The sequence below is a fragment of the Neolamprologus brichardi genome, chromosome 4 (genome assembly GCF_056152115.1).
Source record: "Neolamprologus brichardi isolate AB-2024 chromosome 4, ASM5615211v1, whole genome shotgun sequence".
Taxonomy (NCBI): domain Eukaryota; kingdom Metazoa; phylum Chordata; class Actinopteri; order Cichliformes; family Cichlidae; genus Neolamprologus; species Neolamprologus brichardi.
In genome coordinates, this window is record NC_142107.1 from 7,284,566 (window position 1) to 7,565,543 (window position 280,978).

A 280,978-nucleotide genomic window follows, 5' to 3' on the forward strand; every position below is an offset into this window, starting at 1 on the left:
GCTTGTTGGTTGACTCCACTTGGGTAGCTCTACAGATGCTGAAAATGTTATTGGAATTATTTTATTGTTGCATTCATTTCTCATTAGTTTTATTGTGTGCAGAGATGCAAGTTCAAATATTGGATTTTGTTGCATAAACAGGAATACCTTTTAGATATTTAAGCCCTCTTCACACGTGTGGTATTTGGAGACTGAATCAATGTTTTAAAGAGTCTGTGCTGACAGTGCTTATAGCCACAAACGGCATAACGTGCGTAATGTACTGTTCTTCATGGTTGTTGCGTCTGAATGAAAGCCTTGAGGAATGTTCACATTAAAACGTTTCCTTTGACTCGGCGCTTTCCCCGCTCCTCATTCGCAAGCTGCAATAGGGAGAATTTCCCTCCTGGATTGTAGATGTGAGCGTAAATTGCAGAGGAAGGTTTTAATGAAGGGAGATGAACATCTCAAAAAGATGCGTGTGAGCGGCAGCACTCTGATGCGTGCCTGTCTGTTAACATACATTCAGGCTTGCGCTGTTTTTAAAGGTGACCTATCCAGACCTGAAGCTGCCAGATCAACAGCAAGGAGGGCGTGTCTTTGTTTACTTTTGCTGTCGTTTTGAATAACGCTGACACAACAGGTGGGCGTTCTCTTGCCGCCGCCATCGATTACAAGGAAATCTAACAATGGAGCTCATTTACTTTCCTTAGCTCTGTTGCTTTCTTGCCGTCCTAATTAATTCAAACAAATGAGCTGTCTGCAGCCACACATTCATTTTGTTTGACAAACTAGAATTATGAATATCCTGGGTACTATTGAGAGTTCCCAGTAGAAATACACTCCATAAGAGCGAGCGGTTAATTTAATGAAACACTAAAGCCATAGTTGACTCCATTTATTTTAATTTTTGTTTTTTATTATATGCCCCCAAATTACTTTCCCTCTGACTAGTGGATGCTAACAAAACACTATGACTAAAGTAAGAGTGGCTCTTACATGTTACAGAAGCAGACATAATTTCTCTGAATTTTTCATGCAGTGCACATGCAGTGTGCAGTACAGACTCATTGCCTTCACATTTAATTTGATCAACCAGCATCATCTCTATGCAGCTGTGTGAACCCGTTTGGTGTAAACTGTTAGACCTCTTTGTCATTCCACAAACGAGATTGTAAGACGATCTAACAAATGTAAGCGCTCCTGTGGTGTTAATTTGAGAACAACATTTGGAAACGCTTGATCTTGTCACACTAGATGATTCTTAATAAGGAATCCTATTGAAGGATGTATTTGTACAAATGGAAATTCCAGTATTCACTGCGCTTTTGTAACATAATGTAAATCATTATTTGGACTATTTATTGTTAATATTTCTGAGACAAGTGTTTTTTCTGTTTAATTTAAGGTGACATCCACGAAAGGAGGAAAAAAAAAAATACTGTTTTCAGTTTGTAAAAGGTGTTTTATTCTGTGTATAAAGATAGTTATAAAAACCTGCCTGTTTTCTTGTATTCACTGTGTGTGTGGGGGGTACACGGCAGTTCATATGCAAGCTTGTACAAAGTTCGGTCTTTGGCCTTGGGCTCGTTTCTGACAGGTTTGTCAGCTTTTCCAGAGATGGATGAGTGGTTTATCCGCAGACTCCACACTGAATTCCTCACTGCTCCCAATAAAAGTACAATCATGCTCCAATCCAGACGACACTTTAAAGTGACAAAGAATATTAGCCGGAAACAAAAACTCGACTGCACGTACGTGTGCTGAAGTGACTCATTTTCAGTGATGTGCTCTGCATACTGCATGGAAAATATGACCCAGAAACATGTCGGGTGCTGCACCATTTTTCAATGAGAAATTGTTGGCAAACGTTGACTTTGTAACCACAGTAGATATTTTAAAGGAGAGTAAGTGACACAGTTGTGGGTAAACATTCTGCCAAACATCAGACATGATCCCTTTACCACAGTTTGGTTTATTTAAGTTGTTCTGTTTGCATCAGGAGTCCCCGAATTATGGAGTTCACAAATTAAACCATCTCTTCTCACCAACCTGCAAAATGTGATACTGCAGGGTTTTGCCAACAATTTTTTGTTGTTGTTTTTGGGTGGGAAGGGTAAAAGTTTCAGACATGACAGACAATATCAACATGTAAATTAGACATTAAACCCACTCCAGATCTGTCCCAGATGTTATAAAACACATTTCCTCCAAAGACTTGCTTATTTCAGGTCCTACACCTCACCAGCTCCAACGTCACTCATCCTTAGGTTTTTGCTCCTTGCGAGCACGCGAGGACATGAGCTTGAAGAAAAGTGCAGGCCAGAGTGTGCGGAGGTAGACGGCAGCGATGGGCAGAGGGCCGGCCAAAACCACGTCTTTACTTCGCTGACGAACAGCCTTTAGGACTTCCCACGCCACGTCCCTGGGGTCCCAGCCCGTAGCTGTAGTTCTGTCCAATACTGAGCGGTAGTTGCAAAGACCAGAGACATGTTGCATCATTGATACAAGAGAGTACAGATAACTTCAATTAATTCAACTTTTAATTATATAGTACCAAATCACAAAAGCAGTTGCCTCAAGGTGCTTTTTAATGTAAAGTAAGAAAGACCCTACAATAACTTATAAATTACTGGGGTTCTGTTGCTTCTTACTTTTATTATTTAGTTATAAAAATCCATTTGGCTTGTAGTCTTTTCCTTATGTAGTCAAAATCAGTAAGAAAACACGAAATCCCAGCTGGCATCAAAGATCCACACACATTCCAACACCACCTTAACAGCTATGAGATTTATCACCTGTTACCAGCTGACTCTTAAAAATGCTGCTTTTGCTACTGGTACTCTTTTGTTTCATCCTCTACCAATCCTCTCACTGCCTCACCTCCATACTTGGATCCATCTCCTGTGACAGCGTTGACCGACAGGTTGGTTCGGATGTACCCGGGGCTGATCACAGTCACTGGGATCCCGTAGCGCTCGATCTCTGCCCGCAAGCAGTCGAAGTAGGCCTGGGTGGCGTGCTTGGAGGCAGCATCTGACCAGCATGAGACAAATCAGAGTCTTGCTTTAGTTACCCTCCTGCTGCTGGCAAACTCGTGTTTGTTTGCATTAATCAAAGACGACTTACAGGCTGACCGGTAAGGAATGGCTATCTTCCCCTGGACGCTGCTAATCACTACAATATGGCCGCTGCGCCGGCGAACCATGGAAGGCAGGAGAGCTGTGGAGAGAGGAAAGAAATGAAAGAGAAAGGGCTAACTCATATTCATGATAATCTTCACCTAAATCTCTACATAAATGACTTATTATCTTCACATTTAGCTCGGCTCTTTCAACCACAAGCCAAAATAAATGAAAACATCCCGTACGCTGAAACCAACAAGATTACACAAACCTTGTGTAAGAGCAACGGGCCCAAAGTAATTTGTCTCCATAACATCCCGCTGAACTGAAATGTGAGTCTCTAGTATATTGCCACGGTAACTGATTCCAGCATTATTAATGAGGATGTCCACTTGTCCATAACATTTCAGGATCTCTTCTGCAGCTCTCTCCACCGTGTCCGTTTTAGCCAGGTCGAAGACAACAGTACAGGGAGTGTGAGTCTGGTGGATAACCAAAGCAAAACAAAACACTAATAGCGACTCTTTACATATGGATCCTTAGAGGGTAAGCTATAGTTCAGACAGACCAGACTTTATTGTGTTACTCCTTTGTGTGTATATACATACCGGTTTCTGTGTGTTTGCTGAACTCGCTGTTAGTTCTTGGACCACCTGCTGCAGGCGAGCTGCGTCACGTCCACACAGCACAAGCCGTGCACCTGCAGCGTGGAAGACCCGCGCACACTCTACAATGCAAAATTCTCATTGTAGATTACTGAGCATAAACCAGGGGTGGGTAATTCATTTTCCCAAGAGGCCACAGGAGAAACTGGGACTGCCGCAGAGAGCCACTCCAGTAAGCTGAACTCAAATCTGCTCAGTATCTCTTTATAAAGTGCTCCTGGTAAGAATTAAAACTGAAATAAGCATAGAAGAAAACTGCTAACATTTTTATCATGATATAATAAACATTCCACAAAACAATTGTGCACAAAATGTCCATATTTGTGCAAAATTTAAAAGACTTATTTTAAAATAAGTGCTATTGCTATTTTTAATTATTTTTTCTTGCTCAGCTACAGGAATCTAGTCCGTCTTGAGTTTCTACAAGTGCATCCAGTGAATCAACAGTGCAACAAACTGAAGTTAACGGTTTTAGTTACAACACCAACAGCATGGGTCACTGACTTGCACAACACCATCTGCTGTACGACTCAGCGGAAAAACCCCCCCACCAATTTCACTTCTGGCTTCATTTCAGTCACTTTATCTTGCATCTGCTTTAAAAGTCCCACATTTTTCCCTGTCAGATTTTGACAGGTGTAAGTTGTTTGCAAACAAACAAACTTTGGTAGTCCCTTTTACTGAGCCTGTGGCTGCTAAACTCTTTTCGTTGTCCCATGTAAAAAATTCATTAACAGGGCTGGGTCATCACATCTCTCATCCACAGCCACCAAGCACTCTTTGATAAACTCCTCAGAGGATGGCTTGTTTGAAATCACAAATCTGGTCTTGCCTGCTCCATCCTCGGATGTGTGAAGCTTAGTGAAAAGTCCTGTTGCTTTTCGCAGATTTGCTAGCAACCGTTTTCCCATTGATCGCACGCAGACCGGTCCGAGACAACCAACGGGCAGTACAATGTCCAGATCTGATAAAGAACTGCAACTACATGTTGGCATCTGCACAACAACACTGAAGCATGAGATTGCACATTATCTAAATAAAAGCCTACTAGCACTAAAGCAGTATGGTTTAGAGAGTTTGCACATGTAAGCTGAAATGAATGAATGGAGGCTGACCTTTCCCGAGTCCAGAGCTGGCCCCAGTTATGACCACCACAACACCTTGGACTGAAGCCCTTTTTCTGAGACGTACAAGTATCCGGTACAACAATACGACTCCCAAACCGGTTAAAACCACCGGTAGCATTCCTCCTCCCATCACACGCTCCATTACTTGGCAATCACCAGCTACCTGCAGGTAAAAAAAAGAAATTACTTACTGTACCTTTAAAGTCCATCTGAATGCAACTACCAGCATGACAACAATAAACACACATACAGCCAAAAAGGGGGAAAATTAAATGGTATTTCGTTGTAATGAGAACAGTAGGAGTTATGGATCTTCCTTTACCTTCTTAACCACTTAAGCCCCACCTGCTAGCAACAACCAATAACTTGATATCACCAGACTTCGGACAACCTTATTAAACAAATGTTAACTAAATATATGCATCACTTAGCACATTAATATTCGCATGGTTAAAAAGTACAGTTCAGTATGCCAGGTGAACACCTTGCACAAGCACACACTGGGTTTAGCAGTAGCTTGTTCTGCGCAGGCAGTGTCAAAATAACGGCTACTGAGGCTAAAGCTAAGAACAGCTAGCATCTCTAGCAAATACTACCAAGTGTTGGTTTGTAGTTCCGTTTTTTACAGGTCTCACCTGAGCTGTCCTGCTGAGCAGAGCAGCAGTAATGTGTCAATGAAGACTAGGTCCTCCTCTTCTTTTAGCTGATCTTCTTCCTTCTGTTTTGTCTTTATTGACGGTTAGAAAAACAGCTTTTGGTCGCTTTAGCGCCACCGTCTGATCTGGAGTGTGCACTTAACAAAATGCGCTCTTTCAAATGATTAACAAAAAAGGAAATAAGCTATTATTTCTCGCAAAACTCATAATTTAATAATTTGCTATATTAATGCTTTACATTTATATTTAGAGGTCTTTTTAAACCAACTAGTGCCTATTTAATCTGCTGCTTATCTTCTTCATCGCTACATGATCCATTAGAAGTGTCCTCTACATCTCATTTCAGTTTTTCTTTTTAATTGTTTAAAAATTCTTAGTTTTAGTTTGCTTTATTTTTATTATTTATTACAAAATGTAGGGTATTTGTCAGGGACATATTCTTCAGAAGTTCAGAATGGAAATTGCATTACAAACACAGGAAGTTGACTCAGAGTCATGCAGACATCCTGAGTGTGAATAAATACAGCTGAGGTCAGAAGTTTACAGCGACTCACTATGGACTTTAATTTCATGATCTCTTTGAATTGTCCTGGGTGAAATGATTGTACAGCATACATTTTTAATGACTTTTTAAAAAAGTCATTTTGGATTTTCTCTAATCCACACAGGGTCAAAAGTATATATAGGACCAAATATATACATACACCCCCAGTAATATTTGGTTAGTTGAAGTGCAACTTACTAAAGTTGCACTTCAACCAGATGCTTTTTGTAGCTATTGATGCTACCACCCTGGTTAACACTGTTACTAAGTTTTAAAGACTCAACATTACTGCCCTGAACTTACCTCTTGTCATTGCGGCCAAACAGGTCAATCTTTGTCTCGTCTGACCATAAAACTCTGATTTATAAATCAAATCAAGGTCATGTGACTTCTGATGTAGATGTGAGTTCCGGCCACATTTGAGACCTATCCAACACATTTCCCAAGGATACCAAGAATACACCGTTGTGTGGATTGTGATCTGGACTTTCAGAATCAAAATAGTTTATTGATCCCTTGGGGCAATTGTGTAGAAAGCATTATTTTTGCAAGAATTAGTTTCCAACCTGTGTGGTGTTGTAAAGAGGGACTATAACTGTTTTGTTTTTTAAAATCATGTCTAATAGGATTCTCTTTTGTTATACTTGTTGATGCAGACAGGTTAAGAAGCAGTTTATTAGATTTAGTAGATTTAATTAAATCTTTCCCTGTAGGTCTTCTATGGGTGGAGCCTCTAACCTGTTTGTGAGTCAGTTTTCAGTGTCGCTGTTTAAATCTTTTCCCGTGGGTGCTGGGTGAGCCCTCATGTAACCCCAATAAATGCAGAAAATCTTTGACTGAAAAACTGCTTCTTAACCTGTCTGCATCTTCAAGTGTGTTATCAGTTTATATTGTTACTAAACTTTTTTCCCTTTAGACTTGGCTCATGTGATCAGGTAGAGGATCATTAGGGGCTCCATTGTCCCTCTTGGGGGAGGGGGGGGGGCAATCCCACAGGGCTTAAATCTGGGATTCTCCACCATTTAACCCTAGAACTGAAGACATTTCTCGGATGAGAGGTGAGACATCTTCAAGCAACTTAAAGATGTCCAGATGCTTTTCTTTCCAAGCTCCTTAGACTACGATGACCTGATTGAGAACCTTCACAGACATCTTAAGTATGCAAACTGCTGTTGGAAGCCACTGGTACCAGTATCAGGTCAGCTGACAAATAATTAGCCTGCTCTGGTCACAGACCACTTGCCTGCTGTCTCCTCATTTCATTTCTAGCCCTTCCAACAAGTTATAGAAATTTAGGTTCAAACTAGCTGAGCAGGTTAAGGGCTATGATTTGGAAATGGTTATTGTTTTTCCAGACACAAGAGCGAAAACACATCAAGGCTGAGTGTGAAAAGTCTGTATGAATAAAAACCTTGCTAACCGACTCTCCCTGACCTTCCAAGCATTTAGGTCTCAGTTGTCTGAGGCATTTTCATCCACTCTGTACAACACTACAAAAAGAACACCACAATTTAGCAAAGCACCACCCTGACATTTGGAAAAACAAGCAATTTTAGGATAACTTCCTTAGGTGCACCAGTGTAATCGCTCATTAACGCAAATATTTAATATCCAAAGACATGGCAGCAACTTTAGGGATGGAGACGTGCTCAAGACAACCTGTTGAAGTTCAAACTGAGCATCAGAATTGGGGAGAAAGGTGATTTACTTACTCTGAACGTGGCATAACTGTTGGTTCCAGATGGTCTGAGTATTTCAGAAACTGCTGATCTATGCAGATTATTCCACATAACCATCTCTAGGGTTTACAGAGAACAGTCTGAAAAGGAGAAATGGCTTGTTGTGGTCAGAGAATGGCCATTCTGCTTCCAACTGATAGGAGGGCATCAGTAACTGAAATAACCACTTGTTACAACCAAGCTATGCAGAAGAGCATCTCTGACTACTAGTTGAAACTTGAAGCAGATGCATTACAGCAGCAGAAGACCACTCTGGTCCGCTAAGAACAGAAAACTGAGGCTAAAGTTCACACAGGTCCAATAAACTGGACAACAGATTGGAGAAATGTTGATGCTATAAATCATGGATTCATCGTGCCCTATATTAACAATTCAGCCTGCTGGTGGTGGTGTAATGGTGTGAGGGTTATTTTTTTTGGACACACTTTGAGGTTTTCTTAGTACCAAGTGAGCATTATCTAAATGCCACAGCTTACCTGCTGTTGAGCATGTCCATCCCTTGAAGCTTTTTCATTTTCTGATGGCTGCTTCCAGCACGACTAACAGTTCATTTCACAAAGCTCAAATCAAATCATCTCAAACTGGTTTCTTAAACATGAGAATAAGTTATTTGTTCTCAAATCACCTCTTCAGTGACTAGATCTCAATCCAATAGAGCACATTTGAGATATGGTGGAGCAGGAGATGCTTTTGATGGAGTGGAACCAACAAATATTCAGCAACTGTGTTATGTTATCAGATCAATATTAGAAACAAACTAAAGAAATTTATATTCTGAAAAGCTTCCAAATTTACTTTTTGTCTCCAGAAAATTTAAGAACAGAGGTACATTATTATTAAACAGTTTAACATAAAATCTCCTTTAACATACTGTCACTTAATATTTAACTGCCTTATGCAGTTACAACTTCTGCTTCACTTCATGTTGTTTTTTTTTTATTATAGGATAAATAGACAGATGGCAAATTTTTAAAAAAAAATGCACACAGCAAGCTACTTTATTAAGTACCACTTATTAAGGTTTTGGGCCACCATGTGCCACCAGAGGAGCCTCAATCCACCTTATACTTGAGTCTCAAGCTCTCTGAAACTCTACAGGTGGGAATACCTTTAGAGTTAATGTTTGCAACATTAACTGTTTCCAAAACAAAAAGTTCCTTTATATGACTTTCTGGTGTGTCAGTTCTGTGTCCGTCCAAAATGTCATTGTTGAAATGTGTTGAAAGGTGGTGACTGCAAAAGGAACAACATACAATCATTTCCATCCTCCTGACGTTATTTGGAAACTGGAAATCTTTCATCAGTAGGACAGTAGGGTGATCACTCACAAAAACTTTGTATTGATTTACAGTGATCGGTATTTCTAAGGAACCCAAACCGTGACAACGCACATAAACTTGGCTTCGTTTTATCTGTTGACTCAAACAGTCTTAATTTTGTCTTTTAATTATTTAATGTAGACACTACTGGTCAAAAGTTTTAGAATACCCCATTTCTTCTAGTTTATTAACTGACAATCAAGCAGTTCAAGTCCACATGAATAGCTTGAAATGGTATAAAGGTAAATGGTGACCTGCCAGAAGTTCTGCAGCAATCAAAGTTGATTAAGACTTGAAAGTTTCTACAGGTGTCCCAACTTTTCTTGATTACTGACAACCTCCCGAGCCTACATAAAAGTAGTGTTGGAACACACTGTGGCATCATACACTTGTGAGCATTATTTAAACAGTATTGCATTAAAGAAAGTAACTTTTTGACCAGAAAAATGGTGAGGAAAAAGGCAATTAACAACAGAAGAGACAAACCATCATAATATAAAAGTGTAGGTTTTTCCTTCAGAGAAATTGTGAAGAAAGGCAATGTATCAGGGATTACAGGCTCTTTTACTATCAAAAGGCACTGAGGGAAACTGACAGGAAGAGGTCTGCAGAACCCAAAGCCACAACAAAATCAGAAGGCAAGACAGACTCAACAGCTAGAGTGATAGGTGGCTCACGGGACCACAGCTTAATAGTAAGCAAGTCTCAGTTTCGACTGTAAAAAGCAGACTTTGAGATACAGGATTGACAGGTCAACTTGCAGCAAGGCAGCCATAGCTTTGACGTCAGAATAAGAAAAAAAAGCCTTCCCTGGGCCATGAAACACCACCAATGGACTACTGAAGACTTTCAAAATTTGAAATCTTCCGTTCATCATTCAGGATTTTTGTATGCCATTGAAAAGGCGAAAAGAAGGTTCCTCAGTGTGTGACATCAAATGTCAAACATGGTAGAGGAAGTGTGATGTTCTGGGGCTGTTTTGTTGGATCCAGGGTGAATGACTAGTACAGATTGAGACTAGTACAGAACCAACAGCTACAACGAGATTCTGAATCAACATGCAGAATCTTGGTATGTACCAAGCTGGTCAGGGGTTCATCCAACAGCAAGATAATGACTCAAAACATACATCCAAGGTATGGCAGACTTACCTTAGGAAAAAAACAGAACAAGATGGTAAGCTTGGGGAAAAAAAAAAAAAAAATAGGGTTGCTGGTTTGTTTTATTTTAAGTTAACTGGTCAGAAGAATAAAGGAAAGCAACACGTAAATGCCACACATTTGTGGGAACTTCTAAAACAGGGTTGGGAAGAACTTTCAGAAGAATATTTGATTTCCATTGTAGAGGAAACTGCCACAAGCTGTTACATCTGCCAAAGGTGGATGCTTTGATGAATCAAAGGTTTAGGAAACATTTTGATTTATAAATGATTTCTGATATTTTCTTTAAAAAAAAAAAATTCAATTGTTTATTTGTTTTCATTCAAGAGTACAATGACACATTATACTGCCTGAATTTCAATAAAAACAGGAAAAGGTGTTCTAAAATTTTTGACCAGTAGTGTACATAATTAGTGTGCTAATTCACACTAGTTTTTGTTTTAAAAAATAAAAAAAAAAAAAAAAAAGAAAAGAAAAAGATATTGATCCCCATTATTAATATGATAAGACCTTACTTGCACTCGTTCAAATCAAACATGAACAAGACACAATCTCAAAGAAGTTGGATCTACTTGCTCCTTCCTGGACATCGTGTTGAATCCATTTAATGTAAAAAGCAAAATAAAATACAGAAAAGTGAGTTTGAAATATCCTAACGTTTAATGAAATTGTGATGTGCTGATCAGCAAGAAAGGGGTACAGTAAAACTACGAGGAAAATAGGGAAAGAACTTGGTACACAAAACATGTCTGTCCATTGTCATTCCAATACACCTCTGTCCGGAGGAACTGCTGCCATACCCTTGTGCGCTAGCTTGTTGTGTGTCAAGGATGGAGAAAGTGGGGGAGAGGGTGCGAGTGTACTACAGAGATAAGTGTGCAGTTGTTGTCACATAGAAGTAAAGGAAATGTAAAAGGGGGAAAAAAACAATTCCTTCTAGTTTTAACTATATCCCTCTGATCAAAGTTCAAAAAAGAGGCACCCACCACATGTGGAGCTGACTGCTGGACTTGATTGTGACTTCTTTTTCTTTACATGGGGGGTGGGTAGGTTCTATTTTTTTGTTTTTTTTTGTTTCGGTTTTCCTTTTTTTTCTGTTGGTTCTTAAGTCCTCTTCAGAGTGCACTCATACCACATAGAGTTCGTAGATCTTCTTGGCGCAATACGCCAGGGCAGCCAGTGCTATCGTATTATGGAGTCTCTTTCTGTGGATGTCATCCCTGCGTACCAATACCACGGGCGTTGAGGAGGTCAGTGTATGCAGGGGCAGCCGCGAGAGTTTTTGGCTGTCGTATTCCACCTGGTACTTGCAGCAGGGGTCAAACTGCCACGAAATCCCATAGAGGGCGGCACAGGCCACGCTGAGGGCGCCAGCGGGCAACGCCACATAGCGCAAGTACTCGACAGGCAGCGAAAGTGGCGTCAGGAGGCAAGCAGCACCTGACAATACGGCTGTCTTGTGCAGGCAGTTGCCAACAGTAATCCAACGGGCCGTCTCGTCTCCGATCCGCGTGGGCTCGATAACAATGTATTTATACTGGGCCTCCAGCGCCTGCTCCAGCTCATACTCAAACTGGTCCTGTGCATTCTCCCCATTGTAGATCTCGTGCACGATGTAGCAGTCTGACGCCGCCATCACACCCCTGTGCAGAAACACAGGAACAGGCAGCCAACAGTGAGTGTAAGAACAGATGACATTAAACACACTTTAATTAAATGAAGACTGTATTTCCCCTTTTCCTGCCTGCTGAAATGTCCACTCTATCACCATCTAACAAACATAAAAGGGAAGCATATTTCTCTAACCAATAACCAGAGGCTCATTCACCCACTTCTAACACCGTTTTAAGTCGATAACAGGAGTGTAAGCGTGGTCATGTCTATATAGCCCGCAACTGTTCTGACTGGTCCATCAAGTATGGTTGATTCTTTCAGTGCTTTTCCAGCTCAGTAACTGAATGCATTTTTGCAGGACTAATAATCAGAAACCTCAATATAAGCACACAAAGGTGGCAGGCAGATTCCTGGAGGGAGATTGCTGAGAGAACATACAGAAAAAACCTTTCGGGACCAATATAATTGCCTTTGAAATCAACTGACCACAGCAAAGGAGGAAAAGAATTCTCAGAACGTAATTTGTTTCTATCATGGCTGCCTTTGCATCTAAAACTCCAGGACACAATTGCACAGAAGGTGTTGGCAACAGCGTTGGCCACCTACATAGGCAACATTGTAAGCTTTACAAAGATTCACTGCAGAACTCTAAATCGGATGTTGGAGTAAGAATGAGAGCGAGACCATGTGGCTAAAAGCAGTCGTATGTGTGGTTACGCTTTTAGAAATTCCACGCAGACAACACAAAATTCACAGACAGCCATGGGAACACCTTTAATCCAATGACATACAACATATAACATAAGATTCAGCAGACCTGCAGCTAACTTTAGCACATTTGTACCCAATGCGATTATCTTTTTCTAGTAATTAATTAGACAGCTGGACAAACTGTTGTCAGAGAAACCGTACTTTTATTCACTGTTTTGGTTAATGTTTTAGTCGGGACTTTTACACTGACGGCACTAAAGTTTCACCACGTTAAACTGACTAATCCTATGACAGTGAGATTAGGTGAGGTGTGCGAAATGTTGTGAATAAATAACAAAATGTTTCAATCAAAAGTGTGGACATTTTTTGTACGTGAAAGTCTTGAATTTATGATTTCAAAAGAAGTTAAAGACCAAAAATAAAAAAAACCACCACCCAACTGTTGTAATTAGGGATCATAACATCATAATGGTGTCCCAACAGCACACAGATCTTAACATGTGTATGACTACATTTAAAAACATAAGACTTGGGGAAGCTGCTGTCCATAAAGTCCCAATTAACCAATGCTAAAAGTACCAAATGGTCACAATATAAGGCCTTCGTTTAGACCAACAAACAAACCTTAAAGCACTAAACACTATGCTTCTCATACCAGAGGTGTGAAGTTTCATGACATATTAAGATACTAGGGAAAATCGACTGAGCCTCACGGAGCAAGGGGAAAGTTGTACTTCAGTTAGGTGCAATAGAAAACTCGCTTGACTGGCAGAAAGTTGGAGGACCGGCCAGCTAAGTTACTGAGCGAGCAGGTCGACAAACGAGGCGGTCAACACTCCGAGCCGAGCCAATACCGTGAGGCACATCGACAGTCAAATACAGCACTGCCGTTTGCCCCAACGAGCGGCAAAACCAAACTTTTCCCAGTCAATCACTTGCTGTGAAATAATCAAAACATCACATGAGCTGCTCGTTAGCGACAGCTAGCCGTGTGCGTTAGCCCGCTAACATGAGCTAACCCTGGGTTAAAAAAATCCAGACTTCTCCCGTTGACATTTAACTCTGAATCCCAAACGGGAAGCACGTTCGGAACCTGACAAGTAGTGTCATCGACCAAACGATACTTCATATTAAAACACGTTCTTTTAATGGCCAAGATGTGGAGTAACTGACCTCTCCCTGCTTACTGGGACACCGCGCCTCCTTCCCAGCGACGCCATGTTGGAGATACAACTGTGATTGCGGTTGACGTAAGACAGCGCCCAGTAATATGGGTATTGTAGTGTGTAAAAAAAATACAGTTTCTGTTCGACTCACCAGTTGAACTCGAATGCGGACTACTATTCCCATGATGCTGTTCGGACAGAGTACCTGCCTTTACGTATTTTATAATGGTACATAGAAGTTGGGGAGGTCAGAGCACATTCTGAAAAGATTTAACAAACTGAATCAAGGTATGTTTATTTAAATTTGGCGAGCCATGAAGTTAGCACAGCAAAACTAAGCAGCAAAAATACCGGCTCCATTTAAATATTTAAACCCATAATAATCCAGACTGACTACATGCATAGTCAGGTCTGTTATAATATATGACACATTGTTCCGTCATCTCGTTTTGTAATAGGATTTATGTGGAGACCTTTGGGTACTCACCCATAATGTGTCCTCGCGTGCTCTGGCTGTGTTCGTGCGCGCTGCCTGTCCGCGTGCTGTAACCTGACGCGCGCTAGCTGTCACAAGTATAATGGCTACGTTCAGGAATGTGAGATGGTTGGGAACAAATGCTGTGCCAGCACGAATCACATCAACCAAGGGTATTGACAGCGGTAGCTTTCCAATGATATTTAAGCCTGGTAATTTTAAGAATTTAGTGAGGAATTGTCTATTCCGAGGACTGTAGGCTATTTAAAGGTGCATTTTGATTTTTTGATTTTTGATTTTTGATTTTAGCTTAAAACACCTGTAGACATGTTAAATAAATTAATGGATTTATCAATTTAAAAGAAGTCAAGAGAAAGAAAGTAGTTCCAGCCACACAGTTTGAGTTATTAGCAAGTACCATGCTTTTTCAGTGTACCAATTACCTTTTTTGAATATATTTTTTTTAAATTAAATGTATTAGGTCAGTGACACCAACACTACCAGGAATAAACCATCAACTTGAAGCTGTGAAACAGGACTTCTCAAACCAGTGGATGTGTCTGCCTTTTACACAGTCCACGAGTTTTAACTTGTTAGCAATGGAGAGCATTTATATCTAATAACTTCAATTTGCCACTGTGTGACAAAGTGGGTGAGAAAACCATTTGTCCATATTCTTAGTTAACATTCTTGTTTTGAGGTAACCATATTTCACATTTAATCTGCAATAGGCAAACATCTACTATCCCGGGTTTGTTTATGTTTTGCACTTTTACAGATTATATAATATAACATCTTGGTTTAAATCAATTCCTACAAGTTTGTTAAGTTAACATGTTATTTATTTCAACTGTTAATTTGTATTGTTTAGAACTTACCTTACCTACCTGTCTTCCAGAAACAAAAGGAGGAAATGTAGTTTTACTTCCTGCTTTATAGCTTCTGGGTTCATCTGAGGTCACAGGAAGAGACCAAGTGCAGAAGGGAAGAACTCGTATAATTTAATAAAGTTGATTTTAGAGGGTTTATGAAGAAGTAGATTTATTGTTATAATATGTATTGATTACACCAGAGTTCATGTTGCCAGTAAAGAGGAGTAGTGGAGGTCTGAATATAATCATGTTCATCGTATCTACCTACTGATTGGAATAGTCCAGAGGAGAAATTGTTTGATTAAGTGGACTATTTAAGCAGAAGAACTCAGGTGTTTCAGAAAAGGGTTTCGGGTCGGTGTAGCTGTGTGCAGTTTGACCTTAATTTCCGTTGATTTAAGTTCAGTTATGTTTATTTGAACTGAGTTAATTATAGAGTTGAGTTTCTTATTTGTTTCTTTGTAAATATTGTTTCGGTCACAAAATGGTGAATAAATCACTTGCTACACTGGACAGCATCAGTCTCCTGCACTTCTTTGACCGCATAAGTCGAGTCCTACCACATTTGGTGGCAGCAGTGGGATTCCAGGCCAATTAAGGAGTGGAGAAGATGTCTACCCGAGCAAAGAGGGGACTTGTTCCAGAATGTGAAGCAGATGATTTACAAGATGGCAGTGACCAACAAGGGGCAATAAGTGGCCATATTGCTGGACAAGAGAATGTGGCTGAATTGTCCAAACTTTTGCAAATGAGGATGCACCATTGGACGAGACTAGCACTCGTTCTAAACCAAAAAAGAGCAAGAGACAGAGAAGACATGAAAAGGTGAAGGGAACAAGAGTAGCTGAACACATTTTAGATCCTTTAAAGACTGAGTCTCTCCCCAGCGCTAGTCAGGTTGCTAGGCTTCAGAAAGAGGATCTAACACTTAAACCATTGTTCTCTAAATGTGTTCCAGAGGCAACTACAGTTGAGGGAAGGCAGGAAGTGTTTGTGGTTAAGGGAGATTTGTTGCATCGTCGTAGCAAGATTGGTGACCAGTTGGTGATCCCCCAGAGTTTGAGATCTACCATTTTGAAAATGAGTCATTCCATTCCCTGGGCAGGACATCTGGGACAATCTAAAACATTTTCTAGAATGATTCCCAGATTTTACTGGCCCCAACAGTTCAGTGATACGGTACAATACTGTAAAGCTTGCCCACAGTGCCAGTTAACAGCTCCAGGCAGGAAATCAGATAGAGCTCCGCTTATCAGTATGCCCATCATTGATACACCCTTTTCACGCATTGCCATGGACATTGTTGGCCCATTAGAACAGAGTAAAGCAGGCCATAAGTACATACTTGTAGTTTGTGACTATGCCACAAAATATCCTGAAGCCTTCCCCCTGAAGAAAATAAAGGCTCGTCAGATTGTTAACTGCCTGATTCAGTTGTTTTCCAGAGTAGGTATCCCAAAAGAAATCATCACAGATCAGGGGACCAATTTCACTTCTAAGATGCTCAAAGAAGTATACAGTTTGTTAGGGATCCAGGGTGTCAAGACCAGTCCCTATCACCCACAGACCGATGGCCTTGTGGAGCGATTTAACAAGACCTTAAAATCAATGCTCAGGAAATTTGTGAATGAAACAGGGTCAGATTGGGACCAATGGCTCCCATTTTTGTTATTTCCCTACCGAGAGGTTCCACAAAGTTCTACTGGGTTTTCACCATTCCAGCTACTTTATGGGCATCCTGTCAGAGGTCCAATGGATGTTCTGAAAGAAGCTTGGGAGGGTTCGATGTCAGAGCAGAGGTTTAGTGAACTCTCATATGTCCTCAAAATGAGAGACAAGCTCGAACATTTCCAAGAGCTTGCTAATAACAATCTGGCCCATGCGCAACAGCAGCAGAAACAAAGATATGATAAAGTGTCAAGAAGAAGAGTCTTCCGTGAGGGACAGAAAGTTCTTCTACTGTTGCCAACTTCTGAGACCAGTCTTCTTGCAAAGTGGCAGGGGCCATATGAAATCACAAAGAAGACAGGCCCAGTCACATATGAGCTTCATTTACCAGACCGTCGAAAGAATCATCAAGTGTTCCACGTCAATCTTTTGAAAGAGTGGACTGACCAGCCATGGGACTCAATATCCATGTGGGCATGTACAGTTGTGGATGAGGAAGAGCCTCAGGAGCAGTACTTCCCTTCTTCAGCTGTCAAAACTGTGTTTCCAGACTTAGACCATTTGCCTTTGGAAAGACGTCAGGAGGTGCAATCACTTATGACTAAAGAACTTTTCAGTCTAAAGCCAGGTCGTACACACCTCATTGAACACAAAATCACTTTGCATTCTCCAGACCAACGGCCAATTAGAGATACCACTTGCCGTATCCCAGCTAAGCTATTGCCTGAGTTGAAAAGTGAGCTGGAGGAGATGCTGGCTGCAGGAATCATTGAGCCATCACACAGTGAGTGGTGTAGCCCTGTTGTGCTTGTACCAAAGAAAGATGATCCTAAGCTTAGATTTTGTGTAAACTTTTCTAAGTTAAATTCTGTGTCTGCTTTTGATCCTTATCCAATGCCGAGGGTTGATGAACTAATTGATCGTTTGGGAAATGCTAAATTTCTGACTACCCTTGACCTCTGTAAAGGTTATTGGCAGGTTCCCTTGACAGACTCATCTAAGGACTTAACAACATTCAGAGTGCCAAGTGGACTGTTTAGATTCACAGTGATGCCCTTTGGTTTGCATGGAGCACCAGCTACATTCCAAAGGTTGGTGGATCGAGTGTTGAAGGGTGCAGAACAATATGCAGCTGCCTACATTGATGACATTGTTGTTTATAGTGGTACATGGGAAGATCATCTGAAACATCTTGCTGATGTGTTTCGACGTATCACCAATGCTGGACTTGTCATAAATGCCAAGAAATGTCACATCGCCAAGCCCGAGGTGCAGTACCTGGGTTATGTAATAGGGGGTGGAGGCATTCGCCCTCAGGTTGGAAAAGTGGATGCAGTTGCTGCAGCACTCTTGCCAAACACAAAGAAAAGGTTGAGATCATTTTTGGGATTAGTGGGTTGGTACCGTCGACTAATTCCAAATTTTTCATCAAGAGCAGCTTTATTGACTGACATGACAAGAAAATCTAGTCCTTCAAAGGTCAGGTGGACGAAAGATGCTGAGAATGCATTTAATGATTTGAAAGACTGTTTGTGTCAGAAACCTGTTTTGCAGTGTCCAGATTTTAACCTTCCCTTCACAGTACAAACAGATGCCTCTGAGGTGGGTCTGGGAGCTGTTTTACTGCAAGGAGAGGAAGGGCAGCAGTTGCCTGTTCAGTACATCAGTCGAAAACGTTTTCCAAGGGAAGTGAGGTATTCGACCATTGAAAAGGAGGCATTGGCAATTAAATGGGCTCTAGACACCTTACGATATTATCTTGTTGGGAAAGAGTTTGTTCTTGAGACTGATCATCGTGCTTTGCAATGGATTCATAATATGAAAGACACTAATGCCAGGATAACAAGATGGTATTTATCTCTCCAGCCTTTTCGTTTCCAGGTCCAGTATAGACCCGGACATAAGAATGTCATTGCTGATTTCCTGTCCCGTGACTCAGAGGAGTAACGGTCTTAAGGGGGGGGGGAGTGTGACAAAGTGGGTGAGAAAACCATTTGTCCATATTCTTAGTTAACATTCTTGTTTTGAGGTAACCATATTTCACATTTAATCTGCAATAGGCAAACATCTACTATCCCGGGTTTGTTTATGTTTTGCACTTTTACAGATTATATAATATAACATCTTGGTTTAAATCAATCCCTACAAGTTTGTTAAGTTAACATGTTATTTATTTCAACTGTTAATTTGTATTGTTTAGAACTTACCTTACCTACCTGTCTTCCAGAAACAAAAGGAGGAAATGTAGTTTTACTTCCTGCTTTATAGCTTCTGGGTTCATCTGAGGTCACAGGAAGAGACCAAGTGCAGAAGGGAAGAACTCGTATAATTTAATAAAGTTGATTTTAGAGGGTTTATGAAGAAGTAGATTTATTGTTATAATATGTATTGATTACACCAGAGTTCATGTTGCCAGTAAAGAGGAGTAGTGGAGGTCTGAATATAATCATGTTCATCGTATCTACCTACTGATTGGAATAGTCCAGAGGAGAAATTGTTTGATTAAGTGGACTATTTAAGCAGAAGAACTCAGGTGTTTCAGAAAAGGGTTTCGGGTCGGTGTAGCTGTGTGCAGTTTGACCTTAATTTCCGTTGATTTAAGTTCAGTTATGTTTATTTGAACTGAGTTAATTATAGAGTTGAGTTTCTTATTTGTTTCTTTGTAAATATTGTTTCGGTCACAAAATGGTGAATAAATCACTTGCTACACTGGACAGCATCAGTCTCCTGCACTTCTTTGACCGCATAAGTCGAGTCCTACCACACACTGGATGGCGCCAATACATACATATATACGTACAGATATTTGTCATCAGTAATCTATAACATGAATCCACTCCATCACTAGCTGTGACGTGTGGGACTGATAAAGATATTCAGTGGAGGGTAAAAATTCCACCTTTTCTTTAATTTTAAGTCTTACACTATTACTTTTACACTGTTCATCTACATGTTAGAAGATCAAGTATTTAAAAAAATACAGCAGTCCTCATTCTGTATTTTGAAACTATTCTGCTACCTCGATTTTCTACATTTACTCTAATTGAATAATAAGCGAAAGCCCATACCATTAACCCTCTGGTTTGCCAGTGTAAAAAATAGTTTAGCTTAAGTGAAGGAGTTTGCATGCTGAAACTATTAACAGCACAAGACGAACTGCATTGTAGATAATTATTATCAGTGTATGACCACCGTAGTGATGACTGCACAGTGGTTATAAAAAGTATATTGTACAATGATCACATGTTTTCTCCATAAATAATCACAAATGTTCCTCTGCTCCTGCCAACGTACATAAAGCATTAGTCATCTGATGTGTATTTGATTTATTTATGCATTTATTGACAGCAAGTACAGAAAAAAAAGTCCAAATCACAAAACAGTGTAATACGGATTGGATTTTAATGCCTCTGTGAGAGCCACTCGCTCAAATGAAACATTTGCTTCCTTCCAAGGAAACACGCAAATTTAGACAAAACACATACACAGAATGAAATAATAACTCGAATACCTTGGCCTATCCTTAGGTGTGTTGCACCCAAAGGGAAGTTTAACAAAAGGGAAATTCCTGCAATTAACTCAAGATGAGCTCAGCAGAAAGAATCTGCACTGTCCTGCCAGAGTGTGCCGAGTTACCTGAGGTATCTTTTTCTCCTCAACACTTAAGATTGTCAACAGCAAAACCTCCTGAAGAGTACAAAAAAACAAGGGGTGGATGGGGGGGATATTTTACTTTTTAACAGAGATCTTTATCATTTTGATATCAGCTGGGCAGAGAAGCCTTGTGGGCAAGAGGAAATATGGATCAAATAACAAAACAGCCACAGCCACCCAGTGCAATTCCTCAATGACAGGACAATGGGCCGTCTGACACCACATAAATGTGAATGCCCTGAAAAGAACAGTGCTGTTTTTGTTGCTGGTTCGAACAGAGACATCTATACATACACACACTGATGTGTCACACCACACCAGGACCCCGTTTATCAGCAGTGTCTGTAACATTTAATGTACGATGGAAACAGCAAGAGTTATCTTGAGGCTCAGTCAGATATCGTCACTGTTTTCTACACCTTTGATCGCTCTGTGAATTGGTATATGACTGTTTGTTATGTGGAGGAGGAATGAAAGTAGATGGAGTGATGTTTAAAACAAGGCTCTCTGAGGAGGAATATTGGTAAAATTCAGATTCGGCTTTCCCACTTTGTCACTTACAAAACAAATTTATATTTGTGTTGTTTTTTTAAGCCCAAAAAGGCTTTTTTTAAGCCTTTTTGCATACACAACCTTCTACACTAGCATATCAGTTCTAAGAAACAGAATTTCTAAAAACTTGAGAAGAAGGGGTTAAATTGAATTATTTGCAAAGAATAAGAAAAAAAATGAAAAAGAGAGGTTGCAATTTACATAAAACAAAAAAGACACGAGTATTTGAGCATCAGTGGAGTCATCAAGGACAAAAACATCAGGGGTGGTCACCTCGTAGTGCTGCTCATGACCAGTGAGTCCAGTTGAGGACAGAAATCTGCAACACACTGTAACATTTGACTCAAATCTGCTCTGTCAGTGTTGGGTCCTGGAAGTTTCTGTCTGAGGTAACAGGCTTCACCTTTGGTTGCTTTGTTTGTACAAGTCGTGATAGGCTGATTCCCCTCCTGCCTGTGGCGAGTGTGTATCCTCATGTTTATGCAGAGAGCTGTCTTATCAGTCGATCAAAGCGGTCAACTCACAGGCGTCTATGGTCCGAGATTCAGCTATTTCTCTGGATTCAGTCACTGTTGTGTTTAACCATGCCTAGAAGATCCTTTGTCGCGTGTTCTCCTGTAACTCCAAAGCATGCCGCCACGCAGTATTTCTCTCCTTGGAGTCCATTTTGCCACCTTCCTTCGCTGCCATGCAGGATCATTGATAAATATGTTCAAAGTATTGAGGCTGAGGATTCTCTTTCACGAATTTCTGAATGTACCAGCAGGTCAGGTGAGCTTTCAGGTCCTCTTCCACCACAAAATCCATGGCTGCCTGCAATGACATGGTGCATAACAGCTCACATCAAAATAATCTGGCCTTTCCTAGGACAATAATTTAAGTGGAAACATATTCGATTCTCACTGTACCAGCTTCATATACCGGCCACTTTGTATGGTACACTTTTTTAGCTGCTCATAAATGCAAATATCTAATCAGCTAATCACATGGCAGAACCTCAAAAAGGAATGTAAACATGATCAAGGAAACCTCCTGAAATTCAAACCGTGCATGAGAATAGAGGAGAAAGGTTGATTTAAGAGACTTGGAATGTTCCTGGTGTCATATTAGCTGATGTGAGATTTTCAAAAACAAGCTGATCTACAGGGATTTTCCAACACAGCCATCTTATGGGTTTACAGAGAATGGCAATAATCTAAGAGAAACTGGCTTGTGAGGAGAATGCACAGACTGTTTTAAGCTGATTAGAAGACAATAGTTACAACTTAGATAACCAGTAATTAAAACTCAAGTATGAAGAAGACCGTCTCAGAATTAAGACCATGTCAAACCTTGAAGGAGAAGCGCTACAGCAGCAGAAGACCCCACTACGTGCCACTCCTATCAGATAAGAACAGGAAACTGATGCTACTATTTGCACAGGCTCACAAAATTGGACAACAGAAGATTAGTAAAACATTGATGGTCTGATGAGAGTCTTAAGCTCTGATGTGACATTCAGAAGGTAGGGTCAGAATTTAGTGTAAACAATATGAAAGGACGGCTCCACCCTGCTTTACGTCAACAATTCAGCCTGATGGTGGTTTAATGGTGTGGAGGATATTTTCTCTGCACACTTTTGGCACCTTAATACCAACTGAGCATTGCCAGAGCCTACCTAAGCATTGTTTCGTGAACAAACGCAAAATCTGGGTTTAAAAAATTACTTTGGCAAGGTGTTTGGCGATTCCTCTCCCTCTGTAAGCATCTGGAACTTCGGTGTGCTGCAGGTCCACCGTCTTTTTCCCAACATACTCGTACAGAAGAACCGCACGATCATGGGATCCTAAGAGCAAACACAAATATTATCTCTGGCAGAGGTTGGTCTTCACCTCAACTATTGCTAGGATTTACTAATTATGGGAAAAATATGACCCCCCCCCCCAAAAAAAACAAACAAACAAACAAACAAACCAAAAAACAAACAAAGAACAGAAACCACAGAAGCCTGCCACCCTGCTTGTGCACACTACAAGTTTCATCCCACAATTACTTCAACGTTTCAGCATTTTAAAGCTGACTCTAAGCGCCCCAGTTACATTATTAAGGTGTGGTAGCAGATTTAATTTGCATGTAGCGCTGCAACATGGCTGCTGAGAAAGACGAGGCACGAGAGGCCAGGTGCAGGCATGCCCTTGTGGAGGAAGGGTCGTGTTGCTGGGTGAAGAAAAGATAAAGATCTCCATTCAGCACAACAATGGCATCCACCATTTTCCTCTTAACAGCTGACCCACAACTGACCAGGACAAACACGACTACTGACACACTTAAAACAGTAATATTAGTGTGTCGTAAAGGATTAATATCTACTAAAACGAAGAAGACTGTGTAAAACTTTAAAATATGTTTAAAGCACTTGAACTGAACGCTTGAAAGGAAGTAGCACAGCACATTTGGAGGCCTGGCAGATAAAATGGTTACTCTGGAAAACTGAAATGGTGTTTGAATCTTAATATAACCGTCGGGGAAGGTATTTTGCTACAAATGAGTTTTACTTGGAAGATTAATACTGGAATTTGTGTATTTGGGATTGTGTGCTTTTCAAATTTGTGTGCTTGGTTTGAGGTCTGGAGGCCAAATACTTTGGTCTCACCTAAAAGAAAGAAAAGTAAAGCACCAGTAATGGTGGTAAAGTCAGAAGACAGGCTCCGTCTATATGTGAGCAGCCATCTGTGTCTGAAATGGCAGCTGTAGGTATCAATAAAGGAGCGACGACGACGTTAGCAAGAGCGAAAGCTAACACTAGCATCAGCTGGCACGCTAATGTTTACATGTTGAACTCACCATTCAGCCTTATGACAAACTGCCGACGTTTCTTATCGTGTTCCACCAGGATTGGAGAGTTGTTTGCATCAAAGGCATTAGTCTGTGCCGCCTGTGCCATAGTAGCGCCGTTAAAAAGTCACAACAATGACTGCTACGCTACCCTACGGGATTGCTAACCAGAAATGGCTACAAAAGCAAAACACTTCATCCAACGAAATCAGCTGTGAGGTCACGTGACGCGCGGCCAATCGCAGGCGTCGTCTTTAGAGAGGCGAAAACAGAGCGGCTTTGTAAGATAACTCCCCTCGAGATCATAAACTCTAAACGCCTGCTGAGAAACGATAAAACCAACCGTCTGACTCCGAACGCAAACGTTTCACATGCTGCATTCACGTGACGTGGGATCATAAACAATTATGTCCGTTAAAGACCTTTTCTGCTCATTTTGTATTTTTTTACAATCCCTGTGAATTATTATATCTTTGCTACTTTTTTTCTTTATTATTATTTTAAAATAAAGTTTAAGAGAATTGAAATGTAAGTTTTGTTGTTTAATTCTGGTAGGAATAGGTATAGTATAAAGTCTCTAAATACAATTGCTATAAAATATATTGATTTGTTCATCCGTCAATTTAAACTGATAAATGATCGGCCCTGTCCCTAACATCTTCATCTGTCACACCAGCCCTCTGCATGTCCTCATTCATGGATGAGGTCTCTGAGGTATTTTCTTTTCCTCCTGCCTGTCAGCCCCATTTGCACTATCCCTCCTCTGCACATGTCCAAAACAGCTCAGCCTTGCCTCTCTAACTTTGTGTCCAAACCACTCGGCCTGAGCCGTCTCTCTCATATACTCATTTCTAATCCTGTTCATCTTGTCCCTCCGAGTCAGTGCCAACATCTCTAAACCACACATCATAGCTACACTAATACCTTAAATCACCCCTGACACTTGTCTTCACCCACTCCGCCTTGGCCTGCACTCTCTTCTTCACCTTTCTTATGCACTGTCTATTGCTTTGGATGCCTGGTCACAGGTATTTAAGCTCATCCACCTTTACCACCTCTGCTCCCTCCAGCTTCACTATTACACCTGTCTACCTATCAGTCACACACGCATTCTGTCTTGCTTCTACTGACTTTCATTTCTCTTCTCTCCAGTGCAGAGAAAATAGGTTTGTAAAAGTGTGTTGGAATTGCATATTCAATATCATATATATATATATATTATACTGTTGTGGTTGTAGCTCCTAAACTTGATTGGAACAGCCTTTCTCAGGTCAGCTGCATCTGTGATTTGTGTTAAACAGCTGCTGAAATTCTAAAGTGTGCATGTAAGAGCTTGTGTTTCACAATCTGTTTGTACACTCATCCTAAATGTGTGATTTTATGCAAACTGTGAAGCGCGAGCTGTTTTTAAAAAAGTCCCGTACAAATAAAGATATTATTATTATAATTGTATCACAGTTACACCTTTCCCCCTGTACGACTAATTTATGGCACTTTAGCTTTCATTTCATGGTGTGATATTTTAAAATATGTTTATTAACAGATATAGAATTTGTCTTTAAGAGGGAAATGGCACATTTGCACACAAGAAGGGATTTTTATCCAGACACGTGTTTGTGTCTGAGAAATTGCTCTTGATAGCTCAGGTCAGGTCACAGCTCAGGGATTCGCAGTGGCAGGCGCGTCTTCAGCACATCAAGCGTACAGTCAGCGGACAATAACCTAGGACACAAACTGAGTTTGTGTGTTTTTCTCCACTATACCCTTGTGCCCATGTGAGAGGAATACTTGACAGACATCAGGAGTAGGCTATAAGGACAATGTAAGTCAATACATTAACTTCACTAAAATGACTGTGTAGTAATCCAGTTAAGCTGTTGACCTAATCCTGCAAAACTCTAATGGAGTTTGCCAACTCGCTGTGGGATTACGTGTGCGTGTGATGTGTTTCTCTGGGACTCTGTGGTACAGACCTGTATGTGATTTGCTCTCTCTCTCTCTCTCGTGATCTTGCCAGAGTAAAACAGAGCTCACATCTACCAGACAGATCACAATGTGAGCCAAAAGTTCTTGCGTTTCGTTAGTCTCTGTCAGGGTGTTAACCTTGGATGACTGAAAATGATGTCCAAGAAGCCAAGGTAGGTACCTATTTACTTATTTATTACATTAAAACAAGTCGATATGAAGACAGGTATAAACTAAATGTACCTTATACAACAGTTCTTCTAATTTTTGGCTTTTTTTCTCAGTTAAAGTAAAAACTTTAGCAGATTGTTACATCGTTAGGCTTGTTAACCTCATAGTCTTTCATGAATCAAACCTAGTTTGATGTTTGCTGTTTACTTGGCATGTGAGCCTCATCGTTATGTTTTCATGAATAAAAGTATCTGCGCAGGTTATCATTTTGACCAGCAGCAGTCATCACTGGCTGTGTGCTGTTGGGTTTATTTCACAAGCTCTCTTATAAGTAAAATATAATATCAATGCAGCTGTTGTGAAACTAGTAATATGAAAAAGAAAGGTAGTATCTTTATCTTTGTAACCAAATAAAACAATAACATTAAATAAGTGTTTCGGGAAAGTTCAGGTTGTCTGTTGCCAGGATTTATGTGAAGCTGCCTTAATCTTATCTATCGCAGGTGGCAGGAGACCCCGATGAACACTAAGACCAACAATCCCACACAGAAGAAAGGGGGAAAGGTAAGTGCAGGTTTAAAACTCTCAGTAAGATCATTTAGTGTAGCTTTTATAGATGTAATTACGGGGATTATTATATGTTAAAATATGTTTACAGATTATAATAAAGTTATTTTCAAACATCTAAATATTGTAATTTAGGTTTGACAGGACACTGGTCTCATCCTTTTTAAACCCTTCCTAACATACCTTAGATCAGGGGTAGCAAGCCTTAGGCCTGGAGGCTAGAAGTATCCCGGCAAATACTCGAATCCAGTCCACTGGATGTTTTTGGAAAATGTAAAGGAGCACATAAATTAATGACATTGCAGAAAAGGTCCTGTTTTTTCACTATCTACAATAGAATTTTTTAAAAATGTGTTCACAGTAAAATAAATAAATCTAATAAGAAATTTTCTGTGAATTACCAAAATGTTTTGTTTTAAAATTACAGGGTTGTCTTGACAACAAGCTAGCAGAATGTTTTCTGTAATTTTAACATTTATTTCTTACAATTTAAGCCCAAAGAGTCGTGCTAACAGATGTATTTCATTAACTACAGCAACATTTCTTTATCATGTAAAAAAACGAGCCGTTCTGTTGCAAGTGCACCTCTTTTTTGTTCTATTTAGATAACTCGGGGATTAAATGTGCAGTTTAACTACTTTACACTGATGGAAAGGGGTGTTTCACTGGGAGGTGTGGGCTGTATGTGGGCCACAATGTAAAATGAGTTTGACATTAAACCGCACTGCCAAGCTTTTAGTGAAAAAATGTGCTGTGTTATGCTCACAAACAAAACAAAACAAGTATTTCCTTTTATGATTTGTATTGATCATCCGCGGCAGATACGCATTACAGTTGAAACAGCACCCCTTTCTTTAGTCTCAGACTGTGTAACCACGGACAGTTCCCTCAGACTGAGTGCATGTTTTTTGTTTTTTGTGAGATTTTCACGCATTTGATTTTGATTTACGTAGCCATTAATGGCTAAAGATCAACATGGTGCAGTTAAAACCTGCACATATCGCCAAGTCAGGACTTAGTCGAGCATCTTCTAATTGATTTCTCTCCACAGCCGCAGATTCATTACCTCTGCAGTTAGTGAGGGTGCATCTACTGAGACTGGAATAGATTTGCTGGCTCTCCGAGTGTGCACAAGCGCTCAAGTGTGATTAAGTTTACAGCTTGTGTGTGTGTGTGTGTGTTCATGGTTGCAGTGTCGTCAGATGGTTCTTAAGCAAATTAAGAGCTCCGATCAGGATTAAATGGTGCTCTTCATTGTGTGTGTCAAAGACGGGAAGCTAGGATGGGAGGGTGAACATGAGATATAAGTGAAAAACATGCAGAACTTCATCATTTTGTGATTGAGTTCTCCTCACACAACCACCGAGGCTTCGTTTTCTCTCTCTATCACTTACGTAGGACCTCACATCACTACCAGCACCTGGAGGGAAGCAGGCCGGCAGCAGTGTGTCTAAAGCCGGTGTCAGCAGCGGACGGAGCAGCAGCCTGGGCAGAGGCAGCAACTTGACTGCAGCTGTTAGTAAAGTTGGCGGGAGTTTGAAAAGAGGCAGCCTCAGCCACCCGGGCTCTGCTGGCCACCCGATTGCCAGACAAGCATCCCACACAGCCAGAGCAGGTCCCCGCCTCTGCAGCAGCCGAAGCTTTTCATCCCTCCACACCACCTCCCTCTCTGCTGTTCCCTTCATGAGAAGCAGCCGCTCTCTCAACAGGCTCGACCAGAAATCTGCCGGAGAAGGTAACTCCACGCATGTTTCATCTTTGTGTCTAGTTTTCTAGTTTTAAAATAAATATTCAGACTATCCATTAAGGCTAACTTCCTAAATAATTCTCTTAATCTAAAGATGAAGAAGTTGCTGATTTAGAAAGAAAATAATGATAAATACACTGAAAAGGACTCACAGATTGTTTTTTATCTTCACTGCTGCCTTTATGTCAGAGTCAGACGGTGCATTAGGGAAGTCACAAGCTAAGAAAGGACAAGCCTCTGGGAAGAAGACTCTGAACTCTAGTCGGTTGTCTTCCTCTTTGGAGAAAATCAGGTTTGGTTAAATTTGTTTAAAACGCTTCTTCTCTGAAATGCTGCTGTTTTTCTAATGAAAAATAAATGTTACATATGGTCTGCAGTCAGTATGTTCCTGTTTTGTCCATCTGCTTTTATGTTTTTAATCAGAGGTAGCAAAGAGCCATGCCATGGAAATAATGCTGACAGAATGAAAACAAGCAGCTCCCCGCATCTAGCAGAGCCTTCCTCCTCTTTGGTTTCCACCAGTGCACAACACCATCACTGCATCAAAGCAAAGAAACTGGTACTGTTAATTTTAAGATCTTATTTATGTATATATGACAGTTTTCTGTTTAAATCTTAACACACTCATGCTGCAGCTGATGAACTACAGACCATTCTGTAAATATCTTATGATAGTGGGTTGAAAATCACTCCACATAAAGGCAAACCCAAGAATTTAAATATCCATATTTATATATTTAGACAGTAGGAATGGTCCTGCCTGGAGTTATTCAGGTTATTAAATCTGTGCCACAGGCATCTGTCATTGGCTTTGTACTATTCACTATTTTTGAGAAAGGACAACACCTTTATTACACTACAACTCCTATTACTGCCCTTAAATGTGGGCGATCGTGGCTCAAGAGTTTGCAGTTCGTCTTGTAATCGGAAGGTTGCTGGGACCTTGCTCCGACAGTCTCGGTCGTTGTGTCCTTGGACCATTTACCACTTAAATGAGCAGTTACTGCATAAAACAAAACTGACAATAAAGGGCAGGCATTAGTGCATGGGCTGGGTAGAAAGAATCCAGCTTGTTATTTGCTTCCTTCTTGATTTTTTTAAATACATTTGTAATACTTTTATGTTTCAGATCATTAAACAAATTTTAATATTAGTCAAAGATAAGTCGAGGAAATATGAAATGCAGTTTTTAAGTGATGATCTTTTATTTCGAGGAAAACATGTTTGATATTAAACATTAAAGTGTGACAAACATGCAAAAACCCAAATTTATTACAGCCCTGTAAGTTTTCAAGAAAAATAACAAAGTCATCCAACATTTTAAGTAAAGATACTGGTGACACTGCAGTGGGAAACCGTTTTAAGCCAAAAAATCCTTAAAGGTTTGGTGATAAAAACTGTGTCCACTTTCACAGACCACAGACGGGGTGTACACGCTGTGTGCAATGACTGCTGGGATGAAACGGAACTGGGTCCACGCAGTGTTCAAGAACGTGCGGCCCAGTTTTACACATGACAACACAAGGTAGACTTTTTTAAAAGATAAGTGCTGCATCATTGTAATGCTGCATTATATTAATATATATTCTAGTGGGTATGGGATGATTTTTGGAAGGTTTATGATAGTCTAAATGCTTATAAGCAAGCTCAGTAGATGAATTTACTTAAATTGTACTCACAGCTCTCGTTCAGAGCCGGAGACTCAGCAGCTGCAAGAACATGGAATCAGCAACCAGAGAGAAGTTTCACATCAGCAGCAGGAAAAAGAGGACTCCAAAGTGCAGGTAGAAAGAGTGCAGAGCTCAGTCAATGGAAACGCTCCATTGTCTCTTCTCCCTGGCTCACCTGGTGCTCCAGCTCCTACCGATTCTCCATCCCAGGTGGAGGAGGAGGGCACAGCTGCTCACCAATGCTTGTTTCTTAGTGGAACCACACAAACTGGTGAGCCATTAAACGAACTCAGACTTAGGTAACTTATTCAATGATCTGTTGTGAAATCTAAAATCATATCTAGTTATACTGACACATGCCATAAATATGAATCTAACAGAATATATGTTAACATATTATATATATACTTTAAAAAAACAAACAAACACGTGGTCTTCTGTGCAAAGGGTGGGAAGAATGCCAAAGTCTCAGCTCAGTGGTGCTGCCAAAGGACGTGGTGAATGACAGTTTGAATATACAGACTGCAAGTGAACATCAGACTAAACAGAGTCTCCAGAGGGAAGACCAGCAGGTAAACAGCACCTGTGATTGCACAAAAGTTGAGGAAACTCTGGCATGTGAGCAGCAAACTGGGCAACTTGTCAAAGAGGTGAGATTGTATTTGCATTTCCACCACAAGAACAAGAACATACATGATATATATTCTTATGCATCAAACCAAAAAGCAGAGTCCAACTTATATAGGTACAAAAGTCTGATCTTTGGTCTGCATTTTTAGGAAACATCAATACAGATATCTGTAATCTACTAAAGAAAAATCGAATGAATCAGTCGAATAAATGAATCCAGTTTATTACTCTTTTTTTATCAGCTGGAACAAACTCAGAGGGAACTGTCTCGACTCCAGCAGCTAAACAGGAATCTGCAGGACGAGCTGCAAAGAGAGAAAGAGATCCATTCAAGGGACTGCTTTGGCGCACAGGTATAATGCATGAGACTCCTTAAGTCTTCTATTTAAATCTAGATGATATCAATTTTCTCCCAGAATCCACACGAGAGTCAGCTCACCACAGCTGACTCCATGCACAGGGACAGACTGTTGAATATAACAATAATTCCAAACTGTAACAAGAGCAAGAGTAGAGCTTCACTGTCTGCTTTCAAGGCAACAACCCAGCAAGACTAACCCACTGCTGCTTCCTTATGAAGCTGCCCAAAGAAGCTCATCAGAGCAGGTGCGTGATTGTCACCAGATGTGTGAGCCTGAAGGCGGGAATTGCCTCTGGTCCCAACAATGCGGAATGCGGAAATCCAACACACACACACACACACACGCATGCATGCTCCCACACACACACACAAAGAAAGAGGGAGAATGGAGACAGACATGGGTACATGACCCGGGACACAACTGGGTTACAGGATATTGAAGGGAAGCACAAAAGATGAAACTAAACTCACAGAAACCAGAAGTCCAGAACAAAACTCAAAATCTGACCGTGACATATATCTAGTCCGATGGCAGACTTTCCTTCAGAAAGCATATTGAGCACTTGAAAAAAGGGAAGGTTAGGCTGAGTTTGAAATAGGGCCTGTCTTTATGTATCTGTTAAGAAAACACATGTACAAGCTGCTTTTTTAAATGTGCTTGATTACAGTCAAATAATTTACATGCAGGCAGCGTCTTCTGTAAAATATGTCAATCCAAACGTGCTGAGCTGTGTGCTGTGCTGACTGTTCATGAATAATGCAACAGCTGAAAGTAGCTTTTTACTTGTTGACTTCCTTTCATACTGGTGTGGAGTCTTTGGCAGGTCTCCTGTGAAAAAAAGTTTAAGTTAAGTAAAGATTAAATTAAAATAAATAAACAAATAATAAATAACTAAATAAATAGTGATTTCCCTCTTTGTTGGAACAAAACCAGGGAAGTTTAGCAGTTAACCATCAGCCATGAACACTGATAAATGCCATGATAGTATCAATTAGCAAGGGCATTGTTGGCTAATAGTGATATTCAGTTCATATTCCGGTGCATCCTTAAATGTTGAGCAAATTTCCAAGTTAAAATGCTTTAAAGCAGCAGATTCCATCCATGAAATGTTAACTTTTCTTTTAAGCCATCAGGAAGTATAATATAATATAATGTAAAGTTTTCTCCTAATCAAAACTTTTTGTCTTGTAGAATAACACCAACTCGTCTTCACAGCAATCTTTGGCTCTACAGCGACTGCAGAAGATAAATCAGGACCTTCGCTTTGAGCTGGAAGCACAAAAGAGAAGTCAGGAGGAAGCCAGAGAGGCAGAACTACGGCGAAGAGTAGATCTCTTAGCCCAGCAAGCTCAGCTGCTGGTTACGGGTGACGCCACGGCACTCGCACAAGCCCATATCGAGCAAGATCGCCAGAGGTTTGAGGAGCGGCAGGTGGAGTGGGAGCGCTGTGTGGCCTTGCTGAAGTCCCAGCTGAACATCAGCGAGGAGCAGAGGAAGGAGTCCGAGTCTCGCTTGACACAGCTTCAGCAGGAATTAGATAGCTACCAAAACCTTCAGCTGGAGGCTGAGAAGCTGCGGAAAAATCTTGATGAGGTGTCAGCAAAGCTTCATAACTATGAAGAGACTCAGGCTCAAAAAGATGCTCGGCTACAGAAGCACCTCACGCTTCTTCAAGCAAGTCAGGAGAGGGAGCGACGGAGCTTGATGGCAAGCCTGGCACAGGCTGAGCAGCATTCACAAGACCTCCAGGAGAAACTGGACAGGTCTGAGCAGCAGGTGGAGAGTCTCACTAAGACCCAGACATGGACGAGAGAAATCGAGGTGGCACAACGGCAGCTTCAGGAAGAGCTGGCACGTACAATATCTGCCATACAGCGACTCCAGGACGAAAGAGAGCAACTTGATCGTCGCTGCCTTGAGCTGCAGGATCAGTTAGCAGAGGCAGACAAGGAGGTGGGCAAGCTGCAGGAGCGCTTGAAAACAGAAGAAACACACTACTACAACCTGGAGCACACATATGAGAGAGTCTGTGAGGAACTGCAGGTGGCACTGGGAAAACTGCAGCAAAGGGAGTCTGATACACAGGACATAAGAGAAGGATATGAGAGACAACTCGATAGGAAGGAGCAAGAGCTGAGTGAAGTTTTGCTAAAGATGGAAGTCTTGGGTAACAGCTTGGAGGAGACGGAAGTGAAACTGAATGAGGTGCTGAGAGCATGCACCTGTGCCTCTTCTCAGCTGCAGGATAACTCAGCAGAGACTATTCAGCATAACAAGAGGCAACAGCAAGCAACACAGCATATCACTGTGGAAAAGGATATAGACAGTTACCAGTTGTCTAACAGGTCCAATATTGCAGATGTCAGCCTGATGAATTCTAAAGAACCTGCAGAAAATGGCACACAATCACTGGATGAATCATATCAGTACCTCATCACTGCAGGAGATGACCCAGAGCGCTTTATGTCTGTAATCCAGCTGCTTGAAACCAAGCTTTATGTAACGGAGGAGAAGTTAAGAGACATCACACAAAGGCTGGAGGAACACCAGAGTCACATCAGCTGCCGGGACCCCCAGCTTTGCTCCCAGCTGACCCAGAGTCGAGCGACTACCCAGCACCTCAGTCTACTTCTTCACAATCAGGCCAAGAAGAGCCAGTGCTTTGCCCAAGAGACAGAGAATCGCTGCAGGATGCTAGTCGGCAGGTTTCAGGTGGCTCAGAACATCATACAGGCCTGCAGAGAGAGACTTCAAGCTAGTCCCCTCGATATTCCAGACTTGGAGAAACAGCTGGCTACTGTCGCTGCCTGTCTTCAGCAAGGAGAGAAAGATGCAGTGAAACACCAGCATGAATCATATAATGTCAGCAAAGGAGAGGGCAAGATCCTCAATGAAGAGAAATCAGCCGGGGCTAAGAGTAACATGAGTAAACCGACTAATACTTGGTCCTCTTTGGATGAGGGGGGAAGTGTTGAGAGGTGCTTAATGATGGAAATATTCGTAGTAGAAAAAATCGTGTCTGTCCTTCAGAGCCAACATGGTCAGATAATCTCAATATCAAGAAACGATGAGGGGGATGTGGCACAAAGGTACAAAAACATAATCACTCGAAGAATAGCGTTAAAAGCACAAGAAAGGATGCGATCTGAGAGGACAGGGTGTGACAACAATGAACTTTTAGAAAGTTTAATCTGTACAGTTTGTGCTGAAGAGGAGCTAATTTATGCTGCCTTAAAAATTCATCAACAATACGAGGGTGTGACTCCAGTAAACAGCAAAGACGCTGAGGATCGAATGACGGGTCTGGCAGATATCAGCCCCTCGGAGTTGGCTTCTTATGAGGAGAGACTGCAGGAAGATGCCAGGTTCTTGGAAGAACCAGAAGAAGAGGACCAATCAGATGACAAAAAAATGGAGGGAAAGAAAAAGCCAGACTGGTTAGAGAGACTAATATCCCGGCTGCAGAGAAGGGCTACATTTTTACACCAGCTCTGCCTGGTGAACTCTGGTGACAGCAGACCTGTCGGTGGTGATGGCATGGAGCATAGAGGGAAGGAAGCTGCTGCCTTTGACTTAAAATGTATGCTGGACCAGGCAAAGTTAATTTATTTGTCAGAGCGGATGTACATGGATTTAAAGCAGGAGTTTCAAATTGACGTGAACAAACTGGAAGAGCAGCGCAACGATGTAATAGAGGAGCAGGAGGCCTTAAATGACACAATAAGCCAGCTTCAAGAAGACAACGGCACGCTGAGAAAAGAACTGGAGCTGGCTGAAAAGAAGATAATATCAGTAGAGACCGGGAACCAGAAACTCCTAGAAGACATACAGAAGATTGAGGATTATCATGCAGAACGAGTGGAAAAACTGGAAGGCGAGTTTCAGGAGAAGATAAAGGAACTGCAGCAGATCCACGAAGAGGAGATGAAGCACTTACATGGCTACTACACCAAGGCCTGTGTTTCCAGAGAGAAACAGAGCAAATCCCGCACAGAGGCACCTCTTTTCATCCCAAATACATCTTGTCTACCAGAGCAGAGTGTGATGGAGCGGGAAACAGAGGAGGACTTTGGGATCCAAATGAATTACAAGAAAGATCTGGAAAACATTCAGGTAACCAAGACTTTGCATCACGTGAGATAATTTGTCTTAAAGTATGTATTTTTAAAAATCATTTTACAAATTTATTTTTCTCTATCAAGTTCAAATTCTACTTTCATCACTTTATTCATTACTTTACTTACTAGAAGCCTTAAATCAATTAGGGTTACATCAGGATTAGCAAGGCTACAATGTAACTATGGAACAAACACTATTCCTAAAAGTAAAAATACAATCACTCAATCAGCCACAACTGTAAAACCACCTGCTTGATATTGTGCAGGTTTCCCTCCTCCTGGGAAATCAGCACTGACTTCTGCCTTCCCCTAGCCAGAGCCTCAATTCATGCTTACCTATTAGAAATGCTGTTACTGATACTGATTTTACCTGTTGCTGGTTTCAGTATTATGGCTGCTGGTGTAGATTTCACTACTATTTACATATATAATAATCAGCCACTTTGTTAGTACCCCAGGCTGGTACAGAGTTGGGCATGCTTTTGCCTTCAGACCTGCCTTATATCATGGCACAGATTCACAGTGATGTAAATTTAGTCCCTATTGATGTGATAGCATCACACATTTCCTGCAGATTTGTCGGCTTTACATCCATGACACGAATCTCCTGCTTCACCAAATCCCAAAGGTGCTCTGCTGGATTGAGATGTGGCGATTGTGGAGGCCATTTGAGTACAGTTAACTCATTGTTATGTTTAAGAAAGCCGTTTTGAGTGTATATAGACTATACCAAGCACAAAAGTTATTTTTGGCTGCTCTCATATTCACAAAGGTCGTCGCAGCAGCTACCTCCCCCTCCTCACACACCACCCGATAGATTTGGGTATCCTCCTAAAATTGAACCTAAATGTGAAAACCGTGACACCACAGAGCCACTCATATCGCACAACAACTACCTTTAAATATCATTATAGGCTTCCTGTGAACAGGAGTTGACTGCTGTGGAGGAAATGCACAGGCATCTGATAGAAGACTTGCAGCAGCAGCATCAGAAGGAGGTGGCTGAACTTCTGAAGGAGAAAGAGCAGCTCCTGCAGGAGGAGACAGCCGCGACAATGGCAGGCAAGCAAGAAAACATGGAACATAAATGCACTGTTGTCAAAACATTTTTATTGCTAAGTTGTGTTTAATACGAGGACATTTGTGGGAAAATCACTGTGCAGTTACTCTTCACAGGGCATTCGTTCAGTAATAAATCACAAATCCAGTAATAAATCGCCAAATCACAACAAAAGTCGCCTTGAGGCGACTTTTGTTGTGATTTGGCGCTATATAAATAAAATTGAATTGAATTGAATTGAATTGAATTAATAATACATTTGATTAATTAGTTATAAGAATGTTATATTACAGTTATGATTTCACCAAGGCAGTACTGAAAGTAAGTTCTGCTTCTCGACAGCTATTGTGGCAATGAGGAGAGCTCACAAGCTGGAGCTAGAGAAAAGCAGACAGTCCCAGCGCATCATGGAAAGTGATGACGTCACGCAGCTCCACGGCGAATACGAGTGAGTGAGCTGAGAGGTGTTGTACTGTATTTGTACTTGTTACCTGTACTTCATATCGTGAGCAGGTAACAGTGTTAATGGTATGAAATGTTTCTAGAACTGCAGGTTAGTTAGTGCTATTTTTTTTCTCTCTGTGTGCAACATCATTTTCATTTAAAAAGATTGTAAATCTGTGGGATGCATATATACAGATGTGAAAGTTACAAAAATAACAGCCTTTTTCGTTGCTGTTTTAACTTTTCATTTATTCATGAGGCAGACTGACTAAAATGCATGTATGATATATACAAACACACATATAAGGCTTTTTGTTGAATGACTCATCTCTCAGTTTCCCTTTGGGGCTTCCTGTGCAGATCCATTAATGTTGTTTGCATGAATATTTGGTGGTATAATCTGTCAAAAGACATACTTTTGTCTTATTTTGAGTTTGATAAGGCTTTAATAGGCTGCACCAGAATAAAGTCTGAACTGGGATGGCAGTTTTAATTAAAAATGACATTAATGAGAGTGATCATCATTGGAAATCTATTAAACACAGATGGCAAATGACAAATACACATTCTTTTATAATAGCTGTTTTAAAACACAATCTTTACTTGCAATAAGATTCATGAATTAATAAACCAGCGCAGATCATGGAGGAAGAGACAACTGCTTGCTTTCCCGTTCGTCATCATCTGTGCTTTGCTTTGTCATCAAAGGAAGGAGATCCAGTTATTGCAGAAGGAGCTGGAGATGCTGTCGGTTCAGCACACCGAGAAATGCCTGGAAAACTCTCAGCTCAGAGAGGAACTGCAAGATGAGAGAAAATCAATGATGCAGTGCCAAAAAGAAAACCAGGAACTCAAAAAGAAACAGGTAGACAGACTTTTCACTGAGCTTATATCAGCATCTCAGGAGAGACGCACAGAGAGGGAGTGCTCCCTGCTGTCCATACAACGGAGTCCAGAAAATACAGCTCCTGTATGTTTAATTATTCCAAACAGGCATCAGCAACAGCAATAGTCCAGTTCCTTATCTGCTCATCTCATTTATATTTAATATAGTTAGTTATATAGTTAAGTAAGACGGAAATTATAGACTGTGTGTGTGTGTTGATACGATTAATCTATGTTACAGGTGATTCTGAGGGCGAGGGAGGCAGAAATTCAGTTTCTCAGACAGGAATCTCATTCTCTCAGAGAAGAGTTGAAGATTGCTCAGATGGTAGTAATTTTAATTTTTTATTATTATTTTTTTACTTTGTTAGACTAGACTTTTGTTATATGTCAACTTTTATGTCATGCTTTATATTTACTTATTTACTGGAATTAGTGGATAAATATAACAGCAAAACCCCCCACAAAACCCCCCCAAAAAAACAAGTAATCCACATCAACCACGTTTAATTTACAATTTAACTTAATATCCTGTATGTAGTAATATATATAACCTAATCCGAAGTGTGTGTGTGTGTGTGTGTGTGTCACACAGGACAAAATATATGCTGAGAATAGGCTCAAGACCCCCTATACAAACAGCCAAGGTGAACCCCATCAACATGTCAATAGGCTTGGTGAAGATTTTAAGTTCTCCACCTGGTCTCCAAGAAGAGTCACTGCAGGGCCGAGCCACGGTGAGACACGTTTCACAATGGGAACACCATAAAATTAAATAATCTAAAGTGTGTGACATTCATACAAAGTGTGCTGCCTCAGTGTGAAGCCTGATGTCATTTATCAGCACATGGGTAATAAAGTTAAACTCTGTTTTGTCTTTCCTCTTTCCCCCCCTCAGATGACTCTGAGGGAAAGACAAACACTGCTACTTTTCCAAAGAAATCATCCCTCGTGCGACAAATAAGAGCAGGTAGATCGAAGGTAAGAGCTGATGCGTCTTCAGTTTGACCAGAAAGCAAAAGTATCCATTTTTAAAATCTTTAAAAAGTAGATTCTACTGTTGCAATCTTGTCTACAAACACTTTAAAAAAGCGCACTTACAGATTCCTCTTATTAATTCCATAGAAATGAAGAAGGTAAGTAGCAGTCAGAAGCTGCTAATCAAATGCACTTGATTAATTGATCATCAGCAAGAGTGAGCAACTCCATGTAATCAGAATTTGTCTCAGTTTGCTGGTCTGCAGGATTCAGGTGCGTTATAGCACAATGCCACAATCTTCCCAGGAGCGGACGTCCAGCATGGACTCCTGGCAGCGCAGTGTAGGTTTGCAAAGATGTATCTAAACAAACCACAAGACTTCTGGGACACCAAAATTGAGATGTTTGGCCGTAATGCAGAGCACCAGAAAACCAAACAGAGCATATAATCGTAAACACCTCATACCAACTGCCAGCACGGTGAAGGAGGGATGAGTTTGGCATCTTGCACTCATTGATTCTACCATGAACTATTCTAAGGTGAAATGTAAGGCCGTCTCTCTGGCAACTAATGTTTGGCTCAAACTGGGTCCCATAACTGGACAATGATCCGAGGTACAGCAGGAGATCCAAACCTCAACTTGGTCAAAGAGCCGTGGAGACAAATTAAGAAAAAGCTGTGCATAAAAAATACTCCCCTTCAAAAAACCTCAATGAACTGAGGCAATGTTGTAGAGAAGAGTGGGCTAAAATTGCTCCACAACGACGTGAGAGACTGATAAAGTCATGACACTGATTACTTCAAGTTATTGCCGCTAAAGATGGTTCAAGTAGTTAAATGAAGAGGTGTAGTCAGGGTTTTTTTTATAGGGGTGCACTTTCTTTATCACATGACTACAACTTTTGCCCTCTATCATGACAAAAGACATTTAACAGATAAGATTTATTATTGAAATCATTTTTGTGCATCTCTTCATTCCTCAGAGTTTAAAGGAGGGCCTTTCTGTCCAAGAAAGGATGAAGCTGTTCGAGTCATTCTGATCCAGAGAAGATGACCAGCTGACATCTGCACTTCAGAGCTTTTCAGAAATCTGTCTTATTATAACCTTTTTGTGTGTTGAATGATCAGAACAGGACACTAGAGGGCGCAACAAACACAGGTCATTTTACACATGCATTCAGTGCATTACACAGAGGTTTTGTAACTTATAAACAAACTGTATTTTTATTGAAACACAGCTCACATAAGGGTTTTTGATCACTTGTATTTGACATTATAGGCCACATAACGCAACATTTACCCTTCCAGCAGAGGAAATACATTCCTGAAAGAGAAGAGATGCTACTGTACTTTTATTACCTTCATATTTATTCGAAACAGCTGCTTTATGACTTGAAATAAATGAGCTTTCAAGTAAAACAAGGTTGGTCAAAAATAATGTGGATCTCTGTTTTCTTATTTTTTAAGCAACCATTAACTAAAGTCAGTGTTTCTGTGCTTGTTTTGATTTTTCCTACAAACAAAACAACACTGACTGGATTTCACACAATGTACACAATCTTACACTTTCAGGAAGAAAAAAGGGCTTTAAAATCATAATTACCCTCCAAAAGGAAGAAAAACAGTTTAGAATAGGGTAATATCATTTAACATAATCTCTGGTAATGAAAGGAGGAAAGGGAAGCATGGTTTCCTTGTATGATCTGTTAAACAGTACACCAAAGCACAGTGTTTACACCTTACTATAATTTGTTGCTTATATATTGCTTAGATCTTATGTGTCTCCTTGTCTATCTGACTTACCTCTTGTGACAACGACACATTATCTATTTTTGAGTGTTGCTGTGTTATGACAGCTGAACTAAAACTATTAGTCACTTATAATCAGTGAATTTGTTGATTTTATCAGTGATTTATTAAATTGTTTGATCAATCAGAAAAAAAAATGATGATGATGGCCTTAAACAGACAAATTAAAACAAGTGGAGAGCAATAACAATTTACTTATATTTAACTGATGTAAAGTACAACCCAATTTTTTTTATTTAAAAAGAAATGAAGCCTCAATGAGCCTAAATGAGCCTCAGCTCAGAGAAGACTGCAGTGTTTCTGCATCATGTACAAATATGGCCTCTTCTTTGCATGATTTCAATGACAAAATCAAACCTGGTTTTTTTTTTATAGAGTGCTCTCGAAATCCAAAGCATCTAATATTGATTTTCAGCCTTGTCCTTTATGTACAGAGATTTCTCCAGATTCTCTGAATATTTTCATGATATGTGCTGTACTGATGATGACACATTCAAAGTCACTGTAATCTTACATTGAGACACATTATTCCATATATAATGTTCCATAATTTATAGATGTATGTTTTTTTGCAGTTTAATGAAACTCTGCCTCTCTTAAGACGGTCTTTTTTATACCCAATCACTAATTTAACCTAATGATCCTCAAACTTCCTCATACTGCTGAATTTTTTTTTACCACCACTTAATTTTCCAGCCGATTTTCCCAGTCCTGTCACAACATTTTAGAGACGTGTTATTACCATCGAATTAAAAATTACCCACTTAAACATTTAAACTTCTAATGTTTTTATGAGATTTCATTGCATTATGTTTTTATTTACGTTCTTACACACAGTGTCCAAACCTAAACAGAAACCATTACAGGCGTCTGACCTCAGCATGTAAAATGTGACTCTAGTGATCTTATAATGTTACCTGGAAACTGCCCCTTGAGGACAAATGAAGCAAAAAAATAAAGTTAACTGAACTCATTTTACATTGAGGCCCACATACAGACCACTTTAAACTTAAGTGGACTGGATGAGTGAAATTCCACTTCCTATCAGTGAAAAGACATTTAACTACATATTCAATAAATTATGATGTCCTAATATAAGGCAAGGCAAGGCAAGGCAATTTTATTTGTATAGCACACTTTCAGCACAAGGCAATTCAAGGTGCTTATAATATAAGATAAAGAAGTATAATTTCAACAGCATGTCTCAGTTTTTCCACATGATAAATGTTTGAAACACAGAAAACACTCTGGTAGCTCAATGGCCAGACTCTTCCATATTTATAAAACAAAGTTTTAGTTGATTGATGTTTTTTTTTTTCTAAGCAAAATTTAGTATACAGTGAAAAAAAGGAACTTTTCTGTCATTTAATTGTTTATCTGTTGATTAACTATTTCGATGTAGTGTGAATGACTGAGGGGAAGCTAAGTATCAGGAGGAAAAGCTGTAAAACTTGTAAAAATAAATTTAAAAGTCCAAAAATTTATGCCCTCCTTTATATTTTCAAATTGAAGTCTTTGCTGGGCTACCTCTGCCGGGCATCTGCTATAAGTCTGGATCAGGCAACATAGCATACATTACTCCAGAACAAAAAAAAATCTTTCCAAAGCATAAAAAAGTTGACTAGATTTTATGTTTATGCAGAAATGTTCATTTAACTACTCACAGGACATCCCGTGCGTAGATATAGCCGAGCTGTCAGGGTGACAGGATGAAGCCAGGGTGTCTGGTCACCAAAAACCTGCTGCTGCACAGCTCAGGATCAAACTGTGTGTCTCTTCCAAGGTAGAAACAGTCTTCTAATTACTTCTAAAATAACTGTCTTACTAAACAGACTTGGTTCATATTACTCAAACACAGCTCAGATACCTCCCGAAGATATATGTATGCCAAAATGTATTTATTAATTAATTAGTGTAATCAGCAGAGCATTTATAAGTGCTTTTTAAAACATGTTTTTAAGCTTTATTTTTGGGAAACACTGACCCACATCTCCAGAGATCAAATGTCTGTCTATGTCACAGCTCTCAGTGCTTTTGCAGAGCACATAACTTTGAAGGTACCCTGTTCTTTGGAGTCGCATTTCCAAAAAGGAACATCGCACCTCATTAAAACCCAACACCCATCTTTCCTTCCCAGCCTGTGAAACTCCAGTCATGGTAGTTGACACTTTGACATACCAAAGCTGATTCTTTGTGTTATGCATCATGGATGTAATTTGTAAGCTGGTGTGTGAAAATCTATGTTCGTTTTATTTTTGGACACAAAGTAAGATTTTGTATCCTAAAGTGACAAATATGCTGTCTTACTGAAAAGTTAAGTATTTTCTGCAAATCTCATGCGGCATTTTAGCAAGTGCTGTTGGCAAAACTGATGGAATTGAATGCAGAAAAGTACCATCAGTTAAACATTAACTGAATTTCTTTGTAATTTAAGCATTTTATTCCAGATCTTAATGCCCCATTTCTTTTTGTATCAGCAGGGTGACAGAGTTCCTGGTATATATATATATTTTTTTGAGTTTATATTGCTGCATTAATTAAAGCTCGTAAAGTAGATAATTCACGACAGTTCTCTAAATACTTCTACATCTACTCAGTTTTCTTCTTTCGGCTGCCAAAGCAGATGATCTCCATGTTCTCCATCATTGTGGTCATCCTCTTTTCCTCCTGCTCTTTTCCTCTCCACGTGTCCAAACCACCTCGGCTTTGCCCCTCGAACTTTGTCTCCAGGGCTGAACCTGAGCTGTCCCTCTGATGCATTCATTCCTAATCTTCTCCATCCTCATCATTCAGAACAGTTACTAGACACCCAGTGTCAACCAAGAACTGAATTTAAATACAAAACCTGTTTAGAAATCATTCTTCATGGCAATAAAACCATTACCATGTACTTTTTAAAATGATCCTCTCTTTAAATAACTATGTAAAATGTATTCAAATTGCTACATCAGAGTAATAGTGACTGGAAAACATAAAGTTTCCTCACTGTATTTGTGTGTATGTGTTTTCATGTGCACCTGCAGGGTTTGTTCTTAGTCCTGCCCCACAAACTCACCAGGCCCTCATGACTGATCAGCAACTGGTGAAGAAACACCAGTACACAGGTGCACCTGCTCGAGCTGTAAAAATAAGTGGCCCATTTAGCCATGCAAAGATCAATTACCGCAACTGGCTCAGAGACCTGCACAGTCCGCTTCTCCAGTGATACACTCCAGTGCTGCTGATGGGACCACGGCTTTGATTATTTGTGCGACAGGAGCCCAAGTTTGTGTTCTCAAATCGGCACAGAGCTGCGCAAACTTCATTCCCACTTTGATTTGAACCACACTGTTATAAAATCAGGTCTAGAGGCGTGTGACCTACATGCAACTTAACTCAAACTCGTCAGTGTTTCCATGACAATGGAAAAATCCTTCGTTGTTCACCTGAGAATATCAGCCTTGGGACCAGAGATGGTGATGCGGCTGATGGGTGTTTGTGCTGTAAGGAAAATATACCAAGAACAAACTAAACAAGTTTGGTTCATGAGATCTGTTTGTGATCTGACAGACCAGACCGTGGTTTATTTATTTATTTATTTTATATCTAATGACTGATGGAAATGATGTGATTTTAAAAAAGTCCACACTCTTTCATTATTCACTTGTATAAGGCAGAATAAGGGAAACAAAGATTTAATTAGGCTTTTGACTGAGTACAGTAAAGAGTGACCTGGATTCAACCTCCAGTGTGGAGCTATCATTGCCTCTATGTGTTACTGGAACTGAGAGTGCTTTATTATTATGTTCATTATGCAGGTCTGAAGCACATTCACTAACTGGAACAGGGAGGTTGGAGAACAGCTACTTTCATGCATCATGCATCTTGTGTATGTTCAGCTTTTTGTTTCTGTCGATTGGGTGAACAACGCCTCTCTTCCCCACTCACGAACAGTTTGTGTTGGCTGCCAACAGATATTTTGTACTGCATCTCATCCTTCATGTTTGTTCTCTCTCTTCCTTGATCACTGCTGCATGAAACAAGCTTGTCTTGGAGCTTTGCAAAGTTTACACCCTAACTACTCTGACTTTGTTTCTCCCTGCTGTTTTTAACAAGGAGCACATTACAAGCTACCACCAGTACAGCAGTATAGAGTATTGCTGGGTTATTGCTGCGTAACAGCAGTAATAGTTTTGTTTAACGGAGCTTTGAGTAAAAACCGTGTGCCCGTGTGCCAGGGATAACCACAACATGGTGAAACACCTGAAATGAAAGCGTAGTGTGCTGATCAGCAATGAGCTGAGAATCTTAAAGGTGATCAAACACTTGTATGTTTATCAGTGCAGTCGAGCCTGGCCCACTTTATCCTGCTGCAGAGAAGGGCCCTTTAAATAACTCGCTGGGTATGAAGTATAGGCCGGGCACTGGACACACTTTGTCCTGATAGCACACTCCACATCCCCATCTGGGGCCGCCATCCCCTAACTGAACCCATAACCTATTTACAGGTCTGACATCATAGTAAGACTTCACAGTGTACATGTACAGTAATAATTAAGAGCACTTAGAGAGCTAAGATCTGTAGTGCTTGTGTTTGTCTGTAGTCTGGCCAATTCTTCATGAATGTTGTTGGTTTGGGTTTTTTTTGTGTGCATCATCTTGTATGCGAGGCAGTGAATCACATGCAAGATGCTTGCACCCAAAACAGATCCAGTGGGACTAACACTCACAAAGGTCAAATAGTATTTCCTATTATATTTAGAAAACTGATACCGAAGCCATCTCGCCTTCGCTTCCTTGCAGGCCATCATAGTGGCTTGTTGCACGTAAACTTTCCACGGATCCCGCTGCTCTGTGACGTTCTCCAGTGAGCCTGGGTTAGGCTAGCAGTGGAAAGATAATCCTGTTTTTGTCTTGTTTGAGAATTGCAAAGTGCTGGACAGCTACACACAGCTTGTAGATAACCCATGTTCAGTCCAACCATGCAATTTTTAACACACACACACACGTAAATTGTGTTTAAATACATTACAATCACAATATTTGTAATTTTTTTTTATATACTTGTACAAGTGCAAGTTTACCCCTGTGTTGCATCATCTTCCCTTTCAGTAGCAGTCTGCAAATTTTGTAGAACTTGGAGGAGCAGCTGCTGCGGTTTTGGAAGCCAAATGTTTTGCAGTTCTTGCATGTTATAAGATTTTAGCTGCCCAGCAGAGACGGGCTTCCTTTGCTCTGTTTTCTTTCATAATCTCTAAATGTTTTCACTTGCTCACTTCTGTGGACTACAGGCAGACTGCTGAGCCTTTCCCCCCAAAGAGCCACACTTTGTAATATGTGAAAATTCCAGTTTAGCAAATAAGTGAGGCCTTACCTGAAAAGATACCCTCTGGAAGCCAGCATATGTTGCTCTAAGATTTGCATATATTCAGTAATTAGACGTTCACATAGGTGCAGGCTATCACTGCCTTGGGCACTAATGCACCCCTCATAACATGCTGGCTTTTAACCTATAACCTCCACAGACTCTCCTCCTACAGAGGATGCAGCGACCAGAATTATCAGAATTTCAGATTTTCATTAGTCAGACCATAAGAGGTCATCCAGTCATAAAAGTCAGTGCTGCTTTTCAGGTTTCTCTGATTCTTTTAATGGCACAGAAAATATAGCACAATGAAACCCCCAATTTCCAGAAGTTGATTGATATTTTTTTAAAGCCATCCAAATCATCTAAACCATTTGTCAGTCTGAACATCAGATATTCTTTTTTTGAACTATAAATATACCTTAAATGATTTGAAGACCAGTCTATTTTTATTTAGAACTTAGACAGTCAATTGAATTTTTTTCTAGCTATGTTTATGCAAGCATGGTTGTGCTGTGGTTAGCAGTCCTGGCTTTGCTGGTTCAAAGCCAGTCTGTGTGGCATCTGCGTGATCTCCCGGTGTCTGCGTGGGTTCACCCCAGTTACTCCAGTTTTCTCCCACAATCACAACACCAGTCGTGTGAAGGCATTTTATACTGTAAGATAACAACCTTGCAAACTCACATGACTCATCAAGCAGCATTTCAAAATGCTGCTTTGTCTAATCATGGTTACACACCTTTAAAAACATTGATATTCCTGTTAGCATTAGCGGTTTGAGTTCAGTTGCTAAGTAATGAATGAATCACCCAAACACACTGAATTCAAATGGTAACTATTGTAAGAAATTCGCAACAGAGTCTCATTTCAACTTTGTAGGCATGCTGATACCATCCATAGGTATAACTGCTTTAAGCTTCAAGTGCAACCTTTAACAACTTCTCAGTGGCCTTGCAATGTACAAGACGCTGACAGACGTCCTCATTCACTCAGGCATGCACACAAAATTCAGAAACTGCCTACATGGTCTCTTCAAAGTCCAGCATATTCAACAAGAGCTGCTCTACTTTCTCACAGAGTAAAAATGGAGACCACCCACTCTGTGATCTGCTAGATTCTAGTTAGAAAATAGGGTATACATATGAAGTATAATCTATATTTGGAAATAAGAAGTTTACTTATGCAGAAGCAGTGTGGTGTGTTCTTTAGGCGATTCTGCCAAAGTATAATCAAATACATTGTCATAAAAAAAACACAACCCAAAGAAATCAGTGTGTCCCCCATCAGTCTGTGGTACACAACAGCCCTGAATAAACCAGTCGGTTCTTTCAACGCCACTGATGATCACCTGACTGTCAACACTTTGTAGGGGAAGCGCATGTAGTCTCCAAATGCCAAGTATCTACAGTGACACTGTGGAAGGGAGGGGGAGGACTGGAGCTGAGCAGTGAGCAATAGTTCACTAGATGTGGGATACAGAGTGGGATCTGCAGCAGAACCAGATCAGATAGCAGATATACTCAGAAAGTGTGAGACACGTGGAAGAAGAGAGACTGTCGACTCTCCCAAGACTCTAAAATAAGCTGTGAAGAATTGACTTTTTTGATTGGACTGGACTCAACAGGCCACGTGACCACTACATTCATTTGATTTGGGATGGCTGTCATCAAGGTGCCGTTCTGTTTTTGAAGATCACAATTACAACTTCCCTGCTTCACGAAAACCATTTTGTTATTTCTGGTCTGTTCCCGATCAACTGGATATCAATCCGGGGTTGACCCTGGAGTATTTTAGAGCACGAGTGATTGCTCTCCTCATTCAGTGGAGAAAGAGATGAAGATACTCTGTGGCTATTTACTTTTCTACCTCAGGAGGATAGAAGAAGAGAAGAACTGAAGGAAGCCAAACATGAAGCAGCTTGGCTAAAAAGCTTGGAGATTTGGAAGAAAAAGAAAGTTGGAAATCAGCGTTTTCTTGCGAATAAGGTAAGCCGCTTGCCTCTTGCCAGTTTCTGCTGTGATAAATGCCAGCAGATAAAAGGACTCATCGCTGCTCCTGAGTTAAGATCACAGCCCAGCAGGCAGAGTGTGGCTCCCGAGAGAGCCAAGGAGCAGTCGCACAAATAATTAGATATTAATATCCTTGGACACTCAACATCCTGCTTCCTAGCAACTAGACCTTCGAGAAACACTCACTCACAGGGGAAAAATGGTCAGATTTGTTATTATAAGTGTCATCCTTGATCCTGAACTTTAAGCTCTAACAAATACATCCCTTCTTGACTTCTGTGTGGTCTGTTATATGTACTGGGTATTAATGTCTAACTATCCATGGTGTGGTCAGCTTCTATTTTTAACTTTTGTTTTTTAATGCATCTTTTAGACCCTTGTCCTATTTATCACCTGACTAGCCTCCTGTAATGTTCTCAGACATACCAAAGAGAGTCCAAACAACATAATGCATGATAAAAATATCTGAAAGTAAGCAGGACACAGCTTGTGCAAACCTGTAGTTGAGGTGTTTTCCACTGAATCTCTCCTGTTTCCAGGGCAGTGATGTGACTGCCCTGTTTAAGGGCTCTTTGAATTCAGATTATTTAAGGTACATCAGACCAGAACGCAGCCACATCATTCAATTCAGTGGAAACCAAAAAATAAAATAAAATAAGTAATAATAATAATAATAATAATAATAATAATAATAATAATAATAATAATATTTCCTAGATGTTTCTAGAAGTCTCTTTACTCAACAATTTGGGCACTTACGTGGGCAGTTATTTTAAAGCAATACCTTAAAATAACTTTACCTTCAGTAGTCACCAGGACATTGGAAAAGCACAATCAAATGCATAATCATCATTTCAATTTAAAGTTAGCTGACTCTGACAGCAAAAAGAGATTTAAAAACATCTTTTACCTCCGTGGAATTTATATTCCTAACATCATCTTTTACGTCACATAAGTTTGCATTCAGGGTACCGTTTTCCTCTGATCATGGCTCACACAACACAGTAACACATTTTTGTATATTAACGTGAAAAACGAAACAGTCACCAAGTCAGCAAGATGATGTTAGCATTTAGCTCCAAGCCCTGCCTTGCATAGCCGAGTCTTGAGTTTAATAAAATTGTGCTGGTGGTATAGTCTTAAAATTACATCATGATATGGCAAGAATATTTACAATAACAGTATTTCTGACAATAGAAAAACATGATGGTTGCGGCCTTCTTTTCCAATGAGCTACTTTTGATAGATTTAGGCAGCAGCAGTAGCATTATATAGTGTACTAGTAGTAAAACATCATAAATCAAATGTAAGCATAAAAGTAGCCTAGGTGGTGTTTCCCCATGAAATTTAAAGTAAAGGTGTAAAATAACTGTTTAACACTTTGTCGCACAAGAATGAAAAATATTTTCTACCTGGGATGTTGAATCTTGGGTCGAGGTTTTTGACCAGCTGCCTAAACTCCTGCTTTTCCATTGTGTCACTGTTTGCTCTTCCTGTCACATGGAAAGCAGCTAGCATTGCTGGGTTGAGTTGTTTGTTTACATTTGGGTCGCACGTCACCAGCTGCTAGAATCTCGTCCTTCACAACCTGGTTGCACTCGACAGCACATTTTTTAGCATCGAGTGGTGAAACGAGTTTGTTATTTCCATCTTGACTAAAAACAATTTTCTTTTTCTGCTTACTTTACAAAGCACAGACACGTCCGGGCTTGTTGCATTGTTGTTCACACTGGGGAGTGTAAACTAATGACACAGCTATAACAATAATGTCGCAATGTAACATTTTAATATCACGTAAAACCTTACACCAGTATTATTGCAAACAATTCGATGTGACATAGACCTAATCGCAGGTGCAGCTACGTTTTAGCCACATGTAAAAGAAGCGCAGAGGCTTTTACCTTTTCAGTGTCCTCTCAAAACATGCATTTTAATAGGTGTTTTTTTATACACGTATATATTGTTGTGTTTTTTAGCCTTTACAGGACAGTAGGCAAAAGATAAGAAAACTAGAACAAAGAAAATGTGGTTAACAGTGTCGGAGCAAATTCAAACCCAGGCCTCAACATTAGCTTTACTGTATATGAGTTACCTGCTCTAACCAGTAACCTATTTCAGATACCTCAGAACTTGAAGTTAAAACTCAGGAGTGACGTCACTCACGAGTTAGCACGTTCCAGAAAAAGTGAGGGAAAACAGGATTTGTTTTGGTTTTTAGCTAAGCCATTCAGTTATCACTAGCAATACAGTATAATACTTATTTTTTGTGCAGACATTCATGGATAAAGCCTGATCAGTGCTCTTTGTATGGCTTATTTAGTGAGTGCAAAATGCACAACAGTAGCAGAAGAGATGCTACTGGCTACGTTCAGTGCCGCCATCTTGGCTTGCTAATTCGGGGTATGTTGGTCTGTTCCGACTGTCCGAGTGGGAAATCCGAGTTGAGGAGGTGTTCCATAAAAAAATTACATCTGGGAACTCAGAATTTCCGACTTCTAAATAATTGAGGAACTACACCATGTTGGCCATTATTAAAAACAAGATGTCAGCTGCAGATTTGGCCAGAGCGTGCGCGCCCTGTTTCAAAACAACAGAGAATTTTTAAAAAAAATCTACCAGTCTGCAGATTTTCATGCTCTCTTCAGGTTTTTTTTAACTAATCAAACAAAACTTTGCACAAATGTTTTCAAACATACAGCAATTATTCATATCTATCTATCTTCTATTATAATCATTCCACTATAAATCCTTACTTTGTATATATTATGTTCATTTTATCATCCCCCTGTGAATGCTGTGTTGTGTTCTCCATTTCCGTTTGGTTCAAGTGTCCAGTTAAATGTACATCGCCCGAACGTAAATTAACAGTCACCAAAATTTGTGTCCACAGCAGAATTTCGTTTAAGTCAGCACCAAATATGGAATGAAAACTCTCTACAGTTATTATATTTTGGGAAAAACATTTCAAAAAACGAGGTTTGGGTAGATCATTCCAACACATTTACTCATTTTGTTGAAAATAAATTTTTATATGCACCTTTGCATGCATATTGTGCAACTGAAGGTGTAATACATTTAAGAAAATAAGAGAGCAAAGATTATTTTTAACACTGAATCACAGTAGGTTGAAGGGTTTTTCGTTGGTTGGGAAGGAGGTGCAACGTCATACAAAAGCTTTGTAAAACTTTGCTTTGAAAATCTACTTTCTGCATGCTGTAAAACATTATTACTTAGTACAACACATGTGAAAAAAGGGTTTACTCCACATAAAGTGCACCTTTTTCAGAAAGAAAAATCCCATTAAGTGCCTGAAGTGATGCCATTGATTTCTGCCATCAAACCATTTCTATCTCCATGACACCCGCTGTTCTGCCCCATCTTTTTCAGCCCATATTACTTTTCAGTTCAGCCTCACAAGGGAATCACACAGCCTCATCACTGTACTCCAGTGACTCTAATAGTTTTGCCAGCTGGAAGAAACAGAAGACACGTCACATAAAATGGCAGGGCATTGGATTAGCTGGCTATTTCTGTACCTTGTTGAACAGTGAAACATTCATTGTATATGCCGCAGAATTTCTGACATAAGAGGTGGAACGAAAGCAAAGCAGAGTTGTTGTTTTTTCAATCGGATGCCATTAAAAATCTTTTATCTATTAAATGTCTGTTTTATTTTACTTCAGCAACATATAAGCAACTTAAAAAAAAAAACCCTGAAGATGATCATTTTAGCTACGTGGAGAGCTGAACCGAAATCAGCAGTGACACATTTATAAGTGTAGATGTGCTTTGGTGGAGAAAGAAATGTAATATCTGTAATGTGGATGGCAGAAGACATCAAAATGAATAGAGAAAAATTAATTCAATCATGCCAAAGGTACTTCAGGAAGGGGAAATTGAAGTAGAAAAGAGCATCATTTTCACTGGGCTTGACTAATGAATCTGATACACAATGCTGATAACCATGTGACCTTCTGATGCTGTATGATTATCTCAATCTTTGCTTAAATGAAGGTAAATACAATTCTCTTTGTTTACCTATTATTTGATGTTGTGTATTAATATTCTGCCTGTGTTTCCTTTACAGCGACCTTCACAGTGCTGGGCACTTCCATTGAGCCTGGTCAGTTTTGTATGAGCCAGGCTGATAGCGTGAAGCCCTGTGGCTGTGCACCACTGAGGCATGAGTGTGGGAAGAGCCCACCACCACCACCACAGCTTCTTGTCCTGTGAAGAAGAAGGCTTTAGACTGAGCACTATGCCTGCTGTGGGCAGTTTTGGCAATGGAAAGATCCACACACGACGCAAACAGCACAGCCGGTTTGTCGGCAAGTCCGGCCAATGCAACATCCATTTCTCAAACATGGATGAGAAGTCACAGCGGTACATATCTGACATTTTCACTACTTGCGTGGACATCCGCTGGCGATACATGTTCCTGCTGTTCAGCTTTGCGTTTGTGGTGTCCTGGTTAATGTTTGGCTTTGCGTTCTGGGTCATTGGCCTGCTCCACGGTGACATGGACAATCAAGGAAGGGACGAGAGTTTTGTTCCTTGTGTCATGAACGTTCACACCTTTGTGGCTGCCTTCCTGTTCTCCGTTGAGACCCAAACAACCATTGGGTACGGAGCTCGCTTTGTCACAGAGGAATGCCCAGCAGCTGTCTTCATGGTGGTCTTTCAGTCTATTATGGGGTGCATCATTGATGCCTTTATGATTGGCGCCATCATGGCAAAGATGGCAAGGCCCAAAAAGCGTGCAGAGACGCTACTTTTCAGCCACAATGCAGTAATCGCTATGCGCGATGGGAAGCTGTGCCTCATGTTCAGATGTGCAAACCTAAGGAAGAGCCACATCGTGGAAGCTCACGTGAGAGCCCAGCTGGTGAAGCCCCGCTACACAGAGGAAGGCGAGTACATCCCCCTGGATCAGATCGACATGAACGTCGGATACGACAAAGGCACGGACCGCCTGTTTCTGGTTGCCCCACTCACCGTCATACACGAAATTGATGAAGAAAGTCCACTCTTTGGCATCAGCAAACAAGATCTCGAAGCAGCCGACTTTGAGATAGTAATTGTACTTGAAGGGCTGGTGGAGGCCACAGCCATGACGACGCAAGCACGCAGCTCGTACCTGCCCTCGGAGATCCTGTGGGGTCACCGCTTTGAGCCCGTCATTTTCGAGGAGAAGAACCAGTACCGGATAGATTACGCCTACTTTCACAAAACATTCGAAGTACCATCCACCCCCAGGTGCAGCGCCAAAGACATGGAGGAGAGAAAATTCCCAACATCTGGCGCCAACTCTTTCTGCTATGAGAATGAGCTGGCCTTCATCAGCAGGGATGAGGAGGACGAGGGAGACATGGAGAAAGAGCAGGACAGAGAGTGTCCATCTGAGTTAGTGAATGAGTCGTCATTCACCAAACACGAAACGCCCTCTCGTAGAGAATCTGAGATTTAACCTTTGATGCTTGTTTTGAGCATCGCCACATGAAGTGACCTATGACTGTCATCCTGCTGATATGAGGACACCGCTGAGGCAGGTGGAGGACCAGCAGTACAGAGTAGTGAAGCTCGTCCGTGGACGTTTCAGGCTCTCCAGAGATGACCACTGAGTTTTATGAAAAACAGCTGTCATGTTACAATTGCAGAAGTTCCTAGTAATAAAATGCATGACAATAGCATAGTTTTGTATAAATATTTTGAGAAATGTTTCCCAGTCATGGCGGGACTATCTGTAGGTTCCTCAAATTTGCAGCGACGTGTGCAGTGAACTTGACTGAACTTGAAGTTATTGTTTAGGAAACTAAACCTGGAGAATACTTCTCCGAGCTCAACTGATAAAAACTCAAGTGCAAATCAAAAGTGGATGAGAGACAGATTTTCATTCTAAGCAAACTTAACACTTCTTTGAATGACAACAATATTACATGCTCTTCATTAAACACCGTTAGCGACCGACTTGGCTGGTTGGCACAAATGCAGTTATGAGCGCAAGAAAAGGTCGAGTTATACATATTTCTATCACAAAGGGGAAACAAATGATGTCACATCATTTGTAAGTTTTGTATATAGCAGGGAAAACTATTTATCTCTGTTTATTTCAGCCAGTGACAAATGTTGGATCTTAAATTTACATTTGAATTACTTGCAGTTTACTAGAAAATCAGTGGCATTACGAGTAGGAGTGAGACAAATTATGAATAAGGCAATATCTTGTATAGCTCTCCTGTACAGCTTGTTACATTGCTGGAAATTATGATAATCTTGGAGCTCCAAACTGATTCCCCTGCTAGTTTGATTTACCCGCGACACCAAGTCATGACACTTCATAATGTGTATTAAATTAAATTTATTGCAAGAAGCTTACACAGAGAAAGCGGTGCTAGACAGCAGGGGAACGCAAATGAGTGGGATAATTAAATGAATTTAGAAATGTTTATAAAATCGATTATTCTTGTTATGTACTATATATTACAATATTGACAAATAGAAACAAACTAGCACCACATTACAGTGAATAAACACATGATTCCTTTTCCCTTTTTGGTTGTTTTCCTTTTTGCACAGAACTGTTTTACCATGTATTAAGTATTCCAAGTATGCTGTAACCTGATATCACTTGTTTTTATTGCTAATATACCACTGAAGAACTAGTTTGCTCACTTCTGTTGGTAACTATTACTATCATTGTCAAACTTTCCACTGGTACTGCACACATTATGCAGTTTACTCTCATAATAGAAGCTCCAAACGAAGGCTCCTTAATTAGAGACAGTTCCTGATAAACAGGATCAGCTTTTCCAGGTTGGGACTATCGGATTTGTCTGGCTAATGATTTTATCTGCTCTGCCTAGCTGCTTAATCAAGGTATTGTTAGTTTCGCGATCTGGCTGAAAAGGCTGTGTCCAGCTGGCTTTTTGAAGTCTTTAAAACAAGAAAAGGGTTCTTAAATATAGAAATTATTGTGACTATCATGATACAAAGACTAAGGCTAATAGCCTCAAGCCCAAAACGTGCACTCTCACAAGTTGCAGAACCAGTGCATAAAACCTTCTAATAAAGAAAGTGCATTGATTTTGTACATAAATAGGTATTTGTAACACACAAATTCTAGGGTCTGAGCAAAAGCCATCTATGAGAAAAAAGATCACTTCAGGGAATTATTAGACAAACACTTAAATCAGAAGGAAACAATCCTAGCTACAGTATTTTGTGCTTAAAAGTTGGGGGTGGGAGGGACAGAGTCCAACTTGCAAAATGGATACAAAACACAGTCCTGAATGCTTGAAAAGAAGGCAACTGGACTCCTCTAAGCTCCTGAGAACGTTTTGCCTATCACCCAAGAAGCTTCTTCAGTTTTAAAACAAGTGGTATCTAACCCCTAGTATGACTGTGCCCTTGGGAGTGGTCCTGTGGGTTGTATTAATCACGTGACAAGAGCCAAGGTGTGAAAAAAGGCATGAAACTTCATCTCCCGCTATCATGTGAGCTGCCTTGATAAATGCTCAAAGATGAATCAGTTCATCTGGAAGTTTTCACTTGGCATCTCATAACTCATCCAAGTGAATTCTCATTTCTTACCTGACTGCAGATTTCTCAGACTTTATAAACGAATAATTTTCATAATCACCAAATGTAGCTCCATTGTCACGACCACTGATCACTGGCCATGAGTGTAAATTTAAAGAGAGTTGATTGTTGATAGGACAAACATCTTCACAAACCTTAAAAAAATCCAGTTGCCTTCTTTTTAAGCATTCAAGATCATGACCTGGATTACTGACACGCAGTTCAAAGCCAGCTGGATTCAGCGGTTATCCTGCTAGATCAACGACCACCCCATCCTCAGCAAGTCAGAGAAACCGATACGCAGCATTGTTTGCTATGTGGAGTATAAGTAGACTAGAGTGGAAGCACAATCAAATATACCTGCCTTCAACTAACCCAACAAAAGCACAGTCGTTGCCTCGTAGCAATTGTAAGAACACACAGACCCACAAATCCACTCCAAAATCAGTGCCGATGCCCCACAACAACTGTGGAGGTAGATTATAGTGCAGAACAGCCCATGTCCCCTATCACAGATTTCACTCCTCCATATAACTATGATAAGAAAAAGTAGAAGTTTTTTTGTTGAGGAAACGTGGCTTAGCTTATAAACTACGACCAAGACAGAGATTATATTTTTATTAGTGGGCCTTTTGTATCCTCCACCGATTAAAAATGCAGAGAAAAGGCTTTTACAATCAGTATTACAGTAAATGTTGCAGCTATAGCTTGGCTGGTGATGAAACTAGACCATGGAAAATGAACCACAGATATGCTAACATGCTAACATTAGCTTACAATGGATTTGATCTGAGCACGTCCTTTATTATCTACTGCTAAACCAGTGACTCCACAAAAAAGAGAATTTCTTTGGATGTTTAAACCCTGTAATAATGGAAAGTAAGCATGTTTGCTAGGTTTATCTAGATAACTTCACCTGGTGTTACTACCAAGGTCAGCAATGTTTCAGACATGCTTTGCTCACTTACAGCCCCTGAGCTACGATTGTACATTTCGCAGTTTGAGTCACAACTCTCATTGGAAATAAATCTGTCCGTTCCTCTCAGAGGCAACAGACTATGAAAATAAAAATAAAACCGCCCACTTTTCTCCTTATAAATGTTATCCTGCAAATCAAAATGTCAACTTGAGCTGTGTGGATGTGAAAAAATATATTTAGAAATAAGCAAAGACTAATAAGATCTAACGACTCACTGTTAAAAAAAAAACAAAACAAAAAAAACTTGAAAGTTAATTTTGGAGGGACTCATTGGCAACAGAAGAGTCTAATTAAAGTCATCTGAAATGAAGCACTGTGCCATATGTGACCCATGGGACACAGAGTGGGCTAATACTGTGGCACATCTGAGCCCTTTATGAGGACAAATCCAAAAGGGGATGCCTGACACAACAACTATGTTTATATAAAGTCTGTTGATTCACAGAGTCTCAGATCAGAGGGGATTTTCAGAAGATATGTCATATTTCTTTCTGCAAAACAGGTATTTAGAGTGAAATCAGAACATTTTAACATTCACAATCAGTGCAAGCTAATCAAATCTTGTGCAAGATTCCTTGAACTGTTTATTCATTGAGATTAATGAATGTGAAAAAAAGCTAAGCAAAGCAAAGTGACCCTGAGCGTCCTAGTTTTACTCTGACCTGCTCATCTGGTGGAAGACGACATGCAGGGCTAAAAAAAAGACATGATAACATCCACTGAACAGATGCACTTTATTAATTTTTGTTCTGCTATTTAATCTCTTTTTAACAGTCTGATGCTTTTCCTGAGGAGGGAATATTGTCTTAATCTTCCTTTTCGTCGTAATAAGAATAATAGGTCAGACTGTGTTTTATCTCAGGAGAGACAAATTAGTTTCCCCTCCATATTCATCAACTAAAAACTCCATGTGGGTTAACTTAGGCGCCTAACTGCCATTTCAGCACATTTCAACACATTTTTATATCTCTATATATTGCTGACACTGAAACTATCAGAATAGGTTTGCTCTAGAAAACAAATGTTGGTTCAAATGCATCAAAGAGTTTTTCCATGTAAAACAGCAAAACGTTTAATACATCTGTCAGTGTATTGTAAATACATTTTTTGCTTCTGATCTGTCAGGCTGAATGCTCATAATTATAGACAGAGAGATATATACACTCACTAGCCAGCTGCCCAGCTCTCTTAATCAAATGTCTCATCAGCCAATCACATTGCAGCCACTGGGGAAGAAAAGTGATTTGAATGACTTTGAACATAGCACGGTTGTTGATGCTGGTATGAGTCTTTCAGAAACTGCTCATCTACTGAGATCCCACACAACAGAAGAAAATATTCAATGAGTTCCCTGAAAAAACGCTCTATTGATGGCAGCGGTCAGAAGAGAATGGCCAGACTGCTTCAAGGAAAGCATCATATAATCATTTGTTACATCCAAAGTATGCAGAAGAGCATCTCCAAATGCAAAACACGTGAAATCTTATAGCAGATGGGCTACAGCAACACAACGCCAGACTAGGTGCTGCTCCTGTCAGCTAAGAACAGGAAACTGAGGCTACAGATTGCACAGACTCACCACAATTAGACAGTGGAAGATTGGAAAAAGGTTATCTGGTCTTGTAATGTCAGAATCTGGCATGAACAGGATGAAAGCATGGATCCATCCTGCCTTGTTTGAACCATTCAATCAGGTGTTGATGGTCTAATGTTTCAGGTGATCTTCTGGTGGCAGGTGAACACATTGTGTAGGCTACCTAATAAAATGGGGGGTGAGTGTAAGTTGGCACACGGTTTTATAAAAGTAAGGGATCGGAATTTTTAGTGTCTTGAGAAATAAATAAACTGGAAATACTCTTTTTGCCTAAAGGATTGAAATGACATCTAATGAACTGAACATCTCTGACCTCATTTTGCTCTTTTCCACTAAATGCATTTGAAGCCACACTTTTTTTGTTTCCTTGCAGAGTTTTGTTTGTTGTGCGAGACAACACCTTAAAAGTGGGAGATGCACTAACAAAAAGAAGAAAAAAGAAAGACTCCTCCTCTCATTACCACAATAAAATCTGTCTGATAAAGCCAAGCTTTCCTTCTTTTCTGCCCTTTGTGGTAGTCAGACACTAAAGACATGAATAATCCTACAATAAGCATCTGATGAGTGCGTATGGTGTAGCGTGACTGAGGAAAGTAAGTGAGCCGTTTGATAAGCAGAAAGGAATGGACTTTGATTTATGGCTGTGATTTGGTTTGAGGGTATCTGGTTGGGGTCAGAGGTTTCTTCTTTCGCTCTTATGCAACCAATCAGTCACGTCTTTGCATACACACACGCAAGACTTGGCAGTTCTTTTGGATTTCGCTGCCCTGTAACCTTGAGCACTTGTAGAGGGATCACATGCACATATATTCACACCACAGAAATCTAATGTGGAGCCTTCGTCACTGTTCCTGCTGTTGTTTAACAGGTTATTAACAGGTTATTTTCACTTTCACAGTCACAGAAAGTCTCCACTGATAGGAAACACTCCAAATGTGCTGGTGGTACCTCTGTCTAATCGTAATTCTACCCAGATCTAGTTTTACTCAATTACCAGCTAATGTGACCTGGCATATCAGGAGTCAAAGTGAGGCTGTGAGAAATATTAAACTCGTGGCAAACTGTTCTGTATTTAATTACATTTGACTTTCATGCTATTAGTGCCAAATGAAAGCACAATCTCTTACTTTTATCCGTCTGTATCCTCTGAGATGTGCTGTGTGTGATGAAAGGAGCACTGAGAATAAACCTGGGATCCTTCCCACCCACTCTGCACTGTTGTGGAGGATGAGAAGCCGTTGAGGGTCAGTCTTCAAACATGCAGAGTGGGTTGCTGACAGGCAAATTCAGCCTTAATTGGACCAGCTCTATTCTTTACCTCAGCTCCTAGAAGGAGGTGGAGTGTGGAAAAAAGAAAATAACATGACGCAGCACTAACAGCTGCATTTCCGTTCCTCAAGCAATAACTCCGGACATTTTAGACCTAGATTATATTCTATAAAGTCACGCATAGAGTTCAATTTGCTGAACTTACAAAACGCTGCAAACTCATTGTTTCTGTTTTGGTCAAGAAACAAACAAACAAAAGAAAACTTAACCCCAAAAGATGACACACTCTCTCTGTGCAAGAACATATATGGCATGGGTGCTACTTAACACTTTGCTTCCTGTTCCTGCATGTTCTATCTGTTGTTAAAATGCAACACATTGTTTTTAAAAAAAGGTTAAATGTTACCAGACAGTATTTGGAACACATTTAAAAAAGGCAAAAAAACCCAGAAGGATTGCTAATTTTGCTAATAAGCCAAAAAGTGCCAAAAAGTCAAACCACTGCCACGGCTGCTATACCCCCTTACAAAATGCCCAGTGTAGATGAGTTAGTGAAACAACTAGTCTTATGGTGTCTTGTGATCAGTGTTGGGACTAATGCGTTATTAAGTAACGCGTTACAGTAACTACGTTATTATTGTGGTAACGCGCACGGTAACTAGTTATTATGCCAAAACCAGGAACGCGTTACTCGTTACTGGGATTTAGATAGGCTCGTTATTCGTTACTTCGTGTGGTGGCTATCGCGGAGCTTCCACAGATTCAATAACATTAGCAAGTGGTGGAAGCCAGCAGGTGGATGAAGGAAAAGGGAGGCAAGAGGAGAGACCCGAAGCGGCCGCTGGTCCGAGAGTGTCAGGTGAACTGAACTTCAGGTAAGAAGTTATAACCTGCAGTCCATCTGGGTCAGATATGAACCAAGTTTAGGTGGAGTTTATTTTCGTTATGCTGACTTTTTCGTACTGCGTGCTAGCTAGCATGACGGAGTTTCTATACAGCTGGGTGGGTGCTATGTTACTGATGTTGAACTTTATTTTGTTCATAAGGTTAATTATTAGAGTTGCCAACCGTCCTGTAAAAAACGGAATTCGTATTCAGAGAAAATATCACGCGTTTTATATAGAGCTGAAAAGGAACACAGTTTGTCCCGGACTTCAGCTACAATGTAAAAGACACAAAGTTGGAGTTATTCTGTGTCTTTGCTGCACAGCTGCCTCTTCTCCTCTCATTCTCTCACCCTCCCTCTCCTGTTTCTACTTCAATCATGAAACTGATCAATGATCAGCTGATCGGCTTTTCTCTCTTGTTTATTTATCGCCCACTTTGCGCCAGAAAGAGGAAACCAGCGGATGTCACGGTAAACAACAGCAGCACTTTTAAGCTTGACCAGCTGTTGTTAGAATTTATTTAATATTAATTAAGTATCAGCTGATGTTTGCTGGAGCCACAGCTGTAAACCTGCTGGTCATGATATCGGTTTGAATATGTGGTGAGAGGGAAACATGAAGATGAAACCAGGAGATGACAGCTGGTAACTGTGCAGGGGCGGGTCTAGCAAAGTGTTGCCAGGGTTCCATGTAGGGCATTAAAAGGGAAAGGGGGGCACAAGGAAATACTTTTCTTATTCTCATTTAAAATGTCTCACTTTTAAAAAAATAATTATCTGAGTCTTACAACAAACGATTGATAGATTGATACATATATACCATCAGAACAGTGTACATCACTGTCACAACAGTGTTTATTTTCATTCAAAGGCTTTATGATTTTTCCTATAATGGTGGGCCGGTCTCTAGTCAAAATGCCCGGGACGATTTTTTTTGTCCCAGTCCAGCCCTGTATGCAGCTCATCTGCAGTCTGGTGTTGCCTACATCTTCCTATTCAGAAGGCAGAATTTCCGAGTTCTGAGTACAATCGAAAGCACCACGACTGCAGTTTTTGTTTGTTTGTGTTGGATGTAAAAAGCAGGCTAGGATAGAATCAGGCGTGGGATTTCTCTCGTGGAAATGTGCACATTATTTTTTCCTTTCTATTGGCAGGTGGCACAGTGCACTTGTGGCAAGTAAGCAAGCTAGAAGACTGGCAATCTTGCTGGGTATCCAGTTACGGAAGCAACACATTAACAAGAGAATTCTGAGTAAAACCAAAGTTACTTTCCCTAGTAACTAGTTACTCTGAAAGTAACGAGTAACTTGAAGTAACTGAGTTACTTTTGATAGAAGTAACTAGTAATGTAACTAAGTTACTAATTTAAAGTAACTTACCCAACACTGCTTGTGATACAACATACCCCCTCTATACTGCTCGAGGGTGTAACCATCGATATCTTTGCATCTGTCCATTGCCAACTATTACATCTTGCACAAATCCAGCTGACTTGTCCAGCTTTCTGCACACTCTGTTCAACGTCCGTATACTCGTCACCACACCGTGTCTATGTGCTAAATAGTATTTTGAGTTTAATCTCAAAATGGACAAATTTTTAAAAAAAAAAATCTTCTATGTGTCTCTAATGCTCCTTCATAAAATGTGGCCCTTTTAGAGAAGACAAAAATAGACGCAGCACTGTTGTTGCCTCCTCATTTCAGTTTAGTGGAGCTGAAAATGTTTAGGACAGGTTCAATAACAAAAACAGCCTGGAGCTTAATGTTGCTCCCATGTCGCTAATCATCGCTTCAGCAAAACCTTAAAAGTTGATTTGAGGTCTCTGCATTTAGATCCTAGTTCAGCTTGATATAAATCCTAGTTAGCCAACATTCATGTCCTAATAATCAGGCTTTGGGTAATGAGTCTTCACGTTGATAACGAAACCATTAAAGCTCTCGCTGGCCTTCCAGTGTCACTTCTAACCAAGACTGAACATGTCACGGAAACCACTGCAGCGTCTTTTTGCTATTATTATATTATATTGCAGCTTTTCCTTCCATTAACAGCAACACCGAGCAGCTAAGGCGGCGTCATGCTATTCTTTTGAGGGGTGTGACCAGCTCAAAGGTTAGAGTAGTGCACTCGTGAACGTAACATAGCTGGTAAGAAAAACACCACCCTGTCTGGGAAAGACTGTGGGAGGAAATCAGGGCGTTTTTGACTGCAGTGTAAACTATGATCAAATTCTAATAGAGGCTGTGCTAAAGAAGCCTGCTTGGATATCATTATGTAATAAAGAAAAGGGGGAAAAATCTAAGAAAAAATGAATTACTCGAGAAATGTGACTGTACACAACAGGCGCGACCACACTGACCTGTCGGGAAACTCAAGCTACAGTTTGCACAGGCTCACCAAAATTGGGCAACAAAAGTTTTCCAAAGTTTGGAAAAATGTCACCTGGTCTGATGAGTTTTGTAAGAATTTAAGTAGCGTGAAAGCAGGGACCCATTCTGCCATCTTCTAATGGCTGCTTCCAGTAAGATTTATCACAAACCTCAAATCAACTCAAACTGGTTTTGGTGAGTTCACAGTCACCAGATCTCAATCCAGCAGAGCATCTTTAGCATGTGATGGAACAAGAGAGTCACATCATGGACGTGCAGACAACAAATCTGCAGCAGCTGTGTGATGCTGTCATGTTAACATGACATAGACCAAATTTTTGAGGCAAGTTTCCAGCACAAAAGCATTTAAATGGGCAGCACGGTGGTTAGCACTGTTGCCGCACAGCAAGAAGGTCCTGAGTTCAATGCCACCATCAGGTCTTTCTGTGTGGAGTTTGCATGTTCTCCCAGTGTTTGCGTGGGTTCTCCGGCTTCCTCCCACTGTCCAAAGACATGCAGTTTGTGGGGATAGGTTAATTGATGAATCCAAATTGCCCATAGGTGTGAAAGTGAGCGCGGATGGTGGTCTGTCTCTGTGTGTTGGCCCTGTGACAGACTGGGATAGGCTCCAGCACCCCCCGCGACCCTGAAAAGGATAAGCAGAAGCGAATGGAAATGTTTAAACCAGTCTTTATCAAAACATGATTATAATCAATAAAATTTTATACTGTCTGTGAATAAAAGCTTCTTTTTTTTTAATTCAGGCAACCAAACAAGTTATGCTGAGAGCTAACAGAGGTCCAACCTAACCCTGTAACCAAGTCTCGACCCTAAAACATTTCTTGTTGCTAAAATGAAGACAAAAACTGTTGTTGCATGATTCAGCAAACATGCCCAGCAGGTTTAAACACAGCTGAACCACATTCACACATTAGAAATATCCTGTCTCAGAGTGACGCTGAAAAACTAGTTCATGCATTTATTACTTCCAGGCTGGACTACTGCAATTCATTATTATCAGGATGTCCAAAAAACTCACTGAAAAGCCTTCAGTTAATCCAAAATGCTGCAGCAAGAGTACTGACAGGGACTAGAAAGAGAGAGCATATTTCTCCTATATCGGCTTCCCTTCATTGGCTCCCTGTTAAATCCAGAATTGAATTCAAAATCCTGCTCCTCACATACAAGGTCTTAAATAATCAGGCCCCATCTTATCTTAATGACCTTGTAGTACCATATCACCCTATTAGAGCACTTCGCTCTCGCTCTGCAGGCCTACTTGTTGTTCCTAGAGTATTTAAAAGTAGAATGGGAGGGAGAGCCTTCAGTTTTCAGGCCCCTCTTCTGTGGAACCAGCTTCCAGTTTGGATTCGGGAGACAGACACTATCTCTACTTTTAAGATTAGGCTTAAAACTTTCCTTTTTGCTAAAGCATATAGTTAGGGCTGGACCAGGTGACCATGAATCCTCCCTTAGTTATGCTGCAATAGATGTAGGCTGCCGGGGGATTCCCATGATGCATTGAGTTTTTCCTTTCCAGTCATCTTTCTCGCTCTCTATGTATTAACAGACCTCTCTGTGTTGAATCATATCTGTTATTAACCTCTGTCTCTCTTCCACAGCATGTCTTTTATCCTGTCTTCCTTCTCTCACCCCAACCGGTCGCAGCAGATGGCCGCCCCTCCCTGAGCCTGGTTCTGCCGGAGGTTTCTTCCTGTTAAAAGGGAGTTTTTCCTTCCCACTGTCGCCAAAGTGCTTGCTCATAGGGGGTCATATGATTGTTGGGCTTTTCTCTGTATCTATGAAGCGCCTTGAGGCGACTTTTGTTGTGATTTGGCGCTATATAAATAAAATTGAATTGAAATTGAATTGAATTGAATTCAGCATTAAGTGTTAACACACAGCCAAGGTTTGTATCAGCGAAACATACTACGGTTTTCAGTCTGGTCATCTGTGTCTGTCTCGCAGAGGTAACTTTGCTCATGGAGATGTTTACCCTCCAGCTGAGCACATCACTCAGTAGTACTTGCTGCTCCAGCCTCGATTCCTGCAGACATACAGTATTTGATTACAGCACGGAGCTGATTGGATTACAGGAGGCACTGACTCAAATACCGACAGCAAACATGGAGCAACTGGAGCGCTTCCTTCTGGGAATGAACGAGCAGAGGGACACCGACTGCTCAGTGCACACTGAGGTCAGGCTGGCTGAGACCTGCTGAAAGGCTCTAAAGTCGAACGCTGTCACCATCCAACAGCTATGAAACAATATTCCCATTAATCTCATTTGATGCACATGGTTGTTTGGTTATGTTAAAAAAAAAAAACAGTTTTTCTTAACCTGAAAAATTTGACCTGCAGTATTGACTCTTTTTTGAATGAGTATTTGGGTGAGTTTTATACACTGTGTGCACCCACCGTTTAATGTAAACGTTACTTATCCTCATGTTAGTTAGTAGTTCATTTGGTTGGCCTCTGCTTTTAAAGAAACTTCACCCTCAGCCTCCACCTTTGCTCAAATCAGGGAGGATGGGTGCAGCACACATGTAACTGAAGAAAACAAAGAAAAACAATCATGAACGCTACTAAATTATCCCTCAACCCATATAAACCAATCATCTAGAATACAGTGCAGTGTGATTTTGTGTATTAAAACAAATTTAACAAAAATTAATCATCAATCCATTCTCTTATGCTTATCTGGGTCGTGGGGGCAGGGGGGGCTAACCCAGCTATCACGGGGCGAGAGCCAGGGTACACCATGGACAGGTCGCCAGCTCGTCACAAAGCTAACACAGAGAGGCAGACAACCATTCCTACTCTTTAATTAACCTGACCCCACTAACTGTGGGAGGAAGCCAGAGTACCCGTGAGACAACATGCGAGCATGCATGTGGATCAAGACTTTTTCACATTGCTGAGCATCAAACTGTTAATGAGGCAGCTCAGCAAAATCCTGTAGTTGGGTTTGTAGTTTGTTTTCAGTGTGTTATATCTCATAAACAATACAACAGACTTTGACTCTTTGATGAGGAACTTCTTTGCTGCCCTCCTGTGGCTTCTTAATCTTTCTACACACAGGGATGCTGTTTGTACTGTGCAGTCATGTTGTGTAAAATATAATTGTAAGTGACTGACTCGATGTGAGACATTGAGGAGACTTTCCTAAAAGTACAATAAAACATAGTTTTAAATGAATGAATTTTCTGCATTAGTATTTTTTTTTTTTTTACCAAACTATAAATGGTCCCATTTAGGGAAAATTACCAGGACATTTTCCTCTTTTTAACTTAACTGATATTTTTTTTGTTTTGCAGTGAATCCAAAGCAGTTATTTACTTTTGTCAGCAATCGTGTTGTTTAAAAAATAAAATAAAATCTTCTCTGCAGCATCTGTGTTGGTTTAACAAGCACATGAATACACGAGCAAGTAGCACAAAACAAAGGAGGCGGTTTTATTATTAAATACATTTTATTACATTAATGACAATGTTGACTGACAGTGGAACATCACAGGTGTTTTAGTCACACCTGCACAACAGAGCCATGCGTTTTTGCGAGTCCTCTCCTGAATCCTGTTCATCTGCGTGTGTTTATGTATTGTTCGTTTGTATTTCTATAATTATTCGATCTGACCAGACACAGACAGCCACACATTCAACCTCCTGCCTGACACACCCCCTCAACCCACTCCCTCCCTGAGCCCAGCCCTCTGCAGAGTCCCTCCTCAGCCCCAGTTGCACTGGTCTTCATCTGTAGTGGTCATAATCTCTGTGACCAGCCCGGTGCCGATGGTCCTGTTTCCGTCTCTCAGAGTGAACCTCTGGCCTTTCTCCAGAACCATCGGCTGGCGGAGAGTGAGCGTCAATGAGGTGTCCTCACCTGGCATCACCATTTCCTAAAGGAAAGCAAAAAGAGCAAGAAAACCATCAGTTTCATCTGAAATCAGTGTTTATAAATGCAGAAAGCAGTAAATGAGAGGCAACAGCAGCTTTAATCACCACTCAATGCTTCAAACAACACCTGAAAGGTTTAAGATGTCTTCACATGACATACAGCACTTACAACTACACACACAGACACACACCTTGTCAGCAGGTAAAGTGACCCTGCAGGCCATGTCCCAGGTGAGAGAAAACATGACGGGCATGAAGTTGGTGACAAACGGCTTGTGTCTGCCTCCCTCCTCCTTACTCAGTACATAGACCTGTAACACAGACACACACAGCAGAGTTCCAGTTATATATAAACACGTACTACTGCTTATAAAACTGTGATAACTGTAGAAAACTCATCAATAATTTTTTTTAATCTCAATAAAAGGTGGTGCTATTCCTGATCTGTCCACTGAGTGTCACGCTGCCCCAATTTAAATAATTAAAACCCTCTGTAGTCAAACTCTGTGGCTCTCACACCTGAGCTCTGACTTTCTGGTGAGGCATGATGCACCCCGGCTTGCACATCACCATCCCTCTCCTCATGTCCTCTCTCTTCAGGCCTCGGACCAGAGCGCCCAGGTTATCTCCTGCCTCTGCCCGGTCCAGAGACTTGTGGAACATCTCAATACCTGCACGCAAGAAAAATAAAAACAAAAATTAACTAAGCTGGAAGACAAATGAAGGGGATGCACACTTCAAGATACATTTCATTTGCAAGCTGTCATGTTTTATCCACGATTTCATATCTTAACATCATAGGAGGTTCCTCACCTGTCACTACAGACTTGAAGCTGCGGTTGTGACCCACAAACTCACAGTCGTCTCCTTTCTTGATGACGCCCCTCTCCAGAGTGCCCGTCACAACCGTACCCCTGCCTGCAACACAAGCAGAAACCTTCAGACTCAAAGTACACAACACTTTCGCTCTCAGGTCAGAAACAGAGTCGGAGATCTGCAATCTTCTTACTGTTAATTGGTAAAATCACTAATAAGTTGTGCTACTGACGCTCCAAAGCTGTGACTGCATCATGAAAAAATTAACTTTGAAGACGTCCTTGGTGGGATATGAAAAACAAAAACACCGTACAAATGTTTCTTTGTAGCTTTGCTGGAAGCTGCACTGTTCAGTACAGCAAAGCTCTGCAACATGTGACAAAACTGCACAATACATCACTGGAGCATCGATCTCTATGGCAAAGTTGATACCCAGATTTTCAAGCTCAGGTTCTTTTGACTCATTTTACTGTTTGCATATTCATTTCTTTTATAAATTTCTTTGAATCTTTATTTGTACTTTGCCTAAAATATTTAGAATTGTTGTGCATGATGACAGTCTGACAACGTAACGGAGCCAAGGATGGTTAAAAATTCAGCCTTATTTTTTAAAAGAGTCAATCTTGATTTGGATGTTTCGATTTTTGGGGTCTGCATCCTGGTTTAAAAACAGTTTATCGTTTTCTTTTGTTTTTCCATTTGCCTACAACTTTACATGATGCAACCAATGGAAATCAAGAGAAATCACCATTATTTCTACCCAACTAGCTTCAGACTGACAATATCAGATAGCGTTTTCTCCTACCTGGGATTGAATAAACCCCTTCAATGGGCAGAAGGAAAGGTTTTTCCAGCTCTCTTTTGGGCAGAGGAACGTAAGAGTCCACAATCTCCAGCAGTTTCATCACTGCATTCACGCCCAGCTCAGGAGCTTTGTTCTGAAGTAGAGGGGGGAAAATCGAATTAAAACACATCACATTCTAGTTTGAAACTTGTTCTCCACCACTGAGGAAAATAAAATAAATCAAAATACAAACTTGCCTGAGGTCACCTCAAAATCTTGACTTGACAGCTTTAAAATTCAAATTATTTTCTCAGAAGCTGAATATTTGAGATTACCTAAAATTTTGACTTCCGGATGTCAAGATTAAATTGCTCTGAAATTTCATTGACTGACAAAGTGTTTCTCTTCACCTCCAGAGCACAGAGTGCAGAGCCAATCACAACAGGTGTGTTCTCGCCGTCGTAGCCAAACTCCGTGAGCAGCTCGCGGATCTCGATCTCCACCAGCTCCAGCATCTCCTTGTCCTCCACGGCGTCCGCCTTGTTTATGAAAACCACCACGTGCTCTACGCCGATCTGCCGGGCCAACAGCAGGTGCTCACGTGTCTGAGGCATCTGGCCGTCAGTGGCTGCCACCACCAGAATGCAGCCGTCCATCTGAGCTGTGCCTGTGATCATGTTCTGAAAAAGAAAAGCAGACACATTTCTAATAGGATCAAACAAACAGGCGGGATTACAACCTGCTAACATCAGGCTGCATCCAGGTAAAAGAAAAGGAAAAAAAAAAGAAAAAAGAATACCTTGACATAGTCAGCGTGTCCAGGGCAGTCTGTGTGAGCATAATGTCTGTTGGCTGTGGTGTATTCTACATGCGAGGCGTTGATGGTAATTCCTCTGGCTTTCTCCTCTGGAGCATTGTCAATGTCCTCATACTTCTTGTAGCGGGCACCACCAGCATCAGCGAGCACTGGGGAGGATCGAATATAGTGATAGAAATTCACTTTACAAAATTCACTAAGCAAAGTTATTACACACATTAACACCAGACTGTGTCCAGACCGGTGTGACAGCAGCAGCTTGAGTGGGTCTACCTTTTGTGATGGCTGCCGTCAGGGTGGTTTTGCCATGATCGACGTGGCCGATCGTCCCGATGTTTACGTGGGGCTTGTCTCTGCTGTATGTTTTCTTCGCCTCCGCAGCGAAGGTTCGCCGGCTCAGAGGCACAGCACACTGCGTGACAAAGAAGAACCCAATAATTTAACCACTGCAAAAAATCCGTGCTTCACAGCGTGCAGCATGCCGTTTCATGCAACTACTTACCAATTTGAAGGAGCTGTGCAGGAGGCTTGGTGAAGAAAGCTGAAGGGCTGAGAAGAGGGAATCAAAAAGTTGGACAAACTTACATAAAGAGTGACTATTTGGTGCCACAACACAATAATTAAAACATTGCCAAACATATTTAAACTATCTATCTTTTTAAAATGCGGAAATATGTATTCATTCTGTGTCAGTAAACATTTAGGTGTCCATGCCATGATTTCCCTTTCAATCAGTGGAGGCGTGCCCTCACATAGATGAGATTAGCACTGACTGCCACACACATTTTTCCCCAAAATCTCAGCCAGCATGTCTGCACAGCTCCGGATGTATTGCACTCGCACCGGCCGTGATGCTTCTGTGCCATATAGAGCGCTAATAAAAAGAGTTTTGCATAAACCAGGCAGGTTATATCATGCTAACAGCTGCAGCTAACATTAATCCATTTTGATGACTTTAGATCCAAAAAGGACGGCGTCACCTCTCTTTAAAGACTACCTATATCAACAGTATGTTTCCCTTCGTTTCTGGTTACCAGGTGCTGATTTTAGAAATCATTCTTCATCCTCGGTTAGTCTTATTGTTAGCTAACCGTCACTGGTAACGTGACCTTGCTCTGCTGTCGGAAGACACAGCATCACATTTTATTTTCATATTCTTGTACTTCTAAATGTCCGAATAATGTTTGATTTTATGTATAAATCAATAAAGTTGGTGTAAATCAATTAGCTGTCAGAAATGCAAGCAGAGTCACATAGTTTAAATGAATTAAACAATATTTACCGGACAAACACGCACGCAGCCCCACAAGCGCCGCCATCTTTCCTGGCTTGACAAACCAAAGACGATCGGAATTCAAGAAAATAATCCCCCAGCCCCAACGATGTCGTTCCTTTACGTACATGCACATGCGCATGTTTAAGCAAAACAGTAACTATTAATATAACTACTACTAATACTACTATTGTATGTTATTATATTAGACTAAGCAAAAGACTAAAACCCATTTAAAGAAAGTATGAGTTATGTAGCTATTATGATAAAAATACGAGAGCAATCCCAAGTAGCCTGAACTTAATGTTTGTTAATAATATGTTTTCTGATATCTAAAAGGCAAATATTATTTTTTACATTCATTATTAAGGTGTGTGTATTTTATAACAGATACATAAATAATACCAAACATATCGCAATCGATATGCCTTTCATAGTTTCTTCTGACACGTTTCTTCTGGGATTTGCATATATTTATTTTGATGTAATTAATTCTCTTTGTAAATTGTGCGTACCAGCGTTACTGGATTACCGTAACTATACTAGTATAAGAAAAATTGGGTCTATGAATTTTTAAATATTGAGGTAATACTGTCAGTCAGATGTTCAGCATTATAATTTTGAAAGGCTGACTTTAAAGCAAAAAAATGGAAAGTCTAAAATGACGTTGATTTGATAGCAAAGAGTATCCAAAAATTACTTTGCTTGCCCGTTTGGTTTACTTTTTACGGTAAAACATGGCGCCCCCCTTGCCACTCGTGAGATGAAGAGCTAGCTAGAACGTTCCAGCACTTTCACGTTTCTGTGTTTATAGAGGGAGAGAGCTGTATCTGAGCTCAGAGAGAAACTTTGTGTGTTACCTTTACGTTGTTTTGGAGTCGGTTTAAAGGTAAGTGGGCAATAATAACCGTTGTTATAAGAGGCTAGCAGCAGGTTTTGCATTATTAGCAGAGCTGTATGTTTGTAGTAAAGTATGATCCTGGTATATAAACTGTGGGGCTTTACCTGGTACCACTGCTAGTACTCTTAAATTAATTTGAGGTTATTTTGAAATCTTCCTTTAGTTGTCTTGTTGATTTTTTTTTTCTTTTCTCCACTTTCCCCACCCTTTAGCTGTTAACACCATGTCAGAAGACAGGCAGACCAGGAGACATCCCCAGAACCTCCAAGGGGTCCTTCAGCTCGCAGTGGAGGCTGGATCCGCTGCAGAGGGTCCTGCCCCTCCTGAACCCATGTCAGAAGAGGTACATACTTGTTCCCTAAGCAGGATCAGGCCAGATGACCACACAAACCGTTGGGTGTCGACTTTGTAGCTCACACCAGGACACACAAGCTTGAAGTATAGCTTCATAATGTGGCTTTGACAGAACTGAGGCTTAAATAAGTAGAATGAGCAACTAGTCAACTAAAAGCCTCATTTGCATGGGGATATAAAAATAACATAGTAGAGTAGGTCCAAAAATGATAGCAACAACAATAATAAATGCTTTTGTTTTTACAGTAGCATCTAGTAACATGTGTTGCTCCGCTTTGCAAAACATCCCACCATAAACTATTGATATATCACATTTTCATAGTTTTCAGAGTGCTTTGAGAGACAAAAGTATAATACTGCATTCAAACAGAAAGCCGGACATTGTGGCCAGAAATGAACAGGACAAAACTGGATCACAGAAAACTTTTAATTTAAGTAGTGAACAAGGTATAGAAATTATATCAATCAGAACTGCTGGCAGCCCCCCACCCCACTCAGTCCTCAGTATTTTGGTAGGAAGGGGATATCTTTGACAACACTTAATAAGTAATAAGTAAATAGATAAGTAAATAAATGGCATTGCCATTAATGATGTTCTCTTTTTTAGAGTTAAACTCTTAGCTTGATCTATCACAAATGTTTTTATTCAGTTGTCAGCCAATAACTGATACTACTTCGGGGCTCGATATCTTAAACCTACAGTGCTATGTATACTGCTAATTTGCTGTAGATAGTTTTTCAGGCATGCTTCTTCTTCTTGTGTCCTCCCTTTCTGCAGTTTCCTCAAATTCAGGAAACTTTGCACACCATGCAGCTCTCTGGGAATGACCATGTTGGCCCTAAAACACTGTTTCAGACTATTCAGTCTTTGACATTTTTTTAAATTTCAATTCAAGAAATTGTAACAATGTTTAAAGATAAAATGTTAAACTGTTTTTTGCTAAGTTTTCTGTTTTGTGTAGACACAGCAATGGCCTTGTCTCTTAAGTTTGATGCCTTTGTTGTGCTTGAATGTCAAGTGGTTCAACAGACAAACAAAGAAGCATTCTTCTAACAATGGTCAGGTAGAAGGACTGGACTCAAAGTCACTTTTTTAAAAAAGAAGCCAATGTTGAAAGAAAAACCTTGAAAGACCTTTGGAAATCCTGGAGAGTTATTGCTCAACAATTGCTTAAAAATTCAAAGAAAGTCTTTCTTGGAAGTCAAATATAAAGAAATGAGGAGTGACTCAAGACTTTTGTACAGTAATATATAATTGCACATCACTTGAAATCTCATGTGTCTGAGTAAAACACTGATGTCCACATCCTTTTTTTTTTTTTCTTAATGCGTGTTTGGAGGTATCACATCAGAGAATTTGAATTCAGCATGACAAACTGCTTCAGGCTCTTTTTTTGTGCCTTTCTTCCAGAGGAAAACATGGCTGAGAGAAGCTCTTACAGAACTGTGCAAAGGGCAGATGGATGAAGTGGAGCAGATGAAGCAGTGCTTGGCTGTTCTGTGCAAAGAAGGAAGTGAAAGGGAGAGGGGTGGAGAGGAAGAGAGGGAAGACGATGATGAGGACGATGAGCGGGAAACGGCCTTTGAGATGCTGTCCGAGCTGTGTGAGAATCTGGACAATGCCAGAGGTAATAAATGGTATTAGAGCAGAGGGCACGCTAAAGACAGCATGTGTTCACTGTACGCTCACTGCATCCTGTCCTCTGCAGACCTGATGACCCTTGGTGGGCTGGAGTTGTGCGTCTCCCAGTATCTTAATCATGCCCAAAGTGGGTTGAGGTGGCGTGCTGCCCAGCTCATTGCCTCCTGTGCCCAGAACATGCCACAGCTGCAGTTCCACTTGCTTAGCATCGGGGCGCTGCCGAAGCTGCTGCAGCTGACAGATTCTGACCCAAACCCCACCGTCAGGGTGAAAGCTCTTTACGCTGTCTCATGTGAGTAGAGCCATAACGCACGCATGCTTCAAAACTGAGCTTCATGACAACAAGTCTGCAACCAATTGCTGCACATCAGTCATTTCACATACATGATCCAGAACCTCGGATTGTCCATGTCACAGTCTGCGAATTTTAGTGCGGTCAACAGTTGGTTCCCATAGTTGATGTTTTAGATGGACAGGCTATTCAACAGCTATTTTTAGCGGCCAGCCTCCCAACTGTGTCACCCGTGTTTATGATATTGTTATATCTCATGTTTCCTCTCAATTCAACTTTAAGCCTAAATTATCTGTTGCTTTCTTCTTTAGTGCCAAATGACACATGGCACAGTCTTTTTGTCCCAGCTCTGTGCTTCACAACACTCAACAAAACTGTGTCCTGTCGTAATCATAGGTCTGGTTCGAGAGCAGGAGGCAGGTCTCCAGGCCTTCCTGTCCCACGATGGATTCTCAGTGCTGATGCGAGGCATGCAGTCAGAGAACGAGAAGCTCAGAACCAAGTCGGCTTTCCTGTTGCTCAATCTGCTGATGTCACATCCCGAACAGAAAGGTATGGATGGGAAGGACATTCAGACAGGATAGCGCTGTAAACCTGCACCAGTACCAGTAGGTTTACTTTGACAATACAACACTTTGTAGCCTTTTATTAAGACACAACATGGTTTAATAATGTCTCTAAAAGCTTATAGAGACACCTTTTCTGTGGAAAATGAATATGTTTTATTTGCAGCTTTGCTCTTCCTCCTTAATTAGTCGCCAATATGGCAAGTTCTGCAGTTAAAGGGTAAAATAACATAAAAAGTTTTTAAACGATTTTTTAACAATTAAATCTCGTGTTAAAACTTTTATACTTTCTCCCTTTTAGTTTTATCCTTGCAGTATGTGTGTTTCTCACTGATCTTGCTACCTTTGTCTGGGAAAAACTATTTTATTCTTAACTACACATACATAGTAGACCATAACAAGAAGAACCACAGCAGATTTTTTACTTTGGATATTTAATTGGTTTACTCTTTAAACATCTATCTAAAGTTTTTGCAAGCTTTCCTTAAAACATGGCTTGATATACATAAACTCAGGTATATTCCTGATTATTTCCCCCCCGCAGACACACTTGTCGCCATGGGTATGGTACAGCAGCTGGTATCAGTTCTCCGTACACCGCATTCACCCGTCCATGAACATGTGCTTGGTGCCCTTTGCTGGTAAGAAACATTCATTATGATACTGAAAATCTGACATTATTTCATGGATGGTATTAGTAACTGTACCCGTCCTTGTTTTCTGATGGTGGTGTAGTCTGGTCGAAGACTTTCCACAAGGGCTCAATGACTGCAGGAATCCTGCTCTGGGCCTGGAGGAATTACTCAGACAGAGATCCAAAGAGCTCCAAGGCAAAGAAGAAAGTCAGGTAATTCATGTGCCTGAGACTCAGATCATAAAACTGGATAGAAATGTTGTGATTATGCTATAAAATTTCATTTCAGTCATGAAATGTGTTTTTTCCATGTAAAACTAGAGGTGATTGTGGTTAAAGGCTAACTAGTTGTAAACAATAAAGAGATATATAACTGATTTTTTATTTTTTTAAGTTTAAAAGACTGAAAATTTAAAAAATAAGCTGAATCTTCCATTTCTGCCTCTTAAAGTCACATGTTTGTTTCCAACAGGAAGAACTTGATTTCTGTGAGCGACTCAGGGTTATGTGTTTCTCCAGGCAGCAGTCAGATGACACTGGGATGGATCGTTGATTTTCTTTTTTTTTTCTTTGCTTGTTGTTGTGTTTTTTACCCTGACATGTTTTGGCATCAGTATGAAAAGATAACAGAACATTGATGAGCTGGGACATGTTTTTTGTTGTTGTTGTTGTTGTTGTTTGGTCTGTTAAGACAGTTGCACGTGATCCAGTACCTGGATTTCACTGTGTAAATAATTGTACTGTATATTGTAATGTATAAAACAACTATTTCAGTCCAATGTTTGCCATTCTTAATATCTTAACTGTCATCCCAAGCATCTCCATTAAAGGTAGTATGTATAGTACTCTATTTTAATTGGCAGAACACAAATGCTGACTTTAGTTAAATCTATTTTATTTTATTATAGTATGCTTTAGTTTTTCAGTTCCTGTCTCTTTTCAGTTTTTCTTGAAACAAAACTCCCAGTTGTTGACATAATATTTATTACTGTTAATAAAACATGGGATTACGTGTATAAACATACAGTATAATGAGCAGTTCACATCATGCCACCATATGCACAATCTACATGTAAACATGGATGTCAAAGAAAATATTTTGATCATTAAATCACAGAATATAAATATTATAAACTGAAGTTTACTGAATGTTTTTCCATTTCATTTGGAAATAAATTCTTTCATTTTTAGAACATTGCAAATTGAATGTATTTCCCTTTCTTTGTTTCTTTTTTTTTTTTTTTAACCACTTGCAGCAAATATTTATGGAAATGGAGAGCTAATGTAGTACAAGCTTTTGGAGTACAACAGGGATACTGGTTAGGACCTCTTCCACTTTGAAAACTCATCCGTGTCCTCTACTGCTTGCATGTCACCCACAGCGATTAGAAGCTGTGCCAGATAATAGGTCACCATTACAACAGTAGTACCGTGCTGCATTGGTGCCACCACCTTAAAAACTTGCAGAGACAGCGTTGCGTCAGATACCATGAAGCTCAGACTTCCCAAAAGTGTTGCTATGTTGCCAGTTCTAGCTGCTAATAGACCCATTAGAGTAATTAAGACAAAGTAGACTCCAACAGCTGGAGTTAGCACTTCAGAGTTTGGGTCCTTTTGCAGAAATGGAAATAGAAATGTGTAATAACCTCCTCCAACCATAAACAGGATCAGATAGAGAAAACGGCTCCAGCAGGAAGAGGAGTTTTTTGTGTAACGACTGGACAGGAAGGAAACTGAGTACAACAGATGAGCCACAGCAAATGCACCCATTCCTGAAACAGATATTGAGGACATAATGGGCATGTGATTTGCAATTTATGAATCCTGGAGTGTTAAATTTACTCTCTGAAAGTAACTATTACAAATACTTCGTACAATAATGAGGCATGTGCAAGCAATAGACCTTTCATAAAAGAAAAAAAATGCTCAATTTTTTTGAACTCATCCACCACCAGCGCTTACCATGCAGGAAAAGCTCAGGCCACACCAGGCAGCAGTCACCAACAGCAGAGAAGACCAGTCCTCCCACCACACCTAGGACACTCTGACCTCCATTCCAGCTCAGCACCACTGCAGCCAATATGAGTACTGGTGCAGATTTGACACCTGCAAACATGATGGACGGGGGCGAAGCAGGAGTCCAAAGGTAGAAGTACAGAGCTGCAGACAAAAAGAAAGGCAAGAGAGACAGAAAGAGAGCACAGGACTGATAGAAATGGACAAAAAGAAAGAAAAGGGAGAGATGCATCAAGTTTTTGTACAGAAGTAGATTCGAGTTATGATTTCAAACATCTCCTTTCCACCTGGTTTCACTAAGCAAAGTGCTGCTAGAAATAAAGAAATACTGGCTGTAAATAGAGGTGAACTGTACCTTATTTCTCCTCTGCCGCCTGTGATAGGCGTGAGTCTCAAGGATGTCCATCTTCTCTCAAACAGCACTGCTGAGACTTCTCAGAAGGATAAAAGTGTCCTGACTCCTTTGTTTCTTCTGTCTTTACTGTCTTGTTTGCCAGCGATCCTCAGCTCCAACGATCCTCAGCTCCTGTACCCCTCGCCTTGAACCTCTGTCGTGTCTTTCAATCTGCCTGTGTTTCATGTCGATGAACTTTAGACCGATCCTCACGGTCTGATTGCGCTCTGATAATCAATTCGCTCCCTGTTTTGAGTTCTGCTGGTCAAATTGCTCACCCTTGACCTCACCAGCAGGATTACGTTGGTGACATCAGCACAGAAGGAGCAAAGTTGAACTGTGCAGGTGTAATCACTGTGAAATGTAAACGTTAATATCAGGAAACTGACTAAACCTGATGATTGTTGTTGTTGAGACTTTTTATGTCTCAATGTTTCATAAAACAAATGTGTAAAATTTTACAGGAAAGGATTGGATTCTTTGATAAACAGCTGTAAATTTGTTATAACAATACTGTTTTTTTTTTTTGTGGCAACTATTCCAAGAAATGTGGATGGTTATGAAAAACACGCTATGCCAAAGCCCCATCCAGTTTCCAGTGCTTCACATTTAAAGGAAAGGAAAGGGCTCGTTTGCTCATAAATACTGATGAATATGACACATTTCTTTTGTTTGTGATCAAAGAAAGTATGAAACACATTCTAACATAGAAGAAGAATAAAATGCTTTGTATGTTGAATGATGTTCAGTGCTCGTCTTGACTGGATTTTGTTTCGAAAATTTCAAACAATTACATTTTTTGTACATAATATTTCTGAAGCTGAGATTTAAGTTCAAGCAGATGGAGGAGGAGCCCTGCGTGTAATAATTTCACAGAACTGCAACAATGATTAACTACAGGCTACTCTGAGTCAAACTTTGTGCTTTGCCTGAACACAGTTCTTGCAGCTCTGGGCTGGTTATTGAAATTCAAGGTGTGGGACAACGCTGGAGGGGGTGTAAGTTTACTGGGTGTATAGAGTAATAAATGCAGTAACTGTACAAGAAGGGGCTGATATCAGGTAGGGCTTAAGGTCAATATAGCCATGTATATGTGTGCATGTGTATTGGTTTGCTTTGCGACTGCACTCTGGGCTTTTATCTGCTTTGTTTGCTTCCTTTGTACAGCTATGGCGACCGATTCTTCCTCTTTAAGGATTGGAGTCGTAGGATTTGGACATCTAGGTTGGAATTCCCCTTTTAAATCCCAGGCAAACACTCTTTAAATTGCTGTATATTATTTCCTGACAGCATGTGCATGTGTGTGCAATTTAGGTCAGTACCTAGTGGAGAGGATCCATAAAGATGGACCTGCCCTCGGTTTGACTCTGGGTTTTGTCTGGAACAGGAATTCTGGCAAGCTCAGTGGTTTAGTCCCCTCTGAACTCATACTTGGGGATCTATCGTCCTTTGCAGAAAGGTGCAAACACGTGCATAAGCATTAAAAACCCACGTGCACACAGCATGATTGTTCTGTGCACATGTGTTTTTATGTATTAAATCAGGAACGCTATAAACATGTGCTGTATTTATCTTCGGGAATTTCCCTTCTGAACTTTGAGGAATAATAATTGTGTGTTTTGCAGGCGATGCGATGTGATCATTGAGGTGTGCCATCCTCAAATAGTTAAAGAATTTGGGCTCCAGTTTCTGTCTCAGTCTCATTTCATGGTGAGCTACTTCTGATTTTGCTATTTCAGTGAAACAGCTGGTACATTTCTTTGTTGTTGTTGTTTTTTTTATAGATTCTTCCAGTGTTATATTTTATTTATAGTACTTGATAGATTTTATTTTAACTGACTGATACAGTTTGATTTAAATTGGTCATTTTTATGATTTCATACCATTAAATCATTATCAGACTGAACCACTGATACGAGGCAGAATGGGTCCATCCTTTCATGTTGTTTACAACAAAATTGGACCCTACCATCTGAATGTCCCAGCAGAAATCAAACCTCATCTGACCAGGCAGCATCTTCTTTTGACTAATTTTGGTGAATATGTTCAAACTGTGGCCTCAGTTTCCTGTTCTTAGTTGACAGGATGTGGTCTTCCGCAGCTGTAGCCTGTCTGCTTCAAAGCTGTGCATTGAGAGATGCTCTTCTGCATATCTTGGTTTTAACGAGAGGTCAGTTGAGGTACTGTTGCCTAAGGTACTGTGAGCGTACATAAAATGGACAGAATATCATGTCATTCAACTGTAAACAATCACCATCTCGGTCCAGCTGAAGGTTCTTAAATGTTCTCCTCCTTGGAGAAAAGTCCTGCACTGTCCTCTTCACTGACCCCTCAAAAGTATTTGACTGTTAAGCACAACTCTTTCTCACAAACTACTCATTCCTCACATAGAGAAACAAACTGTTAATGTTAATCATAACTTTTACTCAACCATCAGAAATAGGATGGCAGAGAGAGCATCTGGCTATTTAAATTGGCTATTTGCTTTGCAAATAAGGAAAATGTTCATTTCTATACTTCAATGTTCACTTTTTTGCAGACAATAGTCTTTTATATGCTTCAGGATTAACCCCAGCAAAGTCTTACTTCACCCTCATCTGTTTTTGATACTTTCCAATTAACACTTCTCAGTCACAGACTGGTTTTAAATGCATAAAAGACCAAGCACACGGTATCTCCACTGCAGCTGTGACTATGAAGCATTCTGCAAATCACATTTTAAATATATCTCCACATTAACGTTTGCAGAATCTCACATGTACACGGGCGTTTGATAGCATTTGCTTTGTAGATTTAAATTCAATAACAGGTTCAAAATTCAGTGTCGACAGAAGGTCATCCTAACCCACAAACTCTTGAGAAGTCAACGACACTTCATCATTTGTTTTGCACCTTAGTTTTTCATTTTTTTTCCTTCTCTAGGTGGGCTCTCCATCTGCCCTTGCTGATCCTAATCTGAACCAGAAGTTGAGTCAGGCTGCTCAGAAGTATGGCAGGACTCTCTACGTCCCCAGTGGTGCATTATGGGGAGGCCAGGACATCCAGAGGCTGAATGACAGTGGGAAAATAAAGGTAAAACAAGGATAGTCCACAGTGTTTAAAACCATGGAAATTAACATATAAGTGATTTAATGTTGCTTTTTCCTTTCATGGTTTATTTTTAGGCTTTGTTCATCAGAATGTCCAAGCATCCCTCCTGCTTTCGGCTGACAGGAGACGTCCTCACTGACTGGACGGAGGGAGAAGGCAGGCGTGTTTTGTTCAGAGGCTCCGTTGCAGAGTTGTGCCCACTCGCTCCTAACAATGTGAACACCATGGCGGCAGCAGCAGTGGCAGCAGGGACACTGGGCTTCACTGGTGTCCAGGGAGAGATTGTGTCAGATACAGCGTGAGTGCTTCTAAAAGTCGGATTGTTTGTTTGAAACCTTTTACATCCTGCCTGCATCTTCCAGCCTCATGTACCTTCATGCCGCAGGTTAAGAGACTACCATGTGGTGGAAGTGGAGGTGACTGGGCCTGATGGTTTCTCAGTACACACAGTGAGGAGGAATCCAGCCAAACTCGGGGCTGTTACTGGCAGCGCAACTTACAGCTCTTTCTGGAATAGTTTACTCAGTAAGTCCTAAATGACTGCCAAACACTTTCTCAGTGATTCTGATGTAAAGCACTCTGTGTCACCCTTTTAAGGTATCTATCATGTCAACATAAACACCTCCAAATTGTACTTAAGCACAGCAAACTCCTTAAAGTAGTTATAAACAGGGATGAAATGCTCAGAGCTACTTTTAGACCTGGTGCAGTGGGCCTTGTGTTCCTCGTGTGCAGGACAACGCCTGACCTCATGTGTGCAGAGCGTGCAGGCAGTTCCTGGATGATGAAAGCGGTGGTGATTTAATTTGCTGTAATTTTAAATTCAGGTTCCAAATGATTAATGGCTGGTTTCCGGTGACCGTTGTTGAATCATTTCGCTCTCACTCAATTACTCATATCAATATCTTATGTGTGGTTTAAGTGTTTTATTAATTTTTGCCATAATGCACACACACACACAGACACAACACTATTACAGTGGTGAGTGCTCATATTAAAGTATAAAACTGTAAAACTAAGTTTTACAGGTTTTTCTACAGCTTTTTATGAATCTAGTAAATGCACATATATTTATATATTCATCTCCAGCACATGCACCATGAGAATAAAGGATTTCAAACCCATGATGACACCTGCTTTCGTTTCCAAGGGGAAAAGAAAGAAAGAAAACTGGCTCATAAATGGCTTTAAAGGAAGTTTCTCTCAGTTTATGAACTTGGGAGCTGCACCGAGGCCAAACATAAGATAAATGGGGATTGTATTATGTGTGATAGCATAATAGGTCCTCTTTGAGTGTGGAGTACGATGTGTATCAGTATGTTTTTCATGTGAAGACTCAGATTTTTACGTTTTTGTTTTTTTCAGTTTGCAAAGGTCACGGGGGCAGAGTTTACCTGTGCTGAAACAGCCAAGCACTTTGGAGGATTACCTACAACGGAAGAAGAGGATTCACTGCAACATTTAAGCTGATCTGAATGATTTATGAAGGAGATGCTGTGTAGATAAGATCAGTATGTTACAAAGAAGCAAATCTTTGGATATATTTGTTCCAATAAACTGCACAAACACAATGAAAGAAGAGCCCGTTACTGTTTATAAAACACCAAACAGGTGTATATAGATATTTCAATTTTATTATATGTTCATCTGGTGCAAGATTGTGAGAAATGGAGTGATAGTGACAGTATACGGCTGGCAAAACCATTTCCTTTTTTCCAAAACAAATACTCAAGACATACAGTAGCTTGTTTTTCAGCCCTTTCTCTCTGTCAGGTCGTCTACCTGTAAACACAGTTTCCATCTTAGGACACAGTACCCTTTCCCCTCTGTCTCCACCTCTTTTCATTTCACAAATAAATACTTGCTGAAACAGGCGAACCAAGGAATAATCTCCACACACACAAGCGCGCACAAACACAGCAGGAGTACAGTGGACACACTGTGATACTGTAAGGCACAGAAACAAAATGAGAACACACTCACACACAAGCCGACACTATTTTCAGAACGAGAGCGTTTTCAGCATTATCAGTGTGTGCTCTTCATTTTGTTTCTATTTTGAGAGGTTATGCAAAAAACAAGGCGCGTGAAAGAAAAGAAAAGAAAAAAAAATGCTACAAAAAGGTAGAAAGTCAAGTGTGAAGCACTGTATGGTTGTCACATCATGTGGGGCACGAGTGAAAAACGACAGAAAGAACAGATGCTCTTTCTGGCTCTTAATGCATAATATTGCTATGTGGGCTTTTTCACAGGAAACTTCCTGTTTTGAACTTGTAGAGATGGTAAGCTGATAAAAAAAAGGAGAGATAAGCTGTTCTCCCAGCCCCGACCTACGTTTGAATCAAGTATAAAATCCGACCCCACAGTTTGCTGTTAATATTAATGATCCTCTGTTAGATCCACGTTACTCACTGTTAGTATTCTACAAAAATCCAGCAATCCTGATTCGTTTTCGCCTGTGTTGATCTGTCAGTTAACCTTTTTAAGTTGCTGCATTTACTCCACAAAGCAAACTACTGGTCACACTGCTGGTGTAACTGAAACAATACCAAAATATATCAAACTGACAGATACTGTTTTTAAAAATTCTGAGGTACGCACAGGTTGGGAAGACACTGACAGTAATGCATTTTGTCACAACATGCCAATATTAAATTCGTCACACGCGTTCACGCAGCCACAGTCGTCTACACGGACAACTTGAACCACAGATAAGAGTTTCACTAGTGAGGTTTAGCAGTAGTGCGTCGGTCTCAGTTTTTCTCGCTCATCACCTCGTCGCCATTCCCGTTGGCCCCGATGAGGGCGATGGACTTGTTTTTCATAGGCAGCGTGTAGGGCTGGCGGATGTTCACCTTGTCCTTTTCGGCCTCCAGGTCCTCGTCGTAGCGCTCGTCATCTTCGTTGTCTTCAGCCTCGCTGTGGTGCGGGGAGGAGTGGCGGGACAGGGCTGGAGATGGTGGCACTGAGGCTGGTCGGGGGTAACGGAAACCGGCGGTCTGAGGACAGGAGTGAAAGCATTAAAAACATAAACAGGAAGAGGAAGCTTCAAAAAAAAAAAAAAAGAATTTAAAAAAAATCACATTTGTTTTAAATACTGTGTCTATTAAAAAAAAAATACAAGTTAACTTACTTGGGCTGTCTCCTGAGGTTCATATATGAAGGTGTCAGGGAAGGCTTTAGCCAGGGCCATGTGGCGGGCAGCTATATAATACTAATGCAGAAAAGAAGGAGAAATTAAAAATAAATACATAAAAAACTGTTGTAAAGCTTTTATCTGTGAGACTCGTTGTTGCAAATAGTAGAGAAATACACAAGAAACTCCAAAGAAGGAGTTTCTTTCAATAACTAAAGAACTTTAAGTAAAATATAGAGCAAGGATCTCAAACTGATGTTAGACGGTGGGCAACACACAGCCCACTGAAACTCTCCTGTCTGTCAGTCTAAAGAACTTTAAATACACATTTAACTCCTGAGACATAAGAAAGAGAAGTGCAATTTCAACAATACATCTCGTGATAAAGAAAAGCCTGTCAGCACGTCTCTTTGGATTAAACCATAAGATATAAATGTGTAAAATCACAGAAAAAGTTCTGTTCATTCATTGTGTAGACTGTTCAGTTTTGTTTTTTTAAATGTGAACCAAACGTAAAAGCATACATTTCTATAGTAGATAGTTCCTTTTTTTTCTCCTTTTGTCATTTAATTGTTTATTTATTACTCAATTACTTTTGTAGTATGAATGGCCACGGGGAGGACTTTAACAGCAGGAAAAGCTCAAAAATGTATGCCCCCCTTCACATTTTCCAAACCTGCCAAAAAGGCTGAACTGGAGCCTTTGGCAGGCCGATTCTGGACCGTGGGCCTTATGTTTGACATCCCTGATCAAGAAGGAAAACAACAAAGACAATGAAGGCCGAGGGGGTCCAGAGATGTGCAATAGGTTTTGTAATGTTACCCTGCCGAGGTATTTCCAGTCCAAGAGATCGCTCAGACGCTCAGTGCGGTTCCTCTGGATGATACGTTGGCGGCGGCTCTGCTTGCAAAACTGGAACAGGAAGGAAGTGAGCTGGTTACATGACTCGTCCACTCCCCGACATCTGCGGTCCAGGATGTAGATACCTGCAAAGCGAAAAAGCAGCAGTTTTTCCTGATTATCTTAAAAAGAGGACTTCTTTTGAAAAACAGTAGAATTTAGAAGATAAGGCATGAAGGTGCACCATATGCCGTTGGGTCTGCTATGTGTTCCTCCATGAAACAGCCAAAACCTGACAGGTTAGTGGAGATTGATGGAATTCCCATGACAGTGCACTCAGCTGATAAACAGGAAAACAATGATTAGTACTTTTATATTAATACACACATAGATGCACCTTGTCAGCATGAATGAATCATACCAGGTGTGTAGCCCCAGGGCTCATAGTAAGAGGGAAAGACGCCAAGGTGGCAACCTCTTACAAACTCCTCGTAGTCCATTGGAAGAAGAGGAGAGGTGGATGAAAGGAACTCGGGATGGAAGATAATCTAACAGGTGAAGAAGAAATTCAGTGTTACAGACAGATAGGGCACACTGCCAGAACCAGCAGCATGAGGGGTAATTCAGATAAAATTACAGAATCATGCTCACATAAACACTTTTTTCTTTCAGGTGTGACTATGATACCTCACAAACTAAAAAAAATAAATAAATAAAAATAAATTAACAACTGAAATCCCAGAAAGCGGTCACCTCCTGTCACGTGACCTACCTTGACCCGGTCAGCAGAGCTGTTGAAAAGGCCGATGCGGCGAACACAGTTGAGGATGGGGTCGCTGCTGTCCTCCAGCATGTTGTGAGTGCAGATCGGAGGTTGGCACTGTCTCTGAGTGGCAAAGATGGCGCGCTTCATGATAGTGAAATCCTCTTTGTCCAGCATCTTCGACACATCTGGCAGCTGCCCACTGAAGAAAAAGCTCGAGTTAACGTTAAAACAAAACTCACAGCACAAAAAACAAAAAATCTAATAATTATCAGGTTTGAATTTAATAAAACCAATAAGATTTCAACATTTTTACAAATTCAGGTATATCCAAGTTTAATGGACACCTTTATTGGGGACTATTTATTAGGAGATATTTGTTGTAATAAGCTGGGTGTCTAATACTTATCTTTTTACATCTTACAGTTTTTAAGAGGCAGGATTAAAAAGGGGTCGACTTACACCAGAAGTGACTCATAAAGTTTCTTTCCAAAGCGCTCCTTCACAGTCTGAGCAGTATCCCTGCCAGGGACAAAAAAATTTTAAAAAAATAAAATAAAAATTCAAATCCATCACTCCCTTAAGTTCAAAATGAATGAATCTGTAAAGAACCTCACCAGAGCTGCTTCCTGACTGCTTGGCCCTTCAAGGTCTCCACATTGAAGTTGTTCGTCCGAGCTGGCATGATGAAGAATGCGATCACTGTCACGTCACTGTGGTTGACCTTTGATGGACCATACAGACACTGGAGTTAGATTTTGTTTTATCTTTTTAAAAAAAAAACACCTAGGATTGACCTTTCTCCTTCCACATCTGTGAACACATGTGCACATCTGTGAACACATGTGCACATCTGTGAACACATGTGCACATCTGTGAACACATGTGCACATCTGTGAACACATGTGCACATCTGTGAACACATGTGCACATCTGTGAACACATGTGCACATCTGTGAACACAGCCACACATACGTACTCTCAGTAGATAATTGAGTCTGGCTAAAGCCTCCAAGAAGATGTCGGCTCCTTTGTTGGAGAATTCGTACCTCCCAGCGATGAAGAGGAACAAACACTTGTCCAGGTTGAAGTCGAGGTGTCTGATGGTCAGATGGTCACCAACATACAATTAAAAAAAAAAAAAATACACAACTTGATTTGTCACTTCGCCTTTCTGGCTAAATTCATGAACTTTTAAGCACTTTACACACGCTGTGACGTGCGGACTAACCCATAGAAGTGTCCCCTGACAAACTCCTGAATCCGACTCTTGCTCTGAGCGTGGAGGTTTTGAAACTCGTGCATAGCTGAGAACTTCTTCACGTTGAGCCCGTTGGGAGTCACGATATCTGTGGAAGCACGAGAGGCAAAGCATAAGCATGCAGCAGAGAAAATGTGATGATTTGATAGTCAGGCAGATTAAAAATCTCCAAAGCATAATTAATACTCGATATGTATAGTTCAGGCTGAAGTAGTTTTAAAAGAGTGAGTAATTTAAAGTGGAAAAAAATATTACTATGTAATACTTTTAAAGTGTTTTTTGGGAAGCTGTTACTTTTTTCTTCTTAAGATAAAATGAGTCATGATTTTTAAGGATTTTCTAAGAGTTAATTTAAAATAATACGACACTGAAAGCATTATATTATATATATTATATTTTACATATTCAGACTTCTATATTCAGAGTATTGCAGGGGGAGCTGGAGGCATGCTGCCGTCTTACACACACCAATTCACTGCTACACACCTGGTTTCCTCTTGAGCAGGTGTTCTGCCTCAATGGCAGTAATTTGAGACACTGTGGTGAAGACGTGGGCACAGTGTGCCGCTGCACGCTCTATACAGTAGCGATGGTAGATTTGTCGATCGCCCGCTTCCTTGTCTACATTGAACTGAACACAGACAGACCACAGAGAGTCTATAATGTAGTCAGCTATTTTTTGAAATAGTTCATATTTGTATTCATATAAATCCCACATTCAAAGCCAACAACTGCTTGATGGCATCTTTATTTATTTATTGAACTGATACTTAATAAAAAAAAGCAGGTACATACCTCTGCTAGGTTGTTATAGAAGTCCACGTTTCCAGCACACAGGTAGCGCCCCAGGAGTGTAGCATGTGTGGTGAAGATAGTTGCCACTGGAAGCTGTCTCTGTCTACACAACACCAGCCCCAGCCCTGCCAGCCACTCATGGAAATGGGCCACAATGTGCGCAGGCTGCTCACACTGGGCTGCAAACTGTGATTTGAAAGGAAAGAAAAGGTTCAGATTAGTTTAATATGCTGCTTTAAAGAGCCCTTTAAACTGCTGGAGGACCTACAGATAATCCATCTTTATGTTTTATGCCCGTTCTCATCAGCTGTGTAGTATTAAGTCTGAGCTGCTGACCTCTCCCAGAAGCCAAGCGGTCAGGAAACCAAACAGCACCGCATCGTTGGCCTCACGGTCAAACCATGGCACGCCAATGGAACAAAGCTCCCACAGCTCGCTCTTCCAGGAGTCTAAAGACCAGGCGGTGAACGCGATATCAATGAGCACAACGTAGGGACTGCCTTCAATAAGCCAGCGGCCAAAGTAGACCTGTAAGAAAACAGACAAGGGTGAAAAGGAGAAAAAAAACTGGTTAGTCCTTCTCTCTCTAACATAACGTAAGTGAATAACATCTATGTCTTTACAAAAATGTATTCCAATCTAAGATAGCCTGGATTGAGTATTTCTCGTTGTTACAATTGCAATTCATGCTGCTTAAAATGCAACTAAACTGGAATAGTTTAATACACTAATGCCAAAACTAATGATCTAAAATTTGTACCAGCAATGAGTAAACCTTTAAAAACACATCATCTGGTAATCAAATCACCATCTTCAATTCTTAAAATGACATTGAGCTTCTTACATTCCTTCAGCCTTATTTAGGCTGCACAGATCCATGAACAGGCAAATTATTCCCCTCCTCCCACTTTCCACTGCTGGCACCCTGCCCCCCACACCACTTGTGCATCTGTAAGCAACCCTGGGCCCCATTCATTCATTCAGTGTCCACAACTACTACCACTACTACTACAGTCTTTAGCAGGTCTGAAAAATTAGTTATTTAACAAAGGTTGCATGAAAGTGTATGAAAAACAAAGACATTGCATGGAAATTATAGGATAACTTTAAATTAGTCAATCAAATGATAATTAACTGTGAGCAGCTCTATAAAAACAGACGTTTTGCCAGTTTTGCTTGTCTGGAACATTCAGGTTTGTGTTAATAATCCCTCAATCGTCCCATGAGTGGAAAAGCAAATTCACCTCAAGGTCAAACTGTTCAATGCGCCATATTTGTTGAAAACCAAACACAGCACGTCAGCACAAATACCTCATACTGACTCTCAAGCACGGCGGTGGAGGACTGATGATGTGGGCTTATTTGCAACCCCAGAACTGGGGCACCTTGCAGTCATGAAGTCCACTATGAACCCGTGTGTATATCAAAGTATTCAGGGGTCAAATGTGAGCCCAAATATCCGATAACTAAAGCTTGGTAGAAAATGGGTCCTGCAACGGGACAATGATTACAAGGACGGCAGGAAATTTGGGGCTGAAAAAGAAAAGAATCAAAGCATTTTATTGGCCCAGTCAGAGTCCAGACCTGAACATGATGGAAATATTCTGGTGGGACATTAACAAAGAGCTGAATGAACTGAGGCAACGGTTTAAAGAAGAGTGGATCAAAATTCCACCACAACCATGATCAGAGACCGGTAATGTCAAACAAAAAACAAAACAATCCCTAAAAGTTACTGCTGCTGTTTCTACAAACTACTGAGTCATAGGGTATACTCTTTCCCCCCACACTGCTTCTGCAAAATAACAGTGACATATGTCATGCACTGTTGTAGAGATGGCACGATACCACTTTTTTATGTCCGATACCGATACCGATATCATAAATTTGGATATCTGCCGATACCGATATGAATCCGATATAGTGTGTTTTTTAATCAATAAAACGTTTTTTTAATATCTTGCTGCATTTTGTATAAGTTTATACTCAAGTTTAAATAAATAACTAAAGCTATTCTGTTATACCTGTATGTAAAAAATACACTGCACTATATTTCATAGTTCAGCAACACTGATCAATCTAATAAACTTAAACCTACTCTATCCTCCCTATTCTGGTATTTTAAAGAGTACTTAGCAGAAATATTAAGCAACCTAACTAATAGGGTTGCAAACTCCCAGCAAAAAAAAAGGGAACCACCCTCCACCTCATGATGCTTAATCGATGTAATCAAATTGAATTTGATGCAGGGGGGGAAATGCACAGAAATAAATTATTTTTCAAGAATAATTAAATAGATTCAACATCTTTCTTCAACAGAACTGCAGACTGCACAGATGGTATCTTCCCAAAGGAAAAAGTAGTATAGCTTACTAGGGTATATTAGACTTAACAGTTACTATATACAGTAATGGACTTCTATATATTTTACATCAGATTAAAACTTTGGGTGTAAGATTCAGATAATTATTTATTAAAAGCTAGACATTTTAAATGAGAATAAGAAAGAAAACTGTCTTTGTGCCCCCTTTTGCCTGTTCATGCCCTATCGGCCCCCCTGGCTACACTTTGCTAGATCCGCCCCTGCACAGTTACCAGCCGTCAGCTGCATAGAAAAAGATCCTAGTCTAGAAAGTAATATTAAATAAATTCTAACAACAGCTTATCAAGCTTAATAGTGCTGCTGTTGTTCAGCCGCTGGTTTCCTCTTTCTGGTGCAAAGTGGGCCAAAAACTAAGAAGAGAGACGGACTCGCGACAGAAAAGCGATCAGCTGATCATTAAGCAGTTTCACGATTGAAGTCGCAGCAGCAGGAGAGAGAGAGAGAGAGAGAGAGAGAGGCAGTCGCTCCATATGTCGGTTGTTAAGCTTAACGTGGGAATGCTTTACAAACATTCAGAGATAAACTTACACACTTGCTTTACTTCTCTCTGGGATAAATTCCTTGGAGATGAAATGCTGGTTTGCTAGCAAGGCTACAAATACACACAGCCGCTCTATCACGTGACCACACCGCTCCAACGTGCTATGGTTATGAGCCGAGTTACGCCGTGTAGCAAGTTTTGTGAGGTGCTTTTTTGATATTTAATGGATCGGATTACATTTTTTATTTCTCTCCGATATCCGATCCAGTAATTTGGGTCAGTATCGGACCGATACCGATACGTAATATCGGATCGGTCCATCTCTACACTGTTGTTCATCAGGTTGTATATAAATAATTTCAGTATTTAGTAAGAATCAATAGATTTTTATTATGTTCTAATACATAAAACCTTAGACGTTTCGTTTGAAAATGAGAAGGTCCTGGGATGATACCTGTAATGCACTGGGAAAAACTAAACAAAACTATCAATACAAACCAAACTTTCAGACACACCGAGTGTTGCTGGGACACCCTTATTAGCAATGTAACATAAGTAATGTTATCTTCAGATGCCTCTGCTGTTAAACCACATGTGCACACAGAAACAAAGAGCAGAGGAGAGGAACTAGTAACATAATATGAAACATGCAAATTCAGTGTTGCTGCAGCCTGCCTTTGCTCTCTCATTGTCCCATCAATTGTGTCTGAAAGTAAACCATACAGGCTTTACTGACCTGGCTGCACTAACCCCTTTAAAAGGGTACCGCTACCAGTCCTAACCTTTTCCCACATCTCCACATTACACTCAGAATGACGCAGCACAAAGCTTTAGAAGTATCACACTCCGTCATCTATTTCTGGAGCGCATTTGTGTGAAAGAGAGAGACAGAGAGACATCGATACAACTTTTAACCTTTGCGGGGGAAATGTCACTGGGTTTTGAGTTGTGGTCAAGGACAGAAGGCTGGGCAGAGTGGGAGTGTGTCAGATGTAAAAGACGAGCGAAAGATGAACTCTAATTGGGCGTTAGAGCGCATATTCACTGCATGCATACACAAATAAACTATTAGTACCTCAGCCACGAGTTGTTAGGATGACTGCCCTTCAGTGGATCGTATAAATTTAACTCAGTGTCTGTGTGTGTGTTTTAGTTTACATATGGTAGTACCTTACACCCACTGGAGTTCATCTTGTCAATGGTCTGCTTGAGTGCGGGGTTTGTGGGCTCGATCAGCTCCACCTGAGTGCGCACGTTGCTCTCCACATAGGGACCCACGAGGAAATAGTTCTCCCCCCATTCCTCTGAGGTCAGACGGGCTTTGGTTTGGATGACGGTGTAGATGCCTCCAACTTCACACATAAAAAGATATAACGTGATTCAACACAAACTACATTTTCTTTTGGCATACAATTTTTTTTTAAATTATCTTCAAAAACCACTTGCCTTTGTTAGCAACCTCCCAGGCTATTTCAAAAAGGACGGCATCCTCCAAATCAAACTCCTCGTCCCATTCCTCCAGTCCTGACAGGGACGTGACAGACAGGCTTCGAGCCAGCGGCATGCTGGGTAAATATAGAAGACACTCCGCTGAGACGGGGACACCTTACAACCACACACACACAGACACAAAATGTAACTGTCATGTGCTGCAGTTATTTCCAAGCAGTTCACATGTACTTGGATACACGTTGCCAGCTTGTTTATTTCTGTCACACACTGATTTTAATCTCCTCATCTTTGATAAAAGCATGTCAAGTTTTTTAATACATCATAAACAAAAGCCACTCTTAATCTTTAAACATCACCAGGTTAACCTCAAGCGGCTCCAATGAGCAATTTCCTCTTAACCAACATCTCCTCACATAGCTATATGAAACCTTTACGCTTTCATTAAACAACACGCCCGGTTGCATCATTCTTACGACATTACACAACTGGAATCCAAACTCAACATATCTCACTTCTTTTCACAGGTCTCATTTCCACACATTTCACCTCTTTCCCTGATATAAGATAAACCTGCAGCTGCTCTCACAGGAACCAAGCGCCTGGGCAAACAAACGCACTAAAGTGTTGAGTAACAGTAGTCTATCTTCAGGTTTCCTTGGGTCACCATCTAATAGAACCACAGGGCTTCTTCTTCACACATGCACAGAAATGCACATCACTTTGACAGAACATTTTATTTCCAAGCACTCCTGCACCTGCATCATTAGTACTGGACATTTAAAGGTCAGTCCTCTACTTTGAGTTCAAAACCGGGTGTTCTGTTCCTGCTTGTAGATCTGATGAAACTTCTGGCACAAATAATAATAATAATAATAATAATAATAATAATAATAATAATAATAATAATAATAATGGATTGGATTTATATAGCACTTTTCAAGGCACCCAAAGCACTTTACAATTCCACTATTCATTTACTCTCACATTCACACACTGGTGGAGGCAAGCTACAGTTGTAGCCACAGTTGCCCTGGGGCAGACTGATAGAAGTGAGGCTGCCATATCCGCCCCTCTGGCCAACACCAGTAGGTGGTAGGTGAAGTGTCTTGCCCAAGGACACAAAGACCAGGACAGAGAGCCCCACACAGTGGGGAGTGGCATGAGAACGGATGAACAGATAAGGACACTGATCAGGTATAAACTTGATCCTGTAGCAAATGTTGCTGATGATGAGCTACTGTAAAAAGTAATCAGCTGATGTTCATGCATACAGACAACGCCTGCAAACCAATAGCCTCTTCCACATGTTACAAAAATCCTGTCTGCGCTTTGATTTTTTTAAATTTAATTTAATTTTTTTTTACTGTAAGGAAGAAGATGATACTCAAATTCCAGCGTGTTGGCGCTGAGCTGCTACTGATAGCACTGAACACAAGGCTGACCCCAGGCACTCACAGACGAAGAAGCCTTCAAGTTGGTGACAAACCAAACACTTAAGCTTTGCATAAATTTGCCTTCTTATTTTTTGGATGTAGCCCCTCGAAGATTCTGTTCTGATTGTGTTTTATAGCGAGTTATGAAAGGTCCTCACTCCACCATCACCATGCTTTACACCGATCCTCAGCGTAAACACCTTACTGCTGAATTAAACTTGGAAATCCACATAGGATTCCCCCAGGCTCTGTGAAGGGGTTCCTATCTGCCTCATTAGGATTTCATTGTAAACCATCATCACCCTCATCATCATCATTAACATCGTGACCTTGCTGACGTCCCTTTTAGTGAATAGAGTGGTTACTGCTCAGCAGGTCCACATTGCTGGGGAAAGGGCACAATGTCCCAAGACAGGCACGTCTTGAGACCCCAGGGAGCAACAACACGCCTGTGTGCGTGTCTATCGTGAGTTTCGGGGCGAACGTGACATGAAGCACCTACTGCATCACTGCTGCGGAAAAACACAGACGCCGCGTCCTGAACCGATGCGCGTACGCTTAGGATGTATTTTATTATCACCGGGCAGGCTGTAATAAAGATGTTCACTTACCCTTCAGTTTTGTCCCAACTTCACGAAGATGAAGCACGCATTGGCAGCTGTCGCAGTCCGTCCATAAAAAGAATAACAGCGCAGAGTGAGAAGGAGAAGGGGGCGGCGGCGTTGGTTAAATGTCAGCGATTCACATTGGCCTGGTGCGGTCGGGTCGTGCGGAGGGACGGGACGCTCATGGCCTGCGATGCAGGAAGGAGGCTGGGTTGGTGAGCTTGGAGTCTCCGCCCACACATTATTCATGAGCTGCACTCCTATTGGCCCCTGGCTTCTCCGTGTCTCCGCCTTTTGCATGAAACACCTCAGGAACTGGGTGTTTTCCACGGCGGGGACGCGCGATTGGATGGGAAGTGGTTAAAGAGCTGCTGTTATTGGTGAATGAATGTTTTAGCCGTACAAAAGAGGGGAGTCACGTACAGCAGGGAGCTTTTTCTAGTTTCCTGTGAGAAGAGGAAGCCAGAGTTATTTATAAGCTTCTCAGAGGGCTATAGTTTTAAAAAATACAGTATGACTAGAGACATTCGTGGACTATCCTACCAATGGAGCTACTTAGAGGTATCAGATTAAAGTAAAACCCTGACCTCTCCATCCCTACAGTGAAGGGATCCAGTGGCTCTGTTATGCTGCGGGCGGATATTTGCTGGCATGTTGTTGGGAGAGGGGTCAGGGCAAACTGACAGAGTTGTTCTGAGTGATCACATTGAACTTACTAAAAAGCGTGTGGTCTTTTCCTGGACAGCAGTGCTCCTCCACAGGGAGTCACTGAATGGTGTGATGAGAATGTGAATCATATGCTATGGCCTCCACTAGATCCCAGCCACCACCGAACCCCTGTGGGAGACACTGGACCAGTGTGACGGTGTTCTCCACCACACTGAAAATGATCTCTGCTGTCAATCTAGAAATGTTGCTGCACACAATCAAGGATCTCAGCTTTCTTTAGGAATGCTGTTTTCCTATGTGTACAATAAGAAACCGTACTATATGTATAGAGTATATTGCAAAAGATTATTGAAAAGTATTAAATCACTGCTATAATTCTTTTGTAACTTCATTTAAAGTAGTAGTGTATTGTAAATGCGAATACAGTAATAATACTGTAAAAAAATTGCATTTAAATGCCAGTATTTTACTCAAGATACAACATAACCTTTTCCCAGCACAAAATCATCAAACCACCAAAATGGAGAAAATATTTTGACTATAATGTTCATATTTTTTTAGCAGAGCTCCGAGGACACTGGAAGAACCAGTACTAAAAGTGTTCTGGTGGCACGTGGTAACCTTACCCTTTACGTTTTTCTTTCATCTGTAGATTAGTACACTTCCTCTTGCCAACTCCAAATTGTGCAAAACAGCTTATCTCCAAACTATATTCTATTGCTCAATAATACATCTGCAGCAGTAATAGTTTAGAAAGTCAAGTCTTGATTTAGTCCAGTCCATCACGTATTCGCTGGATGAGACTGTTGAGTTCAGATACAAGTGCAGACACTTCATCAGCCATTTCCTCCTGCTATGAGGATTTAACAGTTTTTTATCAAAAGTGAAGTCATTTAAAGTGACAACGCATATTATATATTCAGTCTGTGCTTATGACTATATAAGAAAAATAAGGTAATTTATATCCACATATAGGCATGCATTAACTATTTAATACGTGTATAAGCATGCATGAATAAACAATTAACTAATTTGCCAATTCTAACTCAATTACACTACTTAAATGAATGAAGCATGCCAAATATCTATTTATCTGTCTATCTAAAAAAAAACGGGAAAGACGGTTAAAAAAAAAGCAAATTTCCCTCCATTACTACTACGTACTATCCGACGTCATTTTGCCGGGAAAGCACGGTCTTTTTGTTGCACTGGGTTTAGTCGTGTCGCGCGCAACTTCCTCTTTTATGCCGTTAGGTTCCGCCCATTCTGTGACGTGATTGGCCATTGCTTTATTTCTTAGCCTATCTAGACGCAAAATTTCCGCGCGTTCGTCGGTGAAAGTTCGCAAATCAAAGAAGGGTGGCGGGAGCAGTTCTCAGTCCGGTTCTGTTGTGAGGAAGTGCCATTGTTAGGCGTTTAGAAGTTAGAAACGCAGCAGCCACTGATAAGTTTTCGTGGCAGATTTTACGGAAGGATTGCTTCTATAACTGGGTAAGATTAGCCCGAGGGCGCGAGACCTGTATGTGTTTATACCCGCGCGCGCTAGCTTACTGCCTTAGCTCTTACAAAGAAAAGAAAAGTCCCTGTACCTTGTCATGAGGCTTTACTGCTCCATTATTGAGTGCCATATAATTTAATACCTTCCAGTCAAATGTTACATTTGAAAGTACGCCACTGACACGTGGATGAATTATCACAAATGTGAAGGGGACAGACCTGCACTGTTTGGATGTGAGGCTAACTGTGTAGTGTGCTGTGTGGAGCTACAAGGTGTGCAACAGCACTCACAGTAACATGGCAACAGGCTGTGCAGTGGGAAGGTTGTGGATGATTACTACTAGTCCCATGACTAATAAGCACCAGTTTATGTTTTACTGTGTTTTTGACGGTCGGTGTCGAGACTGCACGTGTTCCCTTTTATCCTGTGTTCTGATATCGCTCCTTCTTCTTATTGTAACTTTCTGTACATTCTACCTTTCACTTGTAAATACCCTCCAGTGCAGCTATAATGAGTTATTACTGAAAGCATTGCACTAATTTTATCTGTCACTGGCCTACATATTTACTCATTATATGCTGTGGCTGACTACAGATCAGGAGTAATATAGACTGAGCAAAGAGCCATACTTACAGGATTTTCTCTGCTGAAACAATTTTGGTTCATTTCTGTTGAGAAAATGGTTAGAAGAATATGTTAAATGCTTTATGTTAACTAAAACTCATTTTCCTAACTACACTTTGACCGCATGAGCTTGCACATTTAAGTGCTTAAACATATTACAGACTTTTAACCTCCAAGTTTGTTCCATAGATTTTTACCAAGTTTTCTTTAAATCAGCTTGCAGGCATGGATCATAAACGACACAACGGCAGCCGTCTCATGGGTGGTCCATCCCAGGCCAAACGGGGTAAAGTGATGGGTGAATGGGAGGACAGTCCTTCGCAGTTTGAAGAGGAGTTGTCCATGTTTGAAGAAGCAGATATGGATGCAGAGGAGATGGAGGGGCAGGCGGGACACGATGTTATTCCAGTAGGTGAGTATTAAACTGCAAAGCGCACATTCACAGGTGATGTAAATGTTCTCATCACGCAGGAGGAATTTAATGAGTTATTTAGTGACCTGTAGTAAAGTTACAGATCCCTCAAGCATGATAATTGAATTTCTTCTTCCATCCTGTCAGGTGACCTTTTCTCAGCAGACCTAAACCCTCGCTGGCGACGTCCTCCTGCCCCCTCACTGGACCCATCATCTGATACTTTGGTGTTCCAGCAGATTGATCTGGACTACTATTTGGGTAATTATCAAATATAATGTTTGTCAAAGCTGCTTTTGCTCTAAATTTGAGTCCCAGAAATATCGACCTGGCGAGCTTGTAGCATCATATGAAAACATCCGAGCTGACTTACCGTTATATCAACCTTTCAGAGCATATTCATTGTTGCTCATGAATATTGTGGTGTGTAATTTGGCTTCCAATGGTTTTGTGTCATGCAGGGGAAACGGTAGCGGGCATGCCCGGTCAGTCGCAAGGAAAAGTGCCAATCATTCGGATGTTTGGTGTAACAGACAAGGGCAACAGCGTGTGCTGTCATGTTCACGGCTTTGCCCCTTACTTCTACGTCCCTGCTCCAAATGGTGAGTGCTTGTCATCATGTTGACTTTGCATTTATGTGATATACTACATTTCCTCACTATAAATAGCTTTAAATTAGCTGTTACAGTTGTAACCTCTTCTCTTTATTCTGAGCTGTCTAATTTCTGTTTTTAGGGAGAAAATAATAAAAATGTAATTCATGCTCTAAATCTAATGTTGCCCTCTGGTTGCTTAAATTGAAAAGGGTTCACGTCTGCTCACCTGGTGGAATTTAAAAAGGAGCTGAACTCTGCTGTCCTGAAGGACATGCGCTCCAATAAGGACAATATCTCAGTCACAGTGTTGGCTGTGGACATCACCCGCAAAGAGAGTGAGTACAAGTTTACTGTTAAGTGGGGGGAAAAAAACAAAAAACAGAGAGTCTGTGAAGACAAGCACAAATGCAGATGTGTATTGTGATCAACGTCTTGAACCTTGTTGGATAGCAACATTCAGTAATACATTAACTTTTATACTTTATTACTATGTGTTACAATCTTATACGATTATAAAACAAAATGGTGTTCATTTGAGATGAAAACGTCATTTATCCCTCTTTTTGTTTTTTTGTTTCTTTCTCACAGGCATGTATGGTTACCATGGGAAACGCATTATCGATTTCTTGCGGATAACCATGGCGATGCCTCGTCTCATCGCCCCCGCAAAGAGACTGCTGGAACAGGGCTTTAAGTTTGCCCATTTCCCTGCCAGCAATTACCAATCCTACGAGGCCAACATAGACTTTGAAATCAGGTGTGTGTGCTTAAGAAAAAGGTAAAAAGATAATTTTGAAAACATGGTGGAGAGATGAAAATGACCATTATCTTTTAAAAACACAAAAGGAAGCTGTATCTTTTTTTGAAAATACCAAAAGGAACCGAAGGTTAAACTTATACTCAATGTAGCGTTTTGTTGACGTAATTTTGCTTAACCTTATATGCAAAAACACTGTTGAAATACCAGCATTGTTAAAGTGTTCAAAGGAAGCCATTTATTGTAATTAACGAAGCTATTTGGATAAATGTTGTATGTAGAAAACTGCCAGTAAATTTAAAAAAACAACAACAACATTGTGTCTCTTTAGACTGTGTGTGTGTATGTGCATTCATGCATGTGTATGTGTTGTCAGGTTTATGGTGGACAGCGACGTGGTGGGTTGCTGTTGGATTGAGCTCCCAAAAGGGAAGTACAGAGCGCGCGAAGAGAAGAGCGCGGGTAACACGAGTTCTCAGTCCCCAGGAAAGGTGGGTGTACAATCTCTCACGATGTTACCTTGGTCACTAGTTCAATGTCATGTTCGATCATGCGGTTTTAATGCATTTGTATAGGTAAATGGTGTTTGTGAACTCTGCCACTCCTGTTCTTTTCCTCCAGGCTTCCTTGTGTCAGTATGAGGTGGATGTGGGATGGAATGATCTGATAAGTCACCCTGCAGAGGGAGAGTGGCAGAGGATTGCACCGCTCAGAGTCCTCAGCTTTGACATAGAGTGCGCAGGAAGAAAAGGTGCTTTGTTTGCTCAAGAATTCTCTGGAGTTCTTACTCTGCGTTAGAATAACTGTTAAAAAGTTATTTATGCGCATGACCAAGGCTGGTCTAACTTGATGAAAATCAAATGACTCTGGTGTTGCCTCTTTACTTCCAGGAATCTTCCCAGAGCCGGACAAAGATCCTGTGATTCAAATTGCATCTATGGTGCAGCGTCAGGGTGAAACGGAGCCCTTCATTCGCACAGTCTTCACCCTGCAGTCCTGCGCCAGCATCGTTGGCTCTCAGATACTGTGCTTCACACAAGAGACGAGGTTACTGCAGGTATACACGTGTACACTTAAAGCAGTGAAATGCATACATAGTTTGATATGGTTTCTTTGTTTCCTTTCAAGTCATATTTTTTTGTTTTGTGTCTGTATGAGCAGAGCTGGGCTGAGTTTTTGAGGACTGTTGATCCGGACATTATTACTGGCTACAACATCCAAAACTTTGACTTTCCGTACTTGCTCAACAGGGCAGCTGCTTTGAAGGTTAGATGGAGTTTGATTTATTTTAGTCCACTGACAAAGCCTGAAATATTCTTGAAAGATGAAGCTTCAACATGTATATTGAAGATTTAATGGAAAAACCTAATTGCTCACTCATTCCCGTGTTTATCCACTAGGTGATAAATGTTCTCTCATTTTCAGGTGAATTATTTTCCGTACTTGGGCCGAGTGCGAGGCATCAAATCAGTTTTGAAAGACTTGAATTTTCAGAGCAAGCAGATGGGCCGCAGAGAAAACAAGACCATTAACATGGAGGGCCGTGTTCAGTTCGACCTGCTGCAGGTCAGTACTTTCTCTTTCTGTGCAGGTCAACAAAGACATTATGCGGTACATTTTGTATTTGGGAATGTTGTTAGGGAAAGACTGAGCTTTGAGTTGGTGCCTTTTCTTTCAGGTTCTTCTCAGGGATTATAAGTTGCGCTCATACACATTGAACGCTGTGAGTTTCCACTTTTTGCAAGAGCAGAAGGAGGATGTGCAGCACTCAATCATCACTGATTTGCAGGTAAGATTAAGACAGCCTTGTTGGGGATTTAAAAAAACTATCTAATATTAATTTGTTTTTCCGTTTTTTCCTCTGTCACAGAATGGAAATGAACAGACGCGCCGTCGTTTGGCAGTCTACTGTCTGAAAGACGCCTATCTGCCCCTGCGCCTGCTGCAGAAGCTAATGTGTGTGATTAACTACATGGAGATGGCCAGAGTGACCGGTGTGCCTCTCACGTACCTGCTCTCACGAGGCCAGCAGATCAAAGTAGTCTCTCAGCTGCTGCGACAGGTAACAATGCCGAAGCGAACATGGCTCCTGCATTTGCATACCTGGGATTTGGAAACTGAGTGCGTGTTTATGTTTAGGCCACAAAACAGGATCTGGTAATGCCTGTTGTAAAGACAGAAGGAGGCGAGGACTACACTGGAGCTACTGTCATCGAGCCAGAGAAAGGGTAAATACATCTATGTTTGTGTCAGTCCACTGTTGTCTTCACGTGTTACATGTGCAGCCTTGTCATGTGATTTTCTACCCTGCTCTCTTCTGTGTAGATATTACAGCCTTCCCATTACCACATTGGATTTCTCCTCCTTGTATCCGTCCATCATGATGGCTCACAATCTGTGCTACACCACTCTGCTGCAGAAAGGCTCAGTGGAGAAACTGGGGTAAGCAATTTTCTTTTAGGTGGTCCTGTGGTGTAATAGTTTATGCATTTTCCTAACAAGCAAAACTCAGGATTCAGAGATTCTGAGATTTGCATCCCTTTGGGATTGTCTCAGGACAGAGAGCCAGCGTTAAAAGTCAGCCAAATAAAACATGCAGACAAACAAGCTTAATGTGTTTTGTCTACTTCCGTTGAAAACTACAAAAATTATATTGAACAGTATTCAAAGGGTCATGTGAAACTAACAAAGCAATTGAATTTATAGGTAGGCTTCTTTAGCTAGTTTAATTAAGGCCATTGACCAAGTAAGCAAAGACCAGAACAGTTGTGCACGATGTGAATTCACTTTATTCATGCACTGTTTATATTATATTTGAGTGAAAGCTGAGTCATTAACCGATTGTATGTGTTCAGCCTGGCTCCCGAGGACTTCATCAAGACTCCAACAGGCGATCTCTTTGTGAAGAGTTCTCTAAGAAAGGGACTTCTCCCAGAGATCCTGGAAAACCTGCTGTCTGCCCGAAAGAGGTTTGAATTGTTTAAAATAAATCACAGAAACTGTTTGGACTGGAATGACAATCTTCCAAAAGCTGTAGAAGAAGAGTTGAGTTAGAAATAGTTGATCTATGAGTTTACAACCTGTGTGATCCCACCGTCTGTCTGCAGGGCCAAAGCGGAGCTAAAAAAGGAAACGGACCCCTTCAAAAAGCAGGTGCTGGACGGCCGACAGCTGGCCCTCAAAATCAGCGCGAACTCTGTGTATGGCTTCACGGGGGCCCAAGTGGGCAAACTGCCCTGCCTAGAGATCTCACAGGTCAGCGCTTTAGATCGGATGACTTTTTTTGGACATCAAATGTTCACAATTCAGGATCTGCAACACTGCATTTGTCAGTCTAAACCAGGTTGCCTTCATTAAACTACTTTGCACAGTACTTTGTATTGTGCACAGATGTAAACAGAAAACATCAGAGACAAAAATATGACCTAAGTAATCAAGATCACTACAGATATTTACAGATTAGGGACTTTTTTTAATAAAGAAGTAAAACATAGTGTAGATCTGGATAAAAATTCGATAATTAAAACCATAACTGAAGTTTACAAAGCAAAAAAAATTAGAGTAATCTCTACAATTTACGAGCATATAATGGAGGCAAGAGGGTGTACAACAACATATGTAAAACTGAAGTGGCAGAGAGAGTTGGGAGTGAACATATCTGATGAGGAATGGTCACAAACCTGGAAAATACAGCAGTCAACAACATCATCACGTGCCTGGAGACTGCACTGCTGGAAAAATGTAATTAGATTTTTTATAACACCCAAAATTAAGAACAAACATACCTCATTACCACAACCGTGTTGGAGGGGCTGTGGAGAGGTAAATGTGAATCATTCCCATGTGTTCTGGTTCTGTCCCAAGATTACAAAATCTTGGGAAGATATTCATTTAGTTATAGGTAAAATTCTGGGTTATGCTGTATCTAAGACTTGTACATTATTATACTTTGGTGTCATTACGGGAAATGTGATGAAAGAAGATAGATACATATTGAAAATTATGCTTGCTGCCTGTAAAAAGGCAATTACAAGAAAATGGAACAAGATAGACCCACCATCACAGGACGAATGGATCAAAATTATAGATGAAATACAAACCATGGAACAATTGACCTACAGAATAAGGACTCAGGAAGATCAATACCATAAAAAGTGGGAGAAATGGACTGAGTACATAAACCCAACAGGATAAAGACCAACACATTGATAATGAGAAATGATCAAACTGCAGAAACAAAGAGATCCAACATGTTTTTTGTTTGTTTGTTTGTTTTTTGTTATCCTACTTGTTGTATCTATCTTTTTGTTGTTGTTGTTTTGTTGTTTTCTTGTATAGTGTATAGTGTTTAAAGAAAAACAATAAAAAGAAAATTAAAAAAAAGAAAAGAAAACATCAGAGATGTAGGGCAAAGATTAGTGTTGAAAAAGAAACCACAGAACAGGTGGAGAAAAATGTTACCCTACCCCCCACAAAAATACAAAAACAAAGACTTTCTGTAGGTGATAGCTGAACTGCAGTGATCTCAGTTTCAGGCTGTTTTGTGAGAAGATCTTTTCCCTAAACATCAAAACTTCTGACCTGCAGTGTGGCTGAAATGCTAAATGTTTTTCCAGCATCATTGGTAATTTAGTGATTTAAATGTATTGAAATACTGCATTTTGTCTCATCCAGAGTGTCACTGGTTTTGGAAGACAGATGATTGAGCAAACCAAGCAGCTGGTGGAGTCTAAGTACACACTTTCCAATGGCTACCAGGCTGACGCCAGGGTGAGCCCAGTTATGAAGCAATCTCTTATTCCTTGATGATCTGATGTATCAAAAACACTTGACATGTTATAGGTTTTGTTTTTTCATTTTTATTTTGTCCTGTTCAGGTAATTTATGGAGACACGGACTCTGTCATGGTAAAGCTCGGAGTTGCAACAGTAAAAGAGGCCATGGACATCGGGAGAGAGGCGGCCGAGTGGGTATCATCCCATTTCACACCACCCATCAAACTGGAGTTTGAGAAGGTACCGTTTCAGTCCAGAAATGTCTTCTCCGACTTCTCTACATGTGCACTGCTTAAAACACTTGATCTCGATATTTTTGTCCTGTTAGGACAGATAAGCCATTGTGAAACAGTTTCAGCTGTTTTGGTGCAAATGAAAGTGACAACTGGTGCATGCCAAAGGCAACAACAAGACGGCCCCCAAAAAGAGAAGTGGTTTTTCCAGGTGGTGGTCACGGTCTCTCCTCTTTCCTCCTGACTGGTTTTACAGTCTGTTACACAAAGCACACATAGAAGATTCTGAGCCCAACAGCAGCACTGCCATCTGCTCCTGGTCATGGAGGAACAGGCTTCATTACCATGGTATAACGGTCTGACAGCTTTTACTGTGACCTTTGCATATAGCCCAGCGGCGTGCAGCTTGAGTGGTATTTGCCGGGGAATGACAGAACTGGCAGATCCAAAAACGGCTGAAGAAGCTGAAGTTGCTCCAGCAACATTTATAGTATGAAGAACAACTTCATTCTTTGACCAGTGTGTTTTGGCCTGTAGACTTCATCAGGATCATCAAAAATACATCACAGACAGCACTTCAAAATAGCATGTAGGAAAACTGATTATATACAGTACATCCGGTACGCATGTCCACCAGTTCACTCAAATGCATGACTGTGTGGAAAACTTTCTTTTGATTGAGGGGGAAAAAATGTAAATACCTATTTGCTACCAGTGGAGCAACAGCAAGGATGTGCTGGGTGCAAGGCCAACTGGGGAGCGACCAGTGTAAAAATGTGATGGAATCATGTTTGTCTCATCACATGTCTGTCTTGAAGTTCTTAGTTTTGGTGTGAATGTAGTTTAATAAATAACAGCTGCAGATCTATTTATTTGTTTATCTTTTATATCTTGTAAATATTTGTCTCTACATTTTACGCCCACTTTATTCGCTGCAAATACAATCTAGTCATGCCACGACATGCGCTTCATACTGTTCACGCTGCAAATGTTGCTGGCGCCTCAACGTCGGTGCAGGTGAAATGAACAGACTTGCACCCCTTAAGCTGAAATAATTTTGCATTATGCTGTGATGATTGATAAGTGTTCCCCTTAATTTATTTAAGCAGCCTGTTATGAATCTGGTTAAACACTGTTATGAACTGCAGTCTGACTGTATGACAGAAACATGCAGCTGCAAGGCAGGGTTCTAGTTTTCAAATGGATTAAGATGAGGTGATCTGAAGATCTTGAAAATGTTCAAAAAGCACTATTCCCTAAAAAACTGACTCTGCAAGATAATAAAGTCCCGAACCGTTTTGTAGCCTGCTGTTGTCACTGAAGCAGGAACTGCCCCCCCCAACTCCAACAGGGGGCGCTTATGTTATGGCTTTATTTCATGATACAGGTCTGTGTTGTGAATATAATTGGCCACATAAAAATAAAACAAACACTACAAAGTTCACTTTCATTTATATTCACACTGTGTGTATGTGGGGAGGGGGGGGGGATCATAATCATGTGTTAATAGTTTCTTCAATCACTGATGGAGACGAATATTAAATTGTTGTGATTGAAAAATAGTTTGCATTGAGAGTTTGGTTAATTTGGAATGACCTTCATTATTTTACCTTTGCAGTGGTGCACATCAGATCATTAGAAAGATAATTAGATGGATTGTTTTATACTAACTTTTTTTCTTTTTAAATTGTAACCAAGCAGTACAAACCAGCAAGTAATTTCCAGTATTTACCAGATTCGCGCTGTTCAGCACAGTTCAGGACTGTGTGTCATGTTTCAGTTCAGTTGCCCCATGTTTGGCCTTTTGCTTTCTGTATGTGTCACTGTTCCTCTATCCTGAGTCCTAGTGAAGGTCTAAAGGTGACCGGGGTTTGCAGTCAGGTCCTTTTAGCTTAGACCCGATGCTTTCAAAGAGCTGCTGTATTAATTATGTCTTTGTTAATATTTCACCAGGTGTACTACCCATATCTGCTGATCAATAAGAAGCGCTACGCAGGCCTGTATTTCTCCTCCAGTGCAAGCACGCATGACAAAATGGACTGCAAAGGAATTGAGACCGTCCGCAGAGACAACTGCCCTCTGGTGGCTAACCTCATCAACACCTGTCTGCAGAAAATCCTCATAGACAGGTAAACGCATACTCTGGCTGCACTCAGTTTATTTTGTGGAGTCCAGAAATAAGTCATGATTTCTAAACTTTGGACTTAATTTGCTCAGCTGTGTCTTTGACAGTCTGGTTGATTATGAACCAGAGATGCTGACATGGCTTAAAAACAACAACCAGAGCTGTTGTGATGTTTCTTCAGGGATCCCCAGGGGGCCGTGGAACACGCCAAAGAGGTGATCTCAGACCTGCTCTGCAATCGCATCGACATCAGCCAGCTGGTCATCACCAAGGAGCTAACGCGCACTGCCCAGGAGTACGCTGGCAAGCAGGCGCACGTGGAGCTAGCAGAGAGGTCCGATTGGTTGATAACTGGATACCGAGGTGTCTTACTTCAAATAAGATGTTAGAGAAAAAAACGTTTAAGCCTTTAAATCTGATTTACAGGATGAGAAAAAGAGATGCAGGTAGCGCCCCCAACCTGGGAGACCGAGTCCCGTATGTCATCATCAAAGCTGCAAAGGGAGCAGCGGCATACATGAAGTCAGAGGTGTGTAGGGCGTGTTGATGTTTCATCTGTTCCCTTCTTAGTGGAAACATTCAGCTTTGATAATGATCCCCATACCACATTTCCATTCAGGACCCCATCTACGTGCTGGAGAACAACATTCCTATTGACACACAATACTACCTGGAGCAGCAGCTGTCCAAACCTCTGTTGAGAATATTTGAGCCCATCCTGGGAGAGAGCAAAGCAGAGAGCATCCTGCTCAGTAAGTCAGCACACCTGACCAAGTATTTTAACATGTATGGAAAATACGAGTTTAAAAAAGTTAACTGAAATAAAAATAAGAACTAGACTTCCCAAAAACAGTTATTGTGAACATAATCGTAAGAGGTGTGATGTGTTACTGTGAATCTTATCGTTGCTCTTGAATTTGGTGGTGTGTTTCAGAGGGCGACCACACACGCTGTAAAACTGTGTTAACCTCAAAGGTTGGAGGCCTCATGGCGTTTGCTCAGAAGAGAAGCACCTGTATTGGCTGCAAAGCTGTGCTCAAGACAGATGGTGTGTGTGTGCAATTTCCACCTTCTTTACTTCAGCTGGTGTTTTGGAAAATGACAAAGCTGGAAGTTTAACATGTAATGTGCATCTTTGCAGCGGCCGTGTGTGATTTCTGCAAGAAGAAAGAATCTGAGCTCTACCAAAAAGAGGTGAAGTGGCTATCAGACTGTCGGGAGATAAAAACCAAACCAATAAAATTCAGGTCTGTCTTAGTGCATTGCTAATTAGCACGTTATCGACCACAGATCTTTCACCTGAATGCGCTGGAGGAGCGTTTCTCTCGCTTGTGGACTCAGTGTCAGCGCTGTCAAGGCTCACTCCATGAAGATGTGCTGTGCACCAGGTGTGTATATGAATGACATTATGATCATTTTCATGATAACGGACAACGGTTGATTGGTTTGCAGCAGAATTACAATAACGCTGTACCCGCTGTCTCCTCTGCAGCCGGGATTGTCCGATCTTCTACATGAGGAAAAAGGTTCAGAAAGACCTGGACGACCAGAGCAAGCTGGTGTCTCGTTTCGGATGGTGAGGGAGACGCTAGCTCGCTGCGATCGCTCATGTGCCTAATTTCAGACGACCTTTCACTGTATTTACTCTTTTGTTAAAAAAAAGAAAGAAATGGATATATATGACTATTTTCTGTGTTTTCTAATATGAATAAATGACAATAAGTAGAGTTTTGTAAAATAAAATCAAAAAAGAAATTGTGGTTTTTACTCACTGAACATTTAAAAGGGAATCTCATTAGAAGTGATGAATCAACACACGTCAACAGCATCACATCTACAGTTTCTGAATGACCCTGTTCAGCTGTGTACGTACTTACACACCCGAGTCTTTGACATCAAAGTGCATAATTTCACAGAAATGAAAAGGGGAACTTGATTACCTTCAGCACTTTGTCTCAGTCAAACCTCAAACCACAGCCCTTCCTCCCCACTGATTTTGCACTTCAGAAGAGAAACCCGTAAATATAGCAGCAAGCGGCAACGGGAGAGCAGGTCTGGGGAAACCGCTGGTACAACTTCATGTTCAAAAGCGCTGATAGGTAAAACAATTTTTTACTTTTTTCTTTTCCTTTATTGAGAGCTGACACAATGTTTGGTGAAAAATCAGTCTGATAACTTCTGTGAGGCTTGGTCTGAAGATCACCTGTGCAAGTGCAGGTGACGCTTTCTTAAGGCAGGGCTGCAAAAAAACTTAAACGTTGGAAATTTACATCATAAGCTGCATCCTAATCAGGTACATGCACCTGTTGCCTATCAGTTATTCCCTCTCAAAAGCCTGCAAGTAAAAATTATATAAACAAAACAGACACCATGTAAAAGCTGAAGACTTTTACTCGTTTCTTACAGCAGAGCGCATTACAGATTCACAACGTCTTACTCAGTTAACCTCCTTGATCATATAATAATCATATATGCATTAGGCAGTCAGAGCCCTCTGGTTAAGACAATTAAAAAAGTAAAAATCCTACATGGATGGATTGACTTGTTAGCAGGATGCAACTCCCTTGAAGTTAGTTCACTGAACAGTGACGTAGTTTTTAGTAAATACACAGATGCTGGTTTTTAAATTGTCGGATGTTTGTAGTTCAACAGAAAAATGACCACACCTCACGAGTGTTACTGTGCTCGACATGTTTTGTGTAGTACCACAGCGTTGTTTTCACAAACTACGTGCTGTGGTGGAGTTTGGTGTCACATAAACAGTGTTTGGACACAGTAATGAACTCCTGACAACACTAGGACCGGCAAAATAACTGTGTTAAAAATGGACTTTGGAGTCAAGTGTGAATGTTCACACCAATAACGGCCTTAAAAAAATGACGAGCAGAGGAATCAGATCGTCTGATTTTTCTCTGTTATAAATCAGCGTCTGATATGACGCTGTATTCCTGAGTAGCCTTTAAAGTGGCACTAATTCTAAAATCTGCATTAACCACACAACAGGAAGTGACTAAAGTGCACCTGGGAGTTTAAAACACAGTTTTGAGGTTTGTTAACGGGGAAATCCTACAAGACAACTTTTTTTTTTTCTTTTAGAAAAAAATTTATTCAAAAGTAAATAATGCTGATGTGTTTCAAGCCCCAGAGACTGCACCAACCTATATGTATTTTAAAAAATGCACACAAGGGGAACGATTTTAGAAAAGGTTTTGACTAACTACGTGTCCATGGTAAAGTGGTCTCACAGGAAAAAAATAAAACAACCTCCAAACTCTCCAGCTCATTTAAACAGTTTCCACATGAAGTCAAACACTGACCATTCAGCAAATTTTATATAAAAAAAAAAGTGGAAATGTGCTGAGCACGACAATAACAAATGGAAATGTAACAGCGTAAAGTGCAGTGATGCATTACCGTGAACTCCTGACATCTAAACGGTCAACAGAAGCTAAAAATGACCCACTAAACTCCAATAAAACCACATTTAAAAAGTACACTTGCCCAAACGCTGCTAAATTGACACTGCACATGAATGTATGAATAACAAACCTTGTGAATACACACCATAACTGGAAACTTTCACACCAATAAAAATAGATGTTTTTTTCTTTCCCCGCATGTCTACGTCCTTATGTGGAGGTGTGTGCGATGTCTCCAAGGTGCAGGGGCAGTTGTGGGGATGAGGGGAGGAAGAAACAAGTGCTGTAAGTGATGCTGGCTCTGTGTGTGGTTTGCTATAGTATCATGCAACGTCTCTGAGTGTTCTTCTTGCTCTTCTTGTTGCTGCGGTTGGTCTCCTTGTATCTTCTGATCTCCCGTACTAGAGAATAGAAAGCTTCCTCCACACCCTGCAAAATAGAGAAGAAGCCGATTCGACGTTTTAGGAGGTTTTATTCAGGAACACAAGAATGGATTGATGAGTGCTGTCGACAGGTTACCGTTACCTGTCTGGTTTTGGCGGAGGTCTCTACAAACGGCACGCCGTAGCTCCTCGCCAGCTCCTGCGCCTGCTGCGTCTTCACTGTGCGGGTGCTGAGGTCACTCTTGTTCCCCACGAGCACCATGGGGACGCTGTCACTGTCCTTCACCCTATTGATCTGCTCTCTGAGGAGAACACACGAGACAGTGCACGTTGCAAACGCTGGTCGATCAGTTCAGACTGACGATATTATTCAGCAGGCCAGACTGAAGACCTGTGGTTTTTTTTAGTTTTATCATTTGCAGACGGAATAATTTAGTTGGTGTTGCAACACTCGCTGGGTTCTGTGTGTTACACTTTTATCTGTGGCTTCCCTGTTTGCAACGTTTTATATTTACAAGTCAAAACATTTTTGGATTAGTTACGAAATGTACAAATGACCCCACAAAAATTGCAGACACGCTAAGTTTATCTGCAGATATTTGGTAGACAAGTGAGTGCAGTTCTCGCTAAACAGGAAATAGCCTTTGAGTGCCTAAATGTGCACAGTTGAGACAGCTATGCACAGCTGTCTTAAATCTCTGTGTGACTGAAATAAGGAATTAGTCCTACTTGGAGACTACTGTTTGAATTCTTTGTCCAGCTGTCTGAGCTGACGTGAACCCGCGAAACTTCCTGTACCTGTAAAGGTGAACATCCTCAAAGGACTTGCTGTTGTTGATGGCAAACACACAGAGGAAGCCTTCTCCCGTCCTCATATACTGGTCCCTCATGGCGCTGTACTCCTCCTGACCTGCAGTGTCCAGGATGTCCAGCAGACATGTCTCTCCATCAATCACCACCTGCTTTCTGTACGAGTCCTGCAAGACAGCACGAGTTAGGCCAGAATGCATCATCCTGAGTCTCACGCTGCTGCATCATGTAGCAACAAGATCTTGGTGATTAGGTGGTTTTGAAATCAATGTGCTCAAGTGTGAATATTTTATAAGCAATTATGGAATCGCACCATTTACTGGCACGAAGGCTGACGTGTATTTACACGGGATAATTTAGAACGTGACAGTTATTTGCAGGTATGATTATATTTTTATCAAATATTGCCATCTTTAAACTAGAAGGTTATCCCGAGGGTATGAGCTCTGCCGAGGCAAAAGGTCTGTTTAACAATTTTAAATTAAAGAGGTCTGGATTTGCACAGAAATTTAACAGATATTTGCTCGTCCCTTGCCCCATGCTGCACCTCTTCACCTTGGTGTTTCATGCACAGTCTTGCTGACAAAGCTGCACCTCCAGTTCAACTCTTGCCTTGGCAGAGGACTACAGTGTTAGAAGGTTTTGGGCAGGTTTTAACAAGGTTTCTGGCCTGACTCTGACAGCAGCAGTCCACGTGGTGACGTACACCATTTGCAGACACAAAATATATAAAGACTGTGAATCTCTTAACAGAAAAACATGAAATTAAATTGTGTTAAAATCAGCTCAGTGTTAAACAAAAACACTTTAAAAGATTTGTTACGTGGTCGTGCAGCGGGTATAGCAATCCTGTGATGTAACTGCACTATTGTAAAACTAAAATCTACATTAATCTGATTCTTTTTTAATATGCAATGGCGATACTTAAAAGAAACGCTCCTTCTGAGGTCATAAACTGGGACTTTGCTTGGGTTGGATACTCAGTTTCATGGACAAACATTTGCCAGAAATGAAAAGAATTTATTAAATAAACACGGGATCCTTGTAACTGCTCCAAGCGGCAATTCTTCCAACAACACCGGGACATATCAACCATTAAAACCGGACTAATTCTGATAGATAAAATAAAAACCCGATTAATAACACATCTGTAGCACTAATGAGCAGTACGGAGGCTAGTTAAGCGCCAGATTAGACTATGTATTACAGCACTTTGCGTCTGCTGGTCACTTACCTCGATAGTTGGATCGTATTCATCCACAAAGTGGTTCTGGATGAGCTGGATGGTGAGAGCGCTCTTGCCTACACCTCCTGCCCCGACCACCACAAGTTTGTACTCGGTCATACCTGGAGAGGATGAAGCCAACAGGTGACCATTAAGACATCGAATAATTTTCCCCCTTCCTAACTGAGCTGACATGGCGAAGAAGACACTGACTGACCCAGATTTATCGGCAGACGTTTAAAGTCTTTCTTTCTACTTCTTCTTCTTTTTTTTTTTTTTTGCCAAAGTAGAGTCAACTGAAATGATAACCAAACGGAGACATAAACTGCTTGGCTTACCTTTGTGAAGAAGTTATAACGGCGTAAAATGAAAACGGAGTTTTGGACTAGATAAATGAGATTAGCTCGCTACATAACGTTAGCCTGATTTCCTTGTTTTAGACACTTGTAGAAACACTTCAGGATGTGTCCAGAACTTTCTTATCTGACCCGCGCGTCCAAAAAATACTGAAGTAAAACTGTTGAGCTACTAGTAAAAATCAGAATTTATGTTATTAAATAATTAAAATCCCAGATTCGTTCGAGTTCCTACTTATTCTTCATTGTCGTTCATTGGAAGTAGAGCGTTTTTTCTTTACGTTAATCCCCGGGTGAAGCAGCCTATGAGACCACAGCACGAAGACGGACATCTTAACTGTCCAATCACAGCAGGGAACTGGTTCGTGACCTCGCCCAGAGTTGCTGCGGTCCAATTATAAAAAGGTACGGCTTAAAACGGGCGTGGCATTTAAAAGGCAATCTTCCTCGAAATGCTCACAAAGAGAACTGCATTTAATTTGAATACCGAACAATACGATGTTATACGTCCAAAAAACAAGTTTGAAGCAAACAGCAGCTTTGTAAATGCTCAAAGTGCTTATGGGAAGTGTTACGATATTTAACTCGGCACTATACAGTACATGTGTGGTCATCGCCCCCTTGTGGCCATATTGAGGAACTGCAACAGCAAATTAGTTAATGCACAATAACTATGTAATTATTAATACAGCAATTATTAAATTAATAAAATCCGTTAAAAACCATAGTTAAAAACAGCAACTTAAATGAAATAAAATAATAGTAATATGGGAATATTATTTTTATGTCTCCCAAATGACATTTGGATGTCTCAGACCTGTTGCAGTTCAACCTGGATAAAAACTTTTAATTTTAGGTTTATAGGGAGAGTTACAGACAGACAAGAACTGCACGGCCCACTCAACAAATCATCAAGTGGGATAGAGACACATATTCTTTTACTTGCCTTTAAAGCGCTTTACTTCTTGCAATACCTTTCTTTAGGAACACTTAGATTTTTATTTTTCTATTTTTTTTATTAATGGTGTGTCATGGTGTTGATTTGTTTTACGTTTTAATAGTCTTATTATCTATATTACATATCTACACAAAAATATTTTATTTATTTCTCGGGTAAAGCTGGGGGAGTCACTGCTGATTGTCAAATCACTGGTAGTAGCTATAATCATTGCTAGTCTTTATAATTTCAAAATTAAATTATCAAAGACAACCAGCAGTACCATGTGGCAATAACTTTTAACTGCTGGTAATCTCCAAAGTTGAAAAATATGCGTCATCGCAGCAGGTTGCTTTCCTGTCTGACATCCCCAAGGGGAATTTCTGTCTCTTGCAGGAATTGAGCTAGCAACCGTTTGCTTGGTAAGCAAATGTGTGTTAACCACTACTCTATCCCTAAAGCTGGAGTCACTGAACTGGATTTCTAGCCATGTTTGTGGTGGCATTTAATGGATCATCTGACAATTATTTATGATTTGCTGCATGGTACAGCTAGTCCAAGAACTTTGCACTAGTATTTTCATATTTCCATGTTTTATAGTCTTTGTTTTACACCCTTACCATCTGTAGTACAACCCCAATTGCACAATTTTTAAAAAAAAAATGTGACACTGTGTAATCTATGGATGAAAAATGGAAGGCAATAGTTTGCAGATCATCACCCCAAATTCTGAGAAACAAGATAAATCTCTGTGTGCAAAGAACAAGACCAAAAGTCAAAGTTGATCAAGACCACAGGTAGCAATGCATTAAAAACAGGCATGATTCTGTCATTGATATCACTGCATGGACCCAGAAACGCATACAGAAACCATTGTCTTTGAACACAGTTGGCATCCAAAAATGCAATTTAAAGCAAAGAAGAAGCCACTGAAAGTGAAATTCTTTGTGGAAAACATTTGCATCTCAGACTAAAGAGGAGAAGGACCTCCAGTAGTATGGAGTAACATTGTAAATCCTGTGGAATTACACATCTAGAAAGGCATCATCAGTGCTGAAAGGCAGGCTTCACAGCAACATCCAGATGATATTCTTTTAAGGGATGTATGTTTCAGCAAAACAATGCTAAACCGTGCACTGCATCTATTTCAGCAGCATGGGTTCCTAGTAGAAGAGTATGGGTGTTGAACTGGTCTGTCTGCTGTTCAGATCAGCTGAAAACATCAGGAGCATTAAACAAGAAATACAACAAAGAAGATCCAGGTCTGTTGCATTGCTAGAATCTTATTTTAAACAAGAATGGGACATCATTCCTCATCTGGAAGTCTAGCAGCAGATCTTTCAGTTTCCAGATGTTTATCGATTGTTGTTAAAAAAGAGGTGGTAAACATGGCCCTGTCCCAACCTTTTTTCAAATTCTACATTCAAAATTGCCCCATTGTGTTTGTTAAAATGGCACATGAGATTTTTTAAAAGAACATTTGCAAATCATTACATTCACTTTTCATTTACATTTTACACAGAGTCCGACCTTTGTTTTGGAGTCAGGGTTGTAGAATTTTGGACCTGATTATTAAAAATCACGAATCTTTGCTGCCCTCTAGTGTTCAAAGCAACTTTTACCCTTGAGTTATGTCAATGTAGGCAATACTTCCGGTAAATTCTTTTCAAAATAAAGAACCAACTGAACCGTTAATAAAAGCGTTGACTGAGTGGATTTTAAATTATTAAAAGATGACGATGAAAATCGCTTGGGGAGATTATTTCAGCTCCGTTGGAAACAGAATGATTTTATGATTGTAAAAATAAAAAATGCAGAACTCAATTCTTTCAATAGAGCAAAAATAAATACGTTATTGCGGAGAATCGTTGATTTTTTTTTAAATTTTTTTTACAAGCGCTTTAGAGGAAGCGGCACCGCAAATACAAACAGGCGTGGACTGATCCATCATGCTCACTTCCCTTGTCTGTGACGTCCATGTTTCCCCCTCACTCTCCCACAGAGTGCATCTGCTGTCCTATCTAATCTTTGCCTAAAATCACAGCGATAATCCTGCATCCATCTGTTCCGAGAGAAAGACAGAGAGAGTGAAAGACAAAGCACCGACAATCTAGAAACCAACACCATTTTTTGCGTCATCATGTTTTAGGTGATAAAATCCCGATGACACAATTCCACTGAAATAGTGACATCATCTTAAATTGCTTGAATTTTATTATACACAAGGTTATCTCACATGTACACCTTTTTACATAAAATATTTTCCATATATTTGCATTTTTAAATACAGATCTTTTCTCGTGTTTTTAAATTTTTTTTACACCAAATCCCACCAGATAACCACACATTTCATTGAGGATGGGAAGGAAAACATTGGAGCAGCCATAAACTGAGACAAAGAAGAAAAAAGCAGATCAAAGATACACTGATACAACACGCACAAAATGAACTTGTTCACAGTTATCATCATTCACGTCATTAAGACTTTTCACTCAAAAAATGGCAATTGACCTTTTGCACTTTTTTTCTTGTAATTATTCGACACAGCAACACATTTAAAAACTAAACCCCCAAGTGAATCAAACACGTCCTTTTTAAACAGTCCAGCACTGCAAACGTGACCCACTGAGTACCACCAACAGATGTACTGTCTGTCAGCACGAACAGATGCAGGAGTTATGTGTGTGTGTGTCTGTGTGTACACAAGTCCAGTTCTACTGCAGATTACCTCGCCCGTATGTGACTGTACTCCATTTCCCAGCTGCCAGTGCGCTTGACAGGCAGGAAGCTGAGGTTCTCTACTCTTACAAGATATAAGTGAAGCTGAACTTCACACATTCTCTAATAATGTTCGCCTATCAAACTCTGTCTGCACGATTCACTGTGCACTCGCATGAAATTAGCCCGCCTGTGTGTGTTTGTGTGTAAAAGGGAAAATATGAGGGCTGGCACAGTACTGCACCACTGTGTCCATTAAATATGCTCACTGCACAACTTTTCAGCACCTGCACCCAACACAACAGCACACTTGCTGTCACACACACACAGACACACACAGTCGATCTGAAAAGCTTGGATTTACCCGCACAAACACGACTGATGTTGAGAGAAGGATAAGACAAGGAGGAAAAATGGAGGGAGAGGCTGCCAGAGAAACAAGAAAAGGCATAAACAGAAAGTGCTGCGAGGCCTGGGAGTGTTATAAATATGTACCAAGCTGAGGGACAACTATACACACTGAATAGAAAGTGGGAATTGTCAGATGATTACTGGCGACTTTGACCTGTAAGCGTGGCTGGACATGAGATGCAGTGAGAAACTGTAGCCGGCAAACTCAAGCACACAGGTGAAGGGAAGTTTTACAGCTTTACACTCATCTACGTACGACTTTACAACACCTAAGCACCTTTTTTCTTTTCACTTTGATTAGGAAGTTTGAAAGTTAAACTCAGTGGCGTCGTGGCTGGTGGCGTCTGTTTAGTTTATCTGGGAGCTTTGAGAGCTTGGATTTGGTGATGAATTCTGCATTGAATAGAAGTGTGAGGTTTTTTAAAACTGAGGCTCTGAAGGTGCTTTCCCAGCAAAATAAAAGTAAATGCATGACTCACACATAAAAAATTAAAAACAACACAATCCCAGTGGCTTCAGCAAGTTGCTATACAGGCAAAAGCCCACAACTCTCTCGCTCTTTCTGTCTCTCTCTCTCTCTCTCTCTCTCTCTCTCTCTCTGTCACACACACACACACACACACACACACACACACACACACACACACACACACACACACACACACACACACCTACACACACACACACACACACACACAGGATCTCCTAGTTGCGGATACAGAACTCCTGACCAATCACAATGAGCATCAGGATGAGGATGTAAGATGAGTTCTGATGAAGTTGAAATCAGTTTTTTTGTGTATATTTAGCACTCTGCATGCACATGCTTGCACACACACACACTGTCTCTCTCTCTCTTTCACACACACACACACACACACACACACACACTGTCTCTCTCTCTCTCACACAAACACACACACCTACAGTGGAATGAATCTGATCCACTCTTTTGATATGTGCTGTTGTAAATTTTAAGAAGCACACAGCAGGTCTGTTCAGTGACTCTCTTGCAGTCGTTCTCCAGAAACACACTTCCTCTTTCATTTTTTTTTTTATCTTGTTATTATTATTTTTTAAAACTTGTGTCACGTCAGTCTTCTATGTGAGCTCCTTCTCTACTTCTCCCCCGTACATGTAGGAGTTATATCCGGGCGGCTGCACATACTCCTCAGACTTATCCCAGTCTGTCACCCATCCTGACCCTGCTCCACCTCCTCCTCCTCCTCCACCGTTGAAACCAGCCCCTGATTGGTTTATGGCTCCGTACTGCCCCCCTCCGCGGTACATCTCTTCTGTTTCATTGGCCAGTTCATCCTCGTCGATTATACCGCACTTCTCCTCACTTGTGTCCTCTATGTCTGCCCAAGGCTGCTTTTCTCCTGATGCAAAGAGTCCTAGTGAAGAAAAAAACAGATCAGCAATGAAACTGCGATATTTTAGAGATGCGTTGCAAAACACTGCAGACCCAAAGTCCTACCATAGAAAACCACTCCTCCATAATGAACAAGTGAGGCTATAAGGAAGACGTACTGCCACTCCTCACGCGTCTGAAATGATTCAAAAGGTATTTTAACACAAGAAAGAGCAAGAACAAGTCTCCCTGGTGTGTCTTTACTCATTAAACATCTTGAGCTTTATGCTCAGCTTTGTTGATACACGTGAATGAGTCACCTTGTGTTTGGTCATGGCACCAACTATGAGAGGACACACCATTCCAGATAACGTTCCCACTCCGTTTGAAATGCCCATCAGTATGCTGGCATATCGAGGCGCGATATCCAAGTGATTGACATTAAACCCTGAGTGAAAGAGCAAAAACACAGAATGATTTTTACACTTAGGGGATAGAAAAAGTGATATCATTTTTTTAAAACACATTTTCATCTTAACGACATTCACTTCAAACAGTTTTATAAGATAATGATCTAATATCTGTCTGTGTGTGAAATATAAAGCCATTTCCAGGGAGTAGCGGGCACAGCTTGTCATCCACAAACCAACTGGGGATGCCATGGCAGCTATGTCCATCTTTGATATACAGTCTATGCTGCCAATGAAAACACTACAGCTGACTGACAGACTCATGTTTGCAAATTAGGTCATATTTTAAAGTCCTATCAATGTCAAGTTTTATTCTCATTATGTAGCTTTATTGTAATCAAACTGTCAAAACTCATTAATTTTGATTGGTAAATTTACCATTAAACAAACTTAATACCCTTCCCTGTACCCTAGCTAACTAATATGGCAAATTCATTTACAGTCATGTGAATTGGAACATTTTTAACAGGATTTTAAAATACTGTGAAAACCTTCAGAAGCAATAACCTGAAAATTTTCAGCCATTCTGTTGCAGATTTTCTGTTCATTGTCCTGTCGCATGATACAATTTTAGCCAAGCTTCATCTATCAAACAGATGGCCCCAAATTTCACTCTGTACACTTTGTTATACAGAGGAGCTCGTGGTTGACTCTATGACTGCAAAGTTCCCAGGTGCTGTGACTATAAAACAATGGCTGGGATGACTAAAGGGGAGATGACACACAACAAAATTAAATAAACCATTGTGCAGATTTCTTTGTTTTTAAATATTGTTGGAAACATTTGGTAAAATGTAAGTAGGGCAACACATGTCAACAGAATCTAGAAAATGTGTCATTTTCATACTTTTAAGTTAAAACTTTAACGGGAACCAGTTTAGCTCAGTGGTTGAGCAGGTTATCACATCCCACGAGGCCTGGGTTCGATTCTGACCCTTGGTCCTTTGCAGTGTGTCTGCCCTGTTCTCTTTGTCCCTGCTTTCCAGTCTCCTCCTCACTTATAACTATCCAAAACATTTGATTTACCGCTGTCCTGCTCACATTTAAAGCAATACTTAAAATTCCATTGTCTCTCATTAAACCTTACTATCACCTTCATGTAGCAACAGTAACACGACAAGTCAGGTTTTCACCTTACATGTTTAGAACATAGATTACCTGAGATAGCAAATCCACTGAATCCCACCGCCAGGACCAAGAAGGAGATGGCAATACCCTTTGTGTGAGAGTAGCCCACCACCAGCAGGAGGGTGGCTTCCATCCCAAAACCTGTGGGAATTCCAAAGAAATCCACATCAACACAAAGGAATTACGAACACTAATAACAAACCCTGTTGTAACGGTCAAGGCAGTGCCGATATGCCGTAATTTTCAGTGTTTGAAGCTGTACACGTGTTTATGCACACGCTGATTCAACCTTTAAGTTGAGCTGAAATATTAATTTGCTTCTAATGCTGGCAGCTATACTGCACTTTAAATATTCTAACTGCAAGCTGCTAAATGCCCCACAACTGACAGCATAGTTTCATATGTTTAATTTTAGGAGAACTACAGCATCATTAATAAGTTCATCTTTACACATTTATTTATTTATTTTTGCAGTGCTCCTAATTTAGCTTTAATCACTGTGATATGTGAGAAAGTACTGAAAGAATTGTTTAACTTTTTGCAGCGATTTCAGCAGCAAAAATGAAATTATTACAATTTCCAGCTAATGATAGGATGAAGTTTTAGTGAAATAATAATTTGTCAGTTTTCTGAGCCACGGTCTAAAGATATTTAAGAGCAGTTGGTTCGTAGACCTTGGTGCTCTGGGAGGAGTGTCAGATGACAATTGTAGAGGCAGAGAATTATGGTACCCTCATACTCATTTAATAGGCTCTGTTGGCCAACTAAGACGGTTCACCAGAGCTGTATAGAGTTATTTCGTTTCTGCTCATAAACCACAAGCCATGCTCTTATGTTTGATAGCCTCACCTCCACAGTTCATGAGCTTCCTGACGTTGGTGGTGGACATCAGGTTGTGGGTTCTCAAGTAGTCAGCCAACTGGCCCCCAATAGGCACGATGATTGTCATCACCAGATGGGGCAAAGCTGACACTATGCCCACCTGAAAGTCATGTATAGGAGAGGCAGACAGTGTGTACATGTGCGTGAAAAAGGCAAAAATAGTGTTTTTGGGGGGAAAATGAAGGGAGGATGAGGATGAGATGTTCAAATTTGTCCTGATCAAGTGGGAAAATTACTGTTTTACTTGCTTTGACCCTACAGCTTGGATGCCATGCTAACTCACCTTGCTGATCTCAAAGCCAAAGACTTCTTCAAAGTAGGCCGGCTGGCTGATGAGCAGCAGGTAGAAGGTCCAGCTCCTGCAGAAGTTGGCCACAATAATGGCATAGACTGGCATGGAGGTGAAGAAGTGTCTCCACGGGGTTTTAAATTTCTACCACAAAAAGTAATAAGATATTAATGATATGCACCAACTCCACCAATTAAGAACTGCAGACTCAGCCAAGTGCATGGGTCTAAATACACGTACTTGAAGGGGATTGAGAAATGATGCAGACTCTCCGATCGCATCTTCAATGTATTTCCTCTCCTCTGGTGAGATGGTGGGATGGGCTGCAGGACTCTCGTATGACACCAGAATCCAAAACAAATACCAGAATATCCCAAAGCTGCCTGGGAGAGGGAGAGAGAGAAAGAAAGAACAGACATGGGAGACAGAGAGAACATTTAAGAGAGAACGAGAATGAAAAGGAGTTGTGGAAATTTAAAGAGAATCAAATAGTGGACGTTTAGGGAAATTTGCATGAGCAGTCTTGGTGAGAAAGATAGTAATAAAAGTAACATGACACATATTTGTGGATGAGGGTACTAACCATAGACATAAAATACAGAAGGCCACCCAGTGTATTGCACTAGTATCCCAGCTAAAGGCATGGCCACCACTGCCCCAGCATAGGATCCTGTTAAGACAACACACACACAAAGAAGGCACAAACCCTGTTTATATCTTTCTTTCTTGCACTCAACGTGTTTTAGATGCATCATAGTCTTTTTAAACTCTTAAACGTTGGATGCACTTCTAGCAGTTTCATCACAAACGTGTCTTCAAACCCACAGAACCTGTGCAGACATTGTAGATACTGATCTGTGAGGTGACAGGAAGCTGACATTACCACAAAAAGCTGTCGTGGCTAATCGACTTCGCTCAAGAGGAGGTGCCCACTTGGCCCAGATCCCATGACAGGCTGGGTATGATACGCCCTAAAGGATAGAATACGGTCAGGGAAACACCTGTGCATGTGGGAATAGTCCTACACAGAGTCCAGATGTGGACAAAAACTCATATTTACCTCTACAAGGCCCTGGCATATCCTGACAAGTATGACGCAGCTGTAATGGCAGCGAGCGGCAGTTGGAATCAGCATGTTGAGCGTCGATGTGGCCACGATGGCAAAGCCGAACACTCTTAAAAACACAAAGGACAGTAACACTGGCATCAGAACATGAAAAAACCCCAATACATAGTAACACAGGATTGGCATTTTCTATGAATGCTGGTTCAGCTGCTTTGCCTCTTTCTGTTCCGATTCAAATTATTCTTTTTTCCACACCTAGCATGTATGCAAATTCAACCAGATCTGACACCATAAATGTGGAGATATTAACCTGTTTGCTGCAAATTTTTGACATATAAAGCCACCCGGGATTTGTGTGACGATGTAGCCCCAGAAGAAGGAGCCGTGAATCATCCCCACTGTCTCTGGATCCCAGGTGAACTGTGCAGCCTGGAGAGAAGAAAAAAATTATATGACTTTAACTCACTTCACAACAGAGGAGATTATCTTGAAAACTTAAGGTCAAGGGCAACCCTAGTCCATCATCCCCAACTACAAAGCCCACGAGTTGGATGTCCCTGCTAAATACATTAAATAGAACCAATGGTTCAGTATCTTGCTCAAGGATACTTTGACGTGCAGACCTGAGTAGCTGGGGAATCGACTAACAACATTTCGATTGGTAGATGAACTGTTTTAACTCCTGAACCACAGCCAAGGCAAGGTGGCACAGAGCTGGCCTAGACTGCAGGACTTTAGAAAATTTGATATCACTACACAAAGTAAAGTTTGTTTATCAGCAGTGAAGATGATGCCAACATCAGAACACCTTTATAGAACTTTTCAGCTTTACTCCCCAGGTTAAAGCATGTCCTAGAATAGTCTAATACTCTAATACATGACACTACTTATTATGACTTATCAAGTCATTTAAAAAGTTACATAATTACAACATTTTATTATTCTTCAACCAATTACATTGTAAAAGGGATAGTATCACCACAACACACTGCATACTGTGATTAATATAAACCATTAGATATATTCCAATGAAGATTAAAGTGATCCCACAGAAAAAGACATAAGACAATAACTTTGATTGGTACTGTGAAAATACTGCATGTTACCTGTGTTCCAACACAATTATTGCAGATGTGGCTTAATATCAAATTCATAAAGTAGGTCAATAAAGGCACAGAAGTTTTCATTTCTCTTCTGCTACTCACCACAAGTACTTCCTTGTTGCCTTTGTAGACAGTATGATCATTGACCATGCTTACAATGGCCACACCTAGGTTGCACCTGATGCCAAAGGAGATGCAGAAGCCCAGGCCAGACAGGATGGCGATGATGTACCGCCGGGGCAGGCCGAAGCAGGTGCAGTCCACCACAGGCAGCTCCTTCTCCTCCACCAGCTCAGGACGACCCTCCGCCGACAGCTCAATAGTTTCTCCATTTGGCTGCCGTTTCTCAATCAGCCTGATGGGAGACAGCAGAATATGTGTTAGGCTTTTGGGGTAAAAGTGAACAAAAGGGTGCAAAAGACAAAATTCTGTGTATTATAATGTGCTGCAATGAAATCGATGCCACAGTGATCTTTACACCTAGCCTCACAGATGATCTGATCGAACAAATCAAAGTAAAACTGCAAAAAAAAAGCAGGAACACAAAAGTGTGAGCTTCCTTGAAAGGTTCAGTCTCCAGCTTCCATGCTGACATCACCTGGAGTTACCAGATTATTTTGAGCCTGTGACAAAGAGTTTGCATCTTTTCTTCATGCATGTTTTAAACTGCAAAGATTTTGCACTCTCTCTCTCTTTTTCCTCCTACAAACGCACTCCTCCAGGCTGACATCATGCTCCACACCGGGGTCACGCCTGACTCAGCGCGTCCCAGTGTGTGGAAGCAGCTGTCACAAGCCGAGGAGCTACGACAGCCGCGTAGTCTCTGCTTCAGGATCCAAGGAACCTACTGGTCCTCTCACTCTGATAGTGTCCTCACCACTAAATGCCTTCATTTTTTATGACATCATTCAGCCGACTCTGCTTAACAAATTAGCATTATGTTTAAAACTACAAAAGGAACTTTTGTAGAAAATCAGCTTTTAAGGAGTTACACTTTACCGAACTGCAAAGACAGGGGTGCAAGTGTCTAAAATGTTTTTGTTTGTTTTTTAACCGCTTAAAATCGCATGGTTTTTGCCCATGTGAGGTGATCTGCTTGTTTTCCAGGCTATTGTTCAGTTTGTGTGACCATTTTTGTAAAACAACATGTCGAGCATCCCCCCAGACAGAAGTCATACAGAGAAGTCAGAGAGCAGCCATCTGTGTATTACAACCTCCATACTCACAACAAAAACACACACACTTCCATCAGATTTAAGTAAACAACACCTACAGATATACATTAGACAAAGTGTCACCATTTTTTTCAGTGAATGTATGTATCAGTGTTCACTGTCTGTTAAATTTGAGTTCGCAGCAGAGCGAATCATGTGTCAGCCATCCACTTTCCATTGAGGTGATCCAGTTAGCCAGTGAGCTGGAGAATCGTGCACAGAAAAAGGCACAATCAACACGGGGGTCAGGCTGGCGAGGTGACGATGGTTGTGTTTTAAAGAAAGCGTTTCATTGGAGTTCGGGGCTTAAACAAGGTTAGAAAGCAAGTGTGCAAAGTCAAGATAAGCCAGCCTCTGATGCTGATTAATTATTGACCTTCTTTTTTTTTTAGATAAATTATTTACTCCAGCTTTTACACCACAATCTGCCACCATTTATCCGTCTATCGTCATCCACCGCTGTCATTATATTTCTTTTAGTTATGCGTGTGAATTCCACTCCCTCCCCCTTTTGCACACAGCACACTCTGTATAATCTCGATATGCATCCATGCAATCTGTCAAAAACAAACTAAAATGCAAGACAAGAAGACAGGTCAGTGCAATTACCAGTATAATTAAAACTGCCCACATAAAGAAATATTCTACTCTTCAGTAGATAACAGAAAACACAATGGAAAGCAACATTTTTGGAATTTGTGAGAGATTAGAGAGGCTGCATCCCATCTCTCTCCCTCCCTCTTAATCTGTCACTACACTAAGATTAGGATTACAAAAATGATTTACTTCCGGAAATGAATATGGATGGACAGACTGACTCTGCTGGGCACGATTCAGCACGTTTCTCCCTCTATCACGGCACGCTGTTGAGTTCATGCTGGTCATATTTTTTTAGTCCTCCTGTAACTCAGAAAGCCTTTTTCGGCTTTTGCGTCAAGCTGCAAAATTTCAGATTGTGCCTCACCTGTTAGTTAATTGTCTACATTTTTATAGAATGGCCCATCTAACTGACTTGGAAATGGGACCATCATGTGTTCATTGCTGATCTTTCACACAAAGCGTCCTGACCTAAGGACGTGATTTACAGTGTGTTTCCCAGTGGATCAAATACAAGAAATTAAAAAACTGCAACCAAATCCTGGAAGCATTGAAAAGGGCGACGCACGACAGAAGCAAAGTCGTGCACATAAATTTGTTGAATCAGTTGTTCACGCTCCTGCCGCTAAACAAATGTGCTGACTTGTCCCCCTGTGTGGAGCTCCTCCCTCATAGTTGGTGAAGGCTGCAGGAGAATCCTCATTAAACCTCAAGACAGATTGCAGCTTGACACCTACCCATATGCTAAGAGCTAACGAGGCTACCCCACAGCAAAAAATGGACGTTAATTACAGATGCTTTCCACTAAAAGGCAGCCTCACCCCCTGTGTTCGTGTACAAAGCTGAAGCGAGGGAATTTCCAGCTTAGAAACAAAGACTTAAAAGGTTCTTATACACAAACTTCTTACTTCTTAACATGCTGACTGGTAAAATTTACCAGCTCTGCGTTGAAGAAGAGACACAGGTTCACAATACTGCTTGCTTCCACTCATCTGATGGAGCTGATTGGTCTCAGCTGTCAACAATTAATGAGCAAGCGAGCATGAGCAGGCAGGAGTCCTGCGACCTGGGGCTCTCTGAAATATCATAATTACAATAGTAGCAGGCTCAGTGGAGGCACACGCTTCAAACCGAGCTCATGCTTTTCACCTAGACAAAAGAAGCAAAGTCCTAAAACCTGTTTAACCCCAGCGTGAAGACTTCAATACCTCCTGAGTTTAACTGGTGTAAGGTGTTACACAAATTTGATTATATATTAAAAGTATGTTATATGAAACTTCTTAAAACAATAAAAAAATAAAACACAGTTGTTGCTAAATTGTGAGTGTTTGCAACCACTCTTTGATTCTGTAATATTCTGTCAGCTTTGATAAAATCACAGCGACTCTCAGGTGACTCGGGGCCTTTATGAGACTCTGTATTAAAATCACCAATTCACAGAGTATTCGGTGTAATCCTCTCATATGAGGATGATCGAGACTGAGAGTGAGACAGCGAGGGAGTAAAAATATTATATAACACCAGACACCCTGGTCATTATTTCTCCATATTTGTGAGCTTAAATTGATTCTTAATTTTATTCCTTTTCTTTTCTTTTTCTTCTTCTTTTTTTGCCTCATTTCAGCATTTTGGAGCACGCAAAGTAGCTTAAAGATGAGATTTTTACTTTTTCTCCGAATACTTTGTAGTTTTAATAGTGATTTTGTTGTTGCCCCCCTCCTCTCCCATCCTTTGCGAGCCTCTCGCTCTCCCTGAAGTGAACAGATTGGGTCTCGGTGGGACTGTGTCGCCCAGGGAGACACCCTCCTCCCCATCCTGTCACACCACTTTTTTCTCTCTCTCTCCTGCTGACACACACACACACACAGACACACACGTTTAACAGTTACACGTGTGACCTTCATAGACGTATTATCTAAATACTTACACACTCAGTCGCAGTATGAGTGCTGTCTCCACACACACAACACTTCTCGGTACATTCACCAGAGAACAACAATTCAACAATGAGCTGCACGGGGTCGTAATATGATAATCGAACCACGTATTAGCTTACATTAAAATATTTCCTCACAAACTGAACAAGTGAAGCAGACACTAAATGCTGAAACCGACAGCATGGACAGCATCGCTGCCAAAAACCAGGCATGCTGAGTCGTTGCAGCTGACTCTCCAAAGTGGCACAGCTATTGTAGATGAATCTCTGGTCATCTGTGAAGACTGTTTCACAAACCTGTGCCCATGTTCCACACAAAACAACAGAGACAGATGAACGGATAAAAGATAAGAATAGGAAACACAGAAGTGTCTCAAATGTGGACTTGGTGTCTTGTAAGATTTTGCCTTTTGTGTTCAAGCTTGAACCACCTGCTTTTTTCCTTAGACATAGCTTTATCAAGACTAACAGGAAATCCAAAGACATCCTACATATGATACAAAAACAAACGCTAAATGTTGGGATTAAATGACTGGTAGGACAGGAATGCTTTCCTCCCTGTGCTTCACCACAAGCAAACATATCAAATAATTATCTTTTCACTTCACCGTTATTTGAAAATTTTATTCAGAGCTTTTCTGCAATGACACTGAACAGTAGTAGCTGAAAAATGCACTCCACTGCAAGTAAGATGGATTAAAAATGGATTACCTGTCATATTCTGTATTGCCTCACATGTAGTACAGCACAGCCTCTCATTGTGTAGCCAAGCAATCCTGCAGATGCATTTAAAAGTCTTTTAATAAATTGAAGCGAGGCATTTTTATGATAGCGTCTTTGGGGTACTATTAGTAACTTTTGCACACAACCCAAATTAAAACCAAGAAGCAGTTGTGTGGTTATATTTCATGCAGAGCTATGAGAATAGCCAGATTTGGGAGATCCATCTGAAAATGTTATAAAAGAGCAAATAATGTAAGCAGAGATGTGGAGTGACCTTACAGCGCTGAAGTTTGTGCTTACCTAGTGGAGTTTAATATAGAAACAGGAGATGCATTCTGATGGAGAAAATGTTTAAATAATAGATGAACTCCTGGCTGCTTTCATCAGGAGGGATCACAGTTTTGTCTGTGAGGTGGTGAGATTGCACGCAGACACACTCGTCTGCTTACACAGTGCAGGGATGCCCAAGTTTCACCACGCATTCACACATGTACAGCTTTATATACACACACGCATACACAAAACCATAACACACTGCTCTCTTATTCTTTGGCTGCACTTGACACATGCAACCGCATAAAACCACGAGGTCACGCTAAGCTGAGGAAACGCCCACTAAAGTCAACCTGAATCCAATCCAACACATCACATCTCTCATGGAATCAGCTGTGGCGGTGATGCGCATGTGTGGAACAGTAAGAGACAAACGAGACAGGCATGTGTGTGTTGATTTAAGAGACCCCAGTAGGCTGAAAGCTGCTGGTGTCTCAATGGATGGAGGATGAGGAAGAAGGTGGAGGAAGGAGGAGGCAGTGGCTGGAGGAAGTGACATGGCTTGCATGGGATGGAATGAGTGGGAGGGGAGAGTTTAGGGATTTGCATGGCTCGACAGCTGGACTGCAAAAACAGGCTATTTCAGGACAGGATTTATACGTTTGGTTGCTACCTCAAATCCTGGGAGAGCCAAAGCTTAAAGCAATGGTTATTGCACGAGGTTCTATGATTGTATTTAATCTGCCTTTTTTTATTTATTTATTTTTTAAACCAAAATATTGTCAGTACATCAATCTGTATAGCAACTTTCACACTCATGTGTACTTTATTTACACATATGCAGCACTTTGAAATGTTCATAATCAGAGAGGATTATGAAACTTTCTTTTCTTTTTTTTAAAAATAAGTACCTGCATGCACCTCCAAAGACATAAACTATGTACCATACAGGCTGCAGCAGTGACATAGTTGTCTTTTTTATATCGACCTTTCTTATTTATTGGTGCAACTAACAATTATTTTCAGTCTCAATTAACCTACATATAATTTTCTTAATTGATGGCAACAACCAATAATCATTTGGTTTGTATTGTCAGGTAGGAAAAAAATAGATGGGGAAAAACACAGTTTCAAGGAAACGTGTCCACAAGGTTTTGTGTGTTTTATCACGCAGGTGATTATTAAAATAACAGTTTATATGTCTGTCACTCAAAACTCAAAACTCAGCCTGAAATATTAAAAAGCTTTAGAAATTCACACAAATTCAGTCGTTTCTATTCATTTCATTAATTTAGTATAATCCAAAACACGTTTTCATAACAATAAAAATGAAATCCTTCTTTCGCTTTAAGACGATCAAACAAACAAAAAACTGCAAATCATTTTTTAAGTCACATTATTTAAAAGAAAAAAAAACATACGGCAAAAACAATTTGGAGCGCAAGAAATGTAATTTATACCGGGAAACTAACGATTTAAACTTTCCGGTTTTATCTGGCCAGCGCTTTCATTCAGCCAGGTCGTGCCAATAACGCACGGAAACATTATGTAACCAGACTTTCTTCTTCTCTCCAACACCACTTTGAGCCGGATCGAATCTCACAACATCGAACAAAAGCGCAAACAATAAAAAAGGATAAATGCAATAAAGCATCAAACCACAAAGAAAGAAAGAACAAACACTCTTTTTCTCTCACTGATAACTTCTGTAACACCATGGAGTACCCGTTATGGGCTTCTGTTACAGCGACGACAGTGTGTCATGTTTTTTCCTCCTAATAAACCAAATTATTCAAAATATTATGGATTCCATCCATTATAAAACACTTCTCCTCTCGCTTGTGACAATCAAACCTTCCTACTGCGCAAACGCGGACTTCTGTCGCTATTTTTTTGTGAAGGGTTAAACCCAACACATTCCTCTACAATTAAAATAAATAAAGAACCAACTTTTTTAGTGTTAAAAATTACTGCTTGGAGGAGAGAGAGATGACGGATGCACCAACAGCACCGCCACCAACAGCACTGATCTGTGTTGCAAGAAAAAAGGCGTAAAAACGCGCACAAATCCGGGGTGAGTTGAGAACATTTGAAATATCAGGGTACCTGTGAATTTTCCCCAAAGTTTTGCCCGCGACCGCCTTAAACCTGTCTGGTCGGATCTCCATCTTTGCAGCTCCTTGACCCGGCCGGTGTGCTGATGTCCCGCGCGCCCTCTTGTCCTGCCCGAGCGCGCGTCTCTCTCTCTCTCTCTCTCTCTCTCTCTATCGAGCACAAATCCCTCCTTCACTGCACTGCCCCCTCCGCTCCGACAGGTGTAGGCCTTTCAGGCTCCGGGTTTTCTTGTAAAGGGATCGAAAGCCTCTGGTCGATATGGACTCTGGAGTTGGGTAAGATTTCGTTTATGCTTATTCCAAACAGTAGATATACTCACTGTTGCCCTTAGCGATAGTGCAGGAGAACATGAATAAATAAGATGGTGGAATATGATGTCTTCTCTGTTTTGTGTGTGTGGTGTAAAAAAAAGTAGCAGGGCTGATACTTCAGTACTCTTTCAGCAGGTTTCTCACACGTGGATTAAGTTCCTTGTCCCAAAATCTATGAAAATCTGAATTCATGTTCATCTGGGGTGTTTGTCACCGCCACAGGGAGACACTGAAGATGGAGCCTCAAGCTCAAGAACCCTTGATTAAGACAAGGCTGAATCCATGTCCAGGAGAAATGACACCTAGCATGTTAACATATGAAATACCTCTTCTGATCTTTCTCTGTTTTTAATTTGTCTTTATGCTCAGGATATTGTTGTGTTCACCATGAAGTCAGTTTATAACACTGATCGATCCACAATTAAGTGCGTTTGTGTTGCATATATGTTCATATATGAAGTATAGATAGATTTGTAAATTTTAATATAATATTTAACATTTCAAGGTTAAAGGGCAAAAAAATGTTACTAAGAAGGCGTGCAAAATATTTGTGTATTGGCCCTATTAAAAACCTAAACAAAAGTGCTTGTATGAATGAGGCAAGTTGTGTAAAGTGCTTTGAGTACTCAGAGTAAAAAAGTGCTATATAAGAACCAGTCCATTTACAACCCACCCATGTTTAGGTATTCTTTTCTTGACCAAAATACAAATGAATGTTTGTGGATCATAGTAGAGCAGAGAATCAGGCTGCTGCCACCTAGAGGTTTATTAAAATACAGTAAAAATACTACTACACTGCACATTTTTGTGAACACATGTAAAAACATTGCTGTGCTCTTATGAGGTAAAATGATAGAAATACAAAAGTAACCAAAACCAAAAAAAGAAAAAAAAAATCCTGTTACATTTCAAAACCAGCCTAAATCATTACAGAAATATTCAAACACACACACACACACACACACACACACACACACACACACACACACACACACACACACACACACACACACACCACAGTTACTCAAGGCAGAATGTTTTCATGCAAATACATATTAGTCCTTCAGCTAAAAAAGATCCCATAAGCATTTTTATGAGCTGCTGCATTCACCAGACATGAAAGTAGTGACTGTCACCAGCATGTTGCATACATTTCCTACTTTAAATCCTTTCAAAAACACAACTGTTTGTTTTATTGTTTATGTACAACTGTTTCTATCTTCTGAACAGCAAAGCTGGTTCAGAAAACAAATATAGGGAGGCACTAGGAGGATGATACAATATAAATACATAGTTAAAACAACTTTTCAAAGGTTTACTGAATATAAAGACATAAAATCCAAGGATAACGCTGTTCATTGCTCCACTTGCTTTAGTTTTTTGTCTTTGTACTTTTCTTTCTATTTGAATTTTGTCCTTTCTCAAACAACTTCCTTCTGACCACCATGCTCACATCCCCGTGTCTTGTTCCTCCTCGTCCTCCTCCTGGGAAAGGAGCCGGTAATGTTCGTTGCCCACCGACAGGAAGGCAGGCCTGGGATGAACCTCGTCTTCCCTGAAGTGGACAGGATGGAAATGGGACTCTGGCTGCTCGGTAGAGCTGCACTTTGTGTACAACTCACGACGCATTTCCTGGCCGACTTCAACCTGGGAGGGAGTGCCACGGACCCAGCGGTTCTTCACTAAGGAATAGATGTAGCTGACAGGTACAGGCAAGCTGGCAAATACTATAAGCATGATGATCATAGCCAGGGCCCAGCCAGGGTACTCGAGAGTCATCTCAGAAGCCTGAAGAGGCAGAGACACAGAGCTTAAGAGTGACAAACACTGGCAGAATTACCTTTGGCTGTTAGATAAATATTTACTTGTGGGATTAAAAGGAGCTATATGATCAGTTCAGGATTCCTAAGGTCAATGTTATTGTCTGGCCAAGTGAATCTCCTAATATCAGTATAAATTAACCACTTTCCATTTGTTGAGCATCACAATAAAGGAAATGCGAATCCAAAACATTGAGATGGTGGTTGCACTGGAGGTCTGTGAGATCATCAGAGTTGATACAAAAAAAGTTTATTTTCTACTTTTTTGGACACTGTGCATTCATATATGCACTATATGCATGTGTTACACACATGCATATAGTGTGTACTGTGGGTCAGGAGGTTGTCTACTGAAGTGGAGTGGGATGTTTGATCCCAGATTGTCCAGTCTTCAGGACAAATACAATGAATTCTGACTTTCTCCTGATGTATTCATCAGAATGAGTGTGAGTGTTTGGGTGAATAAGGCTTGTGTTAAAAATCACAGTGAGTGCTCAGAGTAGAAAAGAGCTATGCAAGCACCACCTGATATTTTAAAACAGTAATTGGCTATTTGAAGTTTAAAATCATGTGATTTGATGGAAAATTGAAGTCGAACATCTCACCGTGCTTTGATTCCAGGCGGTGTACGTGGGCCCTTTGAAGACCATGCGGAGCAAACTGGCTGCCAGAAGACTGACCATCGCCAGCAAACACACATATTTCCAAAGGTACTTGTACACCACCGGAGGGCGCCATTTGAGCATTACTTCAATATCATCCAGAAAGCTGCAATAATCAAAATGCTTTTCTTAAAATGCATCTTTTCAAACCAACATATAAAGACAAAAAAACCTGTGAAAGTCAGAGATAACGTTGCTTACCGATCTGTTCCATAAACCCACGCCACACTAATGGTTTCAAAAATGACCACAATGACCAAAGGCAGGGTTGCAGAGTAGTCATCAAACATGGTCACAAAATAGTTGCCAGAACGCTGAGTGAACAGTAATCCAATAATGAACCCCAAAGCACAGCTGGACACTAAAAGACAGAAAACATTTAAAGACGACTTCAAAAACAACAAGACTACATTTATCCCACATAGTACACCACTGCAGTACGAGAATCTTTTTATGTAGTTTTATTTAAGAAAAAAATAACAATAAAATACAGCAGCAGAGTCTGAACACATGTCAACTGATGTTCAGTACCCGTGAGTAGGGTTCGGTGACGCCCCAAGAGGCTGAAATTGTCCATGAGAGGTGTGAGGATTCCCTGCATTGTTCCAAACATGGTGCTGAGGCCCAGGTTGAGCAGCATGAGGAAAAACAGGGTGGACCAGAAGGGACTGGCTGGGAAGAAGGCCATCACCTCAGTGAATGCTATGAATGCCAGGCCTGTCCCTTCGACACCCTGAACGCACACAAGTAAGATAGTAAGATAGTGGAAATACGTGGGAAAAAGCAGATCCACTCAGTCTAACAGACAACAAATGTGTGTTAACTGTGATGCTGTTTCCAGAGCTAACCTATACCAGTAAATTACCTGCGCACCTTTTGCATAACATGATCTTTAACACAGAGAATAGGTCTTTTCTTTTTAAATAAAATAAACAGCGTGAGATAACATGACTCTTTGTACGTCTTGTCCTGTTTCTTTAGTATCTCCTTTCTTTCCACGATCACAGCTTGCTTTCATTTTTCCTAGAAAACCAGCAAGATACAATTTCCAATACATTTTCATCGTCTTGCCTGCTGGATATTTTATAGCACCTCCTAGATTCTTCGTAGGTCCTGGGAACATCGGCGCTCGCCTACATACAACTGTTACTGAAATGTTCAACTTTGATTTTTGTAACCGATCCAGTATCTTGTGCCTCGTAGGACACCTGCAGTTCTTTCATTTATACAAAGTTGTCTTTAAAACACTTTGTAATCCTGGATGAGTGAAGCAGCACATTAGAAACTCTGTTTAATAACAGTGACTGCTCTTTATTATTGGACATACCTCTTCCTATAATGTATTATAATACAGAACATATATACATAAGAAATCTCAGCTGTTGTCCTAATTTTCACGCATGCTTATAGATGTGTATTCCCATCTTGTTACCGTTTACACGCTACTTGTTCCAGTTTCTTAGATCCCTTAAACTACTGCAAAAGACTACTGTTTTTTTGTTTGTTTTTTTACCTTTGACATGTTGACGTTTTAAACTTTGTGCCTCAAGTCGCTTGTTTTTAATCATGTTGTGAAGCAAAGCTGTTGTTATTAATATCTCAAGATTACCTTATTCATCTCCTGCTCCAGACTGCAGTCAGTGACTTTAGGATCCACCATGTAGCTGTAGAGATGGTACCACTCTCTGTATTCAGCTAAAGTCACAGTGTTTACATCTGTCATGTTGAACCATGGCCACCAGTGCTGGTTAGATCCACTGGACGCCAATGAGTTTAATACACTGAGATTTCTGAAAAGGTTAAACACAAAAATAATAAATAAATCTAAGATAAGCAATCAAACAAGCAAACAAGATTGTTACGGCAGTTTGCCAATCTAAAAGTGCTCGCTAGTTGGATTTGAATTACCATTTCAATCACGCATAGACATACGTACTCAGCCACGCAACGTAGTGCAATGTTCTTGGCACGGAAACCGAGCACGATGAAAACCACTAGAGAGGCCAGCACGGATGTCATGAAGTTGATGCAGGAGACCATCAGAGCATCCCTGTGGCAGTTGTTGTTGACTGGATTGTAGGAGGAGTACGCGATAACAGAACCATAGCCCAGGCCCAGGGCGAAAAACACTTGTGTAGCAGCCTGTCGCCACACCTGCACGTTACCCCAGATCTCCAGCTGCAAATATGACAAAATAAAAGCATCTTTAGGTTTACATTCTTTTGTCAAAGCTTAAAATGTTTTATTATGGGTTTTTTTGGTAATCACTGAGGTGTTTGTCTTTTGTTAGTTAAATGAAAATAAAGAAAAGATGTCAAGAAAAAGGAAGAGAGAGAATATTGCTTACCTTAGGATAAAACATGTAGGTGATTCCTTCCAAGGCACCATCCAACAGTAATCCTCTGATCAGGAAAATAAAAAGCACCACATAGGGAAAAATGGAGGAAAAGTACATCACCTAAGATTGGAAGAAGAAACGGATAATGATTTCAACAGTGCAGCATTTTGTAAAATATGATCATTTGCTTTTCTCAATCTCACTTCACTATTAAAAATTAAAGTTTACCAGTTTACCTGCCAAGCACCAACCCTCAGGTTCCTCAAATTACATACTTTTATTTTTAAACTTCGTAATTTGAGTGCATACCCAGCAAACACGGTGGTCATGGTACAGCACCAAAAAAACTGAACTGTAAATGTTAGGATGTTTATGGTGTTTTCATGTAAAGATTGCGTCAGTCTATCTCTTACAAGGTGAAAAACACAGATCAGAGTATTGCAAAAAACCCAAAACTAATATTCAATTAATTTTCTTTTTATTTATTCAATTCAATTCAATTCAATTCAATTCAATTTTATTTATATAGCGCCAAATCACAACAAAAGTCGCCTCAAGGCACTTCATAGATACAGAGAAAAACCCAACAATCATATGACCCCCTATGAGCAAGCACTTTGGCGACAGTGGGAAGGAAAAACTCCCTTTTAACAGGAAGAAACCTCCGGCAGAACCAGGCTCAGGGAGGGGCGGCCATCTGCTGCGACCGGTTGGGGTGAGAGAAGGAAGACAGGATAAAGACATGCTGTGGAAGAGAGACAGAGGTTAATAACAGATATGATTCAACACAGAGAGGTCTATTAACACATAGTGAGTGAGAAAGGTGACTGGAAAGGAAAAACTCAATGCATCATGGGAATCCCCTGGCAGCCTACGTCTATTGCAGCATAACTAAGGAGGATTCAGGGTCACCTGGTCCAGCCCTAACTATATGCTTTAGCAAAAAGGAAAGTTTTAAGCCTAATCTTAAAAGTAGAGATAGTGTCTGTCTCCCGAATCCAAATTGGAAGCTGGTTCCACAGAAGAGGGGCCTAAAAAACTGAAGGCTCTCCCTCCCATTCTACTTTTAAATACTCTAGGAACAACAAGTAGGCCTGCAGAGCGAGAGTGAAGTGCTCTAATAGGGTGATATGGTACTACAAGGTTATTAAGATAAGATGGGGCCTGATTATTTAAGACCTTGTATGTGAGGAGCAGGATTTTGAATTCAATTCTGGATTTAACAGGAAGCCAATGAAGGGAAGCCAAAACAGGAGAAATATGCTCTCTCTTTCTAGTCCCTGTCAGGACTCTTGCTGCAGCATTTTGGATTAGCTGAAGGCTTTTCAGTGAGTTTTTTGGACATCCTGATAATAATGAATTGCAGTAGTCCAGCCTGGAAGTAATGAATGCATGAACTAGTTTTTCAGCGTCACTCTGAGACAGGATATTTCTAATTTTAGAGATGTTGCGCAAATGGAAGAATGCAGTCTTACATATTTGTTTAATATGTGCATTGAAGGACATGTCCTGGTCAAAAATGACTCCAAGGTTCCTCACAGTGTTACTGGAGGCCAAGGTAATGCCATCCAGAGTAAGAATCTGGTTAGATACCATATTTCTAAGCTTTTCAGGGCCGAGTACAATAACCTCAGTTTTATCTGAATTAAGAAGCAGAAAGTTAGCGGCCATCCAGGTCTTTATGTCTTTAAGACATTCCTGCAGTTTAACTAATTGGTGTGTGTTATCTGGCTTCATGGACAGATAGAGCTGGGTGTCATCTGCATAGCAGTGAAAATGTATGATATGTCTTCTAATGATGCTGCCTAAGGGAAGCATGTATAATGTAAACAGAATTGGTCCTAGCACTGAACCCTGTGGAACTCCATAATTAACCTCAGTGTGCGAAGAGGACTCTCCATTTACGTGCACAAATTGGAGTCTATTAGATAGATATGATACAAACCACTGCAGTGCAGTACCTGTAATACCTACAGCATGTTCTAATCGCTCTAATAGGATATTATGGTCAACAGTATCAAATGCTGCACTAAGGTCTACCAGGACAAGCACAGAGATGAGTCCACTGTCAGAGGCCATAAGAAGATCATTTGTAATCTTCACTAAAGCTGTTTCTGTGCTGTGATGAACTCTGAAACCTGACTGAAACTCTTCAATTAAACCATTCCTCTGCAGATGATCTGTTAGCTGTTTGACAACTACTCTTTCAAGGATTTTTGATATGAAAGGGAGGTTGGAGATTGGCCTATAATTAGCTAAGACTGCTGGGTCTAGAGATGGCTTTTTGAGTAAAGGTTTAACTACAGCCAGCTTGAAGGCCTGTGGTACGTAGCTGATTATTAGAGATAGGTTGATCATATTTAAGATCGAAGAATTAATTAATGGCAAGACTTCTTTGAGCAGTTTTGTAGGAATGGGGTCTAAAAGACACGTTGATGGTTTGGAGGAAGTACTTATTGAAGTTAACTCAGAAAGATCGATTGGAGAAAAAGAGTCTAACTTAACATCAATGGTAGTAAGAGTAGCTGTAGATAATATTACATCTGTGGGATGATTATTGGTAATTTTTTCTCTAATGATAAAAATTTTATTTGTGAAGAAGTTCATGAAGTCATTACTAGTTAACGTTAAAGGGATGCTTGGCTCAAAAGAGCCTGGCTACAGTGCTGAAGAGAAACCTGGGGTTGCTCTTATTTTCTTCAATCAGTGACGAATAGTAAGATGTTCTGGCTTTGCGGAGGGCTTTCTTATAAAGCAACAAACTATTTCTCCAGGCTAAATGATGATCCTCTAAATTTGTGACATGCCATTTCCTCTCCAGATTACGAGTCATCTGCTTTAGGGTACGTGTTTGAGAATTATACCACGGAGTCAGGTACTTCTGATTAGAGACCTTAGTTTTCACTGGAGCTACAGTATCCAGAGTCGTACGTAGTGAGGAGGTGAAATTATTAACAAGATAATCGACCTCTGTTGGGGTAGCATTCAGATAGCTGCTCTGCTCTGTGTTGGTAACATCATTGACGATGATAACAGTGGGTTAAACTTAGTTACAGCGCTTTCAGAAAGACATCTACTTTGATAAAGTCTACTCTCCACTGCTGTGTAATCAATTATTGTAAATGTAAATGTTATCAAGAAATGATCAGACAGGAGAGGGTTTTCAGGAAACACTGTTAAATGTTCAGTTTCTATGCCATATGTTAAAACAAGATCTAGAGTATGATTAAAGTGGTGGGTGGGTTCTTTTACATTTTGAGAGAAACCAATTGAGTTTAATAACAGATTAAATGCCATGTTGAGGCTGTCATTTTTAGCATCTACATGGATGTTAAAATCACCCACAATAATTATTTTATCTGAGCTCAGAACTAAATTAGATATAAAGTCTGAGAAATCAGACAGAAACTCTGTGTAAGGCCCAGGTGGACGATAGATGATAACAAGTAAGACTGGTTTCTGAGTTTCACAGCTGGGGTGGACAATGTTAAGCATCAGGCTTTCAAATGAATTAAAAGTCTGTCTTGATCTTTCATTAATTAATAGACTGGTGTGAAAAATTGCTGCCACACCGCCCCCTCGGCCTGTGCTTCGAGATTTCTGGTAGTTAGAATGACTCGGGGGTGTTGATTCATTTAAACTAACATAATCATCCTGCTGCAACCAGGTTTCTGTAAGGCAGAGTAAATCAATTTGTTGATCAATTAAGTCATGTACTAACAGAGACTTGGAGGAGAGAGACCTAATATTTAATAATCCACATTTCACTGTTTTACTCTTTGGTTCAGATGTGGATACTGTATTGTTCTTTCTTTGTAATTGTTTATGTTTAAGTTGTTTGTTGCTGGTTTTTAGTTTGTTTTTTGTCTTTTTAGAAGCTGACACAGGAGATGGGTTTTTGGGTTTTTGGGGGGGTAGCAGGAGGAGAGAAGCTGCAGAGAGGCGTGTAAGACTGCAACTCTGCTTCCTGGTCCCAACTCTGGATTCACAGTAACAGTCGCTTCAAGGTGTTTTATATTGCAAGGCAAGGACACAACAATATTAAAAATAACCCCAACAATTACACAGCATGTATGTGGTTAGTACATTCCCATGAACAAAGACCATGGTAACTTGAATCATCATTGTGGTAAACGTCCAGAATGCAGGTTCAACTTTCATTTTGGAGTAATTTTTCCACCATAACTAGACATTGAGAAAAGGCTGTCAGCCAACAGTTATCAAATGTCAACATATTTGCTGGGTAAGTGCAATATTTGGCTCAAGGTTATACAGCCAAACGTAAAACTGTGGTTGCCATCTTAGCCATTGTACCCAAGTTGATCACACAAAGCGCCTCCTACTGCAACTCTCATTCACACAATACCTTTACCTTTGCTTTAACACTTTTCTAACATTCACAGAGATACATCAGGAGCAACTCTGGGTTCATAATCCTGCCAGGATTACCTTGACATGAAGCCTGGAAGAGCTACCAACATTTCGATTTGTAGGCATCCTGCTCCATCCTGCTGAGCTACTGTGAGAAGGTCCCACTAAAAATGTTTCTGTCCATTTTGGAAGATGTGTTGTCAGTGTAGGTGTCCATGTTTACGATGGCTAGCTAACATCAGGAGCTTTTTCCCAGCCATTGATTTTGCGTGTCCGTTTCTTAGTGTTAATGTGTACTAAAATGTTATAATCACTGTAGAAGATTATAGTATTGTCAGATACACAAAAAGTTTAGAATATTTGAAAATGCAGTTATTAATTTCCATCGAATACATTTAAGACAAACTGTCAAGTAAGCACAGTGAATATATGGAAAAATACTAATGTAAGTGGGAACACGGCAGGTCTGAGCCCGTGCTGGAATGGTAGCGCTGGGCAGGATGGCTGCTGTGTTTGCTTTGGATTACTCCTCAAACCCCACCCGACCCTGTGGCTTGTCACGTGTTCCATAATGTTGTGCTGTGGACATTTATGTGCTTTTTTGTGCAGAGGAGTTTTTTTGTTTCCTGTTCTCATGCTGTCCTCCCACAGGAGCCCAGCATGAGTAGAGGTCTCTTTTTTTCCTCTTGTACTTTCCCATTGTAGTGTATATTTCAGTGTTTGTTTTCTGTAACGCTACCGATCTCCGACCTGTATGCCCATGTGATGTCTGTGTTGTGTGTGTAAGATCGGGGGGGAAGGGGGTCCTATTTCACTGCAGGGCAACCTGCACGTGGCGAATAAAGCCTTGATTGATTGATTGATTGATAAGTATCTGAACTGTGAGGCAGAAAAGGGGCGAGCTGCAGCTTATGTTTAACTGAGAGATAACACTAACATTAACACAAACACTTTATATTTGTGTGCTAACGGTGGGACTGGTGTTCATGTACCTTTGCAGAAGACTTGATGCCCTTTATCATTGCCAAGGCAACAATTGCCCAAGCAGCCAATAAACAGCCTGTCATGATGGGGTTAAACTCTCCAGATTCTTCAATGGAATTTGTGATGTTAAGAGCTTTCCGAAACCAGAAATACGACGTTGGGGAGCTGCCTGCGCATTCTTTCACTGTTGATTGAGAAAAGAAAACACTGTAGGCTTCATCAGACATCACTTCATTTCACTCGGTCATGTGATTACCTGTGTCATTGGAGGTTACATTTGTTGGACACTTCTCCCATGGCAGAGGATACTGAAAGGAGTTACCCATGTAGAACAGGCTCCATGCAATGATAACGTTATAGTACAAAGCCACATAAAAACAGACCTGGGGAAGAAGAAAGCATTTATATCAATAAATAATCAGTATTATGAGATATTAGTTAAAATATGCTGCAAATTGTTTGCAGCTTCAGTGTAATGCTGTGATTTCTTTTATATGTGTAGCCTACAAGTAAAGGCTAACCCAAGGAATGTAGCCATAAGGTTCGACATTGACCTTAACAATGACAAACAGAGGTTAGGTCTATTTAAAGAAAAATAAACACGCTTTATAAAAAGCACAGGCTATCTAGTCGTACATTTCTTTTGTGTGTACGGACAAAAACGTTCTTGGGTACTCTGTGTTTTTCCCAACTTGTTACGCAATCAACTGCCAGCACAGACGCACAGCACACTACCTTTCTCATGTTACAGCATGGGTGTGCGTGAGTATATACACACACATGCAGCATGGCTAAGGTGTTTACAGAAAGGTGATAAAGGCGGTGACACGTGATGCAAGATTGGGGCCAGATAAGTGAAGGTGAAGAGATTAAAAATACTGACCCCGGTGCTACTTTTGAAACCCAGACTTGGAAAAAGCAAGTCAGCTGTCAAACAACAGCAGCCCTATCAGAACACACAGGTACATGAACGTAAACAGAAAAAGGTCTAAGACAGAAAAAAAAAGAAAATGCTCACCATGCAGCTGGAGTAGCCGATCCCTCCCAGCTTTGGAGAGATGTGCTTCCATACACCGATGCTGCCCTGTCGAATGCTTTGACCAGCAGCCAGCTCCATAAAAAACAGTGGAACTCCCACAACCACCAAAAGAAAAACATACAGCAGCATGAAGGCACCTGGAAGGAACAAAGGAGGACATATATTTGAAAGGCAAACCCAAAGTCACCTGTAGTTCCAGAGGGAAAAAAAACTTTGCATTTCCACATGTTACAGGCAAACACAGTCTAAGCACATTGAAAAAACAACAGTTCTTGAATTTTTTTTAAACACAAACTCATAATTTGCCATTGAAGCTGGAAAAAATAAGCAAATTTATATGTCAGCAACCTCTCTAAAAGATGCTTGGAGTCTCATGTTCTAACCAAACATGCTACATGCATGTGTTGTAAAGCTATAAATAAAATATGGTTTAGAGTTCTACTCTTCTCCAGAAAGAAAAGTCAGTTTCACACAGTGACATTCGCAGGATCTCAGAAATCAAAAATACAAAAAAGCAGTATAATGATGCATAAAGCTGTATACTACAGCACTGCTGGGACAACGTTGTGTAGACAGATAAACCAAAAGTTTAAATATTTTGCCTCCTGTTTGGAGGTAAAGAGCACTGAAAACTGGCACTGATCCTCATCTCAACTTTGAAGCACAGTGGAGGTAGCGTCATGGTTTGGGCTGCTTTGATACTTCAGGTGTTGAATGCCTTGTAATCACTGACAGAGCAATGAATTTAATATGTATCAGGGCACCAGCCCATGTTTTGAAGCTTAAGACAGCTTGAGTGAGTCAATATTAACACAAAGTCCACACATCAGCCTCACATATATTAAAATTAATATAAACTCAAATTCATTTTTAAGTCATTTTTTTGGTATAAACAGCTGAGGTGAACTACCATGTGGTCAGGATGTTAAAGTATGGTCATTTATTGTTTTTGCTTCCCTTCATAGTGTGATTAGTTCATGTTTATGAAGCAACAGCATCTTGCTCATTGATAAATCCTTTGTAAACTATGGTTTGAAATTAGATCATCATTCAGCCTGTATTGCTATACATAAACTGTTTACTTTCCAGTATTGTAATAAAATTAACAGTTATGTTATGCATATGAAAATTCAAAGGAAGATTTTACCGTTTTATTACTAGCAGGATATCATATCGTTACTAATATATTACTGTGCTAATTATTAATTAGTTTTACCTCATATGCATACATTTGTTTCTGAGTTTTTACCCCTAGTTTCTGGTCTGTTATTACCCAATTGTATACATTTCAGTGTAATATTATGCAGCTATAAATACTTTTGATACAAAATAATTACTTTGGTGTTATTAATTTAGTGGCAGTAACATATTTGAGCTCGTTTCCACCTTATTACCCCAATATTACTGCTTTATTACCAAGTTGTAACACAATGTGTCACCCATCTGTTTATAGTATTAGGAAGTCCTGCAGTTCATTTATGTTAAATTACCTTTTATTCAAGTATTTATTTATTTTTATGTGTTGCATTGCTTTGGCACCAAAACAGCTACTAAGTTAATCACTTAAACCTGTAAGTTAATCTTGTCACTCACCGCCTCCATTTTGATGGCAGAGGTATGGAAATCTCCACACATTCCCTAAGCCCACACTGAAGCCCACCTGGGCTAACACATACTGAATCTTAGAATCCCATGCTGGACGGTCTCCGTCGTCTGTCGCAGCTCCATCGGGACCATCCACAGCTGTTAGCTGAGTTTGAGACCGGCCTTCTTCCATCCAGTTTCTGCCCTCGCTGCTGTCCAGCGGAGGCTTTTCTGTCTTGTTATAAAGAGAAGAAGTAATATGATGAACCGATTATCAGTTGAAGCTTCATCCTGACGTGTGAGTCTGCACAAAATCAAAGTAGTTATGCTGAGCAAATATGTGTGGAAAAACACACTACTCTGTGCACAAAATTATGTAAGGAAAGAATGAAATTATGCTAGGAAAAAACTTAATTTATCAGGGACAACAAAGAGGAAAAGCACTTGCTGTTATGTTGTTATGTTGTCATGTTGTCGGAGGTTATATCACTACTCCTTATCAGTGTGAAAACACAGCAGTGAGATAATGCATTACGTAATCCAACATTAAGGCATTATCTTTACTCTAACTCATCATTCTCCCATCACTACGTCAGATGTATAAAGAAATGCTAATGCAGACACTGAATTTCCTACTGATGCTCTTTTACGTTAAAGTCATTCAACTGGCATATTTAGCACTGAGGTGAAGGCCAACTGTGACTGACCTTTCAAAATGCTTCATCAGTACACACAGGTGTTAGCAATTCATTAGCAAGACTGACATAATGGCAGGTTTAAATGCACATAGAATGCATAAATAATGGATGTGTGTTACTTACTGTGCTCTTTGTTATTATGAAATTATCCAGATAAAAAACTTTGTTGCATCACCTCAATTCTCTTTCATTTAATGTAAACACCAGGGTCATGGTGTGAAAAAAAAAAGCATTCAGCTGAATCACCTCCACACTGAACACTAAATGTCAGCTCAGATGAAAGTGACGGATCCAAAATGGCTTAACACAAGCCAAGCTGGCTTCAGAACATGATCTCTCCTGGTATCAGCTGGTTAGAATGGAAAATTACAAGACCCAGAAAGAGTTTATGGCTGTCCAAGACACACAGCCGGATAGGGCAGGTGATTTCAGAAATATCCATGCCCACATGCGTAGAGTGTGAGACTGTGATAAATATATGCATGCACAAATAGAAAGGAGGGGAAAGTGGGGTGGACAGAAGCCATACAGTGATGTGTGGTTGGGAGTGGGAGGGAGAAATCCACTGGGAGGTGTTAGGCTTGCATTGGTTCATACTGTGGGTGGTGCTGAGGTGCATGGGTAAACCACAAAGTGGGTAGAGTTGGTAATAATACAGGAAAAAAGTTAGGGTTAGGGCTATCAGGGTATGCTGAACAAATAATTACAAAATCAACAGCTTTATTAAGCTTTAAGGATCCATGTGTTTGAGCTATAAACTATAACAAGATTTCCAGATGACTATACTGAAAAAGTCTGCTTCACACACTCCTGTGAGTTCATTTGATCACTTACCTTAGAGCAAACACACTTTTCTATAGAGCTGAAGTGACTAGTAGATTATTTGATTGGTCAACTTCTTGGAAAATTTAGCAGTACATGGAATATACTGTTATGATTTACTTGATTATTAAAAGGTGACCTTAACATTTTTGAAGTAGCATAGGATCATCTTGTCTGAGAGCAGAACAAAAGGTAGCCAGCTTCCAAAGAGGAGTTTTGAATGTCCTTCAAGAAGAGTGGAGAAATATTCCTGAAGACTACTTAAAGAAATTACAGATAAGGTTAAATATGAGAACTCAGACTGCGTTGACGAATAAAGATGGTCATTGACTGTTAAGCTCATTAGAATTGTACAAACTCTGTTTTTGCCTTATAAACTGTACTTCCATGTATGTTTGCATATTTCAAATAATCACTCCAAATACTTTCTACTAGTGAAACAAACAATGAGGTTGGCTCAAGACTTTTACACATTACTACATCTGTCTAACATCAAAACAAGTCATCGGCATGAGCCTGCAAGTACAAGTTGATACTGTTCAACTCTTCAGTGTTTCACTGTCTTTGCTATTACGAAACTACAAGAACATAACAAGTCTGTATTAGGTTTTTTAATTTACTAAAAAAGATTATCAATATATACACATTGGAGAAATGAGAGGGTTTTGTATTTGTATTCAGTGGTTATTTCCACTTCTGGCTGATATGGTTCTAATTTTGAACACATTTTCCCACTTTAAAATACATAATGCAGTGTTTCTCAAAATAACTACTGGGTTTCTCCCCCCTTTCCTTTTTGCTATACTTGGTTAACCCTAATTGTCCTCCTTCCACGCACACACACACACACACACACACCAGCACACACACCAGCACACGTGCACTGGTTGTAAATTTGTGTCTCCTGGTCAGTGAGCATCTGTCCCAGGAACTGTTTGGAAAACAAGGAACCACTCTTCTATGTTTCTACTCTGGATAAAATCATGCAGCAGTGGTTCAGCCGTCCCTAAGGTGTAAAATTACTCAGTGAGTAAATATATAAATACAGCACAGTGAATCCTATATGCATAGGACTTACACAGATATTCCAACATCACTACACACATGTAAATCTGGAGCATGTGGTTTATTTCTTTAGGTATATGGATCTGAAGTAAAGCCATTACACTTTATGTGGCTCAATGTCTCAAAGGACATGAGGTCACCATGTGGGTCTCAGTACAAATTGAATTGTTTTGCATGCCAGCTGCTGCAAAAATGAAGAAACAGCAAAACTGTCCTGAGAGCTAAAGGGGAGTGAACAAAAGGGCCATAACCTCATGTAATAAAGCTTTGTCAGTACTTGGTCTGTTGCAGTGCTGATGTTGGCCTTTTGTAGTAAAAATAAACATTGTTGCAATCACCTGTAAAAAGGATACACTTCTGTGTTTATCACATCAGTCAATCTTTAGTCATTACATAATATCACATTACACTCTATCAAAAGCCCTTTAGCATCATGGCATTGCACAACTGAAGAAGCTCGATCATGACAGCTACATGTGAGACCAACGTACTCCAAATCAACGCCGGCAAGACAAAGGAGATGATCATAGACTTCAGGAGGAAGTCACCCCCTACAACACCGGTGAACATCCAAGGGAAAGAGATTGAGATAGTGGACTCTTATCTGGGTGTTCACCTCAACAATAAACTGGACTGGACTACAAATACAGACATCCTGTATAAGAAGGGCCAGAGTCGACTCCACCTGCGGAGGAGGTCCTTCGGAGTCTGCAGGACTCTGTTAAGGACATTCTATGACACTGTGATAGCATCTGCCCTTTCCTATGCAGTGGCCTGCTGGGGGAGTGGATGCACGGACAGGGACAGGAGCAGGAGCAGGATTGACAAACTGGTGCGGGGGTCTAGCTCCGTGCTGGGATGTCCCCTGGAGTCTGTGGAGGTGGTTGGCGAGAGCAGGATGTTAGTAAAGCTGACATCCATCATGAACAACCCCCATCACCCACTGCATGAGTGTGTGAGTGGGCTGAGCAGCTCCTTTAGTCAGAGACTGAAACACCCTTGCTGCAGGAAGGAGCGCTTTCGCAGATCATTCATCCCAACAGCAGTTAGACTCTATAACTCCTCAATCATGATGTCATAAGTCACTGGACACTGTGAACATCCACGGTCACCACTTCATGCATAATGGACCTTCCATGTGTATGGACATGTGCAGGTATATATGTATGTATAGTGTGTACATGTGTGTGTGTACATGTCTATAAATAGGAATAGTAGTGGTACAATAGCTATATCAAGCTATATAGTTTATGTCTTCCATATTTCCAACCATATCCATAATCACATACTGTGTATGCTACCATTGTATATTATCTTACTTTTTTCATTGATTGTACTTATTTGTATTTTTGTATTTCCTTCTGATATCTGTACCTGAGCTGAGTTGATGCAAAAATTTCCCTGTTGTGGGATCAATAAAGTCTTATCTTATCTTATCTTACATGTTGCTATAACTAAAACTGCAATATGAGCATGACAATTTTCCCTGAATGCAGCTGGCTTTACCATACAGCTTATCACAAAAAGGGTTGTTCATTGCTATTTATAATTCAGTTTGAGTAACATAGAGCTATAGATGCTTGTGGCTCCATTGTAAATGTCCAGTTTAAAAACTGATGAAACTGGCGATTAGGATGTTAGAGAGCAGCCTTTCATCTCGGAGGGCGTTTGCATCCACAGATCAGATAAAGGTTTAAGAGCTGTGGCAGATTTTATCATCTGTGCTCAAAGTTTAAGGGACTAAAACAGACACAACCCCCAAAACAAAACAAAAAGAAGATAAAGAGAGACTTTAAAAAAAGTTAATGACTGTATATTTGGCTGCAGCTTGCTTTATGCAGCAAACCATACTGTATGTCACTGAGTTTAAGTTTGGTTGTGTAGGTGCTGCTCAACATATAAACAATGAGTGCATTCTTGTGTAAGAATGTATAGGGGGGCTTAATCATAGTGAGGCAGCATACAGCCCTAACGCACACATGACTGATTACATAACTGACAAAGGAACCAGCCAGCGGTATACAGTGCAAACAATAATAATAACAAGACCCGTTATAATAACAAGTATGACTGAGATTAGAGCTCACAAAGCCACACTATTAAAGCATAACAGTCAAACAACGATGTGCTGTGGACATACCATGCTGACAGCACGGTCCCACTGAGGAGTAGAGTTTCCAGCAGTCCTGGTGTTAGTTTCTCTGCTCGTCTTCCCACAGGGCTTCTTTTAAAAGCTTTTCTTTTTCGTTGTTTCTGATAACAATCGGGGTAGCGGATAAAATTTATACGGGGACAAAAGCCTTGACCAGGTTTGACAACTTGCGGACACGCTTTCGAGAGCTGGAACAAACCGTGGTCATCAAGAAGAAACGAAGGAGAGGAGCTGAGCCAATGGGAAGACCGAAGGGGCTGAGCTGCCCTTCCCCAAAATGGGAAGCGGGGCTTGACAACACAAGAATACACACTGCTGCTGGATTACTGTGTGGAACCTGCACGGCTTGACAGTGAGCACATTGAACTGCTCACACTTGACTTAATTATAGGCTGCAGTCATGCGCAGAAATAAAAGTTATTAGTAGATTAATTAAAGCTCAGCCAGAGAGCGCCGTCTGTGCCTTACTTTACGCACAGAAATGCACAGAAATCAACAAGTGGCTCATAGTCAGTGTGCATTGGGAATAACTCAGATACTAAACTGCGGGGTTTTGTAACGAAGCTGTTTTGCGTGTAGTCATTAGCATTTGTAGTTTAAAAAACCAGCGGGGGTATAGGTTTTCTGAGAAATATTAACATGCTTTAACTGTACTACTTGAAAAACAATTACAATTGTCACTACAAATAAACAAAATTGTGGGCTCTTTGCATAAAAATGGGTACTGATATTAAATATATATGACATGGATTACTAGGATTAAAATAAAAACCTGGCTGTGTCCACAAAGCTGAATCCAGCCACTTACAGTATAGTATTATGAATTATTTTTAGTAGTAGAGTAGCTGCACTCCCCCTGGTGGAGAAAATGTGTCACAACGACAACTTATACCAAGTCACCCAAATGGTAACCCACTGACTTGAACGTTGTGGTTCCAGTAGTGAGATTAGAGGAGCAATGAATCAGAGCGGTAATTCAACTGAGCATATTCATGAATCCATAAAGGGAAACATTTAGGCTCTTAAAAGGAGATAAAGCTCATATTTACCTGTTCACATGTTGAAAAGAAAAACAGCCTAATTAACATTTTTAAGGGATAGTTTCATTACAAATGTGGGTGTAGGGACAGAGATTTACACACTGGACATCTTTGTACTGGAGGAGTAACCATGCAGCTAGAATGCACATTATCAGTGCTCTTCTGCAAGGCAAAGCTCACAGCAGGATAGTAAATCCTAAACTAATTGTACAGCTGAAAATGTCTTGTATTACTCACTGTCACATGCAATAATAGATGGAAAGTAAATCTTTTTTTTAGAACAGCCTAAATGTGGAAAATGTCCTGTTGGTACACATGCTTGAAACTGAAGGTGATTGCTGTTTTCTGGCATGAATTCACATTCAGTGAAAAAAAACAAAAAAGCAAACAAACAAAAACAACAACTTTGTTCTATAGGCTGATCTAATCATCACATTAGCTGACAGTCAGGAAAAGACCACAGGATAGTTTGTTGTGGAAACCACATGGGATACAGTGTCTTTAATCACCAACGTCAGATCACAGAAAGCATCAAACACAGAGTTGATTCTATGTAACCTCGTGCAGTATCAACACGCTGTGCAACAGCCAGGTCAGACATGATGAAATTAGCTGAAATGACCAGCTGGTGTCACTACATTACAGCTTAAAAGGCCTCTGTTCATTTTCTGCTGCATGCCTACCTGCATAAAGTCAATCTGGAATCCAGGGGCGATTTTAGGCCATTTTTGGGGGGTGCTGAAGGACCCCCAAAATGAATCAAAGCACCCCCAAAGACTTCTTACTTTTTTTTGACAATATTTGCTGTTTGTGTGACACACTGCTAAAATATAAAAAGCATACAGTACTTGGTTGAGACATAACATTTTAACAACAAAAGTATAGATACCCCCCTCCCCCCTCCCAAAATGGTTTGTTCCAGCTCTCCTCTCCCCTGCTCTGGCTGTAGAGCCGTTGCTCCCAGAGCGATGGTGGCTGAGACGCAGGGAAGCTGAGGTGTAAGTGCCTGGCTTAAAACAGGACATATTAGCTGCATTTAACCTTCAGTTACTCTTTATATAGTTAGGTAGGAGTCAGACCATGTTTCTTTTTAGCTGAACAACATTACACCAGGTAACCTGGGTGTAAAAAAAACTTGTTTTCCGGTGATGTTTGCTACCCTACAATTCGTCCTACACTGCAGTAAAATCAGCAACATTTGACCGTCCTGTTGCTCCCATTGAAATTTATATAGCCTATTTAAAACCCAAAACTTAAAATATTCCGTAGCCTACTGTTGTTACCACCCTGTTTTAAATCGATACTAACTAGCTAACTGACCGAATGCCCATTAACCTTATAACTCCTGTTGTGTGTGTGTGTGTGTGTGTGTGTGTGTGTGTTTTGGGGCCACCCTGGGGCGCACACATGTCAGTGCGCCCCAGGGTGGCTGTGGCTACAATGTAGCTTGCCAGCACCAGTGTGTGAATGGGTGGATGACTGGATGTGTAAAGCGCTTTGGGGTCCTTAGGGACTAGTAAAGCGCTATACAAATACAGGCCATTTACCATGTTTTTGTACAGACAGACAGCCAGGTTCATAATGGCTATAAGGAAGTTTTTTTTTTTTTTTTTTTAAAGGAGCCACATTCAGGTAAAAGTGTAAAATCAAATGATCCGTCAATCAAGAATAATGTTGGATCAGTGTTTCAATATTTATATCTTTTATTAGATGTTCATGTGGTTTGGTTATTTGCCTTTTGGTTGAAAGTACACTGAGAGAGGACTTTTTGTTAGTGATCTTAATAGTATTTTTTCATATTAATGTAATTTATCATCTAATTGAATACAATCTATTTGTGTATGATTGTCAGTCCAAAGAGGGAGAGAGGAAAGAGGGGAATGTGAGGATTAAGTACAAGATCAGGAAGAACCAGGTAAGAAAACAGACAGGGAACAGTGACAGGCACAACAGAAACTGTTAAATTAACAAAGAGAAAAAACCTGATTTTACTCACACAATCAGGAAGTTATGTTCTCCCTATATTAAAGCTGCTATACAGAATCTGCAAAACAAGCTGGTTTGAAACATTTTTGCATTTGCATTGCATTTTAACAACATTCCAACATAACATTATAATTGATTGGGGAGATTAAAATTAATAATATATTTTTTATGTGGTTCAGCCACAGCTCTACTAAAACCTCAGCCAGTAATAGGTAGGCCAACTTTTGGACCGTCCAGTTGTCTGTATGACTGCTGCAATACGTACGTGAGGAGCTGTAAAGAGAAGCAGAGTGCTATGTTTCTAAAAATGTTTTAAGCTTGCTTCAAAAGATTCTGTACCGCAGCTTTAAATGTTTTCCAAAAGCACACACACACTTAACTTATCAGTGTTTCTTAAACTTTTTACAGTGTGTACCACCTGATAAAATGTCAAGCTCTCTCAAGTACCACTATGAAAGCATGAAACCCATAAATCTTACAACACAAAATTAGTATTATTAAATTAGTAAAATTAGTGTCTGCAGTAAAGATTTTTATTTGTAATAATTTATTCTGTTGTGGGAGTGTTTTTTATGTATCTGTATTATATTATACATACACATTAAAAGTGAATCTCTGTCCAAAAAATGCACTCAGTTTACTTTTTACTATGAGCATCATTCATTATTCTCCCGCAGTAATTAAGGTTAGGATATGTATTTGTTTTATTCCAATCCATTCTTCTTTTGCAGCATTTAAATAACCTTTATCAGATTTGATGGTTTTGTTACAGAATTTTCAAAAAAGTGTTTTGCTTTTCTTTTACAAATGTGGGGATTAAATTGTGTTAAAATGTACAAAACAGTGATGTCATGTTTTAAGACGAGGACCCAGGCACAGAGAGACTTGATGAATTTAAGAACTTATGATTTATCTTGCCTGGCTGGGCAGCTCTCTGGGTGCTCAGCACCCCCAAAGCTCTAATTCTAGAATCGCCCCTGAGTTAAGCCTCAAAAGTTGTTTCCTAAAATTTGATTAATCGCCACATTATTTTGTAAATTGCAGATTTCTTATCTTTTTCAGGCATTAATTCTTTCAGTCATTACACACCAAGTAAAAATTGTGTATAGCGAATGGTTAATAAGTGATTCACCCTTTAACTATTCGCTTTGGTTTCCATTGGGTAACAAGAACCCAAGAAAGAGACAACTAGAATAAATAAATAGCATCCTGGATATTTAATTTATTCTTATTATTTTTGTGACTGTGCGATTAGCAGGTAGAAACTAAAGACAAGTTCATGAATACAAAGTAAAAGGACAAATAAATTAGATCTTTACCAACAGCTTTTATGGTGGCTTTGGCCTCGGCTCAAATGAAACTTAATTTCTCTGAATGAGTGGAGGTGGTGTGCTTGAGTAAGACTGTGCTACATTGGTAAGAAAGAATGCAATGCGGATTACGTTAGGCTCTGGGCATAAGCCACAGGCAGTTGTTGATTGAAATACCTGTGATAAGGAAGGAGAAGCTCACCAAGATGCAGAGAAAGAATCTCAGGGAGGGAGGGAGAGAGCCAACCTCTGTATCTGTGTGTTACAGGAGGGAATAAAACAATGCAGTGTGACTACGAAAGGACGCCAGACTTGTTTTTCTTGTTTTGGCACATCCCAAGGAGGAAAGACATCCTCTTAAAACAGCCAAACTCACTACAGTCACTTGAGCAGGAGGAGTGGTGTCTTTACCCCGGATTCAAACACGCGAGACGCACCAAAAGGTACGTTGATGTATGTCGGTTTAAAGAATTAACTTGTGTAAAGTGTATGTGTGTGTGAGAGAGAGAGGGTGAGAAAGCGAGGGGAAAAACAGAGGTAGGAACTGAGAGAGATAGATACACCTGTTAGATCTAGGACGGCTATCTTGTGTCAGTAATGTGTTTCTCAGAGGAGTACATTTGGGGCGGTGTACAAACAGGTGCTCAAAACGTCAGGGTGTGTATTTGCTTGCTGTCAATTGCATGAACTGCTGAAGGAGAAAGGCAAAAAGATGAGATGTCAGGATAGAAAGCTACTGTGTGACCTGTAAAGGACAGCCTTTTAAGAAAAACTGAGCTGTCGTGCAGTTTCTCTGTCGCGCTTTGATTGTTGCATCATCTGCATACCATCTGGTATCTTTTCCTGTAGTGTACCTGTCACTTACCTGCATGTGAACATGCCAGTATGCACAATGCTGAATACTCGGCATTCTTACAATCAGCCTGTGGTATGTGGCATTGTTGTGCTCTTAAGCATCTTTTCTTTTTAATGTAATGGGTATAATTAATATGACACCAAGTTTATGAGAATCTTTTATATCATTGAAGACTAGTTATCTACATGTGAACGTTTAAAAATGCTAAGGACGAGAGATCAAATATAACAATTCAAGTGGGACAAGAAAGGAGACATAAAAATGGGTAAATGTCATTGCTGTGCTACCAAAACATCATTCCCTATTCTGTGTGCATTACATTGAATTCTGTTTATGTCCACGTGAAACAGATGTCAACATCACCTCCATCGGTGCTCCCTAGAAAGCCTTCAGGTGTCCGAGTTATGGTCCTTAAAGGACAGAAGGAGCTTTCTGATGGGGTCCCTAACAAGTTTGGCAAAGGTACACTCCTCTCCAAGAATGTGGTGTTGGCAAAAACATGTGTTTCCATCTTTTGCATATGCTTTTTGTAAACTTTGAATTAATGGCCTTGTTCTATTTCTGCTCAGAGAATGGTACCAGTGGGGAGTCGAATCAGATCCCTCCACTGAATGCAGACAGAGAAGTGGTACGTACTCATACGCCCCTTTTTTTGTATATATGAGTGGGTACAAACAAGACTTAGAAATTATCAGAAAATCACACACATATGAACAATAACCCCAGAATTGTTATCTAAACTTTAGAAACAGTAAACCGATGTGGTGTAGTGTTCTTTAAAATGAAAAGCAAGCGATATGATGAGAGCCTCGTGTGTGAATCATTCCTCAGGAGGTTATGAACCACTGCTTTGACGATGTGGAGCGATTCATGTCGCGCTTACAACAGGCGGCAGAAGCCCAGACTGTCCTCAACCAAAGGAAAAAGAAAAACGAGAGGAAGACCAAGAAGGATAAAAAGACCCAAGAAGGTGAGGACCTTGACAATTTCTGACCAAAATAAATGACTTTTATTGGAAACAAGGAAACCTGTCTCTTCGAGTGATACCGAAGAGCCAGATATGTTTTGGATAAGGTTGAAATTTAAAATGTAGGTTAGCAGATGCTTCAGACATGTGGAGGAAGGAGCGATTCACAATGACTCAATATTTTACACACTGAAACTCAACAGGCAGGATGCAAAAAAACCAAACATTCGGGTAACGCAAAAAAAATTCCTGCACATCGTGAGAATGTGTAAGACAAGGCATGCAAGTACCTGAACACGTTTATGCACAGCTGTTTCTTCATATAACATGATATTATTATGTTTTATATTGGGCACAATTAATGTCTGAGTCTGAGTCACTAAGTATTTCTGTTTTTGTCTAACTTGGCAAACTCATCTGGGTGTATCCTAAATTAACACTGGGATGGACTAAAGGCAGGCTCTTATTAGTCATTACTTTGTCTTAGAAGAGCACTTGCTGTGACAAGCTAGAACAAAGGTCATGGTATGTTGTGCTTCTAGTATTCCTTTTCATTTCTACTTTTATTTGTTTTTCAGAATTGTCCCCAAACTAAAGTGTTAGCATCCACATGATAGTCTGTATCATGTTCCAGATATACTCCAATCAGTTCAATTTTATTTGAACAATAATACAGAGAAAACAGGAAAAAACAATAATCAAATGACCCCCACCCCCACCCCTCCCAATGAGCAAGCACTTTGGTGAAAGTGGGAAGGAAAAGCTCCCTTTTAACAGGACGAGACCTCCAGCAGAACCAGGTTCAAGGACAGGCTGAAGGCTCTGCTTCCCATTGTACTTTTAAACACCATAAGAACCTCAAGTAACTGAGGAGCAAAGTGCTCTATTGGGGTGATATGTTACTATTTGGTCTTTAAGATAAGATGGGGTCTGATTACTCAAGACCTTGTATGTGAGTAGAATGATGTTAAACTTGATTGTAGATTTAGTAAATGTATCCGTAAAAGCAATACTTGTACGCTGTGGTTATAACAACCTTATGTTTTATATCTATGGTGTATATATTTTGCTGTTCTGTGTGCAGATAGTTTGTTGACCATGAAAGCCAGTCCTCCCCCAGAAGAAGACTTTGTGAACATCTTTCAGAAAATCAAGTACTCCTTCAGTCTGCTGGTATGATTAGACTACGTTATATTTAAGCATAAAGAGATTTGTTTGATAAATACAAAAAACAGAATTGATTTTTTTCAGGACCGCCTGAAGTCATACATCTCACAGCCCAATGCCCCAGAGCTGCTCCATCACATCTTTGTGCCTCTCAGACTGGTGAGATCTCATTTAGTGCTTTTTCTTCTTTTCCTCTTTCTTTGATCTTTACTGTAGAGACCCTCTCTTACAGATGGTGAAAACCACTGGGGGACCAGCATTAGCTGCATCCATCATCAGTCCTGCTTTGACCAATGGTGCCGTTAAACTGCTCCAGGAACATCTGACTTTAGAGGAAAATGAGCTGTGGACTTCACTGGGGACCAGATGGACCTCACCCTGGTCTGTGTGTGTGTGAATGTCAGCTTTACTACAGACTGTGCCCAACACTGTTTTAATGACAGGCTTGTTCCACTTTCTCCAGCTCGCACCTCGGTGTGACTGTTCCTCCGTATACACCTGTCTTTCTGGATGGGTGGAAGCCTCAGACTCATGACTCTACTGGCCAGCCTTTTGAGGATCCCATCGAGCTTCAGCACAAAGTAGATGCTTTCAATGAAACCAAGCAGAAACAAAGTCAGCAGGAAGAAGCTCAACAGGCAGCACAGAGCCCCAGGTAGGCCACTGAAGAAGTGTAAATACATACAAATAGAGCAAGACATCATTATGGTTTTACAGCAGTTGTGATTGTTTTTGCGGAGGCTGTATTCTTACTGGCTAGAATCCAATCAGTCAAGTGCTTTTAGTGACAAACCATGATTAAGATTACTGATATCTGGCTCCAGTTTCATGTTTATTTTTTTTTATGTTTTGCATATCTTTTAATTAAGCCCCACGCCCCCGGTACCGGGGGCAAAAAGGAGGAGATCACGTTTAATCGGTTATAACGCGGGTTGAGAAATATAAGTCCAGACATGTGTGGTATCCACAGAAAACTCAGAATCTCAGCTAAAATGTCATATAAACCATTTCTACAACCACCAAACACACCGAAAACAAGCCGTGATTAAACGAGCAGTTACGTAAATGCGCAGAAGTCCGCTAAACAAACAAAACCGAACCAGAAATTCTTCAGACTTTGTGTAACCAGCTAAAGATAGGCTGGTTAGCTTCCAGGGCTATCACTGACTCCACACACCAAGTTTCACCACGATCAGACCAAAATTCACTGAATGAGCCGCAAAAGAAGACCACAAAAACACACAGCGGCGCAAATGCGCTAAGACAGAAATTGGCTTACCGTCCTGATTTCCTCCGGTATTTTCGCTGGTAGCCGGTAGCCACGTGACAAACAGTAGTTGCCATGCCTACCTAGCGCATCAGAGCAGTTTTCTGTCAACAACCTCCATTTTAGACCCACCTACAGACACGTGACTGAACAGACGCCACATGCAGTAAATTTGGGCCCACGTGGGTTTTGGCATCACAACGTCTGATTGGTTGAAGTGACATGAACGTGGCATCGTTACTATGAATCTATTGGCTCAAACGATTAAAAAGAGGTGTCAATCATGCAAATTGACCAAAAGAAACCAAAGTTACAGCCCCTCGGAGTTTAAAGGGCCAGAGGCCAATCAAATGCTCTATGCGCACGGCAGTAAAGGGCCATTACCATGTAAATGTGTGGTTAATTCTTCAAAAATATATTTTAAAAAAAGCATGTTTAGGCCTGTTAATAAAATTTATTAATTTCTGCTCTTTAATACCTAAAAAAAATCAACTGGCATGGTGTCCAATTGTGTGCCAAAATTGGACATTTTTGTACAACGTCTGGATATTCATGTCTTGACAGGGCTGTAATTTTTCACTGTTTCACTTTAGAAACATGAATCTTTGCACAGATGATGTTTTTATGTTGGTTACTGAATTTCTGGAACCAAATGTGATCTGAGGCATATTTTTCAAAGGGTTATATGCTAAAAATTAAAAAAAATAATTAGGCGAGGATAAAATCTACTTACTTTTTCTGTGTTCCAGTCTCAGTAACTTTGACACAGTAATATCTGCTTCAATATTTACACCTCTGATGAAATTTCCCAAGTGTTAGCTTTATTTTGATACCAAGATTGTAAGGACAGAGTTTGTAATTGCAGAGAAATAATCAATTAAATTTGGGCATAACATTTTCGAGCAGGAAGCTCAGAAACCCCCTTGGGGCTTAAGAGGTTAAATACTATCTGTTTTTCAGAGATGGAAATGGACATGCGCACGGTGAGAGCCATTACCGCTGCAGTTACGACTTTGTCGCCAGAAACAGCAGTGAACTCTCTGTGCTAAAAGGAGAAACACTTGAGGTACACACCCTGAAATATGGGTGGCGATCTGAATACAAAAGTAGAGTTCAGATCCAGGAGTACGTCACACAACTTGGCTAATGAGAGTCATCTTTCCGTAGGTGATTGACTCATCAAAACGCTGGTGGAAGTGTCGGAACAGCTATGGCGAGATAGGATTTGTTCCTTTTAACATTTTGGAGCCTGTGTCTGCTCTGAATATGACGGAGAAAGATGGCTCAGTGGTGCACAGGGAGTCACAGGTATAAGACGACACACAGCTACACAAATACACAGAATTGTATTTGTGCCACTGCCTCAGAAACTGTACATACTGTGATTTCTTGGCGAATGTTGTCATGTTGTTTTTGTTCATTCCTGCTTTTTTTCACAACAAAAGGCAGGTCCTGTCCCTCACTCAAAGCGCTTCTCATACACCCCATCAAGCGGGGGTCCCACTACAGCAACCCCAGCAGTGCGACCTCAAAGCATGGTTTTACCATCTACAAGGATGCAGGGAGATGAACCTGACAGAGGTAAATGAATATAGGCAGACAGAAATGTCATAAACACATGTGAAAACTAATAAAATTGACATGTTTTACTATTTCATGACTTTTGAATTTGATGTCAGCAGCACTTCTAAAAAAAGTTGGTAAAAGAAATGCCTGGAAAAGTAACCGGTACTAAAAAGAAACAGCTGGAGGAACATTTTGTAGGCAAGGCTAACTGGCTAACTGGCAACCAGTCACGAACATGAAATAAATCATCTATGAGAGGGTATAGTATTATCAAAAGATTCAGAGAATCTGGAGAAATCTCAAGGGACAGGCTGAAAATCAAGTTAAAATATAGATTTGTGAAGTTTGCAAATCACTGGAATATGTTCTTATTTAAAGTCACAATATTAAAACGTATTTAATGGTTTTAATATAAATTTAAAATGTTTTTTATTATAATATAAGATGTACTTCTGCTTTGGAATTTAAGTTGCTTGGTATTACAAAAAGAACACTTTGTGAAGGGGAACGATACGTTCATATAAATATAACTTTTACTTTAGTTTGGTATGTGCAAAATATAATTCAGCAACGGTCTAGTATAGATTTTTATTTCAGCTGACTAAAGTGTTTTTCATAATCAAAATCATGATGTTTATTGCATTATATGACATGAATTCATGCTTTCACATAAAACAAACAGGCAAGGCTCATAGTTGTTGATGTTAAGCAATAAGTGCAACTGCAGCTACAACTGTACAGGTGTATATACATGCAGTTGTTTTTCTTCTTTGTACAGTTCTGATAATGAATGATGAGCTTCTACAAAGGATAGCCCGGAGAAGAGGCTCATTTAAACAGACAGCTGATAACTCTACACCTCTGAACTATGACTCTTCATCTTCTGAGGTGGCAGCCTGGCTTACTGCCAAAGGCTTCAGCACACTGTGAGTACTCCACAAACATATTTGTTCATATTAGCTAGAGTTAGTACTCAAGCTCCACTAAGGAATAGCATGTTTAAACATATTTTTTTAAACTAAGATATAAGTTGTTTTTATATTATATTGGTTTTGTGCATTAGCACTAGCACTCCTGCTAGCCAGGTTTCAAAAACCCTGAAGTTGTGTAAGGATTAAAATAGCCCAAGTATTGTAGCTTTACTGTTTATCATAGCTTTACTGGGTAATGAATTGGACTTAAAAGTCAAGTTCTTCTTAAGAAATTAAAAGGTGAATATTAAAAATAGGATCTTTTTCACAGTGAAAGCACAAAAATGCTGATCTTGTAATTCATTCCTGCTCAGCACTGTTGAGAGCCTGGGAATTTTAAACGGAGCGCAGCTGTTCTCCCTAAATAAGGAGGAGTTTGTTGCGGTGTCACCAGAAGAGGGTGAAAACGTTTACAGCCAGATAATGGCAGAGAAGACTCTGCTTAAGGTTTGTTCCCTATTTTTTTTATCTGGATGTACTGGTTTGTGTGTATGTGTGTATTTGCAAAGATATGCATGGGTGAGTGTTGAGTCATTTGTTTGCTCAGCCTTGACTTATGCACAGACTTACATCTTTGCCACTGCCCCAAACCGATTAAAGATTTACAATGACAAAAATGTGAGCAATTTCAAATTGAATGCACTCATGTATAAATTAGTTTTTAAAATGTGGTCATAGCTTCATTTAAGTGGAAGTAAATGCCAAACACAATCTATTTGAAGTATTTGCAACATTTAAATATTTACGAATTAACATACCTATTCACAAATTTTGTCAACAAAACTTAATTGGGTAAGAACATTTGTCAACTTGTCTATTTTTAAAAAAAACAAAAACAAACGAAAATTGTAAATCAGAGCAAATTTAACTAGTGAAAAAAACTAAACTATCCACAAGATAGTCCATGTTTATGTGTCACATGTTGCCTATACTTGGTGTGGGTGGGCAGCTTTTGTAATCTTTCTTGCTTTTAGTAAATAGACTTCATAAACAGATAGTTTTTGGTGATGTGTTTAAATCTGATTTTCTTTTAAAAATATGATCAAGAACTTTAATTTCATTAAGAAGTGAAAATAAATTATATCTTCTGTCCTCCCCAGAATGCACAAAAACTTTAGAACTGGATGCTTCGATGGATCCAAAGGTTAAAGATTAACTCATAAAGAAAGAGTGATGTATTGTAACAGAGTTAAAATATCCTTTAATACAGATGTGACATTAATGCTTATTTGATATAGAGGTAATGGCTCATGTTTTAATCACAGAGTCTGTTAATTTATCAACAAAAACAACAGATTTTAAAAGAAATTCTATTTAAATACTCTGGGAACCAATTTGTTGTTGTTGTTGTTGTCTGGTTTTTAGTTTGACATTTTTGTAATCTTCTGACAGGTTTAATTGTATTCCTTCCATGCAGTGCATGATTTTTTTTTTTTTTACAGTTAACATATTTGTATGACAGTAACCCCCCAACCTAAAATATATGCTGTCTTTCAATGCTTATAACCCTGAAATACCATAATTTACAACACTGAGATATATATGTGTGTATGTGTGTATAAAGATGGCAAAATATATATATATATATATATATATATATATATATATATATATATATGAACTGTATTTTATTATTATGCTTGTTGTTATATATAAATTATACATAAAAAGATGGCAATTGCATATAGACTCCTCACTTTAATACTTAAGAAATTTTGAAGCAGTGCAAAGATTTAAAACATTATGATTAAAAATAACCATGAGAAAGCGATACTACAAATGTAAACTCACATAAAAACTCTGATACCTGATAGCAGTTAGTTAACATCATGGGGGAAACTTGTTTTATTTCTTGAGAGGTAGAAAGATTATTTCATGTTTTCAGTTAAAAAAAAAGTATCACAAAATTTCAAATCACATATAAAATTGCACTTTGGTTATCTGAGGACAGAGGTCAAGTAAACAGTTTCATTATGTATACATTAAATAATAATTATATTTGTTAATGAGAATAATCACATTACAGTGGGCCAGATGTGGGGAAGGGGAACTAACAGTATCAACACACACACACACACACACACACACACACACACACACACACACACACACACACACACACACACACACACACACACGGGGAAGGGGAACTAACAGTATAAGCAACACACACACACACACACTCTTTGTTAGACCAAATGCATATGACTATTAACCAGAAAGAATGCACTCGTCTGTCACAAAAATCAAGACCAACTGTCTAATATTGTAGCCCCATTATGGTACCAAAACAGCTCTGATCAGTCTTCTAACTGGACCCTGTAGTATCAAGCACCAAGACATTAGCAGCAGATCCTTCAAGTCTTAACCTAAAAGGTTGTATTTCTGTGCGTTAGACTCGTTTTTCTGGCACGGCCCACAGATACTCAATCAGATCATAATCTGAGGAATTTGGAAGCCAAGTCAACACTTCGAGCTTTCTGTCATGTTCTTCATACCATTGCTGAATTATTTCTGCAAAGTGGGTAGATGTATTACTCTGCTGGAGTAGGCAGGCACTCTGAAAGACTTGCAGATCAAAAAAAAAAAAGGTAGAGAAACATTTTTTCGCACGTGATCGTTTTGTGTCTCTTTGTGATCCAAAACTCACATCTGTTTGTGTGGACTTTGTATCTCATTATGGCTGTTTGCAGACTTTACAGCCATTCTGCACCTAAACATTGCTCTCTATTTGCAGAGATTTTCGAACTTTTTGGTTGTTGTTCATTTTTCTTTCTTTGAAAAGATAGTTACCTTCATGAATGAAGCAGAAACTGACAAGCAGAGGGTCTAGATCAGGAGCCACTTAGCCTTTGGGGTACCTTAAGTGCATGCCCAGTAGTCCCAGTCAGTATTTTTTCCATGGTTGTAGCTGGTTGGTGTACAGCACTAATAATCCAATCCTAAGACTAAGATGGCTACTGATTATAAGATTATATGTACATATGCGTAGTTGGTATTCTAAAATCTCACATTTGCTTTAGCAAAAATCTTTTGATTCTTAGTGCACTTAATGAGGTAAATTACTTAGAGAGAGAAACTGTGGTGGCACTGTCAGGAGGCAGCAGGAGAAGAGGTAGTTATTACTGATTCTCACTGCCTTGAACTGTCAAGCATCTTCAGTCCTCCATCATGTTGCCCTGGTTGCAGCATTCCCAGTTCAGGAGATCCTTTCCCTGAAACCACAGCTGGATCTCCCGTTGAGCACCCTCCAGTGAATCACTGGCATGGACAACGTTCCTTTAAGTGACCAACACACATGGTTACTGTACTGCCACGTCATAAAAGCACATAGCTTCATAGGCTTTAATGTTAAAAATCTGTTTTATGTCACAAATATCAGCACACACAATGAAATGAAATAAAGTCAGGTTACCTGCTGACATGGACGCTGAAATCTCCTCTGACTGTGCCCGCCTGGGCTTCAGTTGGGTTAGTGTGTCCTACCATTTTACGTGATGTCTGGACTACATTGGGCCCCTCCCATACCTAAATAAAAGTAAAGCAGCATGTGTTGGCAAGACTGATAAACCTACTGAAGAACTATAACAAGAATAAGCAGAAAAGTAATAAGGAGAAAACCAGGAGTATCCTCGAAAGAGGCAGACAGAGGAGCACTCACCATGACCACCACAGGCCCTGAGGTCATGTAATGCTGCAGACTAGGATAGAAGGGCTTAGCTCTCAGCTCACGGTAGTGCTGAGACAGGAGATCCTCAGACACCTTTCAAACAGAGACAGATTCAACAAGAAACTTGCAGATCACACACACACACACACTTCAAACTCTTATACCTGCACCATCTTCAGGCCAACCAGCTTGAATCCCCGCTGCTCAAACCGGTGAATTATTTGCCCGACAAGACGGCGCTGAACTCCATCTGGTTTCACGGCTATGAGAGTCCTCTCCCTCACATCTGGAAGACCTGATGTGAGCAGACACAAAAGAGGAGCAATGGTTGTTAACCATACTGCAGGGAAGACTATAAAAAATACCAAACTAAAGTCTGCAGGTGTCTCAGTTTATAAATGTGTGGTATTTATCATATCAACATTTATCATATCAACACACACGCACGCACATAATTGCATTTGTGTGTGGGATACAACGTCCCCACAACACAATAAACTAACGCGCGCATGCGAGTTTGCACCCCTAAAACAGACCAACAACCCTCACTGAGCAAAACTGCATAGAAGATGTATGGCTTTTGTTTAGCTACAGAACACACAGAATAGAAGCTGCACACAGCCCCTTATGAATGACTGCACGCTATCAATTATTCACACGTGACTATCCACGAGAACTGCAGTCTCCTTGCATCTTTAAGACCGGCTGTGACAGCGAAATACAGCGACACCATAGCGGGCTGGATGGAAGTCTGGTTCTGACACAGAGGTTTGGGTGTGTTGTATGGGATTTGCGTTTTGTGTGTCGGTATTGCGCACCGTTTAACTTTTGTACCCCTAACCTAGTTCCAGTTCATGACCCGAGCTTTTGGCAAGCAAGTTTGTTTTCCTAAATGTGTCCGTTAAGTTTGGGTCAAATAAACTTTGCGCCTTGGACTTTGCGCCTTGGACCGAGTCTAACAGGCTAAAGTTTGTTAGACTCGGTGCTAACAGAAATCTTTTAAAATCGGTTTCGACAGTGACAGTTTGACAGTGTCATTTTCACTGTGTAAAAATCGCGTATTCAAGATACTGTGCACATTTTAATTCGTAATTCATGAACGTTCACTTAAAAACATAAAATTTGCATTCAACTGCTTTAAATCGCCACTTCTTAACAAACGAATCGCGTATTTCTATCTGAAGGACTAATACTAATCTACTATGCAAAACATATGGCTTTACTTAGCAGCTGGTAGAAAATGAGTCACTTACTTGATTTGTTTCTTCGCCAGGTAGATCTGTATCCACCCCACAGCGGAGAAGGAAAACCAGGTAACCGACCTTTAGTGGATTCTTGAGTCCTCCAATAAAAGTGTTGGAGAAGTCTGTTAAAAACGCGCAGCTGCATCATGGTCGTAATGTGACGTGCGTTTTATCAGCCTCTACTGAGTGAAGTCAACCCTCATCAATAAAAACTCACGAGTGATCCCTCCGTGCGTCTCTCCTCATTGTCACTCAATCTGAAATTTAACTCCAGTGATGCCAGACCTGTGTTAGTTCTCCGTACACACGTGCGTCACTCAAAATCTCCCCTCGCTTTCAACCCGATGGATTTAAAAAGAAACACTTCCACGCATAAATCTTATTTAGTTGATATTTTCGCCTTTCTGCAGGTGAAATCCAGCTCATTTTAAGAGCTGAACGCTGATCCTGCTCTTCACTTTGCTCTTTTTTTTGTTGAAAATGTGTGTTTCTAATAACAAAACACTTAGGAGACGCAAAGCAGAAGCAAAGATATGTTAAAATGGCCATTTTATGATCATTCAGCCTCCGAAACGCATCTTTTTTGTTGTTTTAAAGTAATCTGTACTTCAGCCTCCACAACTCACATTTGCAAATCTGTGATTTTCTTTAATAAGATCTGGCACTTACTGCAATTTACAATTGCATCTGTTAGGTGGTATTTCAACAAAAATATTTAAATGACCCGTGGATGTAACTAGAACTTCATTGAAATAAGGATTTGATCAGCATCAAATACAAGCTTAACAATTAGATATACAGGACTGTATGAAAAAGTATTTGTCGCCTTTCTGGTTTCTTAGTTTTCTGAGTATTTGTCACTCTTTCATATTTCAGTTTATCAAACAAATTTTAATATTCGACAAAGATAGTTCACTCAATTACAGCAAGTCCTCAAGGTCTGAAGCAGCAAAGCAGACTCAGACGGTCACACTACCACCACCATGTTTGACTGCTGGTATGATGTTCTTTTTATGAAATGCTGTGCTAGTTTTTTGCAGATGTAACAGGACTCAAACCTTCTAAAACGTTCAGTTTTTTTTCTTGAGTCCACAGAATATTTTCCCAGAAGTCTTGGGGATCATTAACATGGTTTTTGGTAAATGTGAAATGAGCCTTTGAGTTCTTGTTGGTCAGCAGTGGTATTCTTCTTTGAACTCCTGTTGAGGCTTTTTTTGCCCGGACTCTTTCTTATTGTTGAATCATGAACTAGATGTTGTTCTGGGTTATATGTGAACACCTGGACGAGTCGTCAGTGCACTCACCATTCACCACTGTTTCAAATTTTCTCCATTTGGGGATAATGGTGTCATGTGCTGCTTTTTCTTTGTCTTTTAGCGTATCTTACTTTGTCAGACAGGTTCTGGTTAAGTGATTTCTTGATCCAACAGGTCTGGCAGTAATCTGTCCTGGGTGTGGTGAGTGAAACTGAACTCAGCTTTCAAAAAAAAGAAAAAGAAAAAAAGTGGTTAATCACAATTAACTCATGACTCATGAAGGTAGGTTTGGATAACTTTTTTCCATTAATAAGTTAACTCATGATTTAAATACCAAAATCAGGAAGGGGAAACATACTTTTTTCATGTCACAGCATATCTCAGTGGCAGCAGGTCTTATGGAGTGATGAACTCAATTTTGAAAACTTTGGTTCAAGTCATTTTCAGTTATATAGAGGTGATCAGGATAAATGTACAACAGTGAATGTCTAGTCATTTGTAAAATGGTGAAAGGGTTGAGGAAATTATGAATGCAGAAAAGTAGTCAGATTATCATCCAGCATGCAATACCACCTGGCAACAGCTTCATTAGTCAGCATTACATTGATCACAAAGGAGCGTAGCAAAATCATCCCTGGATAGAAAAACACAAAAGGGAGCACTTAGATGAGTCATGGATCGGCCTCCCCAGAGCCCAGTCTGCAACATTACTGAAGCAGCGTGGCATCATGTTGAAAAAGGACAGAAAAAAATCCAGCCAACATCCTGAGAAGAGCTTTGAATGTGCTTCAAGAAGCCTGAAGAGAACTATTCCTGAAGACTAATTAGGTACATTACAAGACAGCGTGACTAAGAGAGTTCATGGTAAATGAACTGGTTCTTATATAGCGCTTTTCTACTCTGAGGACTTAAAGCACTTTATACAACAAATTCATTCACCCAATCACTTTTTTTCTAAAGTGTTAAGTGCTCCGTATCTAACATCCAGACACTTTCACACTCCGATGGATGCATCGGAGAGCAACATGGGGTTAGTATCCTGACTGGAGCAGAACCACCAACCTTCCAGTTAGTAGCTGACCTGCTCTGCCACCTGAGCTACAGCCACGCCAATACAGACAGTGCAGACGTATAAAGTTGGTCATATTGACTTCAGTTTTGTTAAAATTCCCTTATATATGGATTTATATTTGCAGATTTTTCAATAAACTGCTGCCCCCTTTAAATTTTCCTAAGCATCCCCTTTTTTGCAGTCTAGACTTGACGCCGACTAGACTGCACAGTACTAATCAGCATCAAGGTGACATTTTGTAACCAAAATCCTCTCTTATCAAACTGAGTGCAGTTGACAGAGTCCGCTAAGCATTCATTCACTTCCGCTTATCCTTTTCAGGGTCGCGGGGGGCGCTGGAGCCTATCCCAGCTGTCATAGGGCGAGAGGCAGGGTACACCCTGGACAGGTCGCCAGTCTGTCGCAGGGCCAACACACAGGGACAGACAACCATTCGCGCTCACATTCACTCGCACATTCATACCTAGTGACAATTTGGATTATCCAATTAACCTATCCCCACAAACTGCATGTCTTTGGACGGTGGGAGGAAGCCGGAGTACCCGGAGGGAACCCACGCAAACACGGGGAGAACATGCAAACTCCATACAGAAAGACCCCGGCCTGATGGTGGAATTGAACTCAGGACCTTCTTGCTGTGCGGCAACAGTGCTAACCACCATGCCACCGTGCTGCCCCTATAGTCTGCACATATTTGTCATGTGATTGATTTTATGTGATGTCATGTTTCAAGGCTTCTGTTGGTTTTTTCTTAGAGTTAAGACATGTTCTGCCAGTGGATCAGAAAAGGAACATTTTTTGCATATTACAAATAAACAAAACAAAAAATAAATAAAAAGGCTAAAACATATTATACAATAGATGACTGTGGTGAAGTAAAGGAAAACATAATATCTAATAAAAAATTCTCATTATGAATACTATAAGATGACCAGCAGAGGGCACAGAGACCAGCCAAAGGTTTTATTAAAAAAGCACTTTATTATTCAAGCAGGTTTTCTCTTTTCAGAATGGAATGATATGAAAGATCTTAAGTTGAGAGTCTCTCTCCTTTGGAGATTAAAAAGGCAAAATGAATAAAAGCAGACATTAAAGAAAACTAAAACAAAACTCAAAATGAGTTGAAAGTGCTCTGTCCCAGCCCAGCTTTGTTGCAGAGGCGTGGGAAAGAAGGCCTGGCTCAGACTGCTCCAGGTCTGGGCAAAAGCCAAATGCAGACCAGGTTTACATTTCTCACCAAACTCATTGGCAATTCACAAGGAGGGCACTGCCTTGAAAATAATAATGTGCCAACCTTCTACAGTAGAAATCAAATAAAAACATCAGCAGCATCCTCAACCTCCAATTACCTAACCAAACAATGTGTGTTGCTCCATCCTGTTACTTTGAAAAGGTGGAGCAAAGCTGAATTGGAGGAGTGTTGGGGAAAGTGGTCAGCACAGGCAGTCCTGTCGGTATGTGGAGTGGTTCAAACAGTCATCGTGCTATAGCTTGATGGTGCCAGTGGGCAGGCTGCTGTTGCACAGTCTGTAGTAGCGAAGATCGTTCACCAGCCGCTGAACGCTTTGAGTGAACGAAGGCAGGTCCTTAGGAAAGAGAAGGAACAGACACTAATATTAATTCATGAAAGAAATGCACAAAAGCACATGTCCAGTAAGTAGATACAGCCATGACTGATAGAATAGTGAACCTATAATATATAGGTTTTCCCCAAAACTTCTCAACAACTCCCACACCCCTAAACCACCTTGTTTCACACAAGGTGCAGAAATACAGTATTCCCTTGATTTACACAGTAAGTGAAATTCTGCTAAATTTCCGTGACATAAATTTACAGACTGTGATGTAGTGAGTCCACGAAAGGTGAACCATAATGTGGCGCGGGAATACTGTAGTCCAGAATTAATGTTTCATTTCAAGCATGAAATAGCAGCAGCAGGCTGAGAGTGTGCATCATCACAGAGACAAACACAACAAGCTATTTCTTACACACACAGTTAAAGATTATTAGCTTTTAATTAATGTGTGGAAACTGGTGCTATCAAGTGGCTACGTCTTGTTGCAAATCTTTAAATAGACCAATCAGCAGACATTAGGTAAATGCACGCACAGACCAAACTGGCTTCCCTACCTTCAGCTAATTTTTGTAGAAATGGATGAACAGGAAGTTGGCTGGCTCCACTATGTTGGCTCTCATTATACCCAGTATGTCAACATTAATATACAGCAGCACGAAGGGTGTTTATTTACTTTGTTAGACTTAGAGGTTGGTGGATGTTCACTGTGACTGATGTGAGGGCTACAAACTCATGTAAGTTCGAAAATAAGGGAGTAGTTTTGCCTACACAACCAGAAACTCTGAAAAATGTCATTTATGCACATCCACACATGAAAAACAACCCAAAAAACAAAACAAAAAACAAAAACAGTCCAGAGGAGTGGTCTTATCAGACAAATGAAAACACCTGCGTGTTTTTATAATGTTAACTAATTATTTACTGTGCAGCCAAAGTTTAACAGAATGCAAGGAGATGGGGTAGCAGCAAATAGCAGATAAGCTATGACAATTCTATAAAAAAAAAAGAAAAGAAAAAAAGACAAATTTGATTTCTATGTACAGCTGTTGGAGCAATCTAAGTACTGTTGCTAAATTATTTGTGCAACAAGTGGAAATTCCTGTGTGTGCCAACAGTCCCTGAGGTACATTTACCCATATTAACCTATTGGGGGACAATAACTTGCAAGCCCACAGAACACCACGTGCAGCATTTTTTTTTTAGAAAGTGTCACTGAACTTACCTGTTCCAGCTTGAAATTACGTGCGAGAACAGCTCGTTGGCTGCTGTCCACACCGTGGCAGCCATTGAGGAATTCTGGCATGAAGGCCGAATAAAAGGCATCGAAGTCAACAGAGGCCATGTTGTAAATGGCGAGGGTGATTTCCTCCTGAAGAAGGTCGTGACTTTTGTGGAGAAGGACTTGCAGCAGCACATTGATGAAGTGGAAGAGCATTGAGGTCCGGAAAAGCTTCTGAAGGACCCACAAACACACACACACAAAAAAAAAAAAGAAAAGAAAATAAGAGTAACGTTAGTACATGTGTTATAGAATTCACACATGTGGACAAGGGAAATGTGTGCTGCCTTGGTTGCACTGTGCAAGAATTGTTATGTTGGGACCCATTCACTGCTGCTTTAATTACAGATAATCAAAATAAATAAATTAAATTATTTAAATTAATTTAAACCTACTTATTATTAGAGTCACACTAACTAGTTAGAAGGAATTCCAATTGGTTTGGCTTAAGATTTCTGTAAATTAGAAACTGTGATCCAAAAAATTACTGTCATACTATTAACATCTAAAACAGAAACAAAAACAGAGCACTAGTTCCACCTTTTGGAATTAACAGGATGTTACATGTTAAATAAGGAGCCACATTTCATACGTATAATCTCTTATTTGGCCGAAGGTAGAATCTGCAATGTTTTTGTATCCACTGTATAGATCTTTTGACTAGCTGCAATAATTACTGTCCAGTATCAAGTCCAATAAATTGTATTTAGACCACTAGTTTCAATTCTAAAGCTGAACTTACACTGATGGCTCTAACAGTTAGTTTAACATTATTATGAATATGCTGCACTTGCAGATACACAAAAAGTGAAATCCGTGCACCATTAAAGCCCTGAGACTGTGGCAGACTACTAAGAGAACGGTTTTTTTTATGACCTTGCTCCTAAAAATCAAAGATCCTGACAAAGTTGAACTCACTCTGTGGTATAACTTGTGCTTGCTGTTGAGAGACTCCAGATAGCACAGATTCTGCTTGAAAATGTGGATATCAGGCTGCAGGAAAGACTGTCCAAAAGCCTGGAAAATTTCAGCACACGTCAGGAAATTTAGTGGGACGAGATTCAACAATATCAACAATCACCTCTCCTACAGTTGACATTACAATTATAAGTTCTTTAAACGTCACATTACAAGTATTAGGGCTGTTCTATATGCATGAACGCACCTGCATGGCAGCTGTGAACTGGGCCTCATTTTCCATTGTGTCTTCTGAATCTCCTCTTTGGACACTTGTTAAGACTGAAGTTTTAAAGAAGTACCTCCAGTTTTGGTGAAGTATTTGGTATAGTAACTCAAACATCTCGGCCTTGATGTCTGGAGAGGATCGCTGTCAAACAAACCAGAGATTCATCCATTCATATTTTAGTAAGGTATAGTATGTGTACTTTCTTAAAAAAGAAGTGACATCACAGATGACATTTTAGAGCATACCCACAAGTCAAACAAAACAGCGATGCAACTGACCTCTGCCACAACTGGGTAGACCTGCTCCATGCACAAAGAAAGGATGCTGGGTAGGAAGGGCTTAAAAGCTTGACCGGGCTCTTGCACCACCACCTGTAGGATTTTCAGGAACTTCTGCACCACCCTACACCCTGCACTGCCCTCATGCAAAATACTGGCTGCCAGCTGCTCCCTAGAGCAAATGAAAACAACAGAAGTTACTCAGTGTTAAGATGACGTAAGATAAATGTGACTGCAACAGGTGGCTATTGTTTAACATGACGTCTTGAGCTAGAAGCTTTTTTTAACCTGGTGAACATGCTAAGAAACGTGTGGATGATCTGTCCTGTGAAAGCAACACCCATCTGGACTCGTAACGCCTGGAACAACGTCAAGAAGAAGGCCAACATCTCATCTGTCACATCTACAAAAGAGAAGTGACAATTAACAAAACTGAAGCGATTACCTAACATGTGGATCTGGTATGGTGCTACATGAAATTATCTTGCATGCAGTGGTTAAAGTTAGATAAAACATCTTCTGCAGTATTCATAGTAATCAGCTTCACTGTGGACTTTAAATATATGTGAGTGAATCAAGCTGAAATTCTAGATCAGTGACAACAAAAGTCTGTGCTATGGCCACCAAAGCCTTTTTTCCCCACTAGTGCCTACTCAGCTCGACTCAGTTTTTAGGGTTTTCCATTAGATGGTAGGTGCCTGGCACTTTTTCAGTACTTACTCAGCCGAGGTGCTAAGGGTTTTGACTTGATTAGAAAATGTGACGTCAACAGCCTGCATGTCACTGACTGGCCAGGGAGCGAGGTTGCCGAGTCACGAGAGTGACTCCTTATGCTGGACTTACACTGTGCGATTTTTGGCCCATTTTGAGCCGATTTTTGAGTCGTGCGACCGTTTTGGCGAACGGCCTGATTTTGGCCTTCATCGTGCGTTGTGCATTGTGTAGTATACGTGGGGTAACGAGAAGTGATTAACACCTCACAACCAGCTCCCTATCATCAATCGCTTGGTCGTGAGGGTGTCACCGCAGCTTCTCACACTGCGCACGCGCAAACACAAATGTCAGTGAAAAAGACAGCGCAGCACGGCAGTGCAGCGTGTGTACTGGAGGCACAACTTGTAGAACTATGGCAAGCTCATCCGAGCCTTTTCGATGTGGCCTCACAAAATTATCACAACCACAACAACCGTGAAAATAGTTGGATTTACACTGCTGCTCAATCACAGCTGCCTGATCAGTGTTTTTCATTAGCAATTTAGCAAAGTTGATGGTGGTGGTGTGCGTGTCTGTGTGAGTGAAAGACAGAGAGGGAGAGCGAGCGACAGAATTTCTGTTATAACCTTCATTTTTATGGATGCACAGTGTGAGCACTCTGGTCGCATCAGAGCATCGGGCCGTATAGTGTGAGACCCTGCATCGTGACCTACGAACTTCTAACCCCTGCGAGTCAATCGTGCAGTTTGAGCAGAAGCTGAATAATGCGACTGAAAAAAAAATTGCAGTGTTTGCCCAGCTTTAGCAGCAGGTATACCATCGCCTTGATGTCATCCATTGTTGTGTTGCATTTGTGTCACATTGATGGGACTTCTGGGCCATGTTGCTATGATCCCACCCACACTGATGTGATACTAAATTGTAATGGAAAACGGGTAGAGTCGAGTAGGTGCCAGCAGAAAAGAGGCAAAAGTGGACCATTAAAGATGGGCTGGATTGAGATAATAGCCTGAGTGAATGTATAAAAGATTTCTTAATTTTGTAATTATGTTTGAAATCATCATAAATATTTTAGATTAAGTATTTAAATTTAAAAAGGCAATCAAAACCATGAAAAAAAAAGCCACAAGCTTAATTAAAGTCCATTTTTGATTTGGACTGTGTTTTTAAATCTCAGTACTGGCTGTTGGCTATCATGTGGTGAAATGAACATATTTTATAGAAAATTAGTGTCAGTCAGCAGTAGAATACAAATTAATCTGTAAAAACAAAAAGAAGGAAATACTGCATCTTAGCACCATATGCTGATTAAAAGGTGTTTGGAAAGAAAAAGTAAGTTCAAAAACTTGTGAATGTGCTGTGGCATTAAGACTGAGAATGACCCAAACCACAGATATTAAACTGACCTGGCTGCTGAATAAACACTGGAAAATGGGTGAGGGACACTTGGACAGACTCCTGAAGACTCTGATAACAGATCTGACGTGACTTGGTGGATTCACTGGAGACACTGTCCACTATGTCTCTGAGCACAGGCAGAGTCTGCTGTATGACTGCTTTGACTACATGAGAGAAAACGTAATTAGGTGGACAAAAAGTGACTCAGCATAATAAAATTAAAAGAGATAAGGAGTTACGAAACCTAAGTAAATACTGACTGTCATTCAGGCCAGGCTGCCGTGAAGTAATGTTCACTGTGCCTCTTAAGATACGATATTCTCGAGTGAGTGCAGCCAGCAGGCTGCCGTGGTTGCTTGAGCGTGTTTGCCACTGTTGTTCACTCTCTGGTAAATTTGGCCAAGGGAGCAGCAGCATATTGGATAAAGCCCTACACACCAACATGTGAGCCTGTACGAGAAGATTACTTCATTCACTTCATGTTCAAGGTCACACAGAAAATTTAAATTGGCGACAACATTTTAAACAAATGTACATATTCACATTGTTAAGCTGTGATTGAAACATGATACTATATAATGATTGATGGAAAATAAAAGTACACTATTTACCTCCTGGGGAAGTCTGCGTGTCTGATTTTGTGTAGTAATCAGGTTGAAGATGTTTTGAACAGCTGGCAAAGTGACCAAGAACACAGGCCTCACTGTAGAGGTTATGGAGACCATCAGATGGCACGCTGACAGCATCAACTTTTCTGGTACCTGAAGATTTAAGTGTAAAAAATTTTTAAACCGACTAGAAGTGGAAAAATATATTTTACAGCTCTTTAAATTTGCAACATTTTGTTATAAATACAAGCTAGGGCAAGATAAACTGTATGGATCAGATGTTTCAGATCAACTTAAAGACATATATAAAAACCATGAATATGCTGAAAGCTTTGGTTAACAGTTTCTAAATTATACTTCTTCCTTAATTTTTAAACCACTATTGCAACATGAAACTTACTGTGTCTGCGACATGCAGTTTCTTATAAACACAGGTTTACTTAAGTCAAAGATTCTGCACAAATAATTTCTAAAAAAAATTTCTAAATATAAATAGTTGATTAGTAAAGGCTGGATTTGTAATATGCTTGACATTGAAGCTACCTTGGCTGTGATGAGCGGGCTACTGGCGTCGACGGCAGACTTAATGAGGTTGATGAACTGGCTCTGGTTTTGACTGTGGACTTCACTGTAAAACTGTGCGAGCCAGTGAGAATAAGCTTGCAAAGCAGCAAGAGCCTGTGCATGTCTGTAACAAATGAAACCACACACGCACACAGAGTTAAAACACATTTCTTACTTATACTGCTTACCTAATTTGCTAATTTGTGTAACTTTGACATGTCTAAAGCCATGTTCGTGGTAGCATGAATTGTATTTGGCACACAAAAACTCATAAACTCATATCTTCTGAACATAAAACACTGAAGCCAGACTAAAAATATTCTGTCATTTTATTATGTAAAACATGAGGTTGCTCTGAATGCAAGGCAACTGTGCAGCAAGGGCAGCTGTTCAGTGTCCACAACATTTCACACAAACCCTATAGCTATTCACATGCTCAGCTCCCTGTTCTCTTTTGCATGAAACTGTCTTTGACTCCATGAGTCTTTCATTTCTAATGGTTGGATCACATATAAAATTTTACTGTTCAATGTTCCTTTAAACATGATACTCACACATCAATGAGGTCTGGTTTGAGCACAGAAGGCACAGCAGTCTCCAGGTCATAGAGGCTGGTCTGGGAGCCATAACAAGTCACTTCAACCAATCTTAAAAAAAAGAGCCAAATGTTCCTTTTTGATATTTTACTCATTCCTTAAAACCATCAGTTAAAATATGAAGAAATCAGAATTCATACAACCAAAGAGCAACTTAAATAAATCACACACACAAAAAAGAGAAGGCAATGTCAAGATAAGATTTTGTAATGCTGGCGACAAAAGTCTGCAACACTAACAGCGTACATTTTTAAATACAAACATAGGATTCAGAGGGGTTTGCTATGAAGAAAGATTAAAGTTAGGAGGCTACATATGAACTTTTGCTAGTTAAGCTATAACACATTAAAGCTTTCTTTATATTTGACAGTGACCTTTAATATTTAAATGTATCCAGTCTAAGGTGGATCTATTGTCTTATTTGCAACACTGATTCATTGTACTGTTATATTATTTATGTTCTTTATACATTTTTAATCATCTTGATTGATAACATCTCTGATTGGAGTAAGCAGAACTCACAGGGAACTTTTTTTTTTGCTGAAGGACTGTAATATGATGTGTAAAATCCCCCTTTTTAATCTGAGCGTGCACAGAATCTGAAGCAGAAAGCCAAGATTAACAGAGAAAGTTGATAATCATTAACTCAAACTGGAGTTTTAGGTTTTGTTGAGCCAACTAAAGCAAACAAAGTCTGGCTATGTTGACCTTGATTTGTAATACACGCTTACCTCTCTACCACAGCCAGGGCGTCACTGAAACGTGCAGCAAAAACGTCCCCAATGAAATACTCAGCCAAGCGTCCAACAGCCTGAAGTAGGGAGCTGAGGTCCCTGAGAGAACAGTGAAGTCGACGACAGTCGTTCTCAGCAGTGATATTTAGCCGTCGACCTAGATAAAAACAACAAAAAGACAAAAAAACAAATATTACAGGATCGATCTAATATTTTAATCTACAGAAGTGATGTCATTATTGAGTCGACATAAAAGCATTTTTCCCCCATCAATAAATTGTGCTTACTTGTGCCAGTAGTCACAATAAACTGCTGTAAGCCGAGGTATACGTCCAAATTTTCTTGAAGAACTGGAAACTTTAGAGCAAAAAGAAGAATAAGGAGGAGGTTGTTACATGTACTAACACCCCCACATTATTATACCCTCAGAACTCACAAGCAACTTAAATCATTACTAAAAGACCTACTCAATTTTAAGGAAGCAAGTTCAAAATAAAATTTAATTCAGTTTTATAAAAAGAGTTATAAACAAGTATAATAAAGGTATAATTATCTTCTTTGAAATGATGGTGATATTGGTTTTCGTGAATGAGATATTCTCATGACTCATCGAGTGATGCTACTACCAGCCAATCGGTGGCATGCAGTCTGACAACGTCACATTTTAGGTACTATTATGACATTATGACACTATTACACTACTACATTATGACCTAATGGAAAACCCTAAAAACCATGGCGAGTCGATCAGAGCAGATACTAATGAGGCTTAAGACACCTTGGTGTGTATTTGATGACGGTTTAACCTATTAATGTACTCCTTTACAACAAAATTTACAATGCAGAACAGAAGATACTTCTTGCCATCATTGTCAAGTGATTTCACTGTTTAAGGAAAATACACTGTGCTGATAAATGGGTCATCATGAGGTTATGAGCATTTCTGCTACTAGATTTTCTAAATCTAAAAATAATAAAGCTCTGATCTGGTCTATTTAAAATGTCTCTAAACTGCCTTACAAAAAACAAAAGGTGACACCAACAGTGATTTCTTACCAAAGTAGAGAATGCATGGGATGGGAGCAGCTCCATCACCTTGGCAACCACCTCCAGACTCTGACGCAGGTACCTTTGCCACTCAGTCTGTTGCTATGGTTACAAAATGAAGCAGAGTAGTCAGACACTGAAGATAAAGCCATTTCTTTAGTCTGTACTTATGCTTAAAGTATTGCAAATTTAATGCTCCATGTGGCTACAAGATAGACAGATAATATGAAACATTGCAGTTGATATTTGTAATATTATTACATTATTAAATGTTCTTACATCATCATCCAGAGTCTCGTCGTCCAGCTCTTCTAACTGGGCTTGATTGCATCTGAACTGTATGCGATTCAGAACTTCCCTTAACAGAAGACCTAAGGCATCTTTGTACCTGCCCAGTTGGCACATGAATACATTACACAACAGCAATTTCACACTCAACAATGAATGACAAAATAGGAAATCATTAAATCAACTTTAGTTCTTTGAGTGTTTCTGTAAATATCTCTTGAGCGACTCACCTATTCAGGACACTTTCTCTGTCTGGTAGCCTGCTTTTGATTTTCGTTGTTAGAAAATCCAAAAACACACTCCAAATGTCCAAACAGGCAAAATAGCCTTCATGGGTGGGCTAAAATAAAAAAAATAAAAAATGTGCATGAGAAGGAAGTTTACATAGAATCTTCAGCTGCATTGCATGAACGTGGAAAAGGTAATCATTACCTGGTTGAAAGTGTACTTAAAAAGCAGGGCAAGAAACTCTACAATAGGAAACTGAGGACTTGACTCAATTCGCCTCAAGTGAACACTGACAAACAGACGCAGGAAGTCTGTAAACTTTTCCAGGTAACTGCAAGATAAGAAAGGAATAACTGAAGCAAAAAGTCGGGACATACATCTTACATTTAAAACATGAAATATTAAATACAAAATATTTCAAAATATATTTGGTCTAAATGGTCAACAATATTATTACTTATCAGATTAAGTGGAGCATGTAACTTGATCATAATGTTTTATAATCCTGCGGATGCAATGTTTAAGGGCATAACAATGTGGCGCATGTGTCTGACCACTCGTGAAAATTTACAATGTCACAGATGTGTTTAAAAAAACCTTAATGAAAGAGACACAGGTAAAACAGAATTTGTAAAAATGACTACATCTAGTATAATCTTCAAATTAAAATATATACAACTTATCACTCTGCAAGCAGCCTATTTAAATAAATATATATAATACATAAGAAACTAGGGCTGTTCCATATAACGATATATATCGGATGACAATATAAAAACGTCTATCGTTTCATTTTACGCTATCGTTTGTTTCGTGGTGTCGCAAAATAAACTGTTTACGGTAATATTTTTTCTCTTATATTTAATATAACCACACTATGGACGGACAAGCGCCTGTTTTTATGCGTTGTGGTTAGCAACAACGATGGTAACACCATCGCGTGTCCGCTTGTTTATGTTCCACATAAATCTTTCACAATAAAGCTCAAGATCCTGTTGAGACTTTTCAAAATAAACTGAATCACGTGAAAGAGCAGATTATTTATGGATGAAAAGTAAAAAATAGCTGCCAGGTGCTAAAAAATAAACCTCAGACTCAAACGTTAGAACAGGCTTTTCCCCGCAGCACGCCGTGTAATAAATACTCACAAAGAAAACGGCGGCCGTTACAACTTATGTCTAAAAATGTATAGTTTCATGCATCGGTTAAAACACTTGACTCCAGCTACATGACGCGCAGCTGGAAACACTTCCCACAAGTCGAGCTGCCCGAGATTCACAGAATTTACAAAAATGTTACATTTTTGTGATTTATATTGTTATCGGGATGATAGAATTCTTACATTGGGATATGAGATTTTGGTCATATCGCACAGCCCTATAAGAAACTAATAGATATTTGCAAAAGGAAACATTCTTGGCAAAGACCAATAGGGATGGCAGAATTGTTGTATTATCAGAAACAGATTACACATAATTGCCAACTTGACCCCACTCAATTGCAGTCTGACTCCCATCTTTTATGGCAGGTTTTAGTGATAGTGTTGGTATGACTGACAAGCTCATAAAAAAAGTAAGATAACTTTTTCCTGATTGGGTATTGACAAAGTTAACTCTGAGGACATAATGAAGTCAAAAAAAGGTAATAAATAACAATATATGCCAATGCAATACTATTGATAGATGCCCAAAATTGCAATAGTATCATATGGCAAGTAAAGTTATGTGATAATGTCATATTGTGGGGTGTGACCAAAATACCAATTGGTAAGTGGCAATGACATAACATGGAGGGAGAATACCGCTGATACCTGTGTCATAGGGTAAGTAAATGGCTGTACAGAGCGAGTTTGCTCATGCACCAATGCTCTGGTCAAATTAAGAATTTAGCCATACCTCTCATCAAGTTCCTGTAAGCGGCTCTTGATTGTATGAGCATTATTTTCTCGTGTCAGCCTTTGAAGAAGAAAGAAGGTCTGCTGGAACATTCGCAGCAAGTACTCCTCAAAATCCATTGGCACGCAGTTCTTTGACACCAGTTCATTGACACAGGTCATGGCAAGTAAACCAAGCCGGGCCCGGTCCACCTTGTTAGCCTCGTTTTGCTGTCCGTTTAGCTCTCCTCCATTTGATGTTGGTGGCATTGTCCCAGGATTAAGCTGTCCATTTGAGGAGGAGGAGTTGGAAGAAATGAAGGAGTCTGTCTTGGCCTTTGGCCGAAGATCACAGCCAAATCGTGCAAAATGGAAAATGGATGCCAACAAGGTGGGCGTAATACTTGTAGACAAAGGGATCCAGCTGAACAGGTGGGCCAAGCACTCCAAAACAAGGCAACAGAGCTGATGACTCTCATTGTCCAATGCTGCCATGGGCTGACAAAGCAGTTTTGAGTACTGGCTACCTTGAAACAAGCTGCCCAGCAATTCCACTGATTCAAGAAACACAAAATGTTATGGTTAATAAAGAAGAAACAAACTCCTGTTTCACAATTTTAAGTCTTTCCCATTTTAACCATTGAAAGGGACAATTCACTCACTGCTTTCCCCTGAGGTGGGTGAGGGAGGCGGTGTAGAAGCTATGACACTGTGCTTGTCCCAGTATGTCTCCAGAATTCCTGAAAACAAGTACCCAGTTACTAACACATACTGAAGGATTTGTCTGATTTGTCATATTTGATCCTAAATAAAGTTAGCAAACCTTATTATATTTTTTTTTATATAGCAACGCTTTACTCTTAACAGTACACCTGCATTTACGACTGTCCTTTCCATCCTTTGAAACGTGGCATATTAAGATCCCTCAAAATTATATTTCAGTAACAAAAATGTTGCGAAACGGTTTGTTTGCTAGAATATAGGGACACCTCTGAATCGTCCAAAAAACCAAACCAAAACAAATATTAATTTGTTGCAGGGGGACAGGGAGAGACCCCTGTTAAGTAGCACTAAGAGTTCACAAAGCATTAAAGGTTGTCCTCACCGGTCAACAGTCCAAGCACTGTTGGCACCTGCTCCAGCAGCAGTTTACGGAGCTCCTCTTTCCTGGCAACACTCAGGTCTTCCCTAGGACATGCAAGCTCTTCTGATGTGGTTTTTAACATAACCAACCCCAGTGGAGCCAGAGCCGGGGACTGGATCAACTATAGACAGGAGATTGACGGACACACACACAGTTCAAAACGTTAATCTTATCGACTACCTAGTGACCTACCTAATTCTCCAAAATACTTTCCAAGCTGTTTGGTTAAAAGCCTACTGACAGACTTTATAGAAGTTTAACAGATCAGGTTATTTCATTGCATACACTCAAAGCCTAACACAGCTGTTTTAGAATAAAACAAAAGGACCTTTATTGAATGTAATTTCCCTTTACAGAACGAATGCATTACACATACTAAGTTTGGCTGTTTAAGGAGGCATTTATTAGCAAAACACACCACGAGACAAGATGATATCAAGCTCTAGTTCATGTGGCTTACCACTCTGAATGAACAATTTAATGCAGAATTCATTTGGGTTTATTTCAGATATCTCATGAGATTAAAACAAAAATGTATTTTTCTTGGATTATAACTGAACTTCTCTATTTAAGACTGTGCCACTTCCTCAAAACATCTTTGTGCAAACTTAAAATGCTGACATAAGTACAGCAAATTGATTAAAAACACAACAACAACAACAACAAAAAAAAGAAAAACAAAAGACAACCTCAAAGGAAATTGGAATAAATGTGACCAGAAGGGAGGAACAGAGAAGGGATATTTTTTAGAACTACTTCAAATTACACAAGAACATATATATGTTCCATGCAACAGAAGCTCTGGTTTTGTAATGCAACTTTTGTGTCTTCATCAGCTTCATTTCATTACTTAACCCTTTCACCCCTAAAGATGACCTCCCCTGTACCGATAATGACAAGTTTTGACACTTATATAAATATCAATATCAATATCAAAGATGTGGTTTGATATTGAGAGACCACCCTCACTAACTTTTGTTGCAAACCAAGTCATTTTGTTCAATAAACAGGCCTAAAATATGACAGACACCACTCCGGTCAGAAAAACAGCTTCAAGGGTTACTCCTTACCTGAAGGGTGTTTGTAAAGAAATCATGGTAGAACATCGGCCAATCCTGGCGACCAATGTCTACAATGACTTTACAAAGCTTATTACGGATAAAATAGGGCACAGATTTGTGCTGAGCAAGGAGGAGTTTGGGAAGACAGCTGCGAATTTCCATCTTGTCCTGGGAAGCAACTCCAATCCACATCTTGTTTACCAGGTTCTGAAAATTACAATTAGCAATCAACTGTAAAACATGTGTACAGATGACAAAAACATATTTATACAAACATATGCAGTGCACTTCCACAATGTCTTAGGCCCATCTTATAAGGGATTATTTTTCCCCACCCAATCTGTGCACAGAACTCCACAATGACCAAGGAAAAATATTTGTCAATTTATTGGAAGGACCCTTCACTTGGGTAAAGCACCTTTGCCAGGTATAGCATCTCAAATCGTCTTGGGGAAGATCCTGCAAGCCTTTTACATTTTAAAACATTTCTTTCGTTATTGGAGGAAATTTTTATTGTTGAACCAATGAGGGGGAGCATCAGTGCGCAGGATTTTCAGGTCTGCTACGTTTCCCAAAGCTAATGCTCTTCCCCCCCCTTGCTCAATTACATTTATAAATCACCTTACCAGCCTGAAAGCCAACTACACTCGATCTGACCTTCCTGACCATCCACCATCTAAGAAAAACACCATCCCATCATGCTGCTGCTACTGACAGCTGCCTGTCTTTGGTTCCCTCCACACAGTGTGGCAAAACACACTTTTTGCGTTCCATGAACCAGCGACCTGTCCAGGGTGTACCCTGCGTCTTGTCTTATGAAAGCTTGGGCAGGCTTCATCTCACTGCAGCCATAAACTGAACAGGCAATTAGGAACAAATGGATCAGACCACAGGATTTTGCTTCCGTGTTCTGAGTTGTTCAGGTGTATTGGGAAAATTCTCAGCCGTTTAGTGAGGAATAGTGGCCACTCTAGTGATAGACTGGTAAAATGCAGTATTTCCTAACAGCTTTCACTTGAGAATCAGAGGTTTCAGTGCTCTTGACTCCTGGATGAAACTAAGGTATTTTTATCTCTTCTTTTAATTGCAACCCCAACTCCAGCTCCCACTAGACTTGAATCACAGCTTGCAGGAAATTCTCTAAATCTCATAGTTTGGTTTTAACTCTAACATACACCACAGATAGTGAGAGAAAGTCAAGGCTGATGTTTTCAGTTCTAAATCATGTTGAATTAAGGCACATGTCCCAATCAGCTGTACAACAACCCCACAACCCACGGATAAAAGTAGGATGTCATATGCAAGAAAGGGAATACTTCAGTAAAGGTTTTATATTAAATAAAAGATGTAATCCATTTAAGATTAGTCTGAAACACAATATAATGAGGTTAAAAAAAAATTAGGCATTTCAGATATACATTTTAAGTTAAAGGCAGCTTTTAAAGGGCACTTTATGCTCATTCTTTCATTCTGTGGAAAATTTGCTACACTTTTAACTAACTTCACTTGCAGAATTATAAAAAATGAGGAAACAGGAAAAGGCCATGAAACACATTCTTGTTAACATACGCGTCTTCTCGCAGTATGCATGTATTAAGTATCTAAAATTATCTGAAAACAAAATGTTAAAAAAAAGAAGAGAGAAAGCTCTTGCTAGTACTTTGAACTGAGAACATGCATCTTCCACCTACAGGACTTACTTCAAATACTGTGAGACTGTACATCATTACATACTCATTCCGAGTATTGGAGAGGAAGAACATGCAATGGCGCCACGCTCCAGTCTGCTGTGCAAAGTTATTCAGCAGCTCTTCTGCAGAAAAAAGGAAGTAAGCATGAGCTCTCACAGAAGTAGTTCAATACTAGCACCTCGCTAGCAATCAGACTGAAAGTAATGCGTCACAACACAGGAAGTGGAAGTTTAAAAAACCAAGAATGCAAAAGATTAATGTTTTTTATAGAAACAAAACAATTTTAGACCACCTTAAACATGATCCTGACACTCAACAGTATCTCTGTATTTATAGATCCAGACTATTCAATGCAGGAATATACTATCTTTTAAGAATTTTAAGGATAAGGGCAAGAGAGTTTCACATAGAGGAAACTCTACCGTTCATCTACATCAAAAGACAAAGGCTCCTTTAGCTTTTTTTTTTTTTTTAAACCAAGAACTGAGCTCTACAAAGGTTTCCCTTTAATAAAGCACATAACAACTTTAAAGTTAATGCATGTGCTATGAGACATTTTAAATGGTATAGAAATGGTATAGTACTTCTGGTAACAATTAGCAAGGGCTGGTACCAATTAGAAATGTTTAAAGTTAAGAGTCAACCATCCTTGCACAACCTGAGCACATTGTGGTCAACCTATCCACAGATATGCATGACAGACCAACATTCACCAAGAAATGCATTGATTAGGTTCCTTTTTCCATATTTAATTAAACATTTTTAGCTCTTCTTTAATTACTGTAGATATTTTGAATTTATTTAAGAGCAAAAACAGGTAATCACACAGGAAATGAGGAGGAGGAGTGGTCAACGCGCATGAAACGTTTGTACGTTACTGTGGATGATTATGGGGTAGGCACATTAACCCTCAATTACACATTCTTACACTGCTCTGTGTCGTTTCCATTTTAGACCAGCCTGATGGGAACCTTAAAATACTGCATCATGGTCATACTTCTTAAGTGTACTGTTTTGCAAGACCTTACTTACCAATTTCTCTTTTTCGCTCATTAGTTGTGCAGCTATGAAAGAACTCCGTCATCAGGCCCTCTAGTGCGCGCAGCGATGCCTCCTCTGAAGCCTAATAGGTAATAGAAAGTAAAGTACAAACAACATGAGCGATCCATCACCATACAGAGCATATAATCACTAAGTCTTTAGAGGAATTCCTTTGTTTTTTGTGTACAATCGTGGTATAACAACACAATCGTGCATACAGAAAGAGAGTCCTCATACACATGTTCACACATAGTAAAGAGAACAATACACTGGCATACAAGTATCTTGTTCTTATAGCCAATTATTACACCAGCTTGCTGTTTGAGTAAAGCACTTAGTTATAAAAGGCAACAGCACAGGCTTAATCGTAATATAGTTTGGCACTACCCTTGTTTTCTCATGTGGAGGAAGTTGGGCCCTGCCTACGAACGCAAGATAGCATATCGAGATTTTAGCCCCTATGCCAGGCAAGTCTGAATTCCACAAATAAGCCACAACTTGCCGAGACTCAACACTAGTCAAACAAAATATTCGGTTTTGCAAGATGGGCGTCCTGTGCCGTAAAATGGCTTTAAGAGCTGTCACATCCTGTGAAATACCTGGCCTCAGAACCGTTAGATGACAAAAAAAGGTATACAGGTATAAGTGCATACAACGTATCCCCATACGCTGCCAGTTGTATGCTAATGTATTCATCTTCACTAATGACAGATCTTTATATTCAGAAGTAGAATAAAGATTTAAGCTTATCCATTGCGTTAGCCCTCAGCAGGAAGGGAGGAAGAAAGATGAACAACTGGATAAATACCAGAGTTTAAATTATACTTACCATGTTTAGCTGGCTCGGATGCTGTCTTCAGTTGACTTAGTCGCTGGTTAATTACAGTAATAAGCCAACATTAGTTACCCAGTTAGCCAATCGTGCGGCTAACATTAGCTATGGTACTGCTGGCTAACGTAACCGCAAAGGGAGCTCATCATGCTCAGCTCGACTGCTTAAACTGATATCTACATAAAACTAGCTAGCAAAGTCTGGCCTCGCTGACTGTACCTTGAATGTATATATATATTTCAACCTTGCTCGAATAAAGCGGTTTTCGACTACCAGGCATAAAGACTTGACATTAAATTAGCTATGCCGAGCCCAGAGGCTAGCCGCATTGCAGCTCAACGCTAATTCCACCGTTAGGTTGAATACAGAAATATAGTTTTGTCAGCATCTAGCCGACACCACGTAAGTGTGCAGCTTTAATTAGCGTTTTGTGTCAGGCATTTTGATGCTAAATTACCCAGTTGCTAACGCTGCAGCGGATGGCTAGCCAGTTAGCTTTTCTAGAAGGATGAAGGAATAATTTTCGTTCGCTAACTGTCAACCGCAGACATGCTCCTGTGTCCGGACACGACAGTCTCGATTTCTAAAGTCAAAGCGGGCTTTAAAAACACACAAACCTAAACGTTTACAAATCCGCAACAACAATAATTATAAAATGCTATCAGCGACCGTTCCTGTCATTCCCCTTCTCGGTGCTTAGGGCGGCTCAAGAATAAAGCTAGCTTGCAGGTTTCAGGGTCTCCATTGCAACTTCCTCTTTTGCTGCAAACAACCCAATCAGCTCTGTCAAGTCACTCACATTAAGAAAAAAAACAGTCTCCGGTTATAGCTTTCAAATTAAAACACTTTACTGTTAAATAATTCAAAGTTATGAACAAAGGTAAAATAAAACGAATGAATTTACTCTAAAAAAAAAAGACCTTCATATGTTTCATGTTGTCATTTCCCCTAAAAAGCCTTATGCAAAATGCTATTATAATACTGTGCTTCTGCTGAAACCTGGCTCGCCCACACAAACATACAAACACAGGAATTTGCCTGGCTTTCAAAGAAGTAAGGTTACATAAACAGAAGAAGGACCATTGATAAAGTTTGCACTATATCTTATATATAACAGATAGTTATTAGCACTTAAAACCCAAGATTGTCATATACAGAAGAATTGTATTCACTATACAGGTAAAGGTGAAAGATTTATAATTTACATAAGAATAGCTATACATGCCACAACCAGACTATTTAACACTATATTGGAAAGTGAGAGGATGTCTGAGGAATGGATGTGTACTGGTACAGATATTCAAGACCAATGGTGAGTACAGCGATAGCCATGCCATTAAGCTATGGAAAAGAGTTGATGGAGCTAGGTTGTTTAGAGCAGCAGTATAGCTCCATGTCAAGAAAGAGCACTACAAATGCGACTTTTGCTTTGAGTGTTGATGGAAAAGTACAGAGAAGGTCAGAAGGAATGGCGTTGTGTCTCTATGTATGTGGGTTAAAAGTGAAAGCACATGATATAGGGTGCCAAGAGAAGAACTGTGGTACTGCATGAGGAAGTCAGGAGTGCCAGGGAAGTATGTGTGGGTGCTGCAGGACACTGAGGACAGGCTGGAGGCTGGAGAGGTGGAGGTATGTTCCAGAATAAAGAAAATTAAAGTGAAATAAAAGCCAGTAGAAGCAAGACAGAACACATGTGTCTGAATGACAAGTTGACATACCTCCATTCAACCATCCAAAGCAATGGACAGAGCCCAACAGAGGCAAAGAAGAGATTGCAGGCAGAAGTGGGTGGAGACAAGGGTAAGGGGTAATTTCTGACAGAAGGATAGAAGCAATAGTGAAATTCAAAGTATACAAGATAACAGTTAGATCTGCTATGGTGTATGGTTTGGAGGAAAAGGCACTGACAAAAAAAACTGAAGGAAGAGCTGAAGATTTTATGCTTTTCACTGGAAGCGACCAGGATAGACCTCAAGTTGAGATGTTTAGTAAGAGTGTTAGAGGCAAGGTTGACACTGAGGAAGACCACAGTGAAGATTGATAGATGTAGTGAAGAAGGACATGCAGACGGTTGATGTGACAGAAGCGGATGCTGGGGATAGAGCAGTAGCATCGTTTGTTTTGGCGACCCCTAAAGTGAGCAGCCGATAGAAGAACAAAACACTAGAGAATGGAGCAATGTATGATTATTTACAACACAGGATAGATGCATGCATGTATACATAGATAACATTTATAAAGCTTACTGTGTCATACAAGAATACAGCAATGTATATAGTACAACAACTGTGCTGTTGTTACTGCATGGACACTTTGGATACCATGTGCTCAGTTACTTGAAGCCACATTGCACACACAGAACATTTTTGCCAGCACTAAGCACCCTAAATCTACATTCACAAAGCATTTACACGATTGCTACTTCAGAAAAGCCTGCTGCATTCTGGGATTGAAACATTTCTCTTAAGTCAAATATTACACATACAACAAATACTAAAAAAAAGGGAAAAAAAAAAGAGTTAAAATAATGGCATCAAAAGCAGAACGTTACTTACAGCTCTTTATTATATGGGTGGCAATGCAAACTCCAGAGCAGATGAATATTTAAAAGTCTTCCCTTCTTAGATGACTAACTGACTAATAATTAGCCAGTCTGTCGCAGTGCTAACACAGAGACACAGGCAACCATTCACACTCACATTCACACTATGAATTAATTATATTACTTAGTTTTTATAAGTACACCATTATTCAAGCTCTCTGCCAGGATTCTCTCTCTGTTTGTGAACACAGTCCCCGGGCCACAGAGGAGTAAAGCAACAGCAGCATGTGTGAAATATCCTGCTGCAGATGTTGAAAAAATCTGTCACATTTCAGTTAATGTGATTTATGTCATAAAAGTAGCAAATTTATAAAAGTCTATGTTACAATTGTAGGAGAGCAAAAAAATAAAATAAAATAAAAATAAAAAAAATATATACATATATAGGGCTTTGGTTAGTTCACTGTAAAAGACTCTGTGGCTGTGAGGTTATTTCTGTTGACAGTGTGCTGTCTTTGTTCTTGCACGCTGTATGCCCAAGCTCTGTCCACGCCATGTCCCTCAATTATGCAAGGTTTCCAGTCAGGAAGGGGAAAACGGCCTGCCACCACTAAGGCATCATCGGGCAGCTCGGCCTCTAACTTCTCCTGCAACAACGAAAGCTGCAAACACAAGAGAAAAGCTAAAATTACGGCAATACTCAATAATAATGTTCATAAAAATTATCTAATGCCTGCCTATAATCCACTGTACCACATCTATTTTTATCCTGTGTTGGATGAACCCAAATTATTTTTCATTCTTTATTTCCCCATTATAAACAGTTCATAGCTCATGTATATGTTCACAATATTACTCACCACACTAGGAGCCAAAAACACAGTGACATTCTTGCATTTTGTCAAGTCCACCTGTGGTGAGATAAAAGGAAGGATATAAATAAGCGAACAGCTTTAACAGTAATTTTGTTTTAAGCAAAATAAATAATTAAAAAACAATAACAAAGCATTTGGCTTTCCTGAAGCATTTAGTTACATAAGTATTAAATGTCACATTAATATGAGGATAAAAAAACTTGGAAACATTCATAAACATGCTTGGTTACTTCCAACAGATTTATTTATTTATTTTTTGTGAAGCAATTCTGCAAAGTTGCATGCGAGCGTCACTGATACCACACGCAAGTGACAAACCTTCCAGAGGTCTTCTCGTCGGTACGATACTTTTCCATGATGGCCTGCTCTCCATGCATAAAATCGGGCCAGGCGAACAAGCCAGGGGTTAAGCTCATAACCGACAGCAGGAATGAAACCACGCCGATGGGCTTCCAAGACCTTAGGAACACATCGAAGCTCTGTTATTTATCAGTGCAAGTAAAAAAGCAGCCCAAATATGTTGTTTATACTTACTATACGACCATCACCAGATCCTAAATCCACAAGACCTCCCTGTCGACCTCTGAGAAGGGTCATCACATTTTGTACTTGGGCTCTGCTGGCAGGAATGTAGGGAACCTGGGAGAAATTTCAAAGAGCTGACATAAAAATGAGTGTTGCAAGAGCACTGCTATATAAAAAGTTATTTCAGGCAACGTAGACAAACCTGTAGCTTCAAGGGGACTTTTCGGAAGCCTGGCTGGAGGATTCCTGCCCACATGGCATATACAGCAAGCCCAGTGCCAGCGGCTATCTGAGCAACACCCCATACTCCAATGGGCCTGGACTTCAACTCAGCAATAACCTCATCTGGTGTGTCATCATCCATTCCTCCATGCAGGATTTACATAAACTCAATTAAAAGAACATACTAAAACTAAAAAGCACAACATTGTGAAATATTTCTTCTTTTTGTTCTACCAATTAAATACTTTTTAAAATTATTATTATTATTATTTATGTTACAAAAATCCTTTCCTGTCTGGCAGCTTTTGCAACCAGAATTATGATCTGAATGCTGTTGTGCCAAACGCATTTTGCTTTTTCAAGGTGTGAACTATAAAATCTCTAAAGGCTCCTCTGTTAATGTGTTTGTTTTATGTTTATTTCATCATTTTTACTTGTGTTATTTCAGTTATTATATTATATGTAATATAGATTAGTGTAGTATGACCATGCGTAAGCTGACAGACAGAAGGAAAAAAGGCAAGGGGGAAATAGGAGAAAATATAATAAAAGGACAGAGCTCAAATAGAAATGCACAATGTATTGCTTAGATGAGGATGCAATGACTCAGACAGAGTAGACGGTGTATGGATAAAGAAGAAAATCCCAGCAGCACATCAGTGGACATCATGCTAATTTAAACAAACAGAAGATAATCACCAAACAAACACAGTTATGATTCAGTGTACTACAAGTCTTAAATGGCTTGGGTGTCCTGCACCCAAGGTTTTCAGAAGGATTCGTTTGTTTTTATTTAGTATTTATTGTTTGAAAGTATTTCTCTCTTTTAAATTGTTATAATATGGCGGACATCTGTCAGACGCAATGTTTAAACGTTCAGAATGGGTATTACAATACAAACACACCACTTTGTGAAGGCAGTCATCCCAATGTTCCGTAAACACCTGTACCGAAACCTCATAGTTTCATAGGAAATAGTTTTTAAAGAGATTATTGCATGTAGCTACATATTTATAAACCTTTTTTTTGCTAGGACTTAACAGTCGCACATTTACTGACGTATTTTACATACATGGTTTAAATAAACAGTCACAGTGAAAATACCAAAAAAAAAAAAAATTAGGTTATGCTGAGTTTTCGCGAACAGCTGTGATTTTATGCTGTCTGCAGCAGTCTTCGGGTCAAATCCACGCCGTCTTTACAGTTTATCAGGTTACGCTGTCTGCTGAGAATAAATATTTATGTAGTATCGGAGGAAATCATTTTGCCGTGCTCCCATATATTGAAAACAGAAAAATCTCAACAATATTGCAATAATTAACGTGAAATACCTTCTTGACCTGTAGAAATGACAACGGTCAAATTACACTGTGGGACCAGTCCGTCTGCGAAATAGTCCGTATAGCGAAGAGTTTACGACAGTTCCGGTGCAGTTACGCAGCTCGCTTCCACAGTAATATGTTAATTAAAATCAATGACTGGAGTCCTTCAAAACTCTTATAACTGCTCATGACTACAGAAGGATCTAGCACAGTTACAGAAGGTGAAAAGTTTACAAATTTATTTCTAAAATAATATGTCAAATATTGCCACATTTGAAAATATCAATAACTTTGCCATCTTTTCTGTGAAATGAGGTCCCTTTCTTTTGTCTGTCTCATAAACAGTATTTCAGTCATAAAAGTAAATTACTACTCCACATAAATCCATTTTGATCATAGTATTTTTATTTGAAATACGATTTAACAAAGATATACAATGGCAGTTAACAAAATGCCATTCACAATATTTTAACACTCAAACACCATTAATATCCTTTTTGATCACTGTTATCGCCATATAAAAAAAAGGCAGATTAATTTTGTTATGCTTAGTATCAAAACATTAAAAAAAAACAAATCGAACACTTCCGGGGGGGGGGGGGGGGGGGGGGGGGGTGGGGGGGGGGGGAAAAAACAGACTCATCAGTCACTGTCTGCGTCATCACTGATGATCCCCTGCAGGTTGGCCCATTCTGACATTTTCCTGCGACCTCTGTGGGTATTGTTTTCCTGATCACTGTCTGATTCTGAGTTTAGAGTGCGCTGATATTCAGAGGACGGACAGTCCTGTTGTTTCTGACTTGCTGAGGCTCCCCTGCGTGTAGGTCGACCTTGGAAGAAACCATATTAAAGGTTCTGAATCACAACATAACTGACACTACTGTCTACACCACTTCAGTATTCACCACAAGATGAGCATTGTGCATTTCTCCACATAAGCAGGTAATAAACCACAGCTACAAGTCCTAGAAGGATTCCCATCTAAAAACAAGGAAACGTAAAACTATTCAAGATATTTTTGCAGTTGTTTGCATTTCTGCTCAAGAAATATAGATTTAAATTGTTATTAAAATCATCATTAAATCAGATTAACAATAAGCACAAACAACAATGTCAATTTGTTTTGCGTTAGTTGCATCCTTTGAATCGTGGTGTCTACAGTGCTGTATTTGAAACAACTCTGAAGGAGACATAGTATGACAAGAGAGCTGGTTACCTTGTGTGGTAATGATGTTGTTGACATCAAGAGCAGCCAGTTCTTGAGCTTGCTCTCTCTTCATTCTGACCTTTTTACATTTCTGAATAGTTGGCTGACCTGTGTGGAAGACAATAAGCTTTAAATTCAAACTGTCAACAATTAATTTTCATGTTGGGTTCAATACGGAAACAACTTGGCTACCATGTGATGACCCTGCTGTTGAGGGAAAAAGCCAATGTTGTGGCATTTCCTTAAAGCCTCAAAGCCTACACAAATGTAACCACATGGACTACAAAATGAAACCGGATAGTTTCCATCTGCAGAATCACATGGACTCTAAAAATGTTTTAGCGTTAGAGTATAAAGTTTTGTTAAGACGATTTGCCCATGTGGTTCAATTCAAAAATTAGGTTTAGTTTTTTTCAGTTTATGGACCAAACCTGGGAACTTTTTATGTTTATAGAGATAGGGTGTTAACTTTTAGTTTTTTGTTTTGGGGATCCTCTATCAAGCCCAAAGAAACCCCTGGCAGTGTTTGGTCAGTGGCTAACTTTAAGCATCTATGTGTGCTGTGATTGATCGCTGGCAACGATATTAGATAAAACTGCTCGCTGACAAATCATCTAATCAGCAAATACACTCAATGCATTTAGGCATGTAGACATGGTCAGGAAGACCTGCTGAAGTTCAAACTGAGCATCAGAATAGGGAAGAAACATGATTTAAATGACTTGTTGTTGGTGTCAGGCGGGCTGGTCTAAGTATTTCAGAAGCTGCTGATCTACTGGGATTTTCCTTCACAACCATCCATAAGGTTTCCAGAGAATTATCCATGAAAGAGAAAATATCTAGACAGGAAATTCTTTGGGTGAAGAGGACTTATTGATATCAGAGGTCAGAGGAGAATGGCCCGATTGTTTCAAGTTGATAGGAAAGCAACGGTAACTCATGGTTTCACTCTTTAGGGTTGGGTAATTGCTAAAGAATCTAAATCTGCAAATAAGCCAGAATGTATTTCTTCATTTTTATTTGACAAAAAAGGGTTCCTACTCACCATGTACACCAAGCTCTTCAAGCTCCTTCTTCAGAACAGCCACTTGGGAGCGGATGGAGCGGCAGTCCTCCAGCAGTTTCTTGTAATTTCTCCTCACGCCGCAGAGGGCAATGTAACGTTTGAGCCTTGCCACTGATTTGTCATCAGACTGCAGGATGAAGCCGAGGACAAACAAGGTGTGAAAAGAAAAAGATATTTTTATAGATCTTCATTACAGCCTCACATTATATAGTTTTCAGGGTTATCTCTCTTTTAGTCTAGTTTTGCAGATTTGATTGAAAGCAGCCAAATAAACACAACTATAAAACTTTACTCAGTATTGTGTTTAATTAAAGCAGCGGTCCCCAACCTTTTTAGCGCCATGGACCGGTTTATGCCCGACAATATTTTCACGGACCGGCCTTTAATGTGTCGCGGATAAATACAACAAAATAAAACTAGTACCGGTACCGAAAAAAAGAAGATTTATTCATAACACACGTGAAAAGACCCAGGAAAACAGAGTTAACGATAAAAACAATAACAAAATAACGCTGAAAACTGATAAAAACCCTGAAAACCATACATTTACACATCTGAGCCTCAACTCTCGCGGCCCGGTACCAAACGACTCAAGGACCGGTACCGGTCTGAGGCCCGGGGGTTGGGGACCGCTGAATTAAAGGATCAGATACATCCAGAAACAAAATAATTCAGGTTCTCCTTTGTAAGATATGAAAGAATGCTTCTGTTGTGTGCACCACCAAGTACAATACAGATTAAATGTGTGTTAAAGTTTAGTTTCGTCTGACTCTCACCTTTGGTTTTCTGGTGCTCTCATCTTTCTTCACACTCTTCTTCATCTTCTTTTTATCTTTTGTTTTATCAGTCTTATTTTCTTTTTCATCTTCCAAAGAAGGTAGTGATGAATCTGAGTCTGGGTCACTGGTTTTCTTTTCCACTTTTGTATCTTCTGCAACACATCAGTAAATCATAATGTAAGTGGACTAGTACTTGTATAATGCTTTTCTATACTAATTGAGCAGTCAAAGAGCTTTCTTACTACAAAGCTCACTCACCCAATCATAAACAGTTGCTTTTTTCCTGCCCCTAAGTGCTTTTAATCTAACGTTTACACACTCACACTCCAATAGATACACTTGGGACCACCCCGGGTTCAGCATCTTGCACTGAACCCCACAACACTGTACAAGCTGGGGACTGAACCACCATTTTTCCAATTAATAGACGATCCCAACTCAGCCAACCCGCATATCAAGCAATTCAATATTGTGCCAACAAACGTAATAAATAATTATTTTTTTTTGCATGATCACCTTTTTCACTGTCAGAAGACTCGTCACTCGTTTCTGACTTGCAGTCTCCATCTGATTCGTTTTCTGCATCACTCAGTGGTGTTTTCCTTCCTTCATCTTTACTGCTGGTTCTTGTCTCGACGTTCTTTCTCACCATTTTCTTTGGACTGTCACTGCAGTTGCTTTCCTTCTCGTTTCTTTCAGACTCACTGAGTTCCTCATCAGAAGACTCGTCACTGTCAATTTGACGATTTTCATTTCTCTTTCGCTGTGATTTTTTCACCTCTTGCTCTTCACCATCAGCTTGAGATTTGGCATTTTCTTCATCAGTGCTGCTTTCTTCACTTTCTGTTTTGTTGTCCTCTTGAGCCTCAGATTCTGTCATTATTAACCCACAAAAGGACATAATTGTATAATTTACAAAGAAAATATATTTGAATTGCAATCTTGAAATGGTCAAATACACTTGCCTTTACTTCTAATGGTAAGTAAAAATACTGCATAAATCGCTTAAGGTTCTTAATTCATTTTGGCTTGCCCAGTTTTGGCCTCCTGCTGGGCTACAAGTTAGCTGACTTACAATATGACCAAAAAGGAAGTTGATGCTGAAGGCAGACAATTTCTAATGAGATAGGAGAGTCAGTAGCCTAGATCTTTACTGAACACAAGCAGAGGTCTGTGTACCCATTTATCAAAGGATGATTTCTGTTTCCATGGTACATCATTTGTGCCATCATTTTGAAATAAATTGTAAAACAGGCTATTACGAGCTGGCTGCAGGGTATCCTTTCTGCAGGTCTGTAATCAGAATGCACTCGCAAGGTTTGGGTGCTTTAGTTGGACCAAACTGCATGTTAAAAAGCTTCATTTGCTAAAGGATGTGCACAAACTGTATATGTCTATAGGCTTTCATTTCCCAGTGTTGTCCTTAGTTAAAATGAATTAGACACTGCTGGCCTACCTGATGATGAGCTTGAATGATTATTTCGTGATTTCTTTGCCCTGAATTCATCTTCACGCTCACTCATGACCTCATCATTTCCATTTTCTCTCTTCCTTTTGTTCTGGGGCTTCTTAGTCTCTGAGTCACTTTCACTTTTATCATTATCCTATGAGGAAAATCAACAATTATAAAGATGATAACTATGGAACTAAAATGTAAATGTAAAAGACTGATAGACGATTATTTTATGTACTATATATACATAAATTCTGATCTGCCACAAAATTAAAGCCACCTGCAAAACAGATAAATCCCTCTCATACTACCAACTATGAGACAGGACCTCTGTTACACAGGGCTATTCTGTCCGCTACATTGATGTGAACATGAAACGTGAGTCTGATTCTTCTGCCAAAGTGTGGGCAGGATCTTTTATATTTGCACACACATGATTTCATTTTGAATTTCACTGAATCTGTGTTCTTTGAACGTGGCACATCTTGAAAATTAAGCAAATGCTTGATCATCTCTCCTTTATGATATCAGGATATGAGGAGTTTGAAGGTAGCCAAGTTTGAGGGATTATACTACTAGAGAAGAGCTCTGCAGTTGGAGAGAGCTGTTGCCATTGGGAGAAGGAGTAATGTTTACATGAATTATAAATGTCAAAATAAAAGCCACATGAGGACCTAAGGTTTCTCAGCAGAAGTTTGCACTGTTTGTGAACAGTTTAATGATGTGGCTGATCAGTGCATATCATTATCTATATGGAAAAGCAAAAACAGGTACCTGCATTTTCATCAGTTCCTCTTGCACCACCTGTTTCATTAAAGTTTTTACTTCTGGACTTAATGAGTCACATTTGTTGTGTGCCTGATATTTCTTTTTTAAAATTCCCAAGGTCAGCGTGCTGGAATAAAACAGCAGAAAGATTACATCTGTGAGTGGCAGGAAGGCTGTCATTTACAGTAACTGCCACATTTGAGGTTTAGGCTTTTGAACACATACAACTAAAAACGGTAACACCCTTCACAGCCTGGCACTAATCGATACCCGCGAGAGAAGCTACTTGCACTTTTTGCAAAACTATAATATTTAGGTTTTAAAAACCCCCAAATGTCACTGAAAGATCGATGCGCTAGCATCAGAAAACGTCTCGAAGGAATGAAATCAATAATAAACAGAGAACTCTTTTAAAATATGTCCCATCTTCTCAGTAGTAAATGGCACATTTGGGGTTGAGTTTTACTTTTAGAACGGACAACATGCTGCTGCTTGGAGTATTTTCAGATTTCAGTTTAAGTAACCGAATGCTACATAAAGAAGTTCGGCCCATGTCGTTTATTGTTAGCACAAACACGTCTTTAATGCTTCCACTGTACCTTAGGTCTGCCTCGTCACGGAGTTGACCACACACAAACCTGCGGATACCTGCAGCCTCCTTCTCCGACACCATCCTAAAACACTGGGAGATTCTTTTTGGCGGCGACTCCGGGACCTCCGCGCGTAATGGGAAGTGACGTCAGATACACCACGCCCCTACAATTTGAGAACCACAAAAAGTTTCGGACCAGTGTTGTGTTTTGTTAGTTTTATTTCTAAGTTTTATTTTTATATTTCATTTGAACTTTTTTTTTTTTTTAAATTCAGTTTATTTGCAGTTAGTTCCTGGAGTGTTTTTGCTCGTTTCAGTTTAGTTATTGTTTCGAAAATGTTTAGCTTTATATATCTCCAAAAGTTGATTCTGTTCATCTGGACGTAGCGTTTTCTGGGAGAAACGTTTCGTCACTCATCCAAGTGACTTCTTCAGTCTCAGCTGACTGCAGGTTTCCCCAATCTTATAAACAGTACATTTGCATAATGACTGAAACCAGCCCACTGAAGGAACAATGGGCTGGGAGGTCAGTTCCTTAATCATATTTATGCAAATTCTCATGACCATTGATCAACAACCACTGACCAAAACCCACTGATCAAAGACCACTGATCAATGGCCATGAGTACCATTCACAGAGAGTTGGGGAATGGCTGCAATCACAGCATTGTAAGATGGCGAAAGATGTACCCTTAGGTCCCCTCCTCGATTCAGAGATGGTCTTTCCCTTTTCACGTAAATGGCCTCCTTGACTCCACGCTCAAACCAGCGTTCTTCCCTGTCCAGGATGTGTACATCCTCATCCTTGAAAGACTGTCCACTAGCCTGTAGGTGTAAATAGACTGCAGAGTCCGGGCCTGACGAGGTAGCTCTTCTGTGTTGTGCCATCCGCTTCGCCAGAGGTTGTTTGGTTTCCCCGATGTATAAATCCTGGCAACCCTCCTGGCACTTAACAGCGTACACTATGTTACTCTGTTTGTGTCGGGGGACCCGATCCTTGGGGTGGACCAATTTTTGGCGCAGCGTGTTTTGGGGTTTAAAAGCCACAGAGACCCGATGTTTCGAAAAAATGCGTCTCAACTGTTCCGATACTCCTGACACATATGGGATCACTACAGGTTTTCGCTTGGGCAGCGGTTGTCCTTCTCTCCTGGATCGGCTGGAGCTTTCTTTAGGTGCCTTTCCAGCTTTGACAAAAGTCCAGCTGGAATAACCACATCTACTCAGGGCCTTCTTGATGTGATGTTCTTCTGCTTCCCTGGCCGCTGTTGACCTCACAGCCCATTGTTCCTTCAGTGGGCTGGTTTCAGTCATTATGCAAATGTACTGTTTATAAGATTGGGGAAACCTGCAGTCAGCTGAGACTGAAGAAGCCACTTGGATGAGTGACGAAACGTTTCTCCCAGAAAACGCTACATCCAGATGAACAGAATCAAATTTTGGAGATTTATTTTCCTGGATGATTGAGAATGCATCGAGACGTTAGCTTTATATAGTTTTTATTCGTTTCTATGTTAGTTTTTGTCTCTAGTATTAGCTGTTTTAGGGCATAGGCTAGAGCAAAGTTTTAGTAAAATCACTACAGATATTACCACAGAAACAGAGATTTCTTAAATCAGCTGACCCCCAGTCTTGCAGCTATCCAGAGTCTCAGCATGTTCATCAAATCCTCAGATTTTACCAGATTAACAACTACTACAACTAATTAACTCCATTTTTAAATTAATTTTATTCTATTTAATTTTCCAGGATCATAAAACAGTTTGTTAGTTAAAAAAAGACAACATGTATCCTTGTTTCCTATATGTGATGAATGTGCTGTAGTGCTATCTTAATGTAAGATAAAAAACAAAAGAGCTGTAATAAGGCATACAATCCTTAGTTTGTTGACCATGGCAATATGAAATATATATGTAACCAATTTTGTTGAATCATGTCTTTCAGTTTTTATTCAGTTTTCAGGTTTTTCTTTTTGTTAATTATCGTCTCTCTTTTCTTGTCTATGTGTGGAGCTGTTTGCATATTGTTGGGAAGGATAATACTAAATACTGGGGGCTCCTAATAGCTAATAAAATTTGTACTTTCCATTATAATTTCCCTTTATTCTAATACCAAATATATACCAAATACTTAGCAATAGAAGGTACTAGATAATAAGATAATTTTAATTTATAAAAGCAAATAATAATGAATTATCTAAAAGATTTTTCCCCCCTTTTTCATTTTTTTCTCTTTATATGAGAGTTGACTGGAGCTGTTTATGCAGTGTTTTCAATACAGTAATGAGCAGTCAGACTGTACTGGTGTTTTTTAAACTAGAAATAGAAAACCTTAGAGATGTTCCACAGATGTAGTAAAGGAGGACCTAAAGAGGGGACATTGTAACACTGGAAGTGAGCAGCCCAAAGAAGATGATGAACACCCACCCAAGGCTAGAAGGGCAGTGGTCACTGCTGAGGCCATTGCCCAAGTGAGAGAAAGAGATTCACTCCGAATCTAATTGGTTTGGCTTTTGCATATACTTCCCCTATGTTTAATTAATTTCAGCATGGTAGTTTTTATGTAATATTACAGAAAGAACATGTTATAAGAAAGTCTGTTTTGTAAAGTATCTTAGAAATAAAAGGGGCAAAAAACCCAAAAAACAGTCCAAACTAGATTTCAGTCATTTATTGAAATATTTCCATGACAACTATTGGACGGAAATTACATTAGTGCATATTTCAAGATTATTTTATAAAAGATCTGAGTTACATATTGCTCTCATTCAGATTTTCCAGTATTCAGAGTGATTAGGGTTACACACTAGTGAAGATTAGAAAGACAATCCTCTCCCTGAGAGAACAAAAAATACAACCTAGTACACACACCACTTTTGTCATCACTATATGGCCAAAGAAAAACAACATAAAACAAACAAACCCCCCCCCCCCAAAATTCTGTAGTTTAGTTTAAGACAGAGAAGAAGTGAAAGTCTATGGCTCAGAACAAAACGCAAAATCCAAGAAATGGTTTCGGTTCCTCTTGAAAACTTAAACTGAAATGTAAGCTTACAATTTATTCATTTACAGGAGTAAATACAAATTTTGAGTGCAGAGAGAGTGCAACGTACCTTTTCTGAAATTAAAACTCGTTTGAGCACGAGTGAACACAAAGACTCAATACAAAAGTTAAATACCAAATAATAAATTAGGTTCATAAATTAATAAAAAACATCTTGAAGCAACAGCTGTAATAACATAAATAAAGAAAACTGAGCTTCTCATCATTCACAAGCCCCCCCCCGAAAAAAAAAATGGCTACTGTGTCTTATTCCAGTGTTGCAATATCTAGGCTCAACTTCACCGTCCTCTGTCCATCAATGTTCGGCAGCATCTCACTCCAGAAGAGAAAGGGGAATAAAGTTTCACAGCCTGCATAAACTGACACAGTGTTTCCTACAAGTCACACACAGAAAAGGCTGCCTGTGCATGTCATTAAAACCCACATGGACATTAGGTTGTCTGCTCCAAGATAAAGATGGGAGGACATTGGGTTTTGAGGACTATTCAGTAGCTTACAGGAGCTTCATTAACCTCTGAAAAGTAATGTCTATGCCAGTATCAGTACCAGTATTTCCCATCTAAAGACTGTACACACGTTGTTTTCATGTAAACAAATGCATTTTCCTTTCCACGCACACTCAGACCTAAATTTACAAATCAGTCATCAACCAACATTTCTGAAAAGTCTGAGGACATTTAATGAAATTACGTACCAAACTATTGCTGTCATCGAAGACGTGTTTTTCATTCCCTTAACATTCAAAAAACAAACAAACAAAAAAATCCCAACAAAGTTTAAGTCCCTTTCCCCTGCTTTGTTTGGACATTATTAGTCCTTATACACAGTTTGCTGACCGTGGCCTCTTTCATCGTGCATTATGTGTCTCCTTACGTGGATCCGTCGTACTCGTCTATCCCCTCCCACGGCACCCTCTTCCTCTGACTGACCAGCTCCCAGCGATGAACCGGAGCCTCTTGAATCTAAAAGGTGCAAGCCTCCTGGTCCAGATCCTCTGTTGTTCTCATAGATGAGGATATTGAGGGTTTCTTCGAATATTCGGGCTTCGGGAAACTCAACCTAGAAGCACAGGTGTTTGGGAAAGGTCACTGAATATTTATTTGCTCTGTACAGCAACCTGAAAATGTGCTTATTTGTAATAAGCATATGTTCAGGGCATAAGCCCAATATAAGGTGTTGGTACAGGAATAAGTTTAAAAACCATAATTGCATATCACTTTGATCCAACCACATGCTTCCTGCCTCTTAATGTAGAAAGCTCAATAACTGACTCCAGTGGGAGGGTTTTCTCTTCTTTGGATTTACTGTAGGTTAATTAAAAGGCTGCCATCATTACCAGACAGCAAGTAAGTGTATTTCTCAAAAATGTTGATCAAATGTTTTAATATTTATTAAACAATGCTTACTTTGGTCTGCTTCTTCTCTGTAGCATAGACAATGGAAGTGCAGCACACTTCAGCAATCTTGCGGCCTTCGCCATAAAAAGACCAGCAGCAGATCTCATCCCCCAGCACGTCTTTGACAAACAGGACGCGGCCATTAAATCGCAGCACGAGTTTGTCGAACAGTTCAATGTTCTTCAGCAGGTTATCGTCAGAGTTGCTGGACGCAGCAGAGCAAGAAAAAGTAAGTATCTATGAACTTTGTGGATTCATTATCATTTTAAAAATCCAAAGATCTTACCTGGTGTATGAGTATTTGTTGTTTCCTCTGTTGTTCTGCAACTTTACTACTGGCTAAAAGAGCAAGAAAGAGCAATATTAATAAGAGGGTACGTTTAATATAACCTAAAACGAGACAAACACTTAAACTGTCTCTTTCTAGTTAACAGTAAGTGAGGAGCCTTAAACCAAAGGGGTCATTTCAGTAGAAAACACAATAACAACAAAAATATAAGTGCAAGCATCTAGTGCAGGGGTCAGCAACCTTTAACACCCAAAGAGCCATTTGGACCCGGTTTCCACGCAAAAGAAAACACTGGGAGCCACAAACACTTTTTGACATGAAAATAACATTTCATGTCATCTAAAATGAAGATAACACTGTATATATTGTTTTTACCTTTATGCTTTGTGTGAACAACTAAGGTGTGTTGCTTATGAAATCCATGAAGTGCTACAGAGAAAATTACATTTTATTTATGTAATTAACACATTTTGAACTATATATAACAAAAGGAAAGACACCCAGCTGAACTAAAATGATCCATGTAGCAAACAAAACCTGTTGTGAGTCGCCACCCTTATATCGCCTTTGGGCTTTTGGAGCCTTGACCTGACTTTTAAAAAAATAATTGGAAAAAAAGCACTATGCTGCTAAAAAATGAAAAATACTGCCTAAATATGTATTTTACCAGGTTAATGTGTGTGGCCGGGTGCGGTCTGCAGCACCACTGCAGGGGAGGCGGACGCGCCTGAGCGGCACCCGCAATCACGCCTCGCCGCCTTAAAGTCTGTGGTATCTATGCTGTTGTTGGTATATGTCGGGCTGTGAGCTGAAAAGCTACAGCTGGCTGTATGCGTACAGCAACCGTGTGTGAAAAGCGGTCAATAAAGAGATGCTGAAAAGCGTGTTCATGGAAACATCGTCGGGTCTGCCTTGATATGTTTACAATGGGACTTCTGCTCCTGAACCTCTGCACACAGCGTATGCAAATCAGGGCTGTACTTTCATCTTTACGCAGGACTGTAAGCTGTCATCTGTGAGGCGTGAGCGGTGTTTGTTTTTAACATAGTTCACGGTGGAGAATAGCTGCTGATAATGTGGATCCGAAGATCCATAACTGGCCTACCTGGGGTTGAAAGTCTCGATAAATGCCCGGCGTTTCTGCGGGTACACCGGCTTCCGCGAGTGTGACGCTTATTTTGAGTGATGAAAAAATAATAAAATTTTATTTTATTTTTATATTTCAATGTCACAATAATCTTCCAATTTAGAACCACAAGTTAAAAAAAAATAACTAACATAAATAAAACACACTTCAGCTAAATACTTCTAATTTATTTTTCCCAAACCACGCGGAGCCGCACTATAAGGACTAAAGAGCCGCAGGTTGCCGACCCCTGATCTAGTACTACACTATTAATTTCCTACAAACGTATTGTGAAAGTTTCTGGACACAGAAAAGCTTAAGGGCTTTTATTTTGAAACTCACAAGGGAACTGCTGAGTTTCTATTGACAGGGTAATGCTGTAATTTGTGAAATGGGAACCACAGTCTTTACACAGATGTTTTAAGAAAAACAGGTCCGTCTGTAATATAAGAGTGCTTCAGATAAAGCCCTGCTACCTTCTTTAGTTGAGAAAAATAAAAGCTCTTTTTTCAAGTACAATAAACACAATTACCAGCAGTGTCTGCTGGAGCCTGTAACAATCTCAGCTTTTTTTCTTATTCACCAAAGTAATACAATACTATACTGGGCCCCACCTCTTGATTTTCTTCTGAAATATTTTCCCTCCTAGATAATCCAGAATCAACAGTCTGTTGTATTGTTGAAAAGTGGAAGCATTTAGAAACCACAGCAGCTCAGCCATGAAGTGTTAGACCACGTAAAGTTTCAGAGCGAAGTTTGCCGAATGCTAAGGTGTATAGTGAGTAAAAACTAGAGAGCTCCAAACCTCCTCTGGGATTAACATCAGCACAAAAACTGTGCCAACCTGTGTCTGGAGCTTCATAGCATGGGTTTCCAGGGGCGTGCAGCTCCTGTAGGTTTAATGTAGCACAGTGCTTACAACTTATACTTACAAGCATTTTAGGCTTGAATATAATTACTGTTGTGATTTGTTTTTTTGTTCAATATTTTTCTCTTGTGCATCTTTTTCCATCTCCTGGCAGGGCTCTAGAGTGCGACTAATTTGATCACAAATGCGACCACATTTTTCAGTGGTGCAACTAAAAAAAAAAAATCTTTGGTTGCACCAGTACGACCAACTGTTCGTTCAAATCTCTGTTTTCTGCATTATTCATTGGCTTATTACCCACCAGTCTGCCATTTTTTATTTATTTATTTATTTTTTTACAGCGGCCACTGTCTTTTTCTTTTCTTTTTTTTTTTTTTTTTTACTTAAATGACATCGGACAAGAAAGCCTAATGTCTGCTGTTCAATACTGAAGAAACTTTTAAAATTATGCAAAATTGCAGAATATTTTGAAGGTTACCTGCTATAAAAAGCCAGGCCAGAAAAATCTCCTTCAAGTTTTTCTGTGTTTTATTCTCAGTTACTTTGACACAAAAGGCATCTGCTGTGATGTTCACAATTCTGATGAAGTCTCACATGTATCAGTACTGATCAGAATTATAATATTTCTGACGTCTGAGGCAAAATTGAATCGAATCATGACTTTGAGAACCGGAATCGAATGGATTATAGAAATCAGTGATGATACCCAGCCCTAGTGAGTAGCCTTGGCCCGACAGCAGCAATTTCCCCCCCAAAAAAGTGCACATGTAAAACTGCGGTGTTAAGCGATGCGGTTGAGTGCGCCTAATTTTTGTGCCGGTGCGCCTAACTTTAAAAAGTTAGGCGCGCCGGCAAGTTAGGCGCACCTGTGCGCCCATGGCAAAAAGTTAGTCTAGAGCCCTGTCCTGGGTAACAGTAACAGCATCAGTCACTAATATTAGGCATTTAAGAAATGTTTAAGAAAATGACTGATTCCTAAACATTAAATACTACATAACTATCTGCCAGCACTCAGCATCTCCAAATTGCATTCACAAACAGCTAGACAGTCATTACATATGCATCCAGCTTAGGGGCCAACTGATGAAGCTTGAATTAAATTTACCTTTCTGCATGTAGCAATCATCCTCTGTTCTTCTTTGGCTGAGGTGATCATGGGTATGCGGCATACACTTTCAAAGACATCCTTTTGTTTCTGGAAGTAAAGAAAACATGTCAAAATTTGTACACGTTTCATTTTATTAAAATCCACAAAAAAGAAATCTTAGTACCATGTGTTTACCTGCATGACACTGAGGCAGTGTTGGACGAGTCCCTGAACCCGGTAGTACTGGGCCTCTTTTAGAACTTCATCTAGTTCTCTGTGGTCCTCCGGAAGTGGTACTGAGCCATCTCGAAGGAAGTTCAGAACCAGCTCAAAATGCCGACCAGATCTATCCAAAACTACCCACCCTAGAGCAAAAGGGAGAGTAATTTCAGGAATTTTAATTCAGGTTATTATGCTTATATTATATTTACTGAGGTAGTCAAGAGGTCCCTTTAATGTGTTAGCATAACAGCTAACAAAGAGGATACAACATAATTCAATATTTACCAGCTTTCAGAGTCAACATTATTTTGGTGGGACTTTTAAAACAGTAGTATGGTTAATAAGGCATACTCTTGGGACTTTGACACATACAAAAATGTTTTAAAAATAAAACAAAACAAAACAAAACAAATATTCAGAATTCAGTGTTGGGTTTATATTAAATGACTACTGGAGTTAATTAAGACAAATGCGTTGCAAATGCGTACGATATGATGTACAAGCAATGATTTGTACATATTTGTTTCACCCATGCGCGCGCTTTTTCTCCCAGTATTCTGTGGGAGGGGCAAAAATTCCTGTTTTGATGTTGAAAGTTGCCAACCTCTGCACTAGGTGATCAAAACTGTAGAAGCAGCCATTCTTGTGAATTGTGGACAACTTTGTAGATGGAAAGATAGATGAGTAGATATAGAAAGAGAGTATAGACATATACAAAAAAGGACTATCTCAGTAATAAATGGCCTTTTTTGGAATTTTGCAAATTTGTACATGATGTGAGTGATCGTTCATTTATTCATTATTTTGTTTTGGTTGTTATAAATGCTTACAAGATGAAAAAAACGACAACATGTGAACGCTGCAGAAGTGTAAACAACTTAAAGAAAATAAAACCTGACAGCTGTATTTACCAATAAGTGATGGATATGAGGTTAACACATCAGTATTGTAAGGATTTTGGCTGAATTGGTGCAAAACTGAATGACTTCCAAAGTGTAAGACTTTCTGTTCAAGCCCATTTTTTAGGTCTCCTCACATAAAATAAACCCTACACCTTCTATACAGTGCAAGTCTTGGTGACAGGATACTGTAACAGCTGTTTGACACAACTTCCGTTTTAGATTCTGCTTAGTGAATACACAGAAACAGAGTTATCATTAAATTCTGGAAATAAGTATAACTAGGGATGGGTATCGAAACCCGGTTCTTGTTGGCATTTTTGCAAATGATTCCCTTATCGATTCCAGTCACCCCGAATGACGTCACCACGTTGCGGAGCTTCATTTACCTGGCAGGAAACATGGCGCCTAAGCGGCTCAAAAGTTTGGTTATACTTTACGAGAACGGGCAACAGGCAATACTTGCAAAGTAGATATTTCATTTAAGGGAGGAAACACTACGAATATGCAAAAGCATTTTCTCACAAAACACGCGATGACCTTAAATGAATGTCGTGTTTTTAATTCCGCTCCGGACTCGTGAATCTCAACCCAGCAGCAGCGGTAACGTTTGCACGTCCCCTCCCGTTAATGCGGCAGGTAAATAATCAACTAACAGTGCATATTATGTTAGCGCGATCTGGACATTACTGGATATTCTTGTGTAATTGCTACAGAATAATTTATGTTATAGCTACAGAAGAATATTTATTTTATTATTTTACATTTACAATTTTTTTTCCTGGGGACCCTGTGACACCCCATTGAAGAGCTGTAGGCCGTGGATCTCTTAAGATCTCACTGTTGGGTTTGTAAGGCCATGTTACTCCTAAATTTCTATCTTCTTCAAAAAGAAGTTATGAAGCAAAGTTCTAAGCTAATCGACCTTAGTGTTCTCCTTTTTTAAAAATAAGAATTGATAAGAGAATCGATAAAGAATTGAACCGAAATCGAAAATGGAATCGGAATCGTGAAAATCGTATGTATTCTCATCCCTAAGTATAACTGCATAAAACCCTGCCTCAAACTCTCAACATCATGTTAAAACTCCTGATATCAACAACACAGTCTTCAAAATCTTAGTGCTCACCAAAGAGATACATCCACCCACCTTCTGAGTCTATGGTAACATCAGTTTCTCCATTGCACATGCTCCGCAGCAGGCTGTCTTCCTTGCTTAATGTCTGGATGGTTGTATAATGCAATGAGCCACCAACATTTAACTTGACGTACTTGCTCCCCAGCAGACCCTGGTTCCTGTGATCATCTGTGTGAAGGCAGGCAGGCTGGGAAACAGTGGACTGGGCAGAGTCGGCAGCATGACTGCCGACTGAAGCCTCAGCAGACATGGGGTTGAAGAGTCACTTTCTGACTGAAATACACAAGAGTCTTATATTATTTACGCCACTGCGGATAATTATCCTATTTCAGCTGCTTCTTAACTGAGAGTAACATAATAGCTCTTAGACTTTAGGAGAATAGCTTTGTATCTGAGCTACTTTCTGCTTTCTTTCCTCTTTCTGCTCTGTAGCTGATGTTATGATTATCTGTGCCTACAGAAGCCACATATAATGACGAATATAAAAAAAATTTTCAAGTCAGAACAAAGTGCACTGGGAAATGGAGTAAGTGCTCATGAGGGTGTGAGCATAAGCAAAATACATAGAACTATTAACTTAACAGGGTTATTATAGTTTTATATTTTCAAATTACTTTTCATTTAGTTTTAATCTTCGAAAAATTGTATTAGTCTCTGCTTGACATCTTTTTAAGTAATATTGTATTTAGAGTAAATGCCAGAGGCAAATAAAAATATTAGAATAAAAACACATTGTTTTTTTTTCCAAAGCAGTGTGGGTGAAAGTAGTGTTTTTTTGTCTGTTTGTTTTTTAATCTTTTTTTTTTTTTTTTTTTTAAATCGACTTAACAAAAATATTCCTTTCCTCATATCTAGTTTTAGTGAACTATAATAACCTTAATCATTAATCACGGTGGGGAATTTAAAAAGAGTTTCAGCTGATCTTTGTGTGACATTAATACACCATGTGGGTGTGTAGATTTTTTTTTTAAAAAAAGGGCCAAATTACAACTGTCACCAAACCTCTAAATTTGTACTAAAATCACATCATTTTCTCAGCCACATCCACTTTGTTTATTGTAATGATTGATTTTGAACATCTATCAGGACAAAACATTAGGATCAAATTTTCCCCAAACAGCAAACTGATTCAGACTAGCCCTTTTCACATAAAGCCCTGAGGCGTTACTGGCAGCCATTGATTAGATAACATAAACACTTTCAGTCACATGAGGGACCTCAAATGACACCCCTGACTGACGTCTACTGTAATATGACAGCTGCTGACATATCGGACTATTAAACTGAAATTACACTGAGCTAGCTCATAATAAACTGTACTTACCACACTGAACATCCAAAGGTGTTAAGAGAGTGAACCTATCTAAGCTAACAAAACTAAAAATATAGCTTTAATTAGCCAGCAATCGTTAATCAACTAGCTAGCTTCTGTAAAGAGGCCAGGTGAATTTACGGCGCAGCTAACATCTGACGCCTCATTTTAATCGCACAGCTAAAGAAACGAGGCTAACAGCAGCTAGTCTACTCCGTCACGCTTTAAGCTACTAATGCTCATTTGCTCTGTACCGCTTAGTGACCAAGAACGCGAATTCCACATCCACTCCAATTTCACTGTTGGGCACAAAACTGCAGCTAGTATGATAAGCTAAATAGGTCAGTCGGAAGCGAAACTAGACATCTTCTTCCGCTGTTTTCTTCTTCTACTTTTAACCGATCTTTGAATGGAATGACTGCCACCTATCGAGCAAGTGGTTAGTGCTTACACTAACTTGTTGTAATAGACAACCACACATTCATATTATTCTCTTTTTAACAGAACAACAGAATTTCTCTCACAATATATTAAAATTACTATTTCTTTCGGGACCGGTGAGCGTCTCTGTTATAGCTGAGCCTTAGGCCGTGTATACACTGCCATCTACTGGTCACAGTGAGGAACTGCAACAACACAATAACTGTTCTGTTGTTTGCTCTTCGATGAGTTTCGAACAAAGTAGTGAGTTTAGGTTATTAAAAGTGATTCCAAACTGCCTGTAAGTGTTTGGTGAGTGGATGGAATGATTGTTTTAAGGATGTCTGTATTAATCTCTTTAACCTGGGCCAGTGACCAGCATTTGTTACACTGCAAATAATGGGTCTAAAAAAGGTATGCTCATAAACATGATTATGGTACTTGGAACACAGATATAAACCAAAAGGGAAGTACAATGCGTGTTCACTGGACACTGACAACTGGGTCTGACTCAGAGTTTCAGGTCTTCCTACAATGTAAAACATTCACATTAACAAATTCAGATCTATAGTTTTATTTTTCAGAGACTATAACGTCACATTCTCCTCTCTGCAGGAGTTGCAATGCAACTCAGAGACAGTGAAAGGCCACTTCAAGTTGCACACTATGTACAAACATACCACAACCTGAGGGACGAAAAATTACAATGACAGACTTACAAAGCTTACATGCTGTATATGTATAATTAATGTGGATAAATCCAGTGTTAAAATAATCACATAATTGTTTTTGTGTATTGACATACTTTTCAATATGGCTTATCTTATAAGTCAAGAGCACGACCAATTTTAAATGAATAACCCATAAAATTAATATCACTATTTCAAGACAATTTCTATATTAAAATAATGAAATTTAATGAAACTGGTGAAAGCTTAAGTATTGGAAAGCTTTATAATGTGTTTCTCAGTTAAAAACTCAAGTTGTATTTCTTACTAATATGATTAATAGACTTCAACATTTGTGTATGTGCAAATGTGTTGCGATCACAAGCAAATAACTGCACATTTCTACAAGCTGACACCATTCAACAGAGACTTTATTTCCAGTTCAGCAAATAATTTACTGCCTTCCAAAGAGTGTATTCATATATGAAGCAAAGAAATGCTACTGATGATAAGAGAATAATTAAATCTACAAAGATCAGAAACAGTCTCCAAGATCCTTCATTTGGCACAGTGAATGAGACTACATTCACTTTTCAAACAATCATTTGTAAATCAACACATAATGCATCACAGCAAGCAGCCAGATTTGTAATTTTTTATCAACATAGTGCATACAACATCAAATTTGATAACAATGATAGCTGTCAGTAACTATAATGGTAATGGAAAGATTGAGCATAAGCAATATAATTTACAATCAGTGCATGCTCTAAGCATAATGACATTCATGTCCTCACCTTTTTCTTACACGTCATGTCGTGTGGCGTCGGGTGACGATGCACTCGAGAAACAGCGAAGAATAAAATAAACACTGCCTTTGTAAACACTATTTCAACAACAGATGAAACACTTAGAGACATTAAATAATTTAACATTATATTTTGGCACTGAATTTTCATTATATGTATATAATGAAAATATATAACCTCCCACCACCATGTATAAGTGTGTGTATATATATCTGTATATGAGGCTTATATATTTATAAACCTCAGTCACTATTAAGTCAGATATTTACATTCATTTTGTGTGTGTGTGTGTGTGTGCGCGCGCGTGTGTGTGTATGAGAGAGAGTGTTTTACACACACGAAGAAAAAGTAAAGAAGAGAAAATCACTTTTTTTCCGGGATAAAATCAAACAATTCTTTCCCTGTGCTGTAATGATGTATTACGAGCTGCTTTAAAAATACAAGAGAAACACAGGATGTATTATGATCTCAACTTTTGATTGTTACAAATAAAGTATTGCCAAGTTCTTTAATGTTTGGCCTCATTCTGTTTTTACTAACTAGACAAATCCATTTCCCTTTACCCTTCTCCGCTCTCCAGCTCTACTCTCGCTTTTTTGTTTTTCTTTGTTGACAATTTCTTAACCTTTATAAGGCACCGGTCCTAATGATACAGGATGAAATAGGACTCACATTTGGCAGACCACCACATCAGTGCAGAAAATCAGAAGAAATCATATCCAAGGTGAATAAACCAGATATTACAGTGATGGTAAAACAGAAACATAATCCAGACTTTAAAAGGGGGAGTGAGGCCTTATAATACAGAGGAATTTGTCTTCCCAAAGAATTGAATCATTCAGTGGTTTCAAGACCCTTTCTCCACTAAATGGACACTTCGTACTCCCGCGTATCCTGTCGTCAAAGTAAAAAACAGAGGACCAACTTTAATGTTGGATATGGTGTTGACATATCCTCACTGGACACTTTATTAGGTACAACTTACATTTAGCATAATTTGCTTTTAACAAGTGGTTATTTCAGTTACTGTCACCTCTCTATTAGACCAGAGCTATTTTGTTGATGCTCGGTTTTAACTTCAGCAGGCACTCTTGACCATGTCTGCTTGCCTAAATGTACTGAGTTGTGCTGCAATATGATTACCTGATTCAATACTTGTGTTATCTAGCAGCTGAACATCTGTACCTAATAAAGTGGTCGGTGAGCATGCACCTTGAATGCACAAATAAAATAGTCATTCAGTCAGATCTCTATTAAAATCAAGTGGAATAAATAATGTTAAGCAGCACCTTCCGTGTACTTACCCCTGCTTCATAAAGAGGGTTGTTGAAGTCTGACTCGACTGTGATGGGACTGTAGGAGTGCGTGTGAGAAAGAGACTTCCAGAAGTGTGGCTTCCATTCTAGTCTGCAGATGCTGTGAAAGACAAAACGCAACCACCTCCATGAACTATTCAGCGCACAGGTCATTAGGAACTGAGGTGGAGAACATTTGGAAAGCAGTGTTGTAGTGTCTACACTGCAGATGTGGAAATACTCACTTTGTGTAGTACATGTAAATTCCTCCAATGAGGAGGATGACCAGGATGATTGGCAGAATTATTGCCAAAGCAATGTTCTCACTCAGGATCTGATGGGATGGCTGGAATGACTGGGACACTGCACACCAATCAAAAGTGTTACATTAGCTTTTGGTTTGGTTATGAGCCTAAACTGTCAAACACAACAAAAATAAGGTGCTAAATCACCACATTTATATGTTATATTTATCAAATCAAAAAAAATACCAGTGCAATTGCATTTAAAATTAAAATTCCATATGTATTTGTTTTAAAGAGCATGTTTAAACAATGTATTTAAGAGAGAGAAAAACAAAACAAATTACCTTCTAACTTGTGATCATCCAATAGCTCCTCATATGCCACTTCAAAATAAGAAAGAGATAAAATATCATATTTTTAAACGTTCAGGAGCTCAATGCTATATTTTTATATAGTTGACAAAATAATTGCAGGTAACTAATAATTTATAAAGTTTGAATCTAGTCAGTTTAATCTTAATACAACGTTTAAAATAAAGCTCCATAGTGGTGAGCTTCACCTTTGCAAAAGGGCGGCGGGCTGTTCCACTGAGATGGATGACCGGGAACACAGCTGATGATGACCTCACCGATGAGTTCGTAGCCCTCATAACAGAAGAATCGCAGAGTTTCTCCAGCTTGGTAGGTGTGCTTGTAAAGAGTTTGGTAACCATTGTCGGGGACTCCAGGGTTTGGACATGGGTCATATTTTACTGTTCGCGGCACACAAAACACACAGAGGACAGTCACGTACGTGCAGCTGATTCAAAACATGCAGAAATAAGCTTCATAAACAGATGAGGTCAGCTGAGTGCAGGAAGGGCACTTACAGACACACTTTGGGCTGCGGTCGCTCCATTTGGGGGTACCAGTGTCTCGTCCGTAGCAGGAGATTTGGCTGGGACCTTCCAGCTGATAACCCTGGTTACAGGAGAAACGAACCACTGTACCAACGGCAAAGCCTGTTTCGGGGCGTACGGAGCGTGCTCCGTTTACCACCTCTCCTGGGTCAGGGCACTGCTGTACTGTAGGGGGCAAAATTAGATTTATAAAATACTGGACACAAACAATATGAGGTTATTATATACGACTATGCTACAGTATATTTCTAATTAACTAGGCAGCTCATTCTCTTTTTTGTGACAGTACTTTCCTTGAATATATGACATGTTTTGGACTCAACTCGAAAGAAAAGCAGATGTAAAATGTAAAGGTGAGCTCAGCGGTCAAATGTGATGTATTTTAAATATTTATACAGTACTTTCTATATATTGACAATACACACCTTATTGTAAAAATAATAGTTCCTAAGTTTTGTTAAGTTTTGCCAAATTTTGACTAATAAATGACTGAGTTGACCTTGAAGACCTTTGCGGATATAAGCCAAATTTAAATAGATTTTTTATCATGATTCTACATCTTTTAAAAAAAAAATCAGAATTCATTCAAAACCTTTAATGCTACCATGCTCTTCATATGGCTCTTCAGGTGAAAGCTTACAACCACATGTAACACATGAAAGTGTTACATGTGGTTGAAAAAAAAAGGAACAAAAAAAGAAAAAAGGAAATTTATTTATTTATTTTTTATTTAACCTCTAAGAAACTTCTTAGAATTACAAAATTTTGAATTTCTCCATAAAATTAGGACTACACGCTGGTAAAGATAAACGTTCTTCTAAAACCATCTACACTATTAAAAGAGCTCCAATAGTGGAAAACTGTTAGGAGAAGGGAAGAGGACTTTTAACAACCTTCAGAGAAAATCCTGGAAATGCTCTGCGAGTGATGAACTACAAACAGTTTGCATAATCTGGGTTCTCCCTCAGAGGGCCTGGCTCTTTTTCACACTGTTCGTCTTACCCTTAACGCAGGTAGGCGGACTGCTGCTCCAGGACAGGTCCCACTGGCAGGTGATTACGTCAGAGCCGCTGATGTCATACCCCGGCTGGCACTGATAGGTCAGCACGCTGCCTCTCACGGGGGAGGAGTGGGATGAGCTGATCCAGCCAAACTCAATATTAGGAAGGGTAGGGCAGGTGTCATTAGGTTCGACCTCTTCATAACACAGACAGAGGAGCAATTCAGTGACAGAAACAAAAGCAGCTGTTTGAAATCTGTTTCCTGCTGGCAGCAGTCCTCATTCAATTCAACTCAATTCAGTTTTATTTATACAGAACCAAATCACAACAGCACTCAGCTTAAGGCGCTTTTAATTGTAAGGTAAAGACCCCACAATAATCCAACTAGATGACTGCTTGTGAGCAAGCACTTGGCAACAGTGGGAATAAAAAACTCCCTTTTAACAGGAAGAAACCTCTGGCAGAACCAACTCTTTATATTGACCTTCTCCATATTGTATTGTGTACTTTTACAGTCATCAATTAGTGCACTTACCACGATAATGAATGAGGAATCCCTGACTCAAGATGAAGCTGGAGTCGTCCAGATCGCTCTGAAACTGGATGGCAACCTCAGACCCCCCTGAAACAACCTGGAAACGCTCTTTGGACCCCAGGTACTGGCCGATCACGTGGGACGTGAGATCACGCCCATCAAAAATGGTCAGCACATCAGTGTGACGAATATTTAAACTACAGAGTGAAGAGAAGAATAAAAGGAGAAATAAGCTGTTTAATGTGTTGTATTCTTTTTTCTAATACATATATCTTTTTTCTTGTTTGTTTGCTGCTTTATTTTTAATGCTTTAAAACAATTTTCACATGTACCATGGATACAAAGTGTAACTTGAATTAAAATATAAACATGATCATGATTAAAGACAACAGTAGAAAGCCAAGATCTGTGGGACATTCGTGACCTGAATTTAACCCAAGGATGCTGATTAAATGATTTTTCTCTAATACTCATTTAATTTATTGTCAGTTCAGTGTGCTGTGTGCTGTAACTCTATTACTTTAAGGGAGAAATTAAATTAAGCACATTTATTAAACTACAATTACCGCTTTGTGCTTGTATGCCTGAGCCAACACACCAAGGTACAGTTCATATTAATGTTTCCAGTATGAAGAATAATTGGAGTTGTTCCTCATCTGAGTTAAGAGCCTAGGGAAAGAGGACGTTGTTTGCTGTATGGACTGTGAAGCCTCCTGAAGCAATTCTTTGATTTGTTATATAAATAAAATTGATTTGATTTGATTTAATTATAAAATGGAGTCTTTCTGTCCCTGTGCTCATGTAGGTTTCCTTCAGGTACTCTGGTTTCCTCAAGCAGTTTGTTAACTGCAGTTAACAGCTAATTCTTAATGGGCCTTATATGTGGATATGAGTGTGTGTGGCTGCCTCTCTGTGCCAGCCCTGTGATGGATTAGGGACATGTCCAGGGTGCACCCAAGCAGCAGCCTCTAAGGCTAAAAAAATAAAGTCACTGCAGAAGCTGGTTTTATTTTCGACTTCTCACTTGAGGGTGACTCTAAAATGTGAGTCATTTCCCATTGATTCCCATGTTCAAATGTTCAGCTAAACAGCATTTTGGCCTCTGTGGATAGACTACTAAAGCTTAAAGTTAGGGGCGCAGCTGCTTTGACTGACAGGTGTGCTGACACGAGCAGCTGTAGCCAATAGCTGGTGCCTTTTGGGGCATTTTTAATGAAACGCCTGTCAAACAACATATCCTGCTGCTGTACACATTGTTTAAGAGTGTTTGTGCTTTAGTTTCTGGTGAGTGAAATCCTAGTATTTTATTAATAAATCTGATAGTTAGCAATATTTAAAATTTTCAAAGAAATCCCCCCTGATGTTCCTGAGATATAGTGTTTATAAGAAGCAGATGAATGGATGTCTATATTTTCTTTTACTGAAAAAAAATATGGCTCGGAGACATATATAGTTCAACAGCATGTGGAGATTTTTATATATTGTAAATAATTAGAAGCTAATCTAGAAGTTTAAAACATCTAAGATTGAAGATACTAACCTGCTTGAGTTTGGGTGGACATTTTTAAAATATTGAATAATTAAAGTCTATAGTACATAAAGCATCATGCGGTCTAATTTATTTTTAAATTGCATTCCAAATACTGAAAAGAGACACAAATTAATCACTCACATCTGGACATCCAGTTCAATGCGTTTCTCCTCGTTACCATGGATTTGCCACACACAGTCTAAGCCCTTGGAGTAGCTCTGGGGCCAATCAGGAGACAGGATGGTTCCAGAGGGCTCGGTCAACTCCCCTCCGCACAGAGCTTATGGGGCAGAACAAAGGAGAGAAACTGAGGTGAGGATGCAGACTGGGAGACAGAAAATGATTAAATTGTAGCAAGGAAAAGTAGACATTAAAGAAATAAAAAGGAAATTGAGAAGACACGAAATATTAATTTGGAGAAAAGAAAAGAAATAAAATAAAATTTTAAAAAACATTTGCAGAAGCAGGCTAAGCACATGCTTTTGTAATCATTTTGTTCACTACACATACTATTATAAGAAGCATTAATGCAAACTGTCATTAACTTACTTTCAGTCTTTTAAGGAATGATGGCTTTGACACTTTTACCTCATTACTTCACAGCAACTACAAATGTAATACAAGCAGTTCAGAAAGTATGTCAGTAGGGAAGTGGCTACTCAGCAGCACTTCTATTTCAGTGTAAAGCTGCTTTCAGCTGCTCCCTCACTCTGGGTATCTCCACATATTTGATTTGCCAGGCACCGGATACCGCAATATTGTTTCTGACACAACCACAAAGGGATCTGTCTCCTCCCAAAATCAAAACATGCAGCGTTTTAGGCGAGTGTGTAAACGACTCCATGATGGAGTGCAGTTCTACCATTTCCCCTGTAAGAAAACGCTCAGTTTGTGCTTGAGGCTAGTGCTGGCTTCACGTAAAATGCCAGCACTAGCTTCACCAAATCCGAGGCATTAAACTGTGTTGCTGCACAGACACACATCCAACTATAGTTATGGAGGGAGTCCAAGCTTTCGTTCAATAAATGTGATAAAAAAAAAGAAGATGCAGAATGAGACTCACCATCCTTCACACACACATACAGGATGGTAAGTCTACATTTGCAAATCTAATTCTGTGAGAGAAAAACAAGGATGTGAAGACCTGGACTAAACAACCATAACTTTATAACAAGCACATGGATGCCAATCTCCTGACATTTCCTATTTCACCTTTCTGGATCAATATTTATACAACCTACTTCTTGGTTTCTGTAAGCAGAAATAAAACACAGCATTTGGCTTTCAGAATATGTCACTTTAACGCTTAGATAAAACTCTGGCACCCGTGTTTTCAGCCAGTCCCTGACCCGGTGCAAAATCTCTGCCAGTTTTAAATCTCAGTTTTCACAGCATGCTGGCAGATCAGCAGATGACACAGATCTCAAAGCTTCAGACGCTTATCTCTGCACAACTCGCCCTAACTATCAATGAATCGAAAAACATTTTCTTACGTCGCGCTAAATAAGAAATAAACAAGAATAAGTAAAGTTTATATTTTTGTTTTGAAAGATGCTTTACAGTATGAAAAGGTTTAATATTATTATACTGAAAATCAGTAAACAGTGTCAACATTAACGTCTTCTCTTGCAACATGAAACCGATGAATCCTTAAACGTACCTCTGCACACAGGTTCGCTGTCATTCCAGTGAGGGTTACTGGGATCGACGCACTCAATGGTCCCTGAACCTTGTTCCATGACGAAGCCTGGAGAACAGGTGAAGGTGACGGTGGTTCCCAGCTGATACGTGATGTCACTGCTGCTGAAGTTTCCATGAGGCATGTAGGGCTCCCAGCAGTGCTCATCATCGAAAGCTTAAAAAGGACGAAGGAAAAAGTAAACCATGTGTGCACATTTATGAAGATCACAGAGTGTTTCCTCGTCGTGGCATTTGATATTCAGGGAGCTGTTCTCCTTCTAGATAAAATTAGGCAGCCATCCTCATTTGATTTATTGGGGAACTTTTCAGTTGGTATGTCTCAAAATCTTGGCTAGAAAAAGCCCAGGTGTAAAAGGCTATGAGTTTCAGCACTGAGCAGCTTCAAAGCCTTAAAGTAAATCCCACTGAAACGTGGGCAGACTGTAAGCATTCATGTGGCTCATTATGCATGTCTTTCCTGAATTATCAATAATTAACAAGGGAAAGGCTTTACTGAGATTTAACAAAAACTCCAAGAATCCATTTGCATGATTTCTGGCTTTTTTCTCAGGCACAATGCTGACCCGTGTACCATATATTTCACAGTAATGAGGTCAGAAGGACGCTCCACTCTGCTACCATCTTTTTGTTTTGCTGAACCTGGGAAATACCTAATGTAAGCAAAAAGGATGCAGGCTCTCTCTGCTCACCCTCATATCGCAGCGCCAGCAGCAAAGGGATGGAAGAAGAATCAGCTGTGAGCTCCAGGTACAGTGTGGAGCTCTCGCTCAGCAACCCACGTTCTGGGACGTCATCCATATCTGAGTCAAAAAGCGTCGGAGCCAGGGAACTGTTTCCACTGCGCACAATTAACCTGAAAGCAACGAACCACAAAGACGCCACAAAGGTTAGCAGAAAGGCTTTAAGGAAAGCAGGAATGTGCACAGGATGAAGAAGGCTGAACAAGTCTTTTGCTTTGGCTACTTTTTTATTGCAAAGTGAAAGTGTGCTGCGAGAGACTTTGCCTAGTGTTTTGAGAGATTTTAAAAATTATCTCTACACATATAAATCTTCTCTCACAATGCAAGCACATGCACATTAGTCCGCCTGGTGACTGAACTGCTGTCTATCTCTGTGTTAGCCCTGTGATCGACTGTCGACCTCTCCATGGCGCCCTGCCACTCGCTCTATGACAGCTAACCCCCTGTGACCCTGAATTGGATAGAAAAACGGATGGATTGATGGATGGAGAGATGGATGGATGAATGACCTTCAGAGAACAAGTGTAGGCAAAATAAAAGGGAAAATAGCAAATTTCTAAAAAGTTTTTTTTTTAATTGTATGAATCTGGGAGCTCTATCTATGACTTAAAATAGCAACTGAATATTAAAGTGAACCTGCTGATCTTATTTTCTGCCACACACATACTGTTACAGTGCTGGATGCTCATATTAAACAGGGCCAAAGTTTCAAATAATACCAGTGAATGCAAAATGAATCCTCATGATTCCAAAGCTCAGGCTTTAGACTGCATAAAACATTGGTTTCCAGTGTTTCTTTGATACTCTATATGGTAATGTGGTAATGGTTTGCAGAAGCGTGAAGAGAGACAAACAAATCAAGAGAAAGTGGGCTTTTACAGAGACAGGAGCTAAAATGACTCGTTTCAAACAGAGGACGAACTTAAAGGCTACACAAATGGCCAGCGTAAGATAAACAATAAGGAGTGTTTGTAACTATGAGAAAGCCAGTATAATTGAATCCTCAAAAAAAAAATATGAAGCTGGATACACAGCACAGTTGGTAGTTTACTCCTACAATTGATATTGGAGAAAAACAAATACTAAACACAAAAATGTAAAAAGAAAAACTTGTTATCAGTGTTGTACTCAGTGATCTTTTTAAATCAGAGGGCATTTATTCTCCATGTAATACTCTGCGATATGTGAAGTGGTTAAAACGCAGGCTTACTTATCATCATCTTCATCCAGTGCAATTCTCTCAAAGTGTAGGTGGAGTCTGTGTCCCTCTTTGGCTTCTATTAACCAGTGACAGCTCAGATTATTTCCATTGCTGTGGTTGCTTACTGATGGAGGCGGTGGGGACAGTATCCGTCCCACAGTCGCATTACGAATCCACCCCCCGCAAGACACGGCTGAGAGAAAATGAAATCCATTTGAATGAACTCAAAGCTGACCAGGTTTAAACCAACAGAGTTAGCAAAGAGTCTGAGTCAGTTCACTAACCAACACACTGAGGCTCAGGAGTGCTCCAGCGTGGCTGCGTCATGTTAACACAGGTCGCCACCTCATGCCCGCGGACTTGAAAACCTGGATCACAGTGGAAGTGTGCCTGACCTCCAGGATGGATGTCTGTCACTGTCACTCCACCGCCCTCAGGAGACATTGGGAATGGACAGGACAGCAGAAAGGCTGTTGATGAAGGTTAAGCAACAGTTAAAGTCTTTAGGGGTCGCCACAGCAGTTCCTCTTCCTCCATCTCACCCTATCCCTAGCATCCTACTCTGTCACACCAACTGTCTGCATGTCCTCCTCCACTACATCAAATCTTCCACATGATCTTCCTCTTTTCCTCCTCCCTCGCAGCTCCATCTTAATCTTCATCATCTTTGTCCAATAATAATAATGTATACTTTATTGATCCCCATGGGGAAATTACTTGTTTTTCTCTGCATTTGACCCATTCACTCAGTGAAGCAGTGGGCTAAGCAGGCGCCCGGGGAGCAGAGGGACGGTACCTTGCTTAGGGGTACCTCAGGGTAGCCGTTCACTGGATTCGAACCCCCGATCAAGGGGCGACCACTCTATCTACTGAGCTATCCCTACCCTACCAATACATCCACTATCTGTCCTTTGCTTATGTCCAAACCAGTTAGCTAAACGTGTAATGCAGATCTTTTTCCTCTATACTCTCTACTTTATTCTTTTACTTCTACTGTGTACGCTCTGCACATCTCTTATTCATAATTTTCTTCTGCCATTTACTCCAAACACATTCTAATAAGTCGTCTATCAGGTGGTGATCTTTAAGTCCTCAGAAATCTGTTATGCTATCATCATCACGTAGCAGAATAGAAACAGAAACAGACAGAGATGTCCAAGGTGGCACGACTGAGCAGGTGGCTGTCTCGTCACCTGCACAATTATCAGCTATCATCACTGGTGTTGCTTTTAACAAGATGCCACTGACACTTGTTATTCACCTTGAATCTTTTCATTCATTTTAATCAAAAACGTAAAGCTCAGAGTTTCCTGGCTAAAGAAGGCAGGCTTTAGAGAATAAGCGATGCACAAGAAAATGTGCAGGTGAGACATTCTCACTTTAAAACTCAAAGGACAGTGACTAAATTAAAACCTGCAATTTAAAGTGAGAGAAACATCTACCACGCTTCTGTGGTTTCACTGTGTATTTATGAAGCTTTTTATTCCAGCCACATAACACTTTACCACATTAATGTTACTAAATAAAGGTAGATAGAAAGAAATAAAAATGTTCTGCTTATCTTATGAAAGAGGTTGAGTTACCTTGATAGTGGAGGCTGAACATGCCATGGTTGGTCTGACGCAGACTGCGATAGTGGATGTAAACCTGATTGGTTGTACTACGAATCACCTGACCCTGTTTCATCAGGGTCTCATTGGCTAACAGCTCTGGTCCTGATCTGCCGTATCCCATGATTGTTAGAGACTCATCCTTGGAAAGGTTAGCCTTTCTCACCTGGGGGAAAAAAAGAGGACACCTCTTTTGTCTGCTGTCGTTATATAAACTTTCCTGGTAGCTTAGCAGCTCATGAAGTGAATCTGCAGACATACTATACAACCTAAACTAACTCACGATTGTCTGTACAATGTTTGCAAATGCTGCACTTACAAAAAGAAAAGCTGAGTCATGGAGTCTAAATTAAACGTAATGAACACTTTCTGACAAATTTATCAACAGCAGCATGTTGGGCTTTTGTTACAATAAACTGCTTAAAAATAGCTGGCTAAGATGTTTATGAAATTTAATGCACATTACCTGAATTTCCACTCCGTAACCTGCGTACACAGTAATGCTGTAGGTGCACTCCAAGGGGGAATAAGATGAAGATGTTGTGGGATCTGGAGACTCAACAACATCCTCCATGGCTAATAAAGTAGCGTTGCATTGAACTGTAAAACAAGAGGGACAGAGCAGGTGAAGAAGTAGGAAAAGTCTATGATTCAGAAAAGCTGTAGCAAACTTATATACAGGTTTTATCTGCATTTTCTTTCTCAACTGGTATCTTCACAGCTAGTGAAAGCATTCTTTGATCATGACTTATTGTCAGTATCCCAGAGAAAGTGCAGTGTGTGTCGACTGATCAGCCTGATAGTCTAGATGCGAACTTGCACTCCAGTAACCTACGCTTTGGAGGAGAACTGCAGAGTGACTTCTCTAAGTGAAAATGAGAGAAGTTCCAGCAAGTTCTGGAACGATCTTCCAGTTCTTGAGATCGTTTATCAAACTGCAACTCCGATGCCTGAAATGAGCAGCCATGTGGTTATCAATAAAACTTTAAATGTGTGCAGAGACCAACGGGATTGCTTAGTTTATAAATGTGGTGCTGGGTGTTTATGATTGCAAGGGTCTGCTTTAATGAAAATTAAATTTCTAATTTGGTAAAAGGTGATTACAAAAACACTTTAATCCCACACAAAGGGAAAATACTCCTCTTCTTAAGATGTAAAATGTGAGTCTGAAAGTAGGCGAAATGGATGATAAGGTGGTGTAAGTTATCAGCAACAGTACATCAGCTGGTTTAGTAAATATTAACTCACATTAATAACAAATGTGGTGAAGCACTGGCTTGGGTGACACATAATATGCTGGTTTCCCTTGGCTTAAATTATTTTATTGACTGACAAAAACCGCTGCTACGCATCAGTAAAATCAAATTACTGACGACCACTTACGCAGAAATGATCTCTGGGGAGGAAACAGGCTTCACAATCTATTTGGCAAAGACTGAACAGAAACAAAGAAGGGGTTGCTCGCTGGGTAAAGGACTATAAAAACCCCACTAAAAGACGGCATGTGGTTTTTGGCACCTTGTTTAATGCAGCCATTCTTATGTAGCCTCATACTTAATGTAATGTGATTCTCAACTCTTAGCAAGAAAGTGGCGGTTTTGGGAAGGTCACTTCTGAAATACATGTGTTACAAATTACTAGTTTAAAGTGCAAATAGTAGTGAAACATTTAAAAATGAATCTAATTATTACAATGACTTATTTAATTTAGTTACTCTTTGATTACTTTTCTGACAAATGTTTTGAACTGAGCAGGAAAGTTGTAGGCGGCAGCTGAAGCCCACTAAAAGGTATTCCCGTCGGACTATACAGCAACCTGATTTGTCGACTGTTTGCAGGGATGGCATACTCAGGTTAATTACAGCTATGCACATTCAAATGGAGCCCCTTTTGAATGTAATCATATATTTTTCTTAGTAACATTTATTCTAAAACTGAAACATCTCCAATTACTCGCCAACACCAGAAAGCAAATAAGCCCATTACCCAGAAAGCTCAAATGTGCGATAATGCTGCAATAAGCAATGAACATGTTTGACACCTTTGCCAGGCTCCTCGAGAGATGTTTGACAGAAGGCTGAAATCCCAATTAACACTAAAGACGCAATAAACCCCCGAGAGGAAGCAGGTGACAAACACACTCTCTCTTTGTGTCTTTCACACACACACAAACACACACACGTCTCGCAGATTGTTCATCTTCTGTGACATTTCTCTTCCCACATATGGTGTAAATCAGCTGACCTCCCTCCTTCAGCTTCAGCTCAAATTTCCCAACTCTTGTTTGTGCTGTTGCTGTATGAATCTCATCCATCTCCAATAAGAGCCTCACGGGCACCGGAGCCCACAGAAGTGCATTTCTGACTATCATTTGCACAGGATGTTGGTGCACTCTTCACCACCCTGTATCAGCATGCTTGCCATGAGACAACGATTTCTTACAGGTGCTGTTACCAGTATTTAAAGGTTAACGGTTGCTTTTTTCAGTTATTTCCATGCTCACCAATTACTTTTTATTGCATTTATTTATTTTTTTGGCATCAACAATGAGAAGATAAACAGTAGAATAAGACTTCATTATTAAGATTAGTCTGGTTACAGTGAACACAGTCAACACCAATAACCTCCTTCCAGATGCAAGTCCCCTTTGTATACTATAAAGAATAATCCTCAAAGTACTTTGTACCGACGTAAACATTTAGAGGTTTTTTTTTTCAGTGTAATTAACTGACTTGCCAGGCATAAACTGTTTTTGTGGAGTTATTAAACAAAACTAAAATTAAAATGTTAAGCTACTTTCAGCTGCTCCCTTATTCACAAGGGTTCACCATAGAGAGCAGATATTTGGCAGATTTTTACATCAGCTGCCTTTCCTGATACAGCCCAAAGGACTTGTGACTCCCAAGCATCAAACTGTAGCTCTTTCACTTTTCAGGCAACTGTGTAAACCACTAAGGAGCCACTAAGTTTATTTTGTGTGTAAGTCTCAATGAGGCTTGTCTGGGAAGTTCCCTGCGAGACGCAAAAAAAGAATGGAAATCAGCTAAAATATCATGTATGCTCCTTCACACTGAGTTGCTCTATGTTTGCTACATTACGCTTACAGTTTATTTGCTCAGGCTGAGTGTTATTTGCCTTCGTGTCAGAATAGAGAAGCTGTGACACTGTGAGCGTGGAGGGTCACTGAGGTGGGCACTATCCCTGCGATGGCACAAACAGGAGTGTGTGTTAAATGTTTATCATATCATCTAATGCATGCCAAAAGTGAGTAACTAAACAATTTAAATACCAAAAAATGACTTATTTAATTTGCAGTGTGCAGCTTTCACATCTTATTTTTTTTCAAAGAATCACAGATCCAGTCAACAAGGTCTCTGTTATCCTTTGGGAATGACATAATTATAATAAATATTACATGAGCTTTAAAAATGTTTTTTTGAGAAGGGGCACTTCCTGGATTCAACCCGTTTCTATTTGAGGTGCTTAAATATAAAAAAAATGTCAAGGCACTCCCTGTGCAAAATAAAGCTAAATTTAAGCCTAAATCTACCTTCTTTACTTCAAAATAAAGGCATTTTGATTTTATTTTTAAACCTGAGTGCCTTTTTACAATATTCAAGCTTATTTTTTATTAGTTTGAATCATCAGTGTACATCAAAGACGGAGCTAAGTGGAGGAAAATCTTTGTCCAGGATTCAATTAGGAACAGGCTAAGAGCATCTCTCCAGATTTTGAGACAGAGGATGATCAGCCTGTTTATCCAGCCTTTCTTCACTGTCATTCATTCCTATACTAACCATCAGATACAAAGATACACAAGCCCATTGAAGGCATATTATTGATAGATCTGGCTAAAAAAAACCCATCTGAAAACAATCTGGGCTGGTAAACCAATCTGTTTTTACTTTGCTTTGGGATTACTGAAGAGCGACAGAGACAACAGGTGGTCGCACTCTCAACATCAAACAGGTAAGTAGGAGTACACTTCATCAGCCTCTTCTTCATCAAGTATTCAGTGTATACACTGATTCCTTTGTGTCACGATTCCTGAAATGTAGAAACAAAGGAAGCACAGTATTGCTGCAGGAATTAGACCAGAAACATGCACAGATGTCTGCATTGACTGCACTTCTATTGTTACTGAAAATGGAAAAATATTCTCTCTTTAGCACTAAGCTAAAATTCCTTATATATATAAAAAAAATCTGTGGATCTGAATATGTGTCATAGCATTGCTTTACATTATTATTAGTTAAATGCCAAAGTTTAAGCATGAACATTGAGTCACTAAAGACTGTTTAAAAAAACAAAAAGTATATTTACATTTACCTTGTGTGGCAAAATCTTCTTGAAAGTGAAGCAGGGAAGTTGAAGTTGTGATTGGATTCAGTAGAAACTTGCAGTTGCTGTGGATCATCACATCGCAAAACAAACAAGACTCAGGGGAGGGAAGATGGGAAAACACAATTACCTGGCATGTGCATTGTGGTTATGGTGGTCGTGGTAATCAGAGTGGTAGTTGTCTCCTCCTCTATGGGCAACGGGGACATGGTATTCCTCGATCCTGTTTGGCTAGCAGCTGAAGAGGAGCTTAAAGCTGTTGTCAGCAGCCCTGGTGACATGGCAGTGGCTGTTGACTCAGTCTGCCCCATCCCGGGTGCAGCTTGAGTCGGATTGGTGGTGGTACCTGCAGAGTCCAAGAGTTTGATTAAATGTGTGTCATTTGCAATGTACAATTACTATAGCTGCATTAATTAAACTATATAAACAGCATTATTAGTGTACCTGTGCCTGCAGAAGCACGTCCCAAGTATTCCTTACTCTGCAGGGCAGCATGGATCATGTCGCCCAGTGGGTAGGAGTCCGGGGGGGATGTTGGTGGTGTATCAGGCTCAGGAGTCATAAAGCTCATCCCTGGAAGAGGCACACAGTTAGTTTTTGTTGTTGTTGTTGTTGTTGCTGCTGCTGCTATTTACAGCAAAAGGGAGAAAATACATTATTTTTCCTAAATATGCAAGAAATAAAATATCTCAGTCCACCATTTACCTGCTGTAACAACACGCATGCATACATTTAAGACCACACACACACACACACACACACACACACACACACACACACACACACACACACACACACAAACACGCACATAGACTGTTACCTGAAACTAGGTGGATCAGTGTGACAGACAGCGTCACAAGGCGAGTGAACCCCATGGTTATGGATGACCTGGGAAGGTTAAAATGAACGGATCGATTAGTAAACTGTCATGTGATCATGTAATTAGGCGGCTGCATTTTGTAGGTTACTGTAATGATTATTAATAGCTTATGATGGCTGCAGGAGGCTTAATCCGCAGGAGTGGTAATGAATAACAAATTGTTAATCACAGCAAAGTCGGTCGCAATTCAGCACATGTTTACATCACAGGCCACTCGGATCGGAACATCACCGCGATACCGTAAAATCTCATCTCAAAAGCCATTTCGTTTTATAAAGCGTAGAAGCGTAAATGTCTATTTATTAAAGGCTGTTGTTACAGGTGTTGATGTGGAGACGAAATGAACCAGGTAGGCCCACACGTCGCACAAGGTATAAGGTTAAATATTCAGCCTTCCCTCTGCATTTTCTCATTCAAATCTGCAACAACATGCCGAAAATGCGCTATTCCAAAAAAGCGAGCGAGCCTGTGATCGCTGCTTGCCCACGATACCTGTTCACTGCAATGTGTGAAAAAAAAGAGGAAAAAAGGAAAAAAATAACCTCCTCTTGCTATTCGAGGCGTTTCCTTCGGTGAAAATGCCAGCTTGGTGTGTGACAAAATGATGGGGCTCTGCGAGGCAGCTTCTCTCGCACCTCCCTCGGCCCTCTTTTGTGCGGAGGACGATTTTTGACACCAGTCATCGCTACCGTGAGACCAGCAACCATCTCAGCAGCGCTTAAACGTGCCTACCACTTACCTTTGTCTTCCAGGCGGCGTTTAAGTATTCTTTATCCTGGCGAGTATCCTGTTGCTTTAGGCCGAAATACGGCGGGCTTTGCGCTGGTGAGATGCCCCTGGCTGGTTACCGTGTGGTTGACGCATTCGGCTATGATGTGAGGGCATTTGCGTTGAAGCGCCAGGTGCACCCTAGCGGCGAAATGCTGTAACTGCAGAGCGCCGCGAAGCTCCTCACCACATTTTGTCTGTCGGGGTGGAGGAGCTGTCCACCGACGCGGTGCTGAAGTGCGTCCCGACACAGCGCTGCGTTGTAGCCTTTATCAAGGTAATCTGACAGGGACGGGAAAAGCGGCACGGTAAATAGTGTATGTTTATTCATTTAAAGGCCTGCATGTGTCGTACCGTGTGCATGGCGAACATTTTCAGCCGCCGATTCTTGGAATGGGTGGATGTTTGCTCCAACATGGAACACGGGCAGTAAACAAGCCAGCTGAGCTGTGGGGGCTGGTGCAGAGCAAAAAAAACCAAAAAACCAAAAAAACCAAAAATGTATGCTGAAGCATGCGCAAGATAATCACCCACAAATCATGAAACACATTTATGGTGTGTGTCTGTGCTGCAGCACGGGGTGCTTCCACTACATGTGACGGCTAAACGAATGTGCAGAAATATGACCAAACCCCGACACTTTGTTTACTGAATCTTCTAAAGACACACACACACACACACACACACACACACACACACACACACACACACACACACACACACACACGTATATAACCCAAAAGCCAAGTGCAACAGTTGCACTAGTCATGCAATACTAATATTTTAACTAATAGATAATATATTGTATAGTGTACAGCAGTGGGTTTGTGCAGCAGGACAAAAATATTAAAAATACAAAAAAAAAAATGTTTCAAAAGTTCTGTGAATTCAAAGTAAAAGCTAAACGTTGTAGTCACAAGACCTTAATGTGCCTACAGCCTGCAGTGAAATCCACAGCTAGTTTGGGTCACAGATCAGGTCTTATGTAACACCATGTCAGCCTCCAACTTAAAAAAAGGGGGTGGGTAAGTGACCCAGTGATCCAAAGCAACATGTTCACTCTCAAGTCCACTCTGACATCGACCTCAATCCCCATGGCGCTGAACAGGGATTACGATAAAGAAAATAGGTTGGGCACGGACGGTCTTTTGTTTGCTTTGGACTGCAAGCAAAACAGACCTGTGGGAAAAATCTTCTTGTTGTTTTGTTCCATAAATTAAAAAAAAAATACATGAATTCACTTTCATTAAAAACATAACCATGCAAAAAGTGCAAGTGTGATGGCATCTGTAAAACTCCTTAAATTCATAAAAGAAGTAAAGTATTTTATAGAACTTTGCCAAATTACACATGCTGTATTATCTCTCAGACTGTTTCTATTTTATTATTTCAGTGTCTCCCAAAATTAAAGGATGCACTGGTCAATGAACACGCTTCCCTTGACTCCGTATATGGAGCTGGGTGTACACTCACTGAGCGGCCTTCTGTGGACTCTACTGCTTTTGTTTCTTTGGCACTGTTATCGGATGGGCTCCGATCTGCCAATCCCAGGCCATGCGCATGCTGGAAAGCTCAAGTCAAGCTCAAGGAGGTCCATGATGTCCCGTAGCGGTAGCTGTATTGGAACAAAGTGCAGTGCACGATCCAAGCTGTCCAGGAGCGATCAAATTAGTCCCTTTATTTCCATGGAAACAGTGGAAGACGATGAGCAGGGACAGGGCTACCTCACCCCAGTGCTGAGTCATGCCTTGTTCCCTGCCCAGGCATCTGCAGAAGCCAAGAAGTTGTACACAGCCCTGCAGCAGTATGCCAAACGCTACAGTTGGGTGGGCATGGGCCGCATTCATAAGGGCCTCCGCGAGCAGGTATGCTTCCAAGTGGACTGCAAGAGTTGTTCCACAATGGTTTAAGATTTACAGCTGCATTGTTGAAGCCAAAAAAACCAAAAGAAAACTCTGCCAAGAAATAATGACAGCTTTTTCATTTGTCTCACTTTAGGTCAGACTGAATGATCACTCTGCTATACAGAAGCCTCATCTCTTCTTCCTGCCAGATGTTCCAAGTGTGCCTTTCTTCCCACGTGACGCTCATCGACATGACATTGAAGTCTTGGAAGCCAACTACCCTGCGATCTTGGCTGAATTCCAGGCTGTTTACCAGAAGGGCATTGACTCAAAATTAGGCTGGACCTGTGTAGGACCAAAGGTATGCAATAAAATCCTTCAGGCCAACTGGGAGAAAGTGATATAATGCACCATCCAAAAATAATTATCTGTCATTCAAAATACCATGGAAAGAACTTGGCAAGTCACTGTTTTCTTCTTCTTTTTGGCTCATAATGTACAGTGGTGGTCTCTAGTTTACTCTCGTCAAAGACATGAATGTCATGTTAATTTGGAACCTTTAATGATTTATCTGAACTGTCCTTTTCCCAGGGTGCCATGTTTGTACAGCATACATGTTTAATGACTTAAAAAAACAAGAACTGGGTGCACAAGTTTGAATTTATTTTGGATCTTCTCTAATTCACAGCATAAAAAGTATGCTGACAGCCTCAGAGTAAAAGTGAAATTTGTTTAAATCAAGTTGCACATCAGTGCATAATAAGATTTGTATATATTTGAGCCCGTATGCATACTTTTGTGTGGATTAGATAAAATCCAAAATAAATTGAAATGAGTGGACCCAGTTCTTGTTTTCTAAAGCAATTAAAGATGTGTGCTGTAAAATCATCCCACACTGGAAAAAGAACAGTTCCAAGAAATCATTAAAATCCCCAAATTACCATGACTTCATGCCCACGATGAGTGGATTGTGATCGGAACTGTTAGAAAAAAAAGAGATCTGTATCAAATGTTAAACATGGACTTTTATCTTTTTCAGGGCCAAGCTGTGTTTCCTTTGTACAGCGCTGGTGTCTCTGTGGCAGGAAACTGCCGTGCCTGTCCCTGCACCTACCGGACACTTCTGTCTTTACGTACTTTTATAAACAGCAACTCATTGGGATCAGCAGGATTTTGGCTGCTGGGCCCTGGAGCAACTTTGGGAAGCACATATGGACCCACTAATACACGCCTGCGTTGTCATCTTGGTATGTAATGGACTTATAGTTATTATGGATAATGGAATTTGTTTATTCTGTTGTAACTATCCACACTACACTAATACATGGATTTAACCTCCTCTACCTAATGACCTGTTTTTATGATATTTACATCAAAGTACACACACACACACACACACACACACACACACACACACACACACACACACACACACACACACACACACACACACACACACACACACACAGACAGGTTTATCACCTGTAGGACTTGACTTCAGGGTATGTATGTGTGTGTAGTGCAGGAACTACCTCAAGTTATGTAAATTATTAGTTCATTATGCATCATTATTGCACCCTGCACTATAGAGAAATAGAAGAAAAAACAGATTAAATACTAAACCATTGCATAATGTGATACGTCTCTGGTCAGGGTTGAGGTTCAGTTCCCTGTCGTCATTTTTGTAATGTGATCCATCTGGCTATAATCCTTGCTGCATTAAATAAAAACAGGGTTGGAAGCCATGCCCTTTTAAGTAAAGGGGAAAGCATAAAGCTGTGTTTTTAAAACCAAAGCTGAAAGACAGACGTTGCTGTTGTAGGTCTGCAGACTCCACCCCTGTGCGAGCTGGTGGTGGGAGGGGAGCCTCAGTGCTGGTCAGAAGGACACTGCCTCCTGGTTGATGACTCTTTCCTTCACACTGTCTCCCACAAGGGTCAGTGAGTCACAAATGGCTTTGAAAAATGAATTAATTTGTGATCACAACAGGTATCTTGGGAAAACTTTTTAGCTTATTGCATTTATTAATTAACATATGACCAAATGTTAAGATGTAAAATGTGGTGGGTAATTAAAAAAAAGAAGATTCCTGATCAATTTTCATGAATTGTTTTAGATAAGTATAAACAGCTATTACATTTTTTAAATGCTAAAACTATATCTCCGTCTCCTTTGAAAGGCCCTCCAGATTCTAGACCCAGCGTCATTTTGAGCGTGGACCTTTGGCATCCAAATGTGGCTGCAGCAGAGAGACAAGCCCTGGACTTCATGTTCAGCCCTGACCTCTAAAATGTTTTTGTTTATCTGTGTACTTGTATACAACATGAAGAGATGCCTTACATTAGACCTGATAGTCCTGGGACATGCATCTCATTCCAGTAAATTAACCGCTGTGTGAATCTGCCCCAAGAATTATACAAGCCATTAGCCATGCTTTCAAGTGCTGTTGGATTTAGGGTCTACACCAAGATTTACCACATGGATGCATTAGATTGTTGTTATAGGCTGTGTCACTTGAAAGCACAAAGAGCAGATCCAGCATTAGCAACTTGGCATCATAACTTTATGCATGTGAAAACTACTGGAGTTTATTTTCAACTGTTGATGCATGTGCTAATATGCTATGGGAATGATTCAACCAGAAAAACTGTGAAAACCAAAAAAAAAAAAAAGAAAAAAAAGATAAATATTACAATTGTAATATAAAATGATTTTTATTTTCCAAAACTGTTGCCAAAAATATTTTGACTAATATATACTGTGGTTCTTTCTTTCCCTACATACAGTCCTCTGTGTATGCTTGTATATTTCTATCTAGAAGTGCTTTCCTATAGTTTTGTTTATAACTGATTGCCATGCAGTGGTTTACATATTATACAACATATAGTACTGTGCAAAAGTCTTGATCCATCTGTCAGTTCTTTATATTTTGCTAGGAAAATGGGACGTAGGTGCAGTGTATATGTATTGAAACATATAAGAACACACATGATAATTCAGTACATAAGGTAAAAATAGAATTGTAAAATTATAATAAGCTTGAAATTCAATACTTAATATAAACATGTTTATTCTTTGTAATAATAATAATAATAATAATAATAATAATAATAATAATAATAATAATAATGATGATGATGATGATGTTGTGTGGCTCAAAAACTTTTGCACAGTCCTATATGAGGCTTTTGTCAATGCTGTTTGGAAATCAAAAACCAAATAAATGATCAAACCATTATTGTCTTGCTATATATAATCAGTCGGTACCAAGGGGCCCAAATATCATCTGGATGGATGTGTGGACAGTATGTGTCTATGCTTTTATGCTGTTTACAAAATTCTGACCCACTATCTTAATGTCACACTGGAAACTGAGACTCATCAGGGAACATTTTTCCTGCGCAATGTAGTCTCAGTTCCCTTTTTCAGCGGACAGGAGTAAGACCTACTGTGGTCTCCTGCAGCTGTAGTTGCTTTACGATTCCATGTTATGCATTCAGAGATGCTCTTCTGCATACCTTGGCTATAAGAAGTGGTTATTTAAGTCACCGTTGTCTTCCTTTAAGGAGTCTGACCATTCTCTTGTGACCTCTGCCATTTTCAGCTGGAGAATTGCTGCTCACTGGATATTTTCTCTGTTTTGGTCCATTGTCTGCAAACCTTAGACATCTTTAGGTGGGAAAATCTCAGTGGATCAGCAGTTTCTGAAATATTCAGACCATCGCATTCGACACTAACAACCAGGCCACGGTGTAAGTTCTTCATGACAGTTTCTACATGCCTAAATGCAATAAGTTGGTGCATTGAATATTTGAATATTCTTATTTGTATATATTTCAAAACTTAATTATTTAGGTGAAAATAATTATTTAGGGACATGGGTACGTTTATAGTCTAAAAAAAGGTATGCAGTCTAAAACATATCACACAAACACTTTAATGAATGTGTCTTTTAATTCAAAACATCATACTGAAACACATTCCCAATCATTTAGGTCATTTAGCCCTTTTTTGCTTCCTTTTTTTAGTCAGGAGATAAGAATTAGTGTGCCGATTTTGTCTTATCTGCCATCTGTTCCTGTGAGGGTCCCATGATGGGGATTACACTGACTGAACTAATCCATCCCAAAGAGACAGATTATTCCCGAGACTGTTTAAATGCAGTTGTATGGGAATGGTTCATTCAGCAGGGGACATTTACTGGGAAGAAATAATGAAGCTTTCAGTCATTAGCAAATAGTATACCAATTTAAAAGCGAGTAAAAGAAGATTTTTTTCAAAATGAAGAGATATGAAGTTAAAAAAAAAAAATAAAAAATTAAACTTTAGTAAAATTTAAAAATAAAGTTAAACTTAGATTGTAGAGATATTTGTATGCCACTAATGGCATATTGCAATATTATTAGTCATCCAGTCAGAAAGAATAATTAAGTAGAGTTTTTTTTTTGCAAATGTAACAACGTTCTATAACACATATTATTTGTCATCCCCAGCCTTGATATTAGTCTTTAGAAACTTAACCATTACATGTAAGTCTGAAAGATGAAAAAAGCCTTTGTCACATGCAAGAACACACATGCTGTTCTTTTGTTATGCAACAGAATGAGCAACTATAGAGGGATTTTCAAAAGTGCAAGATGTCTAATATGGAAAGTGGTTGAAAAATAAATCTCTGTTTACTATCACTGGCAGTCTGCTGTTTGGAAATTACATCAGTCATTAGTATTCAACTGTTCAATTGTTGAGAAAACTGTCCAGTAATAAATAAAATTCCATGGAAACAGCCATCCTTCAGAGGTTTATTACAGATTTTGCAATCTTGACTTTGAAGAGAAAAGATGCTGAATGATTTTTACCCAAGTAATCGCAGCAGAGAGAAAAATGGGATACAACAACTTCAACCGTTACACAACCTGCAGTCTGGAATAAAATAATTTTGAGAATACTGTCTATTTGCCATAACAGGCTGATCATAGTCCTGATCATAGAGGAAATAACTTCAAGCTGTGACTGTCAGTAAAGAAAATATCACCCATCCCAGAGTAACATCTGTGTCCTGTTCTTCTTTTTCCCAAAACAGCTGAGCCTGACTGAGCTCATGAGAACAGACAGTGGAGACACAACCAAAGAGCAAAACATTACAAAAACATGCATAAATAATACTCATTATTCAATAAATATCACTTTTTTTTTTTTTACACATATACAAAACACTGTATTAATGATGTTAATTTGGTCATGGAAAATGATGATTATTAATTTTTGTGACTATTTTTTTCAGATATTAATTTAAAGGTGCCAAAGCAAAGAAAAAAAAAAGAAAAAAAAATTACAATGGTGCATCTCTACCACAATCATCACATATGTTTTAATTATCTCACATGTCACAGAGCAATAAAGAAACCTAATCTCTGATGTTTTATCCAAATAAGGGTAATTAAAATCCAAGAACACAGCACCACTTAGACTACACTTCCTGTCTGGTGATTAGCAGTAAAAGTGGGGAATACAGTAATTAGCGTGTCAGTAAACTCCACTGCTAAGTTAAACTGCAAATCAATGACCTTCTGTAGTTTTACATAAATTGCAATCCTTTTTCTGAGCCAAAAACAAGAATTTCAGCTAAACATGCAGTACTATTATAGGTGAAAATGTCCAGGAAGGAATTCATGCAATGTAAATCACTTCCAGCATGAAATATCAGTATGCACTGCAGCCCACCAAGTCTGTCCAGATCATAAATTAACTTAATATACTGTAGAGTTGCTATTTTTAATTTTTTATATTTATTTATAAATTTTAAAAATCAAACAATGACACAGATACAACCTGTCATTTTTAACTTGGACACGTTCAGAGCATTAAGAAAGAAGGGGACAAGTGACAAATACACAAAATCAGGTCTGGCTTTCTAGAGCTAACAAATTTTGACAATAGCAAATCCATAAATTAATAAGTAAGATTTTTAAAAACTAATGAGTGCCACATTATCTAGCAGTGATGCAGGAGCCCATTACCAGAAATTACAAAATAACAATAACAGAAAATGTAATAAAAATACATCCGCTCCTTTCATCATTCCTCTGTTCTCATTTCTGTGACATCATTTTCACAAACTCTGTAAAGAAAATAAACATAGTTTCAATAAGCTATGTTATTCTTGCTCTGTGAAGCTACAAATATTTATTCATTCTTATGTAAATGTTGCAGCCTTGCAGCAGCATTATTGATGACATAGATTTGCCAGCAAGATTGAAATATTGGTAAATACGTGTGTAATAAGTTTTTCTACCGAGGACTGTCACAGTATTGGGAAGACAAATTTTGAATATGTACTTGTCACAACAACAAAAGCACAAGTTAAATTAATTTCCTTTTCCTTGAGGTGAGTGTTGTTATAAATTGGCACTATATAAGTTAAAACTAAGCTGAATGCACAACTTCTTTATGTTTCTTTAAGTTTCCAGTTTCACAGTTATAGTAATAGTAATATTATTATGTGAGGTAACACAAAATAATATAAAAAGTTGCTGTAAAATGAAATATTTTTTTTGTGGTCTATGTTTGTTTAACTTACCCTCAAAGTCAACTGTTCCATCACCGTTGTTGTCAGCCTCCTTGACCACTGCATCAATTTCATTTTTGCTGGTGTGTTTGCCCATCAACTTCAACATAGCATGTTTCATCTCATCAGAAGTGATAGCACCATCGCCATCTAAATCAAACTGCAGAAAAGAGGAAGAAGCCATCCAAATATTGCAAACCTTTTAGAGTTCTGCTGCATGAGTTTCATGCTCTAACAAAGTTTTTTAAGGTAAGTTCATGCACTGTCCACCATGGGGTGCCAAAGACCACAAAGTGAGTCAAAGGTATGCTTACCTCTTTGAAAGCATCTTTGAGTTCCTTCAAACCAATCATCCCTGCAGTTTCATCCAGAAGCTTGGGGGTCATTAGGTCGACAAAATCCTCAAAGTCCACCCGCCCCCCAACTGCAATAAAATTTCGATAACATAGTTTAAGCAGGGTATTTGTCTTCCTGTGATGATGGACTAGAATTAAATACTTTACAATAGTGTTTCTATGGGTTTCATAAATGTCCATATGTACACACACTGACATACAAAGAGCCAAATGATCATAAAATGCATTATGATGACTAATGTTATTATACCCATATGAAATAGGAAATGTCAGCTTTAATGAACCATTTTCAAGTCAGGTTTCCAGAAACTTTAAGAAGAAATGATGCCATGTTTCTATTTGTGTTTGTTGAAAAATAATAAAAGAACAAGCGAAAAACAAAAACATAATCAACAAATATGGGACTTTATTACCTATTTAAAAATGTCAAATGTGTGTCACAGTGTTTTTTAATGTCACTGTTATATTTGTCTGTATTATTCTTCATAAAATCTGATAGTTAGATTGATTTTTTAATAAACTGTAGGTTTTAGTTTTACTTTGTTGTCACATTACTCACGGTTCATGTTGATGTTTTGGCTCAGTTCTATCAGCTCCATTTCAGTTGGCATATAACCCATGGTCCTCATCAAGTTCCCCAAGTCTTTACAGCTTATTAAACCATCCTTGTCCTTATCAAACTCTACAAAAGCTTCACGTAACTCTGTGGAGCATACAATTTGAGGAAAAGTGAGAAATGTAAAGAATTATACAACCTTTTATAAAGTAAATATGAAAGCGTAACATATAATTACCTTCTATCTCATCACGTGTAAGTGCTCTTGACTGCAAAACAGTTTAAATGAAAATGATATTAGTAATGCTTCAGTAGTGCCACAAATTTGACCTATTTGGTAAATGAAGCACCCTTCATCTGTTGTTCTTGGACAGATGTTACCAAATCACGCAACACATTCTCATCCCTGGTGACAAACGACTCTTTCTAAAAGTAACAGTCATGCATGCAGTGTATTTCTGCAAGGCTCCTTAAGCTCTGCATACAAATATATAATCATGTTCCCTGTGTAATAAGCACACCCATAACACATTAGCTGAAACTGCTTTTGTTCAATGACTTTAAGATATGTAAGTGTGTATAACTTATTTAAACATTACTGCAATAAAATATTGTAAGCTAAGAAGTGAGAGGGAGTCAAAGTCACTCAGGCATGATAAATGAAAATCTTTAATACAATTGTGTGAGTGAAGTACATTTATAGTTGTTTATGTAATTATACTTTTGTCTGGGATATTCTTCTAACAGTTGCTATCTTTATTCCCGAATGGTACATGTTTTAACATGTACTATTATGTCCATATACACACTTGCATGGCATGTTCTTTAGCTACAGCATCTATCTGATCAAATTTCCTGTGCAGAATGTCCTGTGTAGATCATAGCCTTCATTTGGTTAACCTATGTTTGTTAAAATTATGTATAAAGTGTCTTGTTACTATGAAATTAAAAAATGTATTCAAAGAAAATGAGAGAAAAGCATCCTGGTGAGGAACCAAACAAAAATCGGCCTTAGAATTAGTTCTTTAAGGCTGTTTCCTCATTAGCTGAAAATTCTACGATATAAGAATTACCATAGGAACCAAAACAACTATTACAAAAAAAAAAAAAAAAAAAGATTTTCTGTTGACAGAAAAACTTACTTTTAATCTGCCATTTAGAAATTTAAGATAAAGCCATAAAGTCACAGGATTAAACTGAAATCATAAAAGCATGTTTACTTACATGTCTCTTTTTGGCTCCTTTGAGAAAGATGCAGGGCTGTTTAAGACTCATGATGCCAGATTCAGTCAAGATCCCCGAGCTATGTGTATTTGTGAATTTCTTTCTTATAAAACTATAAATTCCTTCTGTTTTTAGTGTGAGCAAGTGAGAGTATGTGTGTGTGTGTATGAACTGAGATCAGCTGCGGTCCACATACGCCAGACGAGGCGAGGGATGTCTCATATGGATTATCTCTGCCGCTTTGGTCTGGAAAAGAAAGATAGGCTTAAATGCTGTGCATATAGATATTTCACATATGTGTTCAAATGTTACCCTGTACATAAAAAAAATAAGCTTTTTAATTTGTTGCATCAGTTTTACTATCTACAATCTGCTTTCATTACATATTTAAAAATAGAAAAAAAGGGTTTCTTATATGACCCCTCAGTTAATGCTTAGGATTAGTCTCTACATGCAAACAATCAGCGAAAACAAAGAATCGCTGTGACTCTTACATGCTTTATATGAGAATACAGCAGTGTCCTGTTATATGACCATATAAAGCAATGCTTTGTAAAAATTTTATGATGTGTGTAACATCGTCAATCTGCATCATATTCTTAAGTCTTAACTCATAAATACACATTATTTGCTGCATCACATAATTTTAAATAAATAAGCACGTGAGCAATGTGACGCCTCAAAATAAATACAGGAAAATGAGATTGTGACAGTTAGCTCAGGCATCAGATATGTATTTAAAATGATACGTGTTTATATAACAGATTAACTGTATTCACCACATAAAATTGTCTTTGTGTAGTTATGTCATGTCCTGATGTCTTTTGTAAAAACTATTAATAAAATGAATATTAATCAGGGTTACATCATCCTCATGCTTGTAACATTTTCCAAATTGTTAAGCAGTAAATAGGTTTTGCCCATAATGACGCCAGACAAGAAGGACTGCCAGTAAGTTGGGTACCTAATAACAATCACTTTGTTAATAAAGACTTTTTTCCTGAGTTTCTCCTGACATTATCAAAGTACCTTAAGTGGTAGTTTGTGTCAATGGATTTGTTCTTTTCTCCCTATTCATCATAAGTACAGGCTGGGGATTAGGAGAAACTGGTCAAAATTCAGCTGTTCATTAAATCATTTATTTTTGATGGAACAAAAATAAATATTAGGCTTGTGGGAAGTGTGGTAGCAAACTGAACATGTTTGTTAGTGAAAGCAGAAAAACAGGAATAAATTCCATGCAACATTTAGCTGCATTTTTATTTCTATGACCCAGACAAATCTGCCCCTCCCACTTGAGATCTGAGAGCAGATATCCAGATGGTAAACTGGATATTTCTGCCCTGCTGTTGACTGGATGTTTTCCTTCATTAAAGCAACTGCGCTCTCTGGAAGAGTGTATGTGTGACAGAGCAAATGCTGTGTCTTGATTAAAAGCCTGCCTATATGTGTGTGTGTGGAAATGAGTGAATATGGCTTGTACTGTAAAGCACGTTGAGATAAATGTTACTGTAGTATTGTCACAATGGCCAGTGAGTCTTGAAGGTTTCCTGTTTTCTTGTCTTTTGAAACATGCAGTATCATCTTTAGAGACTTACTGCCCCGTCTCTACATACCTCTGGGACCACAGCTGTGGATGTGAAACTGCTTTAAAAAACGATCAGCACTACAAATACAAGTTCTTAAAACAGAAGGCACACGTTTCACTGCACACATTTGAATGTCAGCAGGTGTCCAGGCCTGAAGTGGTGAATACACTGTATGCAAACTTAATCATAAGAACAAACAAACACTGACAAATCTAAAGTATTAATGTTTTTTTCTTTCTGTAGGAGACAATTTCTAGAAATGTGGTGTTTAAATGTATTTTTTATTTTATTTTTTAATCTTATGGCTCATTTTGATGATTAAAGACGCTTGACTAATGATGAAAGACAGAAATGTTTTGCATATCATAGTTAAAATATCAGCAAGGCATGAAACTGAAATTTAACAAGCACAACCAAAAACATGTGCAAATGTGATTTTTTTTTTAGTTTGAAACTTTTTTTTCCCACTATGCAAACTCACATCTTCCTGTGCAGATTAGGAAGGAGTAATAAGAAACAGTTTAAATCTGTTTCACAGAGGTCAGCACTGAAACAGAATTAAACACCCGCAGTAGTCTGTCAGGATTTGAATCACAAATAATATGACTGTGTTTCCAAAGAAGCTGAGTCACTGTAGAAGATGTAAATCATTCTCAATTGTTCTTAAAGAAAGTCTGCATTGGGGTGCTATAAAAAATATACCAATTTTCAAATAATTTAAGCCCTCCTTTGAGTGTATGCTTCAAATTTCTCAGAATATAACAAACAGACAATAACGCAGAACTAATTACAAAGAAACAACGCTGCTCTATTATGTGGAGACAATGCTGGTACATGTGATGTCCATGAATTTCTGTGCTTTTCAGTACAGACTCATGTCCTCATTCAGTGTTCACTGTTTTTGTCCCTTTTGTACAAAAATGTCTTCAATTTCTCTGAAGTGTTTATTGATTGTGTATTACAGACAAAGGAAAATGCTTAATGTGAATTGAATTTGCCAAATTCACAGATTAGTGAGACCCTCCACATCTTTACTTCTGCCTTAGCATCTCAGGGATGTTATTTTTATACTAAGCAATTGTTACTGATGAACTTCATTAGTTAAATGTTCCAGTAAATGATTTTTTTTATTAGCATTACACACCTTCTCAATTGATTAGTTGCCCCTGTCTCAACTTTTTAAAAATGAAATAATCTTTGACCATGACTACATGAATGATCCAGTGTGGACTTCTTATCTTTTTTTTTTTTTTTTTTTAAAAGTCAAATAAGGTGCATAAGAAGGTGGTTTGTACTGTCACCTTACTGCAAGAAGGTCCTGGGTTTGTATCCATGTTGGGCCTTTTCTATGTGAAACTTGCATGTTCTCCCTGTGCCTGTGGGTTCTCACCCTGGACTTCTACTTCCTCTCACAGTCCAAAGAGATGCTTTTCATGTAAACTGATGATTCTAAATCCTCAGGATGACAAACACACTGACTGTGCTGCTGGTTGTTTTCTTTCTGCCATGTGAGTGCTTCTGCTTCTTCACTATGAAGAAACACTGTCTCTGCTGTGTATTACTGTTCCAGAGACACATTAAATTAATCAAATCCTGATGCAAATGCAAATGTGTGAAGTGTACTTCTGTCCTGCTGACCCATCTTATACTTTGTGTTGCTCATCAGAGCAGCAGTGGAGAATCTTCAGGCTTCTTTCCGCCATGTGAGTGCTTCTGCTTCTTACTGTTTCATCATTGACCAGGAAAACTGTGTCAGTCAGGTGTTACGGGTCAGAATTTGGAGTCCATTCCTTCCAGTCCTGTAATGAAAAGGCCCAGGGAGACTCTCAGTCTCTCCTGCAGGGGATCTGGTTCTGAATTTACCTGCTGTGCTATGAGCTGGATAAGACAACAACCAGGATAGGAAACCTTCCAGCAACAACAAATATGCGAGTAGTTTGAGTGGACGTATAGAAGTCAGTAGAGATGACAGCAACTACATAGTGTATCTGAGGCTTTCCAACTTAAAGCCAGAGGACTCTGCTGTGTATTACTGTGCCAGACACACACAGTGGTTTAAGTAATGAGAGGCTATATGAAACCGTCAGCCATACAGTTTTACAGGGATCTACAGTGGGCAGTAGATGATCAAGAATATAATATTCATCTCACTGACATGATAATGCTTGTGATTCTTCCACATGTGAATACAAATTTAAAAAATGTAATAACCTCTAACAAACATATCAGAGATCCATCCATCCATTCGCTTCCGCTTATCCTTTTCAGGTTCGCAGGGGGCGCTGGAGCCTATCCCAGCTGTCATAGGGCGAGAGGCGGGGTACACCCTGGACAGGTCGCCAGTCTGTCGCAGGGCCAACACACAGGGACAGACAACCATTCACGCTCAAATTCACACCTAGTGGCAATTTGGATTTTCCAATTAACCTATCCCCACAAGCTGCATGTCTTTGGATGGTGGGAGGAAGCCGGAGTACCCGGAGGGAACCCACGCAAACACGGGGAGAACATGCAAACTCCACACAGAAAGACCCCGGCCTGATGTTGGAATTGAACTCAGGACCTTCTTGCTGTGCGGCAACAGTGCTAACCACCGTGCCAACCACCGTGCCACTGTGCTGCCAGAGAATAAACGTATAAATACATTTAAACACTAGCAATCAACCATCAATATTTCGAGTCTACCTTGAGTCTGTATGTTTCAAGAGCATAGCTTTAAAAAACATGTGTTGTTTGTTTTTTATTTTGAGATAGAGAACTTAGTTCAAGTATTTTACTTTTCTCTTTCCTAGGTGTTCCAGAGAAAGGGATGTTGATCCTCAAACAGTGAATAAAAGCAAACACATCTGGAAGTATTTAAAACATGCTTTAGTCAGAGAGTTTATCAGTGCAAGAGACAACAGCAGGGTCAAACAGTCATTTCCCTTTTTTCTAAACATTTTCCTTGAAGCTTTCATGAGGAGGACCAATGATAAGAAATAGGAAAAACATTGAATTGCAATCCACATACACTAGGCTACTTTACTTTCGTATTAATGAACACTGTTGATGTGGATCTGCTGTGGTGAATATACAAGTTTTGAAATGTAGCATACAACAACGGTGTTTCATATAGATTTCTTCATCAGATTCAGTATAAGAGAACACGGCACCAGAAAACCCCCAAACTGAACTCTACTGAAACAGCAAAGATGATGTTTGTAGTATAACTTTTAAAGAACTGGGGCAAAGCATACCTGGGTCAACAACTTAAAGACCCCTCCCTAACTTGATTTGATGGCCACCTTTTTCCTTCCCTTTGACAGGATGAAACTTTCAGCAGAACCAAAGTCAGAGACGGCAGCTCTGTGTTCTGACTGAGTGGCGTGAGTAAAAAGCAAAATCACCAGACACAACAGAAGCAGCATGGTGTATCTGAGACTGTCCAGTGTAAAGCGAAACCACCCACAGTAACACAAATCATCAGGAGATATAAACATGAACCTGAACACTCTTAATATGAAACCACCAGAAGAGGAACCCTCAGAACACTAATGATTTCAGATCAGTATCATAAGAAACATCTTAGATGTACGTTAGATAATGTTGAAAATACATGAATATTATACATAGATATAAAACTCCAAACAGAAAAACCAGAACCAGATAGTGGATTCAAACCCAGGACGTTCTTGCTTTGAAGCAAAAGTGCTAACTGCTGTCTGGCTGAGGCCTTTCTGTGTGGAGTTTGTATGCTCTCCCAGTGTCTGTGTGGGTTTTTGCTACATACTCCCACAGTCCAAAGATGTGCAGTTAGTGGGGTTAGGTTGACTGGTGATTCTTTCACAGTGAAAGGAAAAACCTTGTAGGGAGACTGAGAGCCACCACAGGACTGTCAGGAATAGACTCTTTACTCTGACTTGTGACATCTGATGAACACAGTTTTCTGACTCTAAGTTGGAAAACATCAGATGTGTCATACTGTTGATGTCATCCTGACTGACTATATGTCCTCTCAAACTGCTCACATATCTGTTATCACTGGAAGGTCTGTGGCCAACACCTATCCATTCCAGTCCTTTTCCTACTTGTTCTTTTGCCCAGTGCATGGCACAGCAGGTAGATGAGTAACAATGAGGACAGAGTGAGAGTCTGCCCAGGCCTTTTCACTACAGGACTAAAAGGAATAGAGGCCATAGTCTGACGTGTAACACCTGAGGAAATGAAAACAGAAAGGATGTTCTGGTATGACTGACTGACACAGTGTTTCCTGGTTAATGATGAAATGATGAAATGAAAACAGATGAACCACCAGAAAGGGAGTTCTTCAAAATGTTCTGGCATCAGTGACTGACCAACAGTAAGCGTGTCCTGGTAAATGATGAAACAATATGAAGCAGAATCCTAAACAAATGCAGTGTTCTGTCAGGATTAGAACCACAAATAGACCTTTGTTTCAAAAGAATTGAAACAGTGTATAAATAGAACAACATTTTTTTCAAATCATTTAAACTCAAATTTTTTTTAAGTAAAAACAAGCTTACTACTATATAGTTCAAGTTTTATAAAATTTAAGAGTCAGGCAACTAAACTGACTCTATGACAAAGGAAGAATGCTGCTATTTTACACGGAGACAATGTTGCCATATGGAGGGGTATCATTAACAAGATCACAGGACAGCCTGTTTTAAAAAGCTTGTGCTGAGAGATACCTGCGGCTCTCCTGGATACTATGTTCTTATTTTCTTTAGGAAGAGTTCCTGAACTCATGCAGTAGCTCCCAATTCAATTCAGTTCAATTCAATTCAAACACTTGGCCAGTACTGTATCATGTCATAATTCAGTGCTGCCTGTCTGAATGGATGTTTACTTATACTTTTCTTTTACAAGTAAAACGTGAAAGAGAGTGTGATAATTACTATGTGTTTATCTTTTTATGGCTGAGTAAATCTTATAAAGAAATGTTTATAACTACTGACTGTGAGGGAGTCGTATTATTTCTTGCGATATATATTCTAGTTATAAAACACATAATAATTAAAAAAGAAAATTTGATATCTGTGTTGAAAATGTCCTAAATAAAGGTAAAATTAACAGTTATAAGGAATAACAGCACAAGAGCCACACCTTCTTCATTAAATCCTGATGCAAATGCAAATGTGTGAAGTGTACTTCTTTCCTGCTGACCCATCTTGTACTTTGTGTTGATCATCAGAGCAGCAGTGGAGACTCTTCAGGCTCAGGATGACAAACACACTCACTGTGCTGCTGGTTGTTTTCTTTCTGCCATGTAAGTGCTTCTGCTTCTTACTGTTTCATCATTAACCAGGAAACACTGTGTCAGTCAGTCATACCAGAACATCCTTTCTGTTTTCATCTCCTCAGGTGTTACAGGTCAGAGTTTGGAGTCTGTTCCTTCCAGTCCTGTAGTGAAACGGCCCGGGGAGACTCTCAGTCTCTCCTGTCAAGGATCTGGTTCTGAATTTACCTGCTGCGCCATGCACTGGATAAGACAACAACCAGGAAAAGGACTGGAATGGATTGGGATTAGCTTCACAGATGCTAGCAGAAACAGATATGTGAGCAGTTTGATTGGACGTATAGAAGTCAGCAGAGATGACAGCAACTACATAGTGTATCTGAGGCTTTCTAACTTAAAACCAGAGGACTCTGCTGTGTATTACTGCGCCAGAGACCCACAGTGGTTTAAGTAATGAGAGAGGCTTTACAAAAACCGTCAGAAATACAGTTTCACAGGGACCTACAGGGGGCAGTATATTACCAAAAATCTGATGTTCAACTCACTGTCACAATGCCTGTGATTCTACAACCTGTGAATACATATTTTTAATAGCTAGAGTATTTCTATGTAAATGAACATGATAAATATTGATAAAAACATTTAATTTAAGCATTTAAAGATTAAATTAGTCGTATTTCATTTTTTAGAATTTTAATTTATGGGATTTTTTGCTTTTATTTATTTTTTCTTCAAGAAAGAGAAATTAGAGCAATTTTTTTTTCTTTCTTTCTTTTTTCTTGTTCTTTTTTAAAGTATTGTCTGGCAAACACAGCAACAGCAAAGACATTACAGTATCAGATGAAGTATTCACAATGTGTTTTGGTCTGTCATCCAAAGACCGGATTACCTGCTCCAGAGACAACAGCAAAGTGGAGGTTGAATAGTCAAAAAAATAACATTTAGACTTTTCGTAAACATTTTTTCTTGAAAATGCCACGAGTTCAAGTAAAAATCTGATGTAGAAACAACAAATGTGTTGCTTAGATAATCTGACTGCACTTATACTACAGTACATTGATAGAACTACTAGACCACCTACTCAGCACACCTATGGGAGTTGGTTGACAAGTCATGTGACAAAAACTCCTGACATACAGTTTTTGTGCTGATGTTAATACCAGGTAGGTTTGGAGCTTTGGAGTTACTGAGTCATCAGTACTTTTATGCACAATGCACCTCAGCATTCGGCCTAACTCTAACTTTATGTGGTCTGAGACTTTATGGCTTCAAGTTGCTGTGGTCCTTGAATGCTTCCACTTCCATGCAACACCAGTTACAGTCTATTGTGGAATATCTAGGAGGGAAGAAATTTTGCTACCTGCAGCGATCGCATCATAATTTATCACCATACTCACATTAATTGAGCTTTATAGAACAACTCATTTTTTCATGAGTGTTTGTAATAATGGCATGGACAGGTGTTTGATTTCATACAGCATGTTACCTGCATGTTCTGTTGGTCTTTTGCTGTGAGCCTCACTGCAAAAGAGACATGGACAGTATAACCAATCCAATCCAATCCAATCCAATTTTATTTATAAAGCACTTTAAAATACCCAGCAGAGGAACAAAATTCTGTACAGAAAATAAGTTAAAACAATAGAATAACAGAAAACAGCAAAATAAATAAATAAAACACATAAAACAGCCCTATATTAAAACAAAAACAACATAAACCAGCATCGAATCACCTAAAAACAACTGAAATAAAAATAAAAACCACTCTGACGATCAGTGTATCATGGTGCCAGAGAACCACCCACAGTAACGAACATAATATAGATATAATACGCAATCTTTATTCTAATGATAATAGCATGATATTTCTAGGAGCCAAAAATAATTATGTATAATATATGATGACTTGAGTGTCTAATGTGACTTTATTTGAATCTGTCCCATCTGATGGCTGAAACATGGGCAGAGGAGATAAAGGCCTGTGATGCTACCTGGAGTGTGTGGCTGGAGCAGGACCACACAGTCTTTGACTTCTATAATGGTTATTTACCACCCATTTCCTCAGCCAAATACCAGAAAACTGGTTGTCAGAGGGGCAATTTAAAAATAATTACACCATTATAACAGCAAAGTATCCTTAAAAAAATCATAATCAGAATACAATAAAAAATATTATCCTATTGTTATAACTCTGTTTTAATTATATATCACTTTTTTACAGTAAAAGTAATCTCAATGTCTTTTATATTGTAAATATAAAAGACAATAGGTGGGATACTGTTTGTCCGTGATTTGAACAGCCCAGCATGTGCTCCTGACGCAGGGAAAACAAATTATGCGTTTCTGATAGCAGTGTCCATGTTTTTTTTTTCTTTTTCTTTTTTTTTTTCGTTTGGCCAGTGTGGAATAAACTGGATCAGACAACCAACAGGAAAAACACTAGAATGGATGGGAGCTATCTGGTATGATGCAAGTAGGACTGCTTATGCCAGTAGCATGTAAGAATCTATAGAAATCACCAGAGACAACAGCAATAAGATGGTGTATCTGAGACTGTCCAACCTAAAGCCAGAGGACTCTGCTGTGTATTTGTGAGGCATAAATACATAGAGGAGAAAAAAAAACAGGTATTTGTGTGTGTGTGTGTGTGTGTGTGTGTGTGTGTGAACCTGCTATTGTCCACATGAAAGCCATATCATGTGTTTTCTGACAAAGCAATAAAAAGGGCATAGCTGCATCTAGTAGGGATAAATGCACACATATATATCACATTTATGCTTAAAATATGTAAAAGTTCAAATATACAAGAAAGGACACAAGATCCTTTCCCACAATGTTAGGAATTTTCGACATCTTACATAGGAACAAGGAAAATCTGCTACATTACAAAATGAATGAAAAATTTGATTAAATAATAAGAGATGCCAGCACAAGAGCCACTCCCTCTCCATAATATCCTGATGCAAATCTTCACTGTGTGCAGTGTACTTCTGTGCTGCTGACTTGCCTTAAACTTTGTGTTGATCATCAGAGCAGCAGTGAAGAATCTCTACAGTCACAATGACACAGACACTCACTCTGCTGCTGGTTGCATTTTTATTTCCTTGTGAGTTTATTTGCTTCCTACTGTTTCAGCATTTTCCAGGACACTCTGATTGATGGTCAGTCAGTGATAACTAATGCATTGTTCTTCTGTCCTTTCATTTCATCAGGTGTTACAGGTCAGAGTATGGAGTCCATTCCTTCCAGTCCTGTAGTGAAAAAGCCTGGGGAGACTCTCAGTCTTTCCTGCAGAGGATCTGGTTTCACATTTACCTGCTGTACTATGAACTGGGTTAGACAACAACCAGGAAAAGCACTGGAATGGATCGGAGAAAGCTGGTCAGATTCCAGCAGCAACAGTTATGCGAGCAGTTTGAGAGGACGCATAGAAGTCAGTAGAGATGACAGCAACAGTCTGACATATCTGAGACTTTCCAACCTAAAACCAGAGGACTCTGCTGTGTATTACTGTGCCAAATGCACACAGTGGTTTAAATAATGAGAGAGGCTTTACAAAAACCTTTAGACATACAGTTTCACAGGAACCTACAGGGGGCAGCAGATGATCAAGAGTATGACGTTCAACTCACTGTCACAATAACACCTGTGTTTGCACCATCTGTAAATAAGTATTAGTGAAATGCAGAGAATCTAAAAACATGTTATGGTAACAATGAAAAAAATAACTCCAAGTTAGAAAAGCAGTTAAAACAATGAATGCAAGTACAAAACATTAAACAAAGAGGCAAAAGAAACTGTTCTTTTCTGTTTTTCAACCTTGTATCGTTAATCACATTATAAAAATTAACTTCTGTGTTGCAGATATTCTTTTGTCTTAGTCAGCAGAAGATGATATGAGGCTGAACTCACTGTTATACGTTGTCATAAATGTGTGTTTGTCTGTGTGCTGGGTTGGACCCTCAGATTGATCCACATTGCTGCCAGCTTCTCTGATCACTGTATCGGTTTTTGCATCCATGTTCATCAAACTTTGCCCCAGCATATCTAATGAAGGGAATAGTACCTCTAATATCTATATGCAATTATTCAAAAATGGATATTAAAATGTTTGAAAATTTAAATGTACAAAACACAGTAGATTTATAACTAAAGGTAATACTGAAAAAATATATCTATTCACTGCAAAATTTTCTTTTTAGATACATTTGAATAATATTTAAGCAACATATTTCAGTCCCTCCGTAGTAAAATCACAGTGGCAGACTTAGGAGCCGTCTGCTTCATTTCAAGCACTTCATTCACACCTTCACTTTCAAGATGATGTTTAGACTGTCTGTCTGCTGACAGTTGTCTGTCTGCCCTGTATGATGCTTCATATTGTGATACATAAAATATTATTTTTATTTAGATCATTTGTTTAAATCATTATTTTCTTCCTGATTTTTACTGATCTGTTTTTTCTTCTCGTTGCTAAGGTTTGAATGGTCAGGCTTTGGAGTCCATTCCCTCCACTCCAGTGTTAAAAAAGCCCCAAGAAGCCCTCAGTCTTTCCTGTACAGGAACCGGTTTCAATTTCGGCCAAGCAGGAATCCACTGGATCAGACACCCTGCAGGAAAAACACTAGAGTGGATGGGGGTCATTTGGTTTGATGCAAGTAAAACCATTTATGCCAGCAGTGTGCAAGGACATGTAGAAATCACCAGAAACATCTGCTTTATACACACATCGGTACACACACACAAAAAAAACTTCTATCCAGACTAACATAAAGACTTTATTTAATACACTTGGTTGCAACAGAAGGAGAGAAGGTCCTTGCAGAAAACTGTAGCTCTGCTGCTGGATGCTGTGAGTCTCATTGAACACAGCATGAACAACACTGACAGCATGAACACTACACACGGTTACTTGTATTAGAACTGTGTTCAGCATGACCTGAAGAAAACACACACAAAAAGTGCCTGAACAGTTATATCATGAAACACCCAGAGGGGGAACTCTAAGACCATGAATGGATTGTAGATTATTTTTATTCCGTCATGATATATTACTTTTAGTGTCTTTACTGTTCATGTTATCCTCAGTTTAAATTATGCCTCATGAATTAAAATGTGTTGAAAAGAGGAGGAGACAATGCAAAACTGTTATCTTCACTCTCTTGATATATATCACAGCACAAAACACAAAGACTCAACACACACTCTGCAGATGGGACAACAGCAACAACAACTGTTACAATGACCAGATCTTTTTATTTAGCATTTTTTCTTTTTCTGTTGAATTTCTCAGCTGGTAAGAGCAAACTAATTAATTGGATAAATAAAACTATGGAAAGAAAATTTGATTACACTAATGAAATCTAAACACTTTTAGGTACTGAGGGTCAAACACTGACTGAGTCTGAATCAGTGGTTAAAAGGCCCGGAGACTCCCACAGACTGACCTGTACATACTCAGGGTTCAGTGGTAATATTGATGTAGCTTGGATCAGACAGGCTGCTGGAAAAGGACAGGAGTGGATTGCTTGGATCTACTATACTGGTAGTGACATCTCCTACTCTCAGTCAGTCAGAGGCCGGTTTACCATCTCCAGAGACAACAGCAGAAAGCAGGTGTATCTGCAGATGAACAGTCTGACGACTGAGGATTCTGCTGTTTATTATTGTGCTCGAGAGTCACAGTGACACAAGAGAACGAAACTCTGGTCAAAAACTCAGCCAAGTCAGAATTTGCTTCCCAGCACATTTAAGCAATAAAAACAACATAAAATAATATAATAGCTTCATAAAGAACTTTGAACATTAAATATTTTGTTTTTCTATTTTTATGTGTAAATATTAAAATTCATCTTGCATGACTTTGTAAAAAGTTTTTAATGAATAATTAAAAATAATCCAAAAACTATGAGTTAGTCTTTTAGAACTTTCCTTTTTCTACTTTATACCCCCATCGGTACGCAAAAATAAATTTCCTCCCATACTGACATAAAGACTTTATATTATACATACAAGCCCCAAGAAGCCCTCAGTCTTTCCTGTAGAGGAACCGGTTTTAATTTCAGCCAAGCAGAAATGGACTGGATCAGACAACCTGCAGGAAAAACACTAAAGTGGATGGTTATTTGATTTGAAACATTTATGCCAGCAGCATGCAAGGAAATCTCCAGAAACAACAGGAACAGCATGGTGTATCTAAGACTGTCCAACTTAAAGCCAGAGAACTCTGCTGTGTATTACTGTGACGCAGTAACAAAAACCACGAAGAAACTTGTACAAAAACCTTTCAAGCATTCTTGCATTTAAAAACTCAGTGAGTCGCAAAGAAGCTTAAAGACTGTTTACTTTTGTAATTCAGAAACTGTGCCATTTTTGTAAAGATCAAATATACACAGGAAACATACAAAAAAGTCTTCCCCATAAAAGGAGTGTAATTATCAACAATACGCATTCAGAGGTAGCATTAGTATATTAACTCAAATTAAATTAATTTTTGTCTAGCTTATTTATGTAAATAATTTATATAACTTATATATATTTATATATTACAACTATGTGTATGTGCAACTATCACTATTAACACTCATACATTTTCATAGCAGATTGGAGTAATCTGGTTTTGTCTCCTGTGAGGACGACTTGTTTAAAAACTATTTAACTGTGTGATTTAATGATCTTGACAGGTGTTGATGGTCAGACTCTGACAGGATCTGAACCAATCAGTAAAAGGCTTGGAGAATCCCACAGACTGACCTGTACAGGCTCTGGATTCACATTCAGAGACTACCCTATGAACTGGGTCAGACTGGCTCATGGAAAAGGACTGGAGTGGATCGCCTTTATAAACACAGGCAGTTCTTATATCTATTACTACCAGTCAGTCCAGGGTAGATTCACCATCTCCAGAGATGATTACAGCAGTAAAGTCTATCTACAGATGAACAATCTAAAGACTGAGGACACAGCAGTTTATTACTGTACCCAAAGATGTTACTGTGAGAAACAGTAACATGAGAGTCATAGACAAACTACCTTATCTGTTTGCCATGTGATGGAAAGATTAATACTACAAAAAGGGATGTTGACAAAACTCAGTGTACCCAGTGCATATAATGAATATTTTTGAAAAGAAAACAAAATAGGTAAATAAAGTTTGAAGCTTTAAAATAAACTGTTGTTGTTAGGATCAGTAAAACAGTACAAGGAACAACTATCAATAGAATAAGTTGTATAACATTCATTAAAAAAACACTAAATATAATTGTGTTCTTGTTTACTCTCTCATCCTGTTGTACGGACTGACAGAAACCCATCCATCCATTCGCTTCCGCTTATCCTTTTCAGGGTCGCGGGGGGCGCTGGAGCCTATCCCAGCTGTCATAGGGCGAGAGGCGGGGTACACCCTGGACAGGCCGCCAGTCTGTCGCAGGGCCAACACACAGGGACAGACAACCATTCGCACTCACATTCACTCGCACATTCAAGTGAATGTGCGACTGACAGAAACCTCCTTTGTTTATTTTTTTATTTATTGGCACATATCAAGTGGAGAGGCCAAAATAATAGGAACAACACTTTTTAATTCAATTCAGTTCAATTTAATTTAATTTGCCTCAAGGTGCTTTATCATTGTAGGCAAAAACCCAACAACATAATCCAACAAGAGAAAATCCCAAAAGGTTGATTTTGTTCATCTGGACCCAGCTTTTCAGTAGTAGAAATGTTTTGTCACTCATCCAAGTGACTTTTTCAGTCCCAGCTGACTGCAGGTTTCCAGTACATTGCTCAGTAACTGAAACCAGCCAGAGAATTTCCATCATGGCTGGATCAACCTCCTCAGGGACCCTGGGCCAGAAAGTTGTTCTTGGGCCCCCACTGAGCCCACAGTACATGTCAGGGTCATGATGCCCATGATTTTGTCCCAGTAGAAATAACACGATGACAAGAACCGGGAGCATACAGTGTCTGTAAAGATTATCAGCAGGCACAACAAATGAAATACAACAAGCAGAGCACAGCGGCCAGAGAAACATACATTTTAGGTCATTCACTCAACTGAGAGGTTAGCACATACTGCTATCAAAGGGGCCACTGCTTAATACATCACATTGCTCATCAGCTTCAGTGATCACCATAAAATCAGGATAATTTTCTCCTCTTTCAGGTATTCTTTGCTGAGGAGGAGTCAATGCAAAACTAATTTCAATATAAATATATATGGTCAAGAGTAAAAGTTGGGATTCAATCTAACAGACACACTGTTGACTGTTCAAAGACATTCTGACTTTAACAAAGACCAGATCAGTTTATATAGTTGTTTTGCAGTTTCTGCTTTATTTCTCAGCTGACAGACATTCAGTTGACTGATATAAAGAAATGTGATTACACTAATGATTTGCTAACATTTCAGTAGGTAGTGAGGGTCAAACACTGACCTGTACATACTCAGGCTTTAGCAGAAAGTATGTGTATCAGCACAGGAAGAGCTTGATGAATGATGATTCTGCTGTTTATTTTTATGCTCAAAAGCCACAGTGCACAAAAACTCAGCACATCAAATCAACAAGTTAAATTGAGTTTTCATATTTAAATAAATGATTATCAAGTGATAATCAAGTGACCAATCGAATCAAAAAGTAATAATAAACAAGTTTAAAAGTTCAGTTTTAATTCCTGTTGATTTACTCATCCTAACCCTTAATGAGTTATCAAGTATGATTTGGTAACCAAAGAGTAAATGAATACAAAGAAAGTTTGGATTTACAAGATTTGTCAGATCAGAATGCAATTAATGTAACAATAGTTAAGTCAATAAATTCTAGTATACTGAAATTGGCTGTAGTGTGATTCTCTTTGAGAGGGAGGAGCTGATGCAAAACTATGTTTTTGTTCTTTTTTACATAAATGCTAAAGACTTTAAGACAGACATTGTACCCACTGCAGACTGAACAGAGATACAGCAAATAGTTTTCATCATGTTCAGACTTCATATTTGGTTCACTTTTCTCATTCTTTTAATCAACTGGTCAGATAAGGATGATAGATTTACTTTCACTGGTGAAAGGACAAATAAAATATCTGCATCATTGTATCTAATGGGCTGCTTATTTGAAGGTACTGAGGATTTACTTTTTTGTGGAGGTTTAGATTTGGTGTTGCCAAATATAACACAAGGACTACATGGCTGATTTTCATGACTGTAGACTGAGCAGAGGGACATGACTTTTACAATGAGCTGTTCTGGCTTTATGTTTGTTTTTCTTATAGCGTCAGTTTACTGGGCTGGTAAGGACAGCACATTTCTTCTGCAAACATTATGATATGTTTGAAATAAAGAAATTAATCATGTTTTTGTCTGTAGGCACTGAGGGTCAAACACTGACTGAGTCTGAACCAGTGGTTAAAAGGCCTGGAGAATCACACAGACTGACCTGTACATACTCAGGGTTCAGTGATGATATTCATGCTGCTTGGATCAGACAGGCTGCTGGAACTGGAGTGGATTGCATATATTGAGGATGATAGTAGCTATATCTACTACTACTTCATCTGGGGTGACAGTAGTGGCATCTACTACTCTCGGTCATTCAGAGGCAGATTTACCATCTCCAGAGACAACAGTAGAAAGCAGGTGTATCTGCAGATGAACAGCTTGATAACTGAGGATTCTGCTGTTTATTATTGTGCTTGAGAGCCACAGTGACACAAGAGGAAGAAACTCTGTACAAAAACTGAATTCATCTAAATAAATAAATAAATAAATAAATAAATAAATAAATAAAACAAAAATGCAAAATTTGCTTTCTGCAATTCAAGGCTACATTTTTTTTATTCCTGTAGTTTAATTTGCTTTGCTGAAAAAAATGAGATCATTCACCTTTACAAAATAATACACATCAACATACTGAGAGAAACCTTGTGCTCATCTCTGTGTAAGTGTAATTGTTTTCTTTTGCTTTATCTAAATGTTTTGAATTTCATCAGTGATATAAAAAAGGTCAAACGTCTTTGAGCTAGTGTTGCGAATTACATTGTTTTGTGTATGCACCAAATAATTTTTGCACCTTGACAGCAATCTCTAACTATTAGTGACAGGAGAATTCATATCACTATAATAATTTGTCATTGCCAGTCTGTATCCAAAGGAAACTTTCTCACAGACTCTTATAAAGAGTGATGTTAGTGCTGTGAACAGAAGAAGCTCCCATCAGTTCACCTTGAGCACCAACATGTTCTCTGTAGCTCTGCTGATGGTGTTTGTTGCTGAATCCTGGGAGTCTGACTGAGGCAGTGACACTACTGTTACATTTCTCCAAAACAAGTGCTGTAAATACGAAATGATTTCCCGTTGCTCCTCAAAACATTTATTTTATTACTCATCAATTTACATATGATAAAGAAAAAAATCCAAAGGTGCTTAGAATAAGCATGTACTTCATAATTAAGAAATCTGGTAAATATGCTTTGCATTTTAATCAATGGGATTGATACAAAGTGATGCACTTGCAGACGGATATGTCAGCAGCATGCACAGACTAATACCAGAGCACTGTGCTGTGTGTTACTTTGCCAGATACACAACGATCGGCATAAATATGCACATACAAATGCACGCTAAAAGGTGAGTAGCTGACTTTGCAGTGTTTGATTTTCTGATTAAAATTTTTGTCAAACATGTTAGAAAATATTTTTACATTTCCACAAGAAATCTAAAAGTTTAAAATACTAAAATTGAACATGAATGAATCATATCATCATATCTTTTTCTTACTACTCAATGCCACAGTGTGATCTGTTTTCTCTTATAATCTGTCAGCATCCATTTGTATGCAAATCAAACTTCCCCACAGGCTGATATAAAGTCTGATATCATGCAGTCAGTCACAGAAGAAGATGAGAAACTCCCATCAGATCATACTGAGCACCAACATGTTCTCTCTAGCTCTGCTGCTGCTGCTGGCTGCTGGATCCTGTGAGTCTCACTGAACACAAACACTATGATCACAGCACACTGATTCTTACTTTTACTACATAAAACATGTTTTCTCCACAGGTGTGAAGTGTGAGCAGTTGACACAGCCAGCCTCTGTGATTGTGCAGCCAGGTCAGCGTCTGACCATCACCTGTCAGGTCTCTTATTCTCTTGGCTACTACACAGCTTGGATCCGACAGCATGCAGGGAAAGGACTGGAGTGGATTGGGATGAAACATACTTCAACTTCATACTACAAAGATTCACTAAAGAACAAATTCAGCATTGACATAGACACTTCAAGCAACACAGTAACTTTAAATGGACAGAATATACAGCCTGAAGACACTGCTGTGTATTACTGTGCCAGAGAGTCACAGTAACACAAAACATCAGCAGACCTGAACAAAAACCCCTCAGTGCAGAACATATTTGTAACATGAAGCCAACAGAGGAGGAGCTCTAAGACCAATAATAAATTTAAAGTGTGTTAAGGAAAAAAGAGAAATTGTTTTAAGGGGTCCCTATTCTTGATAGAGGGAGTGTTAGACAGAAATATTACTCGCAGCAGTTCAGCACCAGTTTACCATCTCCAGAGAAAGAAGGAGAAAGCAAATGAATCTGCAGACGACATCAGAGGATTCTGCTGTTTATTCTTTTCCTCAAGAGTCATAGTAACACCGTGAAATCTAAATCATAAACATCATAATGCCAAGATCAAATAGTCTAATTATGTATTCTTGTTTTTGCTTGTCTGTGGGCAAACACCCTGTTGTTCCGTATTCTGTCAGTGGTGTTTGGTTACTTTTTTATATAATTGTTTTTTCTATGGGATACCCTTTTTGATATGTCCATCATTCACCATGTTGAGGATTAGTGTTACTGGAGTTTAGTTTTTTGTTATGGAGTTTTGGATGCCTCATAAAATGTTTACTGCTGTAGTTCCTGTTTTTAAGCAACAGCGGATGTTGTAGTCAATCCACTTCCATCAACATGAGCTTTAACAGTAAAGAGACATAATGTTCCTATTGTTAATTACTGTATTACTTTATGCAGCACACATTTAATAATGAATATATATGGAGTTTTTTTTTTTACTGATGTATCAGAAATAAATAGGTGTATAGATTTTGAGAGAAAAATGTTCTTCATTAAGTAACAAAAATAATAATCATTTGTAAATAAATATAATATTTGCTTAAATATTTTATTATAAGTGGTGTGCAGTTGTTTGTATGACTTGAAGTGTATTTTTCTTTAAGGAGGAGTTTATGCAAATTCAGATCTTTACACATGTGTTGCCAAATATAACAAAGGGACTGCAAGACTGGTTTTCATGACTGTAGACTGAGTAGAGAGACATGACTTTTACAATGAACTGTCCTGGGTTTACCTGTTTTTTTCTTATAGTGTCAGTTTACTGGGCTGGTAAGGACAGCACATTTCTCCGCAAACATTAAGATATGTTTGATATAAAGAAGCTAATTTTGTTTTTGTCTGTAGGTACTGAGGGTCAAACACTGACTCAGTCTGAACCAGTGATTAAAAGGCCTGGAGAATCGCACAGACAGACCTGTACATACTCAGGGTTCGGTTGGGATATTCAAGCTGCTTGGATCAGACAGGCTGCTGGAAAAGGACTGGAGTGGATTGCTTGGATTAACAACGGCGGTAGCATCTCTTACTCTCAGTCATTCAGAGGCCGGTTTACCATCTCCAGAGACAACAGCAGAAAGCAGCTGTATCTGCAGATGAACAGCTTGACGACTGAGGATTCAGCTGTTTATTATTGTGCCAAAGAGTCACAGTATCACAAACCATCAACAGAGCTGAACAAAAACCTCGTAATGCCTGAACAGTTATAACATGAAACTACCAGAGGAGGAGCTCTAAGATAACTGACTATTATTATTATTATTCAAAGGAAAGAAATGATAGCGGTAGTGGTTGAGCAAATGCAAATTCTGATACATAGTCTTATACTTATGGGTTATGTAATTATAACACTGGGACTATGTGATGGATTTACAGCACTGTAGACTGGACAGAGAGACTTTTACAATGGACAGTTCTGAATTTGTGTGTTTGTTTTTCCTGTCCTTTCAGTTTATTGGGCTGGTAAGGACAAAGTATTCTTTTGCTAACATTATGAATTTATATGCTTGAAATACGAAGCTAATTATTTGTTTATCAGGTACTGAGGGTCAAACACTGACTCAGTCTGAATCAGCAGTTAAAAGGCCACAGACTGATTTATACATACTCAGGGTTCAGTAATTATAATAATGTTTGGATCAGACAGGCTGCTTGAAAAGGACTCTAGTTGATTGCTTAAATTGATTATGATAGTAGTAGCACCCACTGCTCTCAGTCAGTCAGAGGACGGTTTAACATCTCCAGAGACAACTCTTCTGTCGCTGGCCCACCTTGTCAGAAGAGGAAGCAATGCAATGTAAAAACTCAAAAACACAGACACAAAAAACACAACACATTGAGAGAAATAAACTGCACTTTGACATCATCACCACGCTGAAAGAAACACTAAAAGTGCAAAGGTATGAAAAACACCTAGGATCAGAGGAGTAACCATTTTGATGATACTTTGTTCGTAATTACATGTACTGTATGTAACCCAAATACACCTTACTCTATGTTAGGGGAGAAGCTGGATATGTGTAAAAACAATCAAAACACAGGAATTTCAGTTAACTGTGACTTTAGTTATCGACAGGTAATAGGTTCATAACAGAAATTACAACCTGGGCCTTTCACAAAATGAAATAAAATTTAAAGTCATTGTCCTTAATTATTTGAATTGTTCCTTTAAAGGGTATTTGGTTAGGTTGGAACCTTATCTTCAGTTTGTTCCTCAGAGTTATAGAGGGTCGATGTTCAGTCAAGCCAGAGAACAGATCAGCTGATCTGTCAGTCAGCAATTTAGACACTGCCCTCAAAAATATAAAAATCAAATTCAGCAACGTCACAATTAGAGAGGTTACAATCTAGAGCAGTTTCACACCTGCTGGATTGCACTCTTTCTGTCCGCTGTTGCCAGTCAGGATGACTGGTGGAATCCTACAGAAACCAGACAAATCATTTGCCGTCTGACTGGTTGTGCAGATCTGGATCCTGGAGATCACACTGTGAAGCTCGCCATCAAATGGAATCACTGGACTACAGCATTTGACATCCAATTCATGTATTTAAAATGTGTGTATTTTCAGCGTAAGTTCAACATCAATTCGCCATCAAAATAGAGAATGTTCAGTTGTGACCATCAAGAAGTGGAGTGGATTGAAGGTGTGGATTATGGATGCAGCACATAAGACATCAGGGTTTTGCATTTGGCAACATGTAACACTGGAGATGTGGAATTAATGACATAACAATAAGTAACTTTAGACTGAAATTAAGTGAAAATCAAATACGACATCTCATTAAGAAGACATTAAGTGTATAAGTGAAGCATTTTAACTAAACTTCGGCAACTTTAGAAATGATTTTGTTTTGTCATTTCCAAAGAAATCAGAGCAATATTCCTGGATAATACACATTGAAGGAGAGGATCTGTGTTTGTCTTTGAGGAGGAGGAGCTGATGCAAACTGTGATCTCTACCATGTTTTAAGACATGATGCAGAATATAAGACAGGGAATACATAAATACATTAACCACCACTGTGCACGGAGCAGAGACAAATGGTCTTAGCAATGAATCATCCTGAGTTTATGGTTGTTTTCTAATCCTTTCAATTTACTGGGCTGGTAAGGAAAGTGCAGTTGTTTTACTAACATTGTTGTGAAATTGAACTGATATACTCGGAAAACAGTCACTAATCATTCTTTTTGTCTGTAGGTGCTGAGAGTCAAACACTGACTCATCACCTGAATCTGTGATTAAAAGGCCCGGAGACTCCCACAGACTGACCTGTACATACTCAGGGTTTGGTGGTGATTATAATAATGCTTGGATCAGACAAGCTGCTGGAAAAGGACTGGAGTGGATTGCTGTCATCTGGGGTGACAGTAGTGGTAGCTTCTACTCTCAGTCAGTCAGAGGTCGGTTTACCATCTCCAGAGACAACAGCAGAAAGCAGGTGTATCTGCAGATGAACAGCCTGACAACTGAGGATTCAGCTGTTTATTATTGTGCTCGAGAGTCACAGTGACACAAGAGGAAGAAACGCTGTACAAAAAACTTTGCAGTTTGCTTTCTGCCTTTCACAGTCATGTAAATTAAGTACAACATAGCAATCATACTCCATAAATCTACTTAAAAACACAATAAAACTACCTTATTGCAAAAATATGCTTGCAAAGCTGTCATGTTTATACGTATTTATGACTGTGAAGAATAAATTGACATGTATAAATCTATGTAAATAATCTTAAAGTTTTCATCCTTCTTCTAAATGATGTTTTTCACCCTAATATACGAGTTCTTTTGAACATCATCAGTGTAATCTTTTTTGATCCGCTTATATATTTGTTTTTGTTTAAGACTAACAAACTGTGAGCAATAAATTGCACAAAAATGCTGGACACTATAACACACAATAACACTTTTCTCCTCTGCTTGAACTCTTAAAGTGCACTATACTACATTATTATTGTTAGGTCAGTAAAGCACCCCTCTGACAGCCAAAACATATTTGTTTCCTGATTGGAGTGTTAAATTTGTTATTGACGTGACATTGACCAATCAGCTGAAAGGAAGAATAATTGGGTCAAAATTCATATTTGCAAGTTAAACTCACACACAACCAGGGAACTTGACAGCAGTGTTTTACACGTAGTTTTTTCTTTGTATCTTTAACCAGACCTTAATAAACACACACACACACACACACACACACACACACACACACACACACACACACACACACACACACACACACACACACACATACGGGTTTCTATGTATTGCAAGGACACTTTTTCCAAACCAGCCCAGGTGGTGGACTATGGGGACACCACTTTCCGCTTGCCCCTGAGAGATGCTGAATACGTCAAAAAATCTGTTTTGAGCCACAGAGCACAGATCTCACTTCAAAGTTCCTATACACGCAACACAACTAGAGATATAAGAACCTGTTTTTTTGCAACCTTATCAGGACATAGATAATTAGGTGAGAAGCCCCGCCTATGAAAATATTAGACATTTTAACACCCAACAGGATTTGTAAGGACACTGGCTATACAACACACATACCTGTCACCAAAGTATATTATAGGGCCAAAAATGAATAAGTGGGACATGGCTAAACTCAAACACTACTACTGCATATTAAAATTAATAGTTAACAAAACGTGGTCTTATGACAAAAATCGAACATCACAAAACACAAAGACCTGAATTTGAGAACTAGCTCAATGCAATTTGCAAAGACAAACCTTATTCTTAGATTTGTATTGGAGCCATCACATATTTATAATGTGAATTCCCTATAGTCTTTATGAAATGTCTAATGCTCAAGTCAAAGCAATACAGGGATAAGAGTTCCAAAGGTAACTTTTCAACCATGAATTTACAGGTCTTCTCTGTTAAAGGCTAGCAATTAAAGGTTAGATTTCCTAGTTGGTATATTATGCATTTACATTAAGCACATATCTTCCTTAATTTGAGTTATACAACTGCTGATGAGAATTTGCTTTTAGGAACTTTTCCCCTCAGTATAAGAAAGCCTCACTGAAAGACAAATATTCAGTTCCAAAAGAAAAGGTTCCAGGGTTGTGTATCTTCAGAGTTCTTGAATTGGTAATAAGATACATGCTCAAGCACAGAAAAGGTGCTTTTCACATATCATGTTCCCTTTAAGTACGGTCTTTAGAGACAAAAAAAAATTATATATATATATATATATATATATATATATATATATAAAAATAATAGCCAATCTGATGGTGAATACTCAAGTTTATTTCAACAAGAACACGTGCTTTTTGCAAACATGACATATATGTCAAACATCTGTGTATATATTTTTGTAACTTGATTAATCGTTTAGCGGCTGTTCCTTTTTTTTAGAGTTATGCCGCGGTTCCTGACGAAGTCTCTCACATTTTGAACAGAGCGACTGTCTAATACAGGACGTTCAGCATTTTTACACTGTTTGATTTCTGTCACAGTGGCTAGTTTCCCATTTGCAATGTGCCCACGGAAATGTCTCATGACTGCTGCAATCTCTTTGGGAGACCATGGACATTTTTGTCTCCTTCGAGGATTTTCCCCTTCTGCGCCATTTCCAGGGAATGCTACAAGGGGGAGAGAAAATAAGATCAGCTTACTTTTGATTTGTTAATTATTAAGTTATTATAAAGTTACTCTTCAAGAACAATATGGATGTAAACATCAAATCCATTTCATGGTACACATATCAAAAAGAAGTCCAGGCATTAACCACAGCATTTTTTCACTTGGTTTAAATAGCTGTGGGGCTTTAGATTTACACGGGGGTTTGGCTTTTTGCCATGTTAGATAAATACAGTGTCTTAAAAGCTATATTCTGATTAGAAGATCTAGCTCGTTCTTTCCCGCAAAAACATTAACTCAAAGAAAACTATTAAAGATAGAACTTCTAACTATGTGAATGCCACGGGACACCCAATTACAAAGTGACATTAGTTCCCATCCAGTTTCATCATGTCCTCCTTTATTGTCCTCTACTTCCAATCATGCAGAATCCAGGTTCAACCCATTACTTCAGCTTTGTCCTCTGATCTTTTCACTTAGTTTGTCAAGCAAATTATTCCTCATTTCCACCACTCTTATTCTCATGTGATTTTGTACTGTAACAGTAGCCCAGTTCAGACCTGGCATTATGACAAGTTCTGGGTGATCAGATACAACCAGCATTAATGAAAACTCTAAAGATATCCAGGATACTTTGAGGACTCATTCAAGATCCAGTGATGTAAGGCACACATTTGTTTCCATTCCTCTGAAAGTCAAAACAATCTGTTCCGAAGACAATGTAGGACAGTCTACTCTGATGTCATACTCAGCAAAACAAGATGACTCACATGAAACCTCTTTCTCATTTGATAAAAACCGTGAAACATGGGAGATTAAAAAACATTTGAGTCAGAAATAACTCGTGCAAAAAAATATTAGTTTAAAGATGTACACATTTACAGAATCACCAACACTGACAATAAACTCTCATATTGTCTCTTAAAATAAAAATAAAAAGATTTCAATCAAAAGGTGATCTAACATGCCAATGTAGTTTTCATATATGGTTTAAAAAGCAAGATAAGCAGTTTCCCATCTTTGTTTTCGAATAGTTATGAACATTTGAACTGTTAATCAGGCTTTTGAAGATGATTAATGGTAAGTATTAATATGCAATATTAGTATTTAAGCTGAGTTTACTGGAGCTTTAAGTGAGCCAACTTTCAAGTCGATGTGTACTGTAAACCTATGCAGACAGATCAGTATTTAAGGCTTTACTCTCACCATCCACTGGAGCACAACTTGGGCGTCATCAAGATATTACAAAATAGAGCAAAGACACAGCGGCCAGGGAAGCACAAGAACATGACATCAAGAAGGCCCCGAGTAAATGAGGTTATCCCAGCTGGACTTTTGTCAAACCTGGGAAGGCACCTAAAGAACGCTCCAGCCAATCCAGGAGCGAAGAAGGACAAGAACAGCTGATACGGATTTTCTTAAAAGATAACGTCTCTGTGGCTTTCAAATCCCAAAACTGAAATAAGAACCAAAATAAGAAAAGTATTCTAATGTTGAACCTGAGAAGAAAATTCCTCATGCCAACTTTAAGGTCATACTGGATATTAGTCATGAACTATGCAATGTTTGTAAAATTCTGGCATGTCATATTGACCAAACTTTCATATCAGATCTTGTCAAACACTGTTACAGAGATAACCATTTGCTAGTCTGTTGTTCAAAGAATCTGTTCAAAGGTGTCGTGATATTTTAAAATATTTTATTCTTGTGGTACCTCGTGATGTGCCTTCTCCAGCCGAGTCCACATCTGTAAATAGAAAAGTAAAACAAAAATATCACAAACAACATGAGTGGCTTGGTAATCATGGAAGAGCCATCAATATGCAGGGTGGTGGATAGTTATACCGTTTGAGGTGTTTGGAGGTTCCTCTACAGGTGGCATAGTACTCCTCCCTATAGTACAAGGAGTATTTTAGCTCAATATAGCAGTCACATTTTCTGTTCCTGTTTAGACTTTCCTTTAACACGAAAATAATTTTCACTAACAAGGAGAGAGGCACCCATAAATACAAGTAATCCTCAGGTCCATAGCTCAGTCCTAAAATGACTGAAGAAGTTTAAAGTTACATTGACCATTTCTTCAGCTGGCATATCAGTGAATTGTCATGATATATCTGCAGTACCAGTTAAAACTTTGGACACACCTGTTTATTCATTCTGAATTTGAATAAGCATTGTGTCTTTTCAAAGTAATCTTAACTGCATTTCCCAAAACTAGAAAGCATTTTACTAGAAATAAAACATAAAAGCCATCTACAAAGATGAAAGACATCAAAAATCCCGTCAAACACTGTTACAGAGATAACCATTTGCTAGTCTGTTGTTCAAAGATGTCTTGATATTTTAAAATATTTTATTCTTGTGGTACCTTGTGATGTGCCTTCTCCAGCCGAGTCCACATCTATAAATAGATAAGTAAAACAAAAATATCACAAACAACACGAGTGGCTTGGTAATTATGGAAGAGCCATCAATATGTAGGGTGATGGATAGTTATACCGTTTGAGGTGTTTGGAGGTTCCTCTACAGGTGGCATAGTACTCCTCCCTGTAGTACAATGAGTATTTTAGCTTAATATAGCAGTCACATTTTCTGTTCCTGTTTAGACTTTCCTTTAACACGACAATGATTTTCACTAACAAGGAGAGAGGCACCCATAAATACAAGTAATCCTCAGGTCCATAGCTCAGTCCTAAAATGACTGAGGAAGTTTAAAGTTACATTGACCATTTGTTCAGCTGGCATATCAGTGAATTGTCATGATATATCTGCAGTACCAGTTAAAACTTTGGACACACCTATTTTACTAGAAATAAAACATAAAAGCCATCCACACAGATGAAAGACATCAAAAAGCTTGTCAAACACTGTTACAGAGATAACCATTTGCTAGTCTGTTGTTCAAATAATCTGTTCAAAGGTGTCTTGATATTTTAAAATATTTTATTCTTGTGGTACCTCGTGATGTGCCTTCTCCAGCCGAGTCCACATCTGTAAATAGAAAAGTAAAACAAAAATATCACAAACAATATGAGTGGCTTGGTAATCATGGAAGAGCCATCAATATGTAGGGTGATGGATAGTTATACCGTTTGAGGTGTTTGAAGGTTCCTCTACAGGTGGCATAGTACTCCTCCCTATAGTACAAGGAGTATTTTAGCTCAATATAGCAGTCACATTTTCTGTTCCTGTTTAGACTTTCCTTTAACAAGACAATGATTTTCACTAACAAGGAGAGAGGCACCCATAAATACAAGTAATCCTCAGGTCCATAGCTCAGTCCTAAAATGACTGAGGTCGCCAGTCTCCCACAGGACTAACACAGAGAAAAACAACTATATGCAATCACATTCACATCAATGGGCAATTTAGAGTGACCAATTAACCTAACCCCAGTTTCTTTGGACTGTGCGAGGAAGCTGAAGTATGCCGAGAGAACCCACGCAAACATGGAGAAAACAACTCCATGTTTGCGGACCCTGGACTGATGAACTCAGGACCGTCTTGCTGTGAGGCAACAGTGCTAACCACTATGCTAACGTCCCGCCTTATCGACTGGGCAGCCAAGTCCAATAAGTGCACTTGCTGGGGTTAGGATAAGCGGAAGAGATGTTCTCGGCATACCTTGTAAAAATGTAAACACAATACTCCAACAGTCCAGTTATAAGACAATCATCATCAGTGGGCACACTGTAGGAAGTGGGTAATACTGTCAGAGGTCCCTGGAGGTACCTCAACAAATTGCCTAGTTCCCTTTTCTGTAGTTGAATAGTGTAGCTCAATATTAATGCTCTGTTGCGTTGTGGTTGATTCATTTACACACATCTCTGGCTAGATATCTGTAGCATCACAACACAAAACTATCAATGTAAGTACTATTACATTTTTTGTACTGATCTGGTTAGACCTTTCTTTAGTGACATTATTTGACAGACATCAATCTTTATGACTATGTCAAGAATAGCTTAAGCAGTGTATTAACCTCAGCCCAAAACAAATTAAGACATTTTCAATACTTAAGACTTACAGTGCACATATAATCCTTACTACTACCTTTTAAATAACTGTGTATACCTGAAACATCTCACAATATTGCATTCAACTGAATACTACATAAATATGAGTTGTTTGTTGGTGCATTTACCCATTTTTGTTTGTGCTGGTGGGTATTCTTTGTCAGCCTCGCCGTCTTCACTCTCACCAGAGTCTGTCAAGTCTAGGTTATCTGACAAAAAAATATGTTAAGCAGCATCTTGATGCATTCTCAATCATCCAGGTAAGTAAATCTCCAAGAGTTGATTCTGTTCATCTGGACATAGCGTTTTGTGGGAAAAACGTTTCGTCACTCATCCAAGTGACTTCTTCAGTCTCAGCTTACTGCAGGTTTCCCCAATCTTATAAACAGTACATTTGCATAATGACTGAAACCAGCCCACTGAAGGAACAATGGGCTGGGAGGTCAGTTCCTTAATCTTAATTATGCAAATTCTCATGACCATTGATCAACAACCACTGACCAAAACCCACTGATCAAAGACCACTGATCAATAGCCATGAGTACCATACACAGAGAGTTGGGGAATGGCTGCAATCACAGCACTGTAAGATGGCCTTAGGCCCCCTCCTTGATTATGAATCGAGGCATTCTGAATGCATCAAGACGTTTTAACCCACTTTGGCAAGGACGGCCTGAAGCTTGTACGTCAGTATGAGCAAACAGCACGTAAGATGGTGGATTACAGGAACCACCTGAGATTCAGCCTCAGATGCAGACAAAACCGGATTACTCCTAAAAGTCTGCAAATGAGCTCTTCGTTAAAGGCTTCCGGGCAACAAAAATCCTCCAGAAGGCACAGCATCAGTTGCTTAATGAACGGGTGAGGCAAACAAATTTTACCATGGACATGCTAAAATCTCAAGAGGAGCGGATCCAACAGAGACTGACAATGCTTCTAGATGAGAATACTCTTAAAAAGGTGTTTGACTTTACTGAGAAGGCTCGTCTAGCACAGCACAAGAAGTCTAAGACCAGGCAACAAAGGAAGTTTGACTTACTTGTTGTACGTCGGAAACCACGGCAAAATACGGAGAGTGTCCTCAGTGACCAGAAGAGACAAGGATGCGACACAGAGGATGTGGACAAGTGGGTGAAGAATTTGTCTGACAGACAGCTCACCAAAACAGAGAAAAACATCCTTGCTCAAGGGCTGAATTTTGCTGTCACACCGGGACAAATCCCGCTAGTGGAGCTGATCACAGCCACAGAAACAGCAATTCGTAACAACAATATTGCAGAAATGGAAGCATAGCAACTACAGACGAAAGTTTTGGCCTGTCTCAGCAATGCAAAGCCCCCAGCATCCAAAATCACCATGGAGAGGAAGGTGCTCCACCTGGAGACTCTGTTGTCCTGCTGGGAGACTTCAATGCTCACGTGGGTAACGACAGCAAGACTTGGAGGGGCATGATTGGGAGGAACGGCCTCCCTGATCTGAACCCGAGCGGTGTTTTGTTATTGGACTTCTGTGCAAATCACAGTTTGGCCATAACAAACACCTTGTTCGAACATAAGAGTGTCCACAAGTGCACGTGGCACCAGGACGCTCTAGGCCGCAGATCGATGATTGATTTTGTAATCGTATCACCAGACCTGCGAACATATGTTCTGGACACTCAGGTAAAGAGAGGGGCTGAGCTGTCAACTGATCACCACCTGGTGGTGAGTTGGATCAGGTGGCAGGAGAGGACGCTGGACAGAACCGGTGCACCTAAACGCTAGGGGTGCAACGATACTCGTATCGATATTGAACCATTTAATACAGTGCTTTCGGTTCGGTACGCATATGTATCGAACAATACAACATTTTTAATTTATTTTATCAACTTCCCTTCTGACGATGCTGTCTGTGTTGAGCGCTCAGTGGATCTGCGCTCGACAGTGCAGCCTAGGCGGAGTAGTCGAACGCAGATTCACTGAGCGCAGGGCAAGCTAGCGAGACAGAAGCTAAGCTCGTTGCAACATGGCAAATTGAACCTCCCCCACCCTCATTCAGATCTGGCGTTTGGAACTATTTTGGTTTTCATGTGAAGTATGACCCTGAAGGTAAGCGCGTCATGGATTAAAGTAAAACAGTATGTTGGATGTGCCAGCAATGCTCAATTACATGGGTGGGAACTAGTGTGTTAGCGCAGTTAGCTCGTTGTGTTGGCCGTCCAGCCCCACGCACAAGGCAATCCGCAGTAGCTCGTTAACGGAGGTGTTGTGGCGTTAACGTCATTTCAGATTAACGCTGACAGCACTAGTGGGAACACAACGAATATGACTGCACATTTACTCCGACATCATCCTAGTGCAAAGACAAGTGGAAGCAGACAAAAACAACAAGCACGCATGCTACAAACTTTACCCGAGTCATTTAGACAGCCGTTAGCACATGATTCTCCTTATGGGGACCTGATATATTTAATATGGTGCTGAGAATATAGCCCAGAAGAAGCGTATAGTATAGCTTTTATTTTGGAAAGAGCCATTTCTCTGTAATAAACTCTCTTTTCCAAAGATGAGTGATTCCTCAATCAGATACAGGGCTCGCAAAATATATGTCAATGCTTTTGCATTCTTTCGGAAATGTAGCTGGGTAATTATGTCATTGGCATCGGTGAGCCACTGTCAATATGTGACATATTGAAATTGCGTTTGAATTTGCGCTTGTTTTTTGCTTTCACTTTGCAATCGTGCGAACTGCGTATAGAGAGCGACAGCACTGATTGGTGAGTGATGATAATTTGCGCACCAATTCCTCTGACATCTTATCAATCGTTAGCTTACTATGCAAACATGACAAGTGAAATCTCCCGCAGCAAGCTTAAACATGTGAGAGGTTGATCGCGCAGAGAATCGCTGAGCGTTATGTGAGTGCATGTGTAAAAGCAGCAGGATATATATTTTAGTTCTGCTGAGCCAAATAAGACAGGTCAGCGTGAAGAAGTGACAGCCAAACAAAGCTTACCACAAAACGGAAAAGTTATGACAAATCAGACTATAAGGCAAAAAGAAAGTGCAGCTTTATGGTTTCATGGACAAAAGAATTTCTGTGGCTGCAATATGACGAGCTAAATAACCAGGGCTGCACATAAGTGGTCCGCAGGTGCGCATTCGCTGTCAAAATAAAAAACGCGCACAAGATAAGAAGTTGCAACGCGTGTTTGCGTACATAGGATTTTCTGGAGGAGGACAGACATTTGTTTAGAACTCTTAAAGATGTTGAAGAAGCAAAATCCTTTAAGCAATTACTTTGGTGTTCCTTCACCTCCAAAGAAATGGAGTCTGAACCACAAAAGAAGCGCGTATTCTCAGAAAAGTGGTTGCAGGAGGTGAGCTGGCTTCAAACAAATGATGAACGCACAGAGATGTGGTGCAGAATGTGCCGTGAAAATTTAATAAATGACAAATTAATAAAAAGGCATGAACATTTTTTTTGTATCGAAAAAATATCGAACCGTGACACCAAAGTATCGAACTGAACCGAACCGTGAATTTTGTGTATCGTTGCACCCCTACTAAACGCGTAGTGAGGGTGTGCTGGGAACGTCTAGCAGAGGCCCCAGTCCGCAAGATCTTCAACGCACACCTCCGGCAGAGCTTCAACAGCATTCCGAGGGAGACTGGGGACATTGAGTCCGAATGGACCATGATCAGCGTCTCCATTGCCGAAGCTGCTGCATTGAGCTGCGGCCGCAAGGTGGTTGGTGCCTGCCGTGGTGGTAATCACCTAACCAAATGGTGCACACCAGAGGTGAAAGGAGCCACCAGGCTGAAGAAGGAGTCCTATCAGGCTTGGTTAGCCTGTGGGACTCCGGAGGCAGTCGACAGGTATCGACAGGCCAAGCGGAATGCGGCTCGGGCAGTGGCTGAAGCAAAAACTCGGGTGTGGGAGGAGTTCGGGGAGGCCATGGAAAAAGAAGAGATTCTGGCAAATCGTCAGGCGTCTCAGGAGGGGAATGCGGTGCTCTACCTGCGCTGTGTATAGTGCTGGCAGAGCGCTGCTGACGTCGACTGAGAAAATTGTCAGGCGGTGGAAGGAATACTTCGAGGACATCCTTAATCCCACTGACACGTCTTCCGAGGAGGAAGCAGAGTCTGGGGATGAGGGGAATGACCTACCAATTTCCGGCGGCGAGGTCACTGAGGCAGTTAAACAACTCCTTGGTGGCAGAGCCCCTGGTGTTGATGTGGTCCGCCCCGAGTTCCTGAAGGCTCTGGACGTTGTAGGGCTGTCCTGGTTGACACGCCTCTACAATGTTGCGTGGAGATCAGGGGCAGTACCCCTGGACTGGCAGACCGGGGTGGTGGTCCCCATCTTTAAGAAGGGAGACCGGAGGGTGTGTTCCAACTACAGGGGGCTCACACTCCTCAGCCTCCCTAGGAAAGTCTATGCCAGGGTGCTGGAAAGGAGAGTTCGTCTGCTAGTCGAACCTCGGACACAGGAGGAACAATGCGGTTTTCGTCCTGGTCGCAGAACACTGGACCAGCTCTTTATCCTCTCAAGGATACTTGAGGGTGCATGGGAGTTTGCCCAACCAGTCTACATGTGTTTTGTGGACTTGGAGAAGGCATTCGACCGTGTCCCTCAGGGTGTCCTGTGGGAGGTGTTGCGGGAGTATGGTGTATCAGGCCGATTATTACGGGCCATTCGATCCCTATACAACCGTTGCCAGAGCTTGGTTCGCGTTGCCGGCAGTAAGTCGGACTCGTTCCCGGTGGGTGATGGGCTCCGCCAGGGCTGCCCTTTGTCACCGGTTTTGTTCATAATTCTTATGGACAGGATTTCTAGGCGCAGCCAAGAAGTGGAGGGCTTTCACTTTGGTGGCCTCAGAATCTCAAGTCTGCTTTTTGCGGATGATGTGGTTCTGTTGGCTTCATCGGGTGAGGGCCTCCAGCTCGCAATGGAACGGTTCGCAGCCGAGGGTGAAGCAGCGGGAATGAGGATCAGCACCTCCAAATCTGAGGCCATGGTTCTCAGCCGGAAAAGGGTGGAGTGCCCACTCCGGGTCGGGGATGAGTTCCTGCCCCAAGTGGAGGAGTTCAAGTATCTCGGGGTCTTGTTCACGAGTGATGGGAGAAGGGAGCCGGAGATTGACAGACGGATTGGGGCTGCGGCTGCAGTGATGCGGACGCTTCACCGGTCCGTCGTGGTGAAGAGGGTGACCGAAAGAACGAGATTGCGGACACAAGCAGCAGAAATGAGCTTCCTCCGAAGGGTGGCTGGCCTCTCCCTCAGATATAGGGTGAGAAGTTCGGCCATCCGGGAGGGGCTCAGAGTAGAGCCGCTGCTGCTCCACATTGAAAGGAGCCAGCTGAGGTGGTACGGGCATCTGACAAGGATGCCTCCTGGGCGCCTCCTGGGCGCCTCCTGGGCGAGGTGTTCCGGGCATGTCCCACCGGGAGGAGGCCCCGGGGCAGGCCAGGACACGCTGGAGAGATTATATCTCTCGGCTGGCCTGGGGACGCCTTGGTGTTCCCCCGGATAAGCTGGAGGAGGTGGCTGGGGAGAGGGAGGTCTGGGCCTCTGCTTAGGCTGCTGCCCCTGCGACCCGGCCTCGGATAAAGCGGATGAAGATGGATGGATGGACGGGTGAGAGATGTCATTACGGAGGCAGATGAAACCATGGTCTTGTACGACGTTACATCTCTCTTCACTTGCATCCCAGTCACGGAAGCATTGAAGGTAGTCCGTAAGAGATTATGACACCAACCTCAGCAACAGGACCACTCTCAGCATCGACCAAGTGTGTTTGCTTTTGGAACTGTGTCTTCATTCCACCTACTTCACATGCAAGGGTCAGTTCTACAGGCAGAAACATGGGTGTGCCATGGGCTCCCCAGTTTCACCCATCGTGGCCAATTTGTACATGGAAGAAGTGGAAAAGAGGGCTTTGCTATCCTACCCTGGAACACCACCAATCCATTGGTTCAGGTATGTGGATGACACCTGGGTGAAAATCAAATCTCAGGACGTACCACAATTCACGGATCACATTAACTCTGTGGACCGACACATGAAATTCACCAGGGAGGCTATGAAAAGTGGCAGGTTAGCTTTCTTAGACTGAGATTTCCATCAGTAATGGGGGACATCTAAAAGCTGACGTGTACCGTAAACCTACACATACGGATCAGTATTTAAGGTTTGACTCTCATCATCCACTGGAGCACAAACTGGGTGTCATTAGGAGCGAACACCATCCCCACTGACACAGCGGCCAAGGAGGCAGAAGAACATCACATCAGGAAGGCCCTGAGTAAATGTGGTTATCCCAGCTGGACTTTTGTCAAAGCTGGGACGGCTCCTAAAGAAAGCTCCAGCCAATCCAGGAGAGAAGGACAACTGCTGCCCAAACGAAAACCTGTAGTGATCCCATATGTGTCAGGAGTATCGGAGCAGTTGAGACGCATTTTATCTAAACACTGGGTCTCTGTGGCTTTCAAACCCCAAAACACTGTGCCAAAAACTAGTCCACCCCAAGGATCGGGTCCCCCGACACAAACAGAGTAAAATAGTGTACGCTGTTAAGTGCCAGGAGGATTGCCAGGATTTATACATCGGGGAAACCAAACAACCTCTGGCGAAGCGCATGGCACAACACAGAAGAGCTCTCTGTGAATGGTATTCATGGCCATTGATCAGTGGTCTTTGATCAGTGGGTTTTGGTCAGTGGTTGCTGATCAATGGTCGTGAGAATTTGCATAATTAAGATTAAGGACTGACCTCCAAGCCCATTGTTCCTTCAGTGGGCTGGTTTCAGTCATTATGCAAATGTACTGTTTATAAGATTGAAACCTGCAGTCAGCTGAGACTGAAGAAGTCACTTGGATGAGTGACGAAACATTTCTCCCACAAAACACTATGTCCAGATGAACAGAATCAACTTCAGCTATGTCCAGATGAACAGAATCAACTTCAGCTATGTCCAGATGAACAGAATCAACTTTTTGGAGATGTTAAACAGCAGGTACAAACATTCCTTGTTTCTCTTAACAGCTTTAATGTAAAAGTAAGGTTATTAAATATATTGTGTTAAGAACACTCAAAAGCTTAAAAACTAGACACCTTGAAATACTATCTACTTAGAAATACCTTCAATTTCAATCTCTTCCAATGTTTTGCCTTGGAGATTTCCAAGGGTCCCTTTCTCCATGGCAAGTAGTAGTTTTGATATTTTTGCCAGCTGGGTTGTAGCCTCTGGAAGTCTGTAAAATTCTCTGTGGACACGGATATCATGGCCTAGAAAGTCAGCAACTTGGTCAAGCTCGTGATTTTTTAGGTTCAAGACGTGTGACAAAGTTGCAACATGCTTGCGTAGCTGTGTTGACCTAAGGAGTTCAGGACTTTGTGCACCACAGTCATTTGCATAAATCCTGAGACAGTCCTGTCCTCTGTAAGGAGTCAAACAGTTGGGTCTTGCAAAGAGGAAGGGGTTTTCTTCCGGGACTCCACACTCTAGTCTTCTGCTTATGAGCTGCGTTAGGGCTTCAACCATGTCTGGTGATAACAGTACAGCAACCTGCTCATCAACTTCAAAGGAGGACGATGCCATGGGCACATCACCTTGAGAACGGTCAGGGTGCTCTGAAACCTTGTGCAAGCAAACACAAAAGTACATTAACATCCATTCAACACAGATACGTTGAGACTATACAATACAGTTATGAAGGTACACTGGTTATTGACATAAATGAGGTAAATGTAATGAAGTAATATTGAGTGAAAATTAATTCTCCAGTGTGAACCAACATGACACTCGGCAGTATCCACACACAGTCCTCATAATGTAGGTATCTTACATTAACCAACACTATAGGACTTGTGTCTAACACCCTCACTATCAACATCCAAACAACTCGGCTGTGTTCTTGTTGCAATAATAACACCACCAGAAAATTAGTCACCTGCTCATCAACTTCAAAGGAGGACGATGCCATGGGCACAGCAGCTTGAGAACGGTCAGGGTGCTCTGAAACCTTGTGCAAGCAAACACAAAAGTACATTAACATCCATTCAACACAGATATGTTGAGACTATACAATACAGTTATGAAGGTACACTGGTTATTGACATAAATGAGGTAAATGTAATGAAGTAATATTGAGTGAAAATTAATTCTCCAGTGTGAACCAACATGACTCTCGGCAGTATCCACACACAGTCCTCATAATAATGTACCTGAAAGCTTCATACACTGCAGGGTCTCTGTTACACACAGACTTGAGAGCCCATCTTTCAATAGACTTATGCATCCAAAACACACACAGTCCTCATAATGTAGGTATCTTACATTAACCAACACTATAGGACTTGTGTCTAACACCCTCACTATCAACATCCAAACAACTCGGCTGTGTTCTTGTTGCAATAATAACAACACCAGAAAATTAGTCACCTGCTCATCAACTTCAAAGGAGGACGATGCCATGGGCACAGCAGCTTGAGGACGGCCAGGGTGCTCTGAAACCTTGTGCAAGCAAACACAAAAGTACATTAACATCCATTCAACACAGATACGTTGAGACTATACAATACAGTTATGAAGGTACACTGGTTATTGACATAAATGAGGTAAATGTAATGAATTAATATTGAGTGAAAATTAATTCTCCAGTGTGAACCAACATGACACTCGGCAGTATCCACACACAGTCCTCATAATGTAGGTATCTTACATTAACCAACACTATAGGACTTGTGTCTAACACCCTCACTATCAACATCCAAACAACTCGGCTGTGTTCTTGTTGCAATAATAACACCACCAGAAAATTAGTCACCTGCTCATCAACTTCAAAGGAGGACGATGCCATGGGCACATCAGCTTGAGAACGGTCAGGGTGCTCTGAAACCTTGTGCAAGCAAACACAAAAGTACATTAACATCCATTCAACACAGATAAGTTGAGACTATACAATACTACACTACACTACGGTAAATGTAAATATAATATGTACCTTTACTCTCCATGGCCAGTCAGAGTCACCGTAGTTGTATGTTATTGCTTCCCCCGGCTTGATGTCTTTTATGGCAAATAAACAGAGATGAGGCTTTCCATTTACTGTGATTGTCCTCATTTTGCTGTTTGGGCTCACGTGATCGTCATTCACCAGTCTGCCCAAGGAGCCATCCTCTCTGGCTGCATCAATGCTGAGATAACAAAAAATGTAAGACACAAAATTACACAAGGTTTATAAAAAGGCTGAACAATTTGATTACATTTTTAATTATATGGATTTGTAACAAGGTAGCAGTTTGTCTTAATGTGGTCTTCACAACTTTTGCAAAAAGTAGGCTGAAAAATGAATTATTTTAATTTACATACCACAATTGTTGTCCATTGTACCTGAATTCAAAAAGAAAAACCTTTAAGGCGTCATGGTACAATCTTGTTCTGTTTTCATATTCCTTCTTGGTTACAACGTCTCCGCGATATTCCAGAAGGAAGTCTCCTTTGTTATAGTTGCACCTACTAAACACTCCTCGACCTTACAAAGAAAATAGAAAATGTCAACATGGGTCTACTACAATGGTTAAACTTATGACTGTGCCAGAAATCCTCAACAAGTATCCTAGTACCTCACCTTTTACTGAATTTATGAATTTCACTTCAAATCCATCTTTGTCCTGCCCCAAAGATGAAAATTTTACTGCTTCATCTTTTGGTTTAATTTTTGCTCTCGGGGGCCTCATTGCAATACACTGTCTCAGAAAAAGAAAAAAAAATAGTACAATTTATTTAATATTTCAGGAAAATAGTTGATAATGAAAACTGATCTTTCACAGGAGGTGTCTTTAACCCTCTGGAGTCAATGGTATAATCGGCTGTTTTTGACTACTTTTGATTTAATTGTTTTATCGGCTCATGTTCATTTATCCACCACAATAGGAAATGAGATTGTTGGGTTTTTCTCTGTATCTATGAAGCGCCTTGAGGCGACTTTTGTTGTGATTTGGCGCTATATAAATAAAATTGAATTGAGAGGCAATAATGTATCTATGTTTTGTTTTTTAAGAAAATACCGTTTTTATATTTTCCTGCACTAAACTTGACGACAGTTTTCAGGAAAAAGCGTAAATTGTGTATCATAACTCTGGTTTTACTTGGCCTATCAACACATTTTTAAAAACTGTTATATACGCATGTTGCTGATACACCGTAAATTGGTCATATAACCTGCACTCCAGAGAGTTAAATGTTAGCTACCTCGGTTATCTGAAATGTCTCATTAATAGCGTGTCACCTATATTTCAGCGTTGCTTAAAATCTGGAGACAGTGGGATGGATGAATAAATAATAACATCTCAGTAATTTCAAATGTTACAGTTTAACTAAAAAGGTGTGTGTTAGACTAGGTATTTAACCTTGACTAATTAAATACACAACCGCGTGTCATCAAAAAAGCTAGCTTTAGCATGAGAATTACATTGAAATACAAAACTCAATCAAGGAATATACACCAAAGAAAAATCTCAACAAAACTAAATCTGACCAGTTGCTGGGCTACAAAGCTGGCAAAATTCGAAAGTTTAAAGTTTAAAGTTACCTGTTGGCTTCTCCACACCAGCGTCGGTGTCGGTACTCCTCAACTCGAAGTCACGAAGTGAGGGGGAGGGGTGAAAAACAGCTCATTGGCTAAAAAGTGGTCAGGTGATGAGAGTTCTGACTTTTTTATGGAATTTCAGTGAAACATTTACAGTGACGAAGGACTGAGTTTTATTGCATTTGTTTGTTTATAGGAAATTCCTCTTTTAAAAAGTATTTAGTTATTTATTTGAGGCAAAGGTACACTACAAGGGAATACATGTTTCCTCACACACCACCAGCCGAGGTCCACCACTGAAGCAATGGTTTTACACTTGCATCTGCATATGTTAAACAAATCTGAGATTCAACCAACAACATAGTGTGACATATTTTAGATCCTTATGTTAAACCAGCATGTATCAAGATGTGGCTTTCTTCGGAAAAATGTATTTAATTATTATATTTTTGTTCTGATCTTTTGTTTGAAGATACAGAAGGTGCATCCTGAAACCAATGAATTTATCACTAGCAATTATGGACAGTTTGAGAAACCAAACATTGTTTTGTTTAGCAGTACAGAATAAATGAGATCATATGATATGACTAAAAAAATCTGAAACTAATAAATCCTATGGAAATTATACAGTGTAAAATTGGCTCTGTTTACAATATAGAACAAGCAGAACAAAACCTTAAAGAAACATGCCATTTTCCTGCATTAGTTATTAGTTATAACAACAAACTTGACAGATTAAATGCAAAACATGTATGTTAGGTTGAATAGATATGATAATTTGATAGTAGTTATTGAGTGAGTAGTTGTTTGGCTGTGTGTTATAGACAGGGGTGCACATAACTGGTACGCAGGTACGAATGCGTGACAAAAATTAGGAATGCGTAGTGACACTTTGCGTACTTGACTGTCTCATTTAATCTTACATGTGTTGCTTGTCACCAGCTAAATGTCCAAAAAAACAACAGACATTAAGCAGCTTCTTTGGTGTGCCACCACTAGCTAAGAAACACCAACCAGAGCCAGAGAAAAGACTTTTTTCAGAAAAGTGGCTCCAAGATGTGCCGTGGCTTGAAGCTAACAATCACATCCACATCTAGCAGACAAATCAGGTGTGTTTTTTAAAGGCTCAAAGAATTTTAACCATCCTTTATTTGACAAACATGAAAAAAAGTAAGGTGTCACGGTTCTGGGTCATTTTGACCCAGCATTTTGAGTTCTTGTGTTTTGGTTTAATTTTGGATTGTATTCTGATTCTTGTGCTTTGTTGATTATTAGTAGAATTCTATGTTTTTGTTTATTCTTGTTAAGGGATTAGTTCTTAGGTTTTGTGTCTCATGTTTAGTGTAGATTTGTTCTGGTGCCCTCCTGTAGGTTTAGTTTAGTGTCTAGTCTGCATCTTTGTGTAGTTGTTTCTTGTTTCCTGTTTTATTGTGAAGGTCCGTGTCTTATGTGAGTGTATTCAGTTTAGCTTCCCTTGTCTCGTCTCGTCAATTACTTCCAGTTGTGTTCCCCACCTGTGTGTATTTAAGTCGTGTCTTCTCGTGTGCTGGTCGCTGGTCTGTCTGTGTTTCAACCGTGTTCACCCTGCTGTCCAACTTCAGGTTCAACTGCTCACCTTCCTTCATGTTCGTGTTCATGTTTGCTGTTCAGTAGTTTAGTTTGTCCCAGTATAGATTAGTTTTGTTTCCGTTTTGCCATTTCCACCTTGTGCTTTATTTTTTCAATAAATCTCCTTCGCATCTACGAGTACCTGCGCTTGGATCCTCATTTAATTCCTCCACATGTCTCATCCCGTTCGCTGTGACATTACTGACCAGCCACATTATGGATCCATCGGCATTTGCCCCACCCAAGGAACTTCAGGAGGTCATAATCGACTCTGCTTCCAGGTTGGTCAACCTATGGCTAGAGCATGAGGGAGAGTGAGCTGCTCTGCGCTGTGGAAGCCAGGCTACAGCAGCTCATTTCCGGCCACCCCTGGCTATTGGACTAACTGCACCCGCTCATTCAGGATTTCATTCTCCACAAACTTCATCTTCACCCTCCCCCACTCAGTCTGCAGCCCCGCCTGCAGCTCAAGTCTGCAGCCCCGCTGCCTGCAGCTCGGTCTGCAGCCCTGCTGCCTTTAGCTCAGTTGCCAACTCCACCACCATTATCATCTCAACCATTACTTCAGTCGCCCTCAGTTCAGTCTGCTGCCCAGCTGCCCTGAGTTCAGTCTGCCATTCAGTCTCCTGTGTTGCCGCTAGCTCAGCCAGTAGCACGGCTGGGGGTTCTGGAGAGCCCCGCCAGTGTCACGTCTCGTCAGCTGGGGGTTCAGGAGAGCCTAGTCAGCGTCACGCCTCGTCAGCTGCACGGTCCGAGGAGCCCGTCCGGCATCACGTCTCGTTAGCTGGGGGTCCCGGAGGACCCAGCCAGCATATCCTCGTGTCCGCTGACGGCTCTAGGGAGTCCGTTCAGCCACCACCTGCAACTTACACACCATCGCCTGCAGCGTCACCACCTGCAGCTGCCACGCTGCCGTCTGGTTCCGTGGCTGCCACGCTGCCGTCTGGTCCCTCCTCGTCTGGTCCCTCCTCGTCTGGTCCCTCCTCGTCTGGTCCCTCCTCGTCTGGTCCCTCCTCGTCTGGTCCCTCCTCGTCTGGTCCCTCCTCGTCTGGTGCTGCGGTTGCTACACTGCCGTTGGCCTCCGGACCTGCTCTGTTGCCGCCACTGCCTTCCTCCTGACTTGTTTCGCCTGCGTTGCTGCCGCCGCTGCTGCCGCCGCTGCTGTCCACACGGCCGCCCCCCTGAACTGTTCTGGATTTGGCTCATGTGCTGTCGACCCCCCTGAACTTTTTTGTGGACTCATGTTTGATCTGGTTTAGCTTTGTTTTGAATCGTTTTCATGTGTTTCTGGACTTATGCTCCTTGTCTTTTTTTTTTTTTTTTTTTTTTTTGTTTCTGTCCCTTGTCTCGTCTCGTCAATTACTTCTAGCTATGTTCCCCACCTGTGTGTAATCTCCCGATGTTCTTCTGTGTATATTTAAGTCGTGTCTTCTCGTGTGCTGGTCGCTGGTCTGTCTGCGTTTCAACCATGTTCACCCTGCTGTGTAAGGCCGGGTGGACAATAGATGATAACAAGTAAGACTGGTTTCTGAGTTTCACAGCTGGGGTGGACAATGTTAAGCATCAGGCTTTCAAATGAATTAAAAGTCTGTCTTGGTCTTTCATTAATTAATAGACTGGTGTGAAAAATTGCTGCCACACCGCCCCCTCAACCTGTGCTTCGAGATTTCTGGTAGTTAGAATGACTCGGGGGTGTTGATTCATTTAAATTAACATAATCATCCTGCTGCAATCAGGTTTCTGTAAGGCAGAGTAAATCAATTTGTTGATCAATTATTAAGTCATGTACTAACAGAGACTTGGAGGAGAGAGACCTAATATTTAATAATCCACATTTCACTGTTTTACTCTTTGGTTCAGATGTGGATACTGTATTGTTCTTTCTTTGTAATTGTTTATGTTTAAGTTGTTTGTTGCTGGTTTTTAGTTTGTTTTTTTTCTTTTTGGAAGCAGACACAGTCTTTATGAAGATGGGTTTTTGGGGGGGTAGCAGGAGGAGAGAAGCTGCAGAGAGGCGTGTAAGACTGCAACTCTGCTTCCTGGTCCCAACTCTGGATAGTCATATTTTGAGGGGTTTAATAAATTTGTCCATATTTCTAGAAATGAGAGCTGCTCCATCCAAAGTGGGATGGATGCCGTCTCTCCTAACAAGACCAGGTTTCCTCCAGAAGGTTTGCCAATTATCTATGAAGCCCACATCGTTTCTGGGACACCACTCAGACAGCCAGCAATTTAAGGAGAACATGCAGCTAAATATGTCACTCCTGGTCTGATTGGGGAGGGGACCAGAGAAAACTACAGAGTCCGACATTGTTTTGGCAAAGTTGCACACCGATTCAATATTGATTTTAGTGACCTCCGATTGGCGTAACCGGGTGTCATTACTGCCGACGTGAATTATGATTTTACTGAATTTACGTTTACCCTTAGCCAGCAGTTTTAAATTTCCTTCAATGTCGCCTGCTCTGGCCCCTGGAAGACAATTGACTATGGTTGCCGGTGTCTCTAGCTTCACATGTCTGAGAACAGAATCACCAATTACCAGAGTTTGACCCCCAGCGGGTGTGTCGCAGAGTGGGGAAAAACGGTTAGACACATGAACGGGTTGGTGGTGTACCTGGGGCTTCTGTTTAGGACTATGCTTCCTCCTCACCGTCACCCAGCCGCCCTCTTTCCCCAGCTGCTTGGGATCTGCCGGGGAACAGCTAGCGGGGCCTACGCTATCTTCGGCTGCACCAGCTACAGGGGCCTGGCTAGCTAAGGGTAAATGAAGGGTGCGATGCCGAGTCTCCAATTCAGTAATCCTGGCCTCCAGAGCTGCAAATGTGCTACATTTGTTACAGATATCATTACTGCTAAAGGAGGCCGAGGAGTAACTAAACATCTGACACAATGAGCAAGAAAGTGCAGGAGGGACAGGTGAAGTAGCCATGGTGCTAACGAGTCGGCTACGAGCTAAGCTAAGCTAGCAAAACAGTACAGAGACAGTGAGTGAAAACTTTGGCTATAAATTAGGTAGTGAGTACACAGAAAGTGTGCTTCGGATGAAGCATGTGAAGATTATACTCTGAAAAAAGAATGTATTTAAAAGTTGTTAATTAAACTGCTAAGCAAATAAGCTACTCAGAAACACCACTGTGTTTGAGCAGGAACAGGAAGTGATACCCTACTACAGAGCGAGCGAACACCAAGTGACAGGGTAGGTAGCAGTAGGTTGTTTTCCTGACACCATGTCAGGGCTCTCACCTCTGCTCTGTAAGCAGACTCGTCTCCATCTGAAATGCAACGAATGATGGTAGTGTCACCTGCCCATCCAAAACCTTTATTTTGGTTTCCTTTTGAGGGTTTTTAACCAGTCAAAGGTGGACTTACTGATGTGTTTCAGATCATTGTCCTTTTGTATAACCCAAGTACCCAACTTCATGAGTTCATGTTCAGTTCATGTCCACTTCAGGACATGAACTGATTGCCGGCCATTCTCCTTCAGGATTTTCTGGTAGAGAGCAGAAGTCATGGTTCCATCAATTACAGCAAGGTGTCATGAAGCAAAGCAGTTCCAGACCATCACATAACACCACCATGTGTGACTGTTGCTATATGTTCTTTTTATGAAATGTTGTGTTAGTTTGATAAAAGATGTAACGGGATTCAAAGCTTCCAAAATGTTCATCTTTTGTCTTGTCAGTCAACAGAATATTTTCCCAAAAGTCTTCAGGATCATTAAGATGTTTTTTGGCACATATGAGAGGAGCCCTTGTGTTCTTTTTGGTCAATGGTAGTTTTTTCCTTGGACCTCTCCCATGGATGCCATTTTTGCCCAGACTTTTTCTTATTGTTGAATAATGAACTCTGATCTTAACTGAGACAAGTGAGGTCTGCAGTTCTTTAGATGCTGTTCTGGCTGTTCTCTTGTGACCTCCTTGATGAGTCGGCAGTGCGCTCTTAGAGTAATTTTGGTAGGCAGGCTGCTCCTGGGAAGGTTCAGCACTGTTTTAAGTCTTCTCCATTTGTGGATAATGACTCTCTGCAGTGCCAAAGCGATGGAAATGTCTTTGTAACCCTTCCCAGATGGATAGATGTCAATGACTTTGTTTCTCATATTGTTTTTGTAGATTGTGAAGCTCTTTGGCTTTTTGAGATCTTTTAGCCTTCTTCACTTTGTCAGACAGGTTCTCTTTAAGTGATTTCTTCATTCAGCAGGTCTGTAATAATCAGGTATGGGTGTGGCCAGTGAAACTGAACTCAGCTTTACAAAAACTGTTAATTGATGATTTAACAAGAGGGGGCAGTTACTATTTCACACTGGACCGGGTAGGTATGGATAGCTTATTTCCCTTAGTAAATTTTGTATTTACTCATATTATCTTTGTGTAATATGAAAACATGTTTGATGATCTGAAACATGTGAGTGTGATAAATATGCAAAAAAATAAAATAAAAAAAACTAAGAAATTAGGAAGGGGGCAAATACTTTTTCACACCACTGCATGTGTTTTATGATCCAGGTGGGAGAGGGCAATATGCTGAGCTAATGCTATTGCATCATCTGTGGATCTTTCTGGCCTGTAGGTAAACTGAAACTGGTCGAGCAGGCATTGAAGATGTGATGTGAACTTTGACTATATGCTCAAAGCACTTCATAACAATGGGCGTAAGTGCTCTTGGGTGACAGTCACTGAGTCAGCTCACATTAGGTTTCTTCAGGACGGTGGTCCTCTTGAAGCATGAGGGGACTATAAACAAGAGAAAAGTCATCACTTTACCCAGCTGACTTATCTAATTATAGGCTAATCTCAAACCTTACTTTTACATTCTTTAAAGAGTACCAGAATGCTGAATCTGTTCATCTGGACATACTATTTTTAGTGATTTTTAGAAATGTTTCATCCCCAACTGGTGAATTCTTCAGTCTCAGCCTACTGCAGGTTTCCCCAACCTTATAAACAGTACATTTACATAATGACAGAAACTAGCATCAACAATGGGCTGTGAGGTCAGTTCCATGATCATTAGTATCCAATTTGTCATGACCATTGATCAGTGGCCATGAGAACTGATGAGGCCAGGGTGTATGTTTAAGAACAATTGTTTGGATGATCAATTTGGTCACCTATAACATCTCAACATTTCTGTCTTCTGTCCACAACCCATTTATATGCAGCTCCAAACACCACATCCAGAACCCTTTGGATTTTGTTGAGAAGGTGAGAGATCATATATGGCAGGCATCTTTGCACAGACTGGATCTAGGGTCCTGCCTGGTGTGGTAAACACCAGCCTCTACTGGTCTTGCACTTGGAGCCCTGATTAGTGCTTCATCCTACAAGGGTTTGTCCTTCCATGATGCTTCCTGCTCCACCTCCTCCTCCTGAGGTTTCAGCTGCTTGAACTATTTACTAAGCACCTAATCACTTGTGTTTATCTTCCTGATGCACTGATGATTAGGGATGGGTATCGTTTAGGTTTTATCCGATACCAGTACCAAACCGGTACTTTTGAAACGGTGCCGGTGCTTAAACGGTGCTTGAACCGGTGCTTAAAGAATGGAGAACACACACTTTGTCCAAAAACCTCTCATGCTTAGCTGTTTTTTTGTAAAAAGATAAGAATGTTAGCCGTTTCTGCAGCTATAGGGGATTTATGGCATTACTCTTGGCTGGAAGCAGTGCTTAAACAATGGAAAAAAACACAAACTTTATCCAAAAACCTCTCATGTTTAGCTGTTTCCCTCTTTTTCTTTGGTCATTTTAGCCTTTGGCCAGGGTGAAGGGAGTATCTGCCATCAAACAAGAAGACAGCCGCATGTAAATATGACGGTGTTTGCTAGTTCACCTTACGTGCATTAATTTAATAACGTGGTTAGCGTACTCAACGTAAATTACACACGAACAACAACAAGGCAACGAGTGTTGCCCAGCCATGACAGATGGTGTCATAAAGCAGCTGATTTCATGCAGGATAGGACCCAAACGCAAACTCACTAGGGTGAAATGTGAACTTAAAATACAGCTTTATTACTGAGCACAAAAAAGTCATACAAAACCGAAACTGGGAAAAATAACATGAACTATAATGGGAGCCCTAAATACATGAGGAAGGACACAGGGACACGCACATAGTAAGGAGGGAGGAAGCAACACAGGACTGAGGGAGACACTGACCTAAATACACAGAAGGATAAGAAGGAAGTGAGAACACACAAGGAACACAGTAACACGAATAACCATAACGAGACAGGGGGAGCAAAACTGAACAGAATGAACATGGAAACACAGGACCTTCACAATAAAATAGGAAAACTGCTCTTGACGAAGGCGGTCGCACTTTTCTCCTCTCCTCTATTATAATATATAATAATACATATAATATATATAATATAAAGGATTCCTAGAGCAAAATATGAAAAAAGAAATGCTTAAAAAATTAACCATCACACAGT

General features: G+C 39.9%; 25 protein-coding genes and 1 pseudogene across 42 annotated transcripts; 8 read left to right on the plus strand and 18 right to left on the minus strand.

The window, feature by feature from the left end:
- Positions 1–1,423: 1,423 nt before the first annotated feature.
- Positions 1,424–5,701, minus strand: dhrs7b (dehydrogenase/reductase (SDR family) member 7B). Of its 2 annotated transcripts, none has more exons than XM_006809135.2 (7): positions 5,532–5,701; positions 4,885–5,059; positions 3,713–3,831; positions 3,376–3,586; positions 3,109–3,201; positions 2,863–3,015; positions 1,424–2,441 (listed from the first exon to the last, which is right to left on the minus strand). In XM_006809135.2, the coding sequence occupies exons 2-7, from the start codon at positions 5,036–5,038 to the stop codon at positions 2,236–2,238; spliced, it is 936 nt and encodes a 311-aa protein (XP_006809198.2). In that variant the 5' UTR covers positions 5,039–5,059; positions 5,532–5,701; the 3' UTR covers positions 1,424–2,235. The 2 variants fall into 2 exon arrangements, with proteins under 2 accessions (XP_006809198.2, XP_006809199.2); XM_006809136.3 differs by lacking the exon at positions 5,532–5,701 and adding an exon at positions 5,219–5,494.
- Positions 5,702–10,955: 5,254 nt separating this feature from the next.
- On the minus strand, positions 10,956–13,932 carry tmem11 (transmembrane protein 11). Its single transcript, XM_006809137.3, has 2 exons — positions 13,813–13,932; positions 10,956–11,957 (listed from the first exon to the last, which is right to left on the minus strand). Exons 1-2 carry the CDS (start codon positions 13,857–13,859, stop codon positions 11,441–11,443), a joined length of 564 nt encoding a protein of 187 aa, XP_006809200.1. The 5' UTR covers positions 13,860–13,932; the 3' UTR covers positions 10,956–11,440.
- Positions 13,933–20,141: 6,209 nt separating this feature from the next.
- natd1 (protein NATD1) lies at positions 20,142–24,195 on the minus strand. Of its 2 annotated transcripts, XM_087839719.1 has the most exons (4): positions 23,850–24,195; positions 22,733–22,851; positions 22,358–22,406; positions 20,142–21,839 (listed from the first exon to the last, which is right to left on the minus strand). In XM_087839719.1, the coding sequence occupies exons 1-4, from the start codon at positions 23,947–23,949 to the stop codon at positions 21,739–21,741; spliced, it is 369 nt and encodes a 122-aa protein (XP_087695845.1). In that variant the 5' UTR covers positions 23,950–24,195; the 3' UTR covers positions 20,142–21,738. The 2 variants fall into 2 exon arrangements, with proteins under 2 accessions (XP_087695845.1, XP_006809201.1); XM_006809138.3 differs by lacking the exon at positions 22,358–22,406 and having other exon boundaries at positions 23,850–24,189.
- Positions 24,196–25,958: 1,763 nt separating this feature from the next.
- LOC102790826 (uncharacterized) lies at positions 25,959–39,816 on the plus strand. 2 transcript variants are annotated; one of them, XM_087839720.1, is made up of 18 exons: positions 25,959–25,978; positions 26,480–26,540; positions 27,942–28,278; positions 28,480–28,582; positions 28,714–28,849; positions 29,706–29,815; positions 29,972–30,231; positions 30,341–30,343; positions 30,390–30,610; positions 30,833–30,943; positions 32,144–35,065; positions 35,985–36,132; positions 36,473–36,578; positions 37,283–37,439; positions 37,701–37,787; positions 38,055–38,196; positions 38,358–38,440; positions 39,422–39,816. In XM_087839720.1, the coding sequence occupies exons 1-18, from the start codon at positions 25,959–25,961 to the stop codon at positions 39,476–39,478; spliced, it is 5,064 nt and encodes a 1,687-aa protein (XP_087695846.1). In that variant the 3' UTR covers positions 39,479–39,816. The 2 variants fall into 2 exon arrangements, with proteins under 2 accessions (XP_087695846.1, XP_087695847.1); XM_087839721.1 differs by lacking the exon at positions 30,341–30,343 and having other exon boundaries at positions 30,408–30,610.
- A 7,243-nt stretch (positions 39,817–47,059) lies between these two features.
- On the plus strand, positions 47,060–54,200 carry kcnj12b (potassium inwardly rectifying channel subfamily J member 12b). The gene is made up of 2 exons (XM_006809140.3): positions 47,060–47,576; positions 51,688–54,200. The coding sequence occupies exon 2, from the start codon at positions 51,784–51,786 to the stop codon at positions 53,065–53,067; it is 1,284 nt and encodes a 427-aa protein (XP_006809203.2). The 5' UTR covers positions 47,060–47,576; positions 51,688–51,783; the 3' UTR covers positions 53,068–54,200.
- An 11,525-nt stretch (positions 54,201–65,725) lies between these two features.
- On the minus strand, positions 65,726–70,000 carry tufm (Tu translation elongation factor, mitochondrial). The gene is made up of 10 exons (XM_087839722.1): positions 69,868–70,000; positions 69,088–69,134; positions 68,859–68,997; positions 68,568–68,734; positions 68,179–68,448; positions 67,790–67,922; positions 66,982–67,086; positions 66,688–66,839; positions 66,360–66,479; positions 65,726–66,170 (listed from the first exon to the last, which is right to left on the minus strand). Exons 1-10 carry the CDS (start codon positions 69,998–70,000, stop codon positions 66,000–66,002), a joined length of 1,437 nt encoding a protein of 478 aa, XP_087695848.1. The 3' UTR covers positions 65,726–65,999.
- Positions 70,001–70,600: 600 nt separating this feature from the next.
- On the plus strand, positions 70,601–75,443 carry hspbp1 (HSPA (heat shock 70kDa) binding protein, cytoplasmic cochaperone 1). Its single transcript, XM_006809141.3, has 8 exons — positions 70,601–70,747; positions 70,972–71,102; positions 72,525–72,741; positions 72,823–73,047; positions 73,444–73,599; positions 74,158–74,254; positions 74,349–74,460; positions 74,720–75,443. Exons 2-8 carry the CDS (start codon positions 70,983–70,985, stop codon positions 74,798–74,800), a joined length of 1,008 nt encoding a protein of 335 aa, XP_006809204.1. The 5' UTR covers positions 70,601–70,747; positions 70,972–70,982; the 3' UTR covers positions 74,801–75,443.
- tmem86b (transmembrane protein 86B) lies at positions 74,801–76,886 on the minus strand. The gene is made up of 3 exons (XM_006809142.3): positions 76,619–76,886; positions 76,210–76,453; positions 74,801–76,019 (listed from the first exon to the last, which is right to left on the minus strand). Exons 1-3 carry the CDS (start codon positions 76,667–76,669, stop codon positions 75,568–75,570), a joined length of 747 nt encoding a protein of 248 aa, XP_006809205.1. The 5' UTR covers positions 76,670–76,886; the 3' UTR covers positions 74,801–75,567.
- Positions 76,887–77,577: 691 nt separating this feature from the next.
- Positions 77,578–81,327, plus strand: aspdh (aspartate dehydrogenase domain containing). Of its 2 annotated transcripts, XM_035916085.2 has the most exons (8): positions 77,581–77,655; positions 77,825–77,881; positions 77,972–78,116; positions 78,283–78,367; positions 79,580–79,729; positions 79,822–80,045; positions 80,133–80,272; positions 81,113–81,327. In XM_035916085.2, exons 2-8 carry the CDS (start codon positions 77,827–77,829, stop codon positions 81,148–81,150), a joined length of 837 nt encoding a protein of 278 aa, XP_035771978.2. In that variant the 5' UTR covers positions 77,581–77,655; positions 77,825–77,826; the 3' UTR covers positions 81,151–81,327. The 2 variants fall into 2 exon arrangements, with proteins under 2 accessions (XP_087695849.1, XP_035771978.2); XM_087839723.1 differs by having other exon boundaries at positions 77,578–77,881.
- A 12-nt stretch (positions 81,328–81,339) lies between these two features.
- gys1 (glycogen synthase 1 (muscle)) lies at positions 81,340–93,083 on the minus strand. Of its 2 annotated transcripts, none has more exons than XM_035916084.2 (16): positions 92,903–93,083; positions 90,853–90,971; positions 90,577–90,758; positions 86,879–87,070; positions 86,543–86,728; positions 86,234–86,378; positions 85,718–85,835; positions 85,466–85,586; positions 85,104–85,210; positions 84,949–85,008; positions 84,496–84,688; positions 84,145–84,271; positions 83,968–84,063; positions 83,706–83,869; positions 82,881–82,961; positions 81,340–82,746 (listed from the first exon to the last, which is right to left on the minus strand). In XM_035916084.2, exons 2-16 carry the CDS (start codon positions 90,968–90,970, stop codon positions 82,501–82,503), a joined length of 2,136 nt encoding a protein of 711 aa, XP_035771977.1. In that variant the 5' UTR covers position 90,971; positions 92,903–93,083; the 3' UTR covers positions 81,340–82,500. The 2 variants fall into 2 exon arrangements, with proteins under 2 accessions (XP_035771977.1, XP_006809207.2); XM_006809144.3 differs by having other exon boundaries at positions 90,853–91,011.
- A 1,775-nt stretch (positions 93,084–94,858) lies between these two features.
- pold1 (polymerase (DNA directed), delta 1, catalytic subunit) lies at positions 94,859–106,340 on the plus strand. The gene is made up of 27 exons (XM_035916083.2): positions 94,859–95,056; positions 95,904–96,099; positions 96,247–96,360; positions 96,561–96,701; positions 96,905–97,030; positions 97,284–97,452; positions 97,829–97,943; positions 98,074–98,203; positions 98,343–98,509; positions 98,614–98,718; positions 98,878–99,018; positions 99,131–99,241; positions 99,323–99,514; positions 99,592–99,680; positions 99,778–99,894; positions 100,308–100,421; positions 100,560–100,707; positions 102,127–102,222; positions 102,330–102,467; positions 104,414–104,589; positions 104,767–104,919; positions 105,012–105,114; positions 105,205–105,337; positions 105,520–105,633; positions 105,727–105,779; positions 105,876–105,973; positions 106,078–106,340. The coding sequence occupies exons 2-27, from the start codon at positions 95,913–95,915 to the stop codon at positions 106,163–106,165; spliced, it is 3,318 nt and encodes a 1,105-aa protein (XP_035771976.1). The 5' UTR covers positions 94,859–95,056; positions 95,904–95,912; the 3' UTR covers positions 106,166–106,340.
- A 618-nt stretch (positions 106,341–106,958) lies between these two features.
- zgc:55558 lies at positions 106,959–111,119 on the minus strand. 2 transcript variants are annotated; one of them, XM_006809146.2, is made up of 5 exons: positions 110,761–111,119; positions 110,432–110,544; positions 109,186–109,364; positions 108,530–108,689; positions 106,959–108,433 (listed from the first exon to the last, which is right to left on the minus strand). In XM_006809146.2, exons 2-5 carry the CDS (start codon positions 110,540–110,542, stop codon positions 108,320–108,322), a joined length of 564 nt encoding a protein of 187 aa, XP_006809209.1. In that variant the 5' UTR covers positions 110,543–110,544; positions 110,761–111,119; the 3' UTR covers positions 106,959–108,319. The 2 variants fall into 2 exon arrangements, with proteins under 2 accessions (XP_006809209.1, XP_006809210.1); XM_006809147.3 differs by lacking the exon at positions 110,761–111,119 and adding an exon at positions 110,640–110,740.
- Positions 111,120–115,744: 4,625 nt separating this feature from the next.
- slc17a7a (solute carrier family 17 member 7a) lies at positions 115,745–128,098 on the minus strand. Its single transcript, XM_006809148.3, has 13 exons — positions 127,986–128,098; positions 121,239–121,491; positions 120,344–120,462; positions 120,028–120,142; positions 119,851–119,938; positions 119,551–119,637; positions 119,208–119,350; positions 118,962–119,111; positions 118,646–118,778; positions 117,827–117,937; positions 116,519–116,646; positions 116,325–116,394; positions 115,745–116,241 (listed from the first exon to the last, which is right to left on the minus strand). Exons 1-13 carry the CDS (start codon positions 128,045–128,047, stop codon positions 115,946–115,948), a joined length of 1,755 nt encoding a protein of 584 aa, XP_006809211.2. The 5' UTR covers positions 128,048–128,098; the 3' UTR covers positions 115,745–115,945.
- Positions 128,099–129,053: 955 nt separating this feature from the next.
- On the minus strand, positions 129,054–146,077 carry slc6a16a (solute carrier family 6 member 16a). Of its 2 annotated transcripts, none has more exons than XM_006809149.3 (12): positions 145,829–146,077; positions 141,113–141,338; positions 139,499–139,656; positions 138,737–138,863; positions 138,489–138,664; positions 133,135–133,245; positions 132,724–132,965; positions 132,397–132,577; positions 131,319–131,520; positions 130,989–131,148; positions 130,731–130,893; positions 129,054–130,093 (listed from the first exon to the last, which is right to left on the minus strand). In XM_006809149.3, the coding sequence occupies exons 1-12, from the start codon at positions 145,829–145,831 to the stop codon at positions 129,755–129,757; spliced, it is 2,088 nt and encodes a 695-aa protein (XP_006809212.2). In that variant the 5' UTR covers positions 145,832–146,077; the 3' UTR covers positions 129,054–129,754. The 2 variants fall into 2 exon arrangements, with proteins under 2 accessions (XP_006809212.2, XP_087695850.1); XM_087839724.1 differs by lacking the exon at positions 145,829–146,077 and adding an exon at positions 141,925–142,228.
- A 1,778-nt stretch (positions 146,078–147,855) lies between these two features.
- eps8l1a (EPS8 signaling adaptor L1a) lies at positions 147,856–158,534 on the plus strand. Of its 4 annotated transcripts, XM_087839726.1 has the most exons (16): positions 147,856–147,878; positions 148,733–148,795; positions 150,445–150,619; positions 151,383–151,494; positions 151,602–151,660; positions 151,864–152,002; positions 153,084–153,172; positions 153,251–153,325; positions 153,399–153,547; positions 153,630–153,821; positions 155,394–155,499; positions 155,601–155,741; positions 155,879–156,014; positions 156,778–156,925; positions 157,285–157,417; positions 158,071–158,534. In XM_087839726.1, exons 4-16 carry the CDS (start codon positions 151,383–151,385, stop codon positions 158,086–158,088), a joined length of 1,497 nt encoding a protein of 498 aa, XP_087695852.1. In that variant the 5' UTR covers positions 147,856–147,878; positions 148,733–148,795; positions 150,445–150,619; the 3' UTR covers positions 158,089–158,534. The 4 variants fall into 4 exon arrangements, with proteins under 4 accessions (XP_087695852.1, XP_087695853.1, XP_087695854.1 ...); XM_087839727.1 differs by lacking the exons at positions 147,856–147,878; positions 148,733–148,795 and having other exon boundaries at positions 150,313–150,619; XM_087839728.1 differs by lacking the exons at positions 147,856–147,878; positions 148,733–148,795; positions 150,445–150,619 and adding an exon at positions 150,922–151,104.
- Positions 158,535–159,947: 1,413 nt separating this feature from the next.
- On the minus strand, positions 159,948–162,142 carry nme4 (NME/NM23 nucleoside diphosphate kinase 4). The gene is made up of 5 exons (XM_006809152.3): positions 161,894–162,142; positions 160,805–160,935; positions 160,632–160,733; positions 160,386–160,498; positions 159,948–160,249 (listed from the first exon to the last, which is right to left on the minus strand). Exons 1-5 carry the CDS (start codon positions 162,030–162,032, stop codon positions 160,129–160,131), a joined length of 606 nt encoding a protein of 201 aa, XP_006809215.2. The 5' UTR covers positions 162,033–162,142; the 3' UTR covers positions 159,948–160,128.
- Positions 162,143–163,713: 1,571 nt separating this feature from the next.
- xpo6 (exportin 6) lies at positions 163,714–183,131 on the minus strand. 2 transcript variants are annotated; one of them, XR_015718980.1, is made up of 25 exons: positions 182,349–183,131; positions 181,511–181,601; positions 180,488–180,600; positions 178,797–178,994; positions 177,688–177,847; positions 177,245–177,322; positions 176,605–177,136; positions 174,914–175,040; positions 174,712–174,821; positions 174,473–174,581; positions 174,203–174,295; positions 173,434–173,503; positions 173,144–173,303; positions 172,371–172,463; positions 171,796–171,940; positions 171,256–171,405; positions 170,905–171,094; positions 170,653–170,808; positions 168,821–168,935; positions 168,533–168,704; positions 168,234–168,395; positions 167,987–168,085; positions 167,012–167,242; positions 165,562–165,798; positions 163,714–163,774 (listed from the first exon to the last, which is right to left on the minus strand). XR_015718980.1 is itself a non-coding variant. In XM_006809153.3 (24 exons), exons 1-24 carry the CDS (start codon positions 182,349–182,351, stop codon positions 165,697–165,699), a joined length of 3,459 nt encoding a protein of 1,152 aa, XP_006809216.1. In that variant the 5' UTR covers positions 182,352–183,131; the 3' UTR covers positions 165,174–165,696. The 2 variants fall into 2 exon arrangements, 1 of the variants encoding a protein (XP_006809216.1); XM_006809153.3 differs by lacking the exon at positions 163,714–163,774 and having other exon boundaries at positions 165,174–165,798.
- A 91-nt stretch (positions 183,132–183,222) lies between these two features.
- On the minus strand, positions 183,223–187,894 carry antkmt (adenine nucleotide translocase lysine methyltransferase). Of its 2 annotated transcripts, XM_006809154.3 has the most exons (6): positions 187,847–187,894; positions 186,496–186,659; positions 186,303–186,407; positions 186,087–186,227; positions 185,754–185,804; positions 183,224–185,555 (listed from the first exon to the last, which is right to left on the minus strand). In XM_006809154.3, the coding sequence occupies exons 2-6, from the start codon at positions 186,655–186,657 to the stop codon at positions 185,349–185,351; spliced, it is 666 nt and encodes a 221-aa protein (XP_006809217.2). In that variant the 5' UTR covers positions 186,658–186,659; positions 187,847–187,894; the 3' UTR covers positions 183,224–185,348. The 2 variants fall into 2 exon arrangements, with proteins under 2 accessions (XP_087695855.1, XP_006809217.2); XM_087839729.1 differs by lacking the exon at positions 187,847–187,894 and having other exon boundaries at positions 183,223–185,555; positions 186,496–186,777.
- Positions 187,895–188,460: 566 nt separating this feature from the next.
- hirip3 (HIRA interacting protein 3) lies at positions 188,461–193,826 on the minus strand. The gene is made up of 8 exons (XM_006809155.3): positions 193,710–193,826; positions 193,117–193,237; positions 192,346–192,493; positions 191,406–191,762; positions 190,887–191,041; positions 190,090–190,237; positions 189,054–189,152; positions 188,461–188,667 (listed from the first exon to the last, which is right to left on the minus strand). The coding sequence occupies exons 1-8, from the start codon at positions 193,781–193,783 to the stop codon at positions 188,480–188,482; spliced, it is 1,290 nt and encodes a 429-aa protein (XP_006809218.1). The 5' UTR covers positions 193,784–193,826; the 3' UTR covers positions 188,461–188,479.
- A 2,543-nt stretch (positions 193,827–196,369) lies between these two features.
- Positions 196,370–205,486, minus strand: kctd13 (potassium channel tetramerization domain containing 13). 2 transcript variants are annotated; one of them, XM_087839730.1, is made up of 7 exons: positions 205,116–205,486; positions 203,804–204,060; positions 201,728–201,897; positions 201,551–201,640; positions 198,449–198,501; positions 198,172–198,367; positions 196,370–197,824 (listed from the first exon to the last, which is right to left on the minus strand). In XM_087839730.1, the coding sequence occupies exons 2-7, from the start codon at positions 204,039–204,041 to the stop codon at positions 197,576–197,578; spliced, it is 996 nt and encodes a 331-aa protein (XP_087695856.1). In that variant the 5' UTR covers positions 204,042–204,060; positions 205,116–205,486; the 3' UTR covers positions 196,370–197,575. The 2 variants fall into 2 exon arrangements, with proteins under 2 accessions (XP_087695856.1, XP_006809219.1); XM_006809156.2 differs by having other exon boundaries at positions 203,804–204,064.
- A 1,118-nt stretch (positions 205,487–206,604) lies between these two features.
- Positions 206,605–223,893, minus strand: sez6l2 (seizure related 6 homolog (mouse)-like 2). 2 transcript variants are annotated; one of them, XM_035916088.2, is made up of 19 exons: positions 223,717–223,893; positions 222,918–222,985; positions 222,542–222,670; positions 222,228–222,443; positions 218,224–218,357; positions 217,731–217,923; positions 216,432–216,617; positions 216,157–216,340; positions 214,896–215,059; positions 214,166–214,360; positions 212,647–212,785; positions 210,975–211,171; positions 210,441–210,635; positions 209,409–209,603; positions 209,100–209,291; positions 208,885–208,926; positions 208,541–208,658; positions 208,305–208,416; positions 206,605–207,894 (listed from the first exon to the last, which is right to left on the minus strand). In XM_035916088.2, the coding sequence occupies exons 2-19, from the start codon at positions 222,970–222,972 to the stop codon at positions 207,865–207,867; spliced, it is 2,676 nt and encodes an 891-aa protein (XP_035771981.1). In that variant the 5' UTR covers positions 222,973–222,985; positions 223,717–223,893; the 3' UTR covers positions 206,605–207,864. The 2 variants fall into 2 exon arrangements, with proteins under 2 accessions (XP_035771981.1, XP_006809223.1); XM_006809160.3 differs by having other exon boundaries at positions 208,885–208,923; positions 223,717–223,892.
- Positions 223,894–223,922: 29 nt separating this feature from the next.
- Positions 223,923–228,732, plus strand: asphd1 (aspartate beta-hydroxylase domain containing 1). 3 transcript variants are annotated; one of them, XM_006809159.3, is made up of 6 exons: positions 223,923–224,062; positions 225,139–225,610; positions 225,744–225,950; positions 226,629–226,836; positions 227,412–227,525; positions 227,769–228,732. In XM_006809159.3, exons 2-6 carry the CDS (start codon positions 225,158–225,160, stop codon positions 227,876–227,878), a joined length of 1,092 nt encoding a protein of 363 aa, XP_006809222.1. In that variant the 5' UTR covers positions 223,923–224,062; positions 225,139–225,157; the 3' UTR covers positions 227,879–228,732. The 3 variants fall into 3 exon arrangements, with proteins under 3 accessions (XP_006809222.1, XP_006809221.1, XP_006809220.1); XM_006809158.3 differs by having other exon boundaries at positions 223,923–224,053; XM_006809157.3 differs by having other exon boundaries at positions 223,923–224,022.
- A 1,642-nt stretch (positions 228,733–230,374) lies between these two features.
- cabp5b (calcium binding protein 5b) lies at positions 230,375–234,484 on the minus strand. The gene is made up of 6 exons (XM_035916087.2): positions 234,291–234,484; positions 233,305–233,335; positions 233,070–233,213; positions 232,469–232,578; positions 232,167–232,314; positions 230,375–231,707 (listed from the first exon to the last, which is right to left on the minus strand). The coding sequence occupies exons 1-6, from the start codon at positions 234,339–234,341 to the stop codon at positions 231,679–231,681; spliced, it is 513 nt and encodes a 170-aa protein (XP_035771980.1). The 5' UTR covers positions 234,342–234,484; the 3' UTR covers positions 230,375–231,678.
- A 17,527-nt stretch (positions 234,485–252,011) lies between these two features.
- LOC102797137 (immunoglobulin heavy variable 4-38-2 pseudogene) lies at positions 252,012–252,473 on the plus strand (annotated as a pseudogene).
- Positions 252,474–257,987: 5,514 nt separating this feature from the next.
- On the minus strand, positions 257,988–270,011 carry LOC148102924 (uncharacterized). Of its 2 annotated transcripts, XM_087839732.1 has the most exons (9): positions 269,480–270,011; positions 262,486–262,566; positions 261,431–261,478; positions 261,300–261,332; positions 260,841–260,888; positions 260,710–260,742; positions 260,187–260,234; positions 260,056–260,088; positions 257,988–258,343 (listed from the first exon to the last, which is right to left on the minus strand). In XM_087839732.1, exons 1-9 carry the CDS (start codon positions 270,009–270,011, stop codon positions 258,093–258,095), a joined length of 1,107 nt encoding a protein of 368 aa, XP_087695858.1. In that variant the 3' UTR covers positions 257,988–258,092. The 2 variants fall into 2 exon arrangements, with proteins under 2 accessions (XP_087695858.1, XP_087695859.1); XM_087839733.1 differs by lacking the exons at positions 261,300–261,332; positions 261,431–261,478 and having other exon boundaries at positions 269,480–269,974.
- Positions 270,012–270,551: 540 nt separating this feature from the next.
- Positions 270,552–272,549, minus strand: LOC148102925 (N-lysine methyltransferase KMT5A-B-like). Its single transcript, XM_087839734.1, has 5 exons — positions 271,972–272,549; positions 271,713–271,875; positions 271,345–271,537; positions 271,168–271,239; positions 270,552–270,854 (listed from the first exon to the last, which is right to left on the minus strand). Exons 1-5 carry the CDS (start codon positions 272,078–272,080, stop codon positions 270,552–270,554), a joined length of 840 nt encoding a protein of 279 aa, XP_087695860.1. The 5' UTR covers positions 272,081–272,549.
- Between the last annotated feature and the right edge of the window lie 8,429 nt (positions 272,550–280,978).

Bases quoted from the DNA above. Each gene is read 5' to 3' on its own strand.
- xpo6 (XM_006809153.3), bottom strand. The intron at 180,601-181,510 runs GTAAGTAAGGTC...TTTTTTCTGCAG, and splicing joins TGAGCGAAAAAGAGAAATTG to AAGAGCTGCTGAATAACTTT. The intron at 167,243-167,986 runs GTGAGTTCAACT...TGGGTCCTTCAG, and splicing joins AGCACAAGTTATACCACAGA to AAGCTTTTCCGGACCTCAAT.
- hirip3 (XM_006809155.3), bottom strand. From the start codon at position 193,783: ATGGTGTCGGAGAAGGAGGCTGCAGGTATCCGCAGGTTTGTGTGTGGT. The intron at 192,494-193,116 runs GTACCTGTTTTT...TTTTCCTCATAG, and splicing joins AGGAACTGATGAAAATGCAG to GATAATGATAAAAGTGAAAG. The intron at 188,668-189,053 runs GTAACCAGCTCT...GTTTCTTCCAAG, and splicing joins CAACATCATTACCACACAAG to GTCGACCTACACGCAGGGGA.
- tmem11 (XM_006809137.3), bottom strand. From the start codon at position 13,859: ATGGCGTCGCTGGGAAGGAGGCGCGGTGTCCCAGTAAGCAGGGAGAG. The intron at 11,958-13,812 runs GTCAGTTACTCC...GTTTCTGCACAG, and splicing joins GTCCCAGTAAGCAGGGAGAG to GGGTGTGATGGCGGCGTCAG.
- slc6a16a (XM_006809149.3), bottom strand. The intron at 138,864-139,498 runs GTGAGCATTTTC...CTTCTTCCCCAG, and splicing joins TCGGCTACTCCAGCTGCATG to GTCTGTTTTTATGTGGCTTT. The intron at 131,149-131,318 runs GTACTGAACATC...TCTGTCTTTTAG, and splicing joins TCACCGAACCCTACTCACGG to TGTCCAGCTGTGCTTTGGGG.
- slc17a7a (XM_006809148.3), bottom strand. From the start codon at position 128,047: ATGGAGATCCGACCAGACAGGTTTAAGGCGGTCGCGGGCAAAACTTTG. The intron at 119,638-119,850 runs GTAATGTCAGCT...TTGTCTTAACAG, and splicing joins AGCCACGACAGCTTTTTGTG to GATCCTATGCTGGGGCAGTG. The intron at 116,242-116,324 runs GTAGGACTTTGG...TTTCTTCACTAG, and splicing joins TGGAGGAGTGGTTTTCTATG to GACTCTTTGCATCAGGAGAA.
- dhrs7b (XM_006809135.2), bottom strand. From the start codon at position 5,038: ATGGAGCGTGTGATGGGAGGAGGAATGCTACCGGTGGTTTTAACCGGT. The intron at 3,202-3,375 runs GTTTGTGTAATC...CTCTCTCCACAG, and splicing joins GCCCGTTGCTCTTACACAAG to CTCTCCTGCCTTCCATGGTT. The intron at 3,016-3,108 runs GTAAGTCGTCTT...CATGCTGGTCAG, and splicing joins CATTCCTTACCGGTCAGCCT to ATGCTGCCTCCAAGCACGCC.
- gys1 (XM_035916084.2), bottom strand. From the start codon at position 90,970: ATGCCGCTGGCTCGAAGCCTGTCTGTCACGTCCCTGTCAGGACTGGAG. The intron at 85,836-86,233 runs GTGTGTAGCAGT...GTGCTTCCACAG, and splicing joins CCTGCTCAAGAGGAAACCAG to ATATCGTGACTCCCAACGGG. The intron at 85,211-85,465 runs GTACGTATGTGT...GGTCCATCAAAG, and splicing joins GACTCAATTATCTACTGAGA to GTCAACCACAGTGACGTGAC.
- kcnj12b (XM_006809140.3), top strand. From the start codon at position 51,784: ATGAGTGTGGGAAGAGCCCACCACCACCACCACAGCTTCTTGTCCTGT.
- pold1 (XM_035916083.2), top strand. From the start codon at position 95,913: ATGGATCATAAACGACACAACGGCAGCCGTCTCATGGGTGGTCCATCC. The intron at 96,702-96,904 runs GTGAGTGCTTGT...TAAATTGAAAAG, and splicing joins CTACGTCCCTGCTCCAAATG to GGTTCACGTCTGCTCACCTG. The intron at 102,468-104,413 runs GTACCGTTTCAG...ATATTTCACCAG, and splicing joins TCAAACTGGAGTTTGAGAAG to GTGTACTACCCATATCTGCT.
- hspbp1 (XM_006809141.3), top strand. From the start codon at position 70,983: ATGTCAGAAGACAGGCAGACCAGGAGACATCCCCAGAACCTCCAAGGG. The intron at 73,048-73,443 runs GTGAGTAGAGCC...TCGTAATCATAG, and splicing joins AGCTCTTTACGCTGTCTCAT to GTCTGGTTCGAGAGCAGGAG. The intron at 74,461-74,719 runs GTAATTCATGTG...TGTTTCCAACAG, and splicing joins AAGGCAAAGAAGAAAGTCAG to GAAGAACTTGATTTCTGTGA.
- kctd13 (XM_087839730.1), bottom strand. From the start codon at position 204,041: ATGTCTGCTGAGGCTTCAGTCGGCAGTCATGCTGCCGACTCTGCCCAG. The intron at 201,898-203,803 runs GTGGGTGGATGT...CTTTTGCTCTAG, and splicing joins TGTTACCATAGACTCAGAAG to GGTGGGTAGTTTTGGATAGA. The intron at 197,825-198,171 runs GTAAGCATTGTT...CTGTGCTTCTAG, and splicing joins CAGAGAAGAAGCAGACCAAA to GTTGAGTTTCCCGAAGCCCG.
- cabp5b (XM_035916087.2), bottom strand. From the start codon at position 234,341: ATGAGTCTTAAACAGCCCTGCATCTTTCTCAAAGGAGCCAAAAAGAGA. The intron at 233,336-234,290 runs GTAAGTAAACAT...ACTGTTTTGCAG, and splicing joins AAGGAGCCAAAAAGAGACAT to TCAAGAGCACTTACACGTGA. The intron at 232,579-233,069 runs GTGAGTAATGTG...ATTTTATTGCAG, and splicing joins CCAAAACATCAACATGAACC to TTGGGGGGCGGGTGGACTTT.
- zgc:55558 (XM_006809146.2), bottom strand. From the start codon at position 110,542: ATGACCGAGTACAAACTTGTGGTGGTCGGGGCAGGAGGTGTAGGCAAG. The intron at 109,365-110,431 runs GTAAGTGACCAG...GCTGTCTTGCAG, and splicing joins AATACGATCCAACTATCGAG to GACTCGTACAGAAAGCAGGT. The intron at 108,434-108,529 runs GTAACGGTAACC...TCTATTTTGCAG, and splicing joins CCTCCGCCAAAACCAGACAG to GGTGTGGAGGAAGCTTTCTA.
- tmem86b (XM_006809142.3), bottom strand. From the start codon at position 76,669: ATGGACATCCTTGAGACTCACGCCTATCACAGGCGGCAGAGGAGAAAT. The intron at 76,454-76,618 runs GTACAGTTCACC...CATTTCTATCAG, and splicing joins GGCGGCAGAGGAGAAATAAG to TCCTGTGCTCTCTTTCTGTC. The intron at 76,020-76,209 runs GTAAGCGCTGGT...TATCTGTTTCAG, and splicing joins GCCTGAGCTTTTCCTGCATG to GAATGGGTGCATTTGCTGTG.
- LOC148102925 (XM_087839734.1), bottom strand. From the start codon at position 272,080: ATGAGGCCCCCGAGAGCAAAAATTAAACCAAAAGATGAAGCAGTAAAA. The intron at 271,538-271,712 runs GTATGTAAATTA...TTGTTATCTCAG, and splicing joins TACAATGGACAACAATTGTG to CATTGATGCAGCCAGAGAGG. The intron at 270,855-271,167 runs GTGACTAATTTT...TGCTTGCACAAG, and splicing joins CCTTTGAAGTTGATGAGCAG to GTTTCAGAGCACCCTGGCCG.
- LOC102790826 (XM_087839720.1), top strand. From the start codon at position 25,959: ATGATGTCCAAGAAGCCAAG. The intron at 28,279-28,479 runs GTAACTCCACGC...CCTTTATGTCAG, and splicing joins CCAGAAATCTGCCGGAGAAG to AGTCAGACGGTGCATTAGGG. The intron at 38,441-39,421 runs GTAAGAGCTGAT...TTCATTCCTCAG, and splicing joins TAAGAGCAGGTAGATCGAAG to AGTTTAAAGGAGGGCCTTTC.
- aspdh (XM_087839723.1), top strand. From the start codon at position 77,743: ATGTATATGTGTGCATGTGTATTGGTTTGCTTTGCGACTGCACTCTGG. The intron at 78,368-79,579 runs GTGAGCTACTTC...TTCCTTCTCTAG, and splicing joins TGTCTCAGTCTCATTTCATG to GTGGGCTCTCCATCTGCCCT. The intron at 80,273-81,112 runs GTAAGTCCTAAA...TGTTTTTTTCAG, and splicing joins TTTCTGGAATAGTTTACTCA to TTTGCAAAGGTCACGGGGGC.
- LOC148102924 (XM_087839732.1), bottom strand. From the start codon at position 270,011: ATGTTAATGTACTTTTGTGTTTGCTTGCACAAGGTTTCAGAGCACCCT. The intron at 260,235-260,709 runs GTACCACAAGAA...CTTGTACTATAG, and splicing joins TGGAGAAGGCACATCACAAG to GGAGGAGTACTATGCCACCT. The intron at 260,089-260,186 runs GTATAACTATCC...TTCTATTTACAG, and splicing joins ACCTCCAAACACCTCAAACG to ATGTGGACTCGGCTGGAGAA.
- nme4 (XM_006809152.3), bottom strand. From the start codon at position 162,032: ATGATGCAGCTGCGCGTTTTTAACAGACTTCTCCAACACTTTTATTGG. The intron at 160,734-160,804 runs GTATAAGAGTTT...TCTGTTTGAAAG, and splicing joins TTGGCCTGAAGATGGTGCAG to GTGTCTGAGGATCTCCTGTC. The intron at 160,250-160,385 runs GTAACCTGACTT...GGTCACTTAAAG, and splicing joins TTCAGCGTCCATGTCAGCAG to GAACGTTGTCCATGCCAGTG.
- antkmt (XM_087839729.1), bottom strand. From the start codon at position 186,657: ATGGATGATGACACACCAGATGAGGTTATTGCTGAGTTGAAGTCCAGG. The intron at 186,228-186,302 runs GTAAGTATAAAC...TGTGTTCCTAAG, and splicing joins GATCTGGTGATGGTCGTATA to GTCTTGGAAGCCCATCGGCG. The intron at 185,556-185,753 runs GTGAGTAATATT...TTGTGTTTGCAG, and splicing joins TGTTTTTGGCTCCTAGTGTG to CTTTCGTTGTTGCAGGAGAA.
- asphd1 (XM_006809159.3), top strand. From the start codon at position 225,158: ATGCACTGGTCAATGAACACGCTTCCCTTGACTCCGTATATGGAGCTG. The intron at 225,611-225,743 runs GTATGCTTCCAA...GTCTCACTTTAG, and splicing joins ATAAGGGCCTCCGCGAGCAG to GTCAGACTGAATGATCACTC. The intron at 225,951-226,628 runs GTATGCAATAAA...TATCTTTTTCAG, and splicing joins GGACCTGTGTAGGACCAAAG to GGCCAAGCTGTGTTTCCTTT.
- eps8l1a (XM_087839725.1), top strand. From the start codon at position 151,302: ATGTCATTGCTGTGCTACCAAAACATCATTCCCTATTCTGTGTGCATT. The intron at 151,495-151,601 runs GTACACTCCTCT...ATTTCTGCTCAG, and splicing joins CCCTAACAAGTTTGGCAAAG to AGAATGGTACCAGTGGGGAG. The intron at 155,742-155,878 runs GTATAAGACGAC...TCACAACAAAAG, and splicing joins TGGTGCACAGGGAGTCACAG to GCAGGTCCTGTCCCTCACTC.
- natd1 (XM_087839719.1), bottom strand. From the start codon at position 23,949: ATGGCACAGGCGGCACAGACTAATGCCTTTGATGCAAACAACTCTCCA. The intron at 22,852-23,849 runs GTGAGTTCAACA...GTTTGCTCTTAG, and splicing joins GTTTGTCATAAGGCTGAATG to GATCCCATGATCGTGCGGTT. The intron at 22,407-22,732 runs GTAATTTTTTAA...CTTATCTGATAG, and splicing joins TCGCCAAACACCTTGCCAAA to GAGTGGCACGTAGTGGGGTC.
- tufm (XM_087839722.1), bottom strand. From the start codon at position 70,000: ATGCGCATGTGCATGTACGTAAAGGAACGACATCGTTGGGGCTGGGGG. The intron at 68,735-68,858 runs GTAGACCCACTC...GATCCTCCCCAG, and splicing joins GACGGCAGCCATCACAAAAG to TGCTCGCTGATGCTGGTGGT. The intron at 67,087-67,789 runs GTAGGAGAAAAC...CTTGTGTTGCAG, and splicing joins AGGGGTTTATTCAATCCCAG to GCAGGGGTACGGTTGTGACG.
- sez6l2 (XM_035916088.2), bottom strand. From the start codon at position 222,972: ATGGGGTTCACTCGCCTTGTGACGCTGTCTGTCACACTGATCCACCTA. The intron at 216,341-216,431 runs GTTAGTGAACTG...ATTTTCTCTCAG, and splicing joins TCCTGAGCCTCAGTGTGTTG to CCGTGTCTTGCGGGGGGTGG. The intron at 209,292-209,408 runs GTAAGTGCCCTT...TGCCGCGAACAG, and splicing joins CCGCAGCCCAAAGTGTGTCT to TAAAATATGACCCATGTCCA.